Raw genomic sequence first — 287,518 nt, forward strand, 5'->3', positions numbered from 1 at the left:
CACAAAAACTAAAATGCAAAAAAAGTTAGGTGAACATTTTTATGTTTGTTTGATTGTTGTGATCCTGTCACCTCAAGGAAGTCTCACGCTCTCTCTCCCTGTCTCACCAACTTTTTGTCTTTTTCTCAAACTCCGGCAGTGAGTTGTGGTTCTTTGTATTGTTATCTTCGCTGTCATCTGTAACAATGAGAAACAGTGTGTGTTCAAGGGATGGGGGAGGAGCAGACATCAAGAACGACACAGGAAAAGAGGGAAAGAGCAGCCAGCTGTTGAGCATCAGAGAAAAGAAAAACGAGAGTGATTGAGTACAAAGAGAGAATCGTTAGAACGGGTTGGCTGACCTGGAGGATGCAAAGGGATTAAGAATCCCTGAAAGCCCAACTAGAAAACCTCAGAGTCCTTTTCGTGTGAAACTCACAAAAAAAGTTCTGGACTTTGGTTATAATTTAAAAATATATAGTCTGTCTACTGTTTTAGCTGTTTTATGTAGATGTACATGTTTAGTTGTCCTTGGAGTAATTATAAAAAACAAACTATATGCAGATCATTCCAGTTGTGTCGCTCAGCCGCTTAGCTGTGCATAACAATCTCTTTATTGTGACATATTTAAGCAATTATCGGTTGATTCGGTCAAACAAGGCAGGCTGGCAGAGAATCATCTAAATAAAAGTAACAAAAGTTTGAGACCGCACCCAGGCCACATGTTGTCATGCCTACCCAGTACACTTGGTCTGGGCATGTTGAGCACACATGTGAACCTCTAATGACGAACACATAATGACAACACTCTGGGAGTGCTGCCCCTTCTCCCATCTGAGTCTTTATCACTGGATGTAGCATTGATTGGCTCCATCTGATTTACACCTGGGAATCTCAGGCAAAGCAGCAAGGACTAATGCAATATTTCTTTTCTCATACTGTGAACTCTGTGTGACCCCCTTCTTTGTCAGTCTGCAGGAATGATCAAAAGAGAAGTAGCAAACGCTTATTGTATGCTTTAAACCCATGATTTTCTTCCTAACTCAAAATATGTGCTGACACCCAGCGTTGTTCATTTTTAAAGGGTTAGTTCTACAGTTAGTTAATGCTATTCCTGTATGATTACTGTACATCCACTGTTTACTTCAACCATGCACTGTATATAAAGATAATGTTCTGTCTATATAATCACTGTTTTCAGCCAGCACTGCACTAACAGAATTTTGACTATGTTTAATCCAAAATCTGTTAAAACCAGACTATGATTTATAGACATTTTACATAAAAACATTACAATATATACAATGTATAACTTTGATAGGGCACAGAACTGTAAATAAAATAGGAGGTTCTAAACAAACAGAGCCATTCTAGTTGTTAAAAGCCACCACCGCTCACCCAATGACCAACTTGTACACATTATGAATGAAAAATTCAGCTTTAGTCTCAAAGCATAATGTTTCCACCTCCATGCTCGAGAGTATGATATTCTTTGGGATTTGGCATTTCTTTTCTTCAAACACATCAGGTCAAGTTGATGCCAAAAAAAAAAAGGATTTTGGAGAACCCCCTTTGGAGAACAAACCTGTGGAGAATAAGGCAATATTTATGAAACCCTCTACCGCAACAATGATTTGGAGCAGAGCAATTTACAGTTGTGTAAATAAATGCTTTCAGGTGCATCAGCTGTGGTTAACAGCAGGCTAGGAGCTAGAGGTACTGTTTTTCTCATGGACAATTGCAAAACGTAAATTAACACTTTTTGTTTAACACATGGTTAAAAAGTGATACGACTTCTCAGATATTCATTTTGGGAATATGGCTGATGTCTCAGTTTAGATAGAAATGGGCTACACTTCACCCTGATGAAAATAAATCATTCATTATTCAAGCATCATTTTGTATTTGCATTTTCTGCATATAAGATGGTTTAGAATGTAACTGCAATGTTATTTCCTGTATTCCCTCAAAATCTCAGTTAGCTGCTAGCTTTAAGCAAAAGAGTCCTGTATGAACACAGTTGGATTTTTTAAGTTTTGAATCTTCAGTTTCCTCTTCTTAGCTGATAGGAGTGGCACCAGGTGTGATCTTTTGCCACTGTAGCCCATCTGCTTCAAGGTGTGTTCAGAGATAATCTTCTGCATACCTTGATTGAAGCAAATGGTTATTTCAGCTACTGCTGCCTTCCTACCAGCTCAAGGCACTCTGGCCATTATGGGTCAGAGTAGAAGGCATTTTTAACCCAGAAAACTGCCACCCACTTGATATTTTCTGTTTTTCCACACCATTCTCTGAGGTGATTGTTGTAAAAATCCCAGCAGACCAACAAGTATGCCAACTAAACAGTTTTGTCTTCATCCTTTTCAAACACGACAAACATTTTGTTCATATTCACTGCAACATCTTAGTTATTCCAAATTTTAGATAAAACAGTTGAATAAATCACAAAACTATCAAATCAAATGTGCAGAGCTAACTGCTGTGGCAAACCCTTGTGCAACTGAAAGGATCTTCTATTTGGTTCAGATTTGAGTCATTTTACTTTTTTTAATCATTTTGAAGTTTGGACTGTTTTGTGAAGGTGCTGCTTCAGTTCAGTTGATGGTAAATGGACTGGGGCTTATACAGCGCTTTTCTACTCATCTGAGCATTCAAAGCGCTTTACGAAACTTGTGCATTCACCCATTCGCACAAGCACATCTTTCTAAGTGCTTCATAGCTAACATTCACATGGCTGCATCGGAGAGTAATTAGTATCTTGCCCAAGTAAACTAGGGGAAGCCAGGAATCGAACCACCAACCTTCCAATCAGTGGATGACCTGCTCTACCACCTGAGCTACAGTGGGTGGCTGTGGGTGGCTGTAGCTCAGGTTTTAGAACAGGTTTTTTGATCTTTAAAAACTGAATGTGAAGACAATCACCAATGTCATTCATAAAGAAAATAATAGTTAGATGCAATAATGTACAAAATTGGCTCTATTGCTTATGTTTAAATCGGTTCTACTGTTGCTTATTTAGTAAGTAAGAGTTAATTCTTTAGAACCTGGGCGCCAAACATAAGGCCAAGCTGATTCTGGCCCCCATTTCCAAAGAAATCCCCCCCCCCTCCCTTTCCAAAGTAATTAAGTAATAGATAAACAATAATAATTAAAACACAGGTAAGTTCCTGTTTTTTCACAGAAATTTTTATTTTTTACAATGAAAAAAATACATTTTCTGTTAATTATTGTGAATTACATCTGGGCATTTCTACAGCAGCATTTCTGCATCATACAGGAAAACTGAGATGTATTGTTGAAATCCCTTTCCTTATACTAAATGGGGTTAAATATGTAGTTAAACATCTTTAATCTGACAAAAAGTTTCACTGTTTCAAATCCCTAAAATGTCAAACTGCGAGGAATAGCTACCTGATATTTTATGATCTTCGTATTTCTTTTCTACTTGGATATACACCCATTTTGTTCGATAAAGACCAAAGATTTTACCAGGAGTGCACTTTAGCACCAGTGCAGTAGGTGGCAGCAAAGTTTGAGTTGAACTATTGAAAGAAACCCAAGGAATTGTGGGATGTGACATGAAGCACAATGGCGGTTAAACAACAGAACATTGACGGTCTTTCACTAAAATGTTTATTCTTATCACTTCTACTCCAAACTTGTCGAACCTTTGCCGAAGAGCTGCAGTGGGATGCGAATGGCTACGTTTTGTACTGCCCGTGCATGGGTAAATCATTCTTTGTAGCTACATGCGCTCATTCTGCCGGAGTAACACAGTTAGCGAGTTCAAAAGTTTTTCATGCCCATGTATGAGTTCACAGAGCCAGGAGCTGTCCCAGGGGGTGCTTGTTATTTCGGAGGTAGTGTTTTTACAGTGAAGCTGAGTAGAGAGGACCTTATAAAAATAAACGCTGAACTTGGAGAACATTTGAGCAGCTAAAATATATGTCTTTGTATGCTCAGACAGGAGGGGCGCTTTCAGCCCTTAGAGCGAATGAAATAAGAAATACTAATCATTCCTACTACTAATGAAGTAAGAAACTTACTTAAATCAAGGACATTGCAAAAATTAACAGAAGAGCTGTACGCAAAAACACAAGTTGGCATCTCCGTAAAATTTGTCAGCTGATTAAGCATGATCTGTTCTAAAATTAGTTTTCTACTACACGCTTCCCTTCCATTAATGCACTTACGAGACAGCGATGCCGTGACCTGCTGTTGCTTACCAACAATAAGATTTAGTAAATTTAGAACAGATATTAAGAATGTAAAAGTGTGTGTATGTATATATACTCATAACAGCGGCTTACAGACATTTTCGTAGTTTTCCTAGCTTTTGGCCATCCATTGCAATGAAATGACTATAATGTAGTTATGTTTTCATGCCTCGTTAACTTGTTTAAACAACGAACTTCCTTGTAGTAAATGTATGTCACACATGCCATGTGAAGGAGCACAAAGTTTACACTGATAGATAAGTGCAACTTTATGCACATTATGCATGTTATTCAGGTCGCTTTGGAAACCAGGCTGACCACTTCCTAGGATCTCTGGCCTTTGCAAAGATGTTGAACCGAACCCTGGCAGTCCCTCCCTGGATAGTGTACCGCCATCACACACACCCCTACACCAATGTAAGTCCAGGCAGCAAGGTGAGAGCAAAGCTGTTGTTAAGTGTACTGTGTGGTGTACTTTTAGTATCCCTTTGGGAAGTATCAGAGGTACTGGTCACACGCTGTATATCAGAACAAATGACATAAAGCTATTTTTCACACATGCACTGCAGCCCTAAGCTTTAGTAGCAGGTACTTGTCAAAAATATACATAAATAGCTAGAGCATATCTGTCTAACACAAATGTGATTTTGTTAAAGCTATTACACACCAAGTCTTAAGGTGGCTGTGTTGTTTTATTCCACTCTTATGTATTCTGTTCAGGTCCATGTTCCCTACAGCGAGTTCTTCGTGCTGGAGGCTTTGTCTGCCTACCACCGTGTGATCAGCTTGGAGGACTTCATGGAGAAGCTAGCCCCCAAATACTGGCCTTCAGGACAGAGGAATGCCTACTGCTTTGAGACGGCGGCCCATCGGAGTAAGGACAAGAAGTCCTGCCCAATGAAGGTGAATTAGAATCTAAAAGAAACCTTATCTGGCTTAATGTGATTAGCCACAGGTGAAATGCTGCCCTCTGGCGGTCCACGGACAGTCCACAGATTATATATTGTATATTGATCAGAAGCTCCTGTTTGAACATTCTAATATGGCCAGATTATCCCGATTTATTTTTTCAGGATGGGAACCCATTTGGGCCATTCTGGGACTATGCCGGTGTGGACTTTGACAAGTCTGTCTTATTTGGTGGGATTTCCTTCAGTGCCTATCACCAACCTCAGTGGATGAAGAAGTGAGTACATGTCAGTGCAGGTATACACAGAATTATTAAAGGTGACATAAAACATTAAAAAAACCTACCTCATTCACTATTCCACTGTTTCATGCTCTTGGGTTAGGTTTCCTCCCTTTGAGCACCCTGTCCTGGCCATGCCTGGGGCTCCAGCTCAGTTTCCAGTGATAGAAGAGCATGTGGGCCTGCAGCGCTATATAGTTTGGTCAGACAAGATGGTGAAGGAGGGAGAAGAGCACATTGCCACCTTGCTGACCAGGCCATATGTTGGCATCCATCTGAGGATTGGCATAGACTGGGTGAGATAAGCTTGACAAGCCCTGGACACAGAGGGTTTTATTCACATGCTCTCTTATGTGCAGCCCCTCAGTCTGAAAAAGTGAGTTGTTTTAGCTCCTTTTCCTTCAGAGCCACAGATCTCTTAATTGGCTAGCACTTGCAAACAGAAGGTTGGGTGGGCTTCTGGGTGAATTCATGTGCTGCATCACAGACATACCTGTGATGGTCCAAGTGTCTCTGCACAGTCTGTTTTTCATGAGAGAGCTAAATTGGCCATAGGTATGAATGTCAGTGTGAATGGTTATCCGTTTCAGTCCCAATCTGGGTTTGTTCATAGCAGTAAATGAATATTCATTCAGTGCATCATTGAGGCTCAATTCAATTTTATTTATATAGCGCCAAATCACAACAACAGTCGCCTCAAGGCACTTTATATTGTACAGTAGATTCTACAATAATAGATACAGAGAAAAACCCAACAGTCACATGACCCCTATGAGCAAGGTCTTTGGTGACAGTGGGAAGGAAAAACTCCCTTTTAACAGGAAGAAACCTCCGGCAGAACCCGGCTCAGGGAGGGGCGGGGCCATCTTCTCTCACCCCAACCAGGGTGAGAGAAGGAAGGCAAGGCTCAGTGATGACTGACTAAAATCTACTGACAACCAATGTTCCCTCTAGTTGTTTAGGAAGGGGGGGAAGTTTTAGGAGTGACGGCGGCGTTTTGAGATGTGAGAGATTTGAGATGTTTAGCGCAAATCTTGTGTAGTTAGTGTGTAATGTAGTCAATAGTTTTGTTGTGTGTGTCAGAACAATGAGGTGTTACAGGAGTGATACATCTCCTGTTGTCAAGCCTGCAGGTATCAGGCTGTTGTTCTCCTTTATCTCATAGTGGACAGAAATTATTTTTTGGAATGGCACAAATAATTTGTGTGGCATCAAATTTGATGCAGAACAGCTGATTGTTCTGTAAATAGTTTGAAATGTTTATTTTAAAAAATGCCTTGGCTGCATTTTTAGGTAAACAGCTGCAAAAACCTTTGTTTGCATAACTCAGTTACTTTTTTGAAGAAGTAACTATATAATTAATTGCCCAACATTGGTCATTATATACTGTATTTTGCAGACAGAGAGTTACAGGACTCTGTCCCAGATGCCCAGTCTCCCAGACTCATACTCATAATACAAGTCAGAGCTTTATAAAAAAAAGAAAAGAAAAAAAGAAAGAAAGTGTGTTGTTTTCCAAATTGGAGTTCAAGTTATTTTTACTTAACATACTACACAGGTCACGAACAAGATTTTTTTTAATTTTCATTGTAAGTGGGCTAAAGCAGTTAATTAAAAGTAGTATAACATAAATGTAAATGCTGTAATTTGATTATTTTAATAAACCATGTAACTTGGATGGATTCGATACTGGCGTGAAAACAGTGCACACGTCTGCTGTTGGTCACAGTGGTCCAACGGGGTCTCAGGGAGTTTGTGTGTTCGCTCAGACACATCAAAAATTATAGGGAACATTGCTGACAACAGAGGAGGAGCAAGCCCATAAAAGAAACTATGCGGAAATGAAACAAGGACACAAATGAGGTCGATAAATGAAATATTTGTATTCATTTTTTTCCCCTTTGGCTCATTGTATCCATATATTGTGAGGGAACAGTCAAACCTTATAGTCTGTACAGTTTATATTCTAACTTTTTAATCTTTGTCTCCTTTTCTAGCAAAATGCCTGCAAACTGCTGAAGAATGGCGATGCAGGACCTCATTTCATGGCCTCCCCTCAGTGCGTCGGGTATAACCGTCAAAAAGCCCTGCCCCTCACTATGGCCATGTGTCTCCCTGACCTAACTGAGATTCGTGGGGCTGTCAAGCTGTGGGTAAAGAAGACCAACGCCCGTTCTGTCTACATCGCCACAGACTCTGAATCGCACAGTCAGGACATTGAAAAGCTCTTCAAAGGCAAGGTGGGTTCTTGTGTGGAGAATTCATAAGTCTGTCATAAGCTTGTTTTGGCATCTTTGTCCTTAATGCTAACTTGAGGGGCTGGGAGGTTTGTGAGAACTTAAGAACCTTTCAAACTCTTTACAGAGTCACTAAAAATAATCTGGCTGGCTGTGAGCCCAGAAGCTTCACCCACATGCCGTTTATGAGGGGCAGCCAGTTAGAAAATGCTGGTTTAAAGGGAGGAGCTAATTTCATACTCCATTTACCTTAGAAGTCAGATAGTCAGATCCCAGCTTCAGTATCTCACAGCTGATTACGTTCATGCCACCATCTTGAATTGTGAAGTCGGGGTTGGTGTGGCTGCTGAGGTGGTGTTCCAGTTGTTAATTCAGACTGGGGACTGGATATTCTGACTTCAAATGGAACGCATCATAAAGCTACTCATTTTTTTACATATGTAATCTATAGGACGATAAAATATTTGAAAGCTGCATGTGACCTTACTCCATTATACTTCAATTTTGTATTTTTCTTTTTTGTAGTAAAGACATTTCCACCATAAAGTGATACATAAAAGCTACAATTTTTGTACCTCTAAGAGGAGGAATTCCCTGCTTTAAGACCCGAAGATCTGGAGCGAGACCTGAAGGAAAGCCCGTCTAATTTGTGGTTTCCACTGTGACCTCTGCAGGTGAAAGTGGTGAGTCTTCAGCCAGACTTTGCCCAGATGGACTTGTACATCTTAGGCCAGTCTGACCACTTCATTGGCAACTGCGTTTCCTCCTTCTCTGCCTTTGTGAAGAGAGAGCGGGACGTCCGCAGCCTTCCCTCCTCCTTCTTCGGTATGGACAAGCCGGGGAAATCAAATGCCAAAGAAGAGCTCTGATTGTCAGGCGTTCGTCCTCTGAACACTGATTCTAATTACATGTCATGAGGAGGCGAGAGAGTGTTCAAATCTCACACAATGGTTCACAATGTGTCCAGTAAGATTATAAATTAAGGCTACACGCATGTCTACTTTCAGAATGGGTTATGTGTGTTAAAACATGGAGAGTGCTGCTATCAGGAAACACTATTTAAATAAACGCTATTATAATGCAAATACAGTTTTTTAGGGAGTAAAAAACTGTTAAATTAGCAGATGTTTTAACAGTGTTCATCAGTCAGCCACACATTCACTCTGAGCTGTTTGTGGTACACAAGTGGAACCTATACTGCAATGAGGAGGCATAAATGTATACTGTAAGGACTGTCTGAAATACCAGTTTTTAGGCTCTGCATCTATGGGATAATCAACAGAATGTTCAGGGTTTCAACCAACAGGGGTTGGCAGCTGAACATGGCTTAAAAGTATAAGCAGAACCCCCTCCCCATTTTTACATTTAGTCAGAAAAAAAGTTATTAGACAGCAAGCATCAAGTGATCTAATGTCTTTGTTCCCTTTCATGTTTGTGCATCAACCTTTTTTGGTTCCCCATACTGAAGCCAGTTTTCCTTTCCTGAGGAAAACACGCCACTTCCCTAACATTTCCTTTAGGTACTGCCTTCAACAAACTGTAAAAGAGTGAATGCACACTCAGCAGTGACGCTCTGCTGCTCTTTCCTTTCCTTCCTCTATAACTTCCATAACATGGAGATCACAGTAACTGAGCCTGCTGTATATACCAGTTCGAGAGAGGGGAAGAGGAGACATTACCTCTCAGTTTAAAGGTCTCAGGACCAAAATCCATATGTGAACACCTGCACTGAAAGTTGTAATTTTGTTGATGTTTAAGGGAATTTAGATGTGCATACATGTGACGATGTATGTTAAGCTGGTAAACGCAATGATTTTGAAGTCAAATGTTTTTCATGTCTTTTTTTAAATCAATAAAGTCATGCACACTTTTTTTCTGAAGGACCAGCAGCCTGTTTACTTCCCTCTGGAAGCTTAGCTTTGAATCAGTTTGTCAAATCAGTGAACAGGCTAAGCATGTGGGGCCTTTATAAGTATTTTTCATAATGTGAGCTTGGATATTTTTTTATTCACAGCTGAATAAAGTTAATTTTAAGTTGTACATTTTGTGTATTCTTCAGTGTAATATACTATGCTTTCACATAATTACAAAATATATCTTAACTATATCCTACTTGCACCATTAAGTTCAGTTTTAATTATATTGCACCAATTCACAAAAAGTCACATTGTGGTGTTTTAGGGTAACAATAGTATTAAGAAGAATCCTCAATAATCAGAAGATGCCCAATATACAAGCACTTGGTGACAGTAGGAAGGAAAAACTCAATTTTAACAGGAAGGAAATTCAAGCAGAACCAGGCTCAGAGAGGAAATCTACCACAATTGGCTGGTGACAGAGAGGAGAGCAGAGAGACACTGGGGGAGAAATGGCACACTATGGGATAGACAGAGTTTAATGATTACTATTAGTTAAATGGATAATATGTCAAACTCTGAACACTGATTTGCAAATTATGGAATTTTTAGTAAAGAGGTAGGAATAAGTAAGTGTAAACTTCATTCTACTCCTTTGAGTATAGACGTATGGATGTAGAGATATTCATGATAACTTCACGTCTTTGTGTGTTTGCAAAGTTTTTCTTTTTCTTGTTATTTTAGCTATATTTACATATTAGAAATAAACACTGTTTTATTCTACTCTAATAGTGGCATATAAACAGAGAGGGTGAATGAAGTGAATATGTTAAGCTAAAACAGCATAACCTTTTCTTGAAAATGAACAGTTTTTGCACAAATCTGTACGGAAGAGGATTAGGGCCACAGGAAAAAAAAAAAAAAAGAATTCTGACTTTAATCTCAGAATTCTGACTTTATTCTCAGAATTCTGACTTTTTTCTCAGAATTCTGACTTTAATCTCAGAATTCTGAGAATAAAGTCAGAATTCTGACTTTTTTCTCAGAATTCTGACTTTATTCTCAGAATTCTGACTTTTTTCTCAGAATTCTGACTTTAATCTCAGAATTCTGACTTTTTTCTCAGAATTCTGACTTTATTCTCAGAATTCTGAGATTAAAGTCAGAATTCTGACTTTAATCTCAGAATTTTGAGGTGGGCACCTGCAGGCTTCCAGCTTCGGTGACAGCGATGTGTCCAGTTTGGCAGGTGGAGAACTAATTCACTAAATATGGTGGATATAAGTGACTTTTTGCGTGGCCGAGGGGTCCCCGAAGATGCTATTTTATTAATGGAAGAGCAGAAGGTGAGTAACAAAAAAGAGAAATAGTTTGGTGTCTCCTATTTTTACAGGAAAACAGTTACGGTACAGTTACGGTTAGCTGTTAGCATGCTTGTTAGCTTATAATGTTATATAGGAATGAACGTGTTTCACGATGTTACAGTATACTAGGTGAATTGACGTTTTAACTGTTGTTGATCACAGGATCATCCCAGATGGGTTCGTTGCATTTTATTTTATTGTTCTACTATTTCAGAGTTTTTCAAGGCAGTTAAGCGGAGCTGTGTTACAGATGCTAGCCGCCTGCCAATATCACTGATATATTTGATGTGTACAAGTAAGTTACACTTAGTACAGCGGAGGAGAGAAGCTGTAATGAATGTTTATGCGGATATTTCACTCAGAAAAATGGGTGGCGTTCATACACAGCCACCGACACAGCCCCGGTTGTTGTTCTGACGGTGGCCGACTGACGATCCCCTCACAACATGTTAGCTAACACAAACTAATGTAGTGCATGTAACTGTGTATACGTTAGTGGTACAGTGTCGGAAGAAATGAGCAAACTGTTTATAATGTCAGAATGACATCATCTTTCTCCTATATATAAAAGTGCTGGCTGAGGAGCGCTGCCGGGTTGAACTTTGACCTCGGAGTGACGTGACGTTTGTTCGCACAACCAATAGAAGTGCAGAAAGTCGCAAATCAGGCATATTGTTCGCATAAACACAAAAATAAATAACGAAATAATCCCGATATTGTGCCAAAGACTGATTTACAATGTTACTTTGTGTTCTATGTGTAATACCTTTGCTTAAATGACTAAATGGACTGTGTATTTATGACTCTGCGTTATAGTCTTACATACATAAGTAACATTCATATGTACAGATAAAAATGTACAGAGCTATGTACACAAGCGTGTACACAAAAGTCTACTGCTGATCGAGCTGCTCAGTGGTCGTACAGTCTCATGCAGAGAGCGTGGAGGTGTTGTCCATGGTGGATGTTAGCTTAGACAACATCCTCTCCTCCCCAGTCTGCTCAGTGGACTTTAGCAGACCGCTAAAGCTGGCCCTCCCGACCAGTTTGTTAAGTTTCCCCCTGTCCCTCTCTGCCATTCCACCACTCCAGCAGACCACAACATAAAAGACAGCAGACGCCACCACAGTGTCGTAGAACATCCTTAGAAGACGTACTACCTACATCATAACCAATCAAGTCCCGCTTTTTTTTAAATACAGAAGAGGATTTATTATTTACTGAAAGGCTATGCCTTAGTTTGCTTCTTTCATTATTGTGTTTCGCCCTGCATAAAATAGATAGCTTTTCTGATAACTACAGTCAATACTCTCCTACTGGCATTAGCGGTGACCTAAGAGGCTTAACTGTAATATTGCTTTGCAGCATAAATGTTGCAGAAAATGACTGTCTTTTCTTTCTTCCTGTGTGCAGATTGACTGTGACGTCATAGCGCTGATGGATGACGCAACTTTGGCAAACTACATTCCCTCGTACGGAGACCGAATTGCCGTCTTCAATTTCTGCAAAAGCAAGCAACCACTGTCAAAAAGAAAACTAGGACTTCTGCAAAAAGTTCACCTCTCAAAGTGAGAGAAACAGTGGCTGACATGTCAGATTTGGATGACTTAATACGACTGTATTTCAGACTTTCTTTCAGTAACAAAGAAATACTTTAAATTTTAGCACATAGTCATCAGACAATTATAAGTGTTCGAACTCTAAAGAGAATTTGTAAAAGACTTGGGCTTTTTAGAAGGAAGAATCAATCAAACTTGGAGGAAGTGCTAGCCTTTGTCCAACAAGAGATCATGACAAATGGACAGATGCAAGGTTATCGTTGGCTACATCTACGTGCAATTCAACATGGATTTGTGGTGTCACAAGATACTGTAAGATGCATAATCAAATTGCTTGACCCTCAAGGTGTGGAACTGAGACGAGCTCGACGGTTGAGAAGACGACAGTACAGCTGCAGAGGGCCAAATGCTCTCTGGCACATGGATGGCTATGACAAGTTGAAACCATATGGTATTGCTATCAGTGGCTGCATAGATGGTTTTAGCCGCTATGTTTTATGGATGGAGGCTTATACTACAAACAGTGACCCTAAATTGATTGCAAGTTATTTTCTGAAAACAGTTTCATGCATCAGTGGATGTCCAGAAAGGTTACGTGCTGACCGAGGTACCGAAAATGGTTGTGTCGAACAAATGCAGATGTTTTTACGGAGAAACCACACAGACAGTTTTGCAGGTGAGAAAAGTTTCCTTTACGGAAGAAGTACGGCCAACCAACGTATAGAAGGATGGTGGGCTACCCTACGCAAACAGAGTGCACAATTTTGGATGAACTTATTTCAAACTTTTCAGGATGATGGCCACTTCACAGGGGATTTTTTGGACAAAAGTCTTATCCAATTCTGCTTTCTCAATCTTATTCAGGTAAAAGCATGTGCTCATGCTATGTAATGTCTTAGCTGCATAAATAGAAAATATAAATATGGTTAGAACATTTTTTTTTCTTTAAATTAAATATGAATTTTATTTCCATTTTAATATGTCTTGATGCATGCTCAATCAGCCAGGTAAGGAATGTTTTTTGACAGAACATTTCTCACACTGAAAACGCTACATCCAGATGAACAGAATCAACTTTTTGGGATTCCATTTTAATACTTTGATGGAATTGTATTCATGTTATCAGTGGAAGTAACTGCACCTTTCTCAGCACAGGTGCATGGAGCATTTTTTTTTTATTGCCACATGGTTTAAATTACTATGGAGTCTGTTACCTAGTGGTCCTTTGGGCACGGTTTCAGAAAGCAATCCTATCATTTGGTTAATTCTCTATTGAAAATTTATTGTAGAATCATTGCACACTGAGTATAAAGTGTTGGGCTATCTATTCAACAGCAGAATCATGCAGCACCATTCTGTGTCCATGTGCTGTTTAGTGAAAGTGCTCTTTTGTTGTTGCTGCTTGGTTTTACATTAATTAGAGGTCAGTTTCTATGTCTGTTGATTAATGAGTTAATAAGCCTCAACTTTGGCTAAATCTACTGGTACATGGTCTGTTTCATATACCGGTACTTATATTGTGTTGTTTTTCATGTAGGATGAACTTGATGAAGTTGTGAACACATGGAACTCGCACAAAATCCGGCCAAGTGGTAGTGCAGCATCGGGTCGACCAGTAGTAATGTACTCATTTCCAGAGCTGCACAGTGCTGAGGATAGACTGAAGCCTATTTCTATGGAGGATATCACTTTGTGTATGGAAGAGTGTAGCCCAAAAGGTCAACACCCCTGTGATGAAACAGTCTTTGAACTGTGTTGTCTGCTTATGGTAGAAAATGAATGGGATGCCCCAGGAGATCCACTTGGTGCTGCGGATCTGTATATTAGGTTAAGAGAAGAAATACTGCAAAGTATTTAAGGAACTTCAGTGTGTAAATGTACAAATAAATACAAAATATTTCTCTTTATCTTGATAACGTGATTTGATAGTAGGTGCCATGTCTTACAGGTACCTTTTATGCAGGTATTTCTGCACTGCATTAAATGAAAAATGTTTTTCTACATTCACACTACCATTAAACAGAAATGTTTATATATTACTTGAAAAAGCTGAATATTGTGATATTATCAATCAGTTATGAAACACATGTCAATCCTTTTAAAAGGCCATACATTAAACTGCATTTACAAATGTTATATTTTTGATTGAATCATAAGTGGTGTAAACCTGCCTACCAGTAAATTGCAATATAAATTTTTGTGTTTTGTTGCCAGACATGTGCATAGTATATAAAATATAAACTGACCAGCTCCCTGCTCATTGTTTTCTGTATCAACCTTTACTCTTAATATTCATGGCTGGAAACCCAGGCACCAGCATATGATATGCTAAGTGCCCGGGTTATCTGTGGTATGTTTCAGCAAACCATAGTAGCATTAACAATTCTAGGTCTTGACAACAGCATGTTTCTATAAACGTATCATTGTTAATATTTAAAGTCGTTATGCCTTTTGGGGAGCTTTTAGTGCAATTATATTAAAGCAAAGCTATTATAATCATTTACCCATATGAAGGTCCATCACTTAATTATTAATGTATTTCACTTCTGTTAGTTGTAAGATATTTTAGCTGGTTTTTCATGTAAAATGACCATGAATCATTGCTATACTGATTCAGTGTTAGCTGTTGTATACAAGGCTCCTTCATGATATGAATCCTAAAATTATAAGAAACATACCAAAAATATTTTGACTTTTATTTGTAGTATCCCAGCAACAGTGCAACAAAACAGTTCCTGCAAGTGGAACCAAGTTATTGTCCCATTAAGTGCAACATGTTTTACATTTATATTTGTGTATCTTTATGAAATATTTGAAATTAAAAATAAATGGTATTCTTCCATGTTACTGAGCTCATGTGTGGCAGTCTCTTGAATTCTGGCATGTTCAAATAGATATGGAGTTTGATGAACATATTCAAAACAACAATACAAATGTACTGTGTACAGTAACATTTTATTGGAAAAAGTTTACAAGAAACCTGTTCTTTCCAATGCCAATAACATGGCTAAAACTCATAACCGTATAAGCTGCCCTGTAACAAGAATGACTCAACTTTTAAAACAAACTTATAGATCTCATATAGTCTTGTTATGCATCAGTATACATCAGTGACTTACTGTAAAGACCATGAACACTGGCTATTGTGGTATCACATATTCCTTCAGTGTCATCTATGGTATAGAAATAAAAACAAGTGTGAATGACTGAGAACATACATGCATACAAATAAAAATGCATAATTTCTGGCAGTAACAAGACATTTTTTCAGGTGTTAAGATTAATACTATATCTGAGAACATGACAATTTGGCATTACAAAAGGATGCCTGAATAATCACAGTACTTGACCACTGCACTGAAGTGTACAGTGTTTATTTATGATCTCAGTAATCAATAACCATCTTCAAAACAGACTGAATCCTTTAAGCAGCTTGAATCAATTTGATGGATGAATAACAGGTATGCTTAGAAACAATATGGCATTAAGAAAATACTGGAATTTTAAAAAATATTTTCACCAACTTTATATGGAACCTTTGTAATCAACAACAAATGCCAAACTTTGATACCTTAACCTACCTTAACTAAAAATTGCATATACTGTAAAGCAAAATGTTTTCAGACATGACAAATGCTAAAGTATAAAATTGTACTTATTCCTTTTACAATACAGTGTTGCATAACAGCATTACTTTTACGTTATAACTATGTTCAGTTTTAGCCCTGACCTAATAAGAAAATACCATCTGAATGAATTAGTCTTTCTACTAATTACTTACAAAAGTATTTGACTGTGCTGAGCTCTCACACCACACATGGTGCATTAAAGAACGTTTAAGAGCAGTTTAATTATAGTTTATAGATCTTAAGTAATCTTTCTTCATGCTTTTGCTGAAGGTTTCTGTCTTACAGCTGGAAAGCTTGGATTTGGTGAAGACAGCTCTGGATATGGTAGTAAACAGTGTACCTGTTCGTTTTGTTTTGTGACTGTATTATGTAAAACTCAAAATGATAAAAGAAAATGAAATATTAGCCAAAACTAGACTTCTAACAGAGATGAGAAACTTCTCTCTAATTAAAAAAAGTATACTGTATAAGTTCAAAATACATAAAAATACATATTCCTAACATCTCTTTACAGTTATGCTCTAGTGTGCATGAGCAGTTCAAATGTAGCGCATTGCTGTGAGAGTCTAAACAATGTCCATCACCCAGACATTACTTTCAAGAACTGCATTAAATTCAGAACGAAAATCTGGGAAGTTTTCATAGCTGTTAGCTAGCTGCAGAACATTCCCACACGTGCGTCCGACTGGTCTTCTTGTAAACTCTGTCATATCTTGAAATTCCACATAAATACTGTTTGTTACTATAAGGTCAGATCCGGTGCAGAAACGCATAAATTTCTGAAGTTTAATGTTATCCAGCTCTCTGATGAATCTTTTGAGATGATTTTTCACTTCTTTTTGTTGTGGAGTCAAATCCACAGCAAATTTCAGCAGCTGGCACACTTTTTTTGAAGTTGGTTGCAGTTCAGAGAATAACTTGGTCAGTCCCTCCGGACTGAGGGAGATATGGGGGTCGATGATTTCCCGCCAGCAGTCAATAACAAACATTGGTTTTTGGACAAGCTCTTTGTGTGCTATTTCATCAAGGATTGTAGGAAGAGTCTCAGCAGTGATTCTTTTTCTACAGCCATAACTGTCAAGAATTTCCACAAGATCATCCAAGTCAACTGCAGAGAAATCTTTTACTGCTTCCATCAAAACATCACATTCTTGGCTGCTGACAAACTGTAGAAAGTGTGCTTTAAGATCACTGTAAACACCACTGAAAAGCACTTGTTCCATAAAAGGGATTGCAAGTTTATTTGGAAAATACTGACATTCTTGGTAACCTTTCAGGAGTATTCGCCCAACTGCCTTCCATTTTTCAGCAGGAAAATCATGGCGAATGAATGGCACTTTAACGGTTGCACCTAGGGTGCATCGCTCATAAAATTCATGCCAGAAGCATGTGAGTACATCTCTTAGTATTCCTGATCCAGTGCCTGGTTCTTCTGTGTTGTCTGGAAGTATGCGCTTCACATTCAGTGTTTTGGTCAAAATCTCCTCATCAGAGAAAGCAGTAATCATGTCATGTAAAGTGTCAGTATGACGTATGGTGATTGTTATTATGTTCTCTGAATTAGGTGGACTGAGGGGTACAAGAAAACCCTCATAGACTAATGTGTCTTCTGTATCTTCTTCAGCATCAAAAATTGGACCAAAAGTAATTTCTGGATCATCTAAAATTTCTGAACCAGCGATGACTTCATCAAAATTACCCCTGACTTCCCCCACTTGCAATGGATTAATATCACTGCCACTGCTTTCTGAGACAAACACCACTTCAGATGTCTCGCTGGCATCTTCTTCAGGATCTTTTGGTTTTGTTGCAATGTAGAAGCGTAACATTGTCAGTCTCGCTCAAACTCAAAATCTGTTTCACATCCCTTAGGAGATATGCCATTAGGAAAAAAAAGTTTCTTTCCTTCCTGAAGAATATCTTTTAATCCAGCATCAGTGGCCATTTGAATTTTTCTAGTGCCACCTCCCTGCTTCGCTCTCACCTGTTTGGCTATTTTTCCATCACAATGTATCCATCCTATCTCAACATTGCGTGTTGCTTTTTGCTTCTTTGTCTGTCTTATTTCTGCATCTGTATGTGAAGTGTTCTCCTTTGGACTTTCTTTTCTGGTTTTCATTTTCTCACGAAGTTTTTGCAGAAGTCCTAGTTTTCTTTTTGACAGTGGTTGCTTGCTTTTGCAGAAATTGAAGACGGCAATTCGGTCTCCGTACGAGGGAATGTAGTTTGCCAAAGTTGCGTCATCCATCAGCGCTATGACGTCACAGTCAATCTGCACACAGGAAGAAAGAAAAGACAGTCATTTTCTGCAACATTTATGCTGCAAAGCAATATTACAGTTAAGCCTCTTAGGCCTCGTTAATGCCAGTAGGAGAGTATTGACTGTAGTTATCAGAAAAGCTATCTATTTTATGCAGGGCGAAACACAATAATGAAAGAAGCAAACTAAGGCATAGCCTTTCAGTAAATAATAAATCCTCTTCTGTATTTAAAAAAAAGCGGGACTTGATTGGTTATGATGTAGGTAGTACGTCTTCTAAGGATGTTCTACGACACTGTGGTGGCGTCTGCTGTCTTTTATGTTGTGGTCTGCTGGAGTGGTGGAATGGCAGAGAGGGACAGGGGGAAACTTAACAAACTGGTCGGGAGGGCCAGCTTTAGCGGTCTGCTAAAGTCCACTGAGCAGACTGGGGAGGAGAGGATGTTGTCTAAGCTAACATCCACCATGGACAACACCTCCACGCTCTCTGCATGAGACTGTACGACCACTGAGCAGCTCGATCAGCAGTAGACTTTTGTGTACACGCTTGTGTACATAGCTCTGTACATTTTTATCTGTACATATGAATGTTACTTATGTATGTAAGACTATAACGCAGAGTCATAAATACACAGTCCATTTAGTCATTTAAGCAAAGGTATTACACATAGAACACAAAGTAACATTGTAAATCAGTCTTTGGCACAATATCGGGATTATTTCGTTATTTATTTTTGTGTTTATGCGAACAATATGCCTGATTTGCGACTTTCTGCACTTCTATTGGTTGTGCGAACAAACGTCACGTCACTCCGAGGTCAAAGTTCAACCCGGCAGCGCTCCTCAGCCAGCACTTTTATATATAGGAGAAAGATGATGTCATTCTGACATTATAAACAGTTTGCTCATTTCTTCCGACACTGTACCACTAACGTATACACAGTTACATGCACTACATTAGTTTGTGTTAGCTAACATGTTGTGAGGGGATCGTCAGTCGGCCACCGTCAGAACAACAACCGGGGCTGTGTCGGTGGCTGTGTATGAACGCCACCCATTTTTCTGAGTGAAATATCCGCATAAACATTCATTACAGCTTCTCTCCTCCGCTGTACTAAGTGTAACTTACTTGTACACATCAAATATATCAGTGATATTGGCAGGCGGCTAGCATCTGTAACACAGCTCCGCTTAACTGCCTTGAAAAACTCTGAAATAGTAGAACAATAAAATAAAATGCAACGAACCCATCTGGGATGATCCTGCGATCAACAACAGTTAAAACGTCAATTCACCTAGTATACTGTAACATCGTGAAACACGTTCATTCCTATATAACATTATAAGCTAACAAGCATGCTAACAGCTAACTGTAACTGTACCGTAACTGTTTTCCTGTAAAAATAGGAGACACCAAACTATTTCTCTTTTTTGTTACTCACCTTCTGCTCTTCCATTAATAAAATAGCATCTTCGGGGACCCCTCGGCCACGCAAAAAGTCACTTATATCCACCATATTTAGTGAATTAGTTCTCCACCTGCCAAACTGGACACATCGCTGTCACCGAAGCTGGAAGCCTGCAGGTGCCCACCTCAAAATTCTGAGATTAAAGTCAGAATTCTGAGATTAAAGTCAGAATTCTGAGATTAAAGTCAGAATTCTGAGAAAAAAGTCAGAATTCTGAGAATAAAGTCAGAATTCTGAGATTAAAGTCAGAATTCTGAGATTAAAGTCAGAATTCTGAGAAAAAAGTCAGAATTCTGAGAAAAAAGTCAGAATTCTGAGAAAAAAGTCAGAATTCTGAGAAAAAAGTCAGAATTCTGAGATTAAAGTCAGAATTCTGAGATTAAAGTCAGAATTCTGAGAAAAAAGTCAGAATTCTGAGAAAAAAGTCAGAATTCTGAGATTAAAGTCAGAATTCTGAGATTAAAGTCAGAATTCTGAGAAAAAAGTCAGAATTCTGAGAAAAAAGTCAGAATTCTGAGAAAAAAGTCAAAATTCTGAGATTAAAGTCAGAATTCTGAGATTAAAGTCAGAATTCTGAGAAAAAAGTCAGAATTCTGAGAAAAAAGTCAGAATTCTGAGATTAAAGTCAGAATTCTGAGAAAAAAGTCAGAATTCTGAGATTAAAGTCAGAATTCTGAGATTAAAGTCAGAATTCTTTTTTTTTTTCCCAGTGGCCCTAATCCTCTTCCGTAAATCTGAACTCAAATCTCTTCTTAAATCTAGTTTCTTTCAGTTTGGCTTTTTTTTTTTAGTTCTTTTGTTTTTTTTCCCGCAGTTTCCAAGAAGAGCACTCGGAAAGGCTGCTCCGTTTGTGCCACAAGTTCATTCAAGATTCTTTATTTGTCACATGCATAGTTTTACTAGAGTTTACTAGACTTTAGAGTACGACGTGCACTGAAACGGTCCTCTACTACTGTGCATAAACAGGATATTATATACAGTAAATAGTTAATTATAAACATTAAGTATATTAAATAAAACAATCTGGAAATTTTACATTTAAAGTCTGAAAATGTACATTGTGCCAGTGGAATGTTAAAGTGTCTCGTGCATACATTACAACGTTCACGTTCCATGCAGTAACGCCAACACTTGGACTCCGCCCCCGGGCCTCGTGCTCAGTTTGAGTGTTCTTGAGTTAAAAGTGGCAAGTATGGCACGGATGTAAACAAGGTCACGGCCTTGACCCTTACAAAGCGGGACTTCCTGTAGTATAAAAGTGAGCTTTGCTTTCTTGCACTTGATCTGAGAGATCGGGTGCAGGTAGGTAACTGATTTGCTTTTTTAAAGCCACCATTAAATTCGCCATTTTGTGGTGCGCGTGCCCTGTATTCCTCCCTCGTTTCTTCTTGTCTGCCAGTTAGAGTTAGCTGGCATGCTAGCAATGGATAGCATGCCAGCTAATATTCAAGTGTTTGTGTAGACTGTTTTTTCTTTGAAGGTCCTACCCAATCAAACATAGCAAAACAATAGAAGTATTTTGCTAGGTGATGTCTGGCTATTTCATTGCTCTTTATGTAATTAGGATTTGGCACTACCTTCCAGCTGACTTCTCCCAAAAATTAGTTAATAGCTAGGTTTCATTTGACGTAGACGTGACGTCGACGTAAAGCGCGAAATTTGACTGGCGGTCGGAAGTGAAAAAGATAAGCGCAAAATCACAGACAGACAGTACGCAAAATGCCTATGTCCTGTTGTGTTTACGGATGCTCCAGTAGGTCGACCAGAGAAACTGATAAACGGTATTTTAGGGTACCAAAAATAGCCCAACGAAGAGGAGAAAAATGGAAAATTCTAACCGAAAAACGTAGGAAAAAATGGATTTTAAATTTACGTTTACAGTCGGGAGGAGCAGAGTCTGCCAATGCCCGTGTCTGCAGCGACCACTTCGTCAGAGGTAATGTTATGTTTGCAAACGAACTTATTAGCATTAGGTAGTCGTTAAATTCTCGTTTACTTAGTGCTTTTAAGTTAGTAGTCTAATATTGACTTGATTGGGACTATAGGCTGCCCAAGTGCTTTGGATCACGAAGAGTCGGAGGACTGGGCTCCGACGGTCAATCTCGGCTACGAACGAAAACCCAGATCGGAATCAGTTCTCAAACGAGAGAAAAGAATGAAGCTTAAGGCAGAACAGCATCGATGTGCAGAGGCGATTTTGGATATGCAACAGACGGCTGAGAGCCCGGATTTGAGCCTAGTGACAGTGGAGAACAGGCTACTAACCCTGCCATACAATTGCAATGAGCTGCAATCACTTCTCCATCCTCCTTTGCAATTACCCAAGTCTTCAGAGGTGTCTCGTTAGACCGCTGAGAATGGTTTACCTTGAAACAAACAACTGTCACTCTAACGAAGTCCTAAGGATGTGGCATGTTTGTTGACGTTAAAGCCGCTACCGCTAACTGTTAGCGTGTTTAAGATAAAGCAATATAAGAACAAACACTCACCCTTGCAAACACCAAACTGTATCCATCACGGAGACGTTTTGTTCCAAGGTTGTGGACCCACCCGCTGACAAAAAAATTGTACGCCTCCAGACTCTTGAAAGCTTTCATTTGCTGCCTAGTGTAGTAAGAAGTCTGGAGGACCAAGTAGTTGGTGATATCCACAGCCTCGATAGTAGGCAAATCCTTTACTTCTGTGGTGTATTCGGACATTTTCAAAGAATACGGATCACGTCCGATATATTTTTTTAACTATCTGTTTATATCTCTCCCGAGAAACGGGGTCTAAAGTTGCACAATAGCTGCTCTCCTGACTCTCCACAGTGTCCTCCATGTTTACTTCCGCCCTCCACTCAAAAATCGCGCTGCCTCCGTACGTCATCAGAACCACGTGACCGCAACCCAACTATTGTTTTCTACATTGTTTGTTGGGGGCCAACGTCATTTGTACTGGTACTGGAGGCAGTTAAGAGCTAGTCTTCTCCTGAACTATGTGTGTTTGAACTGAAGGGAGGGGGATAAAAGAAGCTAGAACAAGAAACAAAGCTATTGGAAAGTGCTCTCCAGAACGTCTCACTTTTCAAGTTGTTGGGGCATCTCCTTCTCTGTAACCTGTCAAGCTCCTGCATCCATAAAACAGACATGGAAGTAACAAGTGGCCCAGTAGTGCTGTGAAAGCAAGTTTGTGTTTTGATATCGACATCTTTGATATTGCATGTCTGAGGAAATTTGAGTGTTGCTCACCTGGTTCAAGAGCAGCAGAAGGGAAGGAGTTTGAGAGAAACTGTTTACTGAAACATATCTTCTGACAGTAGCGCCGACATAAATGGGATGATGGCCTCCTCATCATGTGCCAAGAAAAATAACAGAAAAAGTGCCATCAGAGAGCGCACATGTCTGACCAACTACATGGGATTCCTTAACCACGTGAGAAAACAGGTGGGTGTTTAAGAATACAAAAGCCTGTAGACTAATGCTGCCAAAAGGCACGACTGTGGTTGTTCCCGTCTTGGTTCTTGTGCTTTGTAGTACAAAGCAAGGTTGACGGGTTAGCGACGCATACTGATGTTATTTTACTGATGAATTTCCTGTGTCACAAAAGTAACACAGGAAACTCTGATTTACCCGACTAAATAATTGGCGTCGCTACATTGGTAATCTCTGACTGGGGCTTTAGGTCAAACACAAGGAAAGTTTGACAAAGTTGAACTTGCTATCTAGTACACCTTTTTGATGACTGATTTTCTCCAGGGCAGCCTCTGTGATGTGACCCTTGTGGTTCAGGGAAAACGCCTTGCAGCACACAGAGCAGTGCTAGCTGCAGCCAGCCATGTCTTCAGACTTATGTTCACCAGTAAGGATAACACAAAACTACACAAAAGAACACACATTAATACTCTGCCTTGAGGCCTTACTACAAAACTGTCTCCAGAGAAACATCAGAGGAGCATCCCTCAGGTTGAGTAAAATAGAAAAAGAACCATGTGAGCCAAAATGTAAATATCTTGTAAAGACTAAAATTAAGTAACTGTGTGAGTTGAAACATAATGGTAAATCGACTCTGGTTTTGCTTGCCTTCCTTTTAATTCACAATATACATTTCATTTAACAAAATGGACTGCATTTGGCTTCAAACACAAAAGCTCAATGGTTTATTTCAACAAAGATGGCTAATTTCTGAAACGCGTATGGCTGTTGATGTAGTTCTGTTAATTGTTTTATTTGTTTGTTTGATTTTCTTTTCACTTTCAGCCAGAATGAAGGAGTCTGTGTCTCCTGAGGTGGAGCTCAGGAGTGTTGAGCCTGAGATTCTTGAGCTGTTGCTTGAATATATTTATACCTCACAGTAAGTGTGTTTAAAACAGGGCTATACTGTGAAGCAAGTTGAACCCAATAAGGCTTTGTTTGTGTTAACTGGCTTGACAAAGCTTAAAACTACAGTCAGTGGTAATGGGTATCACAATAGTGGTTAGCAGTTTTTGTTTTGTTTTGTTTTTTTCTTTTAAGCCAGCTTTCTGCTTCAGACTCTGTGTGCACTCACATAAAATGGGATTTTGACGTGTCACAAGTCTTATTCTGCACAGAATAATCCCTACACCGCGTTCCAAATTATTATGAAAATTGTATTTGGTGTCATAAAGATTAGATATGTTTTTCAATTAAATGCATGGATGGCACTGTGTCTCAGTGCTCTTTGGATCACTAAAATCAATCTCTGACACCTGTGACTATTAGTTTACCAGGTGAGCCTAATTAGAGGGGAAAAACTACTAAAGAGTATGTTCCACATTATTAAGCAGACCACCATTTTCAAGCTATATGGGAAAGAAAAAGGATCTCTCTTCTGCTGAAAAGTGTGAAATAGTGCAATGCTTGGCCATGGAATGAAAACCTTAGATATTTCACAAGAACTTAAGTGTGATCATTTTTCTGTGGCTGAGTCACAGCACACACAGGTTCATGCAGATAAAGGCATAAGGAAGGTTTCTGCCAGACAAATGCACTGGATTAAGAGCAAGCCTTTTTTTTTTAAAATTTTTTAATTTATTTATTTTTTTATAAATGCTTGGCTCTAAACACATGCCGTAAATAAAAGAATAGGAGAGAACATGGCATTTTTATTCACTTTTAAACCAGAAAGCCTTAACATAACTAGTGCATTAACCTTACTTTGCAGTACACTCATCATATGGCAATAAAAGATTGTTTTCTTTTTTCATACTTTGTGTTTTGCCGTGTCCCAGAATCACAGTGGACAGTACTAATGCAGAGTCATTGCTGAATGTGGCCAACCAGTACCAGATTGAACCAGTGAAGATGATGTGTGCGAAGTTCATTTTTGGACAGATTGATGCAACAAACTGCCTGGGTAACAACAGAAACACAGACCTGCCATTGTGGATTTCTTTGAGTGATTCCTGTTCTGTGCTTTTGCAGGCATTTCAGTACTCTCAGACCGCATGAACTGTCCAGAGCTGAAGGCAGCAGCAGAGGAGTTTTCCTATCTCCACTTTACTGATGTCTGCAGACTGGATGAATTTCTAAATCTGGACATTGCACAGCTCGCGCAACTACTGCACCAGGACAAACTCACTGTCTACTGTGAGACACAGGTACCACAGTGTCGACTAAAATTTTATATTTAAAACAAAAAAATGTAGCCAACTGAAATCAAACTAGACCTGAAATTTAACTAAAGCAAGTTTAAAAACAAAAACACTGTAGAAAGCCTTTGTTCCCACATGTTGCTCCATTCAGGTTTATGATGCTGCAGTGCGCTGGCTAAAGTATAACATCCCAAGTAGACAACAGCATATTGTGGATGTTTTGAGGTGCATTCGCCTACCTCTGGTCCCCAAAACCTTCCTGTCAGAAACTGTAAAGACTGAGCCGCTCTTCCAGGACAACCCACACTGTTTACAGATGATCACCCGTGAGTAGCAAAATGGAGAGCTTGCACTCAAATTCAAGTTTAAGACATTCATGCAAGAACAGTGGCGTAACCAACATTCCCAATGAAATGATCTGCATCATTCAATGGAAGCAAAAAGTTTAAACTGATGAATTTCAGTAAAACCTGTTATACATGTTCAACATAATATTGTGGCTAATTGAATTCCAGGGTTTTGCTGGAATATTTTCTGGGTTTTGTGTGTGTGTATGTATATGTTGTTGCTCTAAATGGCCAGTATTGGTAATTTGGCTCGTCACGTGACACAGGCAAAGTTCAAATAGTTGCGATATTGCTTTCCACTGTGTAGATGGATCTATTCATTCACAAAAAAACCCTCATTGCTTTTTGCCTTAGGTGCAATGTGGGACCTTGGAGAGCTCAGCCAACCACGTCGCAAGAAGTACGACAACTGCATTGGTCTGTTTAATGGTAACCGCTGCTACTACTTTGACCCCAAGGTAACAACAAATATTTACCAATTCTAGCCACAGGGGCATCACTTCAGACTGTGTAATATCGTTTGGGTATGTGCTTTTTTAGCAGTTGCTTGATGCTTATTTACATTGCCACCTTAGGTAAATGTAGAGGAATCCCACTGATTACATATGAGCTACCTTTAACCTACTATAAGGAGGAAAAACTCTCAAAGTGACTTCCAGCTCAAGGCAGGCCAGCCATTTTTGGTGGAAGGTTAAGGGGAAATAAGATTGAGAAGATGAGCACGAAGCAACAAACAGTAAATGAGGCTAAATAGTGGTGCACATTAGTAGAATAACGATTTGGTTAATCTTCGGTGTTTGTTTGTTTTGTTGTTTTCTTTCAATAGTTCCATACAATAGCAGGTCTGTTCTAATCATTACACAAGTGTTGGTATTGCTTTCCATTCAGGATTACAGCTGGATGAGCATCAACTGCAAACTGTCAAAACGCCAGAATAGGGTGGGCTCCATTTTAGGTGGCTCACACAGCTTTCACATCAAACACACAGACTTCTACAACATTCTGAGGAATAGATGCTCCAGGCCAGGGCCACCAACACCTCGTGAGAACATGTCTGCTTGTGTTTTTGAGGGCAAGATCTTCACATCTGGAGGATCAGAAGCGGGTATGCATGGTGATATGTGTATCTCTTGAAGAGACTGTGGGCAGTGAATTTCTATAGTTTTGCTATGAATGTAGTATAACTTGTTATCAGTGGGGAAAGTTTCTAGCCATGTCTGCAAGCATATGTTTCTGATATTATGTATTGTTTTTGCAGGTGGGTCAGCTGTGGACCTCTTTGAAAGTTATGACACAATGACAGAGTCATGGCAGGTCAACACCAGCATGCTAGTGTCCCGCTGCAGTCATGCCTCAGTGGAGGCCAATGGGCTCATTTATGTTTGTGGAGGACTGACTGGCAACAGTGTTTCTGGTAGAGTCCTCAGGAACTGTGAGGTCTATGACCCCAGCACACAACAGTGAGTCACTACAGCTCTGTATGCTGCTTTTTTTTTTTTTTTTTTTTTTTTTTTTTTTGGTCTGTGTATGTTTGCAATGTTTGGGACTTTGTGCTTTAAAGGAGGTGTATGAATCAATGGGCATCAGGAGGCTAGCAAAGTTAAAGCTAAATGTATACCACTTTATTGCATGACTGACCAGTGTCACTGGCGATTGTGCATGGTGTTCCTGCATTACGCTGGAATTTTGATGAATTAGATAAAAGAAAAGTGGCAGCTGAAGTATTAGGCTACGTTCACACTGCAGGTCTTAATGCTCAATTCCAATTTTTTTTGATCAAATCCGTTTTTGTTTATTTTGTTTTTTGTCTGCTCGTTCACACTACAAATAAAATGCGACAGCAAACGCGCTCTAGTGTGAACGCTCAAAGCGGCCGCATGCGCAAAAGAAGACGTCACACACAACGCACTCTGTTTAGACCCAGAGCAAACTATATTGTTTGACTGATGGCCCTTAATATAAAGACTTCGGACTTCATGTTTCCCAATTTTTGCTTTAAGTTATTTTGTTGTTTACATAATAATGTAAATAACCTAATAATGATCCTTATTGCTGTTTAAGAGAGGAGCGGTGCTTCAAAGGATAGTTGCAGATTTCTGTCAGAATCTGCAGGTTATACAGTACAAATAAAATGTTAACGTTTCTCCAACGTTGTCTTCCCAGCAGTTTTAGTCTGATATTATGTATTGTTTTTGCAGGTGGGTCAGCTGTGGACCTCTTTGAAAGTTATGACACAGTTCCCAGCTTTCGCCTGCAGTGTGAACGTAGCTTTAATCTTGCATAAGTAAGCACAAAAGTTACTGTTGTTGTACTGGCCACAGTGGACGCCAGTGTAAAAATACATGGTTTCCAGGTTTCTCCCAGTGCACAGTGGATCTTATAGCCACCCCGGCAGGTGGTCAACAAGGACACCAAAACTTGTGAAAACATGGGATTTCAAAATAATACCATAATGCATCTTCTAAAAATCTCGACCAAATTCGAAGTCAGAAGTAAAGTTTTCTGAACTTTTAGTTTAATTCTATTTATATAATAAAATTATATAATTGATACATTATCAAGATTGTTAATAAGCTCATCCATAGATTGTATGGCTACATGGCCAATACCTTCTCATTAGTCCTAAGTAATGCTAATAAAATACTAGGAGCAGGATGATTGGTTGGTACAAACTCTGTCAAGTTAAAGTTTTATTTTATATAACACCAAATCACAACAGTCACTTCAAGGTGCTTTATATAGTAAAGATCCTACCGTAGTGGAGAGAGTTGGTGTTGGTGGCAAGGGAAAAACTCCTGTTAACCAGATAGAACCCTCTGGTTGAACCAGGCTCAGGATGGGGCAGCTATCAGCTGTGACTTTTTGGGGTGAGCAAGGGAAACGACAAAATGAACACTATGGAAGAGAACTGTAATATTTCAAACTCTTTAGCCAGGCTCCTCCGCCATTGCAGTGTTTGAAAAGTATTTTTATATTATTAATAATATTTTTATAATAAAGTATTGAAAAGAGTAATATTACAACTAGTTAGCTTCCGCCATTATTGGAAACTGGAATTGGCTGGGAGGTGCTATGAATTCTGGGATAGGTTGGGCCACGAAGTCCAGGGAAATGAAGGACTCATTTGGAGCAGCCTTCATTGCCTGGCTGTGACATAAACGGCCTTCAAATGCGGCCTCCGAAGCATGCAGCCCCTTAATTGGGGCATAGCATAAGTAACCATTGGTGGTTTTCAAGGCTTCATGTCAAAGCAGAGAAACTGATTATAGAATAGTTTTTGTACGTGGGTGTAAACCAGTCTATTTCTGCTTTGAAGCTGCACATTTTAACAATGGAATTTGGAGATTAATTTTGAACCAGATTTCAATGACAATTCCGGGAACTTTAGGGTTTTTGACACTTTGCTTTGGACATCGGTTTTCGGCACCAAGGTTGTCATTATCAAACATTTGAAAATCTTGCTGAATAAATTCCCTTAAAAGCTTATTCAGAGGGTCATAAAACTCTCAAGAATACGCATTAGATTTTTTTTTCTCCTCTACACTATATTTATTTTCTGCTATAACCTTCCAGGTGGAGAAAATTGCATGAAATGAGGGTTGCCAGGAAGAACCATGGGCTAGTGGTTATCGACAACAAGATCTATGCTGTTGGAGGCGAAGGGTCAACTGGTAAAGAAAATGGTGTTAAGGAATCAAAGTACTACTGTAGTTTATCACGATGGCCATAGCTAGTAGGTCTGTATAATGCATGGTGGTTTGTTTGTGTGTGTGTGTGTGTGTGGGTTTTTTGTTTTTTTTTTTTTTTTTTTTTTGGGGGGATTCCCTGTTTTCCAGGTGGCCTTGACTCAGTAGAATACTATGATATTACCACTAACAAGTGGCATGCTGCCTCAAGGATGCCATGGAGAAGTCTCTCAGTGAAATGTGTGCCTGTCGGTGACGTCATTTTTGTGCTGGCAGGCAGGGGACTAGGGGCACAGTGCCTCACAAATGTCCTAGAATATCACACAAAAACCAATAGGTTGGTACATCAACTAAATACTGTTGACATAAACTATATGAATAACTAAATATAAAAATGGACAGCACTTTATTTTTCAGAATGTCTAAACATCTCATGAATATGAATTTAAATGTATGTCAGTCAGTCAAACCATTTTGGTTACACTTCTTTAACAAAATGATACATTCTTGTTAGAAATCAACATAAGTGATTGGGTAGTTGGGTTGTAAAAAGTAGTGCCTAATATGACTTACCTTATTATTTTATGATGCTTTAGCCACTGCTGATATTTGTAAAAGAAGCATCATTACTATAAAGTCTGAGCAGTAAACACTCAATCTATTTGCTCAACTTCTTACTGAAACATTTCTTTTGTGTTCAGGTGGGTAACATCCAAAGCTCAAGCTTTTTTCTCCACCAGCTGCATTATCTGCACGGTTGGTCCATGAGAGTTCATTGAAGGCAGCCGCAAAATGTTTTTATTTGCCTCATCCTCATAGGACAAGATACACATTTGATTGTTATGATGCTTGTTTGAGACCCCTAGGATTCCTGTAGTGGAATAGTAAACTGATTTGCACAAGGACCTACTACTGAAAGGGTTACTCATCACAATATTTAATGTGCATGTTTACAGAATGGTTATGTTCTTTTAACTTTGTTTAGCAGTAAAAATTCTCTTGCTTGTAAATGTTTGGCAGATATGTGCTGTTTTTATCGATTCATGACTAACTTAATAAAAGTGCTTTGCTAATGATTTGAAATGTTCTTGCAGGAGTCTTCCCCCCCCCCCCCCCCCCCCCTTGCTTTGCGTAAGTTCCTTTCGTGTGTGTGTGTGTGTGTGTGTGTGTGTGTGTGATTATTAAACAGTCGCACATAAATAAGTGACGTCATATTCAGTACTTTTGACAGTTCACTCTTCGGCCGCTCCATCTTATTAGGGAAATTCCATATACATAAATGTAAATTTCAAAACTCAACCCCATCATTTAATTTGTTTTTGATTGAAATTAAATATTACTTTAACTCTTAAATTAACTTCCAATTAAAAAAAAAAAAGGTTTATCATTGATTGAAATTCATTCAGAAATGTTTAACGAATGAGCTGTCACAACTTTCAAGTACAAAGTTGTTATGAAGTCTGTCACATCCCCCCCCCCCCCCCTTTTTTTTTTTTTTTTTTTTTATCCTTTATTTATCCTTCTTTTTTCATTGTACTGTATATTGTTACTCTTATTTGCCTTGTATGTCTACTGTACAAACTGAACTGGAATGACTGACTGTTCGCTTTATAAGTTCAATAAAGTTTGGAAGAAAAAAACCCCCTCTTCGGCCGCTCCCGTCTGCCGCATTTTGCGGCAAAATTATCCACACCCACCGCCGCGCTATGAATTGTGGGATATATGGGACCACGAAGCGTGCACCAGACCACGCTTGATATTTGGGGAAATCGACGCATTTGAAGTACACTTCGAATTGGGACAGCCGTCGTGGCGTGGCGGTGACGTAACCGCACTTGAAATGCGTACTTCAAGCGTGCAGACCCTGAATTGGGACACAGCCAGTGTCTGTAGAGCAGGTGTGCTTGAAAGCTATTATTTTTGTGGAGTAACAAACTGGCAGCCCTGGAGTGTTTTCTGCTTGTTTTTACCTCAGCAGTTATCACCTTAATGGGGATGTGTCTGTGTAAGCCAAACAATAAATGATTCAGGATAGTTATTTGTCTATTGGCATTTTTTTTCAGCACTGTAACTGCCGGTTAAACAGGTGAATACACTCCAGCCTCATTCTGTGCGAGTTTCCTGAAAATACAATGTTGAGAATCTTCAGCAGAATTATGGTAAGCAATTCAGTGTAGTTGTTTAGGATTTATCTTACTGAAGTCATAACAAAAGCCCATTACCTTGTATTCATAAATATGTGTGAGGTTTTATGTTTTTGTTAACGTAATAATTAACAGAAGCAATTTTTCATGTTTTAACCAAATGAATGCTAGTAAAAGTCTCAGGATTTATTATCTGATCTTCTTTTATTCTATATTCGTGTATTTTTGTCTTTCTGTCTCCCAGGTGAAGTTGGGGAAGATGAATCCTCCAGACCAGGTCAGATCTTATCAGTTAGTGAAGCCTGTACGAGTGATTCTTATTAGTGACAGATACTTGAACCAGCAGAAGGGACTTCCCAGGGTACCTGTCCCCCCTCTGCGGAAAACATGTGAGGGCTACCTCAGTGCCCTGGAGCCCATAATAGAAGAGGATGAGTGGAAGCGAGCGAAACAGCTGGTTGAGGCCTTTATGAAAAGAGGAGGGGTTGGAGAGGAACTGCAGAGAAGCCTGGAGAGGAAAGCATGCAACACTGACAACTGGGTGAGCTCATTTACTGCCACTAAAGAGGTTCAAGTTGCAGTGACCAGACATAGGGAACTGACTGAAAATGAATGATCATGTTATAGGGAAGGAAGAAGATGGAATTAAAAAGGTCTCAGGTAGGATCAGTTAGAACAAAAAACATCAGGCCTTATTCATTAGTAAAAATAGAAAAGTACTATAGAAATGCTATTCCAGAGGACTATACTATGAAGAAATTTCAACATACCCAGTCTTTCTTTATATGGCTTCACAAAACCTAAAAACTGCAGGCAGCAATGAAGAGTACTGATAATTAAATGTATTGTGTCAAACAAAGCAGCTCTGTTTCAGAACATTTGGTAACTGAAAACCACTGTGATTGAAAAGTTGAAATGAATCTTTATTGGTCTTATTGATTAACAATGTTGCATTAAACAGTAAAATGAAACACTGTTGCTGCAAATGTGATGACGTAAATCCAAAAGAGAACTTGTATTTTGATCATTGCAAGTGGGGAAATAATTCATTAAGTGAAAGTTATATAAATCTGTCTTACTGCTCACTGTGCTTCAAGTGCTGCCATCAGTTTCTAATCTGACAGCTGCCCATCAGAGTTTTGAAACTTAAATGTTTATATGCATCGGGTTAAAGTTTACTCTGTGTGTTCAAGTCTGACACTGTCCCACAGCCTGATTTGGAAACTAGTTTATCACTAACAAAGTGAAATTGAGTGAATGCTATTCACAAGCAGCAGCAAAAGTAATATTTAGTCTAGAAGTAATATACATTAATCATAATATTTTTGGTTTATAAGTGTTTTTATAAAATATAATTCTTTGACTGTCTTAAGTGAGCTGTGGTACTGCACTCCATTAATTAAAAAAATGTGATTTGATGTATAATTTGTCTATTTGCCCTGAGCCTTATCATTAAAGGCAATGGCAGAATGTACAGCTGTAGTTATAGTAATTGATGAAAATACTCCAATTACAGAAAATGGTGTAAATTTGTCAAGAACTGCAGATAGAGTAGGAACACTTAAATGAAATTTTGCAACATCTTAGAAACTCAAGTGATGACACTAATTTTTATCAGCTGCTTTCTGCAGGATTAATTAACAGCCTGCTACTGTGTGTAGACGACAGACCTGTGGGGGAAGTTGGAATACTTTGGGAACCGGAGCCCTGTGGTGATTAACGCAAATGTCCAGATTGCGTGTCCTCGACTGGACTTCAGGGATAAACAGGGACAAATTAGGTAAACCAACACACACTCTAACACAAAAATGATACCTTGTATATGTGTTTATAGCTTTTTAAAACGACTAACATGTTTTGTTTTTTGGGGGGGTTTGCTGCTTAGGTGTGCAGCCAAACTAATAATAGCTCTTTTGGAATTTAAGACAACCATTGAAAAGTGAGTACCAGAATCAAATTAATGTTTAATTAATTAATTAATCTCCAGAGATCTAAGATGCCATAGTGCAGTTAACACGTCATATGCTCACAGGACCTTTTGAGAATAAATAATGAGGAAACTGATCTCACCTGAGCATGAAACTATTAGTCGGTAAAATTAATTAGGGAGCCTCTGAAACTGAGTCTGTTTTGTAAAAATGCCTGTAATAACGTAAGTTCTAATTCCATCAAAATGTTCCAAAAGACACCAAAACAAGAAAAGTGGTTAAGAAATCAGTTTAGTAGTTTTTGGTACTTGTGTATTGCCTCTATTTTTCAGCCCACCTCGGTTTACTGATGGAGGCTGTGTCTTTCACAGTGAAACATTACCAGCTGAGAATCTGGGAGGGAAACCTCTTTGTATGGAGCAATATTCCCAGTTGCTGTCAACCTGCCGCATCCCAGGTCTGGAGAGGGACTCGGTGGTGTTCCATGCCAAGATCGGCAATCCACCCAAACACATCACAGTGGCATATAACTCTCAGGTAAGATTTTTTTTTTTTTTTTTTTTTGCACAACATATTACCAGAGTCTTTGTGGAGATGCTTGCAAAGAGCCAAAGCTGTGTTAAAAGCATAATGCGGTTGTTTCTGTCCTGGATGCAGTATACACTTTGCCATTGTGCTTTTGTGGAATAGAAATAAAAGTAATGTTTATATCCACGCTGTAGACTGCCACTATTTTCCTCCTCCTCTGAGACAAAATGAAATCGGCTGATTGGACTCTATGGCAAGCGAGCTAACAATTCCAACAAACTGAACTACTGGGATTCTCTATTCTTATCCCTAATGAGAGTGGGCCAACATATTAAAGTCTATGGGTTAAGAATGGGATATCACTCAAATTCACACGGATGAGTGAATAGTTTACTGTGTATAAGGAAATGGGTGAAATGAGCACACCTTTTTAAAAAGACATTTAATTATTTGCTTGAATATTGTAGTGTAGCGAGTAACATCTTCACAGGTTTGTTACCCCTGGCTATTGACTTGCGAAAACACACTGTACTATATAATGTTAGCTTAATATTTGCTCTATAAACACTACTCGTGACCTACAAAAAACAGTCAAATGGATTCCATTTCTCACGCATACCCTATCTTTGCATGGTCTTTATTCTCCCTTGCTCAAAGGTTATTTTCCTTCCTCTTCTTGTCCTCCACTACCATGTCCGGTTGATAAGCTATCACCAGTTTGTCTGTCTGTATCTGCAAGTCCTACAGGATCTTAGCTTGGTCAATCTCAATAATACACCCTGCTGTTATGTGCTGGATTGTCTCAGGGGCATCTTTGCACAGCCTGCACCTGGGGTTTTTACCTGGTGTGGTAGACCCAGCCTCTATGGATCTTGTGCTTAGAGCTTGTTCCTGTACTGCCATTAGAGGTGCCTCTGTGCCATCCTTCAGTCCAGTTTTTTCCCAGCCACTGGTAGGATTTCTTGATGTCAGCCACTTCCTCTATCTGCCAGTGGTGCATACCGTGCAGGGGCCTATTCTTCTACAATGGTTCTTCTCCTTGCACACAGTTAATGTCGGTGGCATCAACTGTTGATGTCCATCTCATGTACCCTCTTCCGCTGAGGTTACTTCCATAGTAGTATTCCAACAGTTCCCTAGCACCTGATGTGGGCCTTACTAATCCAGCCAGTATGGTTTCAGTTATCTTTCCCTCTCACTCATAACCAAAGCAGATTGGTTAGCATCTGGGGCCTAGCCTGGCGACCCTTATTGAATACAGTCCCCCTGGTCAAAAGTTGAACCCCAGATAGGAAGAGAGAGTTTGCCAGAGATGACAATCCAAGCAAACCAAGTGGAACCCAACTCAATTCTCCTCTCTGCAGACGCTTGAACACTACCTGAAATGTTTGAAAGAGTAGCTGAAAAACTCTTTGCTGTTGGCCAAAGGAGTGGGCTGTTCACCTAGTCCCACTACCCAAATGTAAGGCATGTAGTGCTGAGTTGGATGGGAAGCATGTGCTCAGTAATGCTATAAATCTGTGTCCTCCCTTTGAATCAGTTCTTTGTGGTGGAGGTCTACCACAATGATGGGACTCCGCTGACAGTTGATCAGCTTTGTGTTCAGATGGAGAGCATTTGCACCTCCACATCAGAGACTAACACGGAGCCTGTCGGTATCCTCACCACCCTGGATCGTGACTCTTGGAGCAAAGCATATCTCAGTATGAAAGGTAAGGCCAAGCTTAGCTTTAACTCAGATTAAACTAATGAAAAAAGTGTGTGACATAAAGTGGTCAACAGTAACTGATCTTGGCAAAGAAGGGTAATCTGCATTCTCTATGATGTGATGAACCAGAAAATAACACAGAAAAACATTTTTGGCATCTATTTCATCCTAGCACATCATCGTTATTCTCTGCAACCTTGGTGAGCTTGGCTAAGTGCACATCATGGTGCTGCAGGTTCTAATGGGTGACCCAGCTAGTTTGCAGTGGATCTCAGCTAATTATTACAACAACACAATTTACAGTTTACAATTACAGAGTTACAAAAGACTATCAGCCTGGCTAGCCGGTAAATAAAACATGTGAATGGAAGAGCCAAAGCTAGCTTGTTAGCAACAACTGAATTTGTAAAATGAAGCAAGAGGATTTTCCTTAGTAAATTTAAAAAAAAAAAAAAAATAGAAAAGAGGGAAAAAAAGATTACAAGTCAAACTTCTAGACTTGGGCAACCATCAATACTGCACACCCCAGGGTCCTATCCTAAAAGGACAACACTGAAATAACACTCAATAAACAAAGTTTAAAAAAAGGCACTTTTTCATTGTAAGTACCCTATGATAGTGGAGAAAACATCAGAGAATCCTCCCTTAGCAAGTGCTTGCTGACAATGGGAAGGAAGACCTACTATTTAACAGGAAGTAACCTCTGGCAAACCTAGCCCAGCAATTGAAAGGAAACCTTTTTCTCCCACTTGTGCCCAAAATATCTTTGTTTTGGTAAACAGAGTTCATGACACTGGGTGAGGGCTAGAAAATCAAGTGTAGACTGAATTCTTTGCTTTCACTGTCAACTCTTTGTCATAATTCGCTACTAATCTAGTGATCTGTTTCACTCCATCTTGACAACACTTGAGAACAGAATCTTTAGATATTTGAACTCAACTCAAATCTAAATTGCTCCTCCTGTGTCTCTAGTTCAGTGAATCAGTCTTAGCCTCTTTCCAACACTCTGGAGTACACTTTTCCAGGAAGGCTGAGCAGTGTGATATTCTTCTCTATAAATTAAGAACTTGCTTAGAATCATTTTCCACAAAGTCCAGAATGATCAGCCCCATCACAGCTTAAATATCATACTACCATGTTTTCAACTACAGGCTTATTTGCTGTAGAACCAGCTCCTATTCAGGAGAAAGATCCACTCCAGTTTTAAGATTAGATGTCAGAGATTCAATTTTTATAAAACTTGACCCTGAACCATGCTTTAGTTATGCTGGTAGAGGACCTCCTACACCATCAGTATCAGCCATTATTGGATTAGCATGGGAGGAGGAAAAAAATACAAGAGGTACAATCTTTTAAAATGCTCATCATTTCCACTCAGCATTTTCATTAAAAGAATATATAACAAATTCTCACCAGATGCCATGTTTACTGTTTAATTAATGAATATTTCACAAATTGTAACAATTACTTCAACAAAATCTTTCGACCAGTAATTTTGTTTATTCAAAGGTATTTTATTGTTAAACCAAAATGTCTCATTTAGGATGAAAAATGCACCAAAGAGGAAACTTTGGTGCATTTTAAAATATGTGTGACCTTGGACGTGCATATGAACATACTATTTAATAAGAAGGTGCCCCTATTTTTGCATTACAAACGTTGAGGTTGGGTGGGGAAGAGCATGCTGAGCACTTCTCTAGTTGGTGAGTGTGTTTTATGAATGTATGGATAAATAGATCAACCAATTCCTACACCCCTGGTCACGCTAGTAAAAAAGAGACGAGAAAAGGAATGATGGCGATGTTAACTGACTTGATGCATGCCTAATTATCCAGGTAAGGTTAGGGAAACCTGCAGTCAGATGAGAAGTCACTTGGATGACGAAATGTTTCTCCTGCTGAAAACTGTACCTTCAGGTGAACAGAATTAACTTTCTGGGGCAATGTTAACTTTTTTTTTTTTTTTTTTTTGCACATAAGTGAGGGGTGAAATTGTATAGTGTTACTTGCCTTTGTGTATTTGCATGTGTACCTGTGACTGCTTCATGCGGTCTGTGATGGAGACACTCTGTCATAGCAAGATCTGTTAAACTGTTAAAAATCATTGGGTTTGGTTGGTTTTGTTTTTTGTAGATCAAACAAACAAAGAATCACTGTCAGCCATTGAAAGGAGCATCTTCACATTGTGTTTGGATAGAGCCATACCTCGAGAGTCTGACAAGTACGTCACATGTGATTTCCACCTAATAACACATGGAGGAGGCAGCCAGTGGAATAGTGCCAACCGCTGGTTTGACAAGTCACTGCAGGTGAGAAACAACCTGCCTGAAGAAATGGATGGTTATGTGGTATTTTTTGTGTGTGTGTGGGGGGGGGGCGAAATTCCCAACTGGCTCCCCTCAGTCACCTGATATTCATTAACTTATTTAATGGGCAACATGGAGGTTCAGTGGTTCACTGTTGCCTCACAGTAAGCAGTTACTGGTTTTCCAATCCATTATCAGCTCGTTGAAACATCGCGGCAAAAGGTCGAGGGAAAGCACCAAGCTTTTTAAATAGACTAACAATGAGGCGGAGTTGTTGCTGCCAGTAACACAACAGTACAAAGTTGCCAAAGCGAGTGAGAATTAAATAATTTGAAGAAAAGCTATCTGCAGCATGTACAAACTGATACAAATCTTTAATAGGGCTGTCAAAATTGAGAGCAAACAAAACAACTGCTGTATAATGCCCTCCGCTATCTTTTTTTAAAAATTGGTCACATGCCTGCATCACATGACTAAAATGCGTCATCATTTTAGAAAGTCTGCGTTTTTTGAGTGTCCACGCGGGACAGCTCCGTTTTGAAATGTATGCGTTTTCGAGAGGGTTTTCAAAACGCTGCGTTTTTCTTTGGGGAAAGCGCCGTGGACGGGAGGCCAAAACGGAACGAAAACGATGCGTGTACGTGTGCACGTAGCCGTCTGCCTTAGGTATGAGTGTGAATTGTTCTCACTCTGTGGCTGATGGGATAGGCTTCAGCCCCCCCTGCAACCCTGAATTGGATATTTAGAAGAAAATGAATGAATTTACTTTAGTATACTTAATGAAGCCATCCAAAATGTTGTCTTTGTAGGTGGGTGGGTATTTTCTTATACAATTTCTTATTAAAATTGTGTAGAAATGAGTTGAAATCTATGCTTGTAATTGCTTTTTTTGTCTTCCTGCTACTTCTATCAGTCAATAAACACTAGTGACCCATGCATACATAACTGTGCAACAGCATTGGCTCCACTATGTTTGAGGACTGATGTGAAATGTTTCAGACGATGATGAGCTGTTCCTTTCCTTCTCCATGCTGTTTTCTTCCAGTTATTCTAGTTTATACAATAAGGTGCAAATCACTGGTTAAACTGAAAAACTTAAGAATAACCTTCTGTATTTACATACATGAAGGGATCTCTTGATTGTATACTTGACCTTCTCGAGTAATGATGTGGTTAAGGAAAACCCTTTATACAATGTAGCTAAAGAGAAAAATTCAGTGTTCATTTTATTTCGTGGCCTTTTACTCTATTCACTTATTTTGCTATCTTTCTGCCTTTAAAAAAAAAAAAACCCCAGAAGACCCGTGTCTTGCAATGTAAGTTTAAATTACATTTTTGTAATTAAAAAGTTCAAAAATGTTACAGTACAGCGACTTGACTCATGTAGATATCATGGTGTACCTCTTTAATCTGTTTTAGTTGACTAAAATGTTTGTTTGTTTTTTCTCCTCTGTTGTATTCCTCTATACCCGAGGTATGTCCAGCAGACATTCCTGGTTTCTAAGTAAGAAAGTAGTTTTTTCTTCTTTTTTTTTTCTTCAAATTCCTGAATTATAATAATAATAATGGATTGGATTTATATAGCGCTTTTCAAGGCACCCAAAGCGCTTTACCAATGCCACTATTCATTCACTCTCACATTCACACACTGGTGGAGGCAGCTACAGTTGTAGCCACAGCTGCCCTGGGGCAGACTGACAGAAGCGAGGCTGCCATATCGCACCATCGGCCCCTCTGGCCAACACCAGAATTATCTGCCAGGTCTCTGAGTATGTGTTATTCCCTCCCAAAAAAGATTTGTTTCACTGCACAAATGTGTGTAAAGCAGCATATTCGTGGGGTATGTTAGTTTCTAATCCACAACCATTTAGTGACAGGTAGGATCATAAAAATTGCAAACATGGAGACAACACAATTGCAATTAAATCCTAATACTGTTTGTCTTTCAGATAATTGTTGCAGAAGATGGGTCATGGGGTTTAAATCTGATTCATATTGTTGCTGATGGTACAGTTAGTATGGCCTTAACTGACTATCTTGTCGCATCCATGTAAGTGGAACCAAATTGTTTTTCGGTTATGTAGATTTAGGCTTTTTCTTTTGTTATGACATTACTGAAAATTCAGATGTTAAATTTTAAAATCATTACATGGCATTAACGCAGATGTATGGTTTTCGTGAATCACACAATTTGGGTATATGTATGTATTTATGTGTGGAAGGTATGAATGAATTTAATTGTTCACGCCTGGGCTATGATCACTTGGCTGTGCAAACATCACCTCCTTCATGACTTAAGGATTAAAGGAGGGCACATGCTCTGTTTGTTTGGCATACTGTATGGTGCCTTTGGTTTGTTACTTCATGTGATATTGTTCCACCAAATGTATTTGCCCTCATTTTTGAAACAGGAAGAAGCCAGAGATGAGGCAAGCTTCCATTCTGCCTTTACCTATGCCCCAGAAACTACACTTCCATGTCACCCCTGATATCAAAGAGATCATTGAGCAGGCTAAAAGGAGCATGGACAGGTGAGTACATATCACTTTTAAATTGTTCAATATGGCTCATGTTGAACAAACATCTGCACATCTGGCACGAAAAGACTGTCATCCACTAACAAAGCTAGGGCTAAGGCATGGCTATTAGAACAAATAAAACATTTGGTTATATGTATGAAAAGAATATGGTTAAAGGTTATATTGCACTTAGAAATGATGTTGAAAAACAAAATGGGATGTTACACACAACACATCTTGTGTGAGTTTTAAAATAAATTTCACAACACAAAGCAACAAATGTGTTCAAAATTGAATACATTGTGGTATTTTTATTGTGTTGGTGTAAACCTGTCCTTCATAAAACTCAAGTGAGCTACAAAAAAGTGGCTTTTGGTCTTGCTGCATAAAAATCTCAATGTGTGTAAAGCACCCAATTAATAGATGTGAATATGTTCAGGTTTTCTGTAATTAGAATTAATAGTGTGTAATATATCCCTGACCTTTATTACAGTTTGTTACCACAAGTCAAGTATCAACAAAGTGCCTAACCATAATCTCGCCTCGTGCACCAAAATGGCATTTGTGTGTATTCAATGGTTACTTGTGTTTGACACAGTCTGTTATTGCATCTGTATAATGTTTGTTCCATTCCTCCAACTACAGAAACATCCAAAACTTTGATCTGAGTGTTCTGGTTTTTGACCACTTTGGGAAAAATTATCTGAAGGCCCACAACATGAGCCCTGATGCTTTCATCCAAATGGCCATACAGCTGGCCTACTACAGGTGAAATCCTGAAACCTCATGGAGAATGAGATGTGTATGCAGAATGTTGTCAGATCTGACAGACAGACAAGCAGCTTTACTAGAATGTTTCACACATGGAGATATGTGAAATAACACTCCCTGACATGAGATGTCTAGCTTGTTCATAGTTTATAAGCACTTTGGAGAGATTGGGATGCCCCACAATGTATTTCATATGGTATTTAAAATTCTGGCATTTATAGTGAGGAAAAACTGCTGTGATCTCAGCCAGTATGCTTACATTAGCCCAAAGGAAGGAGGAATTACTACATCGCAGAGCCAGTATTTCTCTCATGAGTCAGTAAGTTTTAGAACTTTGTTGCAACGCAGTTTATGGAAAATCTTTCTCTCCCTTCTCTTGACAGGATGAATAAGCAAGTCTGTGCATCATATGAAGCTGTCAGCCAGCGAATGTTCAGGCGTGGACGTGTGTCCCTACTGCTTTCAACGACAAGTGTCTCAGCTGCCTTTGTCAAGGCCTTTGATGACCCTCAAAAGCAGGTCTGGCAAGATGGGTAACATTAAATCCAACTCTTACAATCAGGTTCATAAATATCTGCACAGGGACAGTTGTTGTTTGTACCTTTGAGTGTGTACAGCACTAAAGTGGAGTACTGTTGATACTCGTGCTTTTTGGTTGGTTTTTTTTCTCCATAATATAAACCTTTATTTCATACTTACAGATGTACAGTTAAAACAATGTTGTCATTCTCAGCTCGGTATTTGACACAGTTTGTGTTTGGGTCAGAGTACAGCAGTTCACCAGACTTCATCTTTCTGTTTTACACAGAACACGGAGAAGATTGATCTGTTGGAAAAAGCCATAAAAACACACAAAGAGAATATTAAGGCGGTGAGTAACATTTACAACATTTAGTTCTTCAGTTTTGTGGAGTTTATATCTTCTGGCAGCAACTGTTCTCTCCATATACTCTGAATTAGTTTAAATTTTCACTCTTGCATGTTGCTCTATCAAATAAAAATTTGTTAAAGTATAATAATAACCTATTCCATCAGTCTTCAAAGGTGTGACAGTGAAAATATCTGACAACGAAAAAGAACTCTAGAGAAGCAAAGAAGACCTGTGTACCTACACAGTTGAATAGTGGGAGCATGGTATACCAATGTACTGATGTGCACCACTGCTTTGGTGGGAAAACTAGACAGGTCTTACCATCAATCTTAGAAAATGGAGTAGATGCAACTATATTACTCACCTGCTTTCACACGCATTGAATTTGAGTGACATCCCATTCTTAATCTATTAACATAATGTTGCCAGCCTTTTGCAGCTTTAACATCTTCAACTCTGCTGCAAAAGCTTTCCACAAGGTTTAAGAGTGTGTTTATGGGAATTTCTGACAGTTCTTTTAGAAGCACATTTATTATCTGGAAGTCCAACTCCTGAAAAACAACCCCTCGCCACCAAATTGTACACTTGGACAGTGCAGTCACACAAGTGCCGTTCTTCTGGCAACCATGAACCACTGGCAACCACTGGCTTGGCGAACTCAAAAGGGTGATTAATCACTTTGTACTCTAGAGTCCAGAGGCAGTGTGTTTTACACACCCCTGTCAATGCTTTGCATTGCCCTTGTTGATGTAAGGATTGACTGCAGCTTCTCAGCCTTTCAAACCTATTTAATCAACTTATTTAATCATATTGTAATTTTGTAGATTTTCAGATTTGAATTCAATGAGATTGCTGCAAATATTCATCTAACGAGAATGAATATAAAGCTGGCATGATCGAGGAAGCGTTTTTGTTTGATTGTTAGATAATGTTGAATATTCACATCACTTCAAAAAATTGTAAATGAATACACAGTGTGACTGCATTAATAAAACTACAAAGTGTGTACTTCAGTGCTACTGACAAGGTCAGAACAATAGTGGGCTATTTAACTACTAAGCAACAGAAAGTGTTTCTGTGTACAAGTTCATGCAGTGCCTGTAGTTGGTGATGGAGCCACCACTTATTTTCATTCTTGTCCTTGTACCTGACCCCCCCCCCCCCTCCTTTTTTTTTCTCTTTTTTTTTTTTTTAACATCCCTTAACATTGACCTATAAACCATTTAAGTATACTCTATGTATAAACCACACTCATCTACACATAATAGAGAACTAGGCCAAGTTCCTATTTTAAATTGGGTTAGGGGTTGCAATGCATAACTTGGTCCTGTGTCTTTAATCTTTAATTAAAGATATGAGTGTGACAGACATGTAATAGTATCCCAAAGAGTTGTTGGTTAAATATGTAGTATTTTTCTTTTCTTACAGGTAATTGGAGGACATGATATTGTAGCCCATATCATTGCTCTCAGATTGCAAGCTGTTGAGAATAAACTCCCCATGCCTGACATCTTCAGAGACATCTCATACAAAAAAATCCTTAACTACCAATTCGCCGCAAGTCAGGTAAAAACACATTAATGTTGCTTTGTTTATGTTGGTGAAGGGCTTATAGGTAAAACTGATATTTCTCACTAACACATGCATGTGATTAAATAGCTACCCAGCAGAAGTCCTTGCAGGTCATTATGTCATGTCCAAAAAATCTAAAAATTATAAAAAATCATCAGTTGTATGTGTCTACAGATATTTTAGTTATTAACAAAATTGGACATTTATTTAAATGTTCCTTCAAATTTCATAAAAAAATACTCAACCAGTGGAAGTATACTAAAGTGGAAGAAATCATCATTAAAGAAGACCCTTTGTAAAATTGTATAGTTTACATTTCTTTTAAACTCTGATATTGAACATAATATATAGAAGTCAGTTTGGAGTGGAAGACATCCATAAAACCCAACAGTGACTTCATACAGCAGAAAGACCCACAAACAACTGTGGATGGCTGCAGGGTGCAAGTATTCTCATGTCCATGAGAGCGATCATTTTTCTGCCCGATTCTTGATGTTGTATTAAAAATGAACCTTTTTATTTAAGACTAGATTTCTTCACATTCACACAAAGATTTAAATTGGAAGAAATGTTTAAGTCATCGCAGCTCTTAAACATCTGACACTTTTAACATGACTGAATTAAAGTAGTAGTGCATTTTAGTTGCATCTCTAACATTTCATTTCACATATTTTGTGGTGGGACTCACAATGTTATCTAAAGGTCTGTAAAGCAACGTTCTCACTTAAATTTCTCTTCACAAGGTGACATCCAATACCGGCTCTGTGGGAGTCCATCAGGTTGATGAAAACTCTGGATACAGTTTGTGCTACAGTGTACATAACAGTCACTTCATCATTGAGATGGCAACTTCCAACACCCACAAGAGACTAAACACACGTCATCTGATCCAAAATATGAAGGATGCACTACTGGACATGAGGGCTTTGCTGGAGCAAGCTCCAAGAGCAACTTAAAAATCATCCATAGCTAAACTCTCACCTTATTTTTTGCATTTTCTTTTGTTTTATTTTTATTTTTTTATTTGAATGATTATTGAAGTTTTTGAGGGGGTGGGGATTTCTCATCACTTCTTTGATTACTTGCTCAAAAATGGGAGATTCCATTCTAGATTTAAGTTTTGATCTTTTGTGAAACTTGCAGAGACCGGGTAGTCCTGTGAGTGATCTGTGGTAGGTGGGCTGGAGCAGACAGTGTCATGGCACACATGCTAAACACAAAGACACAGCTGAGGAAAATCCTTACACAAAAAAACACTAGGTGTTAGTCTTAATTGTCACACCCCAATTTCTATGTGCATTTTATTTGAGAAATGAGTGCTGAGCTTGAAGCCTAAAGACTATTATGCTTCTGTAATAAAACACCAATTTCAAACATTAGCTGTCTGACTGAAGTTCAGTCATTTGGATGTAACTCCTTCCTATAGAGATGCATTGATGCAAATGTCTAAAAGTAGTTTGTCCAGGTGTTTAGACTGAAAGTGAATATTTTCTTTTACAAAAAGTCAACTAAATTGTCTTTGCTTTGCAATCCAACCTCACTATGGCAAACTTTTGGACCAAAAAAAAATTTTTTTTTTCTAGAGTGCATCTCTGGACATTGATAGCTATATTCAGCTAAGAGGACATCTCTCAGAGCACACAAGATTTTGAATTTTTTCAAAGAATGAAATGACAATTCCTGCCTAAGGAATTAGAAATGGGCAGTAATGTAACATACAGGATACCAGCTGCTGTTAACCCTATAATGCCCTTTGTATTATATTTGATACATGAGTATCAGTTTCTGAGACCTGAGATTTCTTGCTTTTTTTTTTTTTTTTTTTTTTTTTTTTGATGGGTTGGGTCTTACAAAGTTAAACGCCAGACTTCACGTGATCATTTTTGGCCACTTCCAGCACCCGTTCCGTAAATTCACGAGGAGACGCGCAACAAAATCGAACCGCTGCTGGTTCGGCAGGAATTTAGCCATCGACGATTCACTTCATCGCAGTGGGAGTTTTGCGTAAGCTAACGTTTGTCACTGGTTAGTGTTAAATTACGTTTCTGTGTGGCTGGTGTAAAGTTGTGTTAGTAGGTTTTGCGAAATTTCGCGTAGCGATATCTTGAATATAATCTTTAGATTTGCTAAGAGTGTTAGCCGGGCAGTGCTACCAGATTTGTAGCTTAGGTTACCAGTTTGTTTGCAGTTGCTAGCCCAGTGTTGTGGTCTCGTTACAGGACGTGTTTAAAATGAGCTAACGCTAGAAAGCTGATCCGTGAGTTTGACTAATCAACTGGTAACGTTTACTAACCTGCCATCGTAAAATTGACCATTTATCAAATTTCTTTCTAAAGGCTGTCATTTAATTATCTGACATTCCAACTTTAAACCAAGGTGAGGTTTCTTCACCTAATTAGCTGAAATCCAGTTAGCCAATTTAAAGTAGTGTCATCGCTATGTACTCTGACAGAACAGTGTATCAGTGCGATTGTTTTTTTCAGTTTGCATGTGAATAGGAAAACGGTTATTCATTTAAACAACTATATTTAGCTTAATGTGTGATTATGCCTGTTGCTGTGGTATTTTACGGTGATAGCTGCAAAAGTCTTAGGAAGCTTAGTTTTATGTGCAAGGGAACGGCTGCTCAGATGTGTCAGGTAAGCGGTCTCGCTGCCTATCCGATACCTTAACCAAGTGGGTTTCTCTTTTTGTCCTTAAAGGTAGTTAAAAATACTTTTAACCCTTCCCGAATCAACTAAACCTGTTAACAGAGACTGAAGAAATAACAGTCATTAGCATGTGTCCAAAACATCTATATGTTGTCATAAAGAGACACCAGCTGTTTGAATTAGGGCTGGTATTTAGTTCTTTGTAATACCCCTTTCTAACACAAGGTAGTGCAGTGAGCTAGTGGAACCATCATCTTCCACAAAGTTGTGCAGAAGCGAGGATATCTAAAAACACATAAAATTTAAAGAAGTTAGGCACTAGTACTTATCCTAAATCAAAACACCTGCTTGTAAGCAGTGCCATCCGGTGGCAGAATTTCACTTTAACCTGTGCGATGCTTTAACCATGATCTGAGATGTAATTCACTGATTGTTTTCACCCCAGCAGTGTCAGATTTGGGCAATCTATTGCTGAAGTGTTACTAAAGCTGCTCTTTAGGAAGACAAGGTGCCAAGCAGCAAGGATTGGCAGGTGCTCCTCACCATGTCCAAGAGCAAGAGCTCGGAGTCAGTCAAGGTGGTGGTCCGTTGCCGTCCTATGAACGAGAAAGAGCGGGCCGCCAAGTATGAGAGTGTGGTGTCTGTTGATGTCAAACTGGGCCAAATTATTGTGAGAAACCCAAGGGAGTCCTCGGGCAACGAACTGCCCAAAATCTTTACATTTGATGCTGTTTATGGTTGGAACTCCAAACAGCTAGAAATGTATGATGAAACCTTCAGGCCCCTGGTTGAGTCTGTTCTTCTGGGATTTAATGGGACCATCTTTGCTTATGGCCAGACGGGTACAGGGAAGACTTACACTATGGAAGGGGTGAGAAATGATCCGGAGAAGAGAGGAGTGATCCCAAACTCCTTTGAGCACATCTTCACACACATTTCACGTTCACAGAACCAACAGTACCTTGTCAGAGCGTCATACTTAGAAATCTACCAGGAGGAGATCAGAGACTTGCTCTCAAAAGATCAGTCACGTCGTCTCGAGCTCAGGGAGAGGCCCGACACGGGTGTGTATGTTAAAGATCTTTCATCATTTGTTACCAAGAGTGTGCGAGAGATCGAGCATGTCATGAATGTGGGAAACCAGAATCGATCAGTTGGAGCCACTAATATGAATGAGCACAGCTCACGCTCTCACGCCATTTTTGTCATCACGGTGGAGTGCAGTGAGTTGGGTGTGGATGGAGAGAACCACATAAGAGTTGGCAAACTCAACCTGGTGGATTTAGCTGGCAGTGAAAGGCAAACCAAGACTGGAGCTCAGGGGGAGAGGCTTAAAGAAGCCACAAAGATAAATCTATCCCTTTCTGCTCTTGGTAATGTCATATCAGCTCTGGTGGATGGCAGGAGCAGCCACATCCCTTACCGAGACTCGAAGCTGACACGTCTGCTGCAGGACTCCCTAGGGGGCAATGCCCGCACTGTCATGGTTGCCAACATTGGCCCAGCATCCTACAATGTGGAGGAGACCTTAACAACTCTGCGCTATTCAAACAGGGCAAAAAATATCAAGAACAAACCACGTATCAATGAAGATCCCAAAGATGCCCTGCTCAGGGAGTTTCAGGAGGAGATTGCCAGGCTGAAGGCGCAGCTGCAGAAACGCTCAGGAAAGAAAAAGAGAAGGCTGAGGAGGAGAGCTGGGGAAGGGAGCGATGATGAGGGTCTGGAAAGTGGCGAGACAGAGGACGATGAGGAAGATGGAGACGACAAGGGGGACTACTGGAGAGAACAGCAGGAGAAGTTGGAAAAGGAGAGAAAGGCAATCCTGGAGGATCACAGCCTGGTAGCTGAGGAGAAAGCCCGGCTTCTTAAAGAGAAAGAGAGGAAAATGGAAGACTTCCGGAAGGAGAGGGAGGCCGGAGAGAAGCTTGCAGCCAAAGTTAAGGTAAGCAGATTTTTTTTATTTTTTAAGTACCAAGAGTTTCAAGAAGTTTGTCATTTCGTATGGTGTTACCCAGGCTGAAATGAAACACTCATCAGCTGGTGAAATAGTCAATAAAATGTTTTTAAAAAGGCAGTAATAAATCATAACAATAAACGGGGATAAAAAACAAAAAACAAAATCTAAATTCTAAAACAAACTCAAGTCTAAATAGTCACACTAATTCCGATAGCAGCAGCAGTCCTTTCACAGAAGGGGGTAATTAAATTAAGTCGTGTGTGTATTTGAGCTGTATATTGTATGCGTGTGTGCATGCATGTGTAGATAGGGGTTATCAAAGTCCGCTTGTAGATCTTACAGTATAGCTTTGTGAATAGCGGAATGGATGGGGAGGGGGCACAGTTCATTTGTCAGTCTCGCTGCTTGTGCAAAGAACCCTTCCAGCATCCTGGTGGTTCTGCAGCTGATGCTCCTCTCTCTTGCCAGACAGCAGGAGGGAGAACAGGCTATGAGAGGGGTGGTGGGAGTCTCTGATGATGGAGATAGCTAAGTGTATGCAGCTCTGTTTGTAGATTTCTTCCAGAGACGAGAGAGGGGCACCAACAATCCTCCTGGCAGTCTATTGAGTTGTTGCTTTTCATTGGACTTGCAGCTGCCAAACCAAGATGTAAAACTTTGTGTCAGGATGTTTTTAATGGTGCCTCTGCAAAAAGTTGTGAGGTGAAGTGTGGAGAGTCCTGCTTTTCTGAGTCTCCTGAGGGAGTGGAGACGCTTTTGTGCTTTTTCTTTTTGTTTCAATTTAAACTGCTGTGGTATTAACTCTAGGTGCACACCCAGAAACTTAACACTGCTGGCCCTCTCCACAGCAGCACCATCTATGGTGAGGTCTGTGAACTCTGCCAGACTTCCTGAAATCAATTACCATCTCTTTTGTTTTATACACATTGATGGTGGGATTATGAGATCTACACCACACTTCAAGCTGCTCAATGTCCATTATATAAGTGGACTCATCACTCATGTCAGTGATGAGGCCAACCACTGTTGAGTCATCTACAAACTTCACAATTTGGTTAGTCATGTGTGAGCAGACTGAACAACAGCGGGCTCAGGACACCCCCCTGAGGAGAGCCTGTACTCGGTAAGATAGTCTTTGATGTGTGGCTGCCCACCTTGACTGTCTGTTGCCGCTTTGTCAGGAAGCTGAAAACCCAGTTGGAGGTTGCAGGGTTCACGCCTAATAGAATCAGCTTTTCCACCAACTGCTGTGGAATGATCGTGTTAAAAGCTGAGACAAAGTCAATGAAAATGACTCTGGCATAGGTGTTCTTCCTTTTAGAACTAGCTGTGGCTCCGTAGTGCAGTGGTTCACACATTCACTTAAGAAACAAAAGATCCCTGGATGTAGACACAAAGAAGGGTATCCAGTGTGTTAAAAATAACACACAAATCTGTCAAATCAAACATGAGCACCTATGTGCTGTGGGGAACTTCTACTTATCTGTTGAAGCAATTTTGAACAAAAGGAAGCGTTCAAGCTCAAAATTATTTAAATTACACTCACAAAAGTTACCATAGCTTCTTTGAGGTTGTACTGGTCCTGTGCTTGGAGTCATTTTCTTTTATCCCTTGTGTGACTTAAAGAGATCTTTTCCTAATTTTTATTTGCATCCAGGCGATGGAGAGTAAGCTCCTAGTAGGGGGGAAGAACATTGTGGATCACACCAATGAGCAGCAAAGAATGCTGGAGCAAAAGAGGCAGGAGATTGCTGAACAGGTATAGTAAAGGGGTTGGCACCAAGGCCAAGTACAGGGGTAATACTTTCTATATTACCAAAACATTACTCTGCTAGCAGTTTTCTATCCCATGTACTTATGATTCCAAATTCATCAAATTCCTTGTTAGGCATTTCAGACTTCTTCAGCAGACTAGGCACTGATTTTTGAAAGTGAACATTTTTGTCCATTTAGTACCAGACGAAAACATCTTTCAGCCAGTAAATTGTCTTTGATCTCAGAGACAGAACCCATTAAAAGTTGTGAACACATGCAAGTTTGTTTATGTGTGTCCAGAAACGGCGAGAGCGAGAGATGCAGCAGCAAATGGAAAGTCGTGATGAAGAGACACTGGAGCTTAAGGAGACCTACACTTCTCTGCAACAGGAAGTTGACATTAAAACCAAGAAGCTGAAAAAGGTGAGGATGGTTGTCACATTTGCCCAAGGCATTATCAACAAATTTGGTTCACATGGGTATGGAAGAATTCTGAATTGATTCCCAAATGTCAAAATAGTTTTTGTTTTCATGTTGACACAAAAGAAAAAGAGGAACTGAGTTCTGAGAGTACTTTTAAAAAAAAAGGCTATGATTTTACAATATCAGCCCCTGACATTTAAAATGAATATAGAAATGGAAATTAATGAAAGTGAAAACAAGTGAAAAGTGTTTTGCTTTGTTACCAAAGATTAATGATGGCATTGCAGAGTATAGAGTCGTTGATAAACCAGACTGGCTGGAAACAAACTCTCCACTTTATGTAGAATGAGGTAAACCTGCAGTGTAAACATGGTATCTTTCATTTCAAAAGCCATTACCCTAATCTCCAGCTGATGGCCGTCTATCTCTGAGCCTCGTTTTCTCCAGAGTTCTCTTCCTGTTAAAAGGGCTTCTTCCTCCCCATCATTATTACCAGATCTCAGTAACCTTATAGAATTTTTTTTATTACAATATAAGCACATTGAGGTGATTGTGAGCTGACTCAATTGAACTGAACGTTTACAATGCTGTGAAAGTATTTGCCCCCTTCCTGAGTTAGATTTTTTTGCATATTTGTCTTACTTAAATGATGTAATCATTTCAAAACCTTTCATATTTACTCGGGCTATCTTTGTCTAGTATTAAAATTTGTTTAATATGAAAATAATTGTGCTGAATGTGCAACAAACTATATCAACATGTATATGGATTTGGATGGTAAAAAAAAATGTTGAATTTCATAACCTTCATTTAACAAAAAATAAGAAATAAATAAATAAAACGATCAGAATCTAATATTGAGATTGACAAAGTTGGCATACCTTGTCATCATAATGACACTGTTGAAGGTACAGTGTTTTTGGTTTGTCGGGTAATAAAGTTTCTTGCAAGTAAGTAGGTCAACTGCTATTTTAAGTCGGGTATTGTCTGTGGTGTTCTATTTGGGTTGTTCATTATTCCTTATGACAATCAGGCTTTTAAACAAAAACATTTAAGGCTGAATGCTCTAACAGTCTTTTTCTGGTCACTCTAGTTTTCTCTTTCTCTCTCCTCTAGCTGTTTTCCAAGCTGCAGTCAGTGAAGGCAGAAATCCAAGATCTCCAAGAAGCACACATCAATGAGCGCCAGGAGATGGAGCAGATCCAAAACGAACTCACCAGGGACCTCAAACTCAAGTATGAAGTCTGCATATCAATGTTGGCCCGACACAAATCTCTGATCAAGACTGTGTCATGTGATCGAGGAGGAACCGTAAAAAGATTGCTAGCGAATTAGTGGAGCTTCTTGTGCTTTAAGACTCTTTCTCACTGTAGTGCATGGAAATGAAATATTTAATGAGGAACAGATACATTACATTCAAATGCTTTCAACCTTTCCTGTTTTAAATAACATGTCTGAGTTTTCTTTGTCTCTCTCTGTCTCCCTGTCTGTCTATTAAATGTTCATGTGTTTCTTTCAGACATCTGATTATTGAAAACTTCATTCCTCTAGAGGAGAAAAACAAAATAGTCAACAGGGCTTTCTTCGATGAGGAGCCTGAGGAATGGAAGATGAAGCCCATCACACGTATTGAGGAGTAAGTCTGGGAATATTCAGAGTGGGTCTTTCCATCTCAAATCATAACATTTTTAGAATGTTTTCTGCTTGACTAGCTTATATTTACCTTTCTTTGTATAGGTTCACAAATAGTGCTTTTCCTCTACTACCTACTCGACTCTGTTTTGGTTGTCCATTACAATCGAGTACCACCCAATGTACGTGGGATCGTTCTAAACACCACAACAAAGGAACACATTGAGTCGGTGATATACTTGCTGCTCGGTCTGGAACCACGCTGTTGTTTTTTGTGTAGCCATTTTCCTCATTGCAGGGATTCATAAGTAGAAGTTTTGCTTCTCGTGAAGGAGACTTATCGAATGACATCACTGACTAGCCAATCGGTGGCATGCAGTCTTGACGTCATGTTTTCTGATCACTTTAGATCGCTTGGAATTCCGGCCAAGTAGGTACTAAAAAAGTACCTGGTACCAGGTACTGCCACCTAATGGAAAACCCTAAAAACCGAGCCGACCTGACCCTAATAGGTTCTACTGGAAAAGAGCTAAAACAGACAAGTGTTGGAGAACCAGCTGTGGAACCTGTGCCTTATTAGGAAAGGGAAACTAAAAGTCCCTTCAATAGATGCTGTTTGGCATGCAATTCTAGCAAATGGTGCACACAGTTGCTCATTATAGTGCTGCAGAGTGGCAGAGCTGGCAACTGATTTATTGTAAAACACCAAAGCAAGAAGCAAATTTCCCATGCTGCTTTGTAATACTCCTTTTCTCTCTCTCTCTTTCTCACTCAGTGACCATCAGATGATGAGCAGGCCTCGGTCTGCAGTCGGCTACTGGAGGCCCCTCAGTCACCATGCCCGTGTGGCCATGATGTTGAAGCCTGACATGAGATACAAAGTAAGCTTTTCTCCCTCTCCTTTATAGTGTTGTTATTATAGTTAAGTTATCACTGCATATAAAACTGTATTTTCCCTCAGCTGTAGAAAGCTGATGGGGACAACAAAGGTTGTGCATGGGAGCACAACGCGTTGAAATTCACCTCACTCTCATACAGGGCTCTAGCGTGCGACCAATTTGGTCGCATATGCAACCTAATTTCTCAATGGTGCAACCTAATTTCTCAATGGTGCAACTAAAAAACTCGTAGGTCGCACCAGTGCGACCAGCCATACAAAAAGTCTCTGAAAGTCTCCGTGTGGTCAACAACAGACACACATTATGCCTATATCGAGGTCTAAACCAATCAGAGATAGTCAGGGGCGAGACCTCTCTGATTGTCCATGGTCCAGATAGTCCTGTAGTCCTAAGCGTGTGTACGTTTGAAAGTGCAGGCGGATAGAGGTGAGTAGTAGTAGTGAATGAAGCGATATCGATTCATTAAATCCTAAATCGACTTTTAAATATAAATGAAAACTGACAGCTCAATGATTCTGATGCTCCGGGTCCGTGCTTTGTGTTTACTTCTTATTTTGCGCTAGATTCTGATGCTACAAGTTTTGTCTCTCTCCAACCAAAACTCATTGAACCAGCATCAAAAGAAGATCAAAACTGCACTTCACCTTTGATAAACATCTTCATGAATTCTCTCTTACTTTTACTGCTTTGCTTCAACCACAATAAAAATCACACTTTCTGCACAGCTCTTTCTCTCGCTCTCTCTCTCTCCATGTACTTCAAGAACAGTTTCTCGTCTAAAATCTGCATTCATTTTCTTGCTTATTTTTCACCAGTCTACCGTTGTTTACAGCGCTGTCGGACGCGTTTCTCCCCCCCCCCCCCCAAAAAAAAAATTACGTCTGACAAGAAAGCCTCATTTCTGCTGTTCAATAGCGTAGAAATGTAAACTTTCAATTAGGGCTGGGCCATTTTATACCGTTCACGGTAATACCGGTATAATGTTAGGCAACGATAGGAAAATGAAATATCGCGATAGAATGAGTAAAACGCGCATGCGCAGTGCCTTTGTTTTCATACGCACATGGCCGATTGTTGAGTGAAACAGATGAACCAGAATTGGTTTGTAAAAATGGTGCAACTTCAGTGATGTGGAACTGATTTGGTGTTTGTCCGTCAGATACACAACAAAGCACATTTTTTTGCAGAACATGCAAGCGGCCGTCGTTATTGTCGTATTTGTCGGACTAAGATGCTCTTAAATCTGGGAGTAATCTGGGTCCTAAACGCCGTATACTTCAGGTCAAACAAACACTGCAGCATCACTGAGAGTTAAAAACTGTCTAAATTCTTTCATCTTTAATAAAACGATCAGCATTGCTGCTTTACCAGGTGTAACTATGAAGTTTAACTTCCAGGCATCCATGAAAACAAAATTTATTACATTTAACGGAGTTAGAAGTTAGCAGGAAGCTAGCGGAAGTTAGCTCGCTAGTTTCGCTAGTTACCTAAGCATGATATAGCATGTTCTGACTGAGAGATTTCTGAAAAAATTCAAACGTACAGTTCTGCTATCACGTCCAACATAAATGAAGACAGGAAACTAAACAGCAGTGACGTTTGTAGGGTTACTGAAGTTGGGCTAGCTGGTATATAATGATGTGCTACGTGATCGCTAGCGAAACAGCTATGTTAGCATAACATAAACAGTGAAGCTGGAGGACGAACACTAACACTTTTCCACTTATAAAAGTTAACGTGAAGATTCCTCATGGTTAGAGACAAATGCAATCGCATGGCAGGATGCTGTAAACGGACCAAACTTCAGTCAGGAGAACAACTGAGATAATCCATCCACAATACCAGGTTAGTCATTAATATACTGCAACAACATGGGAATAGAACAGCTGCCAGAGAATTCAACATTAATGACTCAATGGTACAGAAGTGGAGGAAGCAAGAAGAATGAGTTTAATAAAGTTTGATTTATCTGACTGCTTTGTTTCGCTTAATGTGCCTTATAATCCCGTGCACCTCATGGTCCGAAAAATACGTACTGCACACTGCAGTTTAATGTTGCAAAGCACCTCTTTTTAACTTCAGTGGATATTATACATGGTTATGCTCAGGATATGTCAGCCCATTTCTACTGGAAATGCCTTTTGGTTAAACTTTCAGCAAGGAATTTGCATTTGCACTGTTACATTTTTATAAAGCTTTAATGTACATAAAAACCAGCTTCTTGTTTAAGTGAAAATAAATGGTAGGTTGTCTTTTTGCGCTAGTAATGTTGTGGAGTTGTATTTTGTCTCGCATCAATTATATCGTCAGTTATATCGTTATCGCAAATTTTCAAATATATATCGTGATAAATATTTTTGGCCATATCGCCCTGCTCTACTTTCAATAGCTCCCATTTCATCTAATGAGGACTGTGACGGTTTTCTTTCTTTTCTTCTTGCAAAGATTAATAACATAAGAATGAACTTTTCTCATTCAGCACCTGTTATGTCTATCTCCACCTCATCACGCCCTGTCATTTTGGATACTTTCACAAACATAACATTTGCGATAAGTTTCAATCCGGCTTTCGCAGAGCTCACTCCGCAGAAACAGCCCTTCCTAGGGTCTCAAGTGACATTTTGATGAATAATGATGCAGGAAAATGCTCGGTCCTAGTTATGTTGGACCTAACATCGACTTTTGACACTGTTGACCACCACATCCTCCTTGAAAGGCTTAAACATTGGGTTGGTGTATCAGGTACTGCCTTAGGGTGGTTCTCCTCATATCTACATAACCGATCTTTTTCTGTGGTGGTCTCCGATTGTAGGTCATCCTCTACCTCCCTTACTTTTGTGGTGTCCCTCAGGGTTCGGTTTTGGGGCCTTTATTGGTTGTAATATATCTTCTCCCCTCCAGCATATAATGGGCTCTTTTGAGGACATTTCTTATCACTGTTATGCTGATGATATTCAGTTGTACATTTCTTTTAAGCCCCCAGGATTTATCTAAGCTTCAGCTTTTAAATGACTGATTCCATCAAGCACTCCAACTCAAGAAGGGGAAAACTGAAGTCCTCATATATGCTCCGGACAGACTTTATCCCAGATAGTGAAAGCCCTTGGTCCTCTTTTTGTGCATGTTAAATCCTCTATCAGGAATTTAGGTGTCACTTTTGACTCGACTCTCAGATTGGATCGGCATGTGAAATCTCTGGTTCGGTCTTGTTTTTATCATTTAAGAAATGACATCATTAAGCCCCATTTTTATCTCTCCCTGAACTGATAGCTATACATGCATTTATTTCCTCACGCTTGGACTATTGTATCTGTTTGTTTGTGTCTAAGCAAAGGTTCTCTGGATCGTCTGCAGGTTGTGCAAAACGCTGCAGCTAGGCTGTTGACAAAATCCTCAAAGTATTCACATGTGACACCACTGCTATTTCAGCTACACTGGCTTCCTGTTGAATTTAGAGTACATTTTAAGATCCTGGTCTTGACATTTAGAGCCTTGCATAGACTGGAACCATCCTACATCTCCGATCTGCTACAGCCCTATGTCCCTAGCAGGTCCCTGAGATCATCTGATCAGGGCTTACTTGCTATAAAACAGACTAAGATGAGAACAAAGGGTGACAGAGCTTTTGCCACTGTGGCCCCAAGACTGTGGAACTCTCTCCCTCATACATTAAGAACTGTGGACTCGGTAGTTGTTTTTTAAAAAAAAAAACAACAACTCAAAACTCACCTTTTTAAAACTGTTTTTGGTTAAATTTCTGCCTGTTTTATATTGTCTGTTTTACAGTTTTATTATTTGTTATCTTATGTGCAGAACTTTGTGATTCTGTCTAGAAAGGTGCTATATAAATAAAATTGTATTTATTTATTTAAAAAGCCAGGCCAGGAAAATCTCCTTCATGTTTTTCTGAGTTTTATCCTCAATTACTTTGACACAAAGGCATCTGCTGGGATTCTTACACCTCTGATGAAGTCTCACACGTGTCAGTGCTGATTAATGATCAGCATTAAAATATTTCTGATTGTCTGGGTCAAAATTGAATAGAATCAAATCAGGACCTTTCGAATCGGAATTGAATCAAATATAGAAATCGGTGATGATACCCAGCCCTAGTGAGTAGCCTAGCCCCGACAGAAGTAGATGTAGCTGTGGGTAATGAGAAAAGATGAAAAGAACGATTGATAACTTTTTTTGTTAAGTTAACGTAAAGTTATAGTGAACATGTAAAACATGGGGGTTAAGTGATGAGGTTGAAAAATTTGGGTGCATCTAACTTTTGTGCTGGTACTCTTAAAGAAAAAAAGTGCATCAGTGCAACTGTGGCAAAAAGTTAATCTAGATCCCTGCTCATAGTTGAGAAGAAGTCAACTAGGATTTACAAAATGATACCATAGGTGCATCAAACGAGCTTAAATCAAACGTCCAATTTTCTGAAGGTCTTGTGAATGTGATAACTCGAATGCTGCAGTGTAGCAGAGCTCTAGAGTGCGACCAATTTGGTCGCAAATGTGACCAAATTTTTCAGTGGTGCGACTAAAAAAAAAAAAAAAAAAAAAAAAAATTTGCTTGCACCTGTGCGACCAACTGTTCGGGTAGCAAAAAAAAAAAAAAAAAAATCTGCAACCTTCCCTGTGGTCAACAACAGACACACATTTTGCCCCTATCGTGGACTAAACCAATCAGAGATAGTAAGGGGCGGGACCTCTCTGATTGGCCGTGGTCCAGTTGAAAGTGCAGGTGGAAGTGGGAGGTGAGTAGCTTGAATAAAGCGATATCAATTCATTAAATCCTGAATCGACTTTTAAATATAACTGTGTTTTGCCAGAAACGCCAGATTCTCAGATTAAAGCTCACAAAACCATTTCAACAACAACCAAACAGCAAATGAGAGCAGGTACACGGATTCCACACAAAGACGTAAACACAGAATGGACCGACGCATCAGAATCAACTTTCTCGGCTTTCTCACCCGACGGCCCGTAGACGTACACGCTGTCGGAGCTTAGCGATCCTGATGCGTCCGGTCCGCGCTGTGATTACGTCTTTTTGCGCTGATTCTGAGCTGCAGGTTTTGTCTCTCCAACCAAAATCCACCGAGCCAGCAGCAAAAGAAGCAGCAAACTGCGCTTCACATTTGATTAATGTCGTCATGAATTTTGCTGTTTTTCTTCCACGACTATTAAAATCACACTCCATGCACAGCTAGCGCTCTCTCTATCTCTCTCTGTACTTCAAGAACAGTTTCCCGTCTCCAATCTCTGTTTTCTGTATTATTCATTCGCTTATTACCCACCAGTCTACCGTTGTTTACAGCGCTGTGGCTGCTGTCTTTTTCTTTTCTTTTTTTCACTTAAATGACCTCGGACAAGAAAGCCTGTTTTTTCTGTTGTTCAATACTGAAGAAATTTAAACTTTATATGCAGAACATTGTAGAATATTTTTAAGGTTATCTGCTATAAAAAGCCAGACCAGGAAAATCTCCTTCATGTTTTTCTGTTTTATTCTCAGTTACTTTCACACAAAGGCATCTGCTGTGATGTTCACAATTCTGAAGAAGTCAGTACTGATAAATGATCAGAAATAATATTTCTGACTGTCTGAGGCTAAGTTGAATCGAATCGGGACTTTGAAAACCGGAATCGAATGGATTATAGAAATCAGTGATGATACCCAGCCGTAGTGAGCAGCCTAGGCACGACAGAAGTGGAATAGGAAAAGAACTATTGCTAACTTTTCTGTTAAGTTAAGGCCTGATCCATCTGAAATTCATAGCCAGTGCTCTGACACGGTGTCATCAATCTTTGAAAGCTGAAAAAGCACAGTGTATCCAGAAAAACACGTTATATTATATAAATTATTATAAAATTTGTGTGCGCCTAACTTTTGTGCCAGTACGCCTAACTTTTTAAAGTTAGGCTGAGACGTAGCAATGGCAGTTGTCAGTATTTAAAAGATTAACGTTACTGCTGCACAGGTTTAAGATTGAGCTCATTGCAAATACTTTACTGGTTATTAAACATAATGCAATGCATTATATAACATCATATTATTTTCACACTGGTGCTCTAGTAGTTTCCAATTCACAGTAGGCCCGAGGCATGGTGGTTCCTGGGTTGTTCTTAAACAGCTGGTCTTCTTCAAGATCTTGGCAAACTTATACTTGCATACAGGAGTTTGAACTGATGATCTGCAGCTGTTTATAAAAGTCTCTAAGAGACCTTCCCAACATGTGTAAATCTTCTGACCACATTTGTATATAACTGAATTTTCTCAGATGAATGTGATTCTGTGTCATTGTTCTAGGCTGAGAACATCATAATGCTGGATATGGACATTCCTGCACGGACCTCTAAAGAGTACCAGGAGCCAGTTATCGCCCCAAAGCTGGCGGCAGCTCTGGAGGATGCTCTTCGGGATGAGGATGAGATCGAGGTAGATGCCTCAAGCTTTCACAGCAGCTTGGGACAAATGCTGCCTGCTGGTGCTAGCGGCAGCCTCAAGAAGCCAAAGTCAGGGTAAGCAACAGTACCACAAGTTATATTCACCTTCGAGTGCCGCATCCTGTTAAGAAACTAGTGCTTTTTTTTTTTTTTTTTTTTTTTTTTTGGTAATATTTTACACCCACCATGTTGCAACAGCTTTACATTGGCTTGTTGTACAAAATAATCTCTTCCTCTTTGTTTCATTTCTGTCCATATTGTACAACGCAACACAAAAGGAAGGAGACAGCAGATTGTAAATTTGCATTCAGAGGAAATGATTTACCCTGTTAAAGACTCTGCAAATTTTTGATATGTGACAGATGAACCCTGTAAACAGCATAAACTCACTGATGGTGTGACACCAAAAGGTTTTCTAACTCTATGCCAATCTTTTCTCTCCTTTAGACGACCAAGAACAGGCAAGAAGTCGAGTACCCCGACCTCTTCATACAGCCCCTCCAGCCCAGGATCCCCTCTTTATCCCCAATCCCGTGGCCTGGTGCCAAAGTGATGGTTCCTACTGCTACTGTCACTGCCTGCCAACCTGTTTTGCACCTGTCCACATTGGGAATGACCTTTAGAGGATGGGTATAAAAAAAGATTAATGCTGCTTTCTAGTTTTTAACTACACCACTGTTAACTGATCTCTTGAATACAACAAAACAATAGCAGCTGTGCATGACATTATACTGCACTGCTTTTACAGTTCCCTAGATATTGATGAATGTCAGTAATTTCGTGTGTGTGTGTGTGTGTGTGAGAGACTCATCACAATGTTCTTAACGTACAAAAAAGTAAAGGTGGGCTTAACCTTCCCTTGCACTACTTCATATCTTCCTAGATGTGTGTTAGATGTCCTTCATGTTACTGTAAATGTGGACATGTGTGTGTGGTAGTGGGGGGAGGGGGCTGAGAGCTCTGAACCTGGCACTAACATAGTTGTGTGTGTGAATGTGGTGTTGTACATCTGGCTGCATGTCTGTGCATCTTTGAATCACTGTCTGAATGGGTTTGTTTGTTTTCTGTTTTTATCCACGACTTTAATTGTTGCTTTAGAGGAGCTTTAAGATTGCGTGTGGTTGCATGTGCTGGCTTCAGTCTTAAAGGAATAGTTGCACATTTTGGCAAATACACTTACAAAAGAGAAGCGTTAAGAATTTTTACCACCTTTACGCTGAAGTGTGAAGCAGAAAGTGATCGGCTTTAGACATAGCTGGTGAAACTGCCATTTGAATTTCAAAAATTCTCGTACTAAATTTCTAATAGGGAGCATGTCAGCTCAGCTGAAAAGGCAAAACTATGCAAATGCAGACATAGAATCTAGTTAATAAATTATAAACTGAATAATAAACAAACTGCAAAGCAGTTAGTCTGTTACAATTACCAAATAAAATGTTGGTGTTTACATTTAATTGTTTTTGGTAAATCCAGTCAACCTAATGGATGTTACTCTGTACAACCTGAATATCGGTGTCAAATCTAGCTCAGCTCAGCACAACACAAAAGCAATAAGCACAAGTAAATTATTAGTCAAGTTGAATTCTCAAGCCAAAAAGAGCTTTTAAGTAGGATCTCACCAAAATGTTTTTCAGTTCTGAAACCAAAGGCATGCACATAGCGAAGCCTGTTTGCATGTGAAAATGCGACCAGTGTCAAAAGAGGAAATGGTTGTAGCCTTTTGCTTTGATTACTTCCCTTTAAAAGTGATGTTATTGGATTTGTTACCCAGTCAGCATATTTTAAGTTATTAAATAGTTACATTTCCCTTGTAATGCAGTGCCACAGTACCTTTGCCATACTGTGGCTAACTTTATGTCGTGATGATTCACAAGCTAGTTGGTAGCTTACCATGAACAATCCGCATCCCTCAGCTGTAAAGCTGCATGTGCTGTAGACAGTACTGAAAGGTTTACTAATAGCAGTCAGAGCTCAAACTATGTGATGTCACTCTTTCTAAATGAGCACAAACACATTTAAAATGAAATATTTATTGGAAAAAAATACACACGACATATTATGATTGAGTACCTTAGAACTGTTTTTGTTCTTCAGCTGAGCCAAGCTAAGCTTCTTAGTTTCTGCTTGTGGTTTATGTAGCGTACAGATTTCACACTAATACATAAGCAAACTTTCTCAAATGGTGGACTATTTCTTTAAGTCTGCAAGTGTGCAGGTCAGGAAATAAAGCATGCTCCAGATCTGGACTCAGTCACGAGTTGCTGTAATCAGTAGATGCTGTTATTCCTGAGACACACAAGGGAGGTGGGGAACATGGGGGGAGAGCCCGACACATGTACCCTCTGTGGACAGTTTCTAGGTTGCATGACATAGCAGTTGGCCACCAGACCAGAGATCAGCTTGAACTACAGCCTGAGCCACGTCAAAAGTACTGTCCTGGAATGTGCCTCAGATTTGTCAGGGTTCCATGGTGCCTTAATCTGCATCCTCAGTCTCTGCTCCTTCATTTGAGCCGTGCACACACAGGCCTCCCAGTCTTCGTCGGCTCATCTACAAATTCATTCCAGGATCAGAGAATCGTTAAGAGCGTGAAGTTCAGTCGGGGGCATCCTGGGTCATTTGGATAAGCACCACTGCAAAGTTGGGCAGATGAAGGGTCAACATATTTTCCTTGTGATTTTTATTTTTATCTACCTTGGTATTTGTGTGAGTGTAAAAGAACATTAAACCCCCACAGACACACCATTCAACATTTGCCTCCAGGTGGACAATATGCAGTTTTAACCGTCATGGTTCAGCCTGCCTCTCTGCTGCTCTCTGTTCCCCATATTCTTAACCGTGAAGGGGTGCGCTCTCTGCTCGCTGCTACCATGCAGGGTTTTCCAACCCACTGTGTCATTTCAGCAAGCGTGGGTCAAGTGGCAAATCTTTTTAAAATACTTGTGATGTGTGCAGTTTGTGAGTTGAAGACTTGTAAACCATCAGGGCTATGTCTCTAACAATCCCTGTGAGGTCTAGGTAGCCCTAACTCTACCTCTGTGCAATAAAAGTATGTGACTTTTTTTTTCTTTTTTTTTTTTTTTGAAAATTGTTTTCCTAAGTCGTGGCAATCGGGGAGAAAACAAGGAAAAAATTTTTAACTAACGTCTATTTACATTTATCCCAAAACCTCCCCCCCCCCCCCCCCCCCCTCCCCTCTTTTCAAACCACCGACTTAAAGTTGGGGTCCGACCTCACAGGGTACCTCAAGGATCTCTCTGCTGTTTGACCCATGCCTGCGTATCTATTTAGATACTGTAATGAATATAACTTGTTTAAAGGCAATCCTTAGTCACTTTTAGATCTGTAAGAAACACATGAGTTTCCATATTGAAAAAGTCTAACTTATTACAATCCTATGTTTTTATATACAAATGTAGATATAATTTTTTATTCATTCTTTTTCTTGAAAATAGATTGTTGTTATTTTATTTTTGGAGCTCTGTAATTTAATGTTGAAATGTTGTTTTTTCATCATATATATATTATGTGTCTTTGTATTCGGCAAGTTACAGGCTTGTTTTCCCCACTTAGTTGATGAGTTTTCCACATGGATGTTGAAAGCATGGGTCATGTTGTTGATGTGGGCCTGTGCAGAGAGTCACGGTTCAGTATTGGCACATTAGCTGTAAGTTGTACTTCACAAACATAAATATTAAAATAAGAGCTAACATTGAAATGCTGTATACGCATGACTTTAGCACGCTTGAGTAACATGTTTTGGTTGTGACTGTGTTCATCGGTCATAGAAAGTTAGTGAACAAAATGTGAATGTATAATTTAATTGAAAAATCTTGTATCACTGGATCCAAACTCCCAGACTGTTTGCGATCAATTTTTACATGCTGTCATTGTAGCCATATGACGATTCTGCTGGTGCGCTTATGTATCTGACTTGGCTATGTCTTCTACTTGTTTAGTGTCTTTACATTAATAAAGAGAAATTAATGGGAGTACTGTGGTGTGTCTTTGAGGGTATTTAAGAATGTGTGATGTTACACATTAGGACCTACCCTTCCCTCTACTTTTCCGTATTTTCTTTCATTCACACGCACGCGCGCACACACACACACGCACGCTAGGTAGATGGAAATTAAACATGGTTAATCAGTAGAAGGGTTAAGGCAAAGCTAAAACTTGTTTTAGACCAGGAAAAGCAGAAGGACTGTGGCCTCTCACAAAGGTCCAGTGCAACTATACTATATAGACAACAGTACAAGGCCTATGCATTACTCCAGCCATGGAAAGTTGTCATGAGGCTAACAGTTTCTATGTTAATTATAGAGGAGGCGTGGAACTGCAATTTTTGAGTTAGACCATTGCTGACTTTTCCAAGCTATAAGCCTCAGAACTCAGTGATTCTGCTCTGTAACTTTATGTGGACTGTGATTGCTGCATGTGTCCACTTTGGAATAATACAGCTGATGTCAAGCAGGGGAAGAAATTTCACTTGTGACTTGCAGCAATAGTGGCATCGTGTTACCTGAAATTCAGTGAGCTGTTAGAAAAACCCACTCTTTCAGTGTTTGTAAAGGCAGACTGAATGGATAGGTGCTTAGGTTTCTAATTCTGTAGCAAAGGGACTGAAAAGCCCTAAATTAAAAGCTGTGACCTGTTTTCCCCAGATTGTAAAACAGGTTTTTTTGGACCTGCTCTGGTGGAATCCCCCAATAAATTAGCATGTCGCCTTTAAATTATATATTATATAAATTCATATATTTGCAAACCTGTTATCTCTGGGATTATTGTCATATTTCACATTTTTTCTCTAAGAGAAAAATAAGCTCAATACTCACCTGACAAAACCACAAGAAACTGTCAACTTTTATATAATGAACTTTATTATCTGCAGGTCAATATTACAGCTCAACTCAGAAAAACAAGCAAGTCAGTCTCACCAAACTGTGATCTTTAGGAAAAGGAGAAAAAAAAAGTGTGTGATCGTATACATTCAGCAGAGGAGCACAACAGCACAGCAGAATGGTATTTGTATTGAATAAAGGAATGGTGCACATACAGTACTTGAAAGTAGATCAAGCAGTAGAAAAAAAGAAATCACAGTGAAGCGTGACGTTACACTTGGAACTATTTTCTCTGATTCCCGTTATTGTGGTCACATCCATGATTTATCTGATACACTGTATTACTGATGCAGAGTGCCTTCTGCATTGCCTTGTGCTTCAAAACCGATTCTTCGAATGCAAACAACCTTCAAATGGAAAAAAAATAATCTAAGGCTTTAGATGATTTTTACGTACCAAACAGTGGAAGTGGTGTAGTTTTAGAAATGTATTTTTCTTGTGATGAGTGACTTGCTGTTGATCTGCTGGTCCCACTCCAGATTTGAGTCCATGCAACTAAAGTTTGGCACAGAAGAAGGTGTAAAGTACAAAGGAATAATGCCCATCAAACTAGAGTCCACAGTGGGGAAAATGGTAATTAAAGAAGTATCTTCTATTTTAAAGTACCTGTTTAAAGTTGCTTTTTCTTATGATTCACAAAACAAAAAGTACACCAGTTTCATACATACACACCACTTCAAGTCTCAAAAAGTGATTTCATTCACAAAAACCTAAATATTACAAGGAACATGACAGCACACACCCAGTCATCAGAATAATTACTTGTGTGTTTTTATCATGCTGTTTTTTTATGTAAAATGGAATATTAGTATATTTTATGGTCATTCTCTTTTGGTTAATGGGATGCAGAGAAAAACAGTGAGACTGCCCTTTGGATGCAAATGTGAGGCTTAAAGTCAGCTTCATCTCCAAGGAGACAAAGACAAATGTATGATGAAACCTATGCATAGGAAAGAAAGAAAGAAGAAAAAAAAAATAAAGGAAAACTCAGCCCAGTAGATCGTCAACTAGGCTCTTAAAACACAGGGAAAAGATGACCGAGCGTCAGCCTTAAAAATAAGATAATTTAAAGGGTAATTCTGGTTTTATTTAAATTTGCTGTGCTCCCCTGGTTATTGTAGTTCTGTGGGTTCCTCAAAGCAGCAACCTCTCAGGCTGAAAAATTAAGCGAGGGCTCAGACTTTGATTTGACTTAAAGTTGTGCCAACACAGGCAGCTGTATGCTAGCCCAGACTTCTAGTATGTACTTATCATTTGTAAACATTTGAATCCATCAAGGAAGCATGGCAGAAATGCTCAGCTGACCAATTAGCATGTATTAGCAGGAGACTAGAACCAGTTTCCTTGTTTAAAAATAAAAAAAAAAACAGAAAAAAAAGACGAGTACAATTTGATTTCCAGCCTGACATATTATCAGTGTTGTGTTTTTATTCTAGAGGCAGGTGTAAAAAAAGCTAGTAGCTGACCAGCATCCTCTGCAGCAGCCTACTCTCTCTACACTGGGATTAACAGCAAGTGAAATGGCTCTTAGAGCATCTCTGTTAGTGTCGAGACACAACAGAAACAAATAAACCACAATTATCCTTTAAGGGCTTAAATTACATCATGGACTGGGGGCTAAAGGCACAGCTCCCATTTTATTTAGAAATCTGTGGAAGAAACCTGCCACGCTATCTTGCGGTTGTCTGCTATAGCTATAACATCACCAAAGAAAATCTATTTAGTTCTCATACCCTTTAATCTGAATCTTCTTTAGTAAAATGACATCATCCCAGTGATAACAGCTGCTTGTGGACAAACTGGCTTCCACTCCATCATTCTGTACTCTCCAGCTGTAATCAGTTCCAGGCTGTGGCTAAACCGATCCCTCTGCTACAGTCTTTGATCTTGGGTTGTCTTGTTTACCCTGTGACTGTATCTTCTCTGAGTGCCACTAAGATGCCCCTGTACAAGCTATGTACTCAGGCAACAGTGGACTGTTAAACTGCTGTTTCTAATATTAGAGCTGCAGAGCTAATTCATAAATGGTTTATTTTATACCAATTTCTGTCTTTTTGCACCCCAAAGGAGGTCCAAAGTTTACAAATGGAAAACCCTCCCTCCCCCTCCCCTGGACGTACGGAGCTGACTTTTCACAGCACCAGAAAATGACTCGAGTAAAGAGCAGCGGGAAAAAGAGGGGGCAGAAACAGGATGGATGATGGCGACTATGAGGGCAGGTAAAAGAGAGAAACAGACCCGTGGCAGAGCTTGGGGTCAGTAAGGTGTATCGTCCTGCCTGTACAGGAGGTGGTGGGATTGGAACAGAGGCTTTAGCCCCTGCAAGATTCCAGCTCTGGACTCTGACTCGGGACCTGGCTGCAGCTCATTTCTCTCTGTAGTACAGCAGGTACATCTTCAGAGGCTCGGGTAGCGGCAGGCCCAGGATCCTTTCTCTCAGGACATTCACAGCGGGCTGGGGTCGGAGCAGCTCGCCCGTCTCCTTCTCTTCTTCCTCTTCCTGCTCCTCCTCTTCATCCTCCTCCTCCACCGTCTCCTCCTCCTCCACCACGACTGCCCTGCCTCCAGATCCCCTCCCCACCCTCCTGCCCCCTCTCATCTGCTGCCTCACTTCCCTCTCTCCTGCCTCCTCCTCTTCCTCCGCTCCTCGTGCCCCCTGGTTGTTGTTGTTGTCCAAGGAAGCAGGACCAATCCCACTGCTGGCTACGACCTGGCGGGTGGCCAGGACGAGGGCGTTGCAGTGCCGCCGGTGGACCCTCCTGCGTTTGAAACGAGGCCCATACTTATGAAGCCCTGCCACCGCCAGGCCCCGGCCAACGCTGAACGAGGAGCCTCGGCCACGGGAGTGGCTGTCTCCTCCATCCGTGGTCACCCTGAGGGTGTGGCGGATGCAGATACGGGCCAGTTCCTGTAACGATCGCACCTCAAACTTGGCTGAAATGTTGAGAATGGCAAGTCAACATCAGGGAAATGAAAATGGCGAGAAATGAAAGAAGGACAAATGACACTCACGTAGTGGAACAGTCTTGGGTTTGCTGTTGGTGCTGTGTTTGGGCAGCACCAGAGGGGCGAAGGACACAGAGATGATCTTTTTGGTCTCCCAGCTGTTCAGTCCCGTTCGAGTGATCTTGGTCAACTGCATAAAACAGAAGGGTAGTCCTTTAATACGTTTGTGTGTATAAATGATTTTTTTTTTCATCTGATTGAATTCAGTAACATGAAGAGTTCATACTATCAGTTTGTGTGCCAAAAACTGCAGCTCCTGTAATCACTACTGTAGCTCCAAAAGCGAGGGTGACATTACTACATGCAGATATTTATTTATAGAGATTATCTCTTGAATATTTCCAGTTACACTTATATTTTAAAAAGTAACATAAAATACCATGGAGACTCAGACAGACCACAAACCTTTTCCTCAAGAGGCATCACCAGGATGCCCCCCACCTTGAGCAGGTTCTTCATATAATCCTCATGCTCTTTCTGCACGCCGGCCCCGCAGTACACCCTGTCATACTGACGGCTCTCTGGAGGGATCTCCAAGCAGTTTCCCACCACAAAGGATGGCTCACAGAACTCAAATCTGAAGTGAGAGAGCAGCAATGCACAACAAGCCACGGAGGAGATTAAAAAAATGCTGCTGACAAGTCAAGAAACCTACTTGTCAAAACTGTCGCTGGTTTTAATGAAGGAGTCGAGCTTCTGGTAGGCGTACTCTATCACATCTGCGTGTAACTCTATGCCGTGATTCACTCCAAAGGGACCTGTAACAGTCAGCACAGCACAGTGTCTAATCAACCTTATGAATATTTAATTCAATTCAATTTTATTTATATATCTTTAAATCACAACAACAGGTGTCTCAAGGTGCTTTATATTGTAGGTTAAAGACCCTACAATAACATAGAGAACCCCAATAATTAGATGATCTCCTAGACTCTCTGGTGGCCTTCAAAAGTGTTCAGTTTGCAGCCAATCACAAAGCCATCCTTCCTGATTGCAGTGTACCACAGCTGGAAAAGCTTCATCATTTTCCAGCATGCACTGAAGGAGCTCAGCTTTCCTGGGAAATAGAGCTTGCTCATCCCCTTTTGTACACATCATCTGTGTTGGTGTTCAAGCTGTTGACGTGGCTGTGCTGCTACTTGTACTCCTCCACCACATCCAGATCTTGTCCCAGGATAGACACACGTACACACCTATGCCTGCATTTGTCCTTTTTCTTCTGAAGTTGACCACCGGTTCTTTGATCTTACTCACATTCAGAAGCAGACCAGTCCACAAAATCACTATCAGTAAAACATCCAACCACTAAAGGAATATCAGAGTATCTTCAGTGTTAACATCTTCAGTGTACTGGATTCATTTTGTCCTTTTGAAGTGAAGTGAAAGAAGTGAAATTTTTATTTCGGTCAACAACAACAACATAGATTATCATTTTACATAAAAGTACTCAATCATACAGTAACCGAAAAAGAAATAGGCTGAAGCCTTGTGGCTTATAATTATCCTATCCTTTACCCCATAGGAATAATCAAATCCTTAACCAAGAAAATAAATAGCATTGATAAATAAGTTATATAACAGTTTGAAAAGAAATCAATGATAAATCAAGAAATTAAATCAACACAAAGTTTTTCATCAAACCAAATTTCCGTAGCCTTTTTGTTCCTTCTCCCTTTCTTCTATTTTAACACTCACTCTCCAACCGTTCAGTGGTTGCTCCTGCCTGAGCCTGGTTCTGCCAAAGGTGTCTTTGTATTACAGTTTTTGCTCGTTGCTTGAACACTATAAACCCATGCTTAGACTAAAGTAACACAACTTGAAGCTTTTGTTACCATACCTCAAACACATGTACCCATACCTTAAACAAAAGTGCTGCTTTGCACTCTGGTTGCAATTATGCAACACACTTACTCCTTTATGCAACACACATGGTCCTGCATAGTACACTCTATTTCATACATAAGACACTTCGTTCAAAAATTAAATTTCAGGGTGCCATTTGGAAAACACATGTATCCAAAATACAAAACACATCGGGTAATTGCAACCACTCAAATATACACCTGAAGGCACTTACTTGCAAAACTGAACACCAATTAGCCAACCACAAAAAGCCCTCAGTTTAGCTATTTCAAGAACTTTGCAAGCATGGATGGAGGGAGAGCAAGAGGAAGAGGAGGAGGAGGTCAAAGAGGCCATGCACGGACCCATATTTCTGATGATATAAGAGCAACTTTGGTGGACCATGTCATCAACCACGGCCTGACTATGAGGGAAGCTGGGCAGAGAGTCCACCCACATCTAAGCCGCTTCACAGTGGCATCTGTAATACGAACATTCCGACTAGAAAACAGGTATGTCTTCACCTCCATACCTTCTGCTCTACTCAGATGGTTTTATAGCACTATTCTACAGTATATCACATTACCATATCAAGTGTACGGGGTGCTAATGCTCCTTTTGCAGCCAAAGTGGCTGATTCCTTATATTGAAGTAGTGTTGTACAGTGGATGACACAGTACATACAGTAAAGTACTGTAAGAAAAATAAGCAAACCGATGACAATATGTGGTTGTATTTCTCCAGAATGACTCGAAGACCTTCTGGGGGAGGACGCCAACGCCTGTTCACACAACGGCAGGAACTTGCTGTTGTGGACCTAGTGAGGGCAGACAATGCCATCCGTCTCCACCAGCTACGACGGAAAATACTTGCAGACAGGCGAGTGTTCAGCAACATAGACCATGTGAGCATCACCACCATCAGACGCATCTTGGGTAAACACAGCATCACCATGAAGCAGCTCTACAGAGTCCCATTCGAGAGGAACAGTGACAGGGTCAAAGGACTTCGAGCTGAATATGTACGGGTACGTGTAACTGTCCCTTACATTTACAATAGAGTATTGGTGAAGTCCAGTAGCAGCTGAATATGTACCATATCAGTACCACATGGATCTATTCTGAGAGCTACACAGGTACCTGTGTGATGGGGTGAGGGTGCTGTATGTGTAGCACTGTAGTACAGTGATATGTTCCCCTTTTTTCCAGAGAATCTTGGCCATGGATGGAGCTGCACAGCCTCATGAATACATTTTCATTGATGAAGCTGGATTCGACCTGAGCAAAACAAGACGACGGGGTCGTAATGTAATTGGCCAAAGGGCAATTGTGCACGTCCCAGGGCAGCGCGGGGGAAACATCACATTATGTGCCGCCATATGCCTTCGAGGGCTTCTGCACCATCATGCAATACTAGGTCCATACAATAGCCAACACATACTCACATTTCTAGATGCTCTCCATGATATAGTTGTACAGAACAGACCAGATCAGCCCAGGTTTGTGGTGATATGGGATAATGTCAGTTTCCATCGGGCTGCTCTGGTCCAGGCCTGGTTCTCCAACCACAATCAATTTGAAGTGGTATACTTGCCCCCTTACTCAACATTTTTGAACCCTATAGAGGAATTTTTTTCGGCTTGGAGATGGCGAGTATATGACCGCCAACCACATGCCCGCATGCCTCTTCTGCAGGCAATGGAACAGGCCTGCGGCGACATTCAGGTGACAGCAATCCATGGATGGTTTCGACATGCAAGAGGATATTTTCCCCGGTGCCTAGCGGGAGAGGACGTTGCTTGCGATGTTGATGAGGTCCTGTGGCCAGACCCCAACAGACGGCGGGATCCATGAGCCCACTTATGCACAATTGTCATGGTTTTTTGTGTTTACAGTATAGTGTTTTTTCTATTGCAGTATTATTGTGTTGTTGTTGTTGTTTTTTTTGCTTTATCTGAATTCATGGTACTGCAATGTACAATATTGAGTAGGTCTATTTGCGTTTTTGGTTGTTTGAAAATGTGTGTCCTGTAAATGTGCCTTCTGAATAAACAATGGAAATCAAGGACTGCAGTGTTTTATATAAAGAAGACTAGTGTGTTCCCCCTGATCTGTCAGTGTTTGCATATGATGCAAGTATGTGTCATTTTGTCATTTTGAGTTACATTTTGACAAAGGAATGTTAGGTTTTGACAGCAGAGTTTAGGTTTTGGGAGTAGAGTTTCAATTTGGCACAGATGTGAATGGTATATTTCCCAGTGTTGTGTCATGTGTACTTGTGTGTACAGTTTTGGCACAGAGAGCGGAGTTTTGCAAAATGTGTTCAAGCAGTGGGCAAAAACTGTAAAAATGTTGTAGGGTCTTTATCTTATAATATGAAAAGCCTTGAAACAACCATTGTTATTATTAACTGTTTTTGTGAACATGCAGATATTTTAGACAACTAAGAAAACACCATTATCCATCTCTACTGTGAATAAAGAATTTCACAGACAGCACAGGAAAATGATGCTTCTTTTTACATCAAAAATATTGCTGAGTAAAGTAATCCAGTGACAGCTGTCATTGTTTGGGTACGCTAAAAGCATTAACTGCTAATAGCTAATTTGGTGTCCTTTAAATAATAACCAAAGAATATATGCTGAAAAAGTAAGGAGCTGCATACCCAGAATGAGGCCGACCATGGTGCTGAGGTAGCCCGTCCCACTGCCAAGGTTGAGAAAGGAGAGTCCAGGGTGGAGATCCAAAGCCTCCATCACTTCCGAGTAAATACACGGAGCAGATAGGTGGATGTTTCCGTGCCGCCATGCCAGATCCTAAATGCAACAACAGCATATAGTCCATTTACCAGCTTAGACCCCTGTGGGCTGATTCCACACACTTTCACTGTGCTGACCTTATATGCGTTATCCCGGTATTCATCCAGGTAATAGTCTGCACGGTCGATAGCTCGGAAAGCTCGCTCCACCAGGTCTGAGCGGATGTAGTAAGCCTCCTTAAGGTTGTCAATCAAGTCATCGTTGTCCTCACCGGCACTCACAGCTCCACCCATCCTGACTGAAGACCAGATGACAAAAGCATAAGGCACGGTTTCACTTTGAGACACAGTTCCAGTAGCTGTTCATGCTGTTGTTGTTTGTTTGTTTTTTAAGTCTTTCAGTGTTTTTTAAGTTCATTCATTAAAGGAGGACTTCTAGGTTGGTGCCCTCTCACACCAGAAGTTTGCACACTTTAAAGGTTTCCAAATGACACTGTCTTTGTTCTTTTAGTGTCAATTTCACAACCCTGTGGGGAAAAAAAATCTGAAACAAATAAAAGGCATTAGGACAAGATTCTACAGTGAAAGGATAGGCTGTTTTCCTTAAAACATTAAATATCTTAGAGTTTTGTTCTGGTTTGTGTGCAAAACAAACAGTGTCAAAAACAACAAGAAATAAGAAAATATGCCAGTGGGTTCCAAAACTAATCTGTAACAGACACATAAAGTTAAACAGGTTAGCAGGCTATCTTAAACTAAAAAAACTGAAGTTAAACTGAAGCTGAACAACATATCTGATTAAATTATTAAGCAAATTAAGTACTGCTCCTTGCCCTGCACATTTCAACAGTATTCTGGCAGCTTTAAACTTACTTTCAGAACCATTTACTTTCATTTACATGTAGACAAACGCCATCAAGCTTTGGCTCAACAAAGAGGCAGAATACATTGTATTATATTTGATCTTTTTTTCATTTTCTTAACCTCAAATGGATGAAGTGAATAGAAGGTGATTATCAACCTGTATGGCTGAAAGTGAGCAAACACAGAAGTGCCAAAATGTCCAGGTCTTCTAATGTCCTCTTAAGGTTAACTTTAAAAGTCAATCAATATCCACAGACTCACATGTTAAAATAGTCACTTTGATACATAGTCTATGTTTTTTCTTAAGGATTGTTACACTGGCAGCCATGGCCTCTAGCGGTCTACTAAGACTCACCTCTGTTGATTCAGGCCACTGAACTGGACCTTTTCATCTTGCTACTGCTGTTTCCTTTTGGAGCATTTTTAATGGAATTATATTACAAATAATATGACTTGTTGTAAGGAGCAGAGTGGAATTCTACCAAATTACTAGTCTTGTCAGCACTAATTAGCACGTGAACAGTACCCTTACAGCCATCAATTGCTGTTGTGATTTGGTGCTATATAAATTTTTAAAAAGAACTGAAGCATTGCAGCAGAGTAGTATTCAAATTTTTCCTTTGTTCTCACTTCAACAGGATGCATCTGGATCAACTCCTGGATAAATTTAATGGCACACAGTATCTTATTGATATCTTATTCCGGTGTTTATTTTTTTTCTAATTTTTCTGTGTAACTTTTATACTGTCCACTGCTGTAACAAAACAAATTTCCCACACGTGGGACTAATAAAGGTTATCTTATCTTATCTTAGTAGTGAACGCTTCCCAGGGAGACTTTCAGCACCAATTACATGATCAAACTGCAGTAAGAGGGTTAGGTGTGGCTTTTAGCAGCAGAATGTGACTAGGATGTGACCAACTCTGTTAAAAACACCATAGGGCAGTGCCAAAGGACAGAGATCACTGCAGGGTGCACTGTCTGCGAAATGTTGGACACCCTCGTTAGGCTATAAAAGAAGAAAGGGCTGAGTGCATTTAAATAACAGAGGATGTACTGTCTTCGTTTAAAAAAAGTGTCAGGTGGTGAAGCCCTAAAGGAACATGAATTCTTGGGAGGAGAAGAACAAGGTTTTTGCCTCGTTATGTTTTTTATTTTATTTTATCTTTTGGCATACAATGGGAATCTATGCCCCCGTGAGTATGATCACCCGCCTTTTTCTTCTTCTTCTTTTTTGATTTACTTTGTTTTGTTTTGGGCTGTGGACACAAATGGCCACAGCAGGGCGCTGCCGGTCATTTTCGTAATTTAGTATCTAAGTGGTTTAGTAGGCTAGTAGGGTACACGCTTCATGCCAAACAGTGCCAACTGAACTTGGCTATTTATTTCCTGATTTAGTGATCAGCTAACACGCCCTTTCCTTTCTAAAAACGCTTTTCACGTCGAGTCTAAAGTCCGGCTCCGGCCGGGACTTCCAACTCCAGCATACCCGTCTGCACGCTGCTGTGCTGCGGTGCCATTTGCGCCACTCAGGTGATCGAGTTTCGAAATAAATAAATAAATAAATGGAGCTCGGTTGAGCCAATAATCACCCAGCCTAAAGGATAACAACAGCACAATGCATTCGTAACAAACCTCCATGGAACGACAAGGTCAACACAAGCAGAAACACAACTGCATTCTTATCGTCGGTGGAAGATCAGGAAAATCGAGAGGAGCCCAGCGAGCTGCTGCTGGTCTGCAGCCACACAGCGCGCCTCCACACACAACACGGCCCAGCTGAAGCGTGTACCTCTTATTAACGCCGCCTGATATTCTCTGTCTCTGCGCTTTTCCTTGTGCTCAGCCTTTTGTTGGTGGGGGATCCAGTCAGAAACACATCACTGCTGGATGTAAACATTCGGCCAGCTGACGCTCTGACGTCAGACGTAACACACGCAGAGTAACGGCCAGAGGGGGATGGCCTACTTTCAGCAGTGTGGGCTGTGGAAGTGGAACAGGCCAGACGCGGGTGGAAACCGACGGAGAGCGCAAATGTGAACGGCAGCGAGAGGAAAACAGCTTCATCCAACTGAGTCTCGATGCTGCTCAGTGTTTGTTTGTGTGTTTGTTTGTTTTCCCGCCCACCTAAGCATGTCTTCGCTCTGATTGGCCTGTCACCGTCTTACTAATTATTACTGAATTACAGTCGCTTTGGTAGTTGCTGTGTTCCAACATCTGTAGGTCAGTAGGTTAAAAGTCAAGTCAGTACCTTACTTGGATGCAGTACTAATGGACCTTCTCCATACATTTAATGACAGTTATTTGAACCAAAACTTTCATATTTGGATTTATCACCCCACAAGACTTGTTATCACTGCTTTTCAGTCCAGCTAATGTGTGGTTTGGCATTTCTCAGCCTTCTCTTCCCACCCATTTCCCTTCCTTCAGTGACTGGTACATGGATTAACTGAAAGGCCAGATTCATCTCTCAGGTCCTGTGTGAGGTCTTTGCTTTCCCCATCTCTTTAGGACATGACTTTCAGAAAATGGTTATCTAGTGTAGGTACTAGGTAGGTTGTTTTTTTTTTAGACCTCGTGCTTCTTTTGTCCTCCGCTTGTCCAGTATCATTTTGTTATGGACACATATCATGTTTTGTGTTAATAGGTCTTTGGGGACCACCTTGTTGGTGGAGAAATACTATTTTACCTTTTTAAAGCTGTTATCTTTGAAAAGATGTGGGAACAAATTAAGCTGCTAGTAACACAAGGCCTAAAGATACAATTTATAATCAATTCTTTGCTAAATTGTCTGTACACGTAGCTACAATGCTGGTCTATCCCTTGAATAAGGTGCCTTTTTTTATGCTTGAACATTCATAAGTCAGCGTTACCCCCTCCTCCCCCCCGAAAATGTTCAGGTACTAGGACTGTATTGAAATGAGCAAATGTTCAAAGAAAAACTTCAAAGAAAGATCTTCAGAAACCTCAGAGATCCACTTTAAAAATTACTTTACTTTTTACTAAAGAAAACCTGGCTCCTTAGAAACTCGTTCTCTCAGTATGTGATAATAAATGCAAATTAGTTTTTTTTTGTATTTGTATCCAGGTGTCAAGGTTCACAGCTCACTGAGTGAATGGGACTCTTTCAAAGACACACAATTTTTAAATTTATTTCTTTTTCATAGAGAAACACTAACATGAATGCACAAATGTGCTCTTTCATTATCTTATTGTCAACTTTTTTGTTGGATTCCAGAAAGAAGAATAAAGACTGGTGATGGATCTGCAGTTGTTTGTTGTGAATTTATTATTCTTTAACATAACTGAAGTCATAACAGAATTCTTTAACATACTCCATATACTGCATTAGCCCAGCTGGAATTTACCTTTCAATCTCTGTTGTAATAAATAAATAAACTTCTTCTCAACCCCCTCAAATAAAAGCTAAGAGTATGCACTTTAAGCTCATATTCACCACATACCTGTAACTTGTTCTTGTAAACAGCTAAAATTAAAAAAAGAAAGCACCTCTAAAAATATGGTGTCAAAATCACGGAGTATTATAATAATGAGTACTAACTGGCTAAACCAGAACACCAACAGCATTCTTCTTTTCACTAAACCGCATCAACAGTTACGGTAACTCGCTGCATTTTATGACAACAGTATATTACTGTGGTCTCATTCACTTATGCATTTTGAACTTTATCTATACTTCTGAGAATTCCAGGAATGATTAATTCCTGGAATTCACAGAAGTATAGATAAAGTTCAAAACATATCTCATACAACAAAGGTTCAGAAAATGATCCACTAGATGGCAGTGCTGCTCAAAATATAAATAGAGCGATGAAAACATAAATAATCTAGCTACATCTGAAATGAATCTAGCGAATTCAGATCCCTAATTTTGTTTAATATGTAGAAAGACAGTGTGTCGTATATTACTAACTGGCTAAAAGCTGAAGGCTTTGCATTCCATTCTTTTAGTGAAATGTCTAGAAATCACACGCAAGCCAGCAGTCTGTAAGAAAAGTGCTCTGTCAAAAAGGTAGTATGAGGTCTTATATGATGGAGCCTCATTATATAAGATTTTGTATGTGAGGAGCAGGTCTTTAAATTCAGTTCTGGATTTAACAGGAGGTCAATGAAGAAAAGACAATATAGGAGACATATGCTCTCTCCTACTAGTCAGTACTCTTATGCAGTATTCTGGATCTGCAGGTAGTTTCTAGAGCCTCCTGATAATAATGAATTTAGAAGTAATAAATACATGAACTAGCTTTTCAGTATCACTCTTGAGAGCCTCTAGATCCTTTAAAGATGCCGTAGAAGCACTCGGTTCTGTCCCTCTCTTCTGACCTCCCGGGTAAATATTGGTGACAAGTTGAACTGAAATTTCGGATTCATCACTTATACCACATGCTGTAATGGATTTTCAGTCCAGTTCTTGTGTAAATTAGCATACCTCAGCAGGCACGTGCAGAGGGGGGGGCTAGAGGGGCTTGAGCACCCGCCCCTTTCATGATGGGTGCCCAAAGTGCCCTTTTGTTGAGGCAACTTTAAAAAAAAAAAAAAATTATTTATTTTTTAATGTGTGTGTGCGTGCGGAGTCCTGTCTGTGCCCCTCAACAATAATATTTAACTATTAATCACAGTTTTGCTAAATAAAAGGATCTGGCTTGCATCAGTCACATGATCACATTTAACCAATGATCGCCCTTGACGGCAAAACGCGCTGGTTACGAGGCGGGAACGAGCTCACAAAGAGCACGCGCATTTTTAGCGGTCCGGAGCTGTAGGAGAAACACAAGTTAACTCAGAGACACAGACTGATGCGACACAACCAGTAAGTAGGTGTACAGCGCACACTGTAGTGTGTAGCACCCAGGAGTATCAGCTTATTACGTACACGTTGGTAAGTTGTCTTGTTGCAGCTGACGAACTGAAACAAATGAGCGAGCTGTGTGTGCAACAGCGCGACAAACATTACCTGTCCTTTTATTAACTGCACAAGTAGTGCTGGTCACAGCTGCTGGCTACCTGGCTGTCATTTCAATTCAATTCAATTCAATTTTATTTATATAGCGCCAAATCACAACAAAAGTCGCCTCAAGGCGCTTCATTGGTACAGAGAAAAACCCAACAATCATATGACCCCCTATGAGCAAGCACTTTGGCGACAGTGGGAAGGAAAAACTCCCTTTTAACAGGCAGAAACCTCCGGCAGAACCAGGCTCAGGGAAGGGCGGGGCCATCTGCTGTAATTGGTTGGGGTGAGAGAAGGAAGACAGGATAAAGACATGCTGTGGAAGAGAGACAGAGATTAATAACAGATATGATTCAATGCAGAGAGGTTTGTTAACACATAGTGAGTGAGAAAGGTGACTGGAAAGGAAAAACTCAATGCATCATGGGAATCCCCCGGCAGCCTACGTCTATTGCAGCATAACTAAGGGAGGATTCAGGGTCACCTGCTCCAGCCCTAACTATATGCTTTAGCATATAGTTGTCATGGGTCTGTAGCTCTGTCACCGTTTCAGGGAACATATTTAGTTTTAAAGTATTTAGAACATATTTAGTTTTAAAGTAAGTTTCCGGGCTTTTCCTGCCTTTCTGGAGGGATTATATTTCACTAAAAACGATCTAATATGCATGTCCACATAATTATGCATTATTATAATTATAATATATTAAAAAACACACGCTGTATTTTAAAGAACATACATTAAGAAGCAGATTATATTAGATTTATATTTTAAATAAGACAAAATTTGGATTTTACAGCAGTAAAATGATTGTATCTCTACAGTTTAAAAATGTAATAAGCTTTGCCCCTGCACAGAGTGGATAGTGAAACAAATGGAATCATCATAATTACATTATTTCATATTTATTACTTCCCCCTCCTCTTTGCTTTATTATTGTAGCTCTAGTAATAAATAATAATGTAAGGATTCTGGATCAGCACCGTGATGCCCATAGTATATACAGTATTCTGAAGAAGGTCTAAAATGTCACTGTGTGTGTGTGCATGTGTGTGTTTTATTTAGATGGATTTTTTTAAATTATTACTCATGATATAACATTGTCCAGACATGGCTGGTAAGGACATGAGGAGGAAACAGCAGGAGCTGTGTGAGGCTACTAAAGGCAGGGCTATAACATTTTTCTGTGATCATTTTATTATAGATTAAGTGCTGGAGTTGTTAGGTGTGGATAATTAGATTATAGTTTATTGCAATAGCAAGTTGTGCCTTGTTCTCACATAGCAAGTGGAGAGTGATATATGAAATGATGGAAGGAAGGAAGAAGAGAAGCAAAGAGTGATTCACAGGCAGAGCCTAAATAATTTCTCACAGTTTTTGTTGCCTTATGGTTCCAAGCGCTGTCACCAATCTTTGCATTTTGTTATTATCTCATGACATTTAATCAGCTACCATCTCTCCTGTGGGCTTTTTAATGTCTACAGTCTCAGATCAGCACAGCCCTGCCCTTCCCATATTAGATTTTTGATGAATGTGTGTTGTTGTTATTCAGCCTGGTTCAATGTGCCCCTTTTTAACTTTGAGCACCCGCCCCTTTAAACCTCTCTGCACGGCCCTGTACCTCAGCCTTTCCTCCCCATTTTCCTTCCTTAAGAATGACAGTCACCCTTCCACTTAAAGCATTACTGATGATGCTGTAGATGGATCAACTGAAGGGCCAGAGGCATCACTGCAGACCTGTGTCAGGTCTTTGCTGGATTTTCTTCTTAAGGACATGACATGATCTGCTGTACACAGCTTTTTAGTCCTGCTTCTTCATCATTTGCCCTCTATTTTTCCAATTCCATCAGTGTTTCCCAAGGACACACTGCTCACTATGCCAAGTTTTCAGTTAATAGTTCTCTGGGAATCGCCTTGTTGGTGCAGAAATACAATTGTATGCCCATCAAACTCTTATTTTTGTCATTTTTCATAGACTCATCTGAAGAAATGGGATCAAATTAGGTCCTTTGTGACAGCCTGCTAGTAACAAACTGCCCTATTTATGCTTGATTCATAGGTCAGTGTTGAACAGAGATAGGCAGTAAGTATTGCAAAATCGGTAATTAGATTACCGTTACTTTCCCGTAGGAACACTGCGTTACAAAAACCGTGATTTTTTGCGCGAATGTCTCATGACAGTGACGTAAGCAAGTGCGCCGTTGGTGACAACAGCTGTGTGCAGGTCAACAGTGGATCATATATCGATTGTGGAAGAGAGTATGAGCATGCAGCGTCTAAAGCGTGGAAGTACTGACCTTACTTTGAGTTTGATTCCATAAAAAGTGACAAAAACATTAGCGTCCGTTGTGCGTGGGAAGAAAACTTTTTACAGCGAAAAAAAACCCCTAAACTTCCAAGCAAGCACCGAGTGCGCAACGACGTAATGGGAAATTCACAGAGAAACACTATGGCAAGCCATTAGAGCCAAAATTTGCCACTTTCCTAACCCGTTTGGTTAAGAAATGGCGTAAAAAACGCCGTTTAATTATTCAAAACGCCGAAAAAAAACGGCGTTCTGTTCCGACAAACGCCGCTTTTTCCGCCACTCGGATGGCGCCCTGAACGCACCATCCGAGTGACGTAAAAAGCGGCGTTCAAAGACAGACGGAAACGCCGTTTTTTACGCTACTCGGCACAAAACGCCGTTTTTATGCATCTTTGAACGGCGTTTTTTACGGCGTTCTCTGCCAGCTGTAACGGCGTTTAAAACGGCGTTTTGTTGAAATTATGCAGGGCACTCCCCATGGTTCCCTCATCCAATTACTTTCAACTCATTTCACCCAATCAAAGAAGAGGAAGTGCAGACCACACTAATGCATCACCGATTCACCTTGCTGCTAAGTGATTGCCTATTCAGTACCAGTGCTTGTCACAGTATTCACTTGTATTATAATCCCACTATGCATTTTGATGTGTTTAAGGCATGATCGAGCAAACAAACGACAGAATACTTTTTCTGAAACCTTAACTGTGTTACCTGTTATGGCAGCTAACAGGTAATGAGCTGAGCTTCTTTCTTATTTTCCTCTTTACTTCTCTTAACCTTAAACTTATGTCTTAGCAATCAGATCCTGCCATCTTGCATTACCGCTTCGTGCTAGTTATGTTGACTTTTCTCTTCTTTTTACTCCACTTTTTTCACCCGTGTTTGGACACTCGGGGCATGGCTCCTTTGTTTACATTAGGGATCCGCCTATGGTAAACCTCCGCCTACCCCCCAGTCCTGCTTTACAGGTGAAAATAGAGCAACAGGACCGCTGAGTCTTTGACTTTATTTATTTTCTGCTGTGTTTTACTTGCATCTATTTGAAAGAGTGAGTGTAAACACAAAAAATATTTTATTTTATGTGCTGGAATGTGCAGAAAATAGGTTTAAATGTTAAACTAATTTATTCAAGTCAGAGAATGTTGCATATAATTAAATTTTTGCTTGATGCATAAAGTTAAAAGATTAAAACAAGTTAAAAAAAAAAAAGAGACTTTTCCATTTGATTACATTTTGTATGATGGATTATGCAGAAAAAGTAAAATTGGGCTGAAAGATCTATCGCTTTATCACCTCTTCAGGTTGTAAATCGTGGTTTTAAAAAGTAACTAAGTAACTAATTACTTTTGAAAATAAGTAATCAGTAAAGTAACGGGATTACCTTTTTGGGGAAGTAATCAGTAATTAGTTACTGATTACTTTTTTCAAGTAACTTGACCAACACTGGTGTTGAAGGGGCCGAACAAACAAAAGCAGTCCTTTGAAAATTGTCAACGGAATATATTTAAAATGGGTGGATAAAGCAGAAAAACAAAAGGCCTGAAGAGCTACTTCTTAAAAAAAATACAAGAAGATCTGGCTCCTTGGAAGCAAAATAAGAAGAAATGCAGACACTTTTGCTCAAGCATTTCTTTAGTTTGGAAAATAAATCGTAATGACTTTGAATTTTCCAGAAATTTAAATAAACTTTACTCAACACTGGCAAAAAGTTTTCAGCTGTGGGCAATCAACTTTGGTTTCTGAAGGGACGAATGATTAAACTGTTGTAACTTTACTCTAAAACCAAATCTTAATCATCAGTCAACCATGTGATGCTGTTAGGACCAGTCAAAAGATCCACACACTGGAGAGATGTGTTTAAGATTTTTCTTTTATCATAACAGAAAGAAGAAAACACACATGTATTTACTTTGTGGGGACCCTCAAAGACAATATGGATTAACCATTCTAATCTGAACCTGATTCCTCAGGCAGGGATCAACAAATGTCCCTCACAAGGTGTAAAATTCCCCACATAGACAGATATACAAGATCACACACACACACACACACACACACACACACACACACACACACACACACATGCACAAAATGATATAACAAAGTCACACTTGTCTATGAGTCTTTATTTGTGTTTTTCATAGAGAACATTTAAAATGGTTCATACTCCCACAATAACTGACATCACTTCTCTGCTTTATAACACTGACACAGGAACAGGGGAACGTACACAAGTACACAAACAATCAGTCACAAAATTGGCCCATCTACAGTGTTTTACTTCCCAAACAAAAACAAATTAGGCAAAAAACCCAAACAAACAAACAGGAGACCCCAAGGACACACAGCCAAGGCCTGTCCCACTTTAAAAAACGTTGCTGTAGCAAAGGAACGACCACATCTACAAAAGTAACAAAAACCACCGTACAATCTATCGTTGTGGAAGTGCTTGTAATTTTGGAAGTTTTGTACTTTAAAAGGATATCAGTATCAATACCTAGAAAATCACCAGTAAAAATAGCTCATCTGTGTAAAAATGTGCTAGCAGGACAACCCTTGGCTGTGGATTTTTTTTTCTCTTTGTCACAACCTATTTTCTTTTTTTTTTCCTTTTTTTAAAACCATTTTCAACTCGTCTTCGATACAACAACAATAACACTGTTTCTTCTTAATACAAATATGTACAGACACTTCCACTTGTTTCAAAATAATGCCCTGCACACTAATGCATTATCTAGGGATGGATAGGATGATGATGATGATAATGATGATGATGTTCTTCAGATTCCTTCACAGAAACTGTCCATGCAGTTTTGGTACCTGAATCGACAGAATGGGATCACAGTTTCCTTAGGCTCGTTGTTTCGTGCCATCTCTGTCACAGAACGGCCTCTGCCTGGATGTGAAAACGCATATATTCGACATGATCGGCCCCAGCCCCTCCCCAAAGCTAACCCCGCCCCTGAACGTAAAACATCTAGATTCAGACCAAATGTTTTCAGCAGTATTTGAACCAGGTGTAAACATACCCTATCTCAAAATGAGTTCAGCGAGAAAGGCACACATGATAAGACCACACAGCTTGCGACTACAACAGGGAGGATGTTGGGGGTCTTTTGGTTTTGCTCAGCTTGATATTTCTTTCTTATTCTCAGTGTAGAGTGTGCGCGCGTGGGCATCAACCTGCTCTCGCCAGGTGACGATGCGCTCCCCTCCCCCGATCCCTCTGAAACAAGATTCTGGTTCCCCCGAATGTTTCATCAGGTTCAATTCAATTTTCGTCCCAGGTGCTTCGGGGGAAACTGAGCCCTGACCACTTTTGTTGTTCCTTTGCAATTTAGAATAATAAATCTGCTCACTCCATCACTCGGTACTTTTATGTAAATAAGAAAACATACAGTGTGTGGGCGCAGAACCAACCGTGGGCTGCATTTGCTTTCTCAGCTGACATTTTTTCTCTTTTTTTTGAAATGCTATGCTTTCATGGCCTCAGTGTTATTCATTTACATACCTCAGTAGACAGTTTCATCAAGCAGTTTAAAAGGGGTCATGCCTTATCAAATAAGTTGGGAGAATATTCAGTCTTAACACTCTCGGGTAGTATTCTCGTGCATTTCAAGAGAGGGAATACGCTACTTTGTTAACCAAATGCATCCAAACTATTTTTCCTGGAGAGAGGTTACACAAAATATGAGGAATGGGGGGTGTGTGTGTGGGGGTGGGGGGGGGGGTCATGGTGTGGGGGCTTTGGCGGGGGGTGTGTGGGGAGTATAAAAGTCATAAAAGGCTCTGACATTCTTTTGAGTGACGGGCTCGTATTTATGCAACAAACGCCTCCTCCTAAAGCAAAGGGGAGATTGTGTAGCCGGGCAAATCAATTTCCCACTCCCACACACTCATCTAGGCCTTGATCCAGCCGCTGCTGTTGCCTCTAGCCTCAGCTGACTGGCTGACCTATGGCATTGCTCTGCTCTGCTTTAGCAGCTCTCCCCAATCACCTGAGAACCAAACTCTGCTTCCCATCAGTCTCTTTTGGTTGTTCTTTTTTTCCTGTTTGTTTGGAAAAGAAAGTACCACTTCCTTTTTTAAAAAATACATTTTGAACCCCCTGAATGAAACGGCTTGTTTTTTTGTGTGTTTTTTTCTATGTGACAAACAGGCGGGACAATTGCCTGTCATCTATCTATTGGGTTTCTTACAAGTCAAGACTTAAAATGCTGGCATCTTCAACAGTTATTGAGAAAGTGCACAAAGGAGATTCATTCTACATTGGCTAAAAGCACATTGAAAACATGCCTTCGACATCAGAGTTACACACGGGGTCGTGTACACCACAGCAGGTGCAACGCAAAGGCAGGTTACACTACGGTCTTCTACTTGCTCACTTCAGTATCGGAAAGCTCACAGAGCATGAGCTGTTTCCATTATTAACACAATCACTGCACAATGTTGCTAAACACTATGCGCATTACTCACAGGCATCATCATCGTCTTTTTTTTGTGTGTTTTTTTTCAAAAAAATTTTCATACATGAACTCACATGACACTTAGGAACAAAGAGCCAACCATCTAAACTGATGGTTTCATTTCTCAGATTCAGTAGTACAACATACAGTAGATGTTTCTGACATTTCTGGATCAGGGACAGACAAGGAAAGAAAATTTTAAAAAAGGAATCCTATGAGAACACTTCCAAAGTATTGTACTGTATCATAGCCTTCAGCTTTGACTCAATGGTATGTTTAAAGCCACAGTTGAGCAGGTCTTAGTGATATTAATTAAGGTGTAACTGCCTCCTACTGATAATCCCTCCTCATTTCTCTTTCCAATAAGCTAGTGATCTTTTGATAAGGATATACAAGAGAAGAAGAAGAAGAGCAAGTCAACAATTACACTGTAAAAATATATGTATGTTTATATTCATATATATATATATGTATATATATAGCATCTTTAAAATCTATTTATACAGAATGTATATATAGTGTACTTATGGCCATCTTGGCAGAGAAATAAAGGCATCTGAAACAATCACCACTCTCTCGATGCTGTGGTCTCCTCAGGACCAGACATTGTTACATTGCAGAAATGCGAAGAGTCAGGAAAGAAAGTGAGTTCTCTTCTTCTCCTTTATTTATTTATTTTTTAGTGGCACTTTGTGCATCAAAAAATTAAAATCTAGAGTAAGGCTACAAGGGTGTGTATGTTTATCTGATAAAAGTTTGTCAAAGGAGGCCATCCTACAGTATCCTCGAGGGTTGGATATGTCGCTGTGTGTGTTTTAGACTCGTACATCCAGACTAAAACACTGCTGGAATAGAGCTCTATACATGTACCACTGCACTGATGTAAAGAATTCAAAACCGTTACTTAAACAGCCATGGTACGTCACAGAGATTGTGGGTGAGCCACTTCTGGCTGCTACAAAGCGCTTGGGAGAGGTAACATTTTTTTAAATTCCTCTACAAATTGTTCTCATCACCTGACAAAAGCAAATACTCAGAGGATAGTGAAAGTGATTGCTTTTGAGTGTCTTTTTTTTGTTTGTTTGTTTGTTTTGTTTTGTTTTTTAACAATCAGCTGCTGGTACATCTATGCCTAAGCAATCAAACAGTATTTGTACTGATTTTATTTATTTTTTCGTTCTTTATTTAAATATTAGCAGAGGATCTTTAAGACTACTCAGACTCAACTGTCACATCACGCACATAAATAACAAAATAAATATACAGCCATATCAGTCAATTTCTTTCATATTAAATAAATAATAAATACATACTTTCTTTTTGTTTTCATCTCCTCATCTGTGTTTTTTTAATGTAACAGAAAGAACACAAACAAAATAAAAACGAGGAAAACGAGCAACAAGCCAAAAAAATATTTTTTTTTACTGTAAAATTATCAAAAAAAATTTGAGTCTATTATAAAATATTTGCACTTAAAAAGGATTTTTAAAAAGTACTCCAAAACAAACTATGCCTTGTCATTTATCTATATAGACTTTTAAAATATTGACGTACGACATCTGCAAATTGCTTTTTGACCTTGATAATCAGTAAAGATGCATTTGTATGTGTGTGTTTCACTAAACAAAGTTAATAAATAGATTGCTTCAAATAAATAAACCTCAATAACATAAATGGCAATAAGTTACAATTTAAAAGTTCACAGGTATAAATAATTCATATATAACAATAATTATTGTACCACAAAAACTAGTCATTGAAATGAAGTGCAATTCCTAGGCTGATAAGTACTATAGATATGACTAACTGAATTCGAAATGTGTGCACACTATTACTATCATTTTATTGGGGGGGGGCTGCAGCGTTTAAATCTAACTTGCGACCTTGCTCGATGAGGTTTTTTTTCCCCACTGATGATTGCTGCAGTAATACCACCAAGCAAACGCACATTCAGTTTGGTGCATGCCGGGGGGTGTGGTGCGAGTATGGTTGTGGATCAGAGAGATTTTCAGAGCCGCAGATGCTTGCCATTGAGAATGCTACAGGAGACAGTGGCGTTGGGAGTCTTCTGCTCCAGTTAGTGTTCCTCTTCCTGTCTCCGGGCTCTGGTGAGCAATACTCGAGCCTCGCCTGTCTCAGTGTTCCGGCCGAGGAGAAATGCTAAAAAACTGACTGACCAGTTGCGAAACCCTCTCCGAAAAACAGTTAAGGACACAAAAGAGACAACAGGTAAACATACAGTATATTTAAACCCCCAGATACAGCTTCTAGTAACATGGATCTTATTCTGGTTCCTCCTTTGAATCCCAGCAGCAGCATGATGTGGATTTTGGTCCGCGTCACTTTTCTTCAACAGAGTGCTCCCTGGGTTGATTTTTTTAAGTTGCCATTTACTTAAATAACCTGAATTCCCTTTTTTTGTTTTTGAATCATATTTCGATATATCATAGAGCTTTTCAACCTCTCTCCTTCCTGACTCCACCTCCACCGTGTTCTCCGCACTTTGGGACAGTTTGCGTTCTCCATTTGTATGTGTGGAGCCTCAAACCTTGATGCCCTTCACAGCTTTGTTGATGCTCTCCAGCAGAGCCTTGTTCTCGGGGCTCTGGAAGCAGTCCTTGTTGGTGTACATGTCAGTCAGGGTGCTGATGTATCTGTCAAAGTTCTGCTCTGTGATTGGCTCCTGCTGTGGTGCAAATGAAAACCAATCTCAACTGAGGGGGGCAAACAGAAACAAGGCTCCACACGCTCTTCAGCGCACCAGATTTGCCTTCAAACAAATGCACAATCAATGACAACAGGGTGTGAATGCGGACTTACCATGTGCGGCAGACGGATATTAGCCAGGCTGCGGATGAGGGCTCGGCTCAGACCAGACAGCTCCATGAACAGAGCCTCATTCTGCTCCTCAATCATCTTATTCTCGTGCTCAATGCTTTTCAGGTTCTTCTCCATAGAGGAGATCTGCAACGCACAGCAGCAGACCATCAGCAAATGTTTTAATATTCAACTAGAAATTCATATCTATTTAATAACAGCTGTGGTGACTGGCAATGTAGTGGCCATAGTCCAGACATTATACAGACATTTTTGTCTTCTCTAGTGGCTCGCACCATCTTCATTGTTCCTGGGTCCACAAATCTAATGTTGGTTCCAGTTCAACATTGCAAGTAACCAGTCAGATTGTAGCGATGACATAATTTTGGGATGTGGAAACACCATGCATCACACATCACAACAATGTGATTGGTCAGATGCAATACTGATACTGGACAATTTTTACCCATCTTTAAAGTGTCCTGCTGCCTGCAGTGCTCTTTAGAGTCTTAACTGCAGAAACTGTAATCCTGGTAAAAGACGTTCCAGATAAATATCCTCCTAAAATTATAGTTCTCTATTCATTCTCAACAGTGTCATGCTTATGAAACCAAGGTTTCATAAGGTGGTGACAGTGATCAATAATTACTTTATCTCTTTCGCAAGAGACTGGCTAAGGTAGGCAGTACTGCTGTTGCATGGAGAAACTGGAGCTCCTCGAGAAAACAAGAGCATACACTGAAGATCACACTAAAGGGAAAAAAAAACCCCAACAACAAACACACACCTGAGTCTGCAGGTTGACCATGTCAGCCTCCATTTCATTGTTGGATTCATTAAGGTCATTAATCTCTTTGTTGAGCTGCTTGATGTCCTCATCATTGTCCAAAACTAAAGGAGAGGCGAAGAGAAAAGCACGTTTTGCAAAAAAAAAACCCCCCAAAAGAAAACAGAAAAAAAACTCTATTCTAACATTGGCATTTTTATTATTTGACTCAGTAACAAGGGGGGGGGGGGGGGTTCCGCTCAGTAAACACATAGATTTTTCTTAATTAACCATCGTACCATCACTGGCTCTGAACTTAGTGCTCAGATAGTCTTCTGTAGGGAACTTGGCCTTCTTCTTAGCATACAAAGCTCTGGGGCATCCTGAGAGGCTGAAATGAAATTCAGAGAGGGTCAAATTTAACATTACATCTACATAAAGAACATTATAAGTTACAGTGGCATGTGTTAGTTATATACTGCTGCTATGGGGGAAAAGCTTAGCCTAGAAAAATAACTGGAAACGGCAAGACAGACTATTTAACACATGGTGAAAACATCTCAATATTCTTATTTAACTTTCGACAAAGCAAATAAATATTTCCAAAGTGTTCAAGTGCTCATCTTTAACTATCAAGCTGTAAATTAGCTTAACTTAGAATAAAGACTTGACTACGTTTAAATCAGTTTAAAGTTGAAAATGACCAACTTATGGGGTGTTTACAGAGATTTGCGTATTCTTCTTTGGGTCAGACATAGCGATTTAAAAATATAGTATCAAACTGAAGCTTTACATTTTAGCATTTGTGATACATTTTTAAAAGAGATAACTAAATAACTAAAATATCCACACATTAAAAAAGAGAGATTCAGAGATACTTGGCCGTTGGCTGCATTTTATAAAATCTGAATTCCTCATTTAATCGATTTGTTTCAAATTTGAAGATACTGATCAAAGCCTAAGCTTACCTGCGGTGTGTGAGGAAACTTCCGTTAGCATGTCCAGAGCCATCACAACCTGGGGTGGGGCAGGTTGGACCCTCTGTCTTGAAGGCCTTCCAGTTGAATGGCGTGCCATTCAGAAGACCCTCCTTTTGTCTACGGGCCGCCAGCGGGCACCCGTAAGCGCTACGATGTGTGGCGTACTTTCCACTGATGTGGCCCAGGCTGTCACAGCCCGGCACCGGACATCTGCAGAGAGCAGAGGTGGTAAGAAGAAGAAGAGAGGAGAAGAAAAAGTATGGAAGACAGGAAGCAGATACGGAAAGAAAGAGAATGACGGGGCACAAAGGTTAGACAAGGAGAATGCAAAAATGAAAGTAAAGCGAAAACTAAGATAATTCTTATCTTAAAAACTGAAAGGTTTTTAGCAGTTTTGCTAAATTCTGTATTGGACATATTATTACAATGCAAGATATTGCTGACAAATGAGCTATTACAATTTGGTACATGCTTTCTCCACATACTGTTATATTAACAGTTTTGTGTGCAATATGAAGCCCATGTATTTCTTATGTAATAACAATGTACTCTGCAATAGTCTACCATGAATTATATTCAGAATCAGTATCTGCAGTAAGTGTATTTTCCCATGAGTAAGTTGATTCAGTTACGGGGACAGATCACTACCTCTGCATATGATTCACAGTGACTTTCCTCTCTTTCTTTCTCTGTCTCTCTCTCTCGCTCTCTCTTTCCTTTATTGCATTTTAGTTTTACCGTCAGTCATGCTAAAAGCAGACGTTATGACTTTCTGAGCGGTACGAACTTTAAAAGCTCGGAGTCCTCCTGGTTGTCCTTGGCAGGAGTTTTAATTCCACTTTTCTTGGCACGCGGGCACCCAGAGAGACTGAAAACAGAAAGTATGGAGTTGATAACATAGGGCTGGAAAGAAAAGGTCTGGTGAAGTGATTACTTAATAAAGGAAGAGAACATGGTAAGGAAGAATAATTTTACAGAGGTTCTTCAACCAAATGACAAACCAAATCCATTGAAAAACGCCTAATATGGATGAAAATAGGATTATGTGTATGTGGTGCCTGTCTAATCTATCGTGAACTGTCGCTAGGCCTCTCTGACTAGCTATACATATGTATGTTTGTGTATGTGTGTGTGTGTGTGTGTGTGTGCACGCGCATTTGTGTTCTGTTACCTTCTGTGTGAGGCATAGTTTCCTGTGATGTGACCTGAGCCGTCACATCCGGGAGTGGGGCATCTAGGGAAAAAAAACAAAGCAATGTTCAAAGTTAGGCAGAAAAAATTAACACAGGGAGTTTTCACAACTGAAAACTGAGGTTTACTATTTATCTGCTTAATCTTAAACAAATGATCACAATGTGTATATTCAATTCAGTTCCGTTTTATTGATATACTGCCAAATCACAACAATAGTCACCTCAAGGCCCTTAATATTGTAAGGCCCTAAAACAATACAGCAAAACCACATCAATCAGATGGCCCCCTGTGTGCAAACACTTTGGCAACAGTGAGAAGGAAAAACTCCCTTTTAACAGGAAGAAACCTCTGGCAGAACCAAGCTGAGGGAGGGGCTGAGAGAGGTGTCTCCCAGATTCACCCACCCTTGAAACCTTGAGACACTAAAAGTCTAGCTGTTGTTTTAGACTCCCTTGGTACCGTCAGCTCATGAATGGCACACAGCTTTCTCAGCTGCGCCTCACAAAATCAGAAATCATATTTCTTAGCCATTGCAATACAACTTTCATTCTAAAAGTGACCTAATCTGCTAACATGGAAGAGTATAGTTTCAGAACCACACATCAACGCCGCTCTTTTCTCTCTTCTCTTTCCACTCGCCCCTTCCAGACCGGGTCTGCCTGAGGCGTCTTCATGTTAAAAGGGAATTCTTCTTTCCCACTGTTTCTAAGTGCTTACACATAGTTGTCTGATCTTTGAGGTTCTCTGTCTAATCTTTCATTATTATTATTATTATTATTATTATTATTATTAATAATAATAATAATAATAATAATAATAATAATAATAATAATAATAATGTTGTTGTTGTTGTCTTTACAATAATAATGAACACTTGCTGTGAAGTGGTGCTATATAAATGTAATTGTAATGACCAAGAAGTTGCTTCTGTTCATAGATGTTGTGTTTTCAGTGGGAGAAATGTTTATTTTCATCTAAGTGACTATTTCAGTCAAACACCAAAGATCTTGTCTAGTCCTGTCTTTCAAATAAGGCCCATGGTCAAAATTAATCCACTGATCTTAAAAAAATAAAATAAATTCAGCCCTTTTTTCCCTTCTAGGCTTCAGTTTCCTCCTTTCTGATACGCACACAAAAAACTCTCTCTGGACTCTGGTTTAGTTCTGAGTGATCATCATTGAACACATATCATCCCAATCCTGCCCAGCCATTTACACCTTGTATTTGTATTAGAACTGATTTTAGGATTTTATAGATCTATAATTTTTTTTAATGTATTTTTTTTATATTTGTCAGCTGCTTTTCAGCTTACCTGTGTATAATTGTATAACTGTGTTATAATTGATTTATTGCTTGTTTTAGTATTTATCAATTACATTGATAATTTGCATTTTGTATTGTATTGTAAGCTCTGATTTCACCGTGCTATATGAAAAAGTTATTCTAGCTTTCCAGGCTCTTTGCCATTCGAACACACCCGGTATCTGTACATGTTGAGCTGTGAAAAGCCTTTGTAAGTTTCATTCACATTTACATGAAGTAATTGAAGTGAAAGCAAGCACAGACATAGGAAAAACCACCATGACAGATGCAGCGGTAGCACAGAAAGCAGCCAGCAACAATAGATAAGTTAACGTCAGCAGAATGAAGTGCTGTGGTGCTGGACAGTGTCAGTAGCAGTGAGCTGAAGTGGCAGCGAAAAGGCAGTGAAGGTGTAGAGCAGACATACTTGAGTTCAGGGGTGTGGGCCGCCATGAGGGACCGAAGGCTCTTATCAGCGAGAGGACACCCAGACAGACTGAGAGAGAAAAGACAGGCAGAGGAAGAGAAGGACGAAAAGGGGGGAAGCAAGGGGTGAGAGGGGGTTGAAAGGAGAGAGGAGAAAGATGTGAGTAAAGGGAAATCAAGAATGCAAGGCATACCAAGGTCATTTAGCAAGAAGAGGACAGACAGCAAGAAGTAAATTACTGATGCATATCAAAGTCAATGACCGTCTTTGCTTCCTGGGCTCACGCTACATTATTGCCTCTGGCATGTCAGGATCAAATAAAATGTTTGAATTAGTCTCGGTGTGCCGGCTTTGGAGTGAGAAGCAGAGGGAGAGTCTCAGTAGATCTAACATTTCATGTACAAGCTTATATAGAAAGCAGCAGTGCACACTAGTGCCCGAATAAGCCTACATACCTGCGATGGGACGCATAGTTCCCAGTGATGTGGCCGCTGCCATCACAGCCAGGTGTTGGACACCTGCAGAGGGGACAGACACGCAGTTAGCAGTGGCAGAAGGAGAAAGCGACAACTTTAGGGATTAGATGTACAAAGTTATTTTTTATAAAGGAAAAACAGAGGCTGATCATACACCTATATTCACGGCAAATATGTACATAGAGTTTACATAGAAGGTCGTTAGTTGTAAGGTTCCCATAAATACCTGGGGGTAGTACATTTGTACACACTCTGATGGAACGATCAGAGTGTCACTACCCTTCTCACAAAGCACCAGACGTTCAGGGATGATTTTTATCCCGGTTGGCTGGTCATGGCCTTAAACTCACATCCACAGAACATCTAAATGTGGTTGAAAATTGCAATATGAAAAGTCATCTTTTCAGGATGTTACAACAAACTAGTTTCAACCTAATTTCACTAATAGCCCACTGAGCAATTTTCTGTTTATCAGAGCTTTAAAAGACGTCTAAATGGTACATGCTAAAACAGGGTTACATGTGGTTCAAGGGTCAATGTTTAGTAGATTTCTACATCACACCGAGCAGGTTGTTTGTTTTTTTCCAGAGCAAATACATGTGTCTGTGTGTTCTAACTTTAATAACTGATTAACAAAGGATTGCGGCCAGACTATCACGCAACATTCTCTCTCTCTCTCTCTCTCTCTCTCTCTCTCTCTCTCTCTATATATATATATATATATATATATATATATATATATATATATATATATATATATATATATATATATATATATATATATATATATATTGCTTAGAATTGTACAAGATCAACAGGACCCTAAGAGCCTTCATCAGGAACTCAATGGGGATGTGGCGTACAACACTAGAGGCCAACTCCAAGCCCATAGCACAAGTCACCATCAAGTGCGGGATCTACCAAGGAGATGCTCTGTCTCCACTGCTGTTCTGCATAGGCTTGAACCCCCTCAGTGAGGTCATTAACAAGACTGGCTACGGATACAGACTACGGAATGGAGCAGCTGTCAGCCACCTCCTGTACATGGATGACATCAAGCTGTATGCCAAGAATGAATGAGACATCGATTCACTGATCCACACTACCAGGCTATACAGCAATGACATTGGAATGTCGTTCGGACTGGAGAAGTGTAGTCGAATGGTAACAAAGAGAGGGAAGGTAGTCAGAACTGAGGGGATTGAACTACCAGAAGGCCACATTGCAGACATAGAGGACAGTTACAAGTACCTGGGGATCCCGCAGGCAAATGGGAACCATGAAGAGGCCGCTAGAAAGGCTGCAACCACCAAGTACCTGCAGAGGGTCAGGCAAGTCCTGAGGAGTCAGCTGAATGGTAAGAACAAGATCCGGGCCATCAACACGTACGCCCTGCCCGTGATCAGGTACCCTGCTGGGGTAATAGGCTGGCCAAAGGAGGAGATAGAAGCCACTGACATAAAGACAAGAAAGCTCCTTACCATGCATGGAGGGTTTCACCCCAAGTCCAGCACCCTGAGGCTGTACGCTAAGCGGAAGGAAGGGGGCCGGGGACTGGTGAGTGTCAGCACCACAGTCCAGGATGAGACAATGAACATCCAAGAATACATTGGGAAGATAGCCCCAACTGACCGAGTGCTCAGTGAATACCTCAGGCAGCAGAAACCCAAGAAAGAGGAGGGAGACGAGGAACCATCATGGAAGGACAGGGCCCTGCACGGTATGTACCACCGGCAGATAGAGGAGGTGGCTGATATCCAGAAATCCTACCAGTGGCTGGACAAAGCTGGACTGAAAGACAGCACAGAGGCACTAATCATGGCAGCACAAGAACAAGCTCTGAGTACAAGATCCATAGAGGCTGGGGTCTATCACACCAGGCAAGACCCCAGGTGCAGGCTGTGTAAAGATGCCCCAGAGACAATCCAGCACATAACAGCAGGGTGCAAGATGCTAGCAGGCAAGGCATACATGGAACGCCATAACCAAGTGGCCGGCATAGTGTACAGGAACATCTGTACCGAGTATAACCTGGAAGTCCCAAGGTCAAAATGAGAGATGCCCCCAAGGGTGGTGGAGAATGACCGAGCTAAGATCCTGTGGGACTTCCAGATACAGACGGACAAAATGGTGGTGGCTAACCAACCGGACATAGTGGTGGTAGACAAACAGAAGAAGATGGCCGTAGTGATCGATGTAGCGGTCCGGAATGACAGCAATATCAGGAAGAAGGAACACGAGAAGCTGGAGAAATTCCAAGGGCTCAGAGAAGAGCTCGAGAGGATGTGGAGGGTGAAGGTAACGGTGGTCCCCGTTGTAATCGGAGCACTAGGTGTGGTGACTCCCAAACTAGGCGAGTGGCTCCAGCAGATCCCGGGAACAACATCGGAGATCTCTGTCCAGAAGAGCGCAGTCCTGGGAACAGCTAAGATACTGCTGGGTGTTTTTATATATATATATATATATATATATATATATACATATATATATATATATATATATATATATATATATATACATATATATATATATATATATATATATATATATATTATGGGGTGCAACGATATTCGTATCTATATTGAACCGTTCGATACAGTGCTTTCGGTTCGGTACGCATATGTATCGAACAATACAACATTTGTAATTTATTTTATCAACTTTCCTTCTGACGATGCTGTCTGTGTTGAGCGCTCAGTGAATCTGCCTTCGACTACTCCGCCTAGGCTGCACTGTCGAGCGCAGATCCACTGAGCGCTCAACACAGACAGCATACTCAGAAGGAAGAGCGCAGGGCAAGCTAGCAAGACAGAAGTTAAGCTCTCCTTGCAACATGGACCTCCCCCACCCTCATTCAGATCTGGCATTTGGAATTATTTTGGTTTTCATGTGACGTATGACCCTGAAGGTAAGCGAGTCATGGACTAAAGTAAAACAGTACGTTGGATGTGCCATGCAATGCTCAATTACATGGGTGGGAAACTAGTGTGTTAGCGCAGTTAGCTCGTTAACGTGTTGGCCGTCTAGCCCCATGCACGGGGCGATCGGCGGTAGCTCGTTAACGGAGATTTGCCGTGTTGTGGCGTTAAGGTCATTTCAACGAGATTAACCTGAAAGCACTAGTGGGAACACAACGAATATGACTGCACATTTACGCCGACATCATCCTAGTGCAAAGACAAAAACAACAAGCATGCTACTAACTTTAGCCGAGTCATTTAGACAGCTGTTAGCACATGATTCTCCTTATGCTGCTGAGAATATAGCCCAGAAGAAGCGGATAGTATAGCTTTTATTTTGGAAAGAGACATTTCTCTGTAATAAACTCTCTTTTCCAAAGATGAGTGATTCCTCAATCAGATACAGGGCTTGCAATATTGCTAGCCCGACGTCCCGGGGCTAGCGATTTTTCCAGTCAGGCTACCAAAATCTATCTCTGCCCTGCCCGTCGGGCTATTGTAGGAAGGAAAAATATATGTCAATGCTTTTGCATTCTTTCAGAAATGTAGCTGGATAATTATGTCATTGGCATCGGTGAGCCACTGTCAATATGTGACATATTGAAATCGCGTTTGAATTTGCGCTTGTTTTTTTGCTTTCACTTTGCAATCGTGCGAACTGTGTATAGAGAGCGACAGCACTGATCTGTGAGTGATGATAATTTGTGCACCAATTCCTCTGACATCGTCTTATTAATCGTTAGCTTACTATGCAAACATGACAAGTGAAATCTCCCGCAGCAAGCTTAAACATGTGAGAGGTTGATCGCGCAGAGAATCGCTGAGCTTATGTGAGTGCGTGTGTAAAAGCAGCAGGATATATATTTTAGTTCTGCTGAGCCAAATAAGACAGGTCAGGGTGAAGAAGTGACAGCCAAAGAAAAGCTTACCACAAAACGGAGAAGTTATGACAAATCAGACTATAAGGCAAAAAGAAAGTGCAGCTTTATGGTTTCATGGACAAAATAATTTCTGTGGCTGCAATATGACGAGCTAAATAACCAGGGCTGCACATAAGTGGTCCGCAGGTGTGCATTCACTGTCAAAATAAAAAACACGCACAAGGGTTAGGGTTAAATTTAAAAACTGTACTTTTGAGTTAAAATATATATTTATAATTTTAATAAATGAAAAATTAAAAAGGCATGAACATTTTTTTGTATCGAAAAAATATCGAACCGTGACACCAAAGTATCGAACCGAACCGAACCGTGAATTTTGTGTATCGTTGTACCCCTAATAAATATATATATATATATATATATATATATATATATATATATATATATATATATATATATATATATATATATATATATATATATATATATATATATATATATTATTTATTTATTTATTTATTTTTTTGCAAGCTTTTTTGTGCGAGTCTCTGGACAGTCAGAACGGTGGTATAGTGGTGAGTATTACTGGCTCAACATGAGAAAGTTCTGCTAGTCAACAGAAATCTCTTCTTTAACTTTTATTTAGAACTAAAAGGATGTCTTTTTCTACATCCCTTTTCACTGATCTTTGTACTGAACTGTAGGGATGGCAAAAAAATCACTACAGCACAGTATCGATATAGGAACACTAAACATTGATATTTTTTATGAAATTAATTAAAATACCATGGGAGCACTATGAACAAGAGTGCTGATTAAATGTGAAGATATGTTAAAACCGAAAAACCACCACTTAGCTTGACAAAGCTACCTCATAACGAAGTGCAAGTTTATGGTTTTAGTCACACGAGTAAAAAATACAACATCAACCTTTGTGCATCTACAAAAAAGATCAGTGACTTGTGACTATAGTGAATTTTGTCACATTTGGTGATCAGTTGCAACTCATAGTGATGGCTTGAGGGTGTTGATTGCAAGGTGATTGGATTGCACAGGTTGCCTGATAGGAGGCTACATTTCTACAAGCAGTCTGCAATCACTCTCAGAGAGATTGTCAAAGATTTGCAAATAACTGCTATTAAATGTATACATTTATAAATTCAGACAGATTGCCAGCATGTTGCCATCAGTCTGAATGAGTCTGTCAATGAACACAACGCGAGGGGCCTCAACTCTGGTTTTGTTCTGCTTATATTCCTATGAAACAGAAACGTTACAGTTAAATGTGAATTTCTGTCTATTTAGACAGCAAATGGATATGTGATTTATCACAGTTAATTGCTGTTTTATCAAAAACAGATTTCATGTAATTGCCAACTTGACCTCATTCAACTGCAAACTGGTAGCAGATTGATAGCAGACTGACTCTTATAACAATTTATGGCAGGTTTTAGTGACAGTGTTGTTTTGCTGCAAAAAGAAAAAACATATTCAATAAAACAGATATTGACAAAGTGTAAATTTGAGGGAATATTTTGTAGTTTTAAAAAGGTGATAAATTACAGTATATGTTATTGCAGTAATCAGGATGCAAAATGTTAAAAATCACAGTAATACTGTAACTGAACCCTGACTCCTCCCTTAGTAATGCTGCAATTATGATGCATTGAGTATTTTTTCCTCACCTTTCTCCCTCACTATGTGTTAATAGACCTCTCTGCATTGAATCATACTTGTTATTAATATGTGGCTCTCTTTCAGAGCATGTATTTCATCCTGTCTCCCTTCTCTCTCCCCAACCGTTTGCAGCAGATGGCCCCGCCCCTCCCTGAGCCTGATTCTGCTGGAGGTTTCTTCCTGTTAAAAGGGAGTTTTTCCTTCCCACTGTCACCAAAGTGCTTGCTCATAGGGGATCTAATGATTGTTGGGTTTTTTCCTCTGTATGTATTAAAGTAGGGTACTTTACAATGTAAAGCACCTTGAGGTGACTGTTGTCGTATAAATAAAAGTGAATTGAATTGAATTGAATTAACCTTGAGTTCAGTTGAGATATTATGATATTGTTGGGTATGTATCGATTCCCTCTACTAACATAAAGAGAAAACTTTTTCATTTTTTAGCCAAATCTCAACATCATGTCTAATAAAATCTTCTTCTTCTATTTCCTTTAAATTAGTTTTTTATGATTATTTCTTAACCTGGGTTGATGTAATTAAGCACATATAATCTTATGTCTGTGAAGGTTCTCAGTCATCCAGGTCATCGTAGTCAAAGGAGCTTGCAAAGAAAAGCACCTGGGTCAAAATCAAGACACAAGAAGTGGAATCCTTCACTGCGCACATTAACTCTGTGGATAAAAACATCAAGTTCACCAGGGAAGACACAAAGGACAACTGTTTGCCTTTCCTGGACTGCGCTGTGCACATTGAAGAGAATGGCAACCTCAACATCGAAGTTTACCGGAAGCCCACACACACGGACCAGTACCTCCTGTTCGACTCCCATCACCCTCTGGAACACAAACTTGGAGTAATTAGGACCCTACACCACCGGGCAGAACATGTTCCCTCTAAGCCTGAAGGAAAAAAGAAGGAACACACACATGTAAAGGAAGCACTCAAAACGTGCGGCTATCCTAAATGGGCATTCTTAAAGTCAGCAAAGAGGCACAGAAAAGAAGATCAGACACCAGCGAGGGAGGATAAGAAGGACAGACGCAACAACATTGTCATCCCCTATGTAGCCGGTGTATCAGAAAAACTCAGGAGAGTTTTCTCCAAGCACGACATCCCGGTGCATTTCAGACCCAGCAACACACTCAGACAAAAACTGGTTCACCCGAAAGACAAAATGCCAAAACACAGACTTAACAATGTGGTGTATGCTGTACAGTGCAGCGAGGAATGCCCAGACCTCTACATTGGAGAGACCAAACAGCCACTTCACAAGCGCATGGCACAACACAGAAGAGCCACCTCCACAGGACAAGACTCAGCAGTCCATCTGCATCTTAGGATAAAGGACACTCTTTCGAGGATGCCAATGTTCACATTTTGGACAGAGAGGACAGATGGTTTGAAAGAGGAGTGAAAGAAGCCATCTATGTCCACTGTGAGCGACCATCTTTGAACAGAAGCGGGGGTTTACGACACCAACTCTCTGCCATCTATAATCCAGTTTTGAGATCCCTTCCCAGACGCCTTAACGCCCACTCACATCCTGGGCCATCTGACCTCAGGAATTCGCATGATAAGGTGGGGCCAGGTTTCACAATGAACTCACCCGAAACTCTGGCTGATTGGGACCCACGCCCAGTGGCTTGGCTCAGGCGATTAGAGGATCATCAGGGGGTCCTTTTGTCCCTCTGTGGGGGGATACTCCCACTAGGTTTATATCTGGGACTCTCCACCATTTGACCTTAGAACTGAAGAAGCTTCTCGGATGAGAGGTGAAACGTCTTCAAGCAACTTAAAGAAGTCCAGACGCTTTTCTTTGCAAGCTCCTTTGACCACATATAATCTTGTTACCCATCAGGATATAAGAATGACTTCTAACTCATTGCCTTATTACTTACGAGAGCAACTCCTTCTTGCTATCTTTGGGCTGAAATTTGACTTTGAAGCTTGGGGTTGTGACCTCTCCTGGGTATTTCCTCTCCTCTAGGCAATCCTGCATCATGTCACAGTCCTCTGGTTCGGATGAGACGTACGACTGGCCGGTATGCTCCATCTGAAAAGTGATTAACACACTGGTAAATCCACTGCAGGCCTTTTGCTCTTTAAATTGTGGCTTGACCTATTATCTGACTTTAGTTTTTTAAATATCTGCTTCCAGGTAATAGTTTGCTATTGTATATCTGAATGCAAGCAAAGAAACTTTGCAAACACCATGTGCACACAATCCTCTTTTATTCTTTTGCAGACAAGTGATGTTTCCAAATGCAGAGTGTCCTCATAAAAAATTAACATTCAAGGCCCTTTATATTTCTTTTGAAAAAGTTCAAAGGAGTAAAAATTAGCATATGCCAAATCCAGGATGGTGCAATGCACCTGACACACTACCTCTGTTACACAGTGCAATGTTTTAACTGTACAGTAACTCTCACATTTCAGTGAAATAAATGAATAATACAAAGAGGAAAAGGGAACAGGGAATAAGAAAAGGGAATTACACAAAGACAAAGTGATGTAAACAATTAAGAGTTTTTCATTCAAAAGGCTTAGGGGGAATTTTGTCTGTTGTTATTTATGTCGCAATATCTCCTCTGTGAGTAACATCTGAGGAAATACACCGTGTTTGGAGCTCGTACTTTTGTTCTGTCTAATTGTACTGACCTCGTCCATTTCCTCCTCTCTTTGACGGTTAGGTTTGGTGTAATCCAGAGGTCCCTCCCAGTCCTCCTGCTTGTAGGTGTGTATGCTTGGTGATGTCATCCCGCTGTTTCCACCATGATGCAGTGAGGAAGAGGAGGAGGAAGGGTCTGGAGACCGAACGCCGGGGCTCGTCCCAGACAGACTTCCCTCTCGTTTAATGGGTTTTTTCATGCTCAGGTCCAGGGTGCCGTTCTCATCCACTTCAATGTCCATTTCCTGGAGACAATGCAACAGGAATTTATAGCTGAGCCTATGTTATTACCTGCTTATAAGTATCCTTGTAATTTTCAGTTGAGCCCCAATTTGAGACTTCAACAAATAAATAATTTTAGACAAGTGACAGTGAAGTACCAAATGAAAAATGATTAATAATATCCCTATATGCCCACTTTGAGGGTATACTACACACGAAATAGTCTGCTGAAATCTGCACTGAGATACCATTACAGTAGAATTTAATTGAGCTTTGGGCATACAGAACTTAGTCTTACACACATTCATGTCATTATTTGAAACTTTTGCCCTGTTTGAAACTTGAGTTTTAAAATATATTTGTTTTTATTGCAGCTCACTCTGTATATGAATGCAATTATGCTTTATTTCCTGTTAAAAACTTTGGAGCTCAGTGCATAATCTGGGAGAAAATTAATGGAGAAACACAGCTAACTAATACATCTAATTAAGTATTCTCAAATGTGAATAACTAATGCAGTCTCCTCTGGTGCACTTCACTGTATATGTGAGGCAGTCCTGTGTGATGATGATTGGGATTATTTTAATTACCCTCTTGAGCAGATTCTGATGCAGCGCTACATATCTGCCTGAATTCTAATTTCATATATTCTAAATAAAAACTGAACTTTCATGTGGAGAAATGTTGCTTTCGCTTCTACCTGCTTGTAAAACTGCCCTCGAGCCTGTATCAAACAAGCATTTTCACAGTCATGCACCAGAGTGACGGCCTCTTTCAGAGCACTACACACTCAAGTTCAGAACACCAGCCTCATCGCCTAAGCATGTTAGTCATGATATCTAATGTACTCTGGTGCCAACAGCACGAACACTGTGCTCCATCTCTCCATGCTTTATTATAGTTCTGGCAGGTGAAGAGAAACAGAAGGGTGAAAAGAGCAATGTTTTCAGCATTCATGTAAAATGGTGCTCATATGGGCTGGTCAAGGGCCAGAAAATTCAAAGGGTTAGGAGAAGAGGAGAGAAAATGGGAACAGTTCCCAGAAATGTCCCAGGTTGATGAGCTCAGTGTTCCAGTGTTTCAATATTGGATTTCAACTGGCTCCAACTCTGATTCCAGATCAGTCCCCAGTTGATCTGCACAGCTAAGGCATGCTCTTGGATCTGTGCCTTGCTGAACACCTTGCTCTGCTTTGCTGCCAGAGACATTAATTTTCACTTTTTATCTTCCTAAAAGCATGTCAGAAATCGAAAAATGATGAAGCAGTCACTTTCTCTCCTCTGTGAGGCAAAAAGGCTTTTAAAAATCACAATATGGGGGAAAGTGGAGCTCCTATTATACCTCCTGTGCACAGAAAAGAGAAAGAAAGTGAGGGAGATAGGGAACGAGCGAGGAACAGGGAGGCTTGCTTAGGGAGGAAGAGAGAAAGAGGGTAAAAGGACATGTGAGAAAGAAAATGATAGAAAGAGAGTGGGAGATCCGTCCAGCAGATAATGAAAAAAGGCTACCTGGTGGAAAAGTAATCCAGGCAACTGGCAGTCAGCCAAATTCAATAACAACATGAAAAGTGTGTGGGATGGAGGGATGAAACGATGAAAGAGGATGGAAGAGGTGATGCAACTGAATCTCAACACCATCCTGTTGCTGTAAACCAATGCCTCCTGATGATATATTCATGCAGAGTTGATGGAGAAAAAAAATGAGCGAGAGGAGAGGAGAGAAGAGGGGTGGAAAAGGCACACCCACTGCTATCTCCTCTCATCTTACCAGCTGTGGCCTGCAATGTTTCATCTGCACTACAATCAGATAATAAAATCTTTCTCTAAGTGTTTTGCAGAGAAGAACAAGGCAGTACTTTACGACAGTAAAACCATCTGTACTTGACTCCCTTCAAATTGAGTACATTTTTGATCATCGAAGAACTACCAAGTGATGATGAAACCAACTGTGCTGTTTTCATTCCAACTGTGCTCCTTTATAATGACTGGGAAAAAAACATTTGAAAAAATGGTGGGTTTACCTTGTTTTGGGGTTTGGTGCTAAGGTTCTCAGGTTTCTCCCAGCAGCGAGTAGACAGGTTAAGGATGGCAGTGGCAGCCATGTGAGCAGCTTCGGCATCATGGGCGTAGTCGTAGGCCAATGAGGAGCTTTTCCCATAACCGTGGAGGCTGAGACTAGGTGATGATGACTTGGGGAATGACGGCTTAGCTGCAGGGGGACAAAGGCACAAATCCCAAATTGGCTAATATTCTGGGAAAGTACTAAAACAAAAGGGGATTGAAAAAATATGTGCGCTCAAGAGAACCTTTGTGTTTTGCTAACACTCTACCTTCATTTTTCATGATTATTTTCTGCCCCACACTGCTGAAGCTTTTTAATTTAGCTGATTTTTTTAAATTAATATATTTCAATATATATTAAATAAAGATCAATCAATCAATCAATCAATCATCTTACGTTTCTGTATTTTTCAGAAATACATCTTCCTCACAGGACAGCCAATACAAACACATGATTTATAGAATATGATGCCAGACATTAAACAGATAAAAGTACTTAAAATGAGCTCAACCTTAAAAATATGCAGAAGTAATATTAAACCATCCAATACTGACGAGGAACATTTTTCTGCAGAATAATAATCTTTTAATTTGCTACTTCATGCACAGTTTTCCAATAATGCAGTTTTATGTGTACTGAGGTGCGTTCACTGGGTTTTATTGCTTCTTTTCTTAAAGAAGTATCCACCACTTGTCATTGTCATTTGGTAAAACAGCAGATATTTATTCAGCTACCATTCTTCAGCCATGAAGGAGTGCAGAATACGTCCACGCAGAGTGCAGACAGACAGCACAAATGGCACATTTTAATCTGATCCAATTTATCTTGTTATAAAGTTAAATAGCAGAGGAAGATGTTTTCGTTTGTGTGTGGCAATTGTCTCTGCTTGCCTTTCTGTAAAAGTCACTGCACACCACTGAGTCACAGCCACTGCTATGCATGCAGACAGGACAGAAATGGCAAACTGAGTGAAACAGTAACTGAAATTTGAACATTTGTCTCTCTCTTCTTTTCACTCATTTTGAAGAATAAAAGTCAGCCAAAGAGCCATGCTGGAGTAACATTTTCAAGAGCCTTAGAAAGGCCAACACTGAGAGCAAGAATTAGCACAAATGAACATATCACACTATCTCACATAGCAATGAGTGAATGGTTAGTAAATAACGTGGCCCAGATCTTCAGTTTTCTGTGTGGCTCACATGGCTTTGACCAAAGACTCTAACTCACAGTGAATCCGGCTGCTGTAACCTAGCCACAGGTTTGCCTTATAGAAAAACAAATAAATAAATATGCACGATAGAGAAGAAGCCCGAGGTTCCCTCTTACTTTTGAAGGCTTTAGGTGAGGTTTCGCTGGTGGGCATCTTTGGAGCAAGCGTGCGCTTCCCGAACACTTGAGCATCGAAGCTTGCATAATCGAAGGACACCTTGGAGTACTTCTCCAGCTCCTTGGCCAAGTTGGCGCGAGGTGTGGAAGGTGCCATGTTGGGCCTGTAGCTCCCATACTGGGGCACCTCTAGCTGCTTCACAAAACACATGGGTCTGCAGGGGGGAGAGGGAGAGGACGTCAGGGTGGGGCTGGGGATTAAAGACAAAAATAAAAGCAGAAACAAGAGATGAGAAATAAAAAGAGGATTGATGCAATAAAAAGACACACACACATAAAAGCAAAACGGGGGAAGAAAAAGAGAATAAAAGAATGAGAGAAAAAGGTAGAATGAAACAGAAAGAGTGAAGACAGGAGCAATGGTGTACTTAGCGGGAGTGCAGCAGGATTAAAAGCTCTCTTATCAGCAGAGGGCACATTTGCATGTTGTACAGCACGGAATTTATGAGCTTTAAGCCCTCTCGTTTTCTGGAGAGCCCGGGCTTTTGTCAGACCTGTTGGTGTAAATCCACTGATAGACCAGGGGGAGGTGGAAGGGCATGGGGAGTGAGAAAGAAGAGAGAAGGGGGAGAAGAGAAGACTAGGAACCAAAGAAGGGGGAGTGGTGAAAGAGGAGAGACAGAGGAGGGGTAGGTTGGGGGTATAGAGCCTGGAGGAACAAAGTGACCTTACTCATTTTTTTTTTACATCCCCTAACCATCTTATCCAAGCCCTCCACCCACTTTGGCCCAGCCCTATTTATTCTCCTCTGCACCGAAGCCTTTCCTCAGTGTTTTTCATTAATAGTCTACAAGAACTGGCCTGTAGTCATACTGCTGCAGCTGGGGTGGCCATCACATAGAAGCCCACTAATAATAAGTGTGCAAAGCAGAGCTACAACTGATCACAGGTGACTTTTTTCCATTTTATTAATTCAACATTGTTCCATTAAAACGAAGAATTCTGCAGCTCCACGTATAAGAGGCAAGGAAGCTCATTTGAATAACAATCTATAACAAAAAAACAAAGCAGGCCTTATTATGTTTTAATACTCGATGCTTTGTCCAACCACTGATGAGGTTTTCCTCAAGGAAAGCAATTATTTTTCCTATCCCCCCGCAATGCCCCTATAACTTGCATAATTAGCTTATCGGTTGCATTATTAATTAAAATACCAATGAGGAAGAGCACAGACAGCATAATACCAGTGTCTGGTTTGCACTAATTATCATTCTTTTGGCCGGGATCTGGCCGGTCGGGTGAGATGAATGTAGATAAAGAGATCTTAGCATGTGAGGTGACAGTAATGATTAGCCTGCCAGCCAGGATGTTTCAAGACTTTCTTGTTATTATTGAGCCGTTCAGAGGCCAGGCTCCACCTTTCATGCAGGGTACCGTAACCAAGGTCAGGATTCTCTCTGCGGTTTCAATGTGGCTCAGCAGTAAAGTGGCTAACCTTGACAAGGACTCAGCTGTGAGGGGTTTGGATTGGAGGAGACAGCTTTTATGTAGGTGAAAGGGTCACTGAGCCCAGTCTATCTTAGTTTCTGCTATTCATTGTGTCATCTATGATGGGCTTTGGAAAAGGACAAAAGGCATGATTTTTTTTGCCACATAAACCTTAACTGTGCAACATTAATACAGTTATTTACAAAATTTTAATCAATATAGGAATCAAAAAGTTCCCTTCTATGCATATAACTTGTAATTAAATTATCAAATAGATAAAATCTTTACATGTCAATGTAATGATATTGGCCAAAGTCAATAACTGCCACGTTTGTATAACTGACCTCTCGTGAGGGCATTAGGGCTCCATATCTACAGTATGTAATGTAATAAAGCAGAAAAAACCTGAACTATGAGTTTGTACTTTTTTGATGACCCACCTCAGCACTCTGTCATTGGGACTTCCTTTGAGGTGCTCGCTCGCTGACTGAGAGAGATGCTGCTTATCGTGGCTCTTAGATAGCTTCTCTGCAGCAGCGATGGGACAACCAGAAAGACTGCAGGGATAAAGGAAGCAAAGCAGATGAATATTACAAGTACATACTGCTGACTGTGTAAATCTACATCACAGTACTGATGTGGGCTGACACATTTGCTGCCCTGCATACATGAATATACGAGCTTGCAAATACACAAAGTGCACAACACTCTAACCTGCAGAGATACACACACACACACACACACACACACACACACACACACACACAAACAACTTTCATATATAGATATACAGTATAAAGGTGCAATGTATATAAATATACCTGCGGTGTGTGTTGCGGTTGCTGTTGACATGGCCCTGACCTGTGCAGCCAGGAGTCGGACACTTCAGCACGTTTTCATGCATGGCCAGAACTGACAAGATGCACAATCATGTGATCAGAGAAAACTCAGAAAATGAAAATCACTGAAGTGGGATTTGCTTATTATTAAATTTGTTTTTATTTCTCATATTAATATTTTTGGTCTTCCTGCAAAAATAGATTTGAATACACAGCTGCACAGACTGTATAACCCCAAAATCCCCAATAATAGAATAAAATTAGAATTAAATTACGTATTTGAGGGCATTTCTTTGACTGAATTTCACAGCATTTGACCGATGCAAATCAAAGGACTGGTTTCTTCCAAACATATATACCAAGTCATGGAATCGGTGGCTCCCGAGACCTCAAAAAACCTCATGGCACAACAATTACACTGTTTAACTATTTTTTTATGCTAAGCAGCTGGAATAACAAAGAACAACAACAAAACCTCACTCTCTGGGGGGATCCTGTCCTTGTGCGGACAGCCTGACAGGCTGCGGTGGTGGGGGTAAAGACCGGTCACGTGACCAGTGCCATCACATCCCGGTGTGGGACACTTGTTCTCCCTCTTCTCTGGCCTGCTGCTCTCTGGGTCAGAGTTGGGTAGGAATGTAGAAGAAAACGGAAAGGAGGACAGGAAGATGGAAGGCCAAGTAAAAGGAAAGGGGAAGGTGGGATGAATAAGGTGCACAAAAGCAAGTGGTTAATGTCATCAGACAGTGTGCTTGGCTGAGCATGAAATCCAGACATATTCCCAACATCTGCACAAAACCCACACCATCTGTATCCCCCGACTCATGGCTTATGCATGCCTGTAAATACACCAGGTATTCCATGCATTTGTCTTAATGTTTATTTAAATACTTTTAAAGATAAAATACTATAAAAATGATAAACTACACCATCTTATCCTGTTGAGCTGGATAATCCCCCCATGGCTACATTTGCACAACACTTTCAAAGACCTTGTTTAGATCTTGGACAAAGCAGCACCTTACAATACATCAGAAGAAATTCACACCACTATATAATTTACACATAATTAAAGATGCCTGCTCCTCCCCTCTCCTATTGGAGGCAGGCCAGGCAGTATCAGTGGCACTGGAGAGAGGAGAAGGGTGCAAGAGGATGGTGTGATGCTCTATTGGCCTTCAAATTGAATGTTAACGAGACACGCATTTCCTAATTAGCGTCGAGCAGAACAGGAACGTCACCGCAGGAGGGAGTTAAGGCCAAGGAGAGGGCAGCACTACCGGGCATGTAATCACACTGCTGCTATACTGTGAGAAGCATGACAAGCGGGCAGCGTGCCAACTGTGTAATACAAGGCCCGAACACACGTAGCATGTAAACAAACACTCCATGGCTGACTGTGGAACAACCTGCACTCCTCCTTTTTCTCTGTTGATATGTTGTTGTCTCTCCTGTGCTCTCTCGCATGCTGTCATCCCTTCTCGCTCCCTCTTTGAGTACTTCCTCCCAGCTCTTCATGGAAGTCTATTCAGCTGGAACCACTTCAACCCCATTACAATAGAAAAGGGAGGATCCAAACAGAGCTCTGTGACTCATCTCTTATTTGGTACACTGTGTTTATTTGTACCCTCTGCTCCCAACATAACATTTAGCACATTTGCCAAAACTTCAGAACATCATTTTCTGTGTGCTCCCTTATTGGTTGTATTCCTCTGATATTGTTGTGGTATTTAAAAAAGCACTTGCTGTCTTGCAGAGTATTAGAGAAAATAATGAAAGAGCACATTTGGCCTGTATTTTTAATATAAGGATAAAGCCAGGGGGCAACTGCCCCCTTAAAGCTAGCTAACCTAACAAAAGTAAAACTGTCAAATTCTGGCACTTGCCTCTGATGTTTTTTTTTTGTGCTGGTTTGTGTAGAGGTTAAACAAAAATAGCAAATGTTCATTAGGCTTTTTTTTAAGGCCTGGATGAAAACGTGCCAGCTGATTCTTCCTGTCAAATGCTAATGACATCTGGGTCTAGTTTCACTAAGAATTGTATTAGTCAAACTTAGTTACTTTGATTACATACTGTTTTGCACACATTATAGCCTGTGAGAAACATACTGCAGTAGATTATCAGTCCAGCTCTGTTCAGAGTAAAGTACTTAAAGCCTGTGACATGTAGGTGCTCTTCCACTGTACGAACTGTGGGCAGACACAAAGTGATGCCAAGATTTACAAGAACACTCCCCTAACACAGGACCATTCTGTTTTTAAGGCGAATAAAAACAGGTGGGTGCAGAAGACGTGCTCAGTGCATCACATAGAAGTTTTGTTGGGGTTTTCAGAAAATTTTCATAGAACGGAGAAAATGTAAATTTTCCAGGTAAACCTATAAAACATTGTTGGATGAGGAATAAGTTTGCAACATGGTATTTCAGTACCATGTGCAGCTAATGTAGCTTTAAAAAAACAAAGATATAAAAAGAAACGGACTAAATGTGGCTGATGTGCTGTCTCCCTCAGGCAACTTTCACAATACCCTCTCAGTACATGTTGTAGCTCTGTTCTCCCCTGGTTACTAATTCATACCTTTGCTGAAATAGCCCTTGCGGATGACGTCCAGGTGCTTGGGCCTGTCCTCCATGGTGAAGTACCGCTGGTGGTGGATATCTGGTGTGCGGAGCAGCTCTCTGGGTCCTGCTGGCTTCACCTGCTCTGCCTTCAGGGCAATGGCTTGCTCTAGCAGGCCCAGGTTCCCTCGGGTCATGTCGAACATCTCTGACTCGTCCGTCACTGCCGAGCGCTGTGACAGGCTGTCTTCATCATCGCGCTCGTCATCTCCATCCACATCGTCAAAGTCTTTGTCCTCCGACTTATCGGATCGTACCTCGATAATGTCAGGAGAGGCTGAGGATGAAGCTTTGTGGATTTTGTAGTTCTCCCCTCTGGGAATGGGAAAGTAGTCCTCCAGTGGACTGGCCCTGTGGGAGCTGTAGCTTAAAGGAGGGCTGGCCTTATAGTTCTGAATTGAGCTAGCTTTAAGAGAGCTGTCTTGTGGACTGGCTCTGTTCTCAAAGGGACTTGCCCCGCATGAGTTGTAGTCCTCCAGAGGACTGGCCCTGTGGTCTTCAGCCTTGTGTGTTCCCTGAGCTGCTGCGGTGCTGGTGATGATGCGGATGGCAGTTGGCACATCAGAAATGGGCAAAACATCCCTGTGCTCCTCCTCATCTGCTGAAGTGCCCTGCCTCTGCTGCATTGGCACTACTATCTTTTCTTTTTCATTGTCTTTACCTATGAACTGTTCACACTGGTCCCTTTTAGTCAGATGCTGTGGGCTCATGTGGTTGCTCATATCTTCGTGCTCCCCTTGCTCATCCTCCACATCAGCTGCCTCCTGCTGCAGAGCAAATGACTCCTTCAGTGCTTGAACTCCATGTGCCACCTCCTCATCTTCCTCTTCTCCCTCGTTCGTGTCCTTCTCCTGCTCTTCCTTTACTTCTTCACCCTGTGTAATGGCCAATGTGACATCCTTCTTGGTCTCCATAGCAACAGTCTGCTGAATGGCCACAGTTGGAGCATTGTTGCTGTTGACACAGCCCAGGTGGAGGAGAGAGTTGGCCACCTCCTCGGTGCTCTGTGAGGGAGAGTGACACTCCTCAGCTGCAGGTACCGCTGCTCTGAGCTCAGGCTCGATGATCACACACTCCTCCTCTATCGGAGTAAAGATGAAGAAGTCAGAACAGTGACACAGAGGAAAATATGAGTCACATAGTGACATCAGGCTGTTGTCAGCAATATCTTTATCTTCACTTGTATCACTTTTATGCCTGCTAAGTCTTTCACTGTGTATATTTATATATGTGACATAAAAAGAACCTACTGTTACAAAACTGTAGCCGTAAAGCAGTTTGTTGACAGAGAAAGACACTCACAAAGTCCTTGTGCTCCTAGTGGCCATGATTTCATCTTTTCTCTAAAGGCTATAATCTATCACAATCAGTGAGTCTCATGGACTAATGGACAAGAAGACAAGAAGTTCCTAATTTTGAAATATATACAAACAAAGAGTTTGGCAAATGATTATTGGTAAAGAGTGACATCTACTGTCTCTGATACCTGCTCTCTATTGGACTGGAGATCTGCTGATGCTGCTGCTCACTAGAGCCAGTGTTGGGGAGAAAAAGGAGAGTGGAAAAGTAGAGCTGTCACCAACCAGAAATGGGAGATGGAAGCATGTAAATATAATAATAACCACTGCAGCTAAAAAGAGTGTCTGACAAGCCCAGCTGTAAGTAAGCTATTAAGAATTGACTGTACACTGTGTTCGTGTTTTGCTCCGAAACAATAAGTTCCATTGGAGCAACCTTTCAACGCCTCTCTCTGTCTCTCGCTAGCAAAGTTGACCCAGACAACAAAGTAAAGCTAGTTTTTGGCTATGGGTCCAAAACGGAACCCAACGTATTGGCCAGAGGTCCCTTTACTACGGTTCTGTTTTATATAAGTGAGGAATAGTTTTCTATACGAGATCGCTGCAAAAAGTGCAGCCTTACCTAATGTCCACCTACTGTTACTCATTTATATTAAGATTTAAAAATCTAGTTGCTATTGGTATGGTGAGTAACCTTCAGTAATAGTAATAAATCACACAGCATAGTACAATCATGTAGTTGTAAAACAGCATAATAATATATTAAGTAATCCAAAGTATTCAGAATACGTTACTCAATGAGAGTAACGTAACGGAATACGTTACAAAATACATTTTGGGGCATGTATTCTGTAATCTGTAGTGGAATACATTTTAAAAGTAACTTTCCCAACACTGACTAGAGCCAACATAGCGATACAATTAAATATATCAGTTCTGCTAATGGAAATACCAGTCTTCCTTGATTATAGTAGTCCTGACTCAAATGAAGAAGCAGGTAGTGAGGAAGCTGAGTGGGGTCTAAATAAAAGACACTCCAGTGGGAATCGTACGATCAACCAATTTGGGAGCTTAACCCATCAAGCAATTACAGTCAGGTATCTTGGCCTTAATCTGCTTCAGTATTGAAGTACATAATGAATATGTGCTCCTTTGATGCTGTGGTTATTTTTCACTGTACCCCTCTTTGTTACCAACAAGCTATGTTTCATACCTTCATCAGCTGCAAAATTCTCCTCCTTCTTATACGTCTCTTCCTCCTCTTTCTGTTGTGTGTTCTCCTCCCGACCGTTTGTCTGTCCGTCCTGTGTGAGTTCTGTCATTTCCTCTCTCTCCTCCTCCACACCTGTGTCTGTCTCCTCCACTTCCTCTTCTACCTTGGCTCCTTCTGTTTTCTCTCCATCGCCCTCAGCCTCACTGCTTGCGTCACTCTCTGCACTGAAACCTTCATCTAGGGCTAGTTTCAGGGGGTGGGACTTCCTCTTGGAGGCAGGCCGTTCTGTTTCCTGTTCTTGTTCCTGCTCTGCCTCTGCTTCGTCTAGACGGCGCTTTCTTGCTATTGGGCAACCCAGAATGCTTGTGATGGGGGAAAAGGAGAAGACAAGAAGAAAAGGGAGAGAACAAAATTAAGAAAATCAAGCTGGGTTATAAGTGAAACAACAACCTAACACGTCTAACAGAACCACAGCAGAAGGAGGCAGGGGTTTTTTCTGACATGAAACAGGATGGAGCTGCTTTTTCCAGTATGAATCAACACGCCTGAGGGGGGCGCCATGCTAGCTGACTCAGATATCACAACCAATCTCAGCCAATTGAGTGGAACGTTTAATGAACAACTCGTATGGAGAGGCGGGCGGGCGATGCAGCAGAGGGTGAAATCCAATAAACTCCTTCTTACGCTCACCTGGGAGACGCTGAGGGAGTCTGAGGAACGATCTATAAACAAAGTGCACCTCAAAATTGCCTGCTGAACAAATACACATGTAAACAGATAGCTAATATCTGCCCCTCAATAAAGACGAGTCACAAGCCAGTGAGCTGCCCCGAGTCTCCCAGGATCTCCCAGGGCGAACGACACAGACGATGAATGGAGGGATGGGGAATGAAGCTGGAATAACACCTGAAGAAATCACATTTCACCACTGCCCACTGAAAGGTTTATTACTTAGGTTTAGATTTAGATGCTCTGGGAGTCTGGTATGTGACATAATGAATGTGCTCTATTTGCAATCTGACTCAGTAAGTATCTTTAAAAGTCATTCACATTGTCTCCATCTGCGATTTAAATAACAAAGAATCGAAATGGTGCTGAGGAACCCAAGAAGCTGTGCAGTTTACCATTTGGTTTTTCTATTTTTTCTATTTCTATCTTTATTTTACAAATAATCAGAAGGAATTATAAGGATAGTAATGAGTGGGAGAACTAGATTCATTTGATGACTGGGAGATGTAAAAGCAGGAAATGTGGACATAAAGCAGAAAAACGTATCCTCAATCAGCTTCCCTCTAATCTGTGCTTTTTCTCTTGTCAAAAACACTTTTGTTGAACCTGATTTCTTCTGATCTGAATGTAAACAACTAACTCTCTGCTACATCCTTTTCCATTAGCACTGCAAAAGAGGACCATTTTGCTCATGACTTGACTTCAGTAACATCATACTATTAACACTACAAAACTAAAAGATGTAGCTTACCTCAGCTTAACAAACGTCTAGCCTGGCTGTGTCCAAAGATAAGTAATTAAGTTGATAAGAATCTTTAAAGCTCATTAATCAAGAAATCATTTGTTTGTCTGTAATGTGAATAGCACTGTTTTATGCCAGGAGATAGATTTTGGAATCTTGTTGTCACGGTGAGGACAAAAGTCTCCCAAGACCACCACTTTGAACTGTGGTTCCAAAGTGCTGTTTGGAAGAATTTGGGTGGATATAGCCATGGCTACCTATAGTTAGAACCTAGCTATTTCACTCAATTCTGTTCTTTATGCTTTTTTAATAATTTTTTTTTTTTACATTTCATCTGTATTCTTTATGCTAAGCTAGAAATCCAGCTGCTGGCTTGAGCTTCATAATTAGCGCACAGATATAAAAGTAGCATTGATGTTCTCGTCTAACGCTCAGTATTACAGCGAGTAATGCCGAATAAAAGCACAAAGCAGATGATATGGGACAGAGAACAGAGAGGACAGACAAGACTGAGACAAAGGACAGAGAGACAGAGGGTGGGGTTTTAATCTGCCCTACCTTCTGTGTCGTGAGTATCTCCCACTGATATGGCCTGAGCCATTGCATCCAGGGGTGGGGCAGCTGGATGGGATGGATGGAGGTTAGAGATATGTTTAAGGCACGGGTGCATTTTAGTCCCTGTGCAGTAGCAATGATAAACACAGGCAGTAAATAAAAAAGAAAAGGTCAATTAAGACAAACAAAATAAAGTGAAGCACAGACATGCAATCTGAGCACATGTGTCACACAAACGCACGTGTCCCCACTCTTCTACCAGACACACATAATGCATGAATTCAGGTGGTATCATGCAAGAGAAAACATAATATTCTCTGTCATACATCAACCCTGGCCTATATCCTGTTACTGTGAGAGATAAGGATCAGCCGAGGCCTGCTGTAATTTCCCCTGCTCTGCTCTCTTCACCAGTCATCATCATCAGTTCTTGCTCACTCTATTTTCTTTCTCTCTCTCTCTCTCCTTTGATTCAGGTTGCTATGACCCCTCAGGATGGCTCATTTCAATTCTCATTAACTTCCCCCAGCAATTGCCCTTTATTACTCCAATTATCCTTATTATTAATTTCACTTATTAAAAAATGCTGCATTTGCATTTTAAATCAGCCACTCTCTGGCCTCTTTTTTTTTCTTCTTAATCCCAAAACCTCAAGTATTTTTTTGGAGTGCTGAGTAGAGATCAATGCTCAGAGGTGAAGTGTGACAAAATGAGAGAGGATGAAAAAATCATTTGGAAGGAGGGCAAGGAAGGGCGATGACTGGCTTTTGTGGACCCTGAAAGCTGGTCCCTGAGTGGGAAACTATGGAGAGGAGCTAAGGGCGGGAGAAAAAACTAAATAATAGCCCTTCACAGTCCTCTCTTCTTGTGCTGCATCCTTTGATCAGACTGCAAAAAGATCGTACACCTTTTTCATTGGATGTACTGTATGTGTTCATAGCAGGAAACAGCAAAAGGCTGCAAGAAATCAATAGCAGCCTGTTGGAGGCACTGACCACAAACTGAGAAGTGCTGATAATGAGTAATAGGAAAAGAATAATATACAGCGTCATCTAAAGAGAGTGTATGATTGCCAGGGTGGGGGAGATACAAGGTGAGGGTTTGGCGGGATATATAAATGAACTTTATGAAAGGGATTTTCACAAAGATGAAGGTGTTTCCTTACCTCAGCTCTTGTCCTACAAGCTCAATAGGAACTGAAAGGGGGGGGGGGGGGGGGTCATGGGGAGAGAGAACAAAGGTGAACAACTGCTCAGAACGCTGTGCTGCTAAAAGAAACTCAGATCAATAAATCACAAATGCATATGAATCCCAGAAGGATTCCTCATAGAGGCTTAGACACACACACATTCCGAAAAATCCTAAAACACACCTACATGCTCCTGGGTTCACACATACACATCTACATGTAAAACAAACAAGAGTAAAGCAAACATGCTGCATAAAAAAGGCACGCACACACAAACAGAAAGGCTAAATCAGCCAAACTGCACAGCACTGTTCAGAAAAAGTGACAGTTATATGCAGACTTCAGCAATAAAACATGATTAATTGTTACACTTTAGTTACCATAATTGGGGAAAAGAAATTAAAAGGAAAACTGCCTTCATCAGGAGAAAACAGCACTTCATTCAGGGCCAACTTATAGTAATTGCCTTCAAAACATAAATCACGCTCTGCTCCCATAGAGCACGCGCACACTTGCCGGCTGTGGGCATCGATTGGGAGTTGAGCGATAGAACGAGTTTTTGGAGAAATATCCTATTTTCATTTGAAGCCAAAATGAAAAAACAATAGGATCCTGGAGAATTCAGTTTGGCCTCCAATATCACATGCATTAATCACATGTCAGAAATAGCCTGGGTATCAAGATACACTAAGAGCACTAAGACACATGCACACATGCATACACACACAAGTTTGTGTGTGTGTGTGTGTGTGTGTGTGTGTGTGTGTGTGTGTGTGTGTGTGTGTGTGTGTGTGCGCGCGCATGCAACATCGTAGTTTCTCAGTCTTTCATCATGCAGTTGGAATGACTGGACGCCTTCTGAACGCCCTGTGAACTGTTGCTTTGCTGTCTTGTTTCTAAACATCAAACACACGTGCAAATGCAAACACACCAAGGAACTCACACATATCAATATGGATATTTACACATTCATTCAAGTGCACATTAAATTTACATGTGTTTGTACACATAAACACACAGCCATACGTACATGTGGACTAAAAAAATATGGAGTAGCAAGGGCTGTGGTTTTTGTGATATTCTAGGAGTTATGACTCAAAAGTAATGCATCGATATTACTGATCTGTTCAGTGGGCATTAGCACGTACACATAAAGCCACAAGGTTTCCTTTCATTCGTTTGTGCCCTTAGAGAGAAGGGTCATACATTGGGTATGAGGGCTCAACTTGAATGGTTTATAATGAGGATGAAAATGATTAGAATCGTGCTCTGGTGTTATCAGATGTCGACATAATTGAACACCTATGGTAGGATTTGGAGCAATGTGTTAAGACAGCCCTCTCCAACACCGTTATTACAGCACCAAATATGTTTTGGGAGAACGGTGTTCATTCTTAAAGAAGAGTTGCAGAGACTTGAGGAATCAGTAGCCACATACATGTACAGATTTACTTAGAGGAGCAAATTAGCCTTTGCTAATATTGGGGCAGACATTTCCACGTGTTCTGTGTTACATCCAATACTACAGAGAAGCTCTGATGTTGGAGAGCAGCGTGTGTACATACTGCTGAGTAAAGACACGCAGAGACCTTTTTTTATTCACCGTCTTTGTCACTCATGTTTATGTGTACAGACAAACATACATTCTGAGTCCACGAACCCACACGCTTGTCAAAAAGCAGAAGAGATGCTTGGCTGTGAAGGAGTGTTTGTAAATGTAACTGTTGCAGACTGGGCCTGAGTGACCGACACTCACCTCTGATTCCCTTGGACCGAGTGCGAGTTCGCTTATCGTCACCCTCTACGCTCATCTGTGAAGAAAAGGAGAAAGCACGAGCAGAGAGAGCAAAGAAGAGGAGAAGGAGAGGGGGAAAGAAACCATCAGAGGTAATTTCTCAATGCTCTCACTATTTTCCACCACACATCTACAGCTAATTGCACTTGTCTTCCTTCAAAACAACGACTATAGTAACCCACGCTCAGGAAGTTCCCATTAAAACACACCAAAGGTAGCTCTGACACAAAGAGATGATCATATCTTTAATTCTCCTTTGCTCGCCCAACCTCACTCACTTAGTATACTTTAAAAACCTTATAACCCACTAGAGCCAACATCAGTCTCGTTTAGGCTACTATAAGGGCAGCATGGTGTAGAAAGAAAAAACAAACTTGGTTGTTCAAGCTACTTTTTAGCTCCCTCCCCACCCTCACCCCTCACACACCTCTTATCACTCCCCCTGTAATTTCCTGCATCTGAGTGGTGCTCATGATTGTAGTCTGTAGAGAGGCAACAGGCGGTGAACGCAGAGGGGCCATGGCCCCTGTAAGCAAAGGGACTGACAATCATAACTATGCTGAATATAATAATAAAGCAAAAACACACAGGCAGCCAGAAAGCCACTGTAATAACCCTTTTAAGAAGAGGACTTGTATGTGTGTGTGTGTGTGTGTGTGTGTGTGTGTGTGTGTGTGTGTGTGTGTGTGTGTGTGTGCTGGGTCTGCCACTAACTCCTGGCTCAGCTTTTAAGGCACAAAGGAGCAGGTGTTAACCCTGCTACCTCACACACACACACTGACCACACCTCCTCAGCATTACCTCTCCACACTGAACACTGCTCCCAATGCACTCTAAAGCTATCAGATGCTTTTTAGACACAATGGAGCCATTAGCTTTGATTACTGGACTCTGGGTAGATTTTTTTTTTTTAATCGCAGGTCTACCCCTTTTTCTGTCTCACTCTTCCTCCATCCTATGCTCGTCTACCACCCTTTTATCCCCCCGGTTGCCTGTACTCCCCTCTTCATGCCCAGCCACTTAGCTGCTTTGTTGCTTCTCTATAGTCAAGTTGGCAGAGCCACAGTGGGATTCAAACACGGGGTCCCTGTTTCTTGTAGTCTTTTTCTCCTCCTCTCTCTATTTGGCAATGTCCCTTTCCTGCTAAAAGACTACTTATGAAAAGAAGGAGGGAAAGAGGGATGAGAGGAGGATGAAACACGCTGTTGTTGTTTTTGTTAAGGGCTTTTCTTTCCCCCTGTCTCCCGAAGAGGGTGCACTTCATTCATTAATGTTTAGTGTTTGGCCGGAGGTACAGGTGCAGGCACAGGCCCCTCCCTTCCTCTGCGAGCATCCACTGCCTTGCCTTGCCCTATGCTCCTCTCTCTCTCTCTCTCTCCCTCTCGCTCCCTCACACACACACACACACACACACACACACACACACACACACACACACACACACACAGACTGTCTCTTGCCACTCTGGCTTCAGCTCTTTTGATCAAGCGCTTAGTGTAGAAGTCATGCAACAAGCACCAGCTTTGTGCCCTGCCTGAAGGGAGCAGTTGACTCCTTCTGTGCTCCACTCTCAGTGCTGTGTGGGAAGAGGAGCGGATGAGTGTGCAGTAATGACTTCTCGGTCATGTGTGTATGCTCTTTTAGCCTACACAAGTGCGTGCCTGCCTGCATATAGCTCAAATCCATTTCCTTACACTCAATTGTCTGCACTTGTTAGAATGGAAGCGCAGACATGGAATATAAGAAATAGATTTGCAAGCTTCCTGTACTTCATGTGCATGTTTTGGAGTTGTTGTTTTTGGGGGTTTTTCCTCCTTCTCATTCTGTCTCAAAGAGAATACTGTTCATCTAACCCCACTAGATTTAGAAAAAATGTGGAATGGCTTGTCTAATTTGAAATATTAAGCACAAATTAATATTATCAATAGCAATGAATGTCAAATATTAAAACAGCTAAACAGCTAAACAGCATGTGCTGAGAAAATGCAATAACCAGGTGAGCCCTCAAGCTTAAACATTAAAAACTTTAGCTCAGTATTTTAAATAAAAAAGTAAAAGTAATAGAAAAGTGAATCTGAAAATGAATGTAAATATTAGGTAGAAGTAATGGCTAAAGAGATAAAACAGCTAAAAGTTAAGACATATAGTACGATACCTCAAAGAGAAAAGTGGTGGAGCAGAAATATATTTTGCTTATAATAACCAGCTTGTATACTTGTATGAACACAACTTTTTCTTGTTGGTATTTTAGATTTTATTACTGATACAGCATATAACCTTGTAATATTAACACCCATACCTATAATTTAATTAAATGGCTTTCCCAAAGCCCCAACTGTCAAACTAAAATAGTTTATTTATCCACACCCAAGTTTGCTAACATACATGACAAGAAATTGATTTGGCTTGAAAATTGACTGAAAAGATTAATCAGTCATCAAAACAGCTGCAGACTCCTTTTCCTTTGAACAACAAGGCTAATTGAAAAATCAATTCCTCGTTTCAGCTCTTATTGCTACTTTTACTTAACCAATATGATATGATTACTTTTTCTACCGGTGAAGCAGAGTGGCCAGACAGTTTGCAAGGCAGCAATTTGGAGAAAAAATAGAAGACATGAAACACAAAAAGAGCTTTCTAATAAATGTTTAACCTCTAAATCAATTTAGATTTTCACAGTTACAAAAGGTAAAGTTATATTTAAATGTGATTAAGAGATTTAGTAGATGCATCAAAGAATCAAAGGCTAACATATGAAAACAGATCTATGTGATCTATGTTTTATGTGACTGGGTTTTATTGGAAAGGAAAGAAGATGTCTGTGAAGATGCGATACAGAATATGTGCATATGAGACTGAACTACACATTCCTCCTTCATGAAAAGATGATATACTATTCTCTTACCCCTGTAGTTCTCCCCCCTCTTTCCTTTCCCTCCTCCCTATATTGATAGGCATTGGATGAATCAAAACCTGGACTGAAAAGGGCTCCCATTGCTTTCATGTTTGTGTAACCATAGCTACGCACATTTAAATAGGTAAGCACATCTGAGCTCTCCCCTCTTTCCTGTCCTTTTTCTCAATTCCAGCTCATTAAATTTGTATGAACACAAAGTCACTGCAAATGAATCCAGATGCAGCCAGGCAAGCATTCACCTGATTTTTATAATCATTTTCAAAAGGTCCTTTTTAAAGGTATGTTCAAAACTTGTCCTTTACCTTGCTTTCTTTTAATTAGACTCCTTGAACATTGCACCTATGTAGGTGGACCTACACAGTACCAGTAATGTCTTATGCACAACAGAGAAAGGCAGAGAATGAAAAAGAAGGAGATAGTGTTTCAGGCTGTGAGTGTGCGGCAATATGCGCGCGTGTGCGATGTGGGGTTTAACTAGTATGAAATGATGAAATGTGGCAGCAGAAGAAGGAGAAAAGAAGAGGTGGAGGAAGAGGAGGAGGAAGGCTCTTCCCTACAGGCTGTGTTATACATTATCAATTATGTCCTTCTTTGTGTGCAGGAGGACCTCAGCTCAGCTCTGCATTCTGACAGCTCTATGTAAATGGCTGGCTGGGGGCAATGACTTCAGAGAGAAGGTCATCCTCTGTCCCCTGGTGCACATAAATGACTCTTTTATTCATTTTCAGGTTTACAAGAGTAGATGAGGAAAGGAGGGGGTTAAGGTGGGGGGTTGCGACACAGGGAGAGGAGTTGGAGAAAAGCATTTGCAACTGACAGAGAAGACTGACATCTCCAAAAATCACCTGAAGCTGCCAATTAGAGGCGGGCCTACAGTTCCCTCTGCATGGCCTCCATGTTGGACCGTCGCACGTCGAGCCCCTTGACAGCTCCACTTTAATGATTCAGGGAGGAAGGAGCACGCGAGAAGACTGAGCATGTCTGACTGCATAATGGGTCAGCTGCTGTCAAAGGTTTGCCATTTACAGTGTGAGTCATCCTCGAATGATTTCAAGGTTTGTAACTAAACATCTTTTCGGTGCTAATGCTCAGTCTGTTTCATCTATCTCTACTGCAAGTCAAAAAAGACAATAAGAAGGTATCATAAGTGGCAGAGGCCTCTTCACGTGATGTAGTGTTTGAAAGCAGCACATCTCTCTTCTCCTCCTCTCTGTCACTCCTTCAGTAGCAGAAATCAAACCAAATCAATAAAAGTCATCACTTTAGATGAACCCTAGCCATCAGGGGGGAAGCAAAACTACTTTTACTGGGCCCAGGGGGAAACAACCCCCGCTCCTCTCTCCTTCAAACTCTCTTCCATCTCGTTCCATCTAATTGTCGCTCTCATTTGCAGTGCAAATAAAAAACTAAAAGTTGGTCTTAATGATGAAAGTAGAATTCTTAGAATTATGACATTTTCTAGGTATTTCCCCTCAAAGACTAAAACCCAGTTAAGGTAAAAATTATTTCAAAAGCATCTTTTTCAAAAGAGCTTCCAAAGCAGAAAATTAGTAGAAGCACAAAAAGGGGCTTTAAAGAGACTCGGGAGTTTTTCAAAAGGACAAAACGGCAGCAAGACAAAGTGCTGAGCAGCAGGGGCACCTGGGGTCAAAGCAAATGCAATATCAGTGACTAATGTCCCCTATAACTGATAACATGATCTTATTGAAGGCTTGTGTCAGCATTTCATAAGAAGAACATTATGCCAACAGTCAAACATGGTGGTGGTAGTATGATGCTGTGAGGCTGTTTTGCTGATTCAGAACCGCTGTGATTTACCATAATTGATAGAACCATGAATTCTGCTCTCTACCAGAAAATTCTAAAGTCTGCCCTGAAGCTCAAGTACACCTGACTTATGCAGTAGAACAACAATCCAAAATACACAGCAAGTCCACCTCTGAATGGCTAAAAAAAAAAGGTTAAGAGGTGGTCAAGTCAAGGTCTGGCCTTAAATCCAATTGAGATGCCTTGGCATCAAAGAAGAGCACTCCAAAATTTCTCCACAGTGGAGTGAAAGACAATTGCCAGTTAGCGCAGATGCTTGAGTGCAGTTTTTGCTGTCAAGGGTGGCCCAACCAGTTATTAGGTTTAGGGGGCAATCGCTTTTCCACACAGCACCAGGAAGGTTTGGATAGCTTCCTTCCATTAATAAATGAAATCGGGATATAAAAACTGCGATTTGAATAAGAAATCGGGAAGGGGGCTCTGTGCAAAATAAGCAATTAATAGCAACAGTTTTGCTTCACGTGTGGGTCTGTGCTTTTCAGTCACACAGATAGATGCTGCTTTCAAACCAGGCTTTCTAGCTAATAACTTCAACCTCTCGTCCAAATTCATTTACCTCTGGCTCCAGGAAACTACGACAGCAGGTCCAAAACCCATCAGTGATGTCACAGTGGCTATCAGTTTCAAAATGTAAACGTTTTAGTCCCTTCCTTGTTCAGAGTTGCTTTGAGAATGGGAGTCCTTGCCGGAATTTATTTGGGCTGTGTCTGAAAATCTCAGAGAGGACTGTCAGACTGTTGTTTTCAGAATGGAGAAACCTCCTTGAAAGGATGGCAAAGCAGGTCAGAAGTTTTAGACACGGCAGAGCAGGTTAAAGAGAAGAAAAGAGGTGTTGGTGGAAGGGAGCATTTTTCTCCTCTGCTGATAAGGCAGAATATCATGCACTTAAAAAAAGTATGAGCAGCTCAAGGACATCCTTTTGAGTTTCTTTTTTTATTGTGTTTCAATAGGAAAAAAAACCCTGTGAAGTGAACTCAGCAGTAGCAGGAAAACGCTGAGCTGTGCCACGCTGAGCTTAACTAAGCTGAGTGGGGCCGAGGCAAAAGATGGGCAGGGCCAAGCGGGAGATTTGATGTGCTGTTTGATTCATGTTTTTTCTGTCCTGCATGGCTGTCTAAAATACCCTGCACCCTAAGACACACACACACACATACATATACACAGCCTGCTTTATTGCCCTCTGCTCCATCTGCCTCCACCCTTTTTGACTTTCCCCTGCTGAGTTGGGGATTGGAGGGAAATGCTCAGGAAGCAGAATCAGATTGGAAAGGGGTGTGGTGGCGAGTGATGAAGCGGGTGGGGATGTACAAGGGGGCTGTGTTGTCACTCACCATGATTGGTCGACGGCTCTGCAGTCTCTGGGAGGCCTGACAGCGGCTGCTGGTCCTCTCGCCTCGTGTCCACCGCTGGTTTACCAGCTCACCCCGAAACTCATTTTCTGTTGGTAGAAAAGGAAGAAACAAGAGCAAGAGGTGGGGCAAGAGAAAGGGATGGGTTAGGAGAGGGGACAGATTTGGGAGAAAGAAAAAGAAGGGAAAAAGAGAGAGAGTTGTCATGTGAAATCATCAGCGCCAGTAGATGGGCAGTGTGTGGTTAGAGGAAGAGAGAAGAGGGTGGGGGTTTTACTTTGAGGGAATGCTGGGGCACTCAAGCGTGCTGCAGACGATCCTTTATTAACTAAAAGACAAGTATGTATGCATCTCGTGGGCGCACGCGCACACACACACACACACACACACACACACCGAGGCACAGTTAAGTGCCCCAGCTGGGATCCCTGTCAGTCTACTATTAGAATCAATCAAATTTGTGCATTTTTATCAAGTTTTTCAGGGAGCGTATATATGAAGAAATGGGGTGGTGGTAGTGGTGATGGTGGTGGTGCTGGGGAGCAATGTCAGGGGAGAGAGGTTGAAGAATGGCTAGCATATAATGAATCGCACATAAATCAAACCGCTCTTCTTCCTCCCCCCCTCACTCTTTTTTCATCAAGGTAATAGCTCTTCAGTTTATCTTTGTGATGACGGCCTGAGACAAACACAGTATTACAAATCCCTTTGTGCTCATAGTGATGCCAGTGCAGGTGTTAAATACAAAACAGAGACGTAGTTTCAAGATCAGGTGGGGAAATAAAGTGTAGATTTTTCTTTTTTCTGGGAGTGCTCAAGGCTGAACTTTGCAACTCGTGTCGCTTCAGCTCTGTCTCTTTCTCCCACTCGGTTTTCAAGCACTGCTGAGCTGGTACAGTGAAATCTGATCCTTTCTGAGATACACACATATATTTATGTGTATATATATATATATCAGAACACTCTGAAAGAGAAAGCGTCCTTCAGCTTAGACTGACTGTATGACCAGGCATTTGGGCCACTCTGTTGAAAATGTAAATGGAAGCTGCAGTGGTGCTTGAGAGCAATCATGCCCAGAACTCAGAATTTGTGGTGGGAATTCAAGATAGAATGTTTTTAAATAACTAATGCAGCTCTTACAAATAACCTCCAGCAGTCTTCTGAGGCAACAAAACCTAAAGCTCTCTGAACAAATCCTCGGCCTTTATTGACTGCATCCCTACCTTTTCATTTCTCTTAAGTTTTTTTATTCTTTATTTCCATGCTTGACTGTCCTGTGCGTGAACCCGTGAGTGAGAGTGGCGCACTAAAAGCAGTGAGAGCAATGGTGGACGAGACAACAAAAGGCTGTGTGTCCGCATCCAAGGGGTCCTGAAGCAGACCCCTTGAACACCCCCTCCCCTTTCCCAACACACACACACACCCACACCCTGACACACCAAAGCTCAGCCATTTACAAAATGCTTGTTTATCAACTTTCACCACCACCCCACCCCAGAGTGAAAAAGTGATTACAGCAGCAATACTTTAGGTCTGCATCTCTATCTCTGTCTCAGCTATCTCCACACAAACACATACACACACAAGTAGGCAAACTCCCATGCCTATTTTGCTTCCTCTCTGGTCTTTCTCCCTCCTTTTAAAGTGAAGTGAAGTGAGCATCCATCCTGTATTGTTAGTTTTGGGGACAAGGAGCTGAGAGCCCTTCCTAAATGCCAAACATATAACAGCACTCTATTAGGACACATAGCCTGGGGCCGTGTGTCAGCAGCCCCCCGTTCACTCTGCTTAGTCTTGACCTCGTGCTGCACACACACACACACACACACACACACACACACACACACACACACACACAGAGAGAGAGAGAGAGAGAGAGAGAGAGAGAGAGAGAGAGAGAGAGAGAGAGAGAGAGAGAGAGAGAGAGAGAGAAAATACAGCTGGAACCAAAGCTGAAGCGATTCATCACAGAAAGAGGTGTCAGAATTAACCCTTCTTTGGCATCTTGTGTTAAATTTAGAACAAAAAAAAGGAAATTAGAAAACTGATTTGAACCTCGCGTGCTCAGGATCTGCTCTCTCTGATTCTTTGATCACATGCTGCTCTTTCTCCATCTAAAAGACTCACAGCTCATTATTTTACAGCAAAAGTTGGAGGAGTATGAGACAATTAGCCATTCACCGGGGACGTTTGGTTAATCAGAAGTGAGACGGTAGGTGGGAGTGAATGCAAAATGAATGGGTTTTTTTGTTATTGAGGGGCAGATTTGCCAGTTATCTGCACACAAAGAAAATAAATGATAAGAATCAATACCTGATCCAAAAAAGAAAACCTTTTACCTGAAAACAAAGTTTAGGCTGAAGTAATACCATTACAGGACTACGGCTTACTGTACTGGGACAATAGAGCAAAGAGGTCTAAATCCATAGTTAGATTAAATACCAGGGTGAACTGTCTGTAACAGCATTAGTGTGTGTACAGCGCTGGGGCCAGCTGTACACCCCTGGCCCCCTGTTAAGCAGGATTTAGAGACAACTTAGTGTGATTACAGCGAGCTGAGCAGACGGGAGCGAGAAATCAAAAGTTGTGCACCGGCGGGGTGGTTTCATGTTACTCTGTTGGTTTCTTTGTGTCAAAGCACAAAAGAAAGGAGAGTTTCCAGATTATGAGGCAGGTGTGAAAAGCAAATTTGTGATTTAAAGATCCTAGCTTGAAGGGCAAATTAAACAGGAAAGGTGACTAAAAGAGGGGCAGCTTGCAAGATGCTACTATCAGTTTAGTGATGGGGATTGGATGGAAAGGCAACAGCACCATGGCAACCAGCTTTTAGGAGGGGGGAGCTCCCCTGAGGGTCACCTTGACCTCTGAGAAAATGACACAAACCGCTGCTTCTAAGACTAAACTGAGCCGCACACCTGAAAATCTGTACCTCTCCGTTTTCCAAACACTTCTCCAAGTTGCGTTCCTCTCTCGAAGAATCTGTGCACTTTTGTCTTGCTTTTTTAATTAATTTTCACTTTTCTTTTTTATTTATTTCCCATTTCAATGCAGGCATGAAATTCATTATTTCCAGCCTTTCAGTTGAAATGCTTCCTCTCTACTGAAAGCCAGGGCCAACCCTGACCTTTGCTTGTATTGCTTAGATTTCTGATAGGCTTTGAATGACAAGGGTGCAATTTGGCCCCAGCTGCTCCTCCAGTGCGTTTATTGCGCTCCCTCCTCCGGCACCTGCTGTCCTCACCATCGCCTATTCAACCCTTCATAAATAGCGAGGTTTCCTCCTATCACAGTAACTACAAACACACACACACACACACACACACACACACACACACACACACACACACACACACACACACACAGGAGCAGGTCATATCAGAGGCTGCTACACGCACCTCTATAAGCTGCTGTAGCAGCATAAGGCACCAATAACCTAATTCGGTAATCCCCCTCCAAAACTAGGCTACATTTCACTGGAAACGTAAACAGAAGAAAAACAATAGGTGTTTTATCTTTTCTGCCTAGGATGCGTTACATGTGTGGCTCGGTATTTATTCTACATTAAGCCAAACAATAGGCCTGCGGATGCTTTTTCCATGCATTTAAATGAGCTTTAACCAACTCCAGTGGAAGATTGTAAAAACTATTTTAAAGCCGCAGATATTTAAAAGCAGCGGAGACATTCTGCCGTTTAAAGTCCGCGTTTCCAACGGCGAAAACCAGGAAGCAAAGTAACGCCGAAAGCTTTCCTGACGGGCAGCTCAAGTTTCTCCCACTCTCTTCTGAGGTTACTACTGCTACAGTGGAGTGGGGAGAAACTTAAAGAGCGGGTGACATAACACTCTGTGTATCACCATCATCGGCAGCCCCATCTCTTTCCTCCATCTTAGGACGCGGGTGCTTTGACAAGCCGCGAGGCGCACACATCACGCGGCCATCTAAGCAAGGCAAGAAGGTGGGGTGAGCTAGAGAAGGGAGTGGGGGGTGTGAGGGATAAAAAACAAGAAAAAAAAAACAACAACAGCACAGACGCACGGGCTCGCTTTCTGCACCGTGCCACAGTCCGAAAAGATCCAGTGAAACGTGCCACTCGAGGCTCCCCTCCCCGGCGTCTATTTTCAGTGCGCTTCTGAGGACTTTTTTTTTCATCTGCGCACTACTAAAGGCGGCTGACATTTGAAGAGAGCATCTCTGTTTTTTGCTGCAGAGGATCAAATGGTCAACCCCTCCCTCCATCCTTCCCTTTGCCTTTCTCTCTTTCTCGCAATCACACTCACTCCATCCATCCATCTGTCCACACACAAACACACGCAGGACTCCTGCTGCTCTACCTTTCTAATAATACAAACTCTGCACACATATCTCAATTTACTAGAAAGGGTGGGACGTGGTACAGTAAACGAGCAAATTTATTCCTGGAGACAGGAAGGTGAAACTAGAGGACGGAGCAGAGGATGGAGCATCGTACTGAGTGTGTCTTCTTCAAGCCCCACACTCTGATGATGAACTATTCGACACGGGCAGAGTGGCAGAGAAGTGCACGCATCAACTGAGGTTCCGAGAAAGCGCCATAGTTGGTTTATTCCCACTTATTACACGGCGCCGGTGTAAACACACGCAGCATGGAAGGGGCTAAAATATAGCTTCATCTCCATCCTGAGCGGAAAATACTAATAGCAGCTGACAACGTAAATAAATGGAAAAAAGAAGAAAAAAAATCAGGTCAAACTGTGGGGAGATCGCAGCTGTGGGTAAGTTTTAATCCACACCGGGGAATTAGGAAATATAAAAATGTGACATCAACACTAAACCGGTGCTAAATCGCGCTGTGGGGGGATGCTTTTAAATATCACACAGTCAAAGTCACGCACAAAGGCTGGGTAATTCCAGATGAATCATCACAGATCTAAACACTCAAAACATTTCTGATTACCTGTATCCGATAATATTTCCTCTGTGGTTTCGGCGCCGCGTTCTCGCTCTCTTTTTAGAGTTGCAGGCCAAGTAGTTTTCTTTAAAGAGGCACGATATCCCGAGTAAAAGCTCTATGTGTTTGTTTTTTTCTTGTAAAAAGCAATCGTCTATCCCGTTCTAAACGTCCAGATGTGATAAATAAGAAGAGCGAGCTGAAGGTTGCACCGGCCTCTCTTGCGCAGCGCATCGGCGCACGGCTCCGTATCCGGGCGTTAAGATGTTACTTGTTTGTAAGCAAAAAACATGGCTTCATTTGCCTTTGTCAGCGAGGAGGGGAGAAAAAACGTAATATTGACTTACCTTTCCCTCATGAGCCATTGTACCACCCCCTCCCTCCACCCTTCCCTTCCTCCCTCCATCCATCCCATCCCCTCTCAACTCCCCACCCGCCCCTTTCAACTCCTCCCTCCGCCCTTTGCCATGACATCACGGAAGCTGTAGTAAAACCTCCAGCATCAGATGGGCAGGGCTTGAAGTCCCCTCTTACTACACACTAACTCAATGGGCATATGTGCACACACACACACACACACACACACACACACACACACACACACACACACACACCCCTCCCTGACTTTCGTCCTTCCTCTCTCCTAAGCATGTCTCAAGCCAGCGAAACGTACAACTTTAAACCAGATTTGACTCTAACTGCGCGCCATTTCCCACATATGAAAATAAAGTTTCCATTTCCCCAAACATCCCATAAACACCATTATCAGCGTGTAATCGTTGGTGAAGCATCTCTACGCCTCTGGGCTCCAACACAATATTAGACACCAGAATTAGCTCATGTTTTATACATTTCACCCGCTGACAAGTTCTTGATGTCCCCCAAAAGCATTACTGTAATCCTTCACCACCCCCAACGCACCCCGGAAAGTGGTACCGTCCAATAATTCATTCAGGGGGACTTTTTTTTTTTTAGTCGAGGACCGTGAATTGATGTAGTAGCAGAGTCTGGATATGCGCGCAGCGCTGACAGCATCTGATAACTCCTCCGTATGGGAAGAAGGGGGTGGGGGTTAACGACATATAGGCAAAGAGGGAGATTATATGTCTCCCCCGAGCATAAAAAATATTTATGCTCAGGGGAGGCGACGAAAGGACTGAAGTGTGATATCGGTTTGAATAAAAAGAGAAGCAGGAGTTTACTAAGACAACTAATCACTCTCACTTCCTGATCTGCTCATCGTTTTTAGGCTGACCGCCGCAGCTCCGAACAACAAACAGCCGGTCTTAACAGAGCAACTTGGAGTCACTCCCAAATGTTGCTCACATCATGCTTTTTGCTTTGCCGTTTTGAAACCATTAGTGGAAATGACAACCATTCATTACAAGCCATTTGAGAATAGTCCCCACAAATGCCATCCTTTATCTGCTGTCTCCACGCCGCGCACGTAGGGAATATTCAAAAAGCCCAACCTTCAGCTTTCAGAAATTCTATTAAATTCTTATCTCTTTGCAGCAGGCTCTTTTTGTGAAATCCCATTGTTATGCATTGGAGCTGAAATCAATCACCGGCCGTGCACGCCGCCATCAGTATGATTTCAGACAGTGGTGTGCAGAAAGAGACACGCAGAGAGAGAGAATGGATTCACAACAACGCCATCGACAACCCAATAAACAAAAGAGAGGGGGGATAGGAAATATCCCGGGCCATGATCCAGCACAGGGTGGACCGGTGTCGCAAAGTTGAGGCCTGTAGGTCAGGTGTGAACTAGAGACACACGGAGGTTTTCTGGCGGTAAAAGAGAAGAGAGAAAAGGCCTCAAATCTCAAATCACAATCGCTCGCTGCTATCAGCACTGCGGACAGCTCCAAAGTGCTGCTCCAGAGATTCTGTGCGTGTTCAGAACCGTGGACAGCTCTGGCAAACAATATCTACTACAGCTCATTGTTGAGGCAACAAAAGCGTTTGTCTGCCCACTGTTGACACTAACTATCTGCCATCAGCTAACTTTAATGGCATCAAACAAAGGTTCTATTTTTAAAATGATAATATTTCACCTTTAAAATAGGCAATATTTGCTCCATTTGTCCCAATCATTGATAACGTTGCTTCAAACTTGTCAGTTTTTCATATTTTATTTTAAAAGGTAAATCTTATGGTTTCAAGTAAAATCATTTTACACTAATAATATGAATGCTTACATGTAAACTTCAATACTGTTGAACACACTGTCACAAGAGTACCAAGTGGGTGGGTTTTTGTTGTTGTTGTTTTTTTACTGTTGTGGCTTTTATTTTGAAGGATAAAACTTGAACCATATTTGCCTTCGTTATAAACTAATACAGACAAAACGGAATGCCAAATCTATGAAAAATGAATATCCAAAACTAATGTTTATTCCATTTAAAGGTCTAAAAACTTTATCATATCACCACTGCATTTTATTTATTTTTTGAACGGAAACATTGACAAAATAAAGTACAATCATTTCATCCTTAATATAAACTGAAATAAACAAAGCAGAATGCAGCTTTTATAAGTCCAAGCTCTGAAAATTAAACTGTCTTTAATTTAAATATCTAATGACTCGTATTTATAGTCGATCTATTTACGTTTTTACTTTGAAAACATATATAAATATATATAAAACTATTTTCCATACTCACCCCAAACTGCCCCCCCCCCCCCCCCCCCCGTAAATAAATAAATAAATAAATAAATAAATACATAAATAAATATCACTTTCATGAATGGACAGATCTAAACCTATTTAATGTATACGTTTGAAAACTTTACAATATCAAGTCATTCACTTGTTCTTGCCTTTTATTTTGAAGGGTAAGACACGGGTAAACTCACTTCATTCGGAAAGAAAAAGTAAAATACACCGTGTCACTTTGTATAAGCCTATGTTGGCACAGTTTAACATTTGTAATCGGTCGCCCCTTGTGGCTATTATTTTGAAGAAATAAAAACTGAAAACAAAAACTTTCTTCTGAAGGCTGAGTGTGAGTAATCGAGCAGCCGGTGCACGAGCTGGGAAAACTTGTTCCTCTGTTGTTCTAAAGTCTGTCTGCAGATGCAGATGGCAGAGGCCTGCAGCACTATAGCTCTTGTATGGTGGCTATATTGTGCGGAGTGCAGGCAGCCAGTATAAATATTACATGGGGGCAGCAGCTGAGTGAGCGCTTAGGATGGGACCGGGGGAGGCCCCTATAGTCCCTCGACAGATGGAACAAGCCGACAGACTAAACACACACACACACACACACACACACACACTCCGAGAGAGAGAAAGAAAAAAAACTTTTTAATAAGCCCGCAGCTTTGGCAGTGTCCCCATGGTACCGGGGCCACACGGTCCCCCAGGGACCGACTGTCCTTTGTCTGGCCAGTTTTTATCCGAAGAGGCTGGAGTTTATCTCTGCTGTGTACTCAGAACTCAAGTTTACATTTCTTAAGTTTATTTCGAAATGCTTGCATGCGATGAGTTTGCCCCGCGGAGATGTTTTGAAGTTACAACTGGTGTAACCAGACAGAGCTGTAAGCGTCTTTTAATTCAGTACAGCGATGGTCACAATGTCTCTAAAGGGATTTCTTGGACGCTAACAGAGCTGCTGCAACTTTTTAAAACAAAGTTCCGGCGCGTGTCTGTTGACTGTCTGCTTATATCTGCGTCAGCACAATGATTCTAAAGAGAGATGGAGATGCCGAGACACAAAGTTTAAACACTAAGTTTCAAAGTTGCTCCTCTACAGTTTAAAAAAGTGAGCGATACGAACCTAGAAAAGTGCGGCACAGCTTCATCTCTGCGGTGCTCCTTCTCTCGGTCCCTCTGAAAAGTCCCGCAGCGGCCGTCAAGTGCTGCTGGCAAGTTTACTTCAGCCTAACAAAGTTGCTCAAACTTTACTTCAACTTCCCGACGGAGTGACGAGGGGCGGTGACAGACCACTGACCGACACGCGCGGGAGCCAATAGGAAGGAAGGCTGCCCTCCTGCTGCCAAGAGCTGGAGCCTATCCCGCCCCTTCAGTGTCAGCTTTCAACAACAATAGCCCGAACAACAGCAACAAAGAGCATCTGCTGCGCCGGGCAACTTCTCACACTCACGCTCCCCCAGCGATCTGACTGAATGCACATAAACTCTCATCTGCTTCATTTACATCAACCTGCACATGCTGCTGCACTGAAAACTTCCACAGACATCAAACATAGATTCAAACGTGTTGCACAAAGAGCTTCGCGGGATTAGATCACAAATATCTCACAAGTCCACCACAAACTCGTGGACAACTGCATGGACACGTAATGAAGTAGAACCGAGCTGCAGAATGATGAATCTAGCTGTAAACAAACATGGAATTAAAGCAAGGTATATTTTTCTACATTCTGCTTATGTTAGCAACATCTCTTTTCTTTTCTCTACTTTTTTTTAAAACATGATTGGTCAGTTTCCACCAGCCTCCCTCATCACGTGTGACCAAATGTACCAGATGTACAGCTAATTTAGGGAAGTTAGAGGAGCATTTTCACTGGAACTTCAGGCCTATTCAGAGCGTCTGTGTCTGGGACAGACAGACAGTTCCTCCCTCCCAATAGCAGATGGTCTGCCAGATAATGAGCTCTCCCATTGCTTGCTCCCATTACCCCCATCCCCATCTCTCCAAGATGTAATGGGGGGTAAAGCAACCTCAACACATTCTACAGCCTTTTCATGTACATTTAATGTTCTGATTGCTTATTGCTATTGTTTGTTGAAGAGAGTTGCACATTGCCAGACAATATCCTCTCCTTTCTTGGAGGCGTGTGCTTGTCTACACTTTGAAATTTGTAGTGTTAATGTAAAACCAGATCCGGTTTAGCCTCCCTTTTTGCTCAATTGAAGTGAATTAAACTAAATTTCATTATCCTTAACCAGAGTATAAGCTTCGCTAGCAAATAACTATATGTTACTAGAGTAAGCTAAAAGACAAACTCAAGCAAAACCAAAAAAACCCCACATTTGCTTGACTCACTTCTAAACTTGAATGGTCACAATAAATAAACTAAACTACACTGAATTCAACTTTCCCTTTCTGTGTAAGCACAGTAGATGTAAGTGACTAAACCAAGCTAAGCTACCTGTATACATTATTAGAAGAATCAATGCTGCTAAATTAAACAAAAATAAAAAGAACTTGGATGACTTGGAAAAACTTTTAAAATCCCCCCAAACTAAACTAAGCTGTGACAGCACAGTAAATTAACACAGTCGGACTACAGTCAAATTTCCAGTCTTCATCATAAAAAAGGAATTATTAGAACAAGTCAATAATTGTTTCACCAAGCTGGAAAATAGAAAATGAAAGACAGAATGAAAGAAAACAAAACTAAATTCACAAAGCTCGCTCCTAGCCCGTTTGTACTGTAACAAATGTAACAAATCTGCACGAAATGCATTCCTCTTGACCCAAAGAAAAATCCCTTAACTTGCTTCATAAAGCCTGAATTTTCAACACTGAAGACTAAAGATATTCAAATAAAACGTAACTGAATTAGAAAACAAACAGACAAATCTGAACAGCTGACAACAACTGTGTATGCTAAACTCAACTCAACTTGTGTCAACCAAAACTAAACTCCAACAGATTAAATTAAATGAAGCTAAACTAAACCTAACTGAAACAGCTGCTGCAAATGCCCTTAAACAGACTGTTGGAGGCTTGTTTAAATGGGGTTGCAGAGGGACTGTAACCTGTTCCAGCTGACATAAGGTAAAAGGTGTGGTACAAGCTCTACATGCTGCCACGGGGCTTAAACTAAACTAAACTAAACTAAACTAAACTAAACTAAACTAAACTAAACTAAACTAAACTAAACTAAACTAAAGTGCTTACTTAAAAATTACTTAAAACTAAGAAGTCCAACTAGATCAAATAAAACAAAATCAACTTAATCCGCTTATTTGAGCCCAAACTCTGATTACTGAACTAAACATTGAATGAAATGAAACTAACTAGATGAATTTTAGTTTTAGCCGTGCGCATCTGAGCTAAACTTACTTGAATGTGCACAGAAGTGTGGTTCTAAATGCTGTCAACAAATATCTGACCGACACAGCCTTTAACTGAAGCGTAGTTTTCATGTTTATTCTTATCATCGAGTGAACAACAAAGCTAACCATATCTAAACATTAAACTGAAACTAATGCTCCTAAAAAACTGGATGTGGTTTTCTAGTTTACACATCTGCTCTCCACATCCCTTCACTCTCCATCTCTTTGCTTTTATGGCTCCAAAAAACGAGAGAAACACATCTATAATGAATTCACTGCTTATTAAAGTGGCTTTTGGTGTGCGTGGACAAAGAACGTGTCGCCGTTAAGGAGGACTGCTGGGTCTCCACTAATGCCTCTGCAAGTTTTTTTTATCTGGCCATGCCAGACAGCCTCTTGTATTCTTCCTAAGCACGGTGCTCTCATTAGCCCATTAACTTCACTATTCACCCCCCTTCACCCTTCTGTTCCACTACCCAGATAGGACTAAACATGCACATACACACTCACGTACACACACACACACACACACACACACACACACACACACACACACACACACACACACACTACACATTCACAGGCATATGCAAACGCACGCAAATGAATGTGAACACTCCTCCCCACACCATACCACCCCACCCCCAACCCTCTCTCCTCTCATTCTCTGCTCTGTATAACAAGCAGCTGAACTCTGACATAGCCTCCAGCTGTCCTAGAGACACGAGTGACAATAAAGTTTAAACAAATACACGCAGAAACACACACAGGGACGAGCAGGAAACAGAACATTGTTGAGAAAATGACTCCCGTGAGTTAATTAATGGAAATTTCACTCCATCTTCATCATCATCGTTATTCAAAAGTCCTCTTAAATGTTCACTCCTACGCTTTCATTATCATTATTCAGCATCTCTATTTGGAACAACTTTGGGCTGCGCTGGTGGAAAGACGTAAGAGTCAGTGCTCCACCGGAAGGGAAAAAGTTTTTCTCTTTGATAAACGAGCAAATTTGTGTTTGAAGTAACAAATGATGTGAACGATGTGAATAATTTGTTAAGCAAAATAAAGAGCTTTATTTCTTTTTTTAAAAAATAGCAACTAGACGCACGCTCACTTTGACACAGAAACACATCCTGGTTTCGTGCACAGATGGACACCAGAGTCCACTCTTGTGACAACAATCAGATTCATGACATGATGACTTTATTTTCCTACATGCCCCCTCCCTCCAACCCCTCTCTTACTGTCATACCCCCAACCTTGCTTCTTCTTTCTCTCCAACATGCATGCATCTTTATCATACCCATATCTGTCAGCTTTCATTAGATACAGATAAGCCAAGGTGCTTGGATTTCTGAGAAATCCATGATTTTAAATGTCCACCCAGCAGTGTTTTGCTAAAGGACAGCTTCACTTTTTTCAGGCTGGTCTAAAATAATAACACACCCATACTGAAATATCTTCTGATAGACATGACTTCAAATTTTTTAATGAAATAAGAAGGCTGCAAATAATGAGTATTTGCATTGTTAATTAATCAGCAGATTAACTAAATAAAATCATCCAGTCAGATCTCTTCTGCTGCTTGTAGGAAAGCAAAGATTTGCTATCTTTCAGCTAAAACCATACCCCCCCCCCCCCCCCCCCAAAAAAAAAAAAAGCACTGAGAGAAAGGGTTAAGATGATGTTTGTCATGGAGAAGATCACAGCAGGACTTAATCTGAAAACAGAATTGCTGATGGAGAGATGGGCACTACATGTACAGGCTGTGCAGGAACTCCACATCTAAGATGTAAAGACCCCCACTTTGTTTTGTTAAATGTTAAACGGACTGAGGGAAAATAAAGTAGAAATCCAAGGTGATGTCTTTGAAAGCAGGGTTTTGGTATTCTTCACAGCTTTTGAAGACTGAACTATAGATCAATCAAAAATAGTAAATATGTTTTGATTTCCCTTAATAGTTTCAGGTCTGCTTTAAGTAGTTTCCTTTTTGTGTTTCCCCATTATTTGTTCCTGCTGAGCAAAAGAAAAGCTGATACAAACAGAGAGCCATGTTACTTTTGCCTAAACTATCTCATGTATTTTTGGTGACATGAGGACTATGTCCAACATCACTTACAATGGAAGTGCGTATCATGACAGCTAAGCCTTAGCAATTCAGCTGGTGGATAAAATCAAATCATAGTTGCCATTAGACTAGCATATAGTGTAAAATCTTATAGACGTTAGACTGCTTCTGAATTTCCTTGTTTTTATGTATTGTGGATATGTGACAAAGTGATATAGATGCACAAACAGTCTTAAAATGTTCACATTTTGAAACAGAGTTGGCATTCCCATGGTTCTCAGGTGTAAGCAAGTAAAGTTTATTTATGTCACAGACAAAGATTTAGAAAGCGCTGTACACAAAAAGAGTAAAATAAAAAGACCATTATGTGCCATAATAGCCCATGATAAGATACAAGTCACAATATAATAAACTACATAAAGATATGCTGCTAATTCCCAGCTCCATACATTTATTTTTTTAACACTGTTTAGGTAACTTTGAATGAGCCATAGTTCGGAACAATCCTTATTGCAGGCTTTCAGTTCAACCTCTGACTGGAACACTGTACCCCTCTCTGTAATCCACCTTACCTCTGATTGGCTGTCCCTCCTAATCGGAACATGTCAATAGCAGGTGGATGTAGACCACACACACATCATACAGATCCAAGAGTAAAGACTTCCTGAAGACTGGATGTAGAGAGCCGTCTGAAACCTGAACATCTGTTACTTGTACGTACACTGACCTCATTATCTGAGAAACTGATGATATTTTATAAAGGAAATCCTGAGGAGAAACACTGAGGAGAAGGAGTCAAAGTGCTCCCTGATTTCTTAAGTCTTGTGGCTGGTTGAAACCACAAGCATAGTTAAGTTCACTGTCGTGCTCGAAGCTTAACGGGTAAGTTTCAAGCATGGGTAAGCCAAGTGTTGGTGAGCATATCACAGATACATCTATATCTGTGTATATGCTCATTGACATTTACCATTTTTATTTTTTATTGTTTTAAACAAGACCTAATACAAAAAAATGATGCAGAGTGGCCCTCATTTGTGAAATGCAGCGCTGCAAATTGGAAACAACGTCAATTCAAATACTGTGTATGAATAACCATACATTTACATCACTGTTTCCTTTCATCCATCCATCTGCTTATCCAATCCACAACAATCTGTAAGAGGTCAGATGTTTGACATAGAATGACATATCTATATCAGACGTTTTGTGAGCTCTAGATGATAGCAAGTGACATCGATTTTAATCTACACCTCGAATGTGCACTTAGCTCTAAAACTGTGAACCAACTCTCTACCATAATCAACTCATATGCAGTCAAAATATATGCTGTTGTAGCATGATGAAGACACAAGCTGCCTGTAGCTCTTCATTACTCACAGATTCCCCTTCTCCTTCCTCTGTCTTTTGTGGGAGTTATGAATTTGTAACAGGCGTGCACACACATACACTCAGAGTGAAAGGAAAAGGCCAAGAGACAGACAAAGTTGGGTCTGGATGCCACTTCTGATGACCGTCATCTCTAGAGACCCCTCCCCTGCGTACCCAACCCCATCCGCAGCCTGAGCCTCCCCATGGGGTGGGTGGGAGTGGTGGGCAGCTCTGCCAAAATGCATCACGTCGTTCAGCTCCTCTGCGTCGTCTGCTCCTCTGTCTGTCCTCTGTACCGCTCTGTCACGTTGCCTGTCACTTACACAAATCTACACTGCAGGACTTTTTCTCTCTTTCTCTGACTTGAATATGAATATCTTAAAGTGAGCTTGAGCCACAATGCAGCATCGGAGTTGTAAATAAGCCCTCCTCTTCCACCCCCCTCCTTGTCAATCCAGTGGTACAGACTAGCATCCTAGCACACTCCCCCCCCCCCCTGCGTCCTACACTCTGTGCCCCCGCTGAGGTCACCCGCCTGACCTCTTGTCACCCTCCAAGTCGATAAGTCAAATTCTTCCAGGCCTCTCCAGGCTGATTTCTTCACTTCTCTTTCTCCATCTGGAGTCACCGCACCTTCTCTCCACACTTGACCCCTCCCATCCTTTCATCCTCTCTCTACTCATGTCGACAACTGCTTCCATCTCCTCTTTTTCTCTCTCCAGCTTTCCATCTTTCCCTCCCTGTCTTTTAGCCCTCTCCACGTACAGTTTCTCACCCCCTCTCAGACCGGGCAGCAGCAGCGGCAGCAGGCTTGGCAAATATGCAGCCCGAGCAGCGGTAAATACAGGCAGCACTTCAAAAACAAGGCCTGATTACAATGACAAAGGCTGCCACACTTTAGGGAGGAGCTTGGAGCAATTTGGAGGCTGTGGGGGCCATTGAGCGAGTGGCATACTTAATGGGCTTTGTGTGCCAGAAGAAAAGGGTCTGAGCTTCTGGGCCCAGCTGTCACTACGGAAAATATCAGACTGACACAGCACCCGACGCTCTTTGGCTTGCTCTCTTTTCTTCTTTCACCCCCTCCTTCTCCCTCCCACTCCCTCTTTTCCCCTCTCCACTCTTTTTTCTCTAGTTAGTGAACACAAAAAAGTGAAAGCTGCTAGAGAGAAAGAAAAAAACTAATTGAGAACTCCCTTTCTTGATCTCTGTCTCACACATAAGGAATAAAAAGAAAGCATGCAACCATGGTCTCTCTCTCTCTCTCTCTCTCTCTCTCTCTCACACACACACACACACACACACACACACACACACACACACACACACACACACACACACACACACACACACACACACACAATGCACAGTAGGCTGACTCTGCAGCAATTATTTAAACCCTAAACCCAGAGGGATAAATTACATTATTACATTTCACTACTTAATTACGTGTGTGGATAGTTACTAAGTGTTAGCCATCATGCATGCATAATTCAGTTCAGTATAGTTACTTTGCTTCATAAAGCACCCCTTTCATTACCAAATGTATGGCAGGAGAACACCAAGTGAACACATATGTGGTGCATATTTACGTGAGAAAAAGGAAAATACAAGTATGCATTAGTGTAAGGCCTCGCAAGGCAATAGTAAGTCCTAACATTTAGTGTATTTCCAGCACAGCCAAACACCAGTTTATTTTATGGAAATGATTTTTCTCCAGTGATAATGGGCTTGGCTCAAAAACAAAGACTTGAGAGATCCTCTGAAGCAGCTCTCTGGTTATGCTGTCTGAATCCTTACACACAAAAAAAGCTCACACTCCAGATCCAACTGTATTACACCAGCTCTGTGACTTATGGCACTATAACACTGAGCATAATACGCACACCCACACACATACACAGCCGAGCTTGCGCGCCAGCGAGCAAAGCAAAGCGTGCACTGGAGGCAAAACAGGCACAACAAACACTTGCGCATGGTTGCACGGCGCTACATTATTGAAACACAGCACAAAGCCAGAGTTGGATGTTGTTTCACCTAATCTCTTTGATACCACTGTGGTGCTGCTAAGCTCCAGAAAATCAGCTTAGCAGATGTCCTAAAGTGTAGGTGGCTTGTTTCATGAGGCAAGAGAAGAAAATGCTACAAGAAGAAGACGAAGAAGAAGAAGAAAAAGAGACAGAGGGAGGGCGGGGGAAGGACCACAGATTTAGAACCTGGCCCTGACAAGTTCAACTCAATCCCCCTTTTTACTTCTGTCTGCCAGGCACAGTTGTTCCAGCAAAGTAGAAGGAGTGTTTTTTCTCTCTCAATTCTCCCATCACTCCATCCTCACTTCCTCCCCCAAATCACTCACTTTGGAGCCTTCTTTCTGCTGCTATTTTTCCAAGCCAAAGAAGCTGTCTTACTTCTGATAATGACCCCGATAATGACAGTAATGAGGCTTTTTTCCCTCAAAAGGTTGCACGTGCTGCTCTGCCTTGAAGCCTTAACCTGTGCTCAGATGTCAGCTGATTACAGTTGCAAACTGCACACACACACACACACACACACACACACACACACACACACACACACACACACACACACAGACTGGTGAATGCATTATCAGCACAAGTGAGACATCTGTATGCAAATGTCATTATGCTGGTGGGGAGGAGAATGGGACAGGGCCGATTGTGAGTGAAGCTATGATAGTGAAGGAGGGAGGGAAGAAGGTCAGGTCTAAAGAAGTGTGTGTCAAGAGTTAGTATATACACTATATGTATACATAAATGGTAGCCATAGTAACCAACTAGCCCTAGCTAAATTCAAGATGGCTCACTGATGCTGTCACCTTTTTCTCCAGCCTCAACTTGTTTTACTTGCACACGTAGCTTATCTGTTCACAGCGATAGAGGAGCAAAGAAAGACCTGTGTTGTAGACGCATCGATGAAACATCTAATCCTTCATTGAGATACTTCACTTCCATGGTGAGATAAAAAATGTTAATGATCCCAGGTGCTGCATAAATTAAATTCATCCCGCTGTAGCGAATAACTGCAAATGTGGACATCTCAGTCGTTTCTAAGAGCTTGTGTGATATGGAGCCAGCACTTCAGTGTCAAGTCATCCTCCTGTTTTAGCAGATTCTACCATGCCCACAGCAGCAAAAGATGCCAAATGGAATGAAGGACATAGTGGAAAAGCTACAAATGCTCTAAAGAAATGCTACATGGACATGAAACATTTTACCATGCTAGTTTCAACAAGCACCATAACTTAAACATCCATAATCTGTGTCCTATTACAGCTAAGCAGCAAGCTTCAAGACTGAAAAATGAAGCCAATGCAGATACTTCATTTATTACACGCAGGTTCTAAAAGCAAGTCAGTCCCTGTAGACTCCCACGTTAAAATCTTCAAGTTAACAGCATTTAAAAGCTGCAAGAAAATGGACAGAAGTAGTCTATCACTAACCACTGTGGTTATGGGATGGGCTATCACATGACAAACAATGACAGGGATATGCAGCCCCGAGATTTTAACTTTTGGTAGTAAAGCAATGAAAGTCTCAAAATCTCAAACCTATAAAAAAGACATGGAGATATTCTAAAAAGTTAAAGGCAAAACTGGCCCAGCATCACTCTCAGCAGTTGTAGAAAAGAGGCAATAAAGAATTTTCTTGGGAGGCGAACAGGGAGTCTTTGGTCGGTCTGGGACTACATGAAGAGACACAACCTGCATCCTCAGAAGAAATCTAGCAAGTTCTCCAATATGCTTCAAACAGCCTGCTAAGTACTTTGCAAAACTGTGCGTGAGTGCATGTGTCTTCGGCACCGTGCTGTCAGAAAGGCAAAGGGTAGTCATGCCAAATTGATTTGATTTTGTTTTTTTGTTTTGTTTTTTTCTGTTTACTCCACTTTCTTGGAAGCGATAAATAAAACCTATTGATATTATATTTGAAAGCATCTCCACTTTACTTTTAGTGACTAAAACATTGGCATAGTACTGCATATTGTGTGACTTCCAAAGCTCCCCCTGGTAGTATATTTTGTGGCTGGAAAGAGAAAACAAGAAATTCATAAAACATTACTTTCTGTGATTTTTTCCCAGTCAATTAATTTATAGTCTTTTTAAAAGCATTGCTATTTTTATGTCACATATCTACTCCTACAACTCCTACAGATTGAAAATTCATTTTTAATTTTTGTAAAGAAATAAAACAAAAACAAAAAAAGGTTCTTCATCAAATTGTAGTGCAGTACTTCTAGTCTGTGTAAAGCTCAGCACTCTTTGGATAAGTGTTTGACCAGTTGCCATGGAACATGTAAGGCAGAATTACAGTAAGCCAACGACAACTTCACATGATGCTGTTTTCCAACCTCTTGGATGTCTTGGATTTGCCAGGATTCATATTACATCTTCAACAGTAACTGGAAGATTTACACATGAGTAACATTTAAAATTAAAATGCTGGTGTTTTGATGATGGTAGTGGAGAGAGGTATTTAGCACATCAGTCCAAAATCTTTTATTGGCGTTAAGTTAGGCTAAAATAAAATCAGTGTTTGTATTGTCCTTTAATTTGTCTTTCTGAGCGTACGGTCAGAATGAACAGTTACATGCTTTTATTCACCATCGCTGTAATCAGTAAAAAATATGAAATACAAGTAAGAGAGAGAGAGAGAGAGAGAGAGAGAGAGAGAGAGAGAGAGAGACTATTTGGTGTACATACCAGTATCTTTAAAAGTGACTCACCTTCATGCATGAATATCTATAACAGCCTAATTATAATAATGAGCCATGATGACAGAAAAAAGAGAAATGCATGAAACTGCATTCCAAAAATGGCATATCATAAATATTTAAGACCCCTCCCCCAACACCCACCCACACAAACTCATGAACACACACACACAAACAAAAAGCATGTATGTATTTTATATGTATGTAAACTCTACTCAATATATGTATTAAGTTTTATTACTTTGGGAACAATACTTATTGCTTGTGTTCTTACCAAATGCCTGAAAAAGATATTCACTTCCTTCCTGCAATTTTTAAATTATGATTTTATTTATTAAGGGGGAAAAAAACTCCAAATCTGCCTGATCCTATGTGAATAACTAAGTGCCTCTGTAGTTAAATTAAAATGTACTGTGATTAACCATACTCTTTTGGAAAGGTAAATTTTGGAAAGGTCAGTTTCTCACAAGCAACACCCAAACCTGATTACTGACAGACCTACTGAATCAAGAAATGAGTTAAATAAAACTTGTCTGACAAAGTGAAGTAGGCTAAAAAAAAAATCTCAAAATGCAACACATCATGACACAATGCAAAAAAAAACAGATGAGAAACTGTCAAGTTTGATGAGTGAGGGCCCGATATGCAGACGCAGAGAGACAGGTTGAGGCCAAACAAAAGGCGAGTCATTTATCTAAGCTGATGTGAAGAGAATATGGCAAAAGACAAAGACAAATGAAAAACAAAGTTCAAGAGAGAAAACTCACAGGACATGGAGAAGTGGAACAGAATAACACTGGGCAAAGACAGAAGACAGCAAGTATAAATACACAGAAGGTTTATTGGGGCAGAGAGGAAAGACTGGGGGAAAGCAGCTGAAACTCTTGGGAAATACAAGACTAGGGAAAGTAAAACAGAACACAGGGGCAAGGATTAAGAAAATAAAACAGATAAACGTGGCACAGAGAAAATAAATACAGGGACAGGACTGACACGAAGACAAGAGTGAGGGAACAAGAAGAAAATACAAGGAGGAACTAATAAACCTGGAGTCACTAATAACTAAACTAAGACTAGGAGGCACAAATATTAAAACTCATGACCACTAGGAAATACAAATACTCTTAACAAAACTTGTAATCTCCTCTTAATCTAATCGCCTCTCTAAAGCCACAAAAACTTGAAACTCAGGGCCCACGATAGAAACAAAATTATATACATCTCTCAGTCTGGAAGGAGTTACAAAGCTATTTGTTAGGATTCCAAGTTCAGTGAATGATGGTGAGGGCCATTATCTACAAATGGATAAAACAGTGGTGAAACTTCCAAAGAGTGAATCAACAACTCATCCTGGAGCTCAAAAAAGAACCAAGAACATCATGTAAAGAACTGCAAAACTCACTTGACTCAGTTAAGGTTATTGTTCATGACACATCAATAAGAAAGAGACTGGGCAAATAAGTGATAAACGAGAGAGTTCCCAGACAAGCCACTGCTAATCAAAAAGAACACAAAGGTTCATCTCACATTTGCCAAAAAGAAACATCTGGATGATCCCCAAGACCTTTTAGAAAGATATCACATGGACAAAAAAAGTTGAACTTTTTGGAAGGTTTGCATTCAGTTTCATCTGCCATAAACTTAACATAAAAAGTATTTCATACCAACTGTTAAACATGGTGGTGGTAATGTGATGGTCTGAAGATGCTTCAGGACCTGGACAACTTGCTGTAAATAATGGATCCAAAGCTGCTTTTTACCAGAAAATGCTGGATCAAATGTTATAAGTTCATGCCCTGAAGGTCAAGTTCATTTAAGTTATGTAGCAGCAAGTTATGTAGCAATGATCTGCACCAGACCAAATCCATCTCTAAAAAAAAAGAAAAGAAGTTTGACGTGGACTGTGTAAAGACTCCTATCTGATTGAGATGCTTTGGCACAACCTTAAACAAGCCATTCATGCTTGAAAATCCTCCAGTGTGACTAAATAAAAAAAATTGTAAGGAATAATGGACTAAAAATCCTCCACATTGAAGTGAAAGACTTGTTACGAGTTACTGCAAAGTAGTACAAAGCTAGATTTGGATAAATTTTTCCCTTAATAAATGAAATCATCCTTTAAAAACTGCATTTTGTATTTAACCAGGTTGACTTTGTCCAATGTTAAAATTAGTTTGATGATCTGAAACATATAAGCATGACAAATATGCACAAAACCAAGAAATCAGAAAGGGGACAAATCCTTTTTCATAGCACTGTAGTTAGGGGAGAGAGACTTGTAAGCACAGCAAACACGAAATAGAAGAGAAACGGTGGAGTGAAAGGTTGGCACTCTAGAAATGAACTTTATCCTGTTCTCTGTTATTATGTTTCAAAGTCTTTATTTATAAATGTTCTAATATTAAGAATGATTTATTTAGGAATGTTTTCTATGTGTTCTCCCTGAATACTATATACTTACAGTATATATACTATATACACTTCACTAGTTGATTAAGACCATTTCCACACTTACTTTTGACACAGGTCATATGGCCATGTTCTCCAACCACTGTTTTCACTAATGTGACAAAAAAGTGATAGAGGACTGCATGTTTCTTTCTGTCATGGTAAGGTCTTGCCCTTGCAACTTAAAACACATTGAGATAGATGCTGTTACACACTGATATTATATCCAATAAAAACAAATGGATGACAAAAGAGTGATATTACTTCAGTATTTTATATTTACCACATCAGCTGCTTTTTTCTGTTTGTTTGCATTGTGGATGCTCTGATGTTGGAAAAATTAGATATTTTGGACTTTCAAATAGACTAGCAAACATCACCGCATTTACTTAAAGTTACCTTTAGACAGCAAATGGTTGCGTGTGCTGGTAAGTGATTCAGCACTGGCATTTCATGCTCAGCCAAATCACCAATACTTATTTTATCCTCTAAAAAGTCTGCTTTCATTGCATTCTGTATGTAGAAATGTATTTGCAATACCAGATATGCATTGAGGCATAAGAGTTAGAACTGTTCTCTGCAATCCCACCTTGCAAATTTTGGTGAATATAATAATCATATTTCTACCTGTGAAGAATAGTTTTATATAATGCTGAATTGTGGATAAAACTCTTTTGGTTGTTTAAAAATACAAGTTTGTTTTTGTTGTTGTTGATTTTAAGGGTATAAGTAGAAAAAATAAAACTGCAGAAAATGTTGATTATCTTAAGGAAAAGGGTAGAATTAGCTATTAGCATCTAGAAATCCAATAAGAACCATGCTTTTAAATAAGGTTTTAGGGAGTTTTATACTTTGAGTTGTGAGGAAAACTGTCGCACAGCCACAGTTGTATTCTTTATAGCTACTGTTGATTTAGGATTGAAAGGAAATTCCATTGTTACACTTTGAATATTTCAAAGGAAAGAGTGCCTGAGAAAGAAACAGGAACTATTCACAGCCATTGGAGATGTGAGCAGGACCGACGGAACAATTGACAGAAAAAGTGTGGACTTTATACCAGTTTTTAAATTGTGTTGATAGGCCACGTAAAACCAGAGTTATGATAAAAATATATAAAATGTTTGGTTTTCTTACTGTGGGAAGAAACTGTAAAAACGGCGTTTTATAAGGAAAAAGCTCAAAGACACTTTCCACCATTGGTCGAAAAATGTACCATGTGGACCAATCAAAAAATAATATGGCAACATGGCATTTAGTTGTTTAGGAAGGGGGAAGTTTTAGAAGTGACAGCGGTGTTTTGAGATGTGAGAGATTTGCACGTTTAACGTAAATCTTGTGCAGTTAGTGTAGTCAATAGTTTTGTTGTGTGTGTCAGAACAATGAGGCGACTACTGAATGTTAAAGGTGTTACAGGAGTGATACATCTCCTGTTGTCAGGCCTGCAGGTATCAGGCTGTTGTTCTCCTTTATCTCATAGTGGACAGAAATAATTTTTTTGGAGTGGCACAAATAATTTGTGTGGCATCAAATTTGATGCAGAACAGCTGATTGTTCTGTAAATTGAAATATTTATTTACACAAACGCCTTGGCTGCATTTTTAGGTAAACAGCTGCAAAAAACTTTGTTGTTTGCATAACTCAGTTACTTTTTTGAAGAAGTAACTATATAATTAATTGCCCAACATTGGTCATTATATACTGTATTTTGCAGACAGAGAGTTACAGGACTCTCTCCCAGACCACAGATTCATGATACAAGTCAGCGCTTCATTAAAAAAAAAAAAAAGAAGAAGAAGAAAGAAAGAAAGAAAGTTTTGTTTTCAAAATTGAAGTTCAAGTTATTTTTACTTCCAATAGTGTTAACATACTACACAGGTCATGAACAAGATTTTATTTAAAATTTCATTGTAAGTGGGCTAAAGCAGTTAATTAAAAGTAGTCTAACATAAATGTAAATGCTGTAATTTGGTTATTTTAATAAACCCTGTAACTTGGATGGATTCGATGCTGGCGTGACCACAGTGACCATAGCTGGACTGGTCATCGGGCATACCGGGCATTTGCCCGGTGGGCCGATGGTGATTTTTAGTTTTTATGGGCCGATGATTTTTTTTTTTTGTAACAGTATAAACAATGTAAGGTGGTGGATTGTCCAGATGCTGACCGGTGTGTAAAAATAACTCAGTTGTTTGGTGGTGGCTATGGCGGAACTTCCACAGAGGCCAGCAGGTGGATGAGGAAAAGGTTAGGCAGGAGGAGGAAAGACCCGAGGCAGCCGCCGGTCCGAGTGTCAGGTGAACTGAACTTCAGGTAAGAAGTTATGACCTGCAGTCTATCTGGGTCAGATATCAACCAAGTTTAGGTGGAGTTTATTTTTGTTGTGCTGACTTTTTACAGACAGTTACAATACAATAAGTTTCTATACAGCTGGGTGGGTGCTATGATGTTTCTGATAGTGAACTTTATTTTATTCATAAGGTTAGTTAGAGTTGCCAACCGTCCCGTATTCAGAGAAAATATTACGCGTTTTGTATTGAGCTGAAAAGGAACACAGTTTGTCCCGGACTTCAGCTAGAATGGAAAAACACACAAAGCTGGATTTATTCTGTGTCTTTGCTGCACAGCTGCCTCTTCTTCTCTCATTCTCTCCCCTTCCTCTCCTGTTGCTACTTCAATCATGAAACTGATCAATGATCAGCTGATCGGCTTTTCTCTCTTGTTTGTTTATCGTCCACTTTGCGCCAGAAAGAGTCAACCAGCGGATGTCACGCTAAACAACAGCAGCACGCTTGATCAGCTGTTGTTAGAATTTATTTTAATTTCTAGTATCAGCTGATGTTTGCTGGAGCCACAGCTGTAAACCTGCTGGTCATGATGTCGGTTTGGATATGTGGTGAGAGGGAAACATGAAGATGAAACCAGGAGATGTTCTTACTGAATCATCAGAGCTGTGATGGAGAAACAGGTTTACCTTTTAGGTGATATGAATGAGTTCAAGGGAAGTTATGAACTGTTTCTGAGAGACAAATAACACCAGGATCCTTTTCTACGTAGCTGACAGCTGGTAACTGTGCAGGGGCGGGTCTAGCAAAGTTTTGCCAGGGGACAGGTAACAGGGAGAGGGGGGCACAAAGAAATACTTTTCTTTTTTATTCTCATTTAAAATGTTTAGCTTTTATTAAATAATTGTCTGAATCTTACAACCAAAGTTTTTATCTGATGTAAAATGTATAGAAATCATAAATATACCAACAAGACAGTGTACATCACTGTCACAACAGCATCTGTTTTCATTCAAAGGCTTTATGGCTTTTCCTGTAATACCTGGTGGGCCGGTCCAGCCCTGACAGTGACCACGTCTACTGTTGCTCACAGTGGTCCAAGGAACCGCTCAGGGAGTTTGTGTGTTCGCTCAGACACATGAAAAATTAGAGGGTACATTGCTCGGGGCCATAGGGTAGGGATGTAGATCGACCGGTAAATCGAGAGCTTCGCTTTTACTCTCTCTTCACCACTACGGACCGGTGCAGCGTCCACATCACTGTGGCTGCAGCACCAATCAGTCTGTCGATCTCCGGCTCCCTTCTCTGCACCAACAACATAATACCCAAAAATATAATACAAAATGTGTGCAGTACCGGACACAGTGCAGCACACGTTTGTGAATTATAGCAAAGTGCGGTACAAAACAAGCAGTGGTAACCCTAAAAATCTATTTACAGCAAATGAATGGTATCTTAAAGGAAATAGGAAAAAAATCCAGTAAAGACCTGACACAGGACCTGGGAGATCCATCTACTGTTTGGAAAAGCCTCATCAGAAATGTTCTCTCAGCTGGAAAGGCCTTATAGGAGCCTCATAGAAACAAACAAACAAAAAAAACCCTCTGAGGTATGTCAGGTTAGAAAAAAGCTGGACTCAGAAGCAGGTCTTATGGTGTGATGAATCCAAATTTGACATTTTTGGTTTCAAATTGTTAAAAGTATATCCAAAGGAAATCCGGAGAGAAGTACAACAGTTGAGTGTCTACATGTTTGAGGTGTTTCCTATCTTATCAAAACTGATGGAACTATGAATGCACAAACATCTCACCAGAGTTAGATCTATCATGTAATACCATCTGGTATTACAAATAAAGAAATGTGGGGCAAAATCTTTTACTAGCCTCAGTTTCTTTATGAAAATGATCTATCAGCCACAATTAAATAACTTGCTGAATATCATATTATTTGTATTTATCTATTATTTCATTATTTATTTATTATTTTATACAGGTTTTGATGTTTTTTGCACATGGTTTAAATATAATGATATATAATAATAATGGATTGGATTTATATAGCGCTTTTCAAGGCACCCAAAGCGCTTTACAATACCACTATTCATTCACTCACTGGTGGAGGTAAACTACAGTTGTAGCCACAGCTGCCCTGGGGCAGACTGACAGAAGCGAGGCTGCCATATCGCGCCATCGGCCCCTCTGGCCAACACCAGTAGGCAAGTAGGGTAAAGTGTCTTGCCCAAGGACACAACGACCAGGACAGAGAGCCCAGGGATCGAACCGGCGACCTTCTGGTTACAGATGCGATTCCCAACCCCCTGAGCCACGGTCGCCCGTGGCAAATATAATGTACCACACAAATATGATTATCATCTTCAAGGCATAGATACTGGCCCTCTTGGGGTTTTCTTTGTTGTATCTGGCATTAGGAGGTTGGCAGTGAAACCTTTGGTTGTGTTGTGGCTGTCTGTGTATTTCCACGTTTTGGTGCAACATGAGGAATGTTCGTTGTCACAGAGATATATAAATTACTGCAGGAGGAAGTAATAATCTTCTTTTGGTAGTGGTCTTGACTGAACTAAAATACTTCAGTCAGGACCACTATAAAAATATCCCCCCAAAAAATCATTCTGTGAGTATTCATTATACTGACTCGTATTGTTATAAACGTTTTATTTAATATGTTTTCTTATAGGTCCAAACAAATGAAAAAGATGGTATACAGAGGGCCCCGTCACTGGAGCAATTTTCCAACATATTTTTCATTAATCAAATTATGTCAACTAAATTTATATGAGGTAATACAAATGTCTTGGGATGGGAGCTTTGCTTGGTTAGTAATCCAGCTGCTTGTGCCAGTGTGATGAAAAACATGAAAAGAAGTGGAGATAGAAGGTTTGGTGAGGACACTGTGCTTTGGATTTAAGTGTCTGTGAAATAGCAGATGAGAACACGAGTGCACACTCAAAAAAATAAGTGGAGATTGGGGAAACATCAGCTTGCTGGAGATAAAAGACACAAGAATAAGGAATCATCCATCTCCGTTTACAGCTACACACATACTCCCTCTCGCTCTCTCCGTCTCTCGCTGTCAGGATGATGGGTAATTGAGGCAGTCACAACACAGATCGGGATGCAGTGTCATGCTGTGCCCTGGGTCTGGCTGCCTGCCCCGGCCCTTTGGCAGCATGCTGCGAGACGCTCTGGAGCGTGCGCACACACACACATGTACACACACGCACGCAAATAAAAACACATGCTTGCTATGCCTGTGCACATATAGGGACACACTCTTCACACATGCTCATTACAAACATACACAAATGCTAACAGGCGGTCTTTACACATGTGTGTGCAGTCACACAGGCAAATAAAGACAGAGGCACAGGCAAGTGTGAACACACAAACAGACAACTTGAAGTCACACTTTCTTTCCAACACACTACCATTGCATGCCTCGACAAGTCTACTCTCCTCCTTTTATTTCCTTTCTTTTTGTTGTTAGCCTGTCCTGCCCCATGTCGTTTTTCTGCTCTCCAGTCTCTTCAGCAACTTCCCACTCCAGCCTCGTTTTATCTCCTTTCTTACATTGCTTCCTTCTTACATACCATCTTTTTCTTGCGTCTTTTCTCTTGTAACTGTCAATCTTTCCTCTTACTTCCTCTTTTCCTTGTGCCCTTTTCCTTCTACTTTCTCTACTTGTCGTGGGGCAGCTGGCTGGACTGGATATCTGTTTTTATTGTTCATTAACCTTTTTTTGCAATGCTAAGTCTCAGGTGGAGATGCTCTGCTGGCTCCTCTCTCTGGGCCCGCCCCTGGGAGGAATTTCTGTTGGAGCAGACCTGCCGTTGTCTAATAATCAAATGTGGAGTATATCAAGGCTGGAGGACGCAAAAGTTCTCTGCCAGATTGTTGTTGCCATTATGATGAAGATCAGGCCACTGACCTGTTGTTTGTAATCGCCTGCTTCTTTTACTTCTGTCTCTTCTTGTGTCCAAACAGAAACCTCACTCACCTCAGTGTTGCTGGTGGAAACCTCCAGCTCTGCTTACCTGCTCTGACAGCAGCTCTCTGTAACCTGTCAAAGGAAGGAGTTACCTGCTCGTCTGCCTACCCGCTCTCCATCTGCCATCTCCACCAACTCTTGGATAACCACCAGCTGCCCACAAACTCCCTCCAACTCTGTATTCATTCCTAACCACAAACTGTTATTAGCTATCAAGATATCACAAGTGAACCAAGTTCTCCTCTTGGACTCCTGCTAATTCCTTATCTCTTTTCTGACAGAGCTCCTGTGTAGAAACCTGTAGTGCTGCTGAATCTCCCTGCCAACTACTCTCTATCAGCAAACCATTCACTCCTTGACAATAAACACTTTAAACCTGCCAACTTCTGTCTGAGTCTCCTCTTTGGATCCATCTTTTGCCAAATGTATCAAATGTATATTTCTAGTTTTTCTGTTTGGTTTTTTTTTAAATATATATCTCTTTTATCTGTTGTACATTGTCCTTAGGTGCTCTGAAAGGTGCTATTTTTAAATAAAATGTATTATTATTATTATTATTATTATTATTATTATTATTATTATTATTATTATTATTATTATTATGATGATGAAATCATGACACTACTCATCACTGTTTTCTTTCCTTTCTTCTTCAAACTATTTTTTTCCCTACTTAGTGCTATGTGATGTCTTCCCCTCTTCCATTTCCTTCTATCTCCTATGGCCCCTTCTCACCTGTTTCCTTTTTTGCTTTGCCTCACAGTTCCACATATCTTTCCCAAACCCAATCCCACAGAATTGTTTTTTACTTTAATCTATTCCTACATGACTGCATCCTTGCTTTCTATACTTTATCTCTCATCCCTTTCCTTCCCTACTTTCCCCCTCCCTTCCTTTCCCTGCTTCTCGTAGTTTTGGTTTCTCATTAGTTTTCTCTCCTTTGCTCAGTTGTCATAAACTCTTCTCTTAGTCTCCACTCTTCTCTTCTCCTCCTTTCCTTCCTTCACTTAATTTTCCTTTACTCCTCTTATCAACTCATACACTATACTGCCAATAGTATTCACTCACCCATCCAAATCACTGGATTCACATGTTCCAATCACTTCCATGACTACAGATTCTTTATGTATATGCCATATTTGACTTTTTGTTGCGCTTCTGTACACTCTCTGTACATTCTAGAATTACAATTAGCATTAGATTTCAGTATGTATGTACAGTAAGTATGTACAGGCTATAACTGAAGTGAATGTACAAGCTATGTACAGGCCTGAACAGGTTATACGTATGGTTATAAATTTGAAAAGCTATATAAAACTATAATTATTGTATTGTACAGTATGATTGTCTATACAGCATTTACAGTAGTGCAGTCGAGATCAATGAGATATAAGGATAAATTATACAGTAGTTATGCCAGTGGTTGTAAGTGGTGGTTCAGTCCAAGTTATTATTGTGTGTACTCACTCTTTACATTAGTGAGTAAAGTTTACTTTGACTTGACTTTGATAAGGTGCCACCTGTGCAAAGAGTCTAGTTGAAATTTCCTTGCTAATAAGTATTCCACAGTTAGCTGTTAGTCATATCATTACAAAGTGGAAGTGATTGTGAAGGACAACAACTCAGCCACAAGTTGATGAGTGGGGTTAGTGGCACCAGCTTTCTGCAGAGTCAATAACTACTGACCTCCAAACTTCATGCAGCCTTCAGATTAGTTTAGGAAAAGTGTGTAGAGAGCTTCATGGAATGGGTTTCCATGGCTGAGTAGCTGCATCCAAGGCTTACATCACCAAGCACAACTCAAAGCATCAGATGCAGCACGCTGCCACTGGACTGTAGAGCGGTGGAGACGTGTTCTTTAGAGTGGCTTCTCTGTCTGGCAATCTGATGGGTGAGTCTGGGTTTGGTGGTTGCCAGGAGGACGGTATTTATCCTACTACACTGTGCCAAGTGTAAAGTTTGGTAGAGGGGGGGGGGGGGGGGGGTGTTATTGTGTGGGGTTGTGTTTAAGGAGTTGGGCTCCTCCGCTTAGTTTCCATGAAAATAACTTTTAATGCTTCAGCATACCCAGACATTTTGGACAATTTCATGCTCCCAACTTTGTGGGAACAGTTTGGGGATGGCCCCTTCCCGTTCCAACATGACTGCACACCAGTGAGCAAAGCAAGGTCCATAAAGACATGAATGAACGAGTTTAGTGTGGAAGAACTTGACTGCCCTGACCTCAACCTGATAAAACACCTTTGGGATGAATTAGAGAAGACACTGTGAGCTTGTCTAACACCAGTATCTGACCTCACAAATGCGCTTCTGGAAGAATGGTGAGAAATTCCCATAAACACTCTTAAACCTCGTGTAAAGCCTTTCCCAGAGTAGAATAGTGGGCTGACATCATATCAAACCCTATGGATTAAGAATGGGATGTCACTTGAATTTATATGCGTGTGAAGGCAAGCAAATGCTTTTGTCAATATAGTATATTTCACCTCTTCTCTATTTCATGTCTCCTCCTCTTTCCCCCTTTCCCTCCGCTCTTCTTTTCATCTCCTCTTATTTCTTATGGCCTTTTGTATTTCCCCTCGACTCGTCATCATTTCTTAACTCCTTCTGTACGTTGCTTTTCTGCTATATTAATTACATCTCTTCCTCAGTTCTTTCCTCACCACATGTACTTTTCTAATTTTTTCCTTATCTTCTGCTCCCATTTCATTTTTCTTTTTATCTTTCTTCTCTTAAACTCCTTTCTTTTTCACCTATTAGATATATCTCCTCCCCCATTTCCTTCCCTCTACTCTTCTTTTGTCCTCTCCTCTTGCCTGTCCTCTTCCTGTTTGTCAGACCTGAGGCAAACAGGCTTGGCTCTCGGCAACACTGAAGCCTCTTCTGCTCCTCTTTACTCTGCTCCCTCCCTCCATCCCTCTCCAACCCTCTTTCCTGGCGATCCTCCAGTTTAAACAGAAGGCAATGCTGGGGGAGAGAGTGGGACACAGAGAAAAAGAGAGAGGCCGGTTGCTTGTGTGAGTGCTGCATGATTCATGTTGCCCTGTAATGAAGCCGGTCCAGTCTTTTAAGTGTTTGGTGTGTAATGGAGTTTCAGGGACAGGCCTATCATTTTCTCCTAATAGCGCTTTCTCCGCCACACGCCATGACCCCTCTCTCCACGCCCCCACCCCATGCATCCCCACTGTGGTAACTGCACATTACCACGGCACGCGTGCGCATACACACACACACACATGCAGTGATTACTGACAGCTGCGGGAGTTTCTGAACGGCAAAAGTGGCCAATTTTCTCTCTCTTCCATTTAAACAACAAACAGGGTGGCGTGTTAAAATGGGCAAAAGGAAGAGAAAAGGGAAATTGGGCTGATAAGGGTTATTGTGAATCAGGAAGAGAGTGGGTTAGCTGCTGGGAAGTAGCAGTGCGTGGCAAGCAATGATTTTAATATTCTTACAGAATACTTGGAGGGAGAAATAATGTTCAGTGGGGCTTGTTGTCTATAGAAGAGTCTGCACAGATCCACTGAGAATCGGAAGCACGCTTGTGCTGAATTTAAACACCATGTAGAATTCCTACAATGCGCAGCTTTTTTAAAAGAAATTTATTTTAGGATTAAAGTCTGATGCCTTCAGAAATGAAGGATCAATGTGCATGTGTGTGTGTTTGGGGGGGTCGGGGGGGGGGGGTCGAGGGTATGGCCAGTTTTACTGGAGCAGATTGTGGAGTGTGTGCACAGACCAGACCTGAGATTACTGAACAGATTGCACAGCTGGCAAGCAGCCCTCTCTCCACACACAAACAGAGCCACACATACATACACATGTACACACACACACACACAAATGTAGAGCGAGATAAACAAATATTGACAAAGTATTGATCCTGGGTGTATTGGTCCATATTGACAAAGCACTAATGCCAGGAATATCATTCTGGTCCACGTGTTAAATCACAAGTGGTCATATTCCCTAATTAGATAAGTTGTATTGGCAACAAAGCAAAGGCATTGTGGAAAGAAGGCTGCTTAGTTATTAAACTTATGCATCGTGGTTGTATTATGTTAAAAGATGGAATAAAAATGTCAATTGATGCTATAATGTTAGCATAGTAAAGAGTGAACATTTAAAGGACACAAAAAGTCATTAATAACTAATAGGATCATTAATCCATCAATCAGTTTTTTTTATTTTGTGTCACTCTGACACACACACACACACACACACACACACACACACACACACACAGAGAGAGAGAGAGAGAGAGAGAGAGAGAGACTTATCTATGCTTGTATTCAACATCTTGTCCTATTCAGGGGGCAGTGGTGACTGCGTCACAGCTAGAAGGTTTCTGTTTCAGACTTCCTGGTCTGCTACTGTGTGGAGCTGCATGTTCTTCCTGTGTCCATATGGGTTCTCTCTGGATACTTCGGCTTCCTCCCACAGGCTAAAATGCAAGCCGATTAGGCGAAATGATGATTCTAACTCGCTGTAGGTGTGAATGTGAGTGGTTGTGTTGGTGTCTGTCTTCCTGTGTTAGCCCCGTGATGGACCAGTAACCTGTCCAAGGTTGGCCCCCACTCCTTCCCCATCAAACTGTGTAGGTTGGGATAGGTTGTAGCGTGCACAACGGCCCTAGGTTGGAAAAGCTACGAAGATGAATTTGGCGGTTTCGTGTAGCTCTGCTGTCATTTGTGTCCCTTTTGGGTCGTCTTGTCTGTCTTTGCAGAAATGCTCTGTGTCTTTGTCAGTTGGTTTTGTGTCTCTTTACTGTAGTTTTATGTTTTCTTTTAGATTCAGTTCTGTTTCTTATTGGAAAAGTTTAATAGTCTTTGCAGGGTTTGAAGTGATGTATACAGATGTCTCACAAACAAACACCAGAGGCTCTGGCACTGTGTTTGTTCAGGTCAAATAATAGGTTTAGGATATCACTAGGAATGACTGCTAAATGCAACTTTTCAATAAACTATGAAGGAATGAAGTAAATATCAACAAATACATGTAATTATTGTTTGTTTGCCACCATTATCCAGCCAAAGTGCTGACTGATTTAAGTTGAGCACAGAGAAACTTCTGCACAAACACTGATCCTAGATTATTCTTTACAAGTAAAAACAAAGTGCCAATGTGCACTTTGAATAATAAGAGTTTAGGGAGCAAAATGTAAGCTAAAAGTAAATCAAAGTGGGCAGAAAAAGTTCTTAAAAGTTCCCAATAATTGCAAATGTGCAACTCTTTCACATTTTTTGAGAAGCCTCTTTATCTGTCAAGCTGAGTCTGCGCACACTTGCACATTCTTTGCCTTATCTGTTAATGCCAGTTAATGGTTATACAACAAAAAAGGTAGCGTTCAGTTTTTCCATCCAAGGAACACCTGCCATTCCATGCCATGCCATCTCTGACATATGTATCTCTGCTTTGTTGCTGCCAGGATGTAGTGGCAGTGCCGTCTTTGTGCATGTGCTCTTTGTTTTCCCTGAGGGCTGAGGGAGAGGGGACTTTCTTTCTTTCTAAGAGTTGAACAAATAAACAGCAGACAGCACAAGAGACAAAGCCAGGGAGGGAGCACCTGCCAAGGGCTTTGTGTCGCTTAAGGAACACTACGATCTGTGAGTGGAAAACCCCACCCCCACCCTGAACACACGCTGTTTCACACACACACACACACACGCACGCACACACACACACACACACACACACACACACTAACAATAGTAATATCTAAATATCTTCTCATCTATATTTGGATCTAACAGACTGTATCTAAAAGATAGACGTATCCACACAATAACCATAGCATTCTCTACTATAGTTGTGGCTATATTACTGTTTCTTTTGTAGTTTTGTAGTTTACTAAACATAATTTGACAGTGTGTGCGAACAAAAAAAAAAGAGAGAGACTGTTATGAACCCATAAAGTCCTATTAGCTGACCTTAAGACGCAGCCTCATTTATTAAATGCATTCCTTTTATTTATTTATTCATTTATTTTAAGCAGAATGCTATTATAAGATATTTGTTTTACCGACAGCACAAGAGACCAGTACAGCACTTTACAGTTTTTTCTGATTGCTTAAGCACATTTTTTGTAACTATTGGCTAATTTTGCAAAACTCTTCACACAAATAAGAAAACCTGTCACCCAATAATCAAAACATTGTAGTTCTCTTGCAAAAGCAAACACAGCTAGATTAACTCTTCACACCTTCGTAAAAATGGTGTTTCCGTATCAAACAGTACACACAAGCCATCATCTACTAAGCACACAATGCGCCAACTGCACACTGATGGTATGAATACAAAACACATCTGGCTTTTGCTTTCTCTGTGCACAAGGTAGGCTATGTCAGTTTGAGCTCATACTTCTGTCATAGATCCATAAGCATAGAGGGATCCAAACTTCAAGTACTGGTGTTTATTCAAACACATCAAAACAAACACAAGTGTTTATTTCCAAGTATAGGATTATTTGCAATCGCCATAATGACTATATGGGTTACTTGGTCTGCAGTGAACATGCTTCCTCTGCCCCCAGCATCTGGTCATCTAGCAATTCTGTAAAGTAACAATTTCAGTATTTTTACATCAATGGTATTGGTGTGTTTCTCATTGGCATATGGCAGTGCTACAAATCTTTGTGCGAAGTGACTGTACTAACCGATTCTCATTTCAAGATGTCCTTATGATGCTTGCTACAGTGTAGCGGCTCGAGTTAGGCTGGACCCGTTGGCCAGCTACCCTCAGGGTCATTCCACGGTTGATTACATGGTCCACTATTGTAGCTCTGATGTCATCAGCAATTCTATTTCTTACTCTTCCTACCCTTCCTCTCCCCCCTCCTCATCTTCCTCTCCTCCCTCCTCATCTTCCTCTTGCTCCTCCTTGTCCTTGTCGTCCTCTTCATCCTACTTCTTCACCTCCACGTCCTCTTCCTCGGCCTCCTCTACTTCTCACTCTTTCTGCTCCCTCCATTGTACTCCGCACACACAGCTTACCTGTATTATAGTGCTTAGGCTGATTGCAAAGTGAACTAATTATCTAAAAAAGTTTTCACATGTGAAAGTGTGCCAGACAGTTGGCAAATTAGTGTTAATGATAGCCATACATGTGTATACTTTTGCTAGGAGTGTGTTGGAAATTTGGTAATTGAGTGTTGTGCAGTGAATTGTGCCTACAGTTTTGCAAAGTGTGTGTTACAAAATTGCAAACTGAGTGCAAAGCAGTTTTTGTGCTTTTAGTTTTGCAAACTCAGTGAGTGGTTTTGCTATAAGTCTGAATAGTTTTGGAGATTGTGCTACAGGAATCACAGTTAGGGTTTAAGCATTCAGAAAAAACTGTAAAGGCAGTGACTGTGTAGTCTCTAAAATTACAAATGGCTCTTTAAGTGGGTCAGGACTTTACTTGAAAATTACTGCAGGTAATAGGTCTGTTTTCACACTGAGCCAGTGTGCATGCATATACAGGTTTGCAAACTAGACCTGTGCAGAACTCTAACTGATGCTTTGTAGCCCATATGTGTGTAATAATCTGTCTGTAAAACAAAAAAGAGAAAAACATACGGCTCTGAGGTGCAGGCTGTCTTGCGATTGGAAGGTTGGTTGTTCAATCCCCAACCCCTCCGGGCACAAACCAAAGCATTCTTAGGCAGGATACTGACCCTTAAATTGTTCCCAAAGTGTCCAGTGGAGTGTGAGCGTGTGCCTGATAGTTAGAAACTGCTTAAAGGCATAGAATATAGTGATGTGTAAATGTGGCTTGCAGTTAAAAGTGCTGCGAATGCTCAGTTAGAGCAGGAAAGTATTATATTTAAGTAACGGTCCATTTTCCATCCTGTAAAGACACACAGCACCTCTGTCATGTATGTTCTCTTCAAACTACCAAAAAAGGATCTCTTGAGATTTTTAACGTTCAGAAAATGATTGCTGAAAAGTGATTGCTACTCTGCTGAATATGCTTCTTTAGTTAATGAACACTCAGCAGTACACTCAGCCAGCTCAACAATTTGAGTCACATACATTTTTATGCCAAAGGAAATCACACTTGTAACTTTAAAAATAAACTAAAAATTACATTTAATTTTAATTGAAATTAATAAGATTTTTTACATTTGGGCAAAGATAAAAGATTTGTTTAATATCAAATAAAACTTTGGCTATACACTATGTTTCCTTTCTCATGTGTTCAACAAGGATTTTTTGTTACAGTATTGTCTTTTCAGGCTGAAGGTACTGATGTTTGAGTCACCTCCTGTTAAAATCAGGCAACAAAAGCAAAAGAAGTGATGGCAACTGCAAAAGTTCTTTAAAGACGAGAAAATAACAAAGTATGCATTTCCACGATTCCTTCATCACGGTATCGTGAGCTTTATTGTGTCATATCGAAGCCACAGCATCTCTTTCTGTAAGAGTGTGTTTGAGTATGTGCAAGTCTCTGCGCCTAGCAAGGCAGTATCATTTTATGCCTGAACTGGACAGTTACTCGTAAAAAGGTGACAGCACTCATGTGAGACATATAAATGGAGATGGTCTTATTCTCTGACACCTTCTTTATTATGCTGCCAGAGGGGCAAGACCATGGAAATGCGTGTTATACCTATACAGAAGTGGCATGAGAGTACATTTTCTACTTCTGATCTCATTTACAAGATGGAACAAAAGCTGGAATTTACAAAAAGCAAGACAGAAAGAAATAAAGGAGGAAAGAGAGAAAAAGAATCAGCAGCCAATTAAAAGATGTTTTTATTAAAGCGAAAACTATTTCTTTACACTTGAAGTGCAATTTTTCACACATTTCCTATACTCTTCCTGTCGTATACCAATTGAATTCACATTTTTCAATGTGAGAGATTGCGTTGGAGCATGAATTACATTAACACCATACATAGATAGCATATATATGTATGTATTCGGATATTCAGAGAACACACAGTCCAAACCATGGGACTAACCAGGGCCACAAAGCTCAGCTCAAAGGCCTTTATGAAGCCAGGTTTGGGGCTTGGGGAGGTAACGTCAGAGTTGACCCTGGGTTTTCAGTGTTAGAAAGGAGGCTCATGTCTTCTTTTGTGTTTTATGTATATTTATATACGGAGCTGTAATTATAAGTGACGCAAGTATTTTCTCAGGCTTTTGTTTCTGGCCAGTATTTGGATTTTATGCAATGCTTTTACCACTCAAAGTTCACACACTTTCATGGAGAACTTCTTAATACTATAGCTTACATACAATTTGTCATCCTGCAAACACCGTGTGTCTTAGTCTGGGTGGAGTTATTGAGCTGATACCCACCTCTGTGGGACTGTTTCAGTATGCTGAACTTGTTTCATAATGCAGGCCCATGATTAGTGCAATGAAAGAATTAAGAGATCTCCTTAATTCATACTGGCTTTTTTTCATCTTCCCCCTTTTTTCAGACAAATGGTCTATCAATATGCTACATGCCATCAGTCATAAACACAACTCCAGCATCACCAGGCTCACCAGCAATCCTGTGTCTATGTGTAGGATGAGTCCCTGCAGGAAGCAGGAAGTACATGTGCTTATCCAAACTTAGAACGTTGTTCTGTGCATTAAGGCAAGTGGTGCAGCTGCTGCCTAATCAATTATTTATAAAAAAAAAAAGATACCTAGATATGTTGATGAGAGTGGTAAGGGTGTGATTGTAACAAAGACTAAACTTGCGAGCTGTGACATGCTTCACTAAAACTGTGATCAAGTTCATGTGGAAAGTAATTTTTATTAATTTTGCAGAAACACTGCCACATGTTCTATAAAAACACAGGCACAACATCTGTGCATTTCTTTTAATCTATATATATTTCTAATCTATAGTGCGTCTTACACTGATATATAGTATTGTTTATTTTAAAATGAATTATTAATGTCAACACTTTGACAGCCCGGCTTAAGAAGCTATTAACAGCATGTCTTCGCTCTTAAGAACCGTTTTGGGAAATGCACAGAGAAACTGAAAAGCAACGGCAGGAAAGCTTGTTGAAAACCTTTTTAAACCGTCCCACCTAAAAATCGATCATTATTAAAAACCAGATCTTGAGTATCTTAACTACACCAGTAAAGGGCAACAAAACGCCATGCTGATGTCGCAAAAAAGCTAACTATATGGAAAACAATATTGTATGGTAAATGGCCTGTATTTGTATAGCGCTTTACACTACATTCAGTCATCCACCCATTCACACACACATTCACACACTGGTGATGGCAAGCTACATTGTAGCCACAGCTGCCCTGGGGCACACTGACGAGGCTGCCGGACACTGGGCCCTCTGACCACCACCAGTAGGTAACGGGTGAAGTGTCTTGCCCAAGGACAGAATGACCCGAGACTGTTGGAGCCGGGGCTCAAACCAGCAACCTTCCGATTACAAGATGAACTACCAACTCTTGAGCCACGATTGCCCCCATCATATGTGTAACTGCATAATATCAGTTTGACGGCTGTTATGTAGAAGTCGTCATCAGCTAAACAGAAATCTTAACATAAAATGTAAAAGATACAGTAAACAGAGTTTGTAGATATAATTATATAATTCTTTTTCCTAAACCAATGAATGCACAGCTCAGTGCCACATCTTGTGACGCTGCTGACACTAGAACGCTTTAATGAACTGTATTAGAAAGATGAAAAAAATGATTTTTGTCAGCCAGCTGTGTATCTGTATTATTGTGGTGTGGCATTATGAAAGAATTCTCAAATGGTAAAGTTAGAAGACGGATTCCAGGACTGAGGAAAAGAGTCAGACAGTGAATTCTTTAAAATGATGGGTGTTATTACATTTTACAGTAGCAAACACATCCCAAAAAGGACTGTAATATTCATTTTATGCATTAAATTAACAGAGCCGGGGTTCTATCAACATAAAATGAGCTTTGTAGTATAAAAACCTGCAGCATAATAAACATTGGTATCATGAATTGAGTTCCAACTTTCATAACAGATCAACCCACTTGAAAATATGTTGAACCTTCAAATTCTTTGGATGATTTTGTTTTACTGTACATAGACCTTTTCCTGTAGAGGAAAAGTACAATAGGACTCTATCCAGTCTGAGTCCTATCACATTGGATTGTGAATGTTAGATAGAAACCACTTAATCATAGAAAAAGTGCTTGCAGCTGGCGCCAAAGCTGCGGTCTCAAAGGGGTATCCGCATAAGTGATGGTGGTTTTCACTTTAGTGCGAACAGCTCATATGAATTTCAAAGCAGTTCTACAGTCCAACACTGGTCTCTCAATCTCCCGTTGGAGAGCCGCGAGCTTCACCATACTTGCGTTCTGTGATGTTGTCATTTCTTGTGCTCAAGGAGCCGATTTCTGAGAACTCATGGCAGTGTGACTCCCCGAGATGTCATCCAATTTGCGCCCAGAGATGTTATTCCGAGCTAGCCCTTCCGAGATGTATCCAGTCTGCAGTCAGAGATCTTATTCTGAGTATTCACAGCAGCCGTAGCCTCTCCAAGATCTTATCCATGCTGCACTCAATGAGCCCATTTTGAGAAACTCACGCCTCTCCCATCATCCTCTCCCATAATCTTATCTTATAGTTTAAGTGTAAAAACTAGAGAAAAGAAATAATTAACATTCTATAAGCACATCGGTCAGCTGCTGAAGATTATTTTAACTCAATAATCATAGCAAATACAATGGTTGAACTTAAGAATCTGAAAAATTCTTATACAAACTCTATGAAAATGAATTTTGCCACTTCTTATTAAATTAGTGGTTTGAAAATATGTAACACCAGTAAAGGAATTTGCTTTTTTTTTTCATCCTATATAGGGATGGGTACCGGTATCCGGTGCCATTATGGCACCGGTTCTGACATAAACGGTAGTAACCAGATTTTGGTGCTTTATTTCAGTGCTTTTTTTTCCCTGAGATGTCATACACTTTGGATTCCAGCCAATCATTTTACCTTTGCAAGCGTAGTGGGCGGGCCCAGGCACGTACGTTCTTTTAGAGCAGAGCTACAGATTAAAAATGCCCAAGGAAAAGCAATCAAAAGTCTGGCTGTACTTCATAGCAAAAGATGCAAACTCAGCAGCCTGCAACAAGTGCTTTAAGGTGATATTGTGCAAAGGAGGTAACTCCTCAAATCTGATGAAACACCTGGCAACGTATAGCATTTTGTTAAAAGCTGAGAAATGCGCCGTATTTGATAGCTTACTGCGAGACCTCACATCGAGTACATCTGCTGCAGCTGTGGTGCCTGTTATCGGACCCGGAGTTAGCAACATCCCCCAAGAACCCGAAGAGGACAGTCCTGGCCCCTAGCCCTGTCAGTGTAGCAGAAATGATGACGGATGATGATGGCAGCAGCAGCCGTTCTTCTCTGTGTGAGTAGCTTAATGTTGTTCGTGTGTAATTTACGTTGAGGAGGCTCACCACGTTATTACATTAATGCATATAAGGTGAACTAGCAAACACCGTCGTAGTTACATGTGGCTGTCTTCTTGTTTGATGGCAGATACTCCCGTCACACTGGCCAAAAAGGCTAAAATGACCAAAGAAAAAGTGGAAAACAGCTAAACATGAGAGGTTTTTGGACAAAGTTTGTGTTTTTTCCATTGATTAAGCACTGCTTCCAGCCAAGAGTGATGCCATAAATCCCCTATAGCTGCAGAAAAGGCTAACATTGTTATCTTTTTACAAAAAAACAGCTGAACATGAGAGGTTGTTGGACCAATTTTGTGTTCTCCATTCTTTAAGCACCGGTTCAAGCACCGTTTAAGCACCGGCACCATTTCAAAAGTACCGGTTTGGTACTGGTATCGGATAAAACCTAAACGATACCCATCGCTAATCCTATAGCACTATAGCAGCTTAAGTACATGGACGCCTTGCAGTGAATCCACTCAAGAGACAAAATTTTTCCTTGCATAGAATGTGAAGACATTAAGCAATGTTCTTTGGTGGATATGTAATGTACACAGAGAAGCATACAAGGAAATAACATTTAAGCTAAGTTATCAACAAGTCTTGCTTTTTGTACAAAACAGTCTCATCAGATTTTGCTTTTGCAGTAACATAAAAACATATAATACTACTAGTATTTAAGTGTTATATTTAAGGCACAAAGATGAGATGATGGACTATTTGCAATAGGATTGTTATATTTTTGGTATACTTCCAGGAATCCTCCCACTAATCCTCTGTGGTCCTTACACCCAGGTTCCTCTGATCTGCCCCCGCTACTGAGCATCACAAGGCACTGATGTGTCTCCAACAGTATATGCGATCTGCTTTTCACCACCACAGGCATTAAAAGCAATAAGACATTACTGAGAGAGGCATCAATGTCTGTATTCCAAGTATCAGAGTAAATCAAAAGTTGCACAACGTTGCTTTGAGTATCAACATTTGAAAATTAGATTTTAAAAGGTGGTTGCAGGAACCAAATAGAGAGGCTTTTTCTATATGGTTGAACCATAGATGGACCTACCCTGTAATAGTTTGATGAACAATAAGTACAATAAGTGGGTTAAGATGACTAGAGAAGCACTTTATAAATGCTGGATCATTGGTTTGTGAAGTCCTGTTCTGAAGCCTGAATTGTCTATTGTCATCAGTTGACGCTACCAAGCTTTGTTTCCCAGCTGCATTCAAAAGAAAGAACTACACAGATAGTGCCAGGTAATGTAGACATAAAATACTGTCATACACCTGTCAGTCAAAGCAGTCTTGCCCCAAAAACACTAATTCCTCTCTTCACAAAGAAGTAAGAAACATTAGTTATAGACACTAACGATACTTTGTTTATTAAGCAGGCAGTAAACATGTCTATTTGTGCTGTAAACATGGCAGTCCATCCTCAAGTGGGCATTCAAGGATGTGTAGTTTTTTGCACTAAATCTGAAACTGATAGAAAACCTTTGATGGACTGCATGTCAATAGGAATACTTGTGAAACATGAACTTTCATTAGTCATACAGGGAGTGCAGAATTATTAGGCAAGTTGTATTTCTGAGGAATAATTTTATTATTGAACAACAACCATGTTCTCAATGAACCCAAAAAACTCATTAATATCAAAGCTGAATGTTTTTGGAAGTAGTTTTTAGTTTGTTTTTAGTTTTAGCTATTTTAGGGGGATATCTGTGTGTGCAGGTGACTATTACTGTGCATAATTATTAGGCAACTTAACAAAAAACAAATATATACCCATTTCAATTATTTATTTTTACCAGTGAAACCAATATAACATCTCCACATTGACAAATATACATTTCTGACATTCAAAAACAAAACGAAAACAAATCAGCGACCAATATAGCCACCTTTCTTTGCAAGGACACTCAAAAGCCTGCCATCCATGGATTCTGTCAGTGTTTTGATCTGTTCACCATCAACATTGCGTGCAGCAGCAACCACAGCCTCCCAGACACTGTTCAGAGAGGTGTACTGTTTTCCCTCCTTGTAAATCTCACATTTGATGATGGACCACAGGTTCTCAATGGGGTTCAGATCAGGTGAACAAGGAGGCCATGTCATTAGTTTTTCTTCTTTTATACCCTTTCTTGCCAGCCACGCTGTGGAGTACTTGGACGCGTGTGATGGAGCATTGTCCTGCATGAAAACCATGTTTTTCTTGAAGGATGCAGACTTCTTCCTGTACCACTGCTTGAAGAAGGTGTCTTCCAGAAACTGGCAGTAGGACTGGGAGTTGAGCTTAACTCCATCCTCAACCCAAAAAGGCCCCACAAGCTCATCTTTGATGATACCAGCCCAAACCAGTACTCCACCTCCACCTTGCTGGCGTCTGAGTCGGACTGGAGCTCTCTGCCCTTTACCAATCCAGCCACGGGCCCATCCATCTGGCCCATCAAGACTCACTCTCATTTCATCAGTCCATAAAACCTTAGAAAAATCAGTCTTGAGATATTTCTTGGCCCAGTCTTGACGTTTTAGCTTGTGTGTCTTGTTCAGTGGTGGTCGTCTTTCAGCCTTTCTTACCTTGGCCATGTCTCTGAGTATTGCACACCTTGTGCTTTTGGGCACTCCAGTGATGTTGCAGCTCTGAAATATGGCCAAACTGGTGGCAAGTGGCATCTTGGCAGCTGCACGCTTGACTTTTCTCAGTTCATGGGCAGTTATTTTGGCCTTGGTTTTTCCACACGCTTCTTGCGACCCTGTTGACTATTTTGAATGAAATGCTTGATTGTTCGATGATCACGCTTCAGAAGCTTTGCAATTTTGAGACTGCTGCATCCCTCTGCAAGATATCTCACTATTTTTGACTTTTCTGAGCCTGTCAAGTCCTTCTTTTGACCCATTTTGCCAAAGGAAAGGACGTTGCCTAATAATTATGCACACCTGATATAGGGTGTTGATGTCATTAGACCACACCCCTTCTCATTACAGAGTTGCACATCACCTAATATGCTTAATTGGTAGTAGGCTTTCGAGCCTATACAGCTTGGAGTAAGACAACATGCATGCAGAGGATGATGTGGACAAAATACTCATTTGCCTAATAATTCTGCACTCCCTGTATAAAAAGCTTTTTTGGAGCATTGTGTTTTTTTAAAATAAGGCCAAAACATATTTTGTGCAGGTAAACCTAATTACTCAGAGCCACTTGTTGGCTCTGCAAGGCTGTAAGCTTGCAGCACTGTATGAATTCTTTACAGGAAAAGCCAAGCCAGAAGCTGCAGATTAATAATGCAATTTTCTATCTAAATTCTTATTTATGTGAAGCAAAAAGTTCCCCTGAGATTCTTGTATTATTCATAAGCATCAGAGATGAGGAGGAAACAAATCATTTAGCACAATGTGTGTCTCTGTTTGTGCAGATGTGTTTGAACGTTCAGTAAAGTAACGTGCCAGCGTGTGCCTCCCCTATGTTGGAGATGGGCATTAAATATGTGCATTTTAGTGGATCTATAAGAATGCTTTTGCCTCGTGTTTGAATAGTTTATGTTTGTGATTTCTATACACCATTGTGAGATTGCAGGGGAATTTGTATCTGTTTATGTGTGAATGCATGTATGCTTGTGCATTCAAGTGATTATCTGAGAGGGGGAGGTATATGTGAGAATGAATGTTGATATGAGTGTTTGAGAGCGACAAGCTGTTACCGGGTAATGGAATCAGGATGTATGTGCACAGAAGTGTGTGACTGTGAGTAAAGTGGTGTGTGCTGGTGGATGATTTGCGCATGCATTACATGTTGTCGTGTCTGCATACACGCACTGTTCTTGGCTATATATTGTGTGCTAATTTCAACATAGAGAACCACTCTGTATTCCACGCGTCACGTTTCATGTCTGTCAAGGGTGCGTGTAGTGATCGCAACCGGAGATTGAAAGTTTAAGGAGCTGAAGGGCCTGCATCCAAATGAGATTAATATACTTGTTTTATTCCTCTAAATGCCCCTCAGCTTTTTTTAATTGTCCACCAAACCACTAGGTTTTCTTCTCTTCTGCCCCTCTTTCTTTCTATGTATTCAACCTGGTTTTCTTCCTAAGCAGGCTGGAAAATGAAGCTTCACTCCAAACTGAACATGTGTGCTGCAGAAAAAGTGAGAGGAAGAGCAACACTGGAAGGAAAGCAGCGGCAGATTTTCTCTGCCATCAATAAAACTAGTTGTTCTGCTGCTCTTCTCTCCCTGGGAGTTGAATAAATAAAAAAAACGCTCATCAAAATCTAAAAGCATCTGTGGGGTGAGAGGATGATTTCCATCTGTGATGCAGTATTAATGGAAGTGTTAATAGGGGTGGCGGCTGCATGTGGAAGGACTGACAGAGAAACTGCCAGCAGCACTGGAACCTCCTCTAAACCATCAACAAGACTGGCAAGATAACTACCAGACAGAATACAGAAAGAGAGCTACACATGCACAACTCACACGAGGAGTGTGTGAACTGGTAACTCGCACACACATCACTGACGTGCCTTTGCAAAGAAAAAAGGAACGCAAAAAATACAAAGAACACAAATAAGAAGCACACAGATGTATGTCACATAAATACTGTGCATTCAAACTTACAAAGCATCCAATCACAAATGAACTAATGCATAAGCACACAAAAAGACACTACCCAGGGAGAGATAAATGAACAATATTACACTCAAGTGTGCTTTCACACACAAAGCGTGTGTACATACTGCTCTAATGTGCATAAATACAGATATATGAAAGAATTATTAAGAAGTTTCATAATTGCACACAAAGAGCACAATACATTAACATGGTCTCAGAAAATAGTGTGCAAACACATTCACACTAACAATATGATGTGTGCCAATATTTATACAACCACATGTAGAAAGAAAATAGCTTAGAAAGAAAGCAAGAGGAAGAAATCAGTTTGAAAGATACATGGGCTGTGTGGGCCCCATAAGAGCCTATGGAACTACAGCAAAAAATAGATTTCACTTTGATGTTACATTTTATTTCATGGCAACACTACTGTCAATATAACCCTACACAATCAATATTACATTACCTATAGTAGAAAAAAATCTCTTGAAAAGACTAACAATGAAACAACAATCCTGTCTGATATTCACTTACAAGTCTCTCTATCTCCAATGAAAACACTAATCTTTAAGAAAAGTTCACATCTACAAAGTTCCATTAAAAAACACAAAGAGCTTCAGATTTCCTGCTACTTGTCAGTGTAGTTTTCTCCTCATATTGCCTAAAGATGGTAAAATGCATTTGTTGCACACAGGGTGGCTACAATGATTTCTCTGCCCTCGTGTTTGCACTGCTAAGGAGGCCTTTTTAAGAAGTTTTGGGGATTGTTCACAGTCACTTAGCCTCTGTATTCACCCCCTAAAATATCTAACACAAATATATGAAGAATATGAAGGAAAACTGGAGACCTGATCCTCCAAGTGTTCACCTGTGGACTCAGCTTGACCACCATGGCATGTTAGCTTCTGAAATTACATGCCAGTAGTAGTATCTAGCTACCAGTTTTAATCTATTAACATGCTCTTTCAGAAACAACTTTCAAAAACTACTCTTTTATTTATTGCTGAAAAAATGTACTGTGCAATTTAGTTCAAGGAAAAAAAATTCCAGTGATGATGTAGAAATCTGAAAAACACATGTATCAAACATGATACACTTTAATTGAAATGATTAAAATGAAATCTGTAGTCTCACAAATCCAGATGTCGCCACATACGTTTCTGATACTTAAGAGTTAAAAGGTTTGCAGCGGAGTGATGGTAGCTGACAGTTCTGTCATTCCTTATATTACAATTCTCCACTAAGGAAAAAACTAGACATGACATTATTGATTTAAGTTCATTTGTTTTAATTACACGAGTGCCCACATTTCAGGCATCTTCTAAATATGATTGTTGAATATAATGAATACGATTATTACGACTATTAAGGGTGTGATAAAGTAACATGATTGTTGATTGTTAAAATATAAATGTCACATGTGTAAATGTTGAAACTAACCTGCAACTGTTTCTGACAAACTGTTCATTCAGCCGTTTTGAAAGGATGTACAGAAATATTTGTCTGAATCTTTTCTATGCCACTTTGCCTTCCTGGAAGCTGAGGGATGGTTTTCTCCTTGTTAAAATGCAAACAACAACAAGCATTTAGGGCTTCTGAGAATTTGTGTGAAGTTGTACTAATTCATGTAACCAGTACTCGCAAAAGTGGTCAGTTTCAGTGTCACTGAGCATTTCACCATCTAACAACTCTTTAGCCTCAAAAAACTGATTGTTCCTCTGGACACAGGTTTCTAGTAAGAGAAACATGATGTCACAGGCTGTTTATAATTATATTACAGGAGTATTTCCCAGGTTACAATATCTACCTTCTTCCATTAAGTGCTGATCATCCGCTCACTGGATCATAATCGGATACTAACCCCACAGCTCACCTGTCTACTCACCCGCCGACAGCTCCTGTATTCACGCTAATAGAGACCGGTGGCTCACCTTACCTCCTCCTTACCAGGATAACCTCCAAGCTCACGTAATCACCCTGGGTCTGTTTTCACTCACATCTTGTGGAAAATTCTCTACAAATTCAGCCCAGACTAATTCTATCCTCCTCCTGACTCAGACCACTCCTCTCCTGCTGATTCCCACAATCCCCTCATTGCAATATATGTACTCTGTGTGTCTAAATAATGACCTTATCAAGGTTTCCCCGTTGTTCCTGTTTGTATTTACCTTTTTAGTCTGCTCACCTCCATTTAAGCCGGTTCATAACACATCACTCATCAAAAGAAATTCTTCAGTTTCTTCAGGCTCAGACTGAAGAGACATGAAAAAGGAAACATGCTTGTAAAGCCACTATGACATAAAAAAAACCCCAATCATATTATTTTTGTGTATAGGATTAAATTCTGACCAATATTGACAATGATGCTAAACACCCATCAAAATGTATTTTTGGAATGGATAAAGCATGATTCAGCAGCTTATAAAATGACAGAGCCCATCAACCCTTTTGAAAATTTATGGAATGTCCCTCAAATCTGCTTCCGTGCTAGGAAACAAGCGTATTGATGGCTACCAAAGTGTCTGGTTGTGGTGCAACTTGTGAAGGAAGATTTTAATATATTCGAGCATGTGAGTACACTTCTGATTGTGTGAATTAGAGAAAATCAGAAATAAATTCAAACCTGTGCACACCATCTCTTATTTTTAAAGAAATTAAAGATTAATTTACTGTTCCATCATTCCAAACTGAAATAATGTAATGGCCAAAATGACCTTGACATTCATACTCTTGATAAGTGCTTGTAAACGTTTGACCACAACTGTATGCCCTTAAAAACGTCTGATGTTGCATGAAGAAATAAAATTTGATATTACCTTGATATGCTTCTAACTGTATTTTCAGCTGGTATTTCACATTATATCAAGGATGCTGGCATTTTGCCTGGTCTATAATTTTACTCTCCATCATTTGAGTCATTATCCCCTTAAGACTAGATAAAACTGATATGCCTAGTTACATCATCCTCCTCAAACACGTGTCGCACACACTGACTTGTCTAGTGACTGTTGCTGAAGCCACTTAAGCCACTGTCTAAAGTGCAACTAAAACACACCAGATAATTCTGAATGAATGGGGCCCGACGGATCTATAGTCAAGAGAACAATTACATTTCATGGTTCAAACATTGTTCCTCTGACTGTTTTTATCATGTTTTTGATCAAAAGGCTTCAGAAAATAGATATAACATAGTGGATTGTCACAAAATATCTCTCTGTAACTATTAGGGGAACCATGAGCCACATTACAGGATCTGTAGTTTTGATTTCATTGAGCATGAATTTTCTAGCAGTAGCTGATAGTCACCTGCAACAACCACAACCAGTTGCTTCTTGTATAAACATAGACATTTCTGTTGTGATTTGGGTACTTTTTTTTTCCTTCTGTGAGCTCCTCGCTTCACCATCTGCCTCCATCTCAACCTATCTCTGCTTCTGTCACACCAGCCCCCTGCATATCCTCCTTTTTCCCATTTTTTGCCCAATATACAGTGGGGCAAAAAAGTATTTAGTCAGCCACCGATTGTGCAAGTTCCCCCACCTAAAATGATGACAGAGGTCAGTAATTTGCACCAGAGGTACACTTCAACTGTGAGAGACAGAATGTGAAAAAAAAATCCATGAATCCACATGGTAGGATCTGTAAAGAATTTATTCGTAAATCAGGGTGGAAAATAAGTATTTGGTCAATAACAAAAATACAACTCAATACTTTGTAACACAACCTTTGTTGGCAATAACAGAGGTCAAACGTTTACTATAGGTCTTTACCAGGTTTGCACACACAATAGCTGGTATTTTGGCCCATTCCTCCATGCAGATCTTCTCGAGAGCAGTGATGCTTTGGGGCTGTCGCCGAGCAACACTGACTTTCAACTCCCGCCACAGATTTTCTATGGGGTTGAGGTCTGGAGACTGGCTAGGCCACTCCAGGACTTTCAAATGCTTCTTACGGAGCCACTCCTTTGTTGCCCGGGCGGTGTGTTTTGGATCATTGTCATGTTGGAAGACCCAGCCTCGTTTCATCTTCAAAGTTCTCACTGATGGAAGGAGGTTTTGGCTCAAAATCTCACGATACATGGCCCCATTCATACTGTCCTTAACACGGATCAGTCGTCCTGTCTCCTTGGCAGAAAAACAGCCCCATAGCATGATGTTTCCACCCCCATGCTTCACAGTAGGTATGGTGTTCTTGGGATGCAACTCAGTATTCTTCTTCCTCCAAACACGACGAGTTGAGTTTATACCAAAAAGTTCTACTTTGGTTTCATCTGACCACATGACATTCTCCCAATCCTCTGCTGTATCATCCATGTGCTCTCTGGCAAACTTCAGACGGGCCTGGACATGCACTGGCTTCAGCAGCGGAACACGTCTGGCACTGCGGGATTTGGTTCCCTGCCGTTGTAGTGTGTTACTGATGGTGACCTTTGTTACTTTGGTCCCAGCTCTCTGCAGGTCATTCACCAAGTCCCCCCGTGTGGTTCTGGGATCTTTGCTCACCGTTCTCATGATCATTTTGACCCCACGGGATGAGATCTTGCGTGGAGCCCCAGATCGAGGGAGATTATCAGTGGTCTTGTATGTCTTCCATTTTCTGATGATTGCTCCCACAGTTGATTTTTTCACACCAAGCTGCTTGCCTATTGTAGATTCAATCTTCCCAGTCTGGTGCAGGTCTACAATACTTTTCCTGGTGTCCTTCGAAAGCTCTTTGGTCTTGGCCATGGCGGAGTTTGGAGTCTGACTGTTTGAGGCTGTGGACAGGTGTCTTTTATACAGATGATGAGTTCAAACAGGTGCCATTCATACAGGTAACGAGTGGGGGACAGAAAAGCTTCTTACAGAAGACGTTACAGGTCTGTGAGAGCCAGAGATTTTCCTTGTTTGAGGTGACCAAATACTTATTTTCCACCCTAATTTACAAATAAATTATTTACAAATCCTACCATGTGGATTCATGGATTTTTTTTTCACATTCTGTCTCTCACAGTTGAAGTGTACCTCTGGTGCAAATTACTGACCTCTGTCATCATTTTAAGTGGGGGAACTTGCACAATCGGTGGCTGACTAAATACTTTTTTGCCCCACTGTATAGTATCCCTCCTCTGCATGTGTCCAGAAAATATCTCAGCCTTGCCTCTCTAACTTCGTCCCAATGCTCAGCTCGAGCTGTCCTTCTGATGTACTCCTTTCTAACCCTCTCCATCCTGGTCACTCCAAATAAACATCTCATTGTAAGTGGCACCATCTTTTAATCTTCCCTTTCATGGTTGCTGCTATCTTTCCATCACTTCTAACACCCACTCCACCCTGGCTACACTCTCTTCTTTACCTCTTTTGTCCACTATCTATCACTCTGGATGCTTTACTGTAGGTATTTAAACTCATTTACCTTCACTACCTCTACTTGGTGAGCATCTTCAAGCATCTGTGCTCTCTGCTAGGCTTCATCAGTGCTAATTTGAATAACCTAAGTGGCCCTCTCCAGCGTTTCTGTGCTGCTGATGCCTTTTGGACCATTCATAGAACAGTATTACAGAATTATCTAAAGAATTATCCAAGAAATTTGTGCTTCAGCTTTACTGAGTGACATGTTTGCATTTTATTACTCGTGTTGATATCCTTGTTTGTAAGATGCCCTAGCACAGTTTATGGATGCAAGCTTGCTAGCACTAGCATTAGTAAAATCTGTGTTGAATAAAAAGTAAAATCATAAGTTGTGTGATCAAAATGCAATAAAAACTTAAAAATGACTAAAAAATGTTGTTTTCAAATTTCAGAGAATAAATTTGTTAATTTGAAACTACATATATGAAGTACTATATTAGAAAAATTAACATGCATGGCAATCCACAAGACGGATTTCAAAGGGATTGACATATAATAATGTCACATAATAATTACATATAATGCTAAAGAGTTAGCTAAGCATTGCAGTGATGATCAGCAGGCATAAGTTGTCTTTGTGATGATTAAAATTGACAAGTTGCTGTAAAGCTTTTCTCTTATGTGGAATATGGTTGTTTAATGTGCGTGAGTCCTGCTGTCAGATGATGTGTTATTGTTAGTCAAAGTGAAGCCTGACAGGTATGATAGGCAAAAAGCTGTTTTCCACCGTGCATTTGCCTTCAAGAATTTCTCTTCATATATAATTCATGCATTCAAAAACATCAGGCTTTGAGCGGCTCAATACTAAGCAACACAGTGTAGAGTAACCTGCTCACTAGCTGCAGGCTGATCGACATTTTTTCACAGTCTTCTCTGGTGTTTTGCATTTGCTGCTCTAGAGATCATAAGAATATCATCAGCAGTTTGCATGCTGTAAAATGTCAGCCACACCAGGCCTTTTATGTCTCGTCATTGTGAAGTCGGAGCTGAATGAAAAATTAAATGAACTGACTGACAGGATGAGAGACAACAAAAGTGCAGATGTGCTACACATTCTACATTGCCTGCTGTGATGTGAAACCTACAGTGTCTGACCCAGGCTCAGAGCTCGGAGCTGCAGAAGAAATATATACTGTAGAAAGTTAGTGATTTATCCATTAAAAGGAAAAAAGGGCCAACTTTCATGACTTACACGCTTCTTGCTTATCTTAACCGTGACTGGAAATACAGTACAGGGTCATATTAAGTCGGAAAATTTGACAAATAGGAATATTTGATTTTTGCCCAAATATGGTGACTATTCCCGTGATTACCGGTGATGATGATCTGGTTAATTTAGTCCTGCCTTGGCGCAGGGTTCCTTAGTTAAACCAAGATCAACAGCAGATGCACCATCATGGCAGCAGAATATGGCACTGTGATATGACATCACACCCCTGCTAGGAGCGTGGCACAAACACATCCTGTCTGCTGCCAAACAGAGGGAGAAACATGGCACTATAGCAAAGACAACGTAATGAGTAATGAATGTGCCTGGCGATACAAGCAGGGCCAAGAAAAGATGGGGTTAGGTGGGTCATTATTTCTTTAAATCTGTCCAAAAGTATGTATGGACAGAAAAACAAAGGATCCACTAGAAAGTTATATTGTGTATTTATTATGTGTATTTTTTAGTTTTAGTTTGTTCAAAACGTTGGATAAAAATTGCAAATTGCACAGAGCCGTACTGTGCAATATATCAAGCTGACTGCATTGAAGGGAAATCTGTCAGTGTTACACATCAAAGTATTTTTCTAGATGTACAACAGGACTACTTCAGCTCATGTTTACCACAGCTTTCTAAAGCCTTAAGTTGCTTCACAGGGAGCTGTGTGAAGTTTGAGAAATTTCCTCAAGCTATGTCACATCAGTCAGATGACGGCTGGGGATGAAGACTACAAATCTGAATAGAACCAAAAAAGGAAAAGTGAATTTATCAGATCCCCACACCCAGCCGCCTAATTTGTTGCAGGTTACAAGTCGCATGCTACTTTAGCCACTTAGCATCTTCCACTAAAATCTGAATTAAACTGCTACCAGTGATGCTGAATTGTGGGTAATATCAATATCATAGATTTGAAAAAAAGAATGAATGGCAAAAGTGTGGAATTAATGATGATATGTTACATTAATTTCAAACATATGCCCTGATTTATTCTTTTCTCAATTGTCATATTGGGATTGTTTTTAATAAATACACAGATACATTTCTATTAAAACTAATTTCTGGCCCACCCACCACACACTATGACCTATAAATTAAATGAGGTCTGTTATTTGGGATCTAGAGTCTAATTTTATGAAATTTCACCATTGCTATTATATTGCGTTCTTGATAATAAACAAGCTTAAAAACCAGTAAGTTGAGTGTAAGTAGCAATCTGTAGGTTGGGTTCACTGCGCTAAAGAGGACTTTGGATTTGGGTTAGTTTAGATCTACTCTTGCACAATGATGTAAAACCTATAGTAACCAGTATGGAACAGCCTTCCCTTTTTGTATTCTCCACCACTAAAGGAGCACTTACAATCAACGTATGTATCTGATCAGGCAAAACCAACCAAAATCAGTTACACACATTTCAAAATTTATCTATAGGGACCTTGTCACTTGGTGTGCATTTTATTGTTTATACAAGTGTGGATGGATGATGACACAGGCAACATCTGACATCTTCCAAGTGAGTTTACTCGAAGCAGTATGTTTTTTTGTATGCTTGTGTTCAATGAAAATACAAGTTGAAATAATGTTCATTATTGTAATAATTTATGACCACAGAAAACATTTTGATATGTTATAGGATGAAATATTTTTATGAGTGAGTATTCCAGCTGTCTGTTTTAGCGTTGTTTAAGGAAGAAATATGCACATGTTGCTAAAAGCTAGCAGGTAATAGAAAAGATGGAAGTGTCATTATGATTTCTGGTTTGTCTATTACATGTGCAGCGACAGCCTAGCTTGACTTAGAATGAAATCTTAAAGCAGAAAAAAAAGAAAGAAAAAAAAAACTTCTTCTTGAAGTACTCGTGGCCAGGTCTCTCTTAGAAATGATCTTTTTAATATCAGTGAAAGGACTAATAATAAAAAAAATAACTCTCAGTACTTGCTTTTCATAGAACAAGTCATAATGTCAAGGGTAACTAGCTTACAATGAAGTGGTACCCCCAAATTCAGACTTAGAATACCACAAACCACAATGGATATAATGTGTGAAATGAATTCTAGTATCAAAGACATTTTACTGCAAAAGTCCCAAGCTTAATGTAAGATGCTACTCCAGAACTCATGTAATTTCATAATGGAACGTCTATTTCAATGGGACAGCTAGGGCAATGCCTCAGGGGCCTTAAAGGAAGGAGGGCCCACGACCAAATGACTGTCAAAGAAGCTTCTCCTCAACAGATTCTTGGATGCTAATATAGACAGCGTGACAGTACAGTTATGAATTCCACTATATGTTTAATACATGGTTCTATCTTGTCCACCAAAGCCTACCTTTTTTTGTTAATGCAGTATGCATTTTCTTTATGAATTCAATTTTAGCTCCATAATATTTAATTTGTCATTTTAGACTCCATTAAGTAAAATAGGCACATTTCTGAAAAATGTTGATGCCAGAGGGACATGCTGGGAAATATATTACTTCCTGACCTTACTCCCTTACATTTGTGCAAAATGTCCTTGATCTTTTGACATCAACTATGCAACAATTTGTTTATCAGGAAGTGTCTTTTAGAGTAGTTAGCTGGCAGAGCAGCATCGTGAATTATGTTTAGCAAGCAAAGTAAAAGAACTGTGCTCAATAGAGGACTTGAGCCGTGTTGTCAGTGACTTTGCTGAGCACAAGACCCAAAAGATGGAGTTCTGATGGGTGTATAGTTAGTCTTTGCAGTAGCATATACATTCCTATTGTAATGTATATGTGTGATATATCTAGAAGCTGATCCACCTGGAAACAATTATTGAGTGAGGAATTCTGAGCGTGCTTTTTTTTTATTACAGAACCCTCTCAGAAAGTCTATAAGCACATGTGGTTGCTGGTTTGCTTCCTTTTGTTCCATACTCAGTAGTAATCTGGCTGAAGAAGATGGTTTGATTTATAGTATAAGCTTAAATAAATATGTCCATTCTCCTGATACCTGAATGTGGTTGCTGTTCATGGTGCTGATCAAAAGCTAGACAAATGCTACTGCTATAATTAATTATTGCTATGTGGTACTTTTTTTGCCCTTCCCTTGTGTGTGTGTGTGTGTGTGTGTGTGTGTGTGTGTGTGTGTGTGTGTGTGTGTGTGTGTGTGTGTGTGTGAGTGAGTGAGAGAGAGAGAGAGAGAGAGAGAGAGAGAGAAACTGAATTGTGCTGTGTTTGCTCCAGCACAATGAGGCCCCAAAAACATGTGCCTCAGGACCTTTCACGGAGTTGTGACCCCTAGTGTCTGATTTACTTCAAATTGGGTGTGACAGTGGCCAAGGGCTTCCTGCACATGTCTGGAAAACAGAATGTGAATATGTTGATGTATTGAGGAAATACAGTCCTACAAACACAGAGGTACAATAGGTAAAAAGTCCAAATTTGCTCGATAGTTTAATAAAAAATGCTACAAAGCAAGTTTTTTTTTTTTGTGCTTTTTCCCAACTCATCCCTGTCTTGCATCCATGTTGCACATGTCAAAAAACTGTACACAGTGGTACTTCAGCATCTAGCTAGCACAACTACAAACCAGCCATAAACAGACTAATCTTTGGAAGTTCAACTAGTATCACAACAAAACTGTTCTTTGCATTTTGGTACACAATTGGTTTGCTAGCAAAAGCTGCTGTATTTTATTTGGGTTTCAATGAGATTTAATTACTCAGGCTGTAGAGTTTTGAAAATGAATTAAATCATCATTTTGTGTTATTTAAAGTTTATGATAAATATTATATGCTGACTACGCAAGTTTCCAGTATGGTGGTACAGTTTACAGTGATGGACATTATTGCATTGGTGCAGAGCAGACTTCAGTATTCGTGGTCACAATTAGGTTAGGTTATAAGACATTATAATGTTATAAGAGAAATAGCACTGAAATAATTCTGAATTTAAATTTATGTGAGCATTTTGCTGCAGAAAAAATGGTGGCAAAATCCCTAAAAAATTTGATTTGGATATTCTACACATGTTTTTTGCATATTTTTACATCCCACTGACGACTGAAATGAAACTTAGTAAATTAAAATGTGCCTATATGCATGACCGCTGGTATTATAAAACATGTATTTAAATTTAAGTGGATGGTGTTCTATTCTCTTTTATCCTAGCATTATACAATATATACAACACATCATCTTTCATTTCCATTTTCTTTCCACATTCTACCTGACTTGGGGAACAGGATTATCTGAGTGAAAGTGGTATCTTCTTCTCTTCTCTCTTGTTCTCTAACTCTCAGTCAGTAGTAACACACATTTTAATAAGAGTAGTTTGGATTGTGAATAGTAAGAGGTTGTATCTGATGCTTGAAAAACATTGAGTGTGGTTAAAACACTGCTAAATGAAAGCTGATGGAGTTTAGCACATGAGCAGTAATACCTCTGTGAAGGAAGTGAGAAAAGGGGATAAAATCAGAACACTGTTGCCACAGTGCTTGCTTGAAAAATGATTTCGTGAAAGATCTGCAGTATTAAGAGGTTTGCAGAAAAGATGTCTCCATAGTTTAAAAAAAATAATAATAATGACCACATCAAAACAGAATGGTGAGAAACCAGCACCCTGCTAAGATTCTGATAGTGACAGTTCACTGGTAGTATCCTCATCTACTTTAAAGGAAATGTGAAATATGAATTAGCTTTAAAAAAAAGTGCACCCTGCCAGTGTCACGGGCTGTTGGATATGGACTGGTATATAGTGATAATATGCCACAGCAGTATATCACACTATCTTTAAAGCCTCTTTGTCCCCAAGCCTCCTTTTCTCACTCCCACTCCTTCATGTCCAGGCCCATTATCCTGGGCAGCTGGTTTTGGGGCCGGCTGGCTAGAGAGGAAGCTGAAAGTGGAGTCTAATTCACTTATTGATTCATGTCCTGTGTTGCAGGATACTTCACAGCTTTAATCAGTGGGAGGTTTTGGGTTAAGAACAGGGGTGAAATGAGGGTTTAGGGCCACCAGATGCACTGTTTGCAGGTGGGTCAAAATCATTTTTTGAAAGGCCTGTTAAAAGACAGCCCACATCCTTGTTTTGTAGGTGGTGTAAAATCAAAGGGAAAAAATTGGTATTATTTTTTATCTATATATTGTCCATGAAAAAGTGAACAAAAGTATTTAAACTATTTTCTTCAGAAAAATTTGGCATCTTGATGGGCAGCAGGACAAGGCAGTTAATGTGTAGTCTGACACAAAATTGACACACCTGAAAGTAGACTTGTGTGGGTGATGTTTTTAAGCAGCTGGACAACGTAGTTTTACATACAAGATAACCTTTTTCAATTAATAAAGTTAAATTACATTTTATGTCACTGTGACAAGAACAACGAGACACAATAGCATCTCCATAAGATGAAAACAAAATCACAACAACAATTAAGAATAAGTAATAAATAAATGGCACAGTTAAAACAGTGAACATAACACCTACAGTGCAGGTTATGTAATGTAATGCCAGGGGGAGTTGTAAGGGGAACTATTAAGACGTTTGACTGGATATGGGTAAAAAACTGTTTGCTGTTCTTGCTTTAATGGACCTGAACCTTTTGCGTGATGGCAGCAGTCAGAACAGGTGATGGGCACTGTGAAAAGAGTCAATGAGGATATGCAGTGACCGCTGCAAACAGCAGGAGGTGGAGATGGTTGTAATATCTGGCAGCTCTGTCCCGATGATCTTTCCAGCAGTTTTAACAACCTACTGGATGGCTTCCTCTTCTGCCTTTGTACTACTGAAGAACCCTATGTGTCAGCATATAGAAATGGACCAACAGTCTATGTCAGGGGTGGGCAACTCCAGGCCTCGAGGACTGGTCTCCTGCAGGTTTTAGATCTCACCGTGAGTCAACACACCTGAATCACATGATTAGTTCGTTACCAGGCCTCTGGAGAACTTCAGGACATGTTGAGGATGTCATTTAACCATTTGAATGAGCTGTGTTGGATCAGGGACACATCTAAAACCTGCAGGACACCGACCCTCAACGCCTGGAGTTGCCCACCCCTGGTCTATGTAGAAGCATTTCTGTCTTCAGTTTCCTGAAGTAAAAGAGGCATTGTTGGACTTTTCTGATGGCCCAGACTGCGTTGGAATCCTGGGACAGTTGCTCTGTCACCATTAGCCCCGAGAACTTAACACACTCCACTTTACTCACTATGTGTTATTCTCTGGCTCTCTTCAACGGTGCATCTTTTCTCCTGTCTTCATGCCCTCACCAGCTTTGGTGAGGGCATGAAGACAGGAGAAGACGCCTCCCTGAGCATGCTTCTGCCAGAGTTTTTCCTTCCCACTGTTGCCAGGTGCTTGCTCTTGAGGGTTGTCTGATTGTTGGGGTTTTCTCTATATTGGTGTATGGTGTTTACCTTACAATATAAAGCACCTAGAGGCCCTATACCAAATTGAACTGAACTGAATTTGGATAGACGGTACAGTTTTCAGATTAACACGGTCACCAGCAGCAATGTAGGCACTGTCTGAGTGTATGGTGAATAATTTAAGTAGCAGGGTGGTGTTGGAGTAGTTTTCCGAAAAAAATTGATAATCAGAGCTATCAACAATAATATAATTCCACAATATCACCACATCTATCCCTTAAAGCTTGTACATTCACTTCGGGCCCATTTTGCAGTCAGCCAACATCGACCATGAGAGGAATGTCAGAGATTACAAGTAGGTACTGAATAATCTAGGCTATTACTATACACTTTGTGCAGGGCTCGTAGTTCTATTAATCTTCAATTACAATGCTGAGAGGATGAGAGCAGGAAACCGAAGGGAACATGCTGTGCAGCTACCGGATAAGAGACACAGCTGGGGAAATCACCTGGGAACATCAACACGATACTGCCTTCTGATTTTTCTTTTTTTCTTTTTTTGCAACGTCGCACTCCAGATTCAAAGGTTATGTGATCTGCTCTGTAATCGCAGCACTGAGATCAGAAAGGAGCCCCAACCTAAATCACATCTATTTATTCATATTTCATACATACTCGCCTATAGATTTCCAAAGTGTAATTTGCCACTGCTGAGCCTTTAAAATCAACAGATTAGATTATTAAATACGATTATTAACACCAGTGTTCACAAATCTGTATTCATCAAATGAAGAAAAACACACTCACTGCTCACACACAGCAATGGTTTCTCTTCACTGACTTCAGACTATTCCCATTTGGTACGACTTTGAAAAAACATACAGGAACAAGGAATATTTTATCCTCAGTGCTACTTACCTTTGAACTGAAAATCGCAAATTTGAAGTGCTTGATTTAAGACATATTTTGAACATTGGATTCATTTGTATACTGGTTCTACTTGGATCCACAGGATGCTCTGTATCAGGTTTCCCTCTTTGTTGATGTTGCTATTGCCATTAAGGTTGAGTATTTTTCTTTGAAATTATCCTAAAGGTTACAGTAAACACTTCAAGTTGTTTGAAATGGGATACTCTGACATGAGTCAAGATGTCTTTCTATTTATAAGTATAATCTCAGATTAAGAGACCCCATATTAACGATGTGTTGTTTGCCTGTGTGAAGGCGCTGAATAAAAGAATACTTGGTCATAATTGAGGAGGAAGAGGTCAGGGTCTGAGAATAAATGAGAGAAGGCGACACATTGTTTCAAAAACATATCAACCAATCAAAAATCAACCACAACCAAAACATAAGATCTCATAAAAAGGAGAGAAGTGAAGCATCAATTAAAGTCAGTTAAATATGTATGTAATTGCATACAGAAAGTGGTGAAATATTTTCACCTAGATGAAATCACAATGCAAATTCTTTTCAGCAAACACAACCAGTGGCTCAACTTCTTGCTGTTGCCCCTCCCATTTGCTTTAGTTTTCAGCATGCAAAGTATTTTGACCGCAGCTCAATCTTCACACCTCTCCGACTGGCTCTCATTGATTTCCACGGTGTTAGATGGAGTGGCAGGGCCTGCGTAGGCCAATGAAAAGAAGGAGCACACTGAGAAGAGGACTTGTCATGGCAAAGATTATCTCCTTGTGGCATTTACACACACACACGCATGCACACAAAGAGGCCATCCAACCCAGCTGGAGGCAAGCTTTAACTATAATGGCATCTGAATCTATAAGTGAATAAACATGCATTACAACAAATGTACACCTGTGTCTTTTTCTGTAATAGCTTGAGTTCTTACACACACACACAGACACACAAACAGAAATGCAATCAAAGAAATGCAACTCTGATTGTGCAAAAGCTAACAGCTATAGGCAGGTGCGCAAATACCATCATAAACTTGACACACACACACACACTCAGAGTGAACGCACACACCCAGATACTCAACTAACAGGTTATAGCTTGCCCCGTGCATTTCAGTAAGTGTGCTATTTTATCGCCTCTTTTCATCCTCTCTTCTCCCATTCTGCTCAGTGACTGGGGGGTGGGTGGGTGGGGGGCTATGTGCACCCTACTTTGTTGCCATGGATACCACAAACACCCCACATAGAAAATTCTACACAGAATAATAAGTGGCCAATTGCGTCTGTTTGCTCTCCAACAAACCTCAGGATTAGAGGCATTTTCTTGTCAGAGGCATAAACTATTTTTATGTTTGCAGGGACAGAGAAGGAGGGGGAGGGAATAGAGAAAGGGGTGTGGGGTGCAGATATGAAAAGAGCATACTAATGCTGTGTGGTGACAGGTTTCTCCCCGTTTCCTTCCTATAAGATGAGAAGAGAAGGGAAGGGGGGAAAAGGAGGGGAAAAAGAGATGCTCTTAAAAAGAAACTCAGGCACCCTTAACTAATGAAGGAGAACATGATATAGAGAGGCAGAGAAAGACAGAGGCAGATCATTTCTAGTCCAGTTAACTGGGAGCGCTGACATTTGTAGCAGCAGGCCAGGCGAGGTGAAATATCCGGGTGGCGCTTAGTTGGGCGAGCTGAAGTGAAATGTTTTGGAAAGCTCTCTGGGTTTTTCGGTTTTTTGTGTCTCTTTTAGATTAATCGACAAACACTCATCTCCTAATTTCTTCCTCCTGCTCTGAGCCGTGGAGAACATAACCCTAGTGTGCAATGATGTCATTATGATACCATCTGTTTGTTGCACAGGCAGACGCAACACACACACACACACACACACACACACACACACACACACACACACACACACACACACACACACACACACACACACACAGACATTCATTCACACACATGCACAAGATAGCAATGGATCAGATAACACACAGAGTGAGAGAACCTACGACATGCAGACCGTGCCCTGCGTATCAGCCACACGTCACGTTCGTGCTGCATGTTTAATGCTGCCTTATTGTGAAGAGTAAAAAAGGTGATTGTTGGCACGCTACAGGAAGCTTTGTATCTGTGATTCAAATACAGACTCCTGCTGTCACCAGAGGACAGCGCAGCTTTCTTTGCTGTCCACAGACTACATGCTAGAGCTACCAGGCTATCGCCATGTCTATCAACTCATGGACTGAACATACACACACCCACAATGGACAACTGTACCCTCAAACACAATAATAACATGGACTGAACCACCACTCACAACCACTAGCACTTTATATAGCCTCTGTAGAAACTATCTACACCCTCACTTATCTTAACTGCACTACTGTATAGCTCTGTGTAAATAATCATTCTGTACATTCGATAATTTTTAATCCTACAACTGTTTACAACTTGCATAGTTCCCATTTCTGTATAGCTGTATATCTCAGATTTCTGTAAAGTTATTTATTTCATATTCTGTATAGTTTTTCATATTTATATCCTGTTCATATCCTGTACATAGCTTGTACTCACTACAGCCTGTACATACTTATAGTTATAGAATATTCACAACATACTTCATACCGTGTACATTATAACATACCATAATAGACCCATTTCTGTAATATACTCACATATCTATATTATTGCTAATATATATTGTAATATATCTATATCACTAAAGCACTTCTGGATGGATGCAAACTGCATTTCGTTGCCCTGTACCTGTGCATGTGCAATGACAATAAAGTTGAATTCTATTCTATTCTATTCTATCAAGGTCATGAGGGAAGATCCTTGATGTGGATATGTGTCAGTTCCATCTTCCATCAAGAGAAGGACACCCCACCCCACCCCCAACCTACAATTTTTTGCCTTAATCATTGACTGATGTGGCCAACTTGGGCCAGATCCAATATATGACAGAGGAAGGGGAGTCAGTCAGCTGACATTTGTTGACACAACCTGAGGTAAGACTACAGTACAGCTTTGATTTAAATTTGGACATGGACTATTTTCTTTGTTTAGTCTTCATTTGTGTGACGATGCACAAGCTGTCTTTGACAGTCACAAAACAACAGTGTAACTCAATACTTAATACCAAAGTACGTACACAAATAAATGGACTTTGGTAAAAAAAAAAAAAAAAAATTCTACATCAACATCAAAATGAACTTAAATAGTAAAGCTACTGTGTATGAGTGAATGCTGTCCCTAGTTGCATTAATCTGGATTTAAATGGATGGTGCTGCATCCATGTAGCAGCTGTCATGACTTGCAACTTTTGTAGCCTGAACCAATGACTGTCTAACAGGTTCAAATGTCAAAAATCCAATCCAATAAATTCCCATTCAACTACACGTAGAGACAAGCCCGTAGCAGAAGTTACTGCAGAGTAAAAAAAAAAAAGGGAAAAAATGTGAAATAATACAATTTCAAATAGCAGTGCATTCTGTTTTGAGCTATTTTAGTAATACTTCCATGAATATACTGCTAGTACCTGGTAAAAATGGAAAGAATAGCCATGTTTTCATTAAAATAGCTTAAACAGTTACTGGGAAGCTCTGCATTAACACAGTTCACAATGTGCTTAATATTAGTGTAGCCCTAAAGTTAACACCTATGTTTTAACAAAACTACAAAAGAAAAATCCATTTAAGGAATATAAACGACATCATAAAAGATCATATCTCTGATCTGAAGATTATCCAGATGGGATTTAACATGTGTACTTGTATGCATGCCTGTGTCAGACTAACCACTTTGGCTTATGCATCAGATGTAGACTAACGGCAGGTACAAACAAAGCCACATGGGTAGAGAGGCGTGTGGCGCATCCTTGAGCAGGCAGAACCGACGTGGCAAATGAATTTGGAGGGGCGTAATAAGGGATGGCGCTGGGCTCCGGCCTGATTTCACAGCCACATCGTTAGGGTGAAGCAGCCCCAACCCCTGAATGAACACATGGCCACCGGCACGTACGCACACACACACGCTTACACACGCCGCTCAGCGCAACGGCCCTCGGAAAGACGATCAAGGTCAGTCGTCACGGCTCAGTCTAACGAGAGGTGACAGGTAAGAAAAGACACTCCAGACTTTACCCATTAAACTTACATTTTTAGTTAGTGTTTGTGTGTTTCATTGTGTGCGTGCATGTGTTTTTGAATCACAATCCAATCAGTGCGGGGCAGATACTGTATGCACGCACATACACACAATACCCTCACTGTGACCTTCATGTACTTCCTGGCAGGCAGGTGTTAAGGCTGTAGGGGCTGAGTTGAGTGGCCAACAGGAGATGGTACTACTACTATTTATCAGCATATTCAGGCATCACAAATGACTCTGATCGCTGCAGGTAACTGAACACACACACACACACACAGAAACACAGAGGCTTTAGCTGTGTTTCCATGTGCCATGTGATTTGTTCAATAATTCAGTAAAATTACATGTATTCATCTCTTTCTGAGGCCACAAAGTATGTCAGAGTGATCTTGACATTTATTAATAGTGTGTTATTATTAAATGGAAGGAACAATGGGCTTTGGGGAAATTTTCATTCTTCCTTTCCAACAGGCTTGCTCCCAGCAGGAGAAAAGAGAGGCAAAGTAAGGCTACCCTGCAAGATATCAAGCCTGCAAACCGACACTAGTGGTGTGCTTTTACCTGCTAAATGTTTTCCTGGTGCTTGTTCATATTAGATTAAACTTTAGGAAAGCTTATGTGGTTGCTGTTTAGGGCTTGTAGTTTTGGTTTGTGTGGGCAGGATTTTTATCAAAGGACAGCAGTCATCTCATTTCAGCTGGACTTTAAACGCTTTAGCTGATTTTGTGGACATATGTAAAGCTGTGCCTCGGCAGACACGTTTTGCAGCTTTCTGTCTCACAAATAAGACAGATACACTCCGGTTATGATCAATCCAGGCTTCATCTTGGAAGATCGCATTCATAGATGGCACTTTGTTCTCTAGTTCATCTGATTTTAATTTATTAATTGTTTGAAAGAACAAACCACACTCTCTTACAAAAGATATTTTCCTCTGATGATGGCTGCCATTAAAAAACATTTTGACAAATTCAATAGGGATGAATAAAATGAATCATGGTGTATTTTCAGTGGGTTAGCATTAAGTGTAAAACTCCAGTTCTGAAGCAAAGGCAGGAGTGCAGTTTCTCTTACGGCTTACAAAAGTAAGTCAGTCCCATGGTTCCTGTGATAAAAACGTAAACCAGGGGCGATTCTAGGATCAGAGCTTTGGGGGTGCTGAGCACCCAGAGAGCTGCCCAGCCAGGCAAGATAAACTTTACACGTCACGATGAGACGTCTTCCCCGTCTCTGTCAGTCCCTGCATTCTTAAATGTCTCCAGTCGTCCCGAGTTGTCTCTGAATGTCTCCTTGGTGCATTTAAACCCCTGTTCCTCCCTGTCCTCGTCGTCTGTTATCTTCGTCTCCGCTATCGGTCATCATAATTTTACCATCTCTGTGCAAGTCTGCAAATTTCTTTATTAAATCATAAGATTCTTAAATTCATCACGTCTCTCTGTACCTGGGTCCTCGTCACAAAACATGACATCCCTGTTTTGCACATTTAAACACAATTTAATCCCCACATTTGTGAAAGACATGCAAAACACTTTTTTGAAAAGTCTGCAACAAAACCATCAAATCTGATAAAGGTTATTTAAATGCTGCAAAAGAAGAATGTGTTGGAATTTAAAAAAAATACATATTCTAACCTTAATTACTGGGGGAGAATAATGAATGATGCTCATAGTGAGTAAAAAGTAAACTGACTGCATTTTTTGGATACATACAAAAACACTCCCAAAACAGCATCAATTATTACAAATAAATGACGGGGCTGTGGCTCCCCACACCCTCTAACAGGTCATTACATGTAGGAACCTTTTAAAAACAAGCGCGTTCATGCTCACAGGTGTACACACAGGTGCTCACACACACAAACTACACCCTTTTTGGCTCCTACCTTAAAGCACACTGTGCTGATTTATGAGTTTCATGCTTTCATAGTGGTACTTGGGAGAGCTTGACATTTTATCAGGTGGTACACACTGTAAAAAGTTTGAGAAGCACTGATAAGTGTATGTGTGCTTTTGGAAAACATTTAAAGTTGCAGTACAGAATCTTTGAAACAAGCTAGCTTAAAACATTTTTAGAATATAAACAGAGCACTCTGCTTCTCTTTACAGCTCCTCACTCCACCAGGGCACCGTTTGGCACTTTCTGATAGGGTGCAAATGTGATGTATGTACTGCGGCAGTCATACAGACAACTGGACGGTCCAAAAGTTGGCCTACCTATTACTGGCTGAGATTTTAGTAGAGTTCTGGCTGAACCACATAAAAATATATCATTAATTTTAATCTCCCCAATCAATTATAATGTTATGTTGGAATGTTGTTAAAGAGGGTCAAAAATGTTTCAACCCAGTTTGTTTTGCAGATTCTGTATAGCAGCTTTAATATAGGGAGAACACAACTTCCAGATTGTGTGAGTAAAATCAGGTTTGTTCTCTTTGTCAGTTTAACAGTTTCTGTTGTGCCTGTCACTATTCCCTGCCTGTTTTCTTACCTGGTTCTTCCTGACCTTGTACTTTCTCCTCACGTTCCCCTCTTTCCTCTCTCCTTCTTTGGACTGACAATCATACACAAATAGATTGTATTCAATTAGATGAAAAATGAAATTAATATGAAAAAATACTATTAAGATCACTAACAAAAAGTCCTCTCTCAGTGTACTTTCAACCAAAAGGCAAATAACCAAACCACATGAACATCTAATAAAATATCTAAATATTGAAACACTGATCCAATATTATTCCTGATTCACAGGTCATTTGATTTTACACTTTTACCTGAATGTGGCTCCTTTTTTTGAAAAAAACTTTCTTATATCCATTATGAACCTGGCTGTCTCTCTGTACACACACACACACACACACACACACACACACACACACACACACAACAGGTGTTCTAAGGTTAGCACCCCCCAAAATGGGCTAAAATCGCCCCTGACGTAAACCCAACATAGCAGCATTAAAAGCTACGTTTATAACCAGGCACAGTGAAAAGGGTTGTGGAATGCAGTCTGCTAACCAAGCTGGATAGCATTAACCCTCCACATTCAGATATGGCCATTTCCGGCTCCAAAAGAAGTTGAAAACCACTAGGTGATGTCATGTTGTATATGATCATCTTTTATATACAGTATATATAATGCTCAGCTTCATACAAGCCATGTTATGTGATTTCTGAGCTGAAGGGATAAATGAAGAGGACAGAGTTGAACTACATTTTCTGGTGAAACACAACATCAGCAGGAGGTATTGATGAGGTGAATTATATTTTTCTTAAGCCAATGGGGTAAAAAACTGAAAAACAAAAATATTTTTTCACAGGTTTCTTTTTGTGAACTTTAGATGTACAAGGGTCAGAAGAAGGCAGACAGCACATGGAAAGGTGGACGGTTGTGAATGATACAAAATCAAACTCAACCTGCTCTGTCTCATGCAGGCAGCTCATTTAATCTTTCATGTTTTTATTATTGACCATACATTTACATGAAGTTTGCCATTTTTACTGGTAAGACTTTTCGTAATGCTTTCTCTCTTAGCACTCACATGTTTTAAAGTAATTTATTCTCGTGTTAAGTGAGAGAACTGTGAGCAGAGATCATTACTAATGTGTTTTTTGTTTTGTTTTTTGACTTCATGGACAAAAACAGGTATTACGTCCTCTGAATCTGCTGGATATTTTCTTCTCGGTGCACAACTATGGGTCTTTGTATTAACTGTACCCATGCCCCTCGTAAATGTGCTTTAAGGTATTGTGATATATTTGTGTGTACCTTAATGACAGGACTGCATGCAATCAAAATACCTATATTTTGATTGCATGAAATACCTTTATAAGAGAAAAGATGCCTTCTACCAGATTTAACTACAGGGAGTGCAGAATTATTAGGCAAGTTGTATTTTTGAGGAATAATTTTATTATTGAACAACAACCATGTTCTCAATGAACCCAAAAAACTCATTAATATCAAAGCTGAATGTTTTTGGAAGTAGTTTTTAGTTTGTTTTTAGTTTTAGCTATTTTAGGGGGATATCTGTGTGTGCAAGTGACTATTACTGTGCATAATTATTAGGCAACTTAACAAAAAACAAATATATACCCATTTCAATTATTTATTTTTACCAGTGAAACCAATATAACATCTCCACATTGACAAATATACATTTCTGACATTCAAAAAGCAAAACAAAAGCAAATCAGCGACCAATATAGCCACCTTTCTTTGCAAGGACACTCAAAAGCCTGCCATCCATGGATTCTGTCAGTGTTTTGATCTGTTCACCATCAACATTGCATGCAGCAGTAACCACAGCCTCCCAAACACTGTTCAGAGAGGTGTACTGTTTTCCCTCCTTGTAAATCTCACATGTCATTAGTTTTTCTTCTTTTATACCCTTTCTTGCCAGCCACGCTGTGGAGTACTTGGACGCGTGTGATGGAGCATTGTCCTGCATGAAAATCATGTTTTTCTTGAAGGATGCAGACTTCTTCCTGTACCACTGCTTGAAGAAGGTGTCTTCCAGAAACTGGCAGTAGGACTGGGAGTTGAGCTTGACTCCATCCTCAACCCGAAAAGGCCCCACAAGCTCATCTTTGATGATACCAGCCCAAACCAGTACTCCACCTCCACCTTGCTGGCGTCTGAGTCGGACTGGAGCTCTCTGCCCTTTACCAGTCCAGCCACGGGCCCATCCATCTGGCCCATCAAGACTCACTCTCATTTCATCAGTCCATAAAACCTTAGAAAAACCAGTCTTGAGATATTTCTTGGCCCAGTCTTGACGTTTCAACTTGTATGTCTTGTTCAGTGGTGGTCGTCTTTCAGCCTTTCTTACCTTGGCCATGTCTCTGAGTATTGCACACCTTGTGCTTTTGGGCACTCCAGTGATGTTGCAGCTCTGAAATATGGCCAAACTGGTGGCAAGTGGCATCTTGGCAGCTGCACGCTTGACTTTTCTCAGTTCATGGGCAGTTATTTGGCGCCTTGGTTTTTCCACACGCTTCTTGCGACCCTGTTGACTATTTTGAATGAAACGCTTGATTGTTCGATGATCACGCTTCAGAAGCTTTGCAATTTTGAGACTGCTGCATCCCTCTGCAAGATATCTCACTATTTTTGACTTTTCTGAGCCTGTCAAGTCCTTCTTTTGACCCATTTTGCCAAAGGAAAGGACGTTGCCTAATAATTATGCACACCTGATATAGGGTGTTGAGGTCATTAGACCACACCCCTTCTCATTACAGTGTGGCACATCACCTAATATGCTTAATTGGTAGTAGGCTTTCGAGCCTATACAGCTTGGAGTGAGACAACATGCATGAAGAGGATGATGTGGACAAAATACTCATTTGCCTAATAATTCTGCACTCCCTGTATATGTTGTTATCCATATGTATGAGCTATGAAAAATAACATAAGCTATTAAATATAAAGTACATCTATAGATACTTAATTAGAACAATATCATCGAATACACCAATACTTAGCTTAAAACCCCTCTGACCTCACTCCCACCCTGTAAAACTATACATACACACACCCCATTTAATAACCAAACTACCGCATGAACACAATATAAAGATAAAGGTAAAATTGCTGCCGGTGATTCATATTGACCAGACTGATTTCTATTGCGATGTGAGAGGTTGGTTAATGGCTTAATGTTCTTAATTGAAAAGGAGAGTTGCTTGGATCTTTAAAAGGTGGCGGTACAGTACTGTGAAGGACTTTAAAGACAAGAAGTGTGTTGTGATTATCAGTCTGCATCCCTGCATCCTTTTTTTAGAGTTTAGAGATCTTAATGGGGTGGTAGTTCGATCCCTGGACTGAATGCCAAGTGAAAATGGAGTGTAAATGTGTGTAAATGTTAGTTAGATAGCACTGCTCGCATGGGTGTGAATGGGTGACTGAGGCATATAAAGCATGTTGAGCGTTCAAGTATAAAAGCAAGTCCATTTAAAATGTGCCAATGCTAGCATGCTGACTAATATTTCTTTTGTTAGACGTATTTAAGCAATGCACATTTAAGCAGATTATACTTTCCCAAGTAAAAGGCAACGAAAAGAGTACCAAGGAGTAACTCGTGCCTCAGAAAAGTTGCAAAAAATTAATGAGAGCATAATGCAGAGAAGCTCACTGTATTTTATTACACTAAACACAAAATTTATTTTTGTTTTGCTTTACATAAATTAAGATGTTTCTATAATAAAATGATGTAGAAAACACTACAAATTTGCTGTATAAAAATTCAGCAGTTTTCTAGATGAGTACCGTAACCCTGTTCATGTATAACCCCCAATGGTCCAAGCCTACACTCATGCATGTCAAGGAGTTGATATTATTGTAGTTTCATATTTTAATTTAACTTTGAAGCTTTAAACTTTAAGCTATAAAGTGATTTGATTGTTTGGTTCAGACCCAGAGAGGTACAATAAATGATACGACAAAGTATCGCTGCAGTCGGATACCCTCCTGACCCCTTCATCAGTGAGTGAATTTCTAATATAGTAAAGTAAGCTTGGGTTATCTAGAGCTTGTTTATTTTTTGAGTCAGTCGGTCTCATCTGGTTATGATGGCAAGTTGTTCCTTACAGATTCATGAAAAGGCAGGCACAAAGACTTGGTCTGCATCCAGATGGCTAACCTTAAAGACAGCACACAGCAGCTGTCCTCTCTACCATAACTCTCGTGACGACTAGTAATACAGGACGCATCTGACATTTCTGGTGACAGCCTCGAGCTCAACGAAGAAGCAGGGGACGCTTGATAATCGCCACTGTGACACCATTAAGGCAACATTTAGAGACCTCCCTTAGACAGTTATCACAAGATAAAAGATCGTTTTATCTCAGAAGCTAACTCACACTGTAAAGCTGCCTCCGTTGTGGTCACTGGCTGTTTGCGGGCATCGCCAACTTCCCAATCAAGACATTGGCTTACACTTGCTATTTGTCTTTGTGAGCAATGCTTTCTCAGCAGAGCATTCCTGAGTGACTTCATCTATTCCTTTTACTCATACCTTACTCACATAGCATGCATCATCCTAGAATATGCTTGGTGTGCATGTTTGCATTGTGAGTCTACTGAGAGCGTTTGTTATGCGACTTTTTCACTTTAAAAACTGGAAAAATTCAACCAAGAATGATGACACAATATGCGGCGTCCTTGAGGCTCAGTGCACTATGCAAGCTGAAATCCAGTACAAAATCATCCCGTCTTTCTTCCTTCTTTTTTATAGACAGTCTAGTAAAGCAGGGATGCTATAAAAATAATATTAGAAAAATAATGAGAAGTGGTATGGAGGTTTTGAATGAGGCAATAATATAACTGGGGGTTTTTTTGTTTTCTTTTTTTTTTAACTAGAAGCAGCCCGAATGACTTTCTTGTCCTGTTAGTCTCTGTTGTAACATCATGTTCCCTGACTAAATGAAATTAAATCAATCACAACATGATCATCAGTTGGCTTAGTGTTTTCAGCTATCCACTTTTCAATTTCAAACTGAGCCTCAAACTGTATTAATAACTTATTAAGTTGGATAATTACATTACGGGCCATGCGTGCGTTTATATATGTGAGCACATCATCTTCTCTCCGATGGATTTGCCTGGCAAATCAAGTTAATCACAGCATTGAAAGCAATAATGAGTGTGGCATGCTACTCAACAAACTAACAAACCCATTAGGTAGTCTGCCTGTCTCTAAGTTGAAAACCTTATATTCATTAGACAGTAATTCAGAGCAGAAAATGAGATTGAGATCCTTGATGCAACAGAAAAACACATCCCCACCCCGAAGAGAAAAGGAAAACAAAACCAAAATGGCAGAGAGGAGATCGAAAAACAAATTTCTAATTTTGTCCATGAAGTGAAATAGGAGTTGATAATTAGTCTGGGGTAAGAGGAAGACGTTACAGACACAGCAGAATCAGTTTTCAATCCATTCCTCTAGCTGTCCAATTTAACACAGCTGCTGGAGCCTATAGTGCCCAGCAGTACTGTATGAGTTTATGTAACTCCAGGAAGCATGGGTGTGAAAAATGGTGTCGTGAATCCATTTTGCAGGTTTCTACACTTTGCTTTGGGGATTTAGCGCACTCCTCCAGCGTAATACATCACAATGATCAGCTTCATGCTGGTTCTTTCAGGTACGTGTGACAAAGGAGGCCATGTTAAAGTCACAATGGTGTTAAGCATCTCTATAAGTCTTTTTGAAAATGTTGTGTGCGTTTGGATAGCTCAGTCTTGGGGCACTCCATGAAATATGGGACAAATGTGATCACTTTGCTTGTGCGTGTGCATAAAATGTCATTTTTAAAAAAATGTCAGCATACTTTTTAAAAAGAAACAAAAGTTTCACACATGCACTGCACTTAGTACCCTAAGCTGTTCTACGAATTAGCCAGCAGATGTCCATGTGAGGATGCAAATATCACATGCCAGAGGACTCGATATTAACCGGTCTTTAACCTGTCAGCTGCATGAAGGTCCCGTGAATTAATGGACATATTGGTTTGTAAGTCCTCTCTGGAAGCCTCAACCTGGGCATTTTGCCCCTTGGCATGTTGCTCTTCAAACCTAGACACAACAAGCATGGGGTTGATTGAGGAGCCGGGGATACTGCATGATTATATGCTACCAACTGGTCAACTACAAAGCAGACAAAAGATGCCTCACTTTTCTGTGTATCATTCTCTAAATAGTCCCAAACTTTACAAACTGAACATCATGCTGTCTTAAATCCACAACCTTATCAACAGAGCTCAGGAAAATAATTACAGAGGGCAATTAACTAGTGGAATCCCTCCCTTAGATGGAATGTATATTCAAAAAGTATGCCCATCCTTTATATCGAGTACTCAAAAATGAACATATAAATATGTAAGTCAGTGTCAATGACATGGAAAGTTACCTGTATTTACAAACCTTTACATCAGATGTTAGAAATCAACAGCTGTCATCTCACCTCTCCACTCCATCACTTGCTCCACAGCACACAGCCCCCACCACCTCCCACATCTCCTCCATTTCCCACTCTGTCTTTTTAACTGTCAGTCCTTCTCTCCATCAGCCCACCTCCCCACTAGTAAACCTGCCAAGCCCTCTTGTCATTTGATTGTTCACCTACTGCATTTCTACGTCTTTGGGCTCTATATCGCAACTCTGCTTTACAGGCCAGCCGATAACGCACGCTGGAGAAGGTGAGATGCAGAGTTTGAGAAGAGAGTATTTTGCAGCAAAAGAGGAGTGTGGTGTGATGGTGGATTAAGAAGGAGACAGTAATGGCTGTAGGCTATGGTCACTTTTCAATTAATCCAAATGAAATGCAGTTAATTTTACAGGAGCTGTGAAGATTTGTACGGCAGTAAGATAACTGGACTTAAGGGAACTGAAACAAAGAAATAAATTACAACAACGGCAATAACCATCAGTGTTAATGTCAACGTAATGAGCACGATCCACATCACCATCAAATTACCTTGAAACGTATTCTGATGGAAAGATGGAAAGCAGTTTAAACATATTTAACCACTTCTCCAACACTGAATGGCTCAAATCTCTCTGTCTCTCTGAATTAACAGAGCAGCAGCAGCAACTTCAGTTTTCAATTCAATTTCAATGTATTATCTATTAATAATTTTATCACTTACATCTGATATTAAAATGATTCCTCATGGCCACAATCTGACCTGATGACAGTAACCTCAATATTTAGCTTAATAACTTCCATATTCCAGGTGCCGAGAAGACATGCTTTTGTTGACTGGGGCCTAATATTTTTTTTCCAATGATAAGCAAACATAGTTGCTGCTACTTTTTACATGGCTCGCTGAAGTTAGCTGGAAGAGGCAAATATTGGTGACCTGTGGTCACGCCGTGCTGATTCCATTCACAACTGAAGTGTTCTGGCTAAAATGATTGTAGTGAATAAGTGTGAATGAGTTCAAGAGGTCAGCTGGGTGAATGGTTCTTCTCAGACACCACAGATTTTGGGAACTTTTGGAATGTATTTGTATAATATATGTATCTTTAAATTCTGTGTTTTATTTTTGATGTTTGAGATAATTACATTTCACAAACAGCTATACAGATACTTTTGTTTATTTTGAATGTTACTATACTTTTTGCCTTCTCCAGTCAGAAGAAGCTTCATCTTTATTGTGCATCCATGCTCTGCCATCACTCTGACATTCTGTTTGACATTCAGGTAGCATAGCAACATGACAACATGCCCCTACAGCCTGGTGTGAGAATATAGATGCTTTTTGAAAAGGTTGACAAGAGAGAGAGTAAGTGAGAGAGGGGAGAGAAGAGATGAAGAAGAGAGGAAAGGAGGAGGAGCAGGAGGAAGAGGAGGGATGGAGTGTGTAAAGCCCTCCATAGATTTTCTTCTTCTCCTTTTCAACTAACCTCCAGAATCCCATTTGAAATTTAAAGCTCCTCTTTTTGTGTCTGAAAATACCTTTACACACACTTCCATAAATACTGCCCAAAGGGAGAAGACTTCAGTTCCCCCCTGCTGACTTGCATGGTTCAACAGGGATGAGCAATTATAATGGAACTCACATGTGTATATCAAACATAAATTATACGGCAAATATTTCATTCACTGTGCACACAAGCTATACTCTACTGTATATATGAATGCAGTAGAAAGCATAAATAAAACCTAAATTCCACACTTCATATTGATTTAATGTGGACAAGCAGGAAAATATAAATGAATGATTTCTATTGTAAATTGTGGTGAAGAAACAGAGCACACATAAAACATGAAGCACTGGTCAGGGGGTTATGTAAATGCAGTTTTTCTTCTCAAGCACAGAATTTCAATTCATAATTCATAAAGATTAAAGCCAAATTTCAAATGAGGCAGTGCCCCCTTCGATTGGTAGAAATACAATAGCCCAAAGAGCTTCTCATTTCTCCATGATTAGACAGAGACCAGATCCTGTCCCTGGTGACCAAATCAATACATCTCCTGATTTCATCCTGCCCGTTAGCCTCCAGTAGCTTGAAGGAAAATAAGATCAGGTATGGAATATCAAGGTCTCCAACCACAGGCACAAGCCCTATCTTCTCCTCATCACAACTACTGTTACATTACTATTCTATTATTCCGATTATGTTTTCACATACTTTAATGGATTTATTTTCTCCTTTAAAGCAATATACAGTTTTGTATATTCAGACTATGCAATTAAAGAAGTAATCATGCGGCCTAAATGAAAGATCATTAGCAACATATATCTGCATCCTGGCCAATGGATCATATCGGATAACAGTTGACGATGGATTATGGGGGGGACACCACAGATACACACACACACAAATTGGCCCCGCCACGTCGATTTCTTGGAGCCAGAGAAGACCGTCAACAGGGTGGATTACTAAGATATCGGGCTTGATGAGCCAGAGACACAGAAACCTGCTCATTAGCGATAGGTTTAAAACAATTTCAGTTTAATTTGAGTCACAAAAACTGAAGAAAAACCCTTGAGATGAGCAGCTCTGTCATTGCCATCTTGGCTTTTTGAAGCTGGATGTGAAAAGCAAGGGGTTCTAAATTTGGAACTGTACGCTAATTGGCTGATGACTTATCATGATCATCATAATGATTATATGCTGGATAATCCTCATTGGCAAGATTTGCAACATGATATGACCCAAAATGAGTGACTGAGCCCCTCAGCATGTATGTAAAGTGTTTACAGAGTTCAGGGCCAAGGGTTGTCTTCCCTTCTAGACTTCTAGAATTGGAAATCTTTTGTCTGAAGGCATGTTTAAGGCATCCTATGGGCTTTTCAGACCCACAGGTTGCATCTGTCTTTTATATTGTTATATGTTCTGAACCAGCCTCAAAGTGACCATTCCAACAACAGTAGTTTTGGGCACTGCAAACTGGACTAAACCCCAATAGAATAGAATAAATAAAAAGCAGAAAAATGCTCAGAGGAATATTATGCAAACTGTTACTGCAACACAGTTATCTAACAGCAATTTCCAACCAAAGATGCTGCCTTAAACTAATCTAAATTTTAACATCAGCCTTGTCATAGATCATAGACCCTGATTACAATCTACACTCCAAAGATACAGTACACTTTTCACTTTAAAACTGACTCAGGCCTATACTGACTGTAAACCCATTAATGGCTTTCCGGCCAAACTTTAAGATTAAAAAAAATTTCAAAGGCCACAAAAAGTGTCTCATCTTCCCAGAAAGGAACAGCAGGCCACTCCAGACTTTATCACTGACTCCATGATGCAATTAGCCATCATGGTGGTGCAGCTGTGGTTCTGCTGATTGTATTAGAGAATCAGTGATGTCTTTCTGGACAAAACCCCAGAGATTCAGAGAGGGACGCTCACACAGCACTAAAACACAATAAAGAAGAGTGGCAAAGCCCACAGCTCTCTGTGGGTCTGCTCTTGTTTGGACTAACCCTGAAAAATGAGAAGGGTTTTTTTTGTTGTTGTTGTTGTTCTGCTGGGTTTTTGTGTGTGGGCACGTGGTTTTTTTTTTTCTTCTTTTTGGCGGGGGGGGGGACACAGGGAGAAACCGATAGTTAGCTCCAAACAATACACATACTCACGCACCACTGCACACGCAAAACTTCCAGAAGGATGCAGGCAACTGCTGGAAGGAAGGCCCCGGGGTGACGTGACTTTTGACATGAACAGCAACATATCATACCCCCAAACAGACACACACAGATCAAGCGTCACCATCACCATCCTCACCCACCCCTGGGGGACAGTGAAACAGGCAGGCAAGGGAGATAAGACATCCTTGCCTTTACCCCACCACCTTTCAGTTTCACCCCTCCAATGTCCCTTTTCCCTGAATGCCTGCCCCAAGTAGACAGCCAGTGTGTGTGCACACACACATGCTATCTGATCAATCTGTGGCAGTGACACACACAGAGGTAAAACCCATTAAGGGCCCTGAAAGCCACTCGATCTAGGGACAGCAGACCTCCCTCAGAGAGGCAACAGCTAAGTTTTTACAACAATGGGGTTAGAGTAATTAGAATGGCATTTTCCTTCTGGAGGAAATGCAGGGGGGGAGGGGGGGAGTAAAGAACAGAGAGGCGGGAGGAAGATGTAGAGTGACAAAGAGAGTGGCAGCAGAGTTGCACTGTAAGATAGTTGGAGAGGAAGACAGAGAAAGAAAAGGTTCCCCCAGAGTCCAGCTATAACCCAGTCTATTCACTGCAGAGGTTGTAAAGATGGAGGAACAATCAAGGTGGAGATAAAATGAAAAGATGGCTGGAGGGAAGGGAAAGATCACTCTGCGGTCATGACATGTGAGAGGGAAGGTTTACTGCTGCAGAGCAGTTAGGCATTAGAATATTAGATCAGAGTGAGAGCTCTTGAGGTTCAACAAAGGGTCTCATCCATCAATATCCCCCTTAAAGTGAAGCCTTTAAAGATGCTGCTGAAACAAAGAACTAGCTAATTTGGCAACATCTTCAAATTTCACTTATAATTACACAGGGTAAATTGTAAATGTATTCTTATACACCCTGGATTTTGCTGTGCTTAAAATCCCCCTCTGTCCCTATTTGTTCCCACTCAATGTGACCAGGAGCCTAAGATCAGATCTAATTACAGAAGTCAATCTCTGTGTTGTCAGCAGGATGAGGCTCAGATTAGGACTGGACCATATGGCTTCTTGGGGCAACTGAAGCTTCCATGTAACACTGTGTGGTGACGTTAAATACACACACACATACTTACACATACTTGCAGGAACTTTGGCTTACTCATACCACATGAAGAGAAGTGAGTTAACCCTGCTGTCAGACCAATATGTCCAAGAGATGATGCCATTAGAAGGGATTTTAAATTGACATACTTTTTTATTTGAGTTTATTACGAGTTCATATATGATCTAATGTAATGGGATAAATATGAATATGAAATATAGATTTCGTATGCCACTTTTAAGTTAAAAGACAGGGAATCAATCTTGCCAGTGTGTAATCTAGTTTACCTTATTAAAGCTGCACTAAGTCACATTTTTATGGATACTGTGAACACCATCACTTGCAGTGGAAAAAAGCTTTTTAGCATCCTGGTTTTTAAGAGTTTCTTGCCCAGCTTTGCTGTTTTGGTTCACTGTCACTGTCATGGTCCGTGGTCCTGTGTCTGTGGAATGCGTGATGCTCGGGTAGCCACACCCCCGGGCTGGGCCATCACCAGCACACCTGCTCTCCATCCCGGTGATTACACGGAGATCCACTTAATCCGGCACTGACGGATGCTCCACGCCAGTCCGTAGTCATCCCCACAGTGGTAACCAGACTTCCACGAAAAGTGTGCATTCTCTTCTGCTTGGAACTTTGTTTAACCTGCCTACTTCTGTCCAGGTTTCTACTCGGCGTCTGCTACCTGCCTGTCCTCCGGCTCAACTGGATCTCGCGGTGCTCACCTGGCCCACTCGCCATTCCACGGACTTCCTGCCCCCACGGACTGCCACACTTCCCTCCCGAGCTCCCACGGTTCCGTTCTATCGTAAGCCCCTACTCTAACTCAGTCCTGATATGTTCTCCCCGCTTCCTGGCTCCCTAGTAATCATCTCCCCTTTCTATTGCAGCCCCCCGCCGTCCCGATCCCGGCTTCCTCGTGTCATTGTTTCCCCGGATTTTTAGTTTCTGTTTTGCTCTCTACTTTCCCCGGGTCGCCTTTCGTTGTTTTAATAAAGTGTCTTTTTGTTAGCTCGGAGTCTGCGCCTGGATCCTTTCGTGCCCGCGCACCACGGCGCATGACAGTCACCAGTCTTATCATCATCCTTTTGGACAGCAAATCCCAAACACTTAGGAATGCACTGTACATTACTGTTCAAACAAACCAGACATATAAAATCTGCTACTAGTTTGTCCATTAATTCCTTAAATAATGACAGAAAAGCAAAATAAAGGCTAAGAGAGCAAATGGTAATCAAATAGCCAACATGAGGACATAAGCAAGACTACTAATTAATTCTAATTATCTTCTGTACTTCCTCAGCAAGTAAATATACTACAATCACAGCTTTAATAAAATTAGATCATGTTTGCATGGACAGTATGAAAACACATGCAGGGCCTTAAACCTACATTCTTCTAATGGCCAGCAGAGGGAGACTCTTTTGGTTTCAGAAAAAGTCCCAAGTTAGAAATCTATGGTAAAATGACTCTAAGACTTTACTAAACACTTTCCTGAATAAATCAATACAACACAGGGGTTTGTATTGTTAGTCTCACCACTTTTTTTTTTAAACACTCTGCATTTACATTGTTACTTTTTACCTGGTGTCATGAAAGCATAGTTTCTACTTTCAAAGACTGTTGAAATAGAAAAACTATCTTTGATATGATGGCAAAAAGCTGCTTCCACGTGCAATTGTGGTTCAGTTAGATTGACTTGTAAATTAAGAAACAGTTTTCATGTTATTCTCAAAAAAATAAAACAAATAAATACTTGTTAGCGTAGATCACCCCGTGCGTGGGGCTGGACGGCGCTAACGCGTTAACGAGCTAACCGTGCTAACACATTGACGCCGTGCAGCCCCACGCACGGGGCGATCTGTACTAACTTGCTAATGGAGATTTGCCACGTTAATGCGGTTATGTCGTTAACGTCATTTTGACGAGATTAACGCTGACAGCACTAGTTTATATGCATAAATTATGTCTTGTTTGAATTTATGTGTCATGGTGCAAGAGGTCAACAGTTTGAGTCTCTCTCACTGGGGTGACTTTCTTTTCTCTCCATCATTAAAGTTATTTTTTTTTTCATTTTGTTTCAATCAATAAAAGAATTAAAGGAAACAAACACCTCTCGCTAAAAAATCCCCCCAAAATACATTGAGGCAAAGCTCTAGAGGAACATCCAACAGAGACTTAGGCTGTGTCTGGAATGTCTGCCCAACTTTCATTTTAGAACTGTTTTTCAACCAAGACTCGGGATCAAGAAAACACGGCCAGTCAACCCACAAAATTGTTTTATTTTTGACAAAGTTCCCACTGGTCCCCCTGTGCCGTTCTGATTTTAAAAGTCCTTGAATTGTCCCTTTCATATTCTCAGCCTAAAGACACAGAGAACCTAGTCAGATGTATTTGTTAGTAAAGTCAGTCTGTGATTATATCAAAATATATGTCCACAAGTCACTAACCTTTCAATAAGTCTGCTAAGTCTAGACAGCCTTGAAAGTGCCCGGGCAGATCTTTTTTTCCCTGCAGGTTCAACTTGTTGTTGATTGTGTTTACACCTGGCTACGCACAGAACAACAGTTTGCTTGTTTAAAACTGCAGTCCAACTGATAAATCATCTCCTTTGGCAAAAAGATACAGCAAGCCAGAAACATTGTTTTGCAGGAAAACTTAGTGGCATAAATAATGAGTAAACCCTGGCTACGCCTGTTTGGCCCTGCAGTTGCAGCAAGGCTAATTAGTCCTTAAGGGAGAAAAACACATTTTGAGAAGAAAATGAATGATCCTGAACTAATAAAATGCAGTGATAACAGAATGGGAAAAACCTAGAGTGAAATGATCAAAACAACAAAAGACTGATGCAACAGTGGTTAATGCACTTCACAGAGTGCGCGTGAGAGAGAGAGGGCTAGAGAGAGAAAACAAAAGAAAGGCAAAGTCTTCTTCATTTGCTGGATGTGTGTTATTGACGGGCAGTGTTAGTGTCAAAGAGGAAACAGACGCAAAGAGAAACAGATGCAGAGAGGAAAGAAAGGGAATTCAGATCAATAATGGGAGAGGGGTCACCGACTCTCTGATACACACACAGTCCCACTAATCATGTCTTTAGGGCCTGGAAAAGAAATATGATCTTATGTTGCCACTCGAGTTTTTAAACAAAGTGATAACTGTCACTCATACTTATGCACAGAGATTTATTTGTGCTCATATTTGAGGTGTAACCTACAAATTGTTTTTCTCATTCATTTTTTCCCCATTCTGTTGTTTTATTGTAAGCAAGCACACAAATTAGTTCACACGTATAGCAGTTAGTGAAGACACTGCCATTCAGGTTAGAAGCTTAGTACAGTGCTGCAGTTTCTCTAATGGTCACTTGAGCCTGGCTTGAAAAGTGGCCCATAGAGTGCCATATTAAAATATAATCTTACACAACTAGCACGTATGCAGTCTGGAACAAAAAATGTTTTGTTCTACATGGATGGTTTTCCCTACAGAACACCTATACAGTGGCTCCATTTTCTTTTTTTTAGCACTCATCCATATGGATACTATCTACAGTTGGGGCGTGGCTGAGCCAACACTGTCTGCTATCCTTCTCCTCCACTAATTCTAGTCAGTAAACTGAACATCTCTACACTAAAGTGATCATCCACATTCACATTCAGTGATATTTGGTGTACACAGCAATACAACGGGCAACACAGTGAAGGCAGTTTATTATGTATTCAACACTAAGTGAATGCTTAACCCTTAAATTAACTTGAAAAAACATTTAAGTAAGGATTGACAGACCTTGTCTGTCATCCATCAGTGGAAAGTAGAATTTGAATTGTTCTTGTTCAAGGTGCTCTTGGGTCCAAGACTCTAGACGCTTTCTTCTTATAAGCTAAAGTCCCTAACCAAGTATTATATGCATCAATTTGTTTTTTTAGAAGGAACATGACTAAGCCATGATGACAATAAAAGCATTTATTGCATTTATTGCTAAAAAAAAAAAAAAAAAAAAAAAGGCCTTTGGAATTCTTTCATTTTAAGACCATGTGAGTTTAAAATGTGAACAGCAAGTGAAAGCACCAATCACAATACATAAAAGACAGGGAAATACATACAGTCCTGTTAAAAAAAGCAATTGCCACCTACCTGACTTTTTCTTTGGGGTTTTTTTGGTCCAAAAGTGCTTGACAGACAGTTAGCCAGCTAGCTAGCTAGCTGAGAGGTGATACAGGCGGCAGGAGAACAAAAGATTTTTTTCCGTGCTTAACTGCAAGCAATAAGAGATCTCAAAAGGAAATACATTTTGCCATCCAAAGACTCTCAAAAACAGATGACAAACAAAGTTATCAACTTCTATTAATCTGGAAAATGTTGCAAAGTCATTTCTAAGGCAAATCACAGCGGGGGCTATTATACACAATTGGAGAAAACTCATTTATGATTTAACAATGGGAAAGAGACTTAGGGGGAGAGCCAAGGTGAAAATCAGCACTGACCAAAAACAGCACAAAGGCTTTTATACAAAGGCCAAAAAACTGAGATTAAAGATTAAAATTGTAAGTGTAACAAATATACAAAAAATAAGAAATCAGGAAGGGGGAAATACTTCTTCACAGCACTGTAAATGACATTTGTCAGGGAATCCTACTGTGTATCACAAAAGATTAATTATTTTAGGCATACACTACCTCCATGATAACATGCATGATTGCACAGTATATCTTTATGATCACAGTCAAGTATGTGACGACAGATAACGGCCTTAAGCCTTGATGCATACAGATGCAAACACACACATCAAAGTGGATAAATGTAAGTCAACACATCTTGTACAGACCAAGATGTAAACTAAAGAAAGCCCCATGCAAAAGAATGAATACTAACTTTTTACAACCAAAAAGGATTTCCTAGATTTGACAACATGATCTAAGCTGGTTTATTATACTTGCCGAGGGCTCTATTTATATATACAATGCCTGTGCTCTAAGCCTTTTCAATATATGTGATAATGGGATTCATTGCTTCCCTTCCTTTGCCCCTTTTTATTCTCCTTTCCCTCTGCCCGTCAGGAACGTCCATCCGAAAAGGAAGGTGCTGCATTTAAATTATGCTGGCAGTTTACTGTAAGGGTCCACTGGGGAAATCGAAGAAGAGACAGAGAGGGTGGGTTGGTGGGGGAGGGGTGGTGGTGTAGAACAGAGTTATGGGAAATAGGGTGTAAGCAAAGTATGCCTACAGATGGGGGAGGATACTGACGGAGATGTTGGGAAGAGGTTGAGTGGGCGGGCGAGGGAAGTGGCAAATGGGAAGTGGATGCAGAGGAGTGAGTGAGTGATAACAGAGGAAGTCACTGAGGGCAAAAGACGAAGGAAAGGAATAAAATTTGAATGACATGGTGACTGAGAGAGAGGGACAGAGGAGGTTAGAGAGAGGTTGTCCAGTCAGAGGATGTGGAGGTGATGGTGTGATCCCTCCCATCCTCTCTCCTTGATCTGTGTTGTTCAAAACAGAGCATATATTTGTGGACACACTCCTGCACCTTCTCCCTCGTGTGGTTTCTGTTGACCATGTAAACCACTGTCTACTCTTCCTTTCTACTTCTGCTGATGGATAACAAACAAGCTCAGCCAATCCCAAAATGGTCTTTGTCATCCGTGCAGTAGAGGACTGGTGCGTTTTTGCTATTTACATGCAAATAGAGCCACCCCACCCAAAGAAACACCCCACCACCATGTCAATCCTGCATGTATACGAACACACACACGCACCTTACATCAACCTCTCTTACCTCTAATCCAGTCTGTCGTGTCCTGTGTTTATTTTATTTTAGGGGTGTATTTATAATATGTGTGAGCATCTGCTTACATATAACGGCTGTTGGAAAGTTTCTAAATACCTGCATTTTTTCACATTTTACTGTGATAAATATTTTTATTTTAAAGCCGATTATATTTTGATCAATTATTTTTTTTAAATTTTCAAAACTTTAGATTTTTAAAAACTGATAAAGCTTTTCAGACTACTCCTCACAGAGGTTTTTCAAAATTCTACAAAAGACCTGCTGGGCCTAACATGCCTGTATAATTTATTATATTTATTTTCACATCAGGTCTCTCTTTATTTAAAAAAGAGAGGCTTTGTGCAAAGGGGACCAGAACACGGGCATGCTCAATTTATATAGACCCCAGGGATAATTATGATGCATTCAATTCAACTCAGAGGTTGGAAATAGACCTCCTCCTCAGAAAAGTATGATGGGACAGCTGCTAAAGTCAGAATGCCAACTGTGAAACTCACATAACTTAAGAAATTACATCATTCAGTAAACATTAAGTTTATTGAGTTATTAAATGACACTAGCTTTATTAGTAAGTGGTAGAGATTTTATTAATATATGATAAACATTAGTAGATAATATAGCTTATATCATTTAAATATATAGTCTGTTTTATTCAATATACAGGATATATTTATAAATGATTTCTTTTTTCCTTTTTTCAGATTTGTCACAATTAACCCTGTTCAACGTTTTCTCCATTTGTGGATAATGCCTCTCACCGTGGTTCATTGGAGTCCCAAAGCTTTAGAAAGGCTTCGTAACCCTTTCCAGACTGATAGATGTCACTGACATTGTTCTCAGCTGTTGCGTTTCTTCAGATCGTGGCATGATGTGTAGCCTTTGGAGATCTCTTACCCTACTTCACTTTATCAAGCAATTAGATTACTGTTTTACAAAACAGCTGAAAAAATAGTAACACACATTATTTTTTGATTAAGATGCCAAATTACAGTTATTAACTTGTGTTCCTGAACAGAAAGATTCGTTTTAATGGTTGAATCTTATGCTTATTTTCTGACTTCTTACAGAAATCCAGTGTGCCAGCTGATGTCTGAGCATAAAAATGTAAATTCAGTGTGTTATTTTCCTCATAAATAATAATAGTTATTGACATATTTCTAAAATATTTGTATTTTCTTCTTTTTATGACTGGTGTTCTAATTATTACACACATTTACACAAGTATTTGTATTTCTTTAATTCCCACCTCTGTGGATGAGTAAATGACACAAACTTTCTTAATAAATAGCTGGTTTTTATAGAAAAATACATTAAAAGTAGTAATAAGTAGTGGTGACTATAGTAACTACTATTATTGCCATAACATCTTTATTAAATAGCTCTGTAATGCTTTTAAATGATAGATAAACAGAAAATGTTAACCTGAAGTGGAACTAATATATTCTCCATCTCTATCTTTTAGGTAAGCCAGTGAAAGTAGGAAGGCAGAAAACTACATTTGTGAAAATCCTGAATGAGTCACACGCAGGTATCAATTTCTCCTTTAACAGTCCAATCTGGGCCTCATGAAAGTACACTCTCAAAGACTAGAAGCAGCAGTTAAAGGTGTGTGCTGTGGAACTGTGTGTAAAGCTATGGCGTCCTTCCCTTAATATACTTGGCACTAAAGTTAACCTTTCTAGTTTCTGTATACTGACAGTGATGGAAAACTCCAGTGGACACAAATTTCTATTTTGAAGTGTATTTCCAAAATTGCTCCGGATACATTAACTATGTTTTTGTTTCTATGTAGATCATCGCTCATCAGAACCTGTCATTTTTGATAAACACATTTTGGTCCAATATTTGAACAACGACACAATTTCTATGTGACTGCAGTGCAGACTTTCAACTTTAAGTCAAAGGGTTTAACAAAAGTATTGCATTAACTGTTTAGGCCATTTTTATACACGGTCCCCTACAATCTAAGGCTCAAAAGTAATTGGACAACTGACTGACATGCAGTTTAAACTATGCACATAAAACTAGTGTTTGATAGCTTTTCACAGGAACTCTCATGTATTATTAAGCTGAAAAGCCACCCCAAAAAACTACCAGAGAGAAGTGTAATGGCAATCTGGTATACCAGTTTACAAACTCTATTGTAATCTGCAAGGATTTCCATCAGAACAATTTACCCAAGAACCTGGGTGCAGACAAAGCCGCTCACTAAGCCTCAATATCTATACAGAACTATTAGAACAAGTCATTAGAGACAATGACAGTGACATATAGGTACTTCTCTTCAAGCACTTTTTCTGTGGTTATTCTAACATTCACACACATTCACATAATGAGTGTGCTGCCTAAACTTCTCTGTTACCCATTTATATTTTTAATCAACACTTAATAAATTTGATGAACTGTTTTCAAAATTCACGTGGCACAGGAAACAACCAAGAATTAGAATAGAACTGAAAAAACATTGGATATCGTATTACCAATATTACTCTCTCAAAAGGATTTTAGGGTCAAAACATGGACTAGCTCATAATAATGGCAGTCTTATGTCATTTGACTAACTGAGCAATTCACACTCCAAACACACACTCCTTCAAGAATCTTCAACTGAGGACTTTCTTAATCAAACATAAAGAATGAAGAAAGGTTTGGCACCCACAGCAAATGGGAAACCTTTAATAAAATTATATAAATTATAGAAGTTATAGGTCACCTCATCATATAATTTGGAGTATGGACTGGAACAATGCATTTCAGATGAAAAACAAAAATGGGAGGACAAACTGCGCTTAGATTAGGTGGAAAGAAAGATGTACGAGAGTACCCCTGCTAAACACCTCCAATACATGGAGGGAATTCAGATGAAAGAGAATTAGTATTTTCTAGTTTTTATTTTTAGACTGGTAATAGTGAAAAAAAATTAGTGCAACACAATTAAGTGAGTGTTGGAGACAACATGGGCCACACATGAATGACAATACTAGCATATTATGGTCATGTCCTAAACTAACAATATTTTGGGAGGCAATCTTGAAGACACCCAAAGATGTATTCCACCAAAATTTCATAGAGGACCTGAATGTGGTGCTTTGGGGTTTAATACCAGAGGGCACTGATGGAACAGCTAAACAATATCTTCAAGACATCCTGCTAACTGCAGCAATCAGCTGTATAACACTTAAGTGGTTCAAACCTAACCCCTCACCAACATATAACAACTGGGTCAAGAAAGTACAGGAGACATATCAGATGGAACAATTCTCCCTGAGAATTCAAAAACATATATTTATCAAATACTGGAGGTCAGCGATGGTAAACCTGACTTAGCATACTGATTATCAGAAATAAATTGATCCAAAACAACAAACAATCAACACATTACTTCTACATTCACAGTTTTCTTGTCTTGCAACTATTTTTTTCTTTTTCTTTTTATATTATTATATTTGAATTTTTCTATTTAGTTACATAACCTACCTCCCTAAGGTATATATTTACCATAGTGGCTCTTTAGTGCAGTGGTTTTATTATATTTGTGCAATAAGCAAAGGGTCCTTGGTACAGTTATTGTAAGGAGCCACAAATCAATGGTGATTGCATCAGGTAGAGTATGTGGAGAAAAGAAATAAGCAAAATCAAACATGTGCAGCTAACAGCTGTGGCATCCCTATGTGAATAAGGAAAAAGTAGGTTTTTGTTATTACAAACTATAATATGGCAATTTACTCTCAAAGCAGAGCACTAATTACACTTAAATGTCTATTACAAGTAAACCTATTTGCTTTTTTAAATTTCGTTTTGTTTTGCTTTTTCTTGACTTGCTCCCAGACCAGTGAACCAGGGTTACAGCTGAAACTGTATCAGAAGAAAACATCTGAGCAGCACATTGATTTAATAAAACACAACATAGTTTAATTATATTCAGATCCTCCTTTGTCTTAATGCTAAAGCAATAACACTGATAAGTATGATAACTTTGAGCAGCTTTTCTTCCTGGCTGTAAACAAACTACACTGATACAGTGAGAGTGGTTAAAGCACTCATGCTACATTCACATGTCTTTAACATTTGGCTTACTTACACTCATGGTTAGATTAGGAAACCCTGTAGTAACTGCCAGCGTTTGGAAAATATATCCTGGATATGCTGATCTTGCTTTGTAATACAGGCATCAAGTTTCAAGACTACAAACTATTAGTCTTGAGACTGTTGTAGTACTTTCATTAGTCCGCTATTTTGTTACCACATTTGCAACAGACAGGGAAATAAAATTTATTTAAAAGAATGTCATTCACTGTGTCAGATTAAGTGTTTTAAATGTTCGTCCTCAGTGAGTTCCTCTATTTTCATTTTCTCTTGGAAGTTAGTTGTATCCGTCTTTTCATCTACACACAAAAAAAGGTCAATCTACAGATTATTCTTAAAGAACTCGAATACAACGAGCATTTGCAGAGTTTCTCTTCACTCTCCTGCTTCCTTGCCTTTTTCTCCTCCTTCCTTCAAACTATAACAGGAGCACAAACAGACCATTATGCCAGACAGGCAGACATGATTTCTCTCTATCTGTCTCCCCTTCTCTCTTACTTGTACAAAGACGCAGCACACAGCCCCGCCGCTTCCTCTCCTCGTGAATGAAATAGGAAGTGCAGAGGAGACTGAAGTGTAAAGAGTCCTCTGTCTCCTCCGTCTCTCTCAGACAGGAGTGACACCACAGCCGACAACAACAACAAGGACAGTGACAAGCGACGCTGCCGAATTATTCATGAGGGCTGAAGAACGCAACCGCAAAGGAGCTCAGTGTCTACAAAACTCACTCACTCAGCAGCCTGTGTGTTTTCAAAGCCATGAGTTACAGCCCCAAACTTACACCCTCCAAGAAGACATTTCCCTCTCAATGGCGCCCACCTGGTCTGAGAAAGGAAAGCGCCAAACTAAGGCTTCAAGTATCAAAGTGCCTATTCTCCAACTTGGTTGAAAAGTTTGCAGTTTGTCACAAGTGGTGCTCTGTTGCAAAACAAGACAACTTTGTGTGACACCTGAGCTCATACAAAGCGTCTGTTAAAACGGCGTGCTCCAGTGGGAGATACGCTTCACATCCATAATGAGGAAATAAACAAACTTTGTCCCAAGTCACTTTTCACTTTGGAAAAGTTTCAAAACAATACTTTCCCCAGAAAAAAAGAAAACAGCATTTCATAAATCCATCCCTATGTTTCTATGAAAAAGAAGGCATTATCTCTCATCTTTAAAGGACAACTGTGAATGCCTTATCGTAAAAATGTATTTAAATGTGTTGTTATTACTCTCATTATGCTGCGCTGGTTATTTGTTTATGGAAAAAGGTTTTTGTGTTTCGCTGACTGGGCCTTAAAAAGCTATGGTCCTCAGTGGAGTCAGCCTCTTTATTGTTGCCGTGTAAGGAAAATAGGTTTGTTTTGTGCTTTTTATTTCAAGGCAAGATAAACTTAAGAAGCCATGGACTGTAAAACATAAAGGTTAGACTAATTTTTATTAAAGTTTTTAACGAAATCACATTGCTAAATAGGTTAGAGAGTGTGTAGGGACACACTCTCTAACCTATTTAGCAATCTTGAAAAGATAAACTACTTAACTCAAGGCTTATCTCTCTCTCGCTCTCGCTCTCTACAGACACACACACACACACACACACACACACACACATATGTGTATATATATATGTGTATATATACAGTGGGGCAAAAAAGTATTTAGTCAGCCACCGATTGTGCAAGTTCCCCCACTTAAAATGATGACAGAGGTCAGTAATTTGCACCAGAGGTACACTTCAACTGTGAGAGACAGAATGTGAAAAAAAAAATCCATGAATCCACATGGTAGGATTTGTAAATAATTTATTTGTAAATTAGGGTGGAAAATAAGTATTTGGTCACCTCAAACAAGGAAAATCTCTGGCTCTCACAGACCTGTAACGTCTTCTGTAAGAAGCTTTTCTGTCCCCCACTCGTTACCTGTATGAATGGCACCTGTTTGAACTCATCATCTGTATAAAAGACACCTGTCCACAGCCTCAAACAGTCACACTCCAAACTCCGCCATGGCCAAGACCAAAGAGCTTTCGAAGGACACCAGGAAAAGTATTGTAGACCTGCACCAGACTGGGAAGATTGAATCTACAATAGGCAAGCAGCTTGGTGTGAAAAAATCAACTGTGGGAGCAATCATCAGAAAATGGAAGACATACAAGACCACTGATAATCTCCCTCGATCTGGGGCTCCACGCAAGATCTCATCCCGTGGGGTCAAAATGATCATGAGAACGGTGAGCAAAGATCCCAGAACCACATGGGGGGACTTGGTGAATGACCTGCAGAGAGCTGGGACCAAAGTAACAAAGGTCACCATCAGTAACACACTACAACGGCAGGGAACCAAATCCCGCAGTGCCAGACGTGTTCCGCTGCTGAAGCCAGTGCATGTCCAGGCCCGTCTGAAGTTTGCCAGAGAGCACATGGATGATACAGCAGAGGATTGGGAGAATGTCATGTGGTCAGATGAAACCAAAGTAGAACTTTTTGGTATAAACTCAACTCGTCGTGTTTGGAGGAAGAAGAATACTGAGTTGCATCCCAAGAACACCATACCTACTGTGAAGCATGGGGGTGGAAACATCATGCTATGGGGCTGTTTTTCTGCCAAGGGGACAGGACGACTGATCCGTGTTAAGGACAGAATGAATGGGGCCATGTATCGTGAGATTTTGAGCCAAAACCTCCTTCCATCAGTGAGAACTTTGAAGATGAAACGAGGCTGGGTCTTCCAACATGACAATGATCCAAAACACACCGCCCGGGCAACAAAGGAGTGGCTCCGTAAGAAGCATTTGAAAGTCCTGGAGTGGCCTAGCCAGTCTCCAGACCTCAACCCCATAGAAAATCTGTGGCGGGAGTTGAAAGTCAGTGTTGCTCGGCGACAGCCCCAAAGCATCACTGCTCTCGAGAAGATCTGCATGGAGGAATGGGCCAAAATACCAACTACTGTGTGTGCAAACCTGGTAAAGACCTATAGTAAACGTTTGACCTCTGTTATTGCCAACAAAGGTTATGTTACAAAGTATTGAGTTGTATTTTTGTTATTGACCAAATACTTATTTTCCACCCTGATTTACGAATAAATTCTTTACAAATCCTACCATGTGGATTCATGGATTTTTTTTTCACATTCTGTCTCTCACAGTTGAAGTGTACCTCTGGTGCAAATTACTGACCTCTGTCATCATTTTAGGTGGGGGAACTTGCACAATCGGTGGCTGACTAAATACTTTTTTGCCCCACTGTATATACACATATATGGTGAGATAGTCCTCAATGAATAGAAATTAATTAAGGCAAACAGCTAAACTCAAAAGTCCTGGAAGTGGGGGACAGTACCTCTGGATCGGCACACTGGAGTGGTAGCACTCTTTTGCAAGAAGTCGGACCAGAGGGTGTGCTCCGATATCTGAGGGATCACACTTCTCAACATCCCCAGGAAGATCTACACCAGGGTGCTGCAGAGGAGAGTCCATCCATTAGTTGACCTCCCAATTCAGGAGGAGCAATATTGTTCCCATCCTGGTCGTGAAACACTGGACCACCATCCTCTCAAGGTTGCGAGAGAGAGCACTGTAGTGTGCCCAACCAGTCTACATGTGGTTGTTTACCTTGAAGAAGGCATTCAACCATGTCCCTTGGAGCATCCTGTGGGTCAGACCTTCCCAAAGTGTGGGGCCCGCCCCCTAGGGGGGGCGCAGAGCCATTGGGGGGGGGGGGGGGGGGGGGGGGCTGTGTGAAAAGGGAAAAAAAAAAAACAAGGCTTGGACACTGCTAGCGCGGGGCAAACGCAAAGCAGGAGATGAGGCATGGCTGAATATGTTTCCAAACCAACTTCATTTTAAGCCAAAGACTAGAAAATATGGAGAAGCATATCTTCCCTTTGGCTTCACCTGCACAAGTGCCAAGGTAGGTCTCCCCTGCAGAATTGGTTTTCCCTTTGTCGGGAGCAGGGGTTGTGCTCTTCAAATCACGGACAAACAGTATTCCACATTCTTGATTTTTAGTTCACAAACACTTGTTGTAATGACTAACTACTCCTGACATTTTGGAGATGTTTGCTCTTTATACAGTAACGTTACAGTGGGATACAAATAATATCAGGCTGATCCTGCCACAGTTTGTTCCCTCTGTCTAAATCAGGACAAACAGTATCCCACAGTTGTTTATGTTTTTAAACCCATTTTGCACAGAGAGGCATTTTTTGAAAAATGTATTGATAGCAATGTTGAATATTATTACACAGGAAAAAAACAACTACATGTAAAATAATTACACCGTGACAAACATTTTTCATGTAAAACAAAGGGGGGCCCAGCAAAAAAAGTTTGGGAACCACTGCTGTGGGTGATGCTCTGAAAGTATGAGGTGACTGATCCATTGCAACGAGGGGTTTCAGTCTCTGTACAACCACAGCAAGAGCTTGGTTCACATTTCTCACCATAGGTCGGACTTATTCCTGGGTCACCTCTTTGCTTTTTACTTACACTGTGACCTCCAGCTTGTACTAGGGTGGCTTGCACCCTGTTGGGTGCCTGTTGTAGTGACGAGGGAAGCAATTTACCAGTTACAGTTTTTGCTCGTTGCTTGAACACTATAAACTCATGCTTAGACTAAAGTAACACAACTTGAAGCTTTTGTTACCATACCTCAAACACATGTACCCATACCTTAAACAAAAGTGCTGCTTTGCACTCTGGTTGCAATTATGCAACACACTTACTCCTTTATGCAACACACATGGTCCTGCATACTACACTCTATTTCATACATAAGACACTTCGTTCAAAAATTAAATTTCAGGGTGCCATTTGGAAAACACATGTATCCAAAATACAAAACACATCGGGTAATTGCAACCACTCAAATATACACCTGAAGGCACTTACTTGCAAAACTGAACACCAATTAGCCAACCACAAAAAGCCCTCAGTTTAGCCATTTCAAGAACTTTGCAAGCATGGATGGAGGGAGAGCAAGAGGAAGAGGAGGAGGAGGTCAAAGAGGCCATGCACGGACCCATATTTCTGATGATATAAGAGCAACTTTGGTGGACCATGTCATCAACCACGGCCTGACTATGAGGGAAGCTGGGCAGAGAGTCCACCCACATCTAAGCCGCTTCACAGTGGCATCTGTAATACGAACATTCCGACTAGAAAACAGGTATGTCTTCACCTCCATACCTTCTGCTCTACTCAGATGGTTTTATAGCACTGTTCTACAGTATATCACATTACCATATCAAGTGTACGGGGTGCTAATGCTCCTTTTGCAGCCAAAGTGGTAGTTTCTGTGAAACATACCATGATTACTTATATTGAAGTACAGTGTTGTACAGTGGATGATACAGTATATACAGTGAAGTACTGTAAGAAAAATAAGCAAACCGATGACAATATGTGGTTGTATTTCTCTAGAATGACTCGAAGACCTTCTGGGGGAGGACGCCAACGCCTGTTCACACAACGGCAGGAACTTGCTGTTGTGGACCTAGTGAGGGCAGACAATGCCATCCGTCTCCACCAGCTACGACGGAAAATACTTGCAGACAGGCGAGTGTTCAGCAACATAGACCATGTGAGCATCACCACCATCAGACGCATCTTGGGTAAACACAGCATCACCATGAAGCAGCTCTACAGAGTCCCATTCGAGAGGAACAGTGACAGGGTCAAAGGACTTCGAGCTGAATATGTACGGGTACGTGTAACTGTCCCTTACATTTACAATAGAGTATTGGTGAAGTCCAGTAGCAGCTGAATATGTACCATATCAGTACCACATGGATCTATTCTGAGAGCTACACAGGTACCTGTGTGATGGGGTGAGGGTGCTGTATGTGTAGCACTGTAGTACAGTGATATGTTCCCCTTTTTTTCAGAGAATCTTGGCCATGGATGGAGCTGCACAGCCTCATGAATACATTTTCATTGATGAAGCTGGATTCGACCTGAGCAATGCGGCGACATTCAGGTGACAGCAATCCATGGATGGTTTTGACATGGAAGAGGATATTTTCCCCAGTGCCTAGCGGGAGAAGACATTGCTTGCGATGTTGATGAGGTCCTGTGGCCAGACCCCAACAGACGGCGGGATCCATGAGCCCACGTATGCACAATTGTCATGATTTTTTGTTTACAGTATAGTGTTTTTTCTATTACTGTATTATGTTTTTTTTTTTTTGTTTGTTTTTTTTGCTTTATCTGAATTCATGGTACTGCAATGTACAATATTGAGTAGGTCTATTTGCTTTTTTGGTTGTTTGCAAATGTGTCTCCTGAAAATATGCCTTCTGAATGAACAATGGAAATCAAAGACTGCAGTGCTTTATATAAAGTAGACTAGTGTGTTCCTCCTGCTCTGTAAGTGTTTGCATATGATGCAAGTATGTGTCATTTTGTCAACAGAGTTACATTTTGACAAAGGAATGTTAGGTTTTGATAGCAGAGTTTAGGTTTTGAGAGTAGAGTTTCAATTTGGTGCAGATGTGAATGGTATATTTCCCAGTGTTGTGTCATGTTTACTTGTGTTTAGGGTTTTGGCACAATGAGCAAAGTTTTGCAAAATGTGTTCAGGCAACGGGCAAAAACTGTATTGTGTTGTTGTTGTTTTTTTTTTTGCTTTATCTGAATTCATGGTACTGCAATGTACAATATTGAGTAGGTCTATTTGCGTTTTTGGTTGTTTGAAAATGTGTGTCCTGTAAATGTGCCTTCTGAATAAACAATGGAAATCAAGGACTGCAGTGTTTTATATAAAGAAGACTAGTGTGTTCCCCCTGATCTGTCAGTGTTTGCATATGATGCAAGTATGTGTCATTTTGTCATTTTGAGTTACATTTTGACAAAGGAATGTCAGGTTTTGACAGCAGAGTTTAGGTTTTGGGAGTAGAGTTTCAATTTGGCACAGATGTGAATGGTATATTTCCCAGTGTTGTGTCATGTGTACTTGTGTGTACAGTTTTGGCACAGAGAGCGGAGTTTTGCTAAATGTGTTCAAGCAGTGGGCAAAAACTGTAATCTGTTTTTACCCTCGCTGACCACTAGGTAGTGACGGAAGGAAATTGGCCTGATTTGCTTTACCAACTTTCTTGCTAATAGATATTGCTCAAACTAACCAAGCAATATCATAAAAGGCAGCCTGAAGCAACATATACAGACAATAAGACAGCAGTGGTATCTCAGCTCTCTGAAGAGGGTGAAGGGCCAAAGACCTCCGGTAAGAACTGTTGAGAGTATACAAAGACTGACATCTAAACCATAAGTTTCCAGCTCTATGCTGCCTCCTACTGTTGACAGTTTTATTTACTTCTCAGTGTCAATTTCACAAAGTGCTCCTTTAATGTTTTCCTGAACAGTGAAAATACTGGAAATAGTAATTTCTACTGGTTACTGGTGGATTACATTCAGTGGAATCAGAGGACTAGCAGACATAAGCATTTCAACTGTGGAAAAATCAGATGACATTTATTTTTATTTTCTGCCAGTAAACAGGCACTAGATGTTTATATTCATATGACTGTGGTCTTTGTGCAGCAATATTCAGTCAGCCAAACGTCTTTATCTCTGGTCTCGTCGTCTCAATTGCGACCTCCCAGCATTGCTAAGTGCAGTACCCCCTAAACAGGATGAATGCTGTGGGGTTCATGGGCTGCATATCTCAGAGTCAAGACCCTCAATGCAGGGGGTATAACTCCCCTAAGATCCCTGGAGGCACCACAGGGTTGAATCTAATGAATGTGGGTCACAGGGAACTCCACCATGTGTGTGTGTGTCTGTGTGTGTCTGTGTCTGTGTGTGAGAGAGACAGTAAACTGTCAGACTGCCTTTGGGGTGATAATAAAGAAAGGACCTATTTCTCAAAGCAGGAGGTGGAGCATAAAGACATACAAACACATGAAACATGAACACACGACCACATGTTTATGAAACAGAGTCCCACACACGCACATGTGCAAAATGTATGAAGACAAATAGAAGAGCAAATCTGAATCCTGATTTAGACTATCTGAAAGGAAGGCGTTCCACTTCACAGATCAGGCATCAAATACAAAAGCACACTGAGGATCTACAGTGCATATTGTGTAACACTTTCACTATCCTGCTGAGCTGCTAGCACCATACTTCCACTGCATTTTCTACCATCCTGCCCTGCGGATTCCCGTGACTGAGCCATGAATACTGCATGGCTTTCCTGGAAGCACAGGGCCCTTGTGGAACTTGCAGGCAAAATACACGGGTTCCTCTGCAGGTCACTGTGCCACACTGTCTCCATTCTATATTTATGCAGAATGAACCTAACTGTGAGTGTTATGCATGTGGGGTGGCTTTTGTGTGGGTGGGCCAGGATGACAGAGACTGAGAGATGATAAAAAAGAGAGTATTTTTTATTTGTGTGCAGGTAATAGTGTACGTCGCCATGCCATGGGAGGAATATGGGTGTATGTGCTTATATTTATATAAACATGCATGGTCTGATAAGTGTGTCTATGGTTGTTTTTCTGTAATACTAGGACTTGAAGTGTGTGTGTGTGTGTGTGTGTGTGTGTGTGTGTGTGTGTGTGTGTGTGTGTGTGTGTGTGTGTGTGTGTGTGTGTGTGTGTGTGCATACCATGTTTAGATATCTTTGTGAGGACCAAAAATTGGAATGCTACTATACTTGTTGGAACCAACAGTCCCTTATGGGAACAAAATGCCCATCCCTACAAGTTTGAAAGCATTTTTGAGATTCGAAATTATGTTTTTTGTGTCAAGGTTACAATTAGATTATGGTTACGTTTAGGCAATCATTTTTGATAGTTAGGGTAAGCAGCAAAGAAAAGCATCATTTCAATTAAATGTCCTCACTAACATATGAAAACAAGTGTGTGTGTCTGTGCCGGAAGTGAAATAACACCTTTTTTTTTAAATCAGGAATATAATGTCACATGTTCGCCTGCATGGACTTGAGGGCTCAGACTCCATAGAGAATGTATTCAGTGTACCAGAAGAATCATGATGTATCACACTGGGCAGGGGTGGGGGAAGGGTGTGTGTGTGTGTCAGAGAAAGAGAGAGACAAAGATGACCAAACACTAGCTACAGACAATATGTGCACCACATTTCCCATTTCCGAGTTGTTACAGGGGGAAGTAGACGGGTGGGGGGGTGGCTGCAGCTCTTTTGGCGATAATAGCAGGGAATGCAGACAATGGTGAAGGTGATTCAATAAACAGCCCAGATGCTTCATTTTGAAACAGAAAACACACACATATTCATAAGCACACAGACACACAATATAGGTGCACAATGAGAACCCTCCTTTGCACAACTTGACATATGGCGCGCACAATTTCCCTCGCAATTTCAGATCCAACTCCCACAGACGTCCTCACACGCAAATTGCCACACCTCCCCCCTACACACACGCACACACACACACACACACACACACACACACACACACACCTCCCTCCCTCTCTTCTTCTTTCCTCATTGCCCCGTCTCTTCATCCTTCCCTCCCAATTCACTCTTCTTTCTGAAAGTCATCTGCTCGCTAAGCAGTAAGCAACATTGCGGCCCGCTCGCAGAAATGAGAGTATACAAATGATTTGTGGCACAGGCGTCCCACTGGCGCCAGCCTAGATGGCGGTGAGGAGGGGGGGGGTCCAGGGTGGGCTGGGTTGGGGGGGATAATGTCACTTTCACCTTGTGTTTTTCTAGCAGGCCCATGATGATAATTTTTCCCCATTTTCATCACAAATTTGTTTTGGGCAAGGGCTAGCGAGAGAAGAGAGAGTGAGCCAGAGTGCATGAGGGGGAGATGATGGAGCAAGTCCCCCTTATGCTTTGCTGAGTGGAAGCAGAGACAGACAGAGAAAGAAAGGGTGGAGGGGGGTAAGGATGGAGGAGGAGGGTATGTTTAAAGGGGGATGGAGAAAAGAGGAAAGAGAGAGGTTTGGGGGGGCGGGGGGGGGGGGGGGGCATCTGCACAGTGACCTTTTTCTGATCCAATCTCACTGATGAATCCTAATGAAGGATTTAATAAAATCACAGTTTACAATCTGTCTCTGCATCAAAGCATGCAATCCAATTCAAAACACAGGCCCATCTACATTTCCAATATTGTTGCAAACCCATCAACCCCACCGAGCCCTTTCCCGAAAACTAAACGAGCACATGTATGTGTGTGTGTGTGTGTGTGTGGTTGTGTGTGTGTGTGCGAGGGAGGGAGGGAGAAACAAAGTGAAGAAAAAAATTGGCCAGGCCAGAGAATGAGCGGCTGGCGCATTTGTTCCAGCTGTAGCCTAATGTCACAACTCGTCATATTCATTTGGTCTCTTAATGAGGCTAAAGTCAACAAGGTGCAGCATACATGAGTGGAATTGCTGCTGCTGCGGCTCACTGCTAAATGAACACAGAGAAACAGACGAGAGTGTAAAAGACACAGAGTGCATGATGGTAAGAGAGCAGAACACGAGAAATCATTTCAAACTTGATAACGCACAGGCCTCACACAAACGCACTCCTCATACACATCATCATCTGACATTTCCCTGAAATCAAAAGGGCACACCTGTTACGCTGACAGTGAGCTTTGAGTCTGCAGAGTAAACAGGACAGATTGATAGATCAATGCAACCGTTTGAATGTCTGTAAGGTGATGCAGTGAAGTGAAGAAGACAGTGCTGACAACCGTAAAGCAAATCATTTAAAAACACCAAACCTGTGGGACTCTGTAAACACTCTGCAACAGTGACATCTGCTGGTGAAGGCTGAAGCTAACAGTGTGTGTATGGCAAAACCATACCAAGAATTTAAAACAAGTCCAAAACAAAACACGAACAAATATTTACGTCAAACAATGCAATTGAATGTCAAGAAAAATAAAGGGTCACTCAAACAAATTGTGAAGTGTTGTTTGAAACTAACTGTATTCAAAACAGTGACCTTACCTGGAGCAAGGCCACTGTTTGAAAAAAGTCCTAGGGCCTGTTCTCCATACGTTCAGGACATTCTCAGTGAAATCTTGATGAGATCCCAGATCTGTCAGTTCTCAAAAGTCAAACTTACTCAGGGGCAGGTTTATTAAGTATAAAGAAGATGGACCTGCACAGCAGCATTTGACCATTCTGTGCAATTCTTGTGTGAGGAGCTGCTTGAAATGTGTGCGCTAACAATAAGAAAAGCATTTGAGGTGGACATGATATCACAACTGTCCCTTATTTTACCATCTTTGACTTTTAGAGAGGTGTTGGTTTAAATCATGAAGAAAAAAAATCATATACGTAGTCTAATTCAGTGTTTCCCAACCACTGATTCGCCTCACATAGGTGTGGAAGATTATCTGCTTCCAGCTGATTAGTAACAGGCAGAACAATTACATTCTCTTCTACGGAGGGCAGTACAACTACCTGCTCTAATTAAATTGATTGCCAACTGCCAGTAAAACAGAAGAAGATGAAGAAGAAATTACATAATAGTCATGCTGTGAGACCAGAGTAGATAAATATCTGATAAGAAAAGCAGTCAATCTGACCTAGGTCCTAGAGAAAAGGCCCTAGCATGAGCAATGGTCAGAAGAAAGCAAAAAAGGTATACTGGGGACAAAACGGAGCCAGAGGAGGAGAGGAGGAGAACAGTACGCATTAATCATGTTTAACTTGTTGGGTATTTGTTTGTTTTGTTTCTAATTCTGTGTTCATGCATAATCTAGGCTTGTTTTGGTTTAAAGAATTGTATTTTGAGCTTTTCCCTGTGGCCTGCTTTTGGGTCCTCTTCTTCCTGTGAATGCTTCCTGTGATTGACAGTTTTACCGTGTTTTACAGTGTCAGGCTATGTTACCTTAGAGTAACAAATTTTTGCTTAACAAATTTATTAGAACACCTGCCATAAAACAAGGGAATGGCAGAAAATGTAGAAATCTCTCAAAAACATGTTTAAAACTAAAAAATGACTGAATTCACATTTTTATACCCAAGTCTCTTCTTCTGCTATTGAGAGTCCAAAATTAATTAAGCATCTTACACTGAGCATTTCCTACTTTCCCTAGTCTGTGACTAAAAAAACGCAAACATTCGGGCTGATTTAATCCAGCTAGCATCTCTCATGGATTTGAAGAAGCAGCCATCAAAGTTATTATTTCCTGAGAGTGACATCTTTAAATCAAATCAAATCAAATCACTTTTATTGTCACATCACATGTGCAGGCACACTGGCACAGCACATGCGAGTGAAATTCTTGTGTGCGAGCCCCACAAGCAACAGAGATGTGCAAACACAACAACACAAACGAGCAAAATACAAGAATGGCCAACCTGAAACTAATAAATATATGTACAATATATAATAGTGTATGCATTTCTGGATGTGTATACTAAATATTTTCCTACGTGTGTGTGTGTGGTGTGTGTGTGTATGCACATTTTTACAAATTAAATAGTTAAAAAAAAAATTAAAAAAATAAATAAATAATAATAATAATAATAATAATAATAATAATAATAATAAAATATATAAAATATACAGAGTTGAATATGTGCATATTATTATGTTATAATAATATGTTATTAAAGAGTATTTGGCCAATCTCAGCTTCAAGTCCCTGAACAACATTGACAATCTGCAGTCTTAGGTTCCTGTATTACTACTAATCACTTTCTGCCTGAAACCCACTTTATAAAGCTTTGTCATTCTGATGACATTAAAATGCTACAGTGATGACTTGAGGACATCAAATTCCTGGGGAGGAATGTTAATCTACTTGACAAGAGGAACTGAAGTTATAGGGCAAAGTACAGGCTTCCATTTATGTAAGAAAAAAATCATCTAGAGTATTTCTAACTCAAGTAAAGTCATAGACAAGACATTACAAACCGGAGTGACCTCACAGTGTTAACATCCATCATTTATATACAGTCTATGGAAGAAACTGATTTGAGAAAACAGCCTTTAAAAAATGATTTGCCAATTCTTATTTGGAAAACACTATTGTATTTTCTTTTTAATAATACATATCAACATTACATTTTTCCATGTATCTGTTTTCTTAAACTATAAGATTATATGCAAAAAAGTTGTTTCAACTTTAACATAACAATTTGCAAACACATATATGTTATTTTAAATGTTTAGATAAAAGGCAAAACTGTCAGCTCTACCTTTTGAAACTACACCTGCGCCACGATTATTGAACTAGGCAAGGATGAAATGACCAGGCTTACAGTGATTCATGTTGTGATGTTGATCGCCCATCTCCAAATTGGTTTTCCATTTTTAAACCCTTCCCCAACACAAGCAGTGCAAGTGGAACTACAGAACAAACACCCTTGGAGGACATGTAAGCAGGGTGGTGGGAAACATAGAGGTTGTTTTATGGGGTGGGGGGGTTGAACAGCATCTCACTGCTCCAAAAAGAGCCTCTTGCTACATCTGCTCTGTGTTAATAAATAACATAACTCCATCTGCACAGTATCTACAAAAATGGGATCAAAGCCATGTTACTGATAGCAGGTTATAGATCAGCGGTATCTCTGAGGAATAGTAGCATTGATTGAATATGAAATCTAATGCATGACTGTTGCCTGCATCTGTACAGCTGTAATTTTTGTTCAATTACACTTTAGATTGCAGTTACTCTCTGTACCATTAACACCCATTAATGAGTCTGTGCCAGAATCCCACTCTGGGTGAACAATTCTGTGAGCATATATGGTTTAAACACAGGTCTTTAATGCTGGGGATGTGGTGCATATTTACTAATTCTGCATAAGTGTGTCTCTAGAAGGTTCCAGAGTTGATCAGAGTGTGGAGCGACAGCTGTGCTACAAATCAGTGTCCATTTACTGGTGACAAAGTCATTAAAGCCTGCTCATCTCATAAAACACAATGCACATGGTCAAATACCATTTGCTTCTTTCATGCTCATAACTCAGTCTACTGCACACATGCACACATGCACACACACACGGACAGATGCACATGCAAACACACAGTTTCTCACAAAACTAAACTGAGTGTGTCAATTGGACTGAGCACAGGGGGCAGTGTGTGTGTGTGTGTGTGTGTGTGTGTGTGTGTGTGTGTGTGTGTGTGTGTGTGTGTGTGTGTGTACGTTGTTTGTGCATCCATAATAAGCAGGGTGATAACAACCAGAGGCACAGCACAGCAGCACAGCACAGCAGCCATAAAGACTGTCACACTTTATCCAAGGGTTGTTTTATGATAAGTGCACACCACAACACATATCCCATAGTCTCCTTTTACTCTTTCAATTTAGCACAGCTGTACAAAATGTATGCAAATCAGCTGTATGGATAAAGCGTATTAGAAGTCTTGTTCTTTTTCTTTGCTGTCTTTACACAGTTAAATCTATGCCTAAGTATTATCAAGTATTTCTTGAATTAGTTAATGCAAAGGACAAAAAACTTTTGTCCTCCAGTATATTGACTTCATGGGTGCTGTAGGAAAGTGTGGGTCAGTCTTCCCCTTCACAGATTTACACACAAGGTTACAGGTGCTATCAGAGGATTAATGCACGATAGGCAGGCACTGAGGTGTAAAATGTCACTAACCTCAGTCTGATCTAGGGTCAGCTGCTAGACACCCAGAAGGTCGCTGCAACACCTGAACCTACACAGTGCAGCAGTTACAGTATGGACATACATTTGTAATTGTAGCAGTGTTAGCAAATATGTCACACAGAAATGAAAAAAATATCCAAATAAATAAAGTTTCAACAGACTTCTGAATCTACCCTTCCATCTGTTTTTTTAGATGCTTACAAGTGAGGGTAACAGAAAAACTAGAGCCTCTCCAAGGTCTCATAGGGTGATGGGTTGTATTTGATCATACCTGGAAATGTAGCCATTCATTCATGTGGAATATTTACCAGGGAATATCAGTATTAACTGAAGGTTGATTGTATTTGTTCGCGATAGGAATACACACATTTCAGTCCTATCATCCAAAATTAAAAAATTTCTGCATTCATCAGCCTCAATCTTTTCAACACACTCTCTTCACTTGTTAGTATATTTCTATTCTGTTTTTAATAAGACCAACCTGCTGTACAGGTGTGCTTGTGTTCCACCACAGTCTCTCTGCTCAGCCAAACAAGTGTCTGACCTCACTATAAGCCTTTTGCCTTTGCCAGCTCTCTTTACTAACCTCTTCTTTTGAATACTTTCCTGTAAGTCCTCATTCCACCACCACGTCTCCTTTTCTACTTTTGTCTTTCCAGAGAATCCGCCAAACAATTTCTTGGCAGTTTTTTGTCCTCACTCTTCTTGAAGTACATGCTCACCATAGTCATTTTCAAGCAAATTAACATTGGCTAAATGATTATTGTTGTGCATTTTTTGTGATGAATAATATGATAGTGAGTGTAGATTTTCCCAAAAAAGTCATCATCTGGCTGGGATTAAATGTTCATCTAAAACCTGATTGTGGCTATAAAATGAAGACTGGTGATGGCAGGTTTTCTTTGGGCCAATCACTGATTAAGTAGCCAGTGGAAAGGATGCTCTGGTATGACTGGAAGTTACAGTTAGGGTGGGCCAGGCAGCGTTTTGTTTTGAAGTAGTAAAACTGAAATCACCTTTTGATATATCAGTTGATCAATCTGAAAAGTACAATCTGACTTTTGTTATCTAAAGGGTTAAAGCTTCAGATAACAAAGAGCTGAAAGAAACTGGAAAGTTCCCAAATGGTTGTCCCTAAGATCAAAAAGTGGGGAAAAAAATGTCATCAAAGATGCAGACTTTAGAACTGAGTGCTGAAAACAAGCCGGATGTTTGGTGTTCTTTTTAACCAAAGGACCTCATGGAAATGTGTTTAAAGTTGAAAGCTGAAATTTTCAAAAGTACTCAGCCATGAAAATAAAAGAGTAGTGTCCACTAAAGCAGGCATTGTGAAATATATAAGCATGCAAAAATCCTTTTTGCACTTTGGACTTTTAGTTCAAAATCAAGACAGACATAAAAGAGGCTCATCTCGTTATGTCTTTATTTGCACGTCATAAGCTTTTACTCCTAGCATACTTATAGGTCCAATTATTAATTCAATGCACACTTTTTAATTTGAACAATCCTTGGCCCTATTTATTATTTATGGATCATGGGATGTATCAGCATTTTTAGTGAGGGACTTGTTATAGTTTTTGCAGACTAAGCTCACCATACACAGCACTCATACAGACTTCCTCATCGTGAGCGAGCTATCTTACCTTTCTCAACGATTTCGCAATCCTTCATGGCCCAGTCACAGTCAGAGTGTGTAAGCACAGCTGTTGGTGACCTCTTGACCTTGAGATGAAGAATTCCAGTAGACATCACCATGTGCCTGAAGAGGAAACGCAAACATCTAATATGTTTGTATGCACATTTTCACAGTAGATTTCACTGTGAGCTTTGAAGCCAAAGCATGCTAAAAAGTTGGGGAGGTTTTCCCTTTCTTTTATTCACATCTGGCTAGTGCTTTTTACAGCAAAAAGTATACAATAGTAGATGATTACCATAGAACTATTTTGAGCAATGTTGACATAAGTAACAGGAAAGCAAAAAAAACAAACAAACCCAAAAAAACTTACCTCCATTGAATAAGCTCCAACTCAAAAGTTCAAAACTGATTTCAGGACTTCTTGACCTCTTATATTGATCAATATCTTCTTGCTCAAACAGTTCAGAAAACTTTAAAAATAACTGTTTGCTGAACACTGCGCCATGGTGACAGGACAAAAGAAAGAAAAAAAGTTCCTCTTTTCTTAAGAATGCTGTCGGAGTGGTTTTGTTGCCACTTAAGCATTCAGGAAGAGAAGAAGTCACAATGCTGTCCTTTCAGGGGTTAGAGGGAGAACAAAAAAGGGGAGGGGGGGGGGACACAAGCCAAAATATGGCTGAGGGCTTAAACTCCACTGAGCATGTGTCATACATTTATTTTGAAATGTACCATTCAGGGAAATGCATGCCATTAAAGATGAACTATTTAGAACTAAAATATGTATTTACAGCAGACAAGTGGAAACATGCCTTCATCTAGATGTAATTCAATAAATAGGCATGGTTTCCTGACAGCAGGAAGATCAAAGTAACAGCAGAGAGTCACTGTGCCCCAGGCAACTCCAGCAGTCCCTCACACAGCTCCCTATTGTCCTGCCTTGTGACTACAAGTGCATCCCCTCTCAGCCTGCTCCTTTCATACCACTGTTTTCTTCAGTGAGATGGCCACACCAAGCAAAATCCAGTAGCCAAAAGTCACAAGACTGCCTCGAGAGAAAGTTCCAAACCATCTCTACAAAGAGTTATCTCCAGAAAATGTTTCAATGGAGTTTTCGCCACTCAATGACATGAAATCCACAGCACACACTTGTTCCCAGCAAATATTAACTCTCACCTGGATTTTGTCAGTTGAAGTCTGTTGAACGCTTAAAGAGGAGTGAACAGGTGGGTGAGTGCTGCAGTGATTTCCCTAAACAAACAGACACAGGAGAGCACCTGCAATTCAAATACAAGGCCAACATGTAAAACGAAACCAATTCGTGTCCCAAAACCTCCATTTGCCTGTATTTGAATGCAGCCAAAAGAGGCCAAGATGTGCTATATAAGACAAAATAAGACGAACTGAGTCAATTTGCTTTTCTTTTTTTTTCAGGAAAAGCATGGCTATGTCCCCACTGTGTGGTCGGCTATCTGGTGTTGACAACACCACAGAATAAGCAGCATAAAAGGATAATTCCCTTTTCTAACATTTACAGTAAATAGGTAGTAGTTGAACTGGTTTCATTTTGAGAAAAGCTCTTTAACTGGAGCGGAAGATGTCTGCCCTCATGTGGACAGAGACTGTAAATGCAGCAACTGGGGGGAAAAGAGAAGTATTACTTAGCATAAATTAAGGGTCAACATTCAGAGGAAGCATTTTGATTTGCATGACAGTTTGTGGCTTGAAGAGCTTGCAGTAGCTACAGTAAACTGCTTGCCTCTGATCAGCCTGATGTACGTCTCTTTAGCAAAGGGTAGTGGTTTTGTTTCCATTTCCACATTCTTTAACTTTATGTCACAAAGTCATCTCATCAAGAGGTTAGCCACTGACACAAAATTGCTGATCTTTTAAATTCTAAGAGGATCACATTCATGCACAAGACAAAAGGTCTAACTGGACTTGTGCTTATATAGCACTTTGGTAGCAGAACGCTGCTGCAGGATTGCTCTCCCCCCGCTTAAGGACACCTACACCAGGAGATGCCGGACTAGAGCAGCGCAGATACTGAAGGACCCGTCCCATCCTGGCAACAAACTGTTCCAACTTCTGCAATCTGGTAGAAGGTTCCGCATCTTCCGGGCAAGGACAGAGAGACTCAAGAGGAGCTTCTATCCCCAAGCCATCCGTGCCCTAAACACACACACCCGCCCTCTCACATCATCTATAATTGACTGAGACAGGACTCTTCCAGACACTAAACCAAGGCACAATGTACATTTCAATTCCTTTAATTTTAAATATGTTTATATTGTCTATCCTGTAAAATAGTCAGATATCTATTCATATTAATGTACAGAATTCACCTGCTTGCTGCTACTACTGCACATTCACCCAGTGCATATACTATATATATATATATATATATATATATATATATATATATATATATATATATATATATATATATATATATATATAATGTTCTTCCTCTCTCCCCCCCCCCCCCCCCCCCCCAATTTTTGCACATGTCGAGGAGCGTGTCAGGCTACATTTCACTGTGTGTTATACTTGTATAACTATACATGTGACAAATAATAAAGAACCTTGAAGAACCTTGAAGAACCTTGGTTATTCTTTTGGTCACTCAAAGAACTTCCTTTGAGTGCTCAAATGAGGGATTTGTTCACGCACATTCATACAAGACTTCTATGCCCAAGTGCTTTATAACAGACGCACTCACGCTCCGATGGATAGTAAGGATAGATCTTTCATATGTTATGGCTTGTTTTGGTCAGCCACCTATTCCACATGGGCACATGAGCCTTGTAAGCCATCCGGGAGGGGCTCAGAGTAGAATGAAAGGAGCAGTTGAGGTGGTTCGGGCATCTCACAAGGATACCTTCTGGGCACCTCCTGGGTGGCCACCAGAGGGAGGCCCCAGGGCCGACCCAGGAGACGTCGGAGAGATTATATCTCTTGGCTGGCCTGGGAACGCCTTGCTGTTCCCCTGGACAAGCTGGATGAGGTGGCTGGGGAGAGGGAGGTCTTCTCTGCTTCTCTGCTTAGGCTGCTGCGCCCACGACCAAGCCCCAGATAAGCAGAAGAAGATGGATGGATGGATGGATGGATGGATGGATGGATGGATGGATGGATGGATGGATGGATGGATGGATGGTAGGTTTACCCAAAACACGCTTTATGAACCTTCCTCCACTGAATGATCAAAAGCAGATAAAATATCAAAGGCACCAGTGCTTGTTTCTGTTAGACTTGTGTGATAAACTTGTGTGAAATCTCTGGCTATAGAAAAAATGATTCTAAACAACAACAAGATTTTGGTTTTAGGTTGTGACAGTTATACTTGGCCTAAAAACTCCCTGAAAAGCCTTGAGTTGGTCCAACATGCTACAGCAAAGAGTATTGACTGGGACTAGAAAGAGTCCAGAATCGCATTTAAAATTCTGCTCCTCACATTCACGGCCTTGAATAATCAGGCCCCATCTTATCTTAAAGACTTCATAGCACGGTATCACTCCAATACAGCGCTTGACTTTCAGACTGCAGGCTTACTTCCAAGGATATTTAAAAGTAGACCGAGAGACAGAGCCTTCAGGAACCAGCTTCTAGTTTGGATTTGGGATACAGACACTCTCTCTGCCTTCAAGATTAGGCTTAAAACATTCTTTATTGATAAAGCATATACTTAGTATTGGCTCAGGTTACTTTAGCCCTTGGGGGCTTCACATGATACACTGGGTGTTTCTTCTTCACCCACCTTTTATCACTTACTATGTGTTTATACAACCACACTGCATTTAATCATTATTTTACTATTCATCTCTGGCTCTCTGCCACAGTGTGTATACCCATCTGCTGACTTGAGTGGTCAAACCAAACACATCACAATGCAGCCGTCAACAGAGGCTGGAGTCCTAAGAAAGACTTTGCATTAGAATGGTGTTTGAGGTCTACACCAAACCTTCCCCTGCCAGCATTCAGTGTCAACGAATCACCTCTTTGTGCCTGTTTATCCACGAGTATCACTGACCGTCGCTCTACCGCGAGCTCGTCCGATTGGCTGTTTTTGCTGCACCTGTTAGAGTCTGGCACCAATCACGCGCTTCTGTCGGTGCGCCCCAAGATGGCGGCTTACAGTGTGCTGTAGTGTACATCATCACACTGGAAAGCGAATATTACTATCACTCGACCGTTTAAACTCATGAGGAGGCCGAGCAGAGAGAGCCGAGCGGGGCCGAGCTGTCGCCAGTGAAACGCGGAAGCGGTTGCCGCATGGTTTCTTCACGAGAGCAGCCGGTTTCGGTGTCGGTCTGACGGGGGTTATCTGAGTATGGCCACCGACAACAGGATCAATTTTTGGAGGAGAAACGCAAAGGTTCCTGGAAGGTAGGTCCTCTTTTCTTCATAAAGTAGCACTACATTTCTTAGTGAGTTTCAAACAGGCACTGTTGAAATATTGTCCTTAACAAAGACACACATTAATAATACTCTTTTCTATTGATAATACTCGTAACTAACAGATCTGTGTGGAAACACAAGCGCACAAATCGACTCGTTCGCTGGATTTCACGCATGAGCCGCTTCCAGTGTCTTATTCGAGTGTGTGTTGTTATAACAGCTCCCAGCTCAGAGGCAGACCCCCATCTCTTTCTTCTCTGCGGTTTCTAACGATCACACTGGAGGTGGCAGCTGTCTGTCAACCGCCATATGCTTTCTCAGTCTATGCTGAGAGGTGCCGGTGATAGTACAGTAAAACGATCAAAAACATCAGGGAGGAAGAATGCACTGTCTGAACCACTAACACAGCACTAATATCTTATTTTGTCATCTCAGTGGGTTTTCTTGGAGGAGTTAAATGAAACGCATCCTCGTTTTATGGCAGCATTACTTGGGGAGGACACAGTAAAGACATTACTGTTTACAAATGAAATGTGTATATAGTAAATATTATGTTACAAGAGTGGGGAGAAACATAATTTTAATAAAGTGCACAGTAGAAAGCCTTTGTGTTCAAAGTGTCTTGTAAAAAGATATTTAAAAAGTTTCTATAAACTGCACTGCCCCCCAAAAAAGAATAAATAAAAAAAAGTACATCTTTCAGACACTGACTAAGCACACAAGAAAAAATGCAGAGCCCTTCTATCCACCTGTTGGGGGCATTTTGGTGATGGTCATTGCAAACAGAAACTATAGGAGGGAAACATTGCACTTTGGGAATGCTGATTTCATCCTGTAGTGAAAACATGTTAATAACATGCTAATAGAGGGGGGGGGGGGGGGGGGGGGAGCGAATGGGTTTGTAAGCTGTTCATTCTTAACAATTTTATAACTGTGTAGTGAATAGTTACCAAGTGTTTGCAGACCAGTTGGTGTCATCCATGGAGCAGTCTGCTAGTGATCACAAGGAGGTATTTGATGCAGTGATGTATACCTTTTGGGAGCAGTTTTGGCTAGCAACTGGAGAATAGTAATTTTTCCCTAGTAACTGGTGGTTGCCAGGCAGTCACCCGCTGATATGTAGGTAAGGCCCAATCACACAAGTCTAACTTCATTTGATAAGAGTGAATATCTGATGAAATTATATATAATGCCTGTCAGGTTGAAAACTTTACTATTTAAGCACCTAAACTGGAGAGTTATTGACATTATACTGTGTCTGTATTTGTATTTCATTGTGAGATATTTATGCCGGTATAATGTTCTGAGTGTGCATACTTAAATATTCACCTGAATATAGAATGCATCTGCTGTAATATTGGGTACATTTTGATAATTCTGGAATCATTGAAAATACCATATTTTGGCATACTTAACAAACACTAGTGTTTGTTTTTTTGGATGCAGCCTATGCCAAGACACATTGAAACTGTTCTGATGGCAGGTCGGGACCGAACTCTTTATTGAGGCACTTTTTTATCTTTAATTTGTTACCCATGTGTGCATTATTTTGTCTATAAAGTACTGCAAGACAACAGAAAAATAACAGAACTTTTTTTTTTGCTCTGCTGCAAACTTCATTTGGAGTTTGTTTATTAGTCTCTAAGCTGAGTATAATGGGAGACACATACTTGAGCTAGGCTAGTCCCAGCATGCAGAGCTTACGCAATAGACATCATGGGCATGGCTAATAAAGGGTATACTCCCTGCTTTGTTTTGTTTTATTTTACTTTTTCCTGTGCGCAGGTGGAAGCTAAAAATCTCTCACGCCTCACTGATAAGACAAGACACTTCTTCATGTTTATGCGTTTGTATCTTTATTGACCTCTGTGTTTTTTTATGACTATCAAGACTGATAATCTGATTAAATGTCCTTTCCTGGTACCATCTAACTGCAAGAGAGTGGAGCAGAGAAAAGAAGTGGGTGGAGGTGGGCGGTCAGCCTGTTTTAGAAATCTGAGAAGACGGGATCTCCAAGGAGAGGGCGGTGCTGTCTTTGTCACACACAGTGATCTGGGGTGGGTGGATCGTTAGAAACACAAACATATGTTTGAACAGGAAGGCTAACAGCTAGTCTTGCTGCCTGTCCTTGAGCTGCTCCTGATAAAACAAGTGTGAGGCTGGTAAACAAGACACTCTGGCACTGCCAGATAATCAGCAGGCTCAGTTCTCAGCCTTAGGCTTGAAAAGCTGCAGTTTGATAAACTTCATATTATTTGCAGCCCTGTGATATTCTCACAAAACCCACTCCGTTACTTAGAATAATTGGGTTATCATGACAAATGAATAATATTATGAAAAACTACAGAAAATAGATTTTTTTTAAGTATTATCATAATATTTTCATGTCTGAATCTCTAAATGGCCCATATCATAGAGAGCCCTCTTTAACAGAGACCTTAGTCTTTGTCACTGTGACTTTGACCAAAAGCTGACATCTCGAAGTTGATGAGCTAATGCACCACAAGACTTCATGCAGTGCCAATACTGCCAGATAAGAACGGGAAACTGAGGTTACAATTTGCATGGGCTCACCAAAATTGGACAATAGAAGAATTGAAAACTGTTGTCTTGTCTGATGAGTGTCCATTTTTTTCTGCAGCATTTGGATGGTAGAGTCAGAATTTGATAATATCAAACCTTCTGCCTTGTATCAACAGTTCAGACTGTTGGTGGTGGTGGTATAACAGTGTGGAGGAAATTTTCTGCGCGAACTTTGGGTCCTTCATACTGACTGAGCATTATTTGAACACCACATACTACTCAACCATTCTTGCTGACCAAGTTCATACATTTATGGCCACTGTGTGCACATCTTCTGATGGCTGATTCCAGCAGGATAATTCACAGTGTCACCAAACTCAAATATTCTCAGACTTTTTGACCACAACAATTTTGCTATATCCATGTCGCCTACACATGCAACAGAGCACCTTTAAGGACAGGTTGAGTAGGTTCAGCCTGGTACTAGCAACATGTAACTAATGAAGTTGAAGGGGCCAAAAAAAAGGAAACGCAAAATGGGCAGCTATCAGTGTTTTTTCGCTGAGTAAAGACTTTAATAGAATGCAAATAAAATTTTGGTAATAGGCATTTTTGGCAATTGTAGATCCTATCCTACCACTCCAGACTATCTTTGCTTTAGTTCACCAGAGATTTGGAAAGAAGCTGAGTATTAAGATTCTCAAATCCGCTGAACATACTGCACACCACAGGGTGGTAAAGAACACAGGCGCTCTGCAAGCTGTCCACTTCTTCTGTTCAGTGCATGCTTAAAACAAGCTCATTTTGTGAAATAGGGATATTTCATATAAGGCATTGACTAAGTCATGTGGAAGGGAAGGCAGCATGTAGAACAGTATTTGTTGGGTCTGTGATTTACCAACTGGGATTTTAGCATTGCAGGATCATTAAAGAAATGCTCAGATAGTTCCCAGATTTGAAATTCTTTTTTAGGGATGTCCCAAACATCAAATGGATGTCATTATGCACTCAACAGGAAATTACAACTGTGTTTGCTGCCAGTACAGATCTTCTAGCCGGGCTACAGCCTGCCTATATGTTTGGGGTGTAACAATTCTCCAGTGCAGGGTTCAGTTCATAGGCTTTATGTTGGCCCACCTTTTTCTTTAAACACTTATAAAGCATATAAAGCATATCCTTTCCCATATACACATTTTTGATAGTCATACAATCTGTTTCCAGATGTTGCTTCTCCTCTGTGACTTCTCCCTCTTTGCTGTGTAATTAATTAACTAATTTTAAAGAAACTGAGCAACTTACTCAAACTAAGAAAGGTGAGTTCAGAAGAGCAACACATCAGAGGCCAGGACATATGTCTGCCAACATTCCTGTGAACAGTTATTAATTAACATCTTCTAAGTTCATCTTTGATTGTTCGCTCAGTCAGACACTCGAGAGCTGCGTGTGTTTTTTGGTGAAGAGATGACGGCATTTTACATGTTATCTTCCACAGTGTGCAACCGGTTTATGGAGCTCAGCATCCACCTCTTGATCCCCGATTGCGACGCACGTAAGTGCAGTAGGCTGCATGGTGCCGCGTCATCCCAGTTAATCCATTTTAACTTTTAATCTCAGTGTAACATGTATTTCGTAGCTGTTTCTTGCCGCAAGTGCTTGAATACAGTGCTATGAAAAAATATTTGCCCCCTTCCTAATTTCTTATAGTTTTGCATATTTGTCACACATGTTTCAGCTCCTCAGATTTTTAATATTAGACAAAGATAATGTCAAATAAATAAATACAAAAGACAGTTTGTGTTTTTATTTATTTCATTTATTAAAGGGGAAATTTTTTCTAAACCTACCTGGTCCTTTGTGAAAGAGTAAATACCAGACTTAAATAAAAGTTACCTGATGACTGAGAAAGTACTATTGTAATACCGAGAGAAGCTGCTTAGTGTACTAAACGGCTGTTTAGGGCTTTTCTCTGTTCACTGGACAGAGAAAAGTGGACAAGGAGACTTGGTGGTGCAATGAGGAAGTACGGAAAAGTATTCAAATGTTGGCAAAGAAAAGGTGGAATAGTGAAGGAGATGAAGAAAATGGACAAGTATGCTGGTAGGCTAGGCATACAGTGAAGTGACAGGTAGCAAAGAAATACTGATTTCTGTGTGAGGTTGGACACTAAGGCCAGAAAAGTCGACTTGTGTTTATTGGCTGGGCAGAGAGATTGAGCTGGAAAGGATGTGCAGCAGGTTGGGTTTATTAAGGATAGAATGGAAATGTACTTACAAATGAAGAGAATGTCTTGAGAAGAAGGAAGGAGTTCTTTGAAGAGCTGAAGAATGAGGACAGTGCAAAAGAGGAAGACAGATTGAGGACAGCTAGTGACTGATTCACTAGTTTCACTAGTGTCTTTGTGGAACGAGAGGAACTATAGAACTACATGAGGAAGTCAGGGGTGGCAGAGAAGTAAGTGAAGGTGGTGGGGGACATGTGTAAGTATAGCAAGACAGTGGGGAGGTGTGTGGTAGGAGTGATAGATGGGTTCAAGGTGGGGTTGCGAATACAGCAGGAATCAGCTTTGAGACACTTTTTGTTTGCAATAGTGATGGACAGACTGACAGATGAAGTCAGGAAAGAGTTTCCATGGACTGTGATGTTTGGAGATGACGTTGATCTGTAGTGAGAGTAGGGATCCGATGGAAGAAAGGCTGGAGAGATGGAGGTATGCACTAGAAAGGTAAAACAATGAAAGTTAGTAGCAGCAAGTGAATGAGAAACAGAATTGTTGCAAAGAGTAGGTTGTGAAGGTAGTGTAGTTTAAATATCTTGGGATGGGGCACAAAAGCGGTCAAGAAGAGAGTGTCGGGTGATTTGTGCCAGAAGGTTGCAAGTTAGAGCAAATGGGAAGATTTACAAGATGTTAGTGAGACCTCCTATGATGGTCTACAGTTTGGAGATAGTGAAACTTTTCATTGGGAGTGATCAGAACACAAGACGTAAGTATGAGAAATGAACCAAACTAAGAAATCTGAGAGGGGCCGGATACCTTTTCCACAGCACTGTATGTGTGGACTGCATGCACCAGTCCTGTGCAAGTGTGGCCAAATGTTTGCACTGGATTTTTTTCATCATCTCCTAAACCCCCCAAATGTTTTCAAGTCTCAGACTGAAGAAGTCACTTGGATGAGTGACAAAACATTTCTCCCACTGAAAACTCTACGTCTAGATGAACAGAATTGACTTTTAAGGGATCTCCTTAATGATTGAACATGCATCAAGACATCATCTCCTAAAGTTGTTTTTTGGTTGGTTTCTTTCTCTTTTCTGCTTGTTTGATATTTCAATCTGTCTCCCTGCAGGTATCCCAAAGACACAAAGCCCAAGTTCAACAATATCAAGACCAAAAAAGCCTCCAGCTTTCATGAGTTTGCCCGCAGCACCAACGATGCTTGGGATATTGATGATGAGGAGGATGAAGAATTCCTTGGCACCTTCAACCCAGCTGTATCTATACCACCAGGCCTGCACACTACGTCATCCGTACAGAACCAAGTAGCTACAAGATTTGATTTTTTGTCAGTCAGCAGTAAAGAAAATGAACTAGTGTGAAAAGAAAAGAGACATTCTAGTGTGTCTTTTGATTTGATATTATTTTCATCTCAGCAGCATCAAGCAGGTGACACAGAAAGTGCAGTTTCACACAGATTGGCACCACCCACGACAGAAGGTCCAAACCTTCAGGATGTGCAGGAGGAGGACACGGAGTACGAGCAAGCCAATGGCAAGGTTGTCAAGTCTAGCAGCGATGCACACCTTAACACATCTTCAGGTATGTGGTTAATATGCTGCAGCTTTAAGATCTACAGAGCAGATTATCAGGTGATTCATAGTGAAGCTAATTACAGATTTTCACAGGTGGGATTTAAGACTGCAGTTAGGGCTGGTGGGATTATAGCAAGGCCTTTAGGATGTGTCTGATGTTCCATGATATCATCACAATTGAGTAATGCAGACGACAGAGGACTGTATACCACTTATTTATCTTACTGCTGTACAATTAATGTCTTTAGGTTTTCTTTATGTTCAAAAAATAGAACTAGAAATACTAAAATAAAGATGTATACAGGATTAGTATTACAGAGAGAGCACATGTTATTTAATAATTATCTGATCACCTCTGTGTCTCATAAGGCACATTCACACAGAATAAGTGAAATCAGTTTCTACTTCATTGATAATCTTATCCTAACCAGTGTTTCTTTCTGTGACTAGCTCTTCTTGTGATGTACCAGCCCCCCAGATTTCAATCCAGTTATGTTGTTGTGATGAAATTATATAATTTATAATAAGCATTAATTAACAGTTGCAAATTCCTGTTCAGCGTCTTTACCATTAATATCTCTAAGTGCTTTCTTTTAAGAGCCTATGAGGGAAGTACAGTGTTTAATTACCGTTAGTGTGCCTGGATTTAAGTTGTAAAATCTCTTGCAACCCCTCGATATTAGGGTTGATTTTAAACAGTTTGTCATGTGTGAATTCAATAATTAACAAGATCGAGTACAGGGAAAATTTATGCAAAACTTCACAACACTTTTTACAGAACGCCAGGTTACAGTATATGTACCCAACCTAAGTACCTTATTTATCAAAAATGCTTGGGGGAACATTTTATTCTTACAATACTGAGATAAGATGGACCTATGCAGCATAAAATGTCAGTCCCTCTTCTTCAGACTTCTTCAGACAGAGTCCAAAATATTTTGGGAGTCAGTCTGCCAAAAGAATATCCTTTCATTATCCACCTTTAAGAAAACCAAAGTTTAATGGAGGCCTTTAATTCAGTAGATTTGTCAGTTTCACCAAACAGCGTACAGCAGGAATCCCTGTGAGTCACTCAGGCTGTAGACTGCTCCAAACACTCAGTTTCAGACTATTTTTTCTGCTATTGTCTCTGTTTAATATCACTGAGATTATCTTACATGTTCACCTTGGACAAACAGATCTGATTGTCAGCACAGAAGTCCCACCCAACCGCTTTTCAAACAAGTTTGGATTGGCACTCAGTCAGAAGACTGTTGTCTCAAAGGGTAGGGGGAAGAGAACTGAAATAGCTGAAAGAACTGATGGGCTGCACCAAGGACCCGTTTTTGATAAACAAGGATTATTTTGAACTGTGAGTCTGAACTAATAGAATAAAGACTAAAAATATGGATTGGAAAATAAGCATAAGAAATCCCCTTTCATAGCTTAAGTTATGAAATAACTGTCATCAAGTTCGACACTAGAAATTAATAAGAAAAGTTTCTTTTTCTTTTTGAAGTTCTGCACATGAATGAAAAGAACTCCCATCTGCAAATGTCTTATATGTGACAGGATGAAAGATCAAAGCCAGATGTAATTGTAGGACTGTGTGAATAATGAAAAATTATACATGGTAAACAGGTTTCATTAATCCTCAATTAGCTTTACCCTCAGCTTTATGAGCAGGATCACTGTTTCAAATCTAGTGGCTTTTCATATGATGAATAGTCAGCTGAATCTTTATTCATAAGTCATCTAGTTTCTGAATATTCACATTGTTGACTGGTCTCCCACTAGCCTTTCTTAGACTACGTCCACACTAGCCCGGATAGATTTGAAAACGGCGTTTTGGTCTGAAAACGCTCTGCGTCCACACTAGCGTTTTCAGTCGTTTTCACAGAGTTGTGCGTCCACATTGAAAGGCCAAGAACGCTTACATTCCAGTCCTGCACATGTGCAAAAGTGAGTGAGAATTAAGGAATTTGAAGAAAAGCTATCTGGAGCATGTACAAACTGATATTAATCTTTTTTAGGGCTGTCAAAATTTAGAGCAGTCAAAACAACTGCTGTATAATGCACTCCCCAATCCTTGTTAAATTGGTCACATGACTGCATCACATGACTAAAATGCGTCATCGTTTTAGAAAGTCTGCGTTTTCGAGAGTCCACACTGCGACGGGGCAGCTCCATTTTGAAATGTATGCGTTTTCAAGGGCGTTTTCAAAACGCTGCGTTTTTCCTTGGTGAAAGCGCTGTCTCAGTGTGGACGGGAGGACAAACCGGAGAGAAAACGATGTGTTTTCAAACGAAAACCCATTAGTGTGGATGTAGCCTTAGCCAGTAGTAGGGCTGCCACAATTAGTCGACTAGTCACGATTATGTCGACTATCAAAATCGTCGACGACTGATTTAATAGTCGACGCGTCGTTTGAAGCTTTGTAAGATCCCAAAAGACGCAGGAATAAGTAGTAGGATTTAAGAGTGTAATAACGGACTGAAACAGAAGATGGTGGCACTGCATGTACAAGGATGCCAGCTGCTGTTAAACCCTGAAGAAGAAGAAGCTGCGTCCCAGAGTTCATAGCGTGGCCCTGCTCAGTTTTCAACAATGGCGGCAGCTAGTTAGTTTTAGTATTACTCTTATTATTCTTTCTGGGTCACAAAATAAACGTTTAAGATATTCTCAGGCGAGAATGTAGCTGTGTAAACCTCAAATATCTGCTCAGTTTATCAAGACATATTTTCAAAAGCGCTCTGACGTTTTCGGAGACGTCTGTTACCCACCAGCTCAATAGCTAACGGGTTCAAGGCTCACTAGAGCCCGTGAGAACACCGGACTCCCGGCAAATCGTTTTCAAACCCACCGCCGTCTTTCGCTACTCAGGTTAAACATGATATATGAGTCACTTAGATAACTTAAAAATTTTATTGTTTGGCTTTTTTTTAGTATTTTATTTGTTCCTGAATGAATCGGTTTGGCTGAGATTAAAGTTACAGTTTTTACACAGCTGAATAAACCTCAAGCAGACAGCTGATTATCAGAAGTGTGAGATGCTCAAGAATATACTCTGGTGTCCTGTTATATTTTAGATAGCAAGGAGCAGACGGCTGAGTTTATTAAACTTCACTGAAACAATCTGCAAATTTCATTAAAATTTAATGAATTTTAATCTTGCCTTTATTTTTAGCTAGCACATACCTTAAACACTTAAGCTAATGATAGTTATATTAAGAGCAGATGCATGCTGGTGCAATAAGCTGTATGTTTTATGTCCAATGAATGCATGATCTGATTAGTCGACTAATCGCAAAAATAATCGGTGACTAGTCGACTATCAAAATAATCGTTTGTAGCCAGTAGTCAACACTTCAGCTAATTTAATCCTATTAAACTGCCTTTATGTGTTTACAAAGTCACAACACTGACTGTCTTCCACCTACAATCCAGTTTTGAGATCCCTTCCCAGGCACCTTAGCCCCCACTCACATCAGGTGAGGTCACATGATAGGGTGAGGCAAGGTCTCCCAATGGTTTCACCCGAAACCTCTGCTGGTAATGACCTGTGCCTTTTTTGGTGAGGCACAGGATCAATAGTAGGTCAACAACTCCCACCAAGGAATAAATACCTGACCACAGAAATAAATATGGCAACAAAGTAAGAAAATAATTGCATAGCTTAAGGAGATTGTTGTAAAGTAATATGCATCTCTTTAGCTTTACTTGTTTAATTTAAGATTAATTGCATTTGAAAAATATTTGAACCTTTTTATTGTTCCTTTAATATCGTGGCTCTTGCTTGTTTTCATTCTCCATTGTAAAGTTGCCTCTTGTTTTTAATCCGTGTGCTCCTTATGCAGTTCGCTCCACACTGCAGAAGCAGCAGTCTCTCCCAGTTCGTCCCATCATCCCACTGGTGGCTCGCATCTCGGACCAGAATGCATCAGGGGCACCACCGATGACAGTGCGGGAGAAAAGCCGGCTTGACAAATTCAGGCAGCTACTGGCTAGTCCCAACACTGACCTAGGTACAGCAACAGAAGCAGCTTTTCCCTTATATTGGGATGTGCTAAAGGACTGATCGTTGCAGGAAGGCCGTGCCTTTTGTTGAATCAGAAGATAGCTACCTAATAATTTACAGTACCATACACCAGTAAGGAAACAGATTATTGACATGCAAGTATAATATGCAGGCATCCTGAATAGAAATTCTGTTTTTTTATGTATAAAACAGATTCTAAGATTATTTCAATACAACAATATGAACAAAAAATGTGACGTATTACACTGTGTCATTTTTTTTTTTACAAAAACTGAGCCAAAAAGTAGACGCAGTGTGTGGAAAAACGAAGTACAGCCCATGATTTAGTAGCTTGTAGAAGTACTTTTAGCAGCAATCAATCAGTAATCAATCAGCTATATCTGACACTTCTCATATTGCTGACTGAGCAACTTTGGCCCACTCTTCTTTACAACAAGGTTGAGGTCTGGACTTTGAAAAAGGAAATGATCAGCGTGTTGCAATGGCCCATTTATCCATTATGTTGTAAATTAACTGGTCAGGGAAGTTTCAGTTTCAACCTTGGGGTTAATTTGCTGAGATTGGAAGTTGTCTTGAATGTTTTCCACTTGCGAGTGATCATTCTTGCTGTAGAATGATGGACTTCGATAGTTTGGAAATGGCCTTATAACCCTTCCCAGACTGATAAGCAGCAGCAATTGCACCTCTAAGATCAGTGCCGATGTCTTTTCTGTGTGATTGGAACAAGCAAACTGTCAAAACTTCTGCTTTTATAGAGGTGCTCACACTTGCTGAAAATCAATAAATTAGGATCATTTGATTTGATTAATTTGACATTTTTGTGGTCTAATTGAGAGGTCTGTGAAGGTTCTCAGTCATCCAGGTCATCGGAGTCTAAGTACCTTGGAAAGAAGGGTGTCTGGACTTCTTTAAGGTTCCTTCTCATCCGAGAAGCTTCTTCAGTTCTTCAGTTCTTCAGCGCAATTGGTGGAGAGTTCCGGATTTTACACCCGTTTTCACACCTTAGCTCATGTGATTATGATAGGGGGTCCATGACCCTCTCGGGGACACTCCCATAGGGCTTAAAATCTGGGACTGTCCACCGTTTGACCTTAGAACTGAAGAAGCTTCTCAAATGAGAGGTGAAATGTCTTCAAGCTACTTAAAGAAGTCCAGACGCTTTTCTTTCCAAGCTCCGTAGACTCTACTTACAAGAGTCTATGTAAGCCTTTATATATTTCTATATGTTTTTGGTAGAGCAGAGAAATTTCTTTCATTACCCATACAAGATCCAAAATTTACAAATTAACTATAATCCTCAATGCAGCTCAAAGGAAAGGTCAGTGATCTCTTAAATGTAATTCAAATAAACATTGCCCATGAAGACATCTATGTAACAACTTAAATGATAAGCAATTCAAATTCAGCTTTTAAAAAGTAATTGCTGGATGTTGATTTTGTAAACACTGAGGACATAGAGAGGACATTGTTCAGCTTGTAATTTTGTTAACTATCACTAGATGAAAACAACCAGGATCTGGGTATTTACACACAGTGTGAGCTCCAGTTGATTCACCCGTGTTCAAATAAAATGGAAACTCTGGCTGCACAGTAAGCCTGATTTTAACTCAAATGTGTAGTGTGAGTTAACATGTCATACATATTTAATAAAATTGGCACAGTATCTCACCAGCTTTTAAGAGGAACTGCTGGCGTGCTGTAACTGTTGCACTGCTAAAAATCTTTAGGCTGTAGCTAGGAACATTGTAAGACTGGTCCTCAAAGATTTCTGAAATGAAATATCTGTGAGTTAGATCGCACTTTGAAAGAACTGCACTTCACAATGCCTCTCGTGTGCTGAGACTTTCTTCTAAAAGACTTTGGTTGTGTTTGTGCTTTAGAAGTTAGATTTTTCTGTAGACGTGTATTTTTCAGGTTGTAGCCATTTTCTTTTAATGTCTTTTCTGTCATCAGTGCTCAACATGATAATGATTTCACTTATCGTACTGGAATGTCAAGCTAAAGAATAGACTGCAAAACTTTATGAGCTTGTCACCAGAAAGAAATGGATCCAGAATATGTGGTACGGGTTTGTCTGAAAGAACCCACACAGCCTTCAGTTTAATAAACATGTTAACACAAGTAATGAAGGACTTGGATGAGATTTTTTCACCAAAAGAACTCTCTTTTGTAAAGCTGAACATCACATTTTTTCTATTAAACTGATTTTACAGCTTTATTTTTCTATTGCATGGGTGACTCGTCACTAGTTGTGTAGGTTGTGCTGATCTCTGCTCTGGTTTCTATGTAGCATTGACAGTGCTTGTTTCTATCTTGCTCTGTGCTGTTACAGAAGAACTCCGCAAGCACAGCTGGTCAGGCATACCAAGAGAAGTCCGGCCAATCACATGGAGACTTCTTTCTGTAAGGCTGTGACCTTCAGTTTTGCAAAAGCACATTTTTCTCAGCATTTAATAATCCAAAGCATTCTGTCTCAATAGCTCAATTTTTTTTTATTCTTTTTGTTTGATTCGTAAAAATTTTCAGATAATGCTAAAAGCTTTATCTTTACAGCGGCACATATCTCAAGTGTTCTCTCGTCTTATCTAATGGTCAGCCTGTTCTGTTCCTCTGAAATTGTTCGGCTAATCAAAAAAGGGTTGTTTTTTTCTGTATCTTAACCTTTCTAATGGCTCGTTCAGGGCTACCTGCCAGCCAACAAGGAACGCAGAGAACTGGTGTTGAAAAGGAAGCGAGAGGAATATTTCAGGTTCATAGAGCAGTATTACCACTCCAGAACAGACGAGCACTATAAAGACACATACAGACAGGTGATGCTGCAGCTGAAATACAAAAAAAGAGATGTAGTTTATGTATGTAAAAGATCCATGACCTAACATGTCAACATTTGTTCCTGTCAGATCCACATTGACATTCCAAGAACAAATCCTCTGATTCCCTTGTTTCAGCAGCCTGCAGTACAAGAGGTAAGATTACTGAAAAGCAGCTCCAATATCTCAGTTGTTTCTCCAAAGTACACGTGTCTCGTTTTCTATGTTCATGATGAGCATCGGAATACCGACATTATTTTAATGTTTGGTTGGTTCGTTTCTCCAGTTTAGAGTGAACCGGGGACTTGTTTTTGTTTTGGAGATAGTGGCTCTAGCTAATTCTTGGTTCAGTTCAGCGTTTCCACTATTACAAAATGTTTAAGTGGTACATCACAACAGATTGTCCTATGTTGAGATTATATTAATAGCTAAGCCCCTAGTATGAGTTACTGCTTTTATAAGACATGTAATGTGAGGCTTTGCTTTGTTGCTGGCATCATTGGAAGTTCTGGATTTTTTGTTTTCTTTCAATTTTATCCTCCCACTGATTTCATTTGTGTCCTCTCAAAGTTGACATTAGTTTGTCAGAAACCCACCTACTCTCGCCAGTGGTTAACTCGCCTTTCATTGTCATGGCAGATATTGAATTTTATTGGCATTATGGTCTCTGGTCACAATAACAATATGTTGCACATTCCACTTTGAATTCCTTATGAATATGTTATTAAAAATGTTTAAAGTCTTGCTCTTATGGAGAAACAGGCAGGGTCTCCTGGCTGGCTGCACAGGGACTATGTATACTATACAAGATTTTATTTTATTTTTTTTATTCTATTAGTGCAGATCAGCAGGGAACATAGCAACTGGTCAATCTTTTTTACAAAGTCAGATTCTGCATGGAGAAAAATGTTTTCTGGAGGAAGATAAATCCATGAAGGGAACTCACCTTTTGAGAAGTCATATTTTACTTTACTGAAAAACTAATTTGGGATAATGAAGTTTTTCATTGTCTTTATTTGTGTGTGCTGATATACAGCATATCATCTTAATTTGCTCAAAAAGTTAACATTCCAGCTTTGTTCTGTGGCTGGACTCATTGTGAAAAGCATTGACAACACTGTAAGTGATACAGGGTTGTATAGTGTGGTGTATTTGCCTGTCATTGAGGAAGAAGCTTCATCAGATTAGTACACTCCAGAGGAAGTTAGTTGTTAAAAAGGAAATGCACTGAGCCCAGCCTGTTCCTCAAAGGAAGTGATTTTTAGTGGCTTTGCAAAACAACCAAGATATTACACATGACAATAATTATTTCTGAATATTCAGGACAAACATGTATTTGCATTAATGGTAAAATGTACAGCCTCTGTCAACTCTTAAGGATTTACATATGTTCGTGTTCCTTTTAAATACCTCCAAACTTGACATCCGAGAAAGAATCTAAGTCTCGCCCAGCACTCAACCGTTACTGATCCCGATCTCAACATAATGTTACAGCCTACTGATATCCAGAGCCTTCATCTACACTAAATGCCACGCCACAAAGAAGCTCCTTTGGTAAGCCTTGCCAGAGTAATGGCTGAGACTTTCCCCAAGGTCTTCATAATCCTCCACCAAGGATGTGTTGGTTAGGTCTCAAGTCCAAGATAGCAGAACACATCCCGAGGGAAGCCTTCCTGTCCTTCCTTTTCCTTACTTGGTTTGCCAGAACCTGAACTCTTTGAGACCAGTTGACAACCTCCTCTGTAAACTCCCTGAGCTCTTCAGTTTTTTGTCCTTACAGCTGCTCAAATCTCATGACAACACCTGTCAAATAAAAATATTTTGCTTTTCTTTATGTTTGTGATACTGTTCATATTGTACATTGAAATGCTGTCACATAATATTGTGAAATTAGGGTTAGAAAATAAAAGTCTTTCTTGGGGTACTTTTGACCACCAGTGTACATGTACTTTATCAGTAGTTAATGTGCTGTAGGATAGTCTTATTAACACAGTTAGTTTCAAGAATATTGCCCACACTACCCAGGTATAAGGATTAGACATACCAGTCATGTTGTGGCACCTCAGTTAATGTACACAACAGTTTCAACAGTCTGTAAAACACACTTCAAAGCATTCATGCTATTTTTTACAGACGCTTATATGTGTCTACAGACATAAGACTGAAAATGTGGACAGGAATCAAAAGAAAAAAAGACTTCCACGCTGGAGCTGAACATTAGCAGTAATTCTCCTTGTTTCCTCAGATTTTTGAGCGAATTCTCTTTATCTGGGCCATCCGTCACCCAGCCAGCGGTTACGTTCAAGGAATCAACGATCTGGTCACACCTTTTTTTGTTGTCTTCCTGTCAGAGTTTGTCAGTAAGTTACACGTTGAATCGGGGGGAAAAAAACATTTGGTTTGTTCTTTTTCTAGTTAGGTTATATATTGAATGACAACAATTTTAAATTTCTTCATCAAAGCTCAGCTCACATCAGAGAAGACTTGATATGAGTCATCAGTCTCAGTCAGTGTTATTTGTTTTTCCAGCGGAGGATATGGAGAACTTTGACGTAGCAGCACTACCTCTGGAAACTCAGAGAAATATTGAAGCTGACAGTTTCTGGTGCATGAGCAAGCTGCTGGATGGAATACAGGTCAGGACACAATCTCAATCAGTGCTAATTTAAAACTAGTAAGCAACTTTATTGAAATGTATTTCTTTTCAGGACAACTACACCTTTGCTCAGCCTGGAATTCAGAACAAAGTGAAAGCTTTAGAGGAGCTAGTCAGCAGGATAGATGGTACGTGGACAAGCTTATGCTTAGGGAAACCTGTTTCCACAAGCTAACAGCAGGAGACCCAGTTTTAACAGGTGTGTGTATCTGTGTCTGTTGCCAGAGGACATTCACAATCATTTCAAGAGGTATGAAGTGGAGTACCTGCAGTTTGCTTTCCGGTGGATGAACAATCTTCTGATGAGGGAGTTACCACTCCGCTGCACTATCCGTCTCTGGGACACCTACCAGGTAAGGCAGGGTGTCCACCATTATCTGAGCTTTTATGAGCAATGAACACGAGTCACAGCTGTCTCAGACAATTTGCTGCTGTTTCAGTCAGTGTGTCTGCATCTGTAGTGCAGCTTATTTTATGCTCTGTGGGTCAAGATGAAGAAATTTCATGAAATCTTGTGATGTGCATCTGAGATCTCTGATGGCCCCATTATACTTACCACACTGGTCACTTTGCGTGTCACTGGTGACATCATCACATGGCTGTATCCCTTTATGCTGACCGTTACAGCACAGGTACTCGCTGCAGTATTCTCCTGAATGATAAGTGTCACAACTCAAACAAATCCTGCACATCAGTGCTGGTGTAGGAGAAGTTGTCAAAACGGGACGCAAATAAATTGCTTTGAAAAGTTTTTTTTTTTTTTTAAAGTCATATTTTCAAACTGTTGCATCATCTCCTCTGTATAATCTATAAATCTCTGAGCATCTGTGTCATTATAATCACAGTAACAATCGACACAATCCTCCTGTCTTCATTTAGCACGCCAGGTTACAAAAATCTTGAGTGCATCACCAACAGAAATGACAGATTCCAATTTGCCTGGCATGAGACAGTGGGTATAATGGGGCCCTGATAGACTGTAAAACTATTCAAGCTCATTAGTCCAACATGTGTGGCATTATACATCTTATAATTACAAAATGGGTATAGGACTGTTACAAAAGAAAATACCTGAAAGGTGATTTTACACATTCACATTTTTTACCAGATTAGATGCCACATACTAAATTGTTATAGCCACTACCAGTTTTATTAATGTACCAGTTTTGGCTTTTAATCAAAAGTTTTGATGGTGAGGTTAATTTTGCACACTGCACTCCCCTCCAGAAGTGAGCAGCAAGTCAGCATGAATCACATGAACATTAATTGAGGATGCAGAGAGTTACAAGGACTTGTGTGGTTCCAGGCACCTTTATTGTTCCATTGGTGATAAACAGTACACTGATGACAACAATGGAAATCTGTTATCCTACAAAGTAGTTAATGCACTTATGACTGGTGGAGAATAGTTCAAATAAAGACAGCATACTCTCTTTTGGAAATCATGTTAGAAAACTGGACATGATAGCCAAGGGGTGGATGTGACTAAGAATCCAAGAGACACTGCACACTCAAAATGAATCACCAAAGTAGTCATACATCAAAGCATTCTTATATTTTACACCAAATGATGATTTAATAAATTAACCCCGTGACATCTTAAACAAGACTTGAAACTAGCGATAGAACTTGTAAGTCTCCTTCCTCCTCCTCATCCCCAACCGGTCACAGCAGATGGATGCCCCTCCATGAGACTGGTTCTTCCTGTTAGCAGGGAGTTTTTCCTTCACACAGGAGGTTGTCTGATTGTTGGGGGTTTCCCTGTATTATTGTAGGGTCTTTACCTTACAATATTAAGTGAATTGAGTGTGACTGTTTTGGTGATTTGAGGCTATACATATAAAACTGAATTGAATAAACCCCTCAGAAATGTGTTCATTGAGGTCGAAGATAAAGTGAAAAGTAACATTTTTCCCTCACAGAATTCTGTACAAGGACTCTTCTTTTGGCAGTCAAAGGAGTTGCCTCTTTCTGAACATTAGAAAGAATGCCGTTTTCAATCACTCACAATAATTTAACCTTTGTGTATGTCAGTGGTTGCAATATTTGGCCTGTTACACAATATTTGTAAGTCATTAGACAAATCTTTTCTTGATTGAAGCTGATTTGTATAATTGGCTACCATTATTCTGTTTTCCACAGGCTGAAGCAGAGGGTTTTTCCCGCTTCCACTTGTACGTCTGTGCTGCTTTCCTCATTAAGTGGCGCAAAGAAATCCTGTCCATGGTTGACTTTCAGGTACATTTGTCTATGTCATCCAGTCACGGCAGAGAAACTAATATGACCCATTTAAGGCAGACTGGCGGACAAGGGCGGAGTCTTCTGAGTTAAAATTAATCAACTTTACTTTGTAAAAGTTTAAATCACATCATTTGTAGTTCTTCTTCAATTTTGATGCTGGTCTAACTTGTTTTCGATCAATCATAAGATAGCCACTTCCTGCATCATATCCTGCTTTTATGTGTATTTTACTCTTAATGGTAGCATAATTTATTACCAAATAAATCTGCTGCAATTGGTAAGACTTGAAACTAGTGACTAAGATGATGAACTAGAGCACAGGTGTCGAACTCCAGGCCTCGAGGGCTGGTATCCTGCAGGTTTTAGATGTGTCCTTGATCCAACACAGCTGATTTAAATGGCTAAATGACCTCCTCAACATGTCTTGAAGTTCTCCAGAAGCCTGGTAATGAACTAATCATTTCATTCAGGTATGTTGACCCATGGTGATATCTAAAACCTGCAGGACACCGGCCCTCGAGGCCTGGATTTCGACACCCCTGAACTAGAGCAAGGGGGCAGTAGGTTTAAATACTGTAATTTGATTTCCTTTTCTTTCATCCTTCTAAACATCAACATGTCAGTGTAATCATTTATTTACGGAGCCCCGCAGGGGACATGGGAGAAAAAAAAATTAAGTTTGTTTTGCGAGTTTATTTTGCGAGATCTCGCAAAGGTTTTAGCCGCATTCTTCGGAGGCCGTCAGCTCGAAGCCGACCGGGAGGTCGAGGCACAATGTGCTGGGAAAGCGGTGTTCCTCCTGGCTATAGTAGGTCTCGACCTCCCGTTAGCTTCGAGATAGTGGGTGTCAGATCTCCGAAAACGTTGGAGCACTTTTGCAAATATGTGATGTCTTGTAAACCGAGCAGGTATCTGACGTTTACACAACTACATTCACGCCTCAAAATATCTTAATAGTGTATTTTGTGACCCAGAAAGAGTAATATTACAACTAAGTAGCTGCTGCCATTGTTGGAATTCAACTTTTGCGAGATCCCGAGTTTGTTTTGCAAGATCTTGCAAAAGTTTTGCGAGATCCCAAGTTTGTTTTGCGAGATCTCGCAAAAGTTTTGTGAGATCCCAAGTTTGTTTTGCGAGATCTCGCAAAAGTTTTGTGAGATCCCGAGTTTGTTTGTTTGTTTGTTGTTTGTTTCGCAAAAGTCCGTCTTAATTTTTTTTTCTCCCATGTCCCCTGCGGGGCTCCGTATTTATTTGATCACCAGAAAATAAAAGTGTTGCTTGTAGTTTTGTAGTAGGTTTACCAACCAAGTATGCATGTACATCTGCTAAGTTTTATATGCTAACCCATATGTTATGTTTGACAATGAAAGGCTTTGTATCTCCAACTTTCAAAACACTGAGTGTCTTAAGGACTCTCTCTTGCTCTTTAGGGTCTCCTCATGCTACTGCAGAACCTTCCTACAATCCACTGGGGGAATGAAGAAGTCGGTCTCCTCCTGGCTGAAGCTTACAGGCTCAAATACATGTTTGCAGATGCTCCCAGCCACTACAAGAGATAAGCCCAATGCTTCCGCACCAGGGAAAATGCTGCATTTTGACTTTTAAAAATCAATTTAAACCTTGAGTGGGCAACTTCGGTGTCTGTGATGCACATCAGGTGCTGTCTCTGAGGTAACGTAAAAGAGACTGACGGGATGTTATGTCAGTGATATCAACTTTATCCTGTGAAAATGAAGTCCAGTGAATATTAAGTGGATTTGGGGCTTACATTGCACACAGCTCAGTGAATATGGGACTATTTTGCAGGCAGTGTTGCACTGCAACGGTGGACTGTGACAGTATAAAAAACAACTCGACTATGCCACTCTGGTTTACTTATACTGTTTTTGGTCATCTCTTATGTTCACTGTAAGCGTGAAAGAAGACACTGTAATATAGTGGGATGATGAATGTTTGTGAGATCATCCTTTTAGTGAGAAATGGTATCTAAAGATTATATTTTTTGCATTTTTTGTTTTACAAGGGACAATATTGGGTATAAAGCAGGCAACTGGAATACAAAGCTTAGTTTTACATTGTCTGGCTGTCAGTCCCCTTTCTTTGTTAAATAGATGCTTTTTGGTTTAACCAAAATCGCTCTGTACGATCAGCATCTTTAAAGCCGCGACTGATAATCTGGGTTGTAATTAGTAAGTATTACCTATGAGTAGCAAATAGAAGGTATTGTATTTCATTTTTTAGGTTGTGTTTGGGGTGTAAAGCAAAAAGACTGATTTGGTATCAATATCACTTTTAATTTCTAAATCACTGTGAAGAACGGAGGTATAGTTTGGAAATAACAACAACTGTAAAGTTAGAGTTTTATTTAAAAATCTAAACTTAGCACTGTTCAGATCTTTCCTGAACCTGAACTGTGCTAAATTAATTCAGTAGCTGCTTAAAATTGTAGTAAAGTTTATACAATTGTGATCCAGTTTTTGATGAAGATTGCAGATTGACACACTGCATCAACACTCAAAAGTCAGCCAGCTTGTCAGTTTTGGCCTGAGGGTGGAGGTTTTACCCGAAGTGTTTCAAGAGATACCTGTCAGTGTAAAATCTGTGCATAATTACAAGTGATGAAAAACATTCATTAACATCAGTTATACAGAATATTTACAATCAGTATGTTTTAATTGGAGGAAATGCCTGTGTTGGTATTGAAAGTCATTATGCTATCTGAATGCAGCTCCACATCCCTGACAATACCCTATAGAGCATTGGTAAGGTACACATACAGTGTAACGCTTTCCTGACATGCTCCATGAAACTTTATTTGTGCAACAGTGTTTTTCTTCTTTCTTTTTTCTTCTTTCTTTTTTTTTTTTTAAATATGATTGTGTGCGTTACAACTCATCTACCTTCATTGCCAGTGATAATAATAGTGCAACATATGTTTGAAAGGTATGACAACACTCTTATACTTTGTGCATCTAATAGAAAGAAAATCAATCTAAGTTGGGTCATCTGCTTCACTCTTTAACCTGATTCATTCTGGACCAAAGTCTCTGTTGGAAAGTTGTGACGCCCAGCAGATGGATGCCACCGTCATCACCATAGATCACAGCAGACTGAATGGAGCAACATTGTTCACGAGTCTTAATCCATTTCGACTATAACTGGAGTTCTGAGCTACTTAATGGCATTTTATTCAGTGAAGTGCTACTGAAGACATGATGGTGAAATAGATTCTCCTTTATTTATGAAGGAACACCAGTCTTGTCCACTATTTATCAGTCATCAGATTTCCATAATCAATCTTCATCTACCACCTTGAATGTTTTTTGGAGTTTTACAGTATGCGTGTAGCCTTAAAGTCACTTTCATTCATTCAGGTGAGCCGCATGATTGTCATTACTGTGACTCCATTCTGGGTTTTGTGTTTGTTTGTTTGTTTGTTTGTTTGTTTTAATTTAAAGGTCATTCTGTTAAAAAAATGTGATGTTAATAACTAAAGACTAACAAAAAAATTTTTTTCCATGCAGCTACAACAACAAATCCAATCTTTATTGGAACAGTACAAGTACAGCCTGTTTTACAGAGTGCTTCACTAGTCAATGCTGGCTTCAGCCTTAAATGAAGACTTGTTAAATTATTACAGTCTCAGCTGTATATTCACCTTTTCTGATGATATTAAACAAACAACATGTGTGTACATGGATTGGGTTGATATATTATTTTATAGCACCATTTAAAGCACACAATTCCAACGTGCTTCACATTTATGATGAAATCTATGTGAGGAAAAATTATACAAGCACATATAGTGATGTGAAAAAGTATTTGCTGTCTTCCTGGTTTGTTTTTTTTTTTGGGGGGGGGGGGGGCATTCAAAGTGGTTTTTGCTACAGCAGGTCATTCACCCAATCACACACACATTCATATAAACTTAACAAAAAAATTGTATATGAATGTAGTAAAAACCACTTTGACATAAAAATATTACATCATTTCATAAGAAGAACGTCATCCCAGCCATCATCAACTCAACTGTAATTGATGGAACCATGAATTCAAATTCAAATTTTTTATTTGTCACGTACACAGTCATACACAGTACGATATGTAGTGAAATGCTTGGACAACTGCTCGTGACCTAAAGAAAACAAAAAAGGAAAAGGCTATGAATAAGAAAGGAAATAAATATGAAAAATTAAAAAGGGTAAATTTAACTAGGAAGGAATAAAATATAAATTAAGGTTAAAAATGAAATAACTGTACAACACAAATTAGAATGAAGGGTAAATTTAACTGGGAAGAATAAGATAAAGATAAATATATAAATTAAAGTTGAAAATAAAATAACTGTACAACAAAATACACAATACACAATATAGAACTATATAAGAATGTATGAAGAAATCTAAATATAAATAAATATATACACAGTAACAGCAGCTGTACAAGTATTAACCGGAAATGAAGAATATAGTGACCAGTGTTGTGCAAAACCAATGTCCAGAAAGTCCAGTGTGTGTGTAAGAACCATATGTGTGGGTCAGTACTGTGTGGTGGTGTGATTGAGAGACCGTATCGCCTGCGGGAAGAAGCTCCTCCTCAGTCTCTCTGTGTTGGTCTTCAGGGAGCGGAATCGCTTTCCTGACCTCAACAGAGAGAACAGTCTGTTGTTGGGATGGCTGAGGTCCTTCACGATCTTCCTGGCCTTGGTCCAGCACCGCCTGCTGTAGATTGAGTGCAGGTCAGGGAGCTCGGAGCGGATGGTGCGCTCAGCTGACCGCACAACCCTCTGTAGAGCTCGTCTGTCCTGCATGGTGCTGTTCCCGAACCAGGTTAAGATGTTTCCCGCCAGGATGCTCTCTATGGTGCACGAGTAAAAGTTCCTGAGCACCTTGGAGGGCAGTTGGAAGTCTCTCAAGCGTCTGAGGTGGTAGAGACGCTGTCGGGCCTTTTTCACCACGGTGTTGATGTGACAGGACCATGACAGGTCCTGCGTGATGTGAACTCCGAGGTATTTGAAGCTGTCCACTCTCTCCACTGGGCACTCGTTGATGACGGGGGTCTGGTAGTTCCTCTCCTGCTTAGTGCTGAAGTCCACTATCAGCTCCTTTGTCTTACTGACGTTTAGAAGGAGGTTGTTCCTCTGGCACCAGTTCTCCAGATTCCTAATCTCCTTCAGGTAGGCCGTCTCGTTGTTATCAGAGATCAGGCCCACCACGACGGTGTCGTCTGCTGAATTCTGCTCTCTACCCGAAAGAATGAATTTCTCACCGTCTGTTCATGCCCTGAAGCTCAAGCACACTTAATAATTCAGACAAAAATTCAAAATGCACCAGCAAGTTCACCTGTGAATGACTAAAAAAAGTTTTTTGAGTGGCCTAATCAAAGTCCAGACTTAAACCTGATTGAGATGCTTTGGTGTGACTTTAAACAGGCGGCTTCTGCTCAAAAACCTTTGTGTGTGGCTGAATTGAAATGCTTATGCAAAGAAGAGTGGGACAAAATTCTTCCACAGCGATGTGAGCCACTGTTCTTGATTGTCGCTATTCCTGCCAGGGGTCGCATGTAATTACTATTTTAAATTAAGTTTGGATAGCTTTGTTCCCTTAATAAATGAAATCATCATTTAAAAACTGCATTTTATACTTACTTGGGTTGTTTCTCTAGTTTTAAAATTTTTCTTGAGTATTTCTGTGTGACAATAATTTATTTCAGCCATTCATTTTCTTCTTTTTTTCTAAGTCAGGAAAGGGGGAAGGGTCACCAGGCAAAAGGTGGAGTAATCCTCCACGAGTCGCCAGTATATCACAGGACTAAAACACACAAACAGTCAGTCATTGCATTTGTACAGCGCTTTTCGAGACCCTCAAAGCGCTTTACAATTCCACTATTCATTCACTCTCACATTCACACACTGGTGCAGGCAAGCTACAGTTGTAGCCACAGCTGCTCTGGGGCAGACTGACAGAAGTGAGGCTGCCATATCGCACCATTTGTTCTAGTTCCCATCTGTAACATGGTCGATATGAATCTGGAAACACCCTTGTTGAAAGGGGCAGAGAACATTTTTGATTTTATGTCTTTTTAATAGTTAATTAGGGGTCAGCAACTGCTGGCATTAATTTAAAAAAAATTAGTAAATTGTTTTGGTTTGAAAGTCCTTTTAATTGTAACTAGCAAGACTGTAAATGGGCTAGATAAGAGAGAGGAGAAGCATCATACCTACAGTCACTGCGCATACCTGAGAACTCAAGCTGCAAAGTGGGTAAGTGACGTGCCGGAAGTGCTAAGAAAACTTGGCTTTCAGTTTAGCAGTCATGCCAGTGTGGTTTGTGTTAAAGAATCCCATTAATAATGCAACGCACTGTCTGAATCTATTCACTCGTCAATACAGCCGCTGCACTGCTCCTGTCTGAGTGCCAAGGTAAGCTAGTTAACAAGCGCAAGTGTGCATTTCTGACGTGTTGGCGAGGCTAGCAGCGAGCTAACCTTAGCAAACACAAAGCTAGCCCGTGGTCGCAGCTGTGTTGTTGTAAGGTTTACCGTTGTAGAGGCTCAGACTTATCACTAAACTGATACCTATCGTCGCAGTCTGTGTTGTCCAAATAGAATAGAAGAATAAAACTTAGCGACCAGTAATTCAGAATGTCAACAAAAAAAGAGGAACAAGTTAAAAAGAAGGCACGTTTCCCCTCATCCTACAGAGCTTGGCTAGCTGTTGACTGCAGGCGTGGTGCCATTTAGCTTACAACCAAAACACTTCTCAGTACCTTAGCCTTTTAGATCTTGTGTCTGAGTGAATTAAAGGGTAGCTGCTAAAACCTCTTGTGTCTCCATAAAAGCCAGGAGAAAGCTTGGTGAAGGAGGATGGATGGAGTCAGCTGGAGTACTACAAGGTCCCAGGAGTCATTTGGTCGCTCCAGCTCAGCCACAGACACTCTGTCAAGGCTTGCCACCTTTATCGCTAGGGCAGAGACAAAACAGCACACACAAACCCAGAGGCAGCGTCTGCCCCAGCAGCCCACCTATCTGTGTCAAGAATGTGGTAACGCCTTTCCTTATGCCACAGATCTGTTACAACACCAGGAGTCTGAACACACACTGCCCAAGCCTCACCGGTGTCCCTCGTGTGGCCAGGAGTTCTCCCTGAGGTCATCCTTACAGCTACACAAGTGCGAGTCCACATGCTGCGAGCTTTGTCATGGGATGTCGCTATTTGGTTCCCCCTGCTCTACGTGCGTGACTCACACTTCTGATCCTGGCAGCCCCCTGGACAAGCCACTTCACCGCCAGCCTCATCACATGGACCACAGCCCATATGCGTGTGCCCCGTGTGGGAGAGGTTTCAGCCAGAAGCAGGCTCTGCTGCAGCACCAACAGGCCGGCTGCAATGAGCTGCCGTCCCTGTCCGATATAGCTGATGCCAGCAGACTCCCTGACGGCTCTTCACCTGTTTCTGAGGGGGATTCCACTCGCTCTGATTCTTCAGATACTCCAGGGCCCAGTGGCCGAGCTATCAACACGTGTCAACTCTGCTCAAGAGTCTTCCGCTCAGAAGCTGCACTGCAACGCCATGAACAGGCCAGCCATGCAGAGGAGCAAAGTGCCACCGATGGGGAGGTGAGGAAAGGAAGGAGTGCTAAGGTGGATGAAGAGCCAAGCAAGAGTTCAAAATCTCAAAAAAAGCTGCTGAGCTGTCGCTCCTGTGACATGGTTTTCAGGAGCACCTCTAAACTGTACATGCACAGAAAAGAAAAGCACAGTAGAGAGAAGAATGTCAGGAGAGAGCCGAGGCCAGTCGTCATCAAGCGGAGGAAAGCAGGCACATATCCCTGTCAGGTCTGCGGAAAAGTCTTTGTCCACCATTTATCGCTTAGGGCACACTACAGACAGCATACAGCCTTGAGCTTGGTGGCTATCAAAAACAAAAGCAAGACTGTAGGATGTACCACCAAAGACTCATCCAAACTATCAGAAAACAGACCAAATAAAGCCAAAACCAGCCTCGCTGAGATTAAGACAGTCAGGGCTGGCCCAGGGAGACCCAGGAAAGTCATTCGACAGTTGACCAAGAAAGGTGTTTCAGGGAGATGCACAGAAGTGCCTGAAGCTCAAGAGGAGGTGGAGAGAGATTTCCCGTGTCCCTCCTGTGCAGAGGTTTTCTCTCTGCAGCAGCAGCTGAAGGAACACATGGAGCTCCACCAAACCTCCATGAAGAGGAGACAGTGCAGTGTGTGCACCACCGAGATGGACACGTGCAAATGGCCAGGCTCCAGGAGGCAGAGGCTGTACCACTGCGTGCCCTGCCAGCAGGGGTTCTCTGCACTTGACTCTTTCCTAGAACACTGTCAGGAGCACCTTCGAGTTAGGGTGGAGGAGGACAGCTTGACAGAGGGCTACACGCATCAAGCCGACAAAGCCTGACGTGTCAGTGTGAATGTCATCAGCAACCCGCCTTTTTGCCTTGAAGGGTTAGACAGAGGGGAGTGATGAAATCTCTGTGAAATTCTTGTTGAGTCACGAGTTCACTGATTGAGAATTCAGAATATATTGCTTTTGTACCCCAAACTCGGGCTTTGTTATCCAAACCATATCAACAGTTAAAAAGAATGTCTTATTAAGCTTTTATTTAGCCCTTTACCATGAATTTTATTTTCTCCTGCAAGACTCATTGAAAAGCACAGTGTGGATATCAGTTTGTCTAAGATCCATCACAGCAGCTTTTAAAGGGAGGTTTAATCAGTGTTTGTACATCTGAGAACAGGACATCTTCTCAGATGCGTCTTGCAGAGCAACCATGCATTAACAAGTTGCATTGTAGTGAAATACAACAAAGAAGAATTACACAGAATATGTGTTTATGTTGTTTAGCAGCAGCAGCCTTTAAGATGAGCCTCAGCTTTATTACAGCAAGACTGATGATATGAAATTGAACATAAAGCTAATATTTTCACTGTGAAGGACTGTTGTCTGCAAATTTTCACTCTATAATGCATTGAAAACTGTAGAAGCCAGAACAGTTTGATTTTGATTCGTTTGATCCATTCAAAGTATCCAAACCTTTAAACCCAGGAGTCCCTCTTTCAGACCAGTTGTTGTCTGTGTATCCACTTTTATACCACAGAGTGGTATAAAAACTTCCACAAATTGTCTGCTTTTCCTTTTATTTTTTCTTTTAATTAAGAATGGTAGCTTATGATCCTGGAAGATGGTCTCACCACTTGGCAGCAACTGGGCTGGTTTAATTCCAGCCAGATACACAAAGCCCCTTTGGGGTTGTATTAGGGAGGCCATAAAAAGAGCATAAAACTCTGCCAGTCAAACTTGTGGAGTCACCCACTGTGGCGATCCCTTTTGAGAAGGGAGCAGCTGAAAATGGCTGTTAATAATAACATCAGTTGTGTAAAGGTTCCTGGACCTTGGATAAACTTCCCAGCTCTTAGAGTTTGAACTGTTCATTTCTAATCGACCCCATTTTCCAAAAACAGGTTGGGATTTGCTCGCATGCTCAAAGTGGAGCTAAGCTCATCTTTGCCTCAGGGTTTTGTTTTTTGTTCTTTTGAGAAATGAGGCCATCTGCTCAACTGTGGTACATTCTGGCCAGAACACTGCCTGACAAATTGTTTGCCACTTGTCTAGTTTTTGTTATATTTTCTGCTGTATTTTCTTACAAATTTGGCAATAATTATTCATCAATTGTGGTGTCTGAACTTGTCGTGTTGTCAGTCTTGTGTCCCGAACGTGAGTGTTAGCAGCACTACTTAGAGCACTGGGTGGAGGTTCATTTCTTTGCTCGAGAGATAAAATGCAGCCCCAGGGTCTGAATGAGATTGTAATGTGTAACACTGTTTGTTTACATGCTGTTTCCTAATATTTTATCATGGAAGAGAGATCGCAGTAATCTATACAGTGAGCAAACTTGGCTTTCATGGATAACTCTACCCGAAACAATGCCTTTCATAATGCCCCTGCTTTTTAGCTTGCATGAGCTCTGGTCGTATTTCCTAACTATGCAAACAGATGGACTGACGGCAGCCCTTCAGTGTGTCTACGATGCTCAATAAGTGCGCTTTGGTGAATAAACTTAAATCAACATGATTTTTTTTTTCTAAAGTATTTTCAACTACTGTTTTCAAAATGCGACTGTGAACATGTAGAAGATACGTTTCTAGGTTTTGAAGTTTCTACTTTTCTGAGGTCTTTTGTAAGTTGGTGTGTATGGCTCTTTGCAGATGACATAAATAAAATTTAACAGTTGTCAGATGTTTTCTTTGCATCATTTCTGCTGTTCTAATTCTGTGAATTTTCAAACTGACTGCATGCCACAGCCATACAGCAGACTGATAGTAATTAATGGATGACAGTTGAAATTAGCAAGGGCAAATTGCAAAAATTATACCATAATTTGATTTTATTCAAAGTGGTTTAAAGTTATTTCATTTCTACTCAAATATATACATTTATTTTTGATGATTTTAGCTAGTTTCTAGGTTCAGATAATATAAATCATTATTAAAATAACAGGTCGCAGCTAAAAGCTCTTCCATTTGTATTCTGAACATAGTCAACAGTATAACAACTAATGGCCATGAAGCTTACACATTACTCTTAAAGCAGGAACAGTAAAACAATGTTATAAAATGCAATAATGTACATTAGATTCATTATTAAAACAATAGTTACACTAATATGATTTTCCTCAAATTATTAAATGTATTTGTCAACAAATAATGGTTGTCATTGGGCCCACTTGGTCTTATAGCAAAACACCCCCCAAAAAACTGAACATACACTGGATTTTCCTCACCCAACCATAAATGGGGTTTACAAAGAATGGTCTAAAAAAGAGAAAACACCCAGTAAGTGAACAAAATTTCTCTGGGTGAAAATGCTTTGGCATAGTGCTTCGTCAGGCCAGACAGTAACAATAATTCAAATTACCACTGGTTACAACCAAGGTATGCAGAACAGCATCTCTGAATGCACAACACGGACAATGAAGCAGATGTGCTGCAGCACCATCAGAACTGAACGGGTGGCACTTCTGTGAGCTAAGAACAGGAAACTGACACTATGAATCAACCAGGCTCACTAAAAGTGGACATTACTGGGTTAGAAAAATGTTACCTGGTTTGATGAGTTTTGATCCCAGGCTGCAACATTTGGATGGCAGGGTCAGAATTTTGCCTAAACATCAAAGTATGAATCTATCCTGCCTTTTATCAACAGGAAAGGCTGTTTCTGGTGGTGATTTGAGGGATATACTGTGATAATTGCATTTAAATAAATGATTTGAATATTTCTTCCACTACTACCGGTATATGCATTCAAAGCTGGCCGGCTCTCCCTCCTCCTGTCCTCATGGCGGCGCTGTGAGGAAAACGCAGAAGGTCCACTATGAGAGTTCACCAATGAAGTTCCGGTTGTCGGCGCACGCTTTCCTTCCGCGGTTTCGTGAAACGAAAAGATTGCGAACGAGTGCTTCGGCGTCCAGAAAATACAGCTAAAATGAGTAAAGCACACCCACCCGAGCTGAAGAAGTAAGTCAATGATCTTTGATAAATAAACGCGCACTGGTTATTTTGTACCTGCTTCTTGTTTCCTGTATAGCAGATCTGGTACATTGTTTGTAATAGCCACAAGCTAACATTAGCTAACATGCCTGTGAAGAAACTGTGACCATGTAACCGATGCTGATGGGTTTCTTTTCCAGGTTCATGGACAAGAAGCTTTCATGTGAGTATGACTCCAAGCACAGATTCAAATGCAGCCGGAATGTTAAAAGTGAATCTGTTCCTGTCTTTCGTTGTTTTTGAGCAACAGCATGAAATATCAAAGTAAAGTTATTGAATAATTTCAGTAATTACGTTTTCATCTGGTACACTTCACAAAGCCTTCTTCGATGACCTCTGCTCCCTGTTTGTTCAGGATCTCATAACAAAGAGCAGACATGTAGTGCAGGCAATACACATGGGGAGGGGGGGAATTTATTTTAATACGCGCAGCGTGTTGTGTTGCTGGGAAGTACTGCTAGAAATGCGATGGTTAGGACAAATGTTGATATATTGTATAACTTGCACAGATCTTATAACCCCTACTGTCTTTCATTGACACTATACTATAATTGTGAGATGTCTTTATGGTCTTAAAAGTTGGAAAATAAGCTTGTTGTAACCCTCGGAATAATAAGTTCATTCCTCACACTGGGTAAGTCAAGTACCTTTCATAGATGTGGACTCAAAAGTTAGGTTATGTGATAGCATAAATATGGATGTCTTATTTTGCTGTATGTAAATATTCGTGGTAGTATGTGGACAATCTAAACTTTGAGTTTAAAGATGGATCAGTCTCAGAAATAAATGAACTGAGCAGTTTGTAAAATTCCTCATAGTGATTTATTTTTTTCTCCTTTCAGTGAAGCTGAATGGAGGCAGACATGTGCAAGGCATCCTGCGGGGGTTCGACCCTTTTATGAACCTGGTGGTGGATGACTGTCTGGAGATGGGCCCCGGAGGACAGCAGAACACAATTGGCATGGTGGTCAGTACCTTTGTCTTTCTTAATTTTCTGTATTGTCACCAAAGGCCATTAACCCATTCCTTCTGTTCATTCTTTAGTTTGTGCATCCAACCAAAGAAAAGTTGTGCGCTTAAGCACAGCACAGCATTGTTATCTTCAAGCAGTCTGCTCTCCTCTTAACTACAGCTTGCTTATTTACGAGAGAGTTCTGGTTATAATGGTGTCAGACTTCATATTTGCCACGGTCTGAACATGCTGCAAAGCACTCCCATTAAGACCCCGATCTTTCTTGATAGCTTTAGCTGTAGTATATTAACAGGATTGCCAATATTCATTTGCACGTGAACCCTTTGCATTTTGGCACACTCTGTTTCAGCAGCAGTACAAATTGAAATCTGCATGATATCATCACAAAATAAAATAAATATTTTGTACCTGATTAAAGCCCTGTTTTTCCATCATATTAGTCATTTCCATCCACCATTTGCTCTTCCTGTCATATGGAGTGCAAAGAGACTTGGTGGAGTCATTTGTATACATTTTGGTTGCATATCATGTGCTACTAGTATTTCGTCCTTTGTAACCTGGTTGTACTTGACGGTTTGGTTTTAGCTCAGCTGGTGGAACAAGTTTTAGGCCCTTATTTCACAGACATTTAGCATGTCCCCGATAACATTAACCATGACCTGAACAACGTCAGATTGTTATGCTTGTTTTATTCTTGAGTGGGAGTAGCATGAACGCAGTTCCTGCGCAATCACAGACTGCCTGCAGAGAGTGTTTGTTGTTGATGGAGTATCACAAATATGTATTACAACCTGTGCGTGGGCCACACTTGCATGTGCTGTCGTTGTTCCATCAGCCAGCCTTGGAGAAGTATAAAGTTCTCAGTACAACGAGTTGATCAAATCAAATCACTTTTATTGTCACATCACATGTGCAGGTACATTGGTACAGTACATGTGAGTGAAATTCTTGTGTGCGAGCTTCACAAGCAACAGAGTTGTGCAAAATACAATAATGTAAACAAGCAAAATACAAGAATGGCTACATCTGAAACTAATAAATATATGTACAATATATAATAGTATATGCATTTCTGGATGTGTATACTAAATATTTTTCTACGTGCGTGTGTGTGTGTGTGTGTATACACATATTTTACAAATTAAATAGAGTCAATAAATAAAATATATAAAAATATACAGAGTTGAGACATGTGCAAAACAGTGGCATTAATGTACAGTATGGAGTGCATAATGTTGAAGTTCTAGTAGTGAAGGTGAGGTGTCTATGACGTGTTCAGCAGTCTGATGGCCTGGTGGAAGAAGCTGTCTCTCATTCTGCTGGTACGGGACCGGATGCTGCAGAACCTCCTTCCTGATGGAAGTAGTCTGAACAGTTTATGGCTGGGGTGACTGGAGTCCTTGATGATCCTCCCCGCTTTCCTCAGGCACCGCTTCCTGTAGATGTCTTGGAGGGAGTGAAGTGAAGTGAACAGTGTGTTCAAAAACAACGAAAAGTGTCCACTGCAGTCACTGTCTGTACTTTTCTTTTCATGTTTGTGTCATACCCTTTCCTGCCGAACTCCACAATCGCGCCCTCCCCGTTTCTGGCCCACTTGTCAACCTGTGAGCATTTGAACAACACATATGTCTTCCACATCCAGTGACATGCTGTTGGGACTGTTTGGTGGACTGCACGATAGCACACTTGTGGAATTGTGTTCACATACCATACATTATTAGTTATACCTGCATCTGCTGCTGTTTGCTCCAGGAAATCATTTTCATTCATTTCAAAACCATCCTAACTCCGTTTGAAGCAGGAATTATACCGTCAGCAAGTCCGCTAGGGTATACTCGGGTCCCACTGTTATAAATTTCATCATGAGATGGTTAGGGCAGTTTGTGCCTGTCTGCTTTTTGTGACTGTGTGGACTCTGTGTCTGTGGATGATTTACTTTACACTAAGTACACATTCTCCCCAGGCAATGAACTACAAACAACAGGAATGAGTGCTCAGCTGTTCAGTATAATTTAGGCTTTAAAATGTCAAGAAAAGCTGTTTGCTTTACCTTCTATGAATAAGATACTAAATTCTGTTTAGATTTGGAAAGCTCAGTGCTTTATTTAAAACCTTTAGGACATTTGTCATGATGGTAGTGTGTTTACTCTGTGTGGTGTTGTTTCTCACAGGTCATCAGGGGAAACAGCATCATCATGCTGGAGGCCTTGGAGAGAGTATGAGAGCGGAGGAGGCACCTGAAGAAAATGATCCCTACATTTTGTTTTTTTTGTTTGTTTTTTTTGTTGGGGTTTTTTTTTGTTTGTTTGTTTGTTTTTTACATTATTGTCCCTTTCTGGCTCCTCAGTAAGGAGACAAAGCATTTGTATTTGAATTGTGAGATGATAGATACAGTCTTTTTGTTTGGATTTTTGAAATGTGTGATCTTGTGAATAAATCAGTTTTCTTTGTAATTGGTTTTCTGCATTCAGTTTATATCACATTACCACAATACAACAAGTTATTGTTCTGTTACTGTCAACATGTTACTATAGCAACAGGCAGAGGAAGCTGCACACTAAATATGATGATAAGAGTCCAGCTGGACCGATATAAAATACTGTGGAACACCCTTATTTCTTCATATTCTCCCCGCTAAGAGACAGATCTTCTTAGAAATTTTAAGTGATTCTCTGGGCCTTCGGAAGCTAAAAGTTTTTCTTTGGAGATTGGCTGCTGCTGAGCTCATTTATACCTGCCTATTTTCAAAAGAAGGAGAAAGCCAAATACATGTTGAATTTAGGTATGCACTTAGTCACTGCCTTTTACAAAAAAGTAATTTATTCCTGCTGCTTCAGAATCTACAAAGATAGCAGCCTGACAGATGTAAAAGAGTGGGGGGTTCACCAATGATGTGATGCCCAAAGAGCTGTTAACTGAATATTTGAGCCAAGATTGTGTCAAGTGTGTGCTTAAAAATTTTTGGGAAAAACAAACAAGTGAAGGATTAAAGGAGTGGCAGGCCTAAAGCGCTACAGCAGCCAAACAGTATCTGAATGTCATGTCCTTAAGAAATAAAAGAAGAATCCAGCAGAGATCTGGCACAGGTCCTTTACTGACCCATCTACTGTTCACCAAAGACTCGTCAGAAATGGTCTGAGTGGAAGAGTGGCTGTCAACAAGTCATCCTTAAGGAAGACAAACAGGCAGAAAAGGCTGAGGTATGAGTGTTCACATAATTTCCTTAGGGATTATTAAAGGATTCTGATTTGACATTAGAAGTGGCTTGAAAATCAGTGGCAACAGGCCATGTGAAGTGAGTGAAATTTGATCAGTCAGTCATGGTTTGGTGTCCCCAGAGCTCAGCCAACATTAGTGAAGCAGTGTGGGATCATGTTGACAGAGAATGGGACAAAAAGGTATGGGCTCAAAATGTGGTCATAAATATTTTGTACTTGTAAAAAAGATTTGTATGTGTAAAAAAGATTTGTGTGTGGACTTAGAAAAAAAACCCCTGCAAGTTACAAGTACGGATTTTTGACCCTATTTTTCTTCCCTTCATCTGATTGGTCAATGTCATGTCAATCACAAATGTAACAATCCAATCAGAGAACAGATGGGTTTGGCTGTCGAGGGGCGCTTTTTTTTAACTGCAGGTCTTTGAAGGGAATAAATGCCCTTTTACATGCCAACCCAGCGTTTTCCTTCATCACCACGAAGGAAAACAGTCTGTGGTAGTCCGAGTTTGGTGATTTTTATGTCACAGGTCTACGTGTTTAATACAGGGACTTCCACAGCCTTTTCAACAGCGCTGCGGACCGCGGGGTGGGGGCGGGCAGTGTTTTGGAAATGACAGTCTTCATTACAAAGCTTTCTTCGTTATGAATTAGCATACATGTTTTTATTGAACATTTGAAGAACTAGCAAAAAAAACAAACTCTTGTAGAGGACATAAAGTCAGAGATAGAAAAGACAAGGAGCAGGTGCATCTAGTACAGGTAGAGCTGCTGCAAAAACCCATAGAGCCCAGCAGCCAGCGTAACAAATTCTGGATCCTTTGCTTTTAGTTAGCAGTTAGCATTAGCAGCGTATCCTGCATCCGATGTGAAAGGACTTTTATGCTGCGCACTGTGACTCACAGCAATGGTGCTGGGTCAGCCCTGACTTTGTGTTAAACTAATCCTAAAGTAATAATGTTATTTCTAACCACTGATATACCACAACTTTTTCCTTTCAACAGCTACTGAAAGTTTGGGGACCTAGCTGCTATCGGATACAAAGGTATCACCCTTCAAGGACTTGCAGTTCAAAAAAGCGCCCCTCCGACAGCCAAACCCATCTGTTCTCTGATTGGATTATTACATTTGTGATTGACATGACATTGACCAATCAGATGAAGGGTAGAAAAATAGGGTCAAAAATCCGTACTTGTAACTTGCAGGGGTTTTTTTTTCTAAGTCCACACACAAATCTTTTTTACACATACAAATCTTTTTTACGCACACACAAATCTTTTTTACGCACACACAAATCTTTTTTACACATACAAATCTTTTTTACGCACACACAAATTCTTTTTACACATACAAATCTTTTTTACACATACAAATCTTTTTTACGCACACACAAATTCTTTTTACACATACAAATCTTTTTTACGCACACACAAATCTTTTTTACACATACAAATCTTTTTTACAAGTACAAAATATTTATGACCACATTTTGAGCCCATAAAAAAGCAGCCAACATTGTCTTTAAGAGAACTACTAAAGACTACACAAATAAATGACTAAACCTGTCTTATCCTAATGCAATTCTTATATTTAGAAAAAGCAGTAAGTGATCACAAATATATAAAGTGTGTGTATTGTTTTAGATATGTTTTTAATGCAGGACATGACCGAAATAAAGGTTTTACTGCCAACAGGTTGTATCTACATACACAAAAACAAAAACAGCAATGTCATTCCTTTTCAGTAGCATGTCTCCCAGACTGCAGCAGCCAACAAATGCCTCTGGATACTGTTGTCCTTTATATGTCAGCAGCACATAAAATCTGCATCTAGAAAAACCTGGTAAAGACAGTTTTGCTGACCTTATTCCTAAATATGACTTCAAAAAGTTTTTTTCTTCTGGCCTGAAGCCGGAGAGGAATTCTCACTCAGGTTTCAGTTCCGGTGTGTTTGAGTGCTGTGTGCATTTGTAATCATAATGCGCAAATGCTGACGGCGGGTCGACAGGGGGCGCACTCCGGACGACTGACTTCCCGTTCAGCTGGACTTTTATTTTGAAAGCCGAGTGTCGTCAGTGCGGACGCGTTTCTTTACGTTCTGTGTCATAGCAGTTTTAACGGAATGTGGAAAGTAGCGATGTCGGAGGAAGTTGCCAAGGCTTTGCAGTCGGTAGTGGAACGGGTGAACCAGGCGGCGGCCCGGCGGCCTAAGGTAACTGCAGGCCGGGATGCTCCTCTCGGTAGCGCCTCTGCCTTCGCTCCTCTCTTGGGGCCCTGAGAAAAACGTGCTGCGGCAGCACGAATCGTTATGTAAGGCTGCCAAACACTTCAACCTTTGAATGGGAGACAGTCGGGCTTGCGGCAGCACTTTCATAACACCCCATGCGTGACAGTGCGTGCGGGGAGCATGGTACACGCACTCTGGCTGTGTTTGCGTGTTAGTGGGTACAGATGATGTCTGTCAGTTACTCATTCCATTATTGTGTGACTATTGCTCTATGGGAAACGTCCACGAGTGTAGATGTCCTTTTCAACAAGTGCCACTCCATTCAAATAGAATCAAGGTTGATGTAGGTCACAGCTGTGGGAACATGCTGTGAGCTGGTTTATCTAAATGATGAGGAGCAGCTGAACGATCTGTAGCAGGATGTGGATGCAGCCGGAAGCATCGTTGTTTTGGATGATGCTGACAGGGTTGACTCACTCCTCTGCAAAAGACCTCTGCTTGCATGCTGCATCACACGCTCCTCTGCTCATGCTCACTGATACGGATGAAAAATGAGCTTTTGTTGTCCTTCCTCAGACACTACCAGCTGTACCACCCCGCCTTGTAGCTGTCAGCAAGACAAAACCCCCAGAGATGGTTGTGGAGGCCTACAAGCAAGGGCAGCGGAACTTTGGGGAAAATTATGTGAGTGTGCAACACTGCCAGCGTCTCTGAATGACCTGTGAGGAGAATGAAGGTGGACAGTAATACAGATGATTGACGTTGCCCTTCATTTCTCCCTAGGTTAATGAACTTGTTGACAAAGCTTCAGATCCTCTGGTAGGTTCACATATTTTAGAAGATTGGATTGCTCCTCCCCCACCGCAGACCTTGACCTTGTTTCTTTTCCCTTCATCCAGATTTTAGAATTGTGTCCAGAAATCAAGTGGCATTTTATCGGCCATCTACAGAAGAATAATGTCAACAAACTTTTGGGTGAGTGACCATCAGCTCTCTCGTAGAGGTCACAGACCTGTGAAATGCTCTCTCAGAGTGCTTTGTGGTTATTCTAAGGTTTTATGTAAACCTAAAAAAAACCCTAAAAACATCTTGTCGTTAGCAGGTCTGAAAATTGGGTAGATAGAACCTCAGATGAACAACAACACGTCATATTACACTGTCATTATCTGTTTTAACAAAACAGTGTTTGAAAAAAGTACACTCTTACTGCTACCATAGTAATTAAAGAGAGAACAGTCAGGTACTTCTAATCGTTACAAGCGCGTCTATAAAGGCAGACTTTTGTCAGTGTGATCATTTGGACCATTCGGGTGTGTGTGTTAACAAAGGGAACACAATCAGCAGTGATCTTTGAGAAGCAGTGTGGGAAGGGCCATGACGCTTGTTGGGTGTACTTTCTCTTTACCATGACTGTACCAAATTAAAGCTATTTCTAAATAAATAAGTGAATACATACAACAGCATGATGCCCTTTCATCCTCATTTTTGCAGGAGTGCAGAATCTCTTCCTTGTGGAGACAATCGACTCTGCAAAACTGGCTGACAGGGTCAACAGCTCGTGGCAGCGCATCAGAGGAGCCAGCACACAGAGGTTAAAGGTCATGGTTCAGGTCAACACCAGCGGAGAACAGAGTGAGTGCTTCTTGGGTGTGACGATCTGATCACCAACACTGCTGCTGTTACGTGAACAATGCGTCAAATGTTTGTCTTAGGCAAACATGGCTTGCCACCAGAGGACACGGTCAACACGGTGAAGCACATAGTGACACAGTGTCCCGCCCTGCACTTCTTAGGACTCATGACCATTGGGCGCTACGGCTATGACCTCACTCTGGGGCCCAACCCAGACTTCCAGGTACGAAACAATTACAGAACGGCTACATTTACCTGTGGTCATTTTTGTGTGCACCAAGAAAAATGAAAAACACTATTAATATTAGTGTCAGTCTGTAATCCTAACAATACACCTGCACAGATGCTGCTGAGTCGGAGACAGGAGGTGTGTGACAGTCTGAAGCTGCCTACAGAGGATGTAGAGCTGAGTATGGGTATGTCCACCGATTTTGAACATGCGGTGAGTGTCACTCCTGTATGGAAGCTGGTAACAGCAATTTAAAAAAACTTTGTGTCCAAATTCTGAAATCAAATTTCTTTTGATTGACTTTGATTAAAGTCAATGATCCTCTGTAGGTCATGAATGTCTGTGTCAAACCCCACATCAGCACATACATTGCATTTCCTAAAAGTTGAACTTTGAAAAAAATGTCAACATTGTACCGGCACTGCAGAAAAGATCAGTGGAGTCATCATGAAAATCTGACTGTCTGCACAAACATTTGTCCTTGGAGACTCCTCAGCATTGTTGCTGATATTTGATTTGAATCTGCACATCCTATTTTCCTCCTTTTTAACTGTTGTTTTTGTTTTCTTTGCTTCCATATAAAGATTGAGGTGGGTTCCACCAATGTGCGAGTGGGTAGCATCATATTCGGCAACAGGGAGTATCCCAACAGTGCACTGAACACTCCTAATCCCAGTCCTGGTCCCAGTCCAGTTCCCAGTCCTGAGAAAACATCTAAGATGGTGTCAGAAGATGCCGCCAAGAAGATGCAGCACCTCACCGTGTCTGAACGCTAAGAAAGAGCCTCTCCTTCTTTGAAATACCTTTAATTAAAAAAGCAAAACAAAAGAGCTCTGCTCTTCACATGCAGAACGAACAGAGCGGTGAAGCAGATCTTTTCCACACAGCCTTGTGGAGCTAGGATTGAGGAATCCTGCATTAATTGTAAATTGTATTTGCCTAATCCTAACTTTTTGTGTGCCCTTGTTGCAGTTTAAGCATTAAAGTGGCATTTGGCACAGAGCTAGAAAACCTTTTTAACGTTGTTTAACAAGTGTTATTAACGTTTAGTGCCCTGACTTGCTCCTCATGGAAAACCTTTTAGTCAAGATAACTGGATACAAGACAAACTACTGAAAACACGACGACTTCAGTGTTTTTGCGTGAGGTTTCTTTGGATTCTTGTGCTGGTGTGTGATATTTTCTACTTTTCCACTCAAACACAGGACGGTGCTGAAATGTGTCTCCCACAGATCAGGACCTCCACACAGCACAGTGTACCACTCTTGTTGAACATATGAAACAAAGACCTGATTTAACAAATAAATCATTTATCCCTTTATAATGACACATTGTATTGTGTGTTTGATATTGTTCTGTTTGGTGTGCCAAAGGTGACAAAACTCTATTCTTGATATTAATAAACCTGAGCGTAAACCGAGGAAGTGTTTCTGTGTAGCAGTCTCGTGTCCGTGCTGTGGTGCTTTGGAGGTGAGTGTGAGGGTTAACCTATGCAAAGTGGTGATTTTGTTTCATCATCCAACTAGGTTTTCACACTGCAGCTCTGATGGTGTAGCAGTGGTTTATTTACCGGTATCACAAGATCTGTGTGTGTCTTGTTTTTTTTTTTTTCTGTCAACATGGGGAGAAAAAAGGTCAGTTTGTGATTTAATGTGTGGTTACTGTCCTACCGAGGCATTTCAGCATTGTTTGGTTTGGAATCTGGCTCACAGGGAAGCTGAAGCCAAGCAATAAATTTTATTGTTGAAACGATGATCCATTTGCTGTGTATTTCTTCTCCTTAGGACAAAGTGGCGCAAATAACAACAACAAAAAAAAGTTCAGCCAAAGTTTTTTTTTTAATTATTTTTTTATTAAGCATGTGAAACAGGCACCCAGACCACAGTAAAAAACAGAATATTTCCAGAGTGGCAATTTAACATTTCTGAAAAGGCTTTAGTGCATATGATATCTATGGATCTGAAATTGGATCTAAACTCTGCATTTAAGAAATGATCAGAAATCTTAAAATGCTGTCCTGCTAATGTTTGACAGTCAACTTGGCTCTAGCCCAGCGCAAAAAAAAAGTCACAACTGTTCAATAAATAAGTTTTGTTGAAACACAATCTAGTGTCAGGAATGATAAGTGTAGAGGCTCTTGTAGTATTAAATCCTTGTAAAAAGCATTAGAAAAGGGCAGCCAGTATCTATACACACATTCCTGTTGTTAATATCATAAACTGGCTCTACAGATAGATCTGGTATACTACAAACAATACATTGTCTGTAGAAAGATGGATGGTAACACTTTAACATTTCATTTCACACAAACAAGCAGCATATAAAAGGTTTATAATATAACTGTAAGCCTATCTCGACGAGTGGTTTAATATTGGTATAGCTTCTGTAAAGCACCTGAAACAATATCAAAGCTGTAGCTCTAAAATATTCAATAGGTTAAATAAATATTAATATTATATATAGCTAAATATAGCTATAGAAACTCACAATGCATTGAATAAATCAACCTAATGTATATCACAGAATCATGATGTCATTGCTATTGTGGGCAAAGTATCGTGAGTTAATCTTTGAATACCTGTATGTGCGTATTTAACACAGTTCTGGAATAATTATAAACTATTTATTATGCTGCTTATAAAAACTAACTGGGACTCAAGCACTGAAATGGGCGCAAAAGGAACCAAAGGCATTATAGTATATGCAGAAATGTATGTACCTGATGAGTACAGCTGAAATCCTATGGTTAAAAGTTACAAAACCTGTGTGAAACTATGTGTAACACTAACAATGACCAAAATTAAATACTTATAACAACTTCAGCATTCTCATTTTTCTTCATATACAATCACAAAAATGCTTTTTCCTGCACTTTAAGATAGAAAAGTGACACGTCCAGTGTTGTCAGGATTACACAACAAACCGTTTTGAGTTACTGTGGAAAAACTAAAAGGAAAGGAAAAAGCCACATTACCCGGGACACAAAATTGTATCTGCAGATTTGCGCGTACCATTTATGGCTAATATTAGGACCAAGTGTCTCCTCCTACACCTTTTTATTTGGGTGAGCAAAGTCTGTCTGCTCGTGTCATTTCACACTCACTGATTCTGTTCACACTCACGTTACACCAGTTTCTTGGCCTCAAAGAAGCTCTTCAAATGCTTCATCTGCCAAATACCAGTGACGATGAGGATGACCGTCTGAGCAATGGACCACCAGAGAACACGCTGGTTGGTGCTCTCACTCGTCATGCGAAAGCGCTCCTCACGATACTGCAGAAGAAAACCAGCACATTCAAGTCACTGCAGTGGCTTCAACTCCAATACTTTTGACATAAAACAGAACTGTTTTGGGTTTTTTTGGTTTTTGTTTTTTTAACTCACCCTCTGGTAGTTTTGCTCCTTCTGGATCTGTTCGACTTGGTCCAGCAGCTGTCGGACTCGTAGCTGCAGCTCGGTGAGTTTGTCCTTAGCTGCAATTTCAGGATAGTTGTTGGTATGTTCTCCCACTTGAATGTCCAGATGCACTCTCTACAGTAACAGACACTTCAGATTTACATGTTTTTCAGTCAACTTCAGATCAAGAACTTCCTTAGAATAAGCTAAATTGATGTACTAACTAAAACCTTAAGTTTTATTTGGGAAATGGTGACTACAGCTGCACACTGTCCTTATGAAATAATTTTTTTTAGACCTTAAAATTTCACTCCTGTCTGGAAGCAAAAAGTAGCAGGTTCTCCTTCCACAGAAGAAGAACGGTGACATCAGTGGGATTCTTTGGTGCTAATGTATCCTTGATATCCTTGAAGGTATCAGTTCATGCAGTGCACTGGCCTGCACCACGATTAGTATAAGACAGGGGCAGGGATAGCTCAGTAGGTAAAGTGGTCGCCCCATGATCGGAAGGTCGGCGGTTCGAATCCACTTAACGGCTACCCTGAGGTACCCCTGAGCAAGGTACCGTCCCTACACACTGCTCCCCGGGCGCCTGCTTAGTGGGCTGCCCACTGCTTCACTGAGTGAATGGGTCAAATGCAGAGAAAAACAAGTAATTTCCCCATGGGGATCAATAAAGTATCCATTATTATTATTATTGATTATGATGTTTTCACTCAAAGCATAGTTGAAATGCTGGTCCCAAGAATATTGAACTGTACTGATTTAAGAACCTCAGCTAATCTGGTGGAAAAACCTTCCAAGAGGCTCGAACAAAAGGATCAGAATGGGCTTAGGTCATTTCCAGCATAGCTCAACACACCCATATTTATTGGTGTTATTTTACAGCACATACATTATGTTCTCTGGATACTGGCATATTGTTTGCTACTTCAGTCTGAGGTGAAGTGCAGACTAGTGCCAGACCAGACAGAAAGTTAAGAGGCTTTTTTTTTTATATATAAAGATTAAAACAAACAAACAATATCAGTGAAAACTATTTTTAGGCTCACTGATGTGCCCAAAAAAATATATTAACATAAGTCTAAGATGTATGATAATAAATAGGTAATGCAAAAATACAAAAAGAGACAATACTTTTAATTTATCTAAGGTAGCACTGTGCTTCTAGTGACTTGACTCTACATTTACGCTGCTGATCAAACAGCATTAAGGTAGGCTGCCACTGTTGTTGTTGTTTCATTGCGTCTAGGGTTAACTCACCTTCAATCTCAGACTTTCTGAGAAATTTAAGTTTTTAGACACAAGTAAATGTGTTATCTAACACTGTTGTGAAGGTCAAATACTTCAAAAAGGGTGACAGTTTTCATTTAAGAAATCTGGTCAACTTTGTATTACAAGGATTATTTATCAGTTATAAACTTACCCTTATGTAGCTAGGGTTTTACCATTACTTTAAGACCTAATTCATCAACTAATTTTTTTAAATCACTTAATTGAATAATTTAAATGTAATTCAGCTCATTTTTTAGCTACTTTTAGCTAGCAATTTCAAACTTACCAACTGAAATTGCTCAAATATAAACAATCTCTACCCATTATAACCATTTATACACTAAACTTGACTAAGATCACACTTTTTGATTCTTTTTCTTTTTTAATGATTTATCAACTACTTTTAGGTCGTTTATTTTTTTAAACTACTCATTTAATGTACAGTTTAAACATTTATACACTGCTTAACATTACTCAGTTATTGTTAAACAAATGCTAATTATTTTTAATGGAAAGCAGTCTGGCAGTTCAAAAAGTCAGACGTGCACTTCTGCACATACCAGTTTTCCACCTGCAAACAGAGCCATCTTGGTAGAGTTTGAATGCAAACAGATCTGATGCTCTCCAGGTGTATGGGAAGTAAATGTGAACCGTCCATCCGATCCATACTGACGCGAAAGGATGATCTGGGGAATGTGTAAGCAGCAAATGCTTAGATTTAACTTATATGTTCCATGTGCAGGTGTGTATTAGAAAACTATGGAGCTACATTGGTATCAAAAGGGTTGCAAAAGTGTATGTTATAACCAAGAAGGGTAAACTAAGATTTACAAATGTGTGTTCGTACTCACAACTGCAGGCTCCAATCCATACAGGTGTACAAAACTTTTTGAATGAAGGTAAAACTCTTTTGCAAATGCAAATATCCAAACCTGAATAAATACTCATCATTTATGCACATTTTTAAGTTCAGCTACATAAATTTTATGATTTTTGCTTTCAAAAGGCTTCCTCCACAGATCAATTCAGAGATGCACAGAGGGGTTTGGGACTCTTTTCACAGTGTCAGCTTAGAACAGATCCACAAACGTAAGCAGCGTTCAAGTCCTGTTAAAAAACTGGAAGATCTGGCAATCTTGTGGATTTCTGCATTACTTCAAACAACACAGACATTTTTGTTTTCTAAATACACAAAAAAAAAACCTGTCACCCTTCACTTACAGATCCTATACAGTAATATACAGTGGGGCAAAAAAGTATTTAGTCAGCCACCGATTGTGCAAGTTCCCCCACTTAAAATGATGACAGAGGTCAGTAATTTGCACCAGAGGTACACTTCAACTGTGAGAGACAGAATGTGAAAAAAAAAAATCCATGAATCCACATGGTAGGATTTGTAAAGAATTTATTCGTAAATTAGGGTGGAAAATAAGTATTTGGTCACCTCAAACAAGGAAAATCTCTGGCTCTCACAGACCTGTAACGTCCTCTGTAAGAAGCTTTTCTGTCCCCCACTCATTACCTGTATGAATGGTACCTGTTTGAACTCATCATCTGTATAAAAGACACCTGTCCACAGCCGCAAACAGTCAGACTCCAAACTCCGCCATGGCCAAGACCAAAGAGCTTTCGAAGGACACCAGGAAAAGTATTGTAGACCTGCACCAGACTGGGAAGAGTGAATCTACAATAGGCAAGCAGCTTGGTGTGAAAAAATCAACTGTGGGAGCAATCATCAGAAAATGGAAGACATACAAGACCACTGATAATCTCCCTCGATCTGGGGCTCCACGCAAGATCTCATCCCGTGGGGTCAAAATGATCATGAGAACGGTGAGCAAAGATCCCAGAACCACACGGGGGGACCTGGTGAATGACCTGCAGAGAGCTGGGACCAAAGTAACAAAGGTCACTATCAGTAACACACTACAACGGCAGGGAATCAAATCCCGCAGTGCCAGACGTGTTCCGCTGCTGAAGACAGTGCATGTCCAGGCCCGTCTGAAGTTTGCCAGAGAGCACATGGATGATACAGCAGAGGATTGGGAGAATGTCATGTGGTCAGATGAAACCAAAGTAGAACTTTTTGGTATAAACTCTCAACTCGTCGTGTTTGGAGGAAGAAGAATACTGAGTTGCATCCCAAGAACACCATACCTACTGTGAAGCATGGGGGTGGAAACATCATGCTATGGGGCTGTTTTTCTGCCAAGGAGACAGGACGACTGATCCGTGTTAAGGACAGAATGAATGGGGCCATGTATCGTGAGATTTTGAGCCAAAACCTCCTTCCATCAGTGAGAACTTTGAAGATGAAACGAGGCTGGGTCTTCCAACATGACAATGATCCAAAACACACCGCCCGGGCAACAAAGGAGTGGCTCCGTAAGAAGCATTTGAAAGTCCTGGAGTGGCCTAGCCAGTCTCCAGACCTCAACCCCATAGAAAATCTGTGGCGGGAGTTGAAAGTCAGTGTTGCTCGGCGACAGCCCCAAAACATCACTGCTCTCGAGAAGATCTGCATGGAGGAATGGGCCAAAATACCAACTACTGTGTGTGCAAACCTGGTAAAGACCTATAGTAAACGTTTGACCTCTGTTATTGCCAACAAAGGTTATGTTACAAAGTATTGAGTTGTATTTTTGTTATTGACCAAATACTTATTTTCCACCCTGATTTACGAATAAATTCTTTACAAATCCTACCATGTGGATTCATGGATTTTTTTTTTTTTTCACATTCTGTCTCTCACAGTTGAAGTGTACCTCTGGTGCAAATTACTGACCTCTGTCATCATTTTAGGTGGGGGAACTTGCACAATCGGTGGCTGACTAAATACTTTTTTGCCCCACTGTATGAAGGTTAATATATGGTTCAAATATGCTGCTGCTTCCTGGTGGATGCTCTTCCGCTACAAAAACAGCCAATCAGTATGCCTCTGCGGATTGGAGAACAGCACGATAAGCCATCCCTCTGGCTCATCCTCTTAAGTTAGTACAAGATAACTATTCTGCTGTATAATCGAAATATAGATATAATTCAGGTAATGTGGGATAACTACATCTGAATCACCTTACCAGTCTCAGAACACAGCACAATAGCATTCATCTTAGCTTAATGACTAACAAACATATGTAAGATTTATGAAAGCAAAAATGATCAATTTAGATAGCTGAACTTAAAAATCTGTGTGTCAATGATTAGCATTTATTCACGTTTTCATATGTGTATTTTGTAAAATTGTCTTTTGTTTTTCAAATTGCTTTGGATTTAGATTTGAGCACACATTTTTGACTACTCCAAAATACAAATTGTACCATTTTGCAAATCTTAGTTTACACTTGTGGAACATAGAGCATTCATTTGAGAATAATTTCACTCCATGGAAAATTACCTCTCATGTGTTTACCTTTGTGTCTGGATCCTTGATCTCAACATGCATCCCAAGACCAGGGGTGGATGGAAGGAAGGAGCCGGTTTGTTTGTCCCACAATTGAGTCCTGTACTTTCCTTTTAAATAAAAAAAAAAAAAAAAACCAAGCAAACATACCATCAATGGATCATGTAATCATTCACTTCTGCACTGCTAACACAGCCAGTAAAGTGTGTTTATATTAAACATACTGTTGAAAATACTATCATAACACTGAACAAGGGTATTTACACAAGATGTACAGGGTCAGGACATAAAAACACATTGAATGGTAAAGCATAAAAAGCAAAATGTAAGTAAGTAAACACAGTTTATTTTTCTTTTTTTTATTTCAAATATTTGATGCATTAAAGTGTAAATATACAACAGTTCTCAGTGGATCTGTAGTTTTAACAGCCTTTAACATTTATGCATGTTTGGGTATAAAGGCAGATTTCACTTTTGGAAATGCTGGAATTCAGTTTTCTGACGTTCTAAAAAGCATTCATGAAAATAGCGGAGTCAGCTTAAGATCTTAAAAATGCAAGTGGAACAATCTCTACATCCTGACAATATGCATATTTCTGTTCATGTCAGGCAAAAAATTGTTTTTAAACACAAAATTCACAAGCTAGTAAATGTATCTGTGTACAGAGGCCTAAATTGGAATTTCTAAACTCAAAACACCACTGCTGCAGTTAGTAAAATCACTGCTGGCAGAGTGTTGAGAGCAAGACCAAAAATATTAAACTGTAAGGGCCAAAACACTCAGTAGAGTTAACGGAGTGTAGCATTATAGAGTCACCTTTTTTTTCTTTTTGGTTTTTTTTTTTTACACCTAATTAAAGCAGCATTTAAAAAAACAAACTCATTTCTGAGATCAATTTAAGAATGTTTTAGTATTCTGAGTGCAGCTGAACCCTTACACACATCCTAAAAATGCATAAATACATAAAATGCAAAGATGTGACACATATAAAAGCCCTGTAAGGTAAGTACAATTTTGTGGATACTGTTCCTAAAATTGGTTTAAAAAAAATACTGTCATATATTAGGTGCATCACCATCATTCTGTTCAGATTTCTAGTAATATGAATATTGTTACCCAGTGTGAAAAAGAAATTGAGTTTCGACAATTTTTAAATAAAAAAGTCTTGGTGAAAGCGTGTCATTTAAATCTATTACACCATAAAACTACAGTAAAGATCCATATGCTTAAAATGTACCGAATCAAGTGTACTGTGAAGGTTACTTGCCACAAATAGATCTGCGGGGAGCAGTGCCAATGCATTCATCCGAGTGAAGGTAAAGCTAAACCTTCTAGATGTGGACAAATTATGAATTCAAGGCTGGCACAAATATTTACAATACTATTTCGGCAATACTTGACACTAATATGGGTTGTTTATATATATATTTATACGTATGTTAACCCGTCCAGTTTTACCACGTACAACTCCAACTATGCTAGCTTCAGGTGTAAAATACTGTTTAGCTAACTAAGATTAGAAACTCACTTTAACATATTTTTTAAGTATAAAGAGACAAACCGATTGCCTCTTTAGTAGGCCAAAACTTGACAGTTTGCTGCTTAAACACTTTTAACCGGTGTGAACACCGTGAAGAAGTCTTCGTGTGGTCCCCGTTGTCATTTCCAACGCAGCATCTCTGCTGCAGCCAGCTGTTAGCGTGTACCGTTAGTTAGCTAGGTTATGCTAACAAGCGAATAGTCCTTACCAATAACCATGGTCTCATCCGGAATTTCTTCAATGAAACATTTTTTCTCCGTCTCCCCTATGTGAAAATAAAGGCTGTCACTTGGATAAATCCAAGCTAGTAATAAAATAACTCCAGCAGCCGGGAAAGACAGCATCTTGTGGCCTCTTTCACTTGGGCGCATCAGCACAGGAAGTTGTAAAGCCGCTGCGGCTACCTGACGTTTCTCTCTCGGTGAAAAAAGGAAGGGGATTTCCTAGTGTAAGGAGGTGCCCTGAGTTTAACCTCTCAGGCACGACTTTCTTCCACGCTCGTCCACGATTCACCCCGTGAATAAGTTTTATATTTTAGTGCACAGACCTTTTTAATAAATTCAATAAATAGATCTAAAAATCCTAATCCTTAATCCTAACAGAAACCCACTGTATTATGAAAAAGAAAAACATATTAGTAGTGACCGAAGCCTCATCTTGGAATTGTTGGATTATTCTGATGCAGTTGAAACCAGTTTTTTAGTAAAATGACTAGATGTTACAATGCCTGATAATGCATTGCTTTAAATGGAGAAAATCTTGAGGGATGGCTGTTATGAGAAAAGGCAGCCCAGAAACTTTACCAACGGGACACGTCGTTGTGTGCCTCAACTTTCGGTCTTTTACCCAAACTTATCTGCCATTTTTCCTCTCTTGGTTAGGTTTAGGGATCAGAGATCTGATCTAGGTTATCATATTAAAATTTGGGACACATCGTCAATAGTGGACATTGGATTCATCAGGTGTTTCAGCCATTATCACTAGACACCCTCATCCATTGAGGCCCTGCAGGGTTGATCAGGCCCCGGAGTGTGTCAGTGGTTTATGTTAAATTGTTATTTCTCTTCTTCTTTCTTCTGTTTAGTATTTTGTCTTAGGCCTTTTTATTGACTTGATACAAGTGAGTTCTGTTTCCTTTTTATAGTCCCTCAAGGTGACAACGTCGTATGTTTTAGAAAGATATTAATAGTTTCATTATAACTAATTTCAGTTTATACCCAAAATATCTAACCAGCTTTAGTCACCGAAGTATTGTCCGCTAGTACTAATGGTATCAATATTGAAAGTTAATATTTGTATATATGCCACTGTTATGTCACTTAGCTGTGTATCTGTGTAATTTAGGCATGAAATCAGCAAAATCTGTAAAACTGGTCATTTAAGCTATGAACATGTTAGCTCTTTTAAAGCTTTAAGCCAATGAGTGATAGTGATTGCAGGCTGGTGCCACAACAGTACAGTACATTTAACACTTGAGTTGATTGATTTTATTGGTCTGAGACTTAGGTGGTGCAGAGCAGCACCTCATTGCGAGACTGACACAGAAAACTGCGTGACTGACCTGACACATTCAATTTTAGCATGCAAGCCAATAAATCAATTATAAAAAGGATAATGAATTACTCTAAATTACTCTAAATTACTCCATGTCATGATGGTTCCTGTCAGATAAAATGCTGACATTTTGTAAAATAAACCACATTTTGTTTTAGTTAACAGCCCAGTTTATGTTAATGTTTTAGATATAATGGGCAATCCGTTTCAGTTAAAATGGGTCACCATTTGAATTGAGTTTCAGAAGATATTCTATTAATTCTAATAAATAATGGGATGTGAAACGTTTCAAACTAGCAAGACTTAGGGGTTAGCCTGAGAGACTCAGCTCAGGGTGAAAATTTTCCTCTCATTTCCTGCGCGAACAACACTCGCTTCAGCTTTAACAGATAGCTCAGCCCATGTCAAACACGTTCAGTCCGTTGGAATAATATTACAAACCAGGTACAATATCTTTCTGAAGACAGACAGCTCGTTAATGTAGTTCTAGTTTAATGTCAGTCAACAAGTGCCTAAGTTTACTTTGTTGTCTTTTTGGTTTGTTATCCTAGCTAGCTCATTAGCTAAGTCGCTAGCTGTTTAGCGCCAGCTCCCAGCTCCCCGATGCTGGTTTAATTGCGTTAAATACCCTTACTAACAGTTTGTATGTGACTGACAGCTGTGTTGTCTGATACTCTACGCGACCGGAGTGAAAAAGAAGATTGGGTAAGTGAAGTTTCACATAGTAATGCAGCTACATTACCTGCCAGATGGGCTTAGAATTAGTACGGGAGTCATGTTTGACCCTGTTTGTTTAGTTGGGGAGAAAATAAGATGTTTATAACGTTACCTATAACACAGCTGGGGCGATCTGGTGCTTTTGGCTAAAATTGACGACTGGCGTTTATACTTTAATTAATCTACATTTGTGTCGAGTCCATTGCCTCGGTAATGCGGATGACGTAATGTTTTCCTCCATTCCTGTACGTGAGCTCAAAAATCACTTACATTTTATCTTTGACTCGTGAAGTCTATCATCAGGTCAGATACCCATTTCACACACATGCTGGACTTGGATTTAGACGTTGTATTAAAGTGAAAATGAAAGTTTACAGCCTGGGCCGCCTAAAGGGCGCTGAGGCCTGGTCTGCCATGTGTCATGTGATGAAGAATGCCATGGAGGTCATCGGCATATTGATGTTCAACATTAATAACGGTTTAGTTAAACAAGAAATGTGCTTATATGTGATGTAATGTTGATGTGTTTCTGCAGTGATGGTGCAGCCACAACCCGATGGCCCCATGCAGTGGGAGATGTCCGGAGAAGAGAGTGGAGGGACCCTGAGGGTCCCACCAGAGCTTGCAGCCAATGAAGTGGTGACCAGATTGTTGAGTGACAACCAGCAGCTTAGAGGTAAGCGTGTTCAGACTAAAAAAAGGTCTCTTAAAAGAATATCGCTGCACTGAGTGATGAGCTCAAACAGCAGATAAAGAAAGAAAGAAAGAAAGAAAGAAAGAAAGAAAGAAGAAAATCTTGTCCTTTAAAAGTCATTTTAGAAGCATATTTGTGTGGTTCATTATTTTAAAGCATTTATCTACATTAACTCTTCGATTCAGTGGTCACTGGGATATACAAACTGTATGCAGAGATAACACATACTTTCAAAGGTTACAGACAAGCTTTTTTTCCCCCCTAGAAGTTCTGTTTCTATAAGCATCTTGGCTCTTAAAGTGTCACATCTCATTCTTACAATGTCTCTGGTGTTAGTCACATTTGCATGGTAAGGTGAAGACCCTACAGCATAATAGAGGGAAAACCCCAAAGAGCAGACAATCCCCTATGAGCAAGTATCTGATGATGTTGGTGAGGCAGAACTATCATTTAACAGGAAAAGACGTCCGATTTGTACATTTGTTAAAAACCTCAATCTATTTTCAGATTTCCTAGTGTAATGAAATCTATAGATGTGTACAGAGATATTAATGGCTGAAAAATAGAAAGTTCATGAGTTACAGATATACTTGTGCCGCTGTAGATGGAAATATCTGTGGGAACGCTTTCTCTCTAACTACAGGTCATTTACACACTTGTATACTCAATTCCAGGTCTCAGTTTGCAAGCACATGTTACTTAAGATACAAATTCCTTTATTCACATTTACAAATTAGTAAGCATTTATGGAGACCTAATGATGCATGCAATGAAGTTGAACAATTCTTCACACCTGTTTGCAAGTGTTTTGACTACAACAGATGCCTCACAAAGCAGCAGGATCCCCCTTTACCTACACCACAAATACAGACAGAAAAACATAAGCTAGATCAGCAGAAACATGGAGGCGTTGATTCAATGAGAGCATCCTCCTGCTCTCTTGATATTTTACATGGATCTTTGTTTAAAAATGTCTTTCAGTCTATCGGTCACTGTGTGCTTACAATTATCAATACCTCACTGATTTCCGGTCAGGTCCCTGTTTATTGTAAGAATGCTGTTATTCACCCACTGTTAAAAAAAAACCTAAGCTTGACGCTACAGACCAATTTCAAAATTACCGTTCATTGCTAAGATTTTAGAAAAGGTTGTGGCTAAGCAGCTTATAGCTGTTCTAGATGAATACAGCATTCTGGATGAATTCCAATCTGGCTTTCGTAGATCTCACTCTACTGAAACTACACTTCTTAGAGTCTCCAACGACATTTTGATGAGATGTGATGCAGGAGAATGCTCCGTTTTGTTGATGTTGGACCTGACCTCTGCCTTTGATACTGTGGACCATCATATTCTGCTAGATAGGCTGAGACACTGGCTGGGTATATCAGGGGCTCCTCTTCAGCACTTACTGAGCACTTTTAAGGACATTTCGTATCACTGCTATGCAGATGATATTCAGTTATATATCTCCTTTAAGCCCCATGATGTTTCCAAGCTACAGATTTTGCATAGGTGCATAGACTCCATTAGAGGTTGGATGGCTGGAAACTTTCTTCAACTAAATGAGGAGAAGACTGAAGTCCTTGTTTATGCTCCTAAAACATTTGTTCCTAGTGTTATGGAAAACTTGGGTCCACTTGCTACATTTGCCAAACCTTCTACCAGGAACCTTGGTGTTACTATTGACTCAGCTCTGACTTTGGACACTCATTTTAAAGCTCTGGTCCGCTCCTGTTTTTATCACTTGAGAAACATTGCTAAGCTGAGTCCCATTGTATCGCGCTCCGAATTAGAAATTGTCATTCATGCATTTGTTTAATCTCGTTTGGATTATTGTAATTCTTTGTTTACTTGTTTATGTAAAGCCTCTTTGGAGCATCTGCAAGTTGTTCAGAACGCTGCTGCAAAGCTTCTGACCAAGTCCTCCAACTACTCCCATGTCACACCCCTGCTGATTCAGCTGCACTGGCTCCCTCTTAAATTCAGAATCCACTTTAAGGTTTTGACCTTGACTTTCAGGGCTCTGCATGGACAAGCACTAACATATATAAGTGAACTTTTACATCCATACATTCCCAGCAGGTCCCTGAGGTCACGTGACCAGGGCTTGCTGGTTGTCCAAAACACAAGGCTGAAAACAAAAGGTGACAAAGCTTTTGTAACTGTGGCCCCCAGACTGTGGAACTCTCTCCCTTTGAGCCTGAGATCTGTGGACTCAGTGGTCGCTTTTAAAAAAACAGCTAAAAACTCATCTTTTTAAACCTGCTTTTGGTTGATTTTTATTTTTATGTTTTAGCTTATGTGAAGCACTTTGAGATTTTTATCTTGAAAGGTGCTATATAAGTAAAATTTTACTTTACTTTACACACCTTGTGAGTCACAGCACTTTAACTGTGTCCAGTATATAGTATGGTATGCTCGGTATGCTTTCTCTCTCAAGATAAGTGCACAAAAAAATACTTTATTAATGTAAATAATGTGGTGTGTTTACTGAGTACACATTACTGTTTCAAAGGAACATTTAAACAAAGTATTTTCAGTCATTCACTGTTGAGTTTATAGAGTGTAAAGAGGAAGCTTTCTATATTCAGTTATACAGCAAACTATCTGAAGTTAACTAGCATTAGTTGGCGTTAACCTTTATATGCTGCAGCTCATGTAAATTAATTCAACTGAGAAATGTTTTTACTGCTAATAAAGTTGAACATTTATTTTGTCAACATTTGTATAATGGTAAACATGACTAATAGACACAGTAGCGAACAGGAAGGCGAGGAAAGAGTCAGCAAACTGAGTCTGTGTCATTATTTAAACTCTATGCTAGGGCTGCTCAATTAATCGAATTTTAATCACGATTACGATCTGGGCTTTCACAGATCATTAAAAATGACTGAGCTGATTATTAGCACCTCCCTCGTGCTTTACTCTCGCGCTGCTCCGTGCGGCAAATCGAGCGCACCTCTCTGCATTTCGAACACACGTCACAACAATTAAGAGGACCCGAGGGAAGCTCGGAAAGCTAAGCAGAAGTTATTTGGAGAGGAGAGTGACTGCTAGTGATGTGCAATACCACGGATTTCCTTTCCGATCCGATACCAAGTACTTTTCAGGGTGGTATCGACGATACTGATCCGATACCGATACTTTATACAAAAAAACGTATTTTATTTATTGTATCTCAAATTATAGCGTCATAATGATTACAGGTCATCAGATTACTTGTTCTTATCACTTAATAATGCATAGTTCATCATATGGAAATAAAAAAAACTGAAGTTGTGCGCTATTTGAACATGTTGCCTGCCTGCAGCACTAAAGGACTCTGTGAGAGACGTGTGTCTCGCCCTAGCAGCACCTGTCCCTCTCCTCCTCTTCAGTTCGTCTCAACATACGCTACTCATATTCTGTGATATGATTTACTCTGAGGTGTTTGACAAGGTTAGTGATGTTGCCACAACCAAACATGCCAACCCTCCCGATTTTTCCGGGAGAATCCCGGAGCCACCATTCTCCCGAATTTCCACCTGGACAACAAAATTGAAAAACCATATCGCAGAATTCATAGCGCGGCCGAGCCAATTCCAGTTTCCAGCAATGGCGGCAGCTACTTAGTTTTAATATTACTCTTATTTCTCTTTCTGGGTCGCAAAAACCCCCCAACTTTTAACATGTTTTCAGGTGAGAATGTAGCTGTGTAAACTTCAATTATCTGAGCCAATCGACACATCGTCTTCAAACCCCCGCAGGCTTTCACTACTCGGGTTAAACATGATATATAAGTCACTTTGATAACTTAAAAATGTTATTGTTTGGGTTTTACAGTGTTTTTTTGTTCGTGAGTAAATCGGTTTGGCTGAGATTAAAGTTATTAGATTAGATTAAATTAAATTTAACTTTATTAATCCCTCAGGTGGGTTCCTCCGGGGTTTTCACACAGCTGAATAAACACCAAACAGAAAACTAATTAAAGAAAGTGTGAGACGGTCGAGAGTTTACGCCAGCGCCTGGTTATATTTTAGATAGCAAGGAGCAGACGGCTGAGTTTCACTCCACCGAGGGAACTCATGACGTACTACCCGGCTTTCTTTAGACCGTGAAGGGCGGGTCCTCAGGTGGAAGCAGCCTCTGAATTTGGACACCCCCGCTGTTTCGGTGACATTTAACGTATTTTATCCGATAAATAAACTCTGTAAAATGTGCCCTTTTGATTGTCTCCCTAATTCTGAGGTCTCAAGGTTGGGAAAGTATAGCCACAACACCTCACTCTTGGAGCACTTTTTTGCCACATGTATCGCAAACCATGTCTCAGCTGTTTGTGGAGGTAAAATATGTCCGCACAATTAGGCTCAGCCATTGTTGTGAGTGCGCGCGCCAAGGGGCTGCGAGCCATTTATACAGCCGTATTTCGCACATGACTATGAAAGGCGGAAGAGGAAGTAGTTCCTTTGAATGTAGAGAATCCGAATGTTATAGTTTCTTTCCACTGTGTTGCTGTTAGTGATAAACTACAAATTAACCCTAAATGACTAAAAATATCGATATTTTAATGTGAGAATCGATTCTAGAACATAAATGACTGGTATCGGAGGAATCGATATTTCAGGATCGATCCGCACATCACTAGTGACTGCCGTTGGTTGAAAAGAGAGGTAAAAAAAACTTCAGTGGTGTGGAAACATTATGGGTTCGCAGAGTCAGACGTGGATCAAGTAGACATAGTGTGTAAACTTTGCTACGGTGTCGTAGCTGCACCACAGAGCAACACTGCAAAGTTCTCTAAACATAGATGTTTACATTTTTCATTTATTTCTTATATTGCAAACATTTGCACTGTTATCAGTATTTGCACACTATTTTATATTATTTTTTAAAGTCATTATTCAATACATTGTTATTGTTAACCCTTTAAAGCCGGTCAGAGTGGCACGCTCCGTTTTGCATAACTATTTTTAAATCCCTGTAGAACCATAACTGCGTAAGCTAGCGCAATAATTTTTTTGCATATGAAACCGGAGTTGTTGTACTTACATCTTATGCCATCAGCTGGTCCTCGGTCACGGTTTCCCCTCCACATAAAGCTTTGCAAAAATTGCATAAAAGGGCTTGCAGGAACAAAAACATAATATTCCAGAAACACGCTTTGCCGATCCGATCAGCTGTTCGTTACACTTCCCACATTGAAAAAGACGTCAACACGAACTATTGCATGTCCGCCATTTCCTGCCCGAAACCGGAAGTGACGTAATTTTCGCGGAAAATGTCGTTTTTTACTTGTAGGCCTTAAAAGCCTACAAGTAAAAAAAACTACAGTTTCTGGAATGCTTAGAACTCGAATTGCACTGCTGGAAATAGTTTATTTTGATGCACATGCTGTTTTCTTTGCGAATTTGCATCACAGGATTGTTTTTTGTTTTTCCTGCCGTGTATAAAAATTGCTGTATCTCCAAAATAAAACTATGAAGACACTCAAAATAAATTTCCTGTTGTTGTAAACTAATTTTTGCAAATTTTTTGTATTTAAAGTTTTGATGGATAAACCTCTTTAATTTCTCCAATTAGAAATATATGTAAAAAAAATGTTTGTAGTTTTTTGCACTTTTTTGCAATTAATGTAGTTACTATGGACTTAATGCATACATATTATTAAAATATGGGCTATAACAGTTGTATTGATGTATAGCAACTTGAAATGCTCCCAAAAATGGCACTACAACATGTAAAAAAATAATATAAGCTCTGGCGGACTTGGTTCTATGGTAGGTCTTAAAGGGTTAAATAAATATCGTCAAATAATCGAGATCTCAATTTCAGTGAAAATAATCGTGATTATCATTTTTGCCATAATCGAGCAGCCCTACTCTATGCTCATGTTGACATCAGCTATTGTTGTTAGTCAGTTAGGAAAGGGTGTCATAAAAATAAAAGTCATATCTGAGTGCATTTCCAAGAACTGAGCAAGAGTTTGTAAAAGTATAATTAGATTTGATGTGTCAGTGGAACAGTTTTTCAGTTAAGCAAATTATATTTATTAACATTAATTCAAGGAAACCATCAGCAAACTAATTCAGTTACTCAGTAATATCATTAACACGCAGTCGTGTGAAAAGCATAATTTTCACACACCGAAAGTACACCCTTACAGCAGGTGTGACCATTTCTAAAAAAAATTTAAGGTTGCTGGTTTTCAGGTGCATGTTAACACAGGAGTGTCCTATCAAATTTACCCCAAGGTCAGTGCATGCAATGCTAAGGGAGATTACAAAACCCTGAAAGCTACTTCTCAGACTCCACCGGCTTCAATTAGCATGTTTAAATTCATGGATTGACAATTAGAAAAGGACTAAAGGAGTATGGCTGTACTGGAATGGTTCCCAGGAGAAAACTTCCTCTCGCTTAAAAAAAAGATGGGAGCATAGCTTAGCTTTGCAAAGTTGCCTCTGAACAAATCACAGGAACTCTGAAACAATGTCTTTGGATAGATGAGAGCAAAGTGGAGATTGTGTTTGGTTATAATGCACAGTGGCACATTTGGTGAAAGTATTATAGAGTCAAAGCTGAGGCTCTCTATCTGACAGCTAAAGCTTAGCGTAAAGTGGGGTCATGCAACAATGGGACAGTGATCTCAACCACATCGCCAAATCTACACTAAAAAACCTCAGAAGAATCAAAGCGTTGCAGTGGCCGAAAGTCCAGACATCAGCCTGCCTGAAATGATGTGTTAGGACTACAAGAGAGCTGTGCTTAAACAAGTGTACAACTAAGTGAAGTGGAGCAAAGAGGAATCAGTGAAATATCCTCCACAATCGTGTGAGAGACTGATAGTCAGGTACAGGTATTTCTGCAAGCTACTGAATCACAGTTTCACAGATTTGTCTTTTACAGGACTTTGCAGAGCCTGTGAAATGATTCTTTTTCACATGACTGTATTTAGTATATATTAGTCTCCCCCATCTCCTTTTACCACCTCATTCTGTTCCCACAGAGGCGCTGCGGCGGAGCAACCTGGCCTTGCGTCAGCGCTGTGAGGAGATGGAGGGATGGCAACGAAGGACAAAAGAGGAACGAGAGTTTCTCAGCTGTCGCTTCCAAGAAGCAAGGTCCCTGGTGGAGAGGCTGGCCCAGGAGA

At 40.3% G+C, this 287,518-nt stretch overlaps 15 protein-coding genes and 2 long non-coding RNA genes across 44 annotated transcripts in view; 14 read left to right on the forward strand and 3 right to left on the reverse strand.

Moving 5' to 3' along the window:
- Positions 1–3,342: 3,342 nt before the first annotated feature.
- On the forward strand, positions 3,343–9,662 carry pofut1 (protein O-fucosyltransferase 1). 2 transcript variants are annotated; one of them, XM_082519361.1, is made up of 7 exons: positions 3,343–3,706; positions 4,492–4,613; positions 4,917–5,099; positions 5,270–5,382; positions 5,489–5,681; positions 7,383–7,625; positions 8,297–9,662. In XM_082519361.1, the coding sequence occupies exons 1-7, from the start codon at positions 3,568–3,570 to the stop codon at positions 8,489–8,491; spliced, it is 1,188 nt and encodes a 395-aa protein (XP_082375487.1). In that variant the 5' UTR covers positions 3,343–3,567; the 3' UTR covers positions 8,492–9,662. The 2 variants fall into 2 exon arrangements, with proteins under 2 accessions (XP_082375487.1, XP_082375488.1); XM_082519362.1 differs by lacking the exon at positions 3,343–3,706 and adding an exon at positions 3,725–3,839.
- Positions 9,663–10,423: 761 nt separating this feature from the next.
- Positions 10,424–15,108, forward strand: LOC309697248. Its single transcript, XR_014273779.1, has 3 exons — positions 10,424–10,824; positions 12,256–13,265; positions 13,939–15,108. It is a non-coding gene; the product is annotated as an uncharacterized lncRNA (long non-coding RNA).
- A 5,676-nt stretch (positions 15,109–20,784) lies between these two features.
- LOC309697454 (kelch-like protein 7) lies at positions 20,785–30,488 on the forward strand. 7 transcript variants are annotated; one of them, XM_082519358.1, is made up of 13 exons: positions 20,785–21,017; positions 23,061–23,184; positions 23,497–23,599; positions 23,998–24,091; positions 24,990–25,114; positions 25,183–25,358; positions 25,504–25,678; positions 26,054–26,157; positions 26,588–26,804; positions 26,958–27,159; positions 29,273–29,370; positions 29,536–29,722; positions 30,087–30,488. In XM_082519358.1, the coding sequence occupies exons 2-13, from the start codon at positions 23,077–23,079 to the stop codon at positions 30,151–30,153; spliced, it is 1,656 nt and encodes a 551-aa protein (XP_082375484.1). In that variant the 5' UTR covers positions 20,785–21,017; positions 23,061–23,076; the 3' UTR covers positions 30,154–30,488. The 7 variants fall into 7 exon arrangements, with proteins under 7 accessions (XP_082375484.1, XP_082375482.1, XP_082375483.1 ...); XM_082519356.1 differs by having other exon boundaries at positions 20,786–21,061; positions 23,058–23,184; XM_082519357.1 differs by having other exon boundaries at positions 20,786–21,061.
- Positions 30,489–30,532: 44 nt separating this feature from the next.
- Positions 30,533–45,110, forward strand: LOC309697450 (carnitine O-acetyltransferase-like). Of its 3 annotated transcripts, none has more exons than XM_082519346.1 (14): positions 30,537–31,544; positions 31,774–32,070; positions 33,191–33,309; positions 33,415–33,468; positions 33,829–33,994; positions 35,592–35,697; positions 37,826–38,001; positions 39,948–40,048; positions 40,410–40,529; positions 41,163–41,285; positions 41,672–41,807; positions 42,097–42,159; positions 43,588–43,725; positions 44,475–45,110. In XM_082519346.1, exons 1-14 carry the CDS (start codon positions 31,518–31,520, stop codon positions 44,685–44,687), a joined length of 1,839 nt encoding a protein of 612 aa, XP_082375472.1. In that variant the 5' UTR covers positions 30,537–31,517; the 3' UTR covers positions 44,688–45,110. The 3 variants fall into 3 exon arrangements, with proteins under 3 accessions (XP_082375471.1, XP_082375472.1, XP_082375470.1); XM_082519344.1 differs by having other exon boundaries at positions 30,538–31,544; positions 35,526–35,697; XM_082519345.1 differs by lacking the exon at positions 33,415–33,468 and having other exon boundaries at positions 30,533–31,544; positions 35,526–35,697.
- Positions 45,111–45,560: 450 nt separating this feature from the next.
- kif3b (kinesin family member 3B) lies at positions 45,561–63,483 on the forward strand. Of its 5 annotated transcripts, none has more exons than XM_082519374.1 (9): positions 45,561–45,756; positions 46,828–48,327; positions 50,000–50,101; positions 50,398–50,520; positions 51,637–51,755; positions 52,040–52,156; positions 52,928–53,033; positions 59,355–59,566; positions 59,939–63,483. In XM_082519374.1, exons 2-9 carry the CDS (start codon positions 46,927–46,929, stop codon positions 60,042–60,044), a joined length of 2,286 nt encoding a protein of 761 aa, XP_082375500.1. In that variant the 5' UTR covers positions 45,561–45,756; positions 46,828–46,926; the 3' UTR covers positions 60,045–63,483. The 5 variants fall into 5 exon arrangements, with proteins under 5 accessions (XP_082375500.1, XP_082375501.1, XP_082375502.1 ...); XM_082519375.1 differs by having other exon boundaries at positions 46,831–48,327; XM_082519376.1 differs by having other exon boundaries at positions 45,561–45,735.
- An 867-nt stretch (positions 63,484–64,350) lies between these two features.
- Positions 64,351–74,982, reverse strand: pcmtd2b (protein-L-isoaspartate (D-aspartate) O-methyltransferase domain containing 2b). Of its 2 annotated transcripts, none has more exons than XM_082519392.1 (7): positions 74,654–74,982; positions 72,136–72,296; positions 71,905–72,055; positions 68,054–68,156; positions 67,804–67,975; positions 67,405–67,528; positions 64,351–67,326 (listed from the first exon to the last, which is right to left on the reverse strand). In XM_082519392.1, exons 2-7 carry the CDS (start codon positions 72,289–72,291, stop codon positions 66,758–66,760), a joined length of 1,275 nt encoding a protein of 424 aa, XP_082375518.1. In that variant the 5' UTR covers positions 72,292–72,296; positions 74,654–74,982; the 3' UTR covers positions 64,351–66,757. The 2 variants fall into 2 exon arrangements, with proteins under 2 accessions (XP_082375518.1, XP_082375519.1); XM_082519393.1 differs by lacking the exon at positions 74,654–74,982 and adding an exon at positions 74,497–74,640.
- On the forward strand, positions 69,152–71,376 carry LOC309697473 (uncharacterized protein). Its single transcript, XM_082519394.1, has 3 exons — positions 69,152–69,752; positions 69,985–70,267; positions 70,449–71,376. The coding sequence occupies exons 1-3, from the start codon at positions 69,547–69,549 to the stop codon at positions 71,091–71,093; spliced, it is 1,134 nt and encodes a 377-aa protein (XP_082375520.1). The 5' UTR covers positions 69,152–69,546; the 3' UTR covers positions 71,094–71,376.
- A 1,117-nt stretch (positions 74,983–76,099) lies between the features above and the next one.
- On the forward strand, positions 76,100–94,938 carry LOC309697475 (uncharacterized protein). Its single transcript, XM_082519395.1, has 2 exons — positions 76,100–77,692; positions 93,367–94,938. Exon 2 carries the CDS (start codon positions 93,699–93,701, stop codon positions 94,620–94,622), a length of 924 nt encoding a protein of 307 aa, XP_082375521.1. The 5' UTR covers positions 76,100–77,692; positions 93,367–93,698; the 3' UTR covers positions 94,623–94,938.
- Positions 83,872–225,967, reverse strand: myt1b (myelin transcription factor 1b). Of its 5 annotated transcripts, none has more exons than XM_082519368.1 (24): positions 225,890–225,967; positions 225,527–225,642; positions 122,902–123,008; positions 116,788–116,842; positions 115,008–115,038; positions 113,846–113,908; positions 111,817–112,178; positions 109,265–110,386; positions 107,169–107,303; positions 106,671–106,761; positions 106,290–106,406; positions 104,362–104,576; positions 102,995–103,182; positions 100,743–100,997; positions 99,983–100,137; positions 92,547–92,609; positions 92,092–92,160; positions 90,340–90,402; positions 89,956–90,036; positions 89,157–89,378; positions 88,488–88,579; positions 88,210–88,313; positions 87,426–87,569; positions 83,872–87,291 (listed from the first exon to the last, which is right to left on the reverse strand). In XM_082519368.1, the coding sequence occupies exons 2-24, from the start codon at positions 225,636–225,638 to the stop codon at positions 87,148–87,150; spliced, it is 3,990 nt and encodes a 1,329-aa protein (XP_082375494.1). In that variant the 5' UTR covers positions 225,639–225,642; positions 225,890–225,967; the 3' UTR covers positions 83,872–87,147. The 5 variants fall into 5 exon arrangements, with proteins under 5 accessions (XP_082375494.1, XP_082375493.1, XP_082375495.1 ...); XM_082519367.1 differs by having other exon boundaries at positions 104,362–104,612; XM_082519369.1 differs by lacking the exon at positions 92,092–92,160 and having other exon boundaries at positions 104,362–104,612.
- On the forward strand, positions 95,162–100,857 carry LOC309697480. Its single transcript, XR_014273836.1, has 3 exons — positions 95,162–95,475; positions 100,072–100,159; positions 100,775–100,857. It is a non-coding gene; the product is annotated as an uncharacterized lncRNA (long non-coding RNA).
- LOC309697479 (uncharacterized protein) lies at positions 213,916–215,471 on the forward strand. The gene is made up of 3 exons (XM_082519400.1): positions 213,916–214,486; positions 214,741–215,023; positions 215,205–215,471. Exons 1-3 carry the CDS (start codon positions 214,281–214,283, stop codon positions 215,298–215,300), a joined length of 585 nt encoding a protein of 194 aa, XP_082375526.1. The 5' UTR covers positions 213,916–214,280; the 3' UTR covers positions 215,301–215,471.
- Positions 225,968–229,609: 3,642 nt separating the features above from the next.
- tbc1d22b (TBC1 domain family, member 22B) lies at positions 229,610–251,664 on the forward strand. Of its 2 annotated transcripts, XM_082519007.1 has the most exons (14): positions 229,610–229,902; positions 233,930–233,986; positions 235,782–235,974; positions 236,086–236,251; positions 240,082–240,249; positions 242,596–242,666; positions 242,945–243,073; positions 243,164–243,229; positions 245,319–245,433; positions 245,603–245,709; positions 245,782–245,857; positions 245,955–246,082; positions 247,872–247,967; positions 249,401–251,664. In XM_082519007.1, the coding sequence occupies exons 1-14, from the start codon at positions 229,847–229,849 to the stop codon at positions 249,527–249,529; spliced, it is 1,557 nt and encodes a 518-aa protein (XP_082375133.1). In that variant the 5' UTR covers positions 229,610–229,846; the 3' UTR covers positions 249,530–251,664. The 2 variants fall into 2 exon arrangements, with proteins under 2 accessions (XP_082375133.1, XP_082375134.1); XM_082519008.1 differs by lacking the exon at positions 233,930–233,986 and having other exon boundaries at positions 229,611–229,902.
- Positions 251,665–253,720: 2,056 nt separating this feature from the next.
- LOC309697469 (uncharacterized protein) lies at positions 253,721–258,232 on the forward strand. Of its 2 annotated transcripts, none has more exons than XM_082519387.1 (2): positions 253,721–254,232; positions 254,810–258,232. In XM_082519387.1, the coding sequence occupies exon 2, from the start codon at positions 254,835–254,837 to the stop codon at positions 256,389–256,391; it is 1,557 nt and encodes a 518-aa protein (XP_082375513.1). In that variant the 5' UTR covers positions 253,721–254,232; positions 254,810–254,834; the 3' UTR covers positions 256,392–258,232. The 2 variants fall into 2 exon arrangements, with proteins under 2 accessions (XP_082375513.1, XP_082375512.1); XM_082519386.1 differs by lacking the exon at positions 253,721–254,232 and adding an exon at positions 254,239–254,391.
- A 1,144-nt stretch (positions 258,233–259,376) lies between these two features.
- Positions 259,377–262,966, forward strand: snrpg (small nuclear ribonucleoprotein polypeptide G). The gene is made up of 4 exons (XM_082519513.1): positions 259,377–259,507; positions 259,681–259,703; positions 260,383–260,507; positions 262,685–262,966. Exons 1-4 carry the CDS (start codon positions 259,476–259,478, stop codon positions 262,733–262,735), a joined length of 231 nt encoding a protein of 76 aa, XP_082375639.1. The 5' UTR covers positions 259,377–259,475; the 3' UTR covers positions 262,736–262,966.
- Positions 262,967–265,719: 2,753 nt separating this feature from the next.
- On the forward strand, positions 265,720–269,568 carry plpbp (pyridoxal phosphate binding protein). The gene is made up of 8 exons (XM_082519677.1): positions 265,720–265,939; positions 266,531–266,638; positions 266,738–266,773; positions 266,854–266,929; positions 267,446–267,586; positions 267,667–267,809; positions 267,930–268,028; positions 268,400–269,568. The coding sequence occupies exons 1-8, from the start codon at positions 265,850–265,852 to the stop codon at positions 268,589–268,591; spliced, it is 885 nt and encodes a 294-aa protein (XP_082375803.1). The 5' UTR covers positions 265,720–265,849; the 3' UTR covers positions 268,592–269,568.
- Positions 269,569–269,634: 66 nt separating this feature from the next.
- tmed4 (transmembrane p24 trafficking protein 4) lies at positions 269,635–277,839 on the reverse strand. 2 transcript variants are annotated; one of them, XM_082519398.1, is made up of 5 exons: positions 277,636–277,838; positions 275,896–275,996; positions 273,047–273,172; positions 271,200–271,346; positions 269,635–271,088 (listed from the first exon to the last, which is right to left on the reverse strand). In XM_082519398.1, the coding sequence occupies exons 1-5, from the start codon at positions 277,796–277,798 to the stop codon at positions 270,939–270,941; spliced, it is 687 nt and encodes a 228-aa protein (XP_082375524.1). In that variant the 5' UTR covers positions 277,799–277,838; the 3' UTR covers positions 269,635–270,938. The 2 variants fall into 2 exon arrangements, with proteins under 2 accessions (XP_082375524.1, XP_082375525.1); XM_082519399.1 differs by lacking the exon at positions 273,047–273,172 and having other exon boundaries at positions 277,636–277,839.
- ikbkg (inhibitor of nuclear factor kappa B kinase regulatory subunit gamma) overlaps positions 277,154–287,518 on the forward strand; it is a 28,823-nt gene continuing 18,458 nt past the window's right edge. For 2 of the 7 annotated variants that reach the window (XM_082519379.1, XM_082519383.1), the window contains exons 1-3: positions 279,322–279,686; positions 280,234–280,374; positions 287,375–287,518. The exon at positions 287,375–287,518 is cut by the window's right edge and continues 131 nt beyond it. In XM_082519379.1, the coding sequence (XP_082375505.1) occupies positions 280,236–280,374; positions 287,375–287,518 (283 nt within the window). In that variant the 5' untranslated portion in view covers positions 279,322–279,686; positions 280,234–280,235. Of the gene's footprint in view, positions 277,204–279,319; positions 279,687–280,233; positions 280,375–287,374 lie in introns of those variants that run through there. The other 5 variants (XM_082519384.1, XM_082519385.1, XM_082519380.1 and 2 more) reach the window with 4 other exon arrangements.

The sequence above is a fragment of the Aulonocara stuartgranti genome (assembly GCF_965226115.1).
Source record: "Aulonocara stuartgranti genome assembly, chromosome: 20".
NCBI lineage: Eukaryota > Metazoa > Chordata > Actinopteri > Cichliformes > Cichlidae > Aulonocara > Aulonocara stuartgranti.

Excerpts from the sequence above, each read along its gene's own strand:
- LOC309697475 (XM_082519395.1), top strand. The coding sequence starts at position 93,699 with ATGTCGTTCGGACTGGAGAAGTGTAGTCGAATGGTAACAAAGAGAGGG.
- pcmtd2b (XM_082519392.1), bottom strand. The coding sequence starts at position 72,291 with ATGGGTGGAGCTGTGAGTGCCGGTGAGGACAACGATGACTTGATTGAC. Across the intron at positions 68,157-71,904 it reads CATGGTCGGCCTCATTCTGG|GTCCCTTTGGAGTGAATCAC; the intron begins GTATGCAGCTCC and ends TGACTGTTACAG. Across the intron at positions 67,327-67,404 it reads ACCCAAGACTGTTCCACTAC|CCAAGTTTGAGGTGCGATCG; the intron begins GTGAGTGTCATT and ends TCAACATTTCAG.
- LOC309697479 (XM_082519400.1), top strand. The coding sequence starts at position 214,281 with ATGGATGGAGGGAGAGCAAGAGGAAGAGGAGGAGGAGGTCAAAGAGGC. Across the intron at positions 214,487-214,740 it reads ACATTCCGACTAGAAAACAG|AATGACTCGAAGACCTTCTG; the intron begins GTATGTCTTCAC and ends GTATTTCTCTAG. Across the intron at positions 215,024-215,204 it reads TTCGAGCTGAATATGTACGG|AGAATCTTGGCCATGGATGG; the intron begins GTACGTGTAACT and ends CCTTTTTTTCAG.
- pofut1 (XM_082519361.1), top strand. The coding sequence starts at position 3,568 with ATGGCGGTTAAACAACAGAACATTGACGGTCTTTCACTAAAATGTTTA. Across the intron at positions 4,614-4,916 it reads ACACACACCCCTACACCAAT|GTCCATGTTCCCTACAGCGA; the intron begins GTAAGTCCAGGC and ends TATTCTGTTCAG. Across the intron at positions 5,100-5,269 it reads AGAAGTCCTGCCCAATGAAG|GATGGGAACCCATTTGGGCC; the intron begins GTGAATTAGAAT and ends TTATTTTTTCAG.
- tbc1d22b (XM_082519007.1), top strand. The coding sequence starts at position 229,847 with ATGGCCACCGACAACAGGATCAATTTTTGGAGGAGAAACGCAAAGGTT. Across the intron at positions 243,230-245,318 it reads AGCAGCCTGCAGTACAAGAG|ATTTTTGAGCGAATTCTCTT; the intron begins GTAAGATTACTG and ends TTGTTTCCTCAG. Across the intron at positions 247,968-249,400 it reads TGTCCATGGTTGACTTTCAG|GGTCTCCTCATGCTACTGCA; the intron begins GTACATTTGTCT and ends CTTGCTCTTTAG.
- LOC309697473 (XM_082519394.1), top strand. The coding sequence starts at position 69,547 with ATGGATGGAGGGAGAGCAAGAGGAAGAGGAGGAGGAGGTCAAAGAGGC. Across the intron at positions 69,753-69,984 it reads ACATTCCGACTAGAAAACAG|AATGACTCGAAGACCTTCTG; the intron begins GTATGTCTTCAC and ends GTATTTCTCCAG. Across the intron at positions 70,268-70,448 it reads TTCGAGCTGAATATGTACGG|AGAATCTTGGCCATGGATGG; the intron begins GTACGTGTAACT and ends CCTTTTTTCCAG.
- tmed4 (XM_082519398.1), bottom strand. The coding sequence starts at position 277,798 with ATGCGCCCAAGTGAAAGAGGCCACAAGATGCTGTCTTTCCCGGCTGCT. Across the intron at positions 271,347-273,046 it reads TGTTTGCAGGTGGAAAACTG|AGAGTGCATCTGGACATTCA; the intron begins GTATGTGCAGAA and ends CTGTTACTGTAG. Across the intron at positions 271,089-271,199 it reads AGGAGCAAAACTACCAGAGG|TATCGTGAGGAGCGCTTTCG; the intron begins GTGAGTTAAAAA and ends TTTCTTCTGCAG.
- plpbp (XM_082519677.1), top strand. The coding sequence starts at position 265,850 with ATGTGGAAAGTAGCGATGTCGGAGGAAGTTGCCAAGGCTTTGCAGTCG. Across the intron at positions 266,639-266,737 it reads GGAACTTTGGGGAAAATTAT|GTTAATGAACTTGTTGACAA; the intron begins GTGAGTGTGCAA and ends ATTTCTCCCTAG. Across the intron at positions 266,930-267,445 it reads TAATGTCAACAAACTTTTGG|GAGTGCAGAATCTCTTCCTT; the intron begins GTGAGTGACCAT and ends TCATTTTTGCAG.
- LOC309697469 (XM_082519387.1), top strand. The coding sequence starts at position 254,835 with ATGGATGGAGTCAGCTGGAGTACTACAAGGTCCCAGGAGTCATTTGGT.
- LOC309697454 (XM_082519354.1), top strand. The coding sequence starts at position 21,616 with ATGGATTTTAAATTTACGTTTACAGTCGGGAGGAGCAGAGTCTGCCAA. Across the intron at positions 26,805-26,957 it reads ATCTGGAGGATCAGAAGCGG|GTGGGTCAGCTGTGGACCTC; the intron begins GTATGCATGGTG and ends TTGTTTTTGCAG. Across the intron at positions 27,160-29,272 it reads TATGACCCCAGCACACAACA|GTGGAGAAAATTGCATGAAA; the intron begins GTGAGTCACTAC and ends ATAACCTTCCAG.
- myt1b (XM_082519367.1), bottom strand. The coding sequence starts at position 225,638 with ATGGTGATGTCTACTGGAATTCTTCATCTCAAGGTCAAGAGGTCACCA. Across the intron at positions 107,304-109,264 it reads CAAGGGCTATTTCAGCAAAG|AGAGCAGCAGGCCAGAGAAG; the intron begins GTATGAATTAGT and ends ACTCTGACCCAG. Across the intron at positions 87,292-87,425 it reads ATATCCGTCTGCCGCACATG|CAGGAGCCAATCACAGAGCA; the intron begins GTAAGTCCGCAT and ends TTTGCACCACAG.
- kif3b (XM_082519374.1), top strand. The coding sequence starts at position 46,927 with ATGTCCAAGAGCAAGAGCTCGGAGTCAGTCAAGGTGGTGGTCCGTTGC. Across the intron at positions 51,756-52,039 it reads ACCAGGGACCTCAAACTCAA|ACATCTGATTATTGAAAACT; the intron begins GTATGAAGTCTG and ends TGTTTCTTTCAG. Across the intron at positions 59,567-59,938 it reads CTCAAGAAGCCAAAGTCAGG|ACGACCAAGAACAGGCAAGA; the intron begins GTAAGCAACAGT and ends TCTCTCCTTTAG.
- snrpg (XM_082519513.1), top strand. The coding sequence starts at position 259,476 with ATGAGTAAAGCACACCCACCCGAGCTGAAGAA. Across the intron at positions 259,508-259,680 it reads CACCCACCCGAGCTGAAGAA|GTTCATGGACAAGAAGCTTT; the intron begins GTAAGTCAATGA and ends TTTCTTTTCCAG. Across the intron at positions 260,508-262,684 it reads AGAACACAATTGGCATGGTG|GTCATCAGGGGAAACAGCAT; the intron begins GTCAGTACCTTT and ends TGTTTCTCACAG.
- LOC309697450 (XM_082519344.1), top strand. The coding sequence starts at position 31,518 with ATGTTGAGAATCTTCAGCAGAATTATG. Across the intron at positions 33,995-35,525 it reads CAGTGGCATATAACTCTCAG|TTCTTTGTGGTGGAGGTCTA; the intron begins GTAAGATTTTTT and ends CCTTTGAATCAG. Across the intron at positions 35,698-37,825 it reads AGCATATCTCAGTATGAAAG|ATCAAACAAACAAAGAATCA; the intron begins GTAAGGCCAAGC and ends TGTTTTTTGTAG.